The sequence below is a fragment of the Lonchura striata genome, chromosome Z (assembly GCF_050655825.1).
Source record: "Lonchura striata isolate lonStrDom1 chromosome Z, ASM5065582v1, whole genome shotgun sequence".
In the NCBI taxonomy this organism is placed as follows: Eukaryota; Metazoa; Chordata; class Aves; order Passeriformes; family Estrildidae; genus Lonchura; species Lonchura striata.
Window position 1 is genome coordinate 81,424,520 of NC_140740.1, and position 288,358 is coordinate 81,712,877.

At 36.7% G+C, this 288,358-nt stretch overlaps 3 protein-coding genes and 1 long non-coding RNA gene across 13 annotated transcripts; 1 reads left to right on the plus strand and 3 right to left on the minus strand.

Annotated features, from left to right (window-relative positions):
* Positions 1-9,767: 9,767 nt before the first annotated feature.
* Positions 9,768-19,264, minus strand: MINAR2 (membrane integral NOTCH2 associated receptor 2). Its single transcript, XM_021540159.3, has 3 exons — positions 18,895-19,264; positions 10,865-11,110; positions 9,768-10,066 (listed from the first exon to the last, which is right to left on the minus strand). Exons 1-3 carry the CDS (start codon positions 19,117-19,119, stop codon positions 9,887-9,889), a joined length of 651 nt encoding a protein of 216 aa, XP_021395834.2. The 5' UTR covers positions 19,120-19,264; the 3' UTR covers positions 9,768-9,886.
* A 4,279-nt stretch (positions 19,265-23,543) lies between these two features.
* On the minus strand, positions 23,544-150,149 carry ADAMTS19 (ADAM metallopeptidase with thrombospondin type 1 motif 19). Of its 3 annotated transcripts, XM_085567614.1 has the most exons (24): positions 149,702-149,880; positions 148,570-148,760; positions 148,150-148,446; positions 125,231-125,396; positions 118,532-118,704; positions 117,563-117,646; positions 116,577-116,734; positions 106,182-106,225; positions 84,270-84,375; positions 72,562-72,702; positions 71,835-71,985; positions 64,549-64,650; positions 61,708-61,838; positions 60,016-60,185; positions 56,872-56,999; positions 56,047-56,167; positions 53,997-54,077; positions 50,200-50,357; positions 49,325-49,478; positions 46,454-46,589; positions 43,947-44,151; positions 41,896-42,048; positions 26,594-26,771; positions 23,544-24,778 (listed from the first exon to the last, which is right to left on the minus strand). In XM_085567614.1, exons 1-24 carry the CDS (start codon positions 149,784-149,786, stop codon positions 24,627-24,629), a joined length of 3,465 nt encoding a protein of 1,154 aa, XP_085423740.1. In that variant the 5' UTR covers positions 149,787-149,880; the 3' UTR covers positions 23,544-24,626. The 3 variants fall into 3 exon arrangements, with proteins under 3 accessions (XP_085423740.1, XP_031363145.2, XP_085423741.1); XM_031507285.3 differs by having other exon boundaries at positions 148,150-148,760; positions 149,702-150,149; XM_085567615.1 differs by lacking the exons at positions 23,544-24,778; positions 26,594-26,771 and adding an exon at positions 40,869-41,076 and having other exon boundaries at positions 148,150-148,760; positions 149,702-150,135.
* A 67-nt stretch (positions 150,150-150,216) lies between these two features.
* Positions 150,217-239,839, plus strand: LOC146763906 (uncharacterized). 8 transcript variants are annotated; one of them, XR_014951560.1, is made up of 5 exons: positions 150,217-150,613; positions 219,803-219,987; positions 221,794-226,065; positions 227,233-227,297; positions 228,048-239,839. It is a non-coding gene; the product is annotated as an uncharacterized LOC146763906 (long non-coding RNA). The 8 variants fall into 8 exon arrangements; XR_014951559.1 differs by having other exon boundaries at positions 221,794-227,297; XR_014951558.1 differs by having other exon boundaries at positions 227,233-239,839.
* A 17,826-nt stretch (positions 239,840-257,665) lies between these two features.
* Positions 257,666-274,899, minus strand: ISOC1 (isochorismatase domain containing 1). The gene is made up of 5 exons (XM_021540161.3): positions 274,598-274,899; positions 263,903-264,022; positions 263,510-263,713; positions 263,011-263,127; positions 257,666-259,141 (listed from the first exon to the last, which is right to left on the minus strand). The coding sequence occupies exons 1-5, from the start codon at positions 274,871-274,873 to the stop codon at positions 258,995-258,997; spliced, it is 864 nt and encodes a 287-aa protein (XP_021395836.1). The 5' UTR covers positions 274,874-274,899; the 3' UTR covers positions 257,666-258,994.
* Between the last annotated feature and the right edge of the window lie 13,459 nt (positions 274,900-288,358).

Genomic DNA, 288,358 nt, shown 5'->3' on the forward strand with positions numbered 1-288,358 from the left:
ACTTCATTTTACACCTGTCACTTGTTACAGAAGGTAACTGCTACTCTTAACTTTTGAAATCCAGATGTGTATTCTAACCAGTAAAATCACATGAAAAAATAGTGGACAGAATTCAGGACTGAAAATACACTGAAGAGCATGCCTGGAGCAAGAGGTGTATGACTGAAGATCCAGGACAGCTGCCTGCTGCCAGGATGCAGAGGGAGGAAGGCCAGGCACTTTGGCAGCATCTGACTGAGCCATCATCACAATTGTTGTGTCCAAACCCAGGGGTGCAAGGAATAATCTACTATAATGGAAGGAGATCTCTCTTGGAATAGAAGCAGATTTTCTGATTGTAGAATTGCCTTCTGAAAACAAGGTCACTCACTCCTTGGTTGTCATGAGGGTATGAACACAACACTGGGGAAAGTATCTGACCAAGGCACATACTCTTAAATGTAGTCACTAAGGTGAAATTCAATGGATTTCACTATACAGATCCTACCTTTATTTTTGTCAAAAAATACCCAAAGAAGCTGATTTCTCACTTCAAGGTCAGACATGCATTTAGGCCCTGAGTTCTCTCCCTCAGCAGTTTGCAGTGTATTGCAACATTCATCTCCACACAACATTACTGCTATAAACCTTTCTATGCACTTGTTTTCTACTGCCTCAGGACTTGACAACTTGCCAGTTTAACACACTGCCTTCCAGGCTGCAAACAATATGACTATTCCATTTGCAAGGAGAACCCATTTTCCTCTAGCTTTGAGCTTTGCATAAACTTATACTTCCAGCTTAATTGTTTCTAATATTTAATATTTTAACCCATATGTAAAAAGTCAGAGATACTGTTGTGTCAGCTCATTCAATTCTAAATGCCTTGCCCGGGATTTATTCTATGTCCTAAGTATACTTTCTATGTCACATTTCAATCAGGGACAAAGCCTGATTTAATGTCATAGCTTTCTCTTTATCCTCGGCTTAATCTTAACAAATTAGGAGGTTTTCCATTCCATTTTTCATTATTTTATTTTTAAACAGTCTCTATAAACTGTGCTCTATGGTAGCCTAATATTGCAGGCATTTCAGAAGTGTTTATGGGGTGCAATAACTTGTCAAACCTTTAGAGCAATACAGACCATTTCAAACAAAACAGAGCTTTCAGATTCCTTACTTAAATTTTTTTCCCCACAGATTATTCAGTTAATAAAACTTGATGTAATTAATATTAAGAAAGAGATATTTAAAAAATGAAAATAAAAATAAAAATTTAGGCCCTCAACTATGCAAATTACCAATATGCCAGTTTACTAACACTTGGTTCAGCTCCCATCTCAATGAGCTGAGACAATATTTATGGCATTGCTCATTAAAAAAGCCAGAGAACTAATACAAATTTAAAGATTGAATGCCCTGTGTTTATTTTAGCCTAAGAATTACTTTTATGAGGCACACAGTCTCTCCTTTAGCAATTCACCAGCAGGGCTAGTCAGACACAGAAATTATTTACTAATGGCTTCTGTACCCAAATTATTTTATACACCAAGCAGTTTAAAAACATCATAATTCTCACAGTTCAGAATGTAAAAAATGCATATGTATAGGAAAGAGGAATCAGACTATGAACAAAAGCAAGCACCTCCCACAGCAAAACCATCCCCTGTTATTTCCACTATCTTCTATCACTTCCCTTTCTGAGGCAGGATCAAGATATCTAGAAGAGAGACCCAAACATCTCAAAAACAACAACAAAAAAACTGCTTCAGCATGCATACTGATGTGTGTATTTTCAGTATTCATTTGTGCCTAGAGAAAAGCAGCTTTAAAGGCTGAACAGGCACACGCACCCACAGGTATTAAGAACAGCAGTCTGCCAAATTTGAAGCAAATAAGCCAAACACTCAGTAGATTTGTGCTGTGTGTTGAACAATAACTATGCTGCCATAAAACTTTCTGCCTTCCACCTTAACTCCACAATACTTCATCCAAGAAGACTAACCTTACCACAAGCAACAAGAATTCCCACAGATGAACCCACTTACAGCTACAAGAGGTTCAATTTACTACAGCAGCTGCAGCAAATTGATTTCTGAGCTGAGAGTGGCTTGTTGGAGAATTTCCAAAAAGAACACAATCTACACAGGCGAAACCCCAGAGAAACAAGTCCTCTTCAGGGAGACTGATTCATATTCTGGGTTGTCTGTGAAGTTAAAGACATGGATGGAAAAAATAATGCACAACTCAGGATCTGTGTGTTTACGTGAAAATGACATAGCTAGTCATGCTGCTATAAATTAACCATTCTTCTCTCTCAGCCTAAAAATTACTGGCCAACTGGTTACAATAATCCATTGAAAATATAATTGTGTACAGGATTTTTGTTGCTGGGTTGCCTTAATAGAATGTAATATATCAGAGTGTCCAGCATTTTTTTCCACAACCAGATGACTTACAATAGCTCTGGTGAGGGAAAAAACCCTTAACAATATGTAATTTGTAACAGAATATTCTGAGTCTTGGATTCAATGTCTCATGATCAGCATTTCACCATATCAGGATCATTACAACAAGTTTCCAGTTGCAAAGATTCACACTCAGCTTCCATGATTAGAAAATCCTGCCAAGTACCTCTGTCAGGAAGAGGGTTGCCTGTCAGGATGCACTGCCATCCCTGACCAGGTAGGCTGCTCCAATGGAGAAGCTTGCTTAGAAACAGCTATAAATTGAAGAAATCAAGAGGGATAGAGCAATCTGGTCAAAAGCTCCTTACCTAAAGCACATGTTCATTTAGACTCCATCTCAGCTCAGACTTGAATTACATATGTTCTTCAACAGAAATCTGCCTGGAATGTGGTTTTCTTTGTTGAGGAGGGGAGGGGCAGTGCTCCCACAAATCCCAAATCTTGCAAGTTAAATCTTATACAGATTTTGATTCATGGATTTACAGATGACTATTACATGAATAAATTTATTCTTCTCCACCATTTTTCTGTTCTCCTCCTTTCAGACAATGAACTGTAAGTGGGCACAGGCCTATCAAACTTGACTTAAAACTCTGAGTTTGCAGTGCTACCAGGTTGCTGAGAAATTAATTGAACCATGGCACATGCCATGTTCCTATGAATATATGGTACCCTATGTACTTGAATAGGGGTATAGCAGCATCTTGAGTCCAAACAAATATAATGGGAAATAAGAGTTGGAGCAGAGAAAAGCTTTCAATACAAGCAGAATCTCACAGGCAGAAGAGCCTTTCCTGCATTCAGTAATGCATTTCTCCAGAATGAAAATAATCATGTTCGCAAATAAGCACGTTATGGCTGTCCAGGCCCCAGCAGAACTATCAATCCACAGAAATTTGTATGCTTCTTCACCCACAAAGTAAGACTAATTAGAAAAATTATAATATATTTTATTAAAAAGTAGATAATTCTAAAGGCACCTTTCATGAAGGAAGCTATATAGGGAGGAAGTGCTGTTGTTAAATCAAAAAGTGTAATCCACTTAACATACTAGGTGCTAATAACTTTTGAAATTTATCTTGTGTGACAAAGAGATGATACACTTTATCTTACACCTGTCACAGAAGGTAATTGCTACTTTAACTTCTCAAATCTAGATGCATATTCTAGCCAGTAAAACCACACGAGATAATAGTTGGCAGAAGCATTGTATTTGTTGTGCCTGTCTGATGGCTGACTAGATCACTCATAAAGTTGTATTTCAGTGAATTACTCAACTTTCAGGAGCATAACCACATAGAATAGATCCTTGGCGTGTATTCGGCAGTCTGATCTGCTTCAAAATATCTCTGAACTAATCAGTGGAACCTGGGTAGGGAAATTTGTGGCAGACCTTCCTGATCTTTCAGCGATAGATAGCAGAGATACTGTTTCTATGCAGATTCCACTGTTACTCATTTACCATTCACACAACAAAATATCATAATTAAAGGAATAACTTCTGCTCTACCCAGAGATCGTTATAGTATATTGCAATTCACAACTTACATTGCTTCTTTCTTTTTAAATCCTGATGTGACCAGCTAATTTTACTCATGGCAAACTCAAAAATGTCTCCTTCCCGCACTTTTTTTTTTTTTTTTTTTTTTGTTATAGACCTTGCCTTCTGCATTGGCAGAGGAAAAAAAAATAGGTTGGAAGATGAAAAGATGTACCCTGCTAAAGCAACAAGCCCTGTGAGATCTTTTCATGGACCAGGTCTGTGCTTTACTGAAGGGGAGTGGTAGCTGTAATTTTCCCGAATTGTGCCTGTTGAGCTGCCAGAACTGTGCAGGATTCTTTTTTCAGCAACTTTGCTTGCCAAAACAAATTTAATGTGAACATAGTTGCATATTTCTGGACACTTTTGGGGTGAGAAAAATGAAGCAAAGGAAGAGAAAGGCTGAGAATTTCCTCAGCAGTCTTACAATATATTCTAGTGACTTGGGAGAGTGGTTGTACTGAATACCAGTATAAAAACTTCAATCAATTAGGTAGTTTAAACAGCTAATCCTCATTTACTGGAGAATAGGTAATTTCTCTAAAATAATTTGTGAAATATAGTAATTGCCAATGCAATTATTAGTGGGCACAATCTGCAGAACTCTCATTTGCTTCCAGGTTGCTGCTGTGCAGTTTATAAGAGAAAATTCCTGCAGTTACTGCATGTTACTGCAAATGCCAGTTTTCCCAGCAAAAGGCAGTGTTCTACCACGGTTGTACCATTGTCCTACATCTTTTTAGAGGTGCTGGTAAGATATTGATCTATCAACTTGGTGTAGTACGTTAAGAAGTTTCACTGACTACATAGGAGTCTTTGCTGCTATTTTAGTTGATTAGTATTGGAATAGAAATTTTTTAACCAGGCCAAGATTTATCTATGTTCTGATGCAAACTTGACTTCTTTCTTATTCTTAAGCATTTGCTTAAAGTCTTATTGAAGTTGAGTTTTCTGCAGGGCTACAGGAAGGTGACCTTGGGGTCCTTGTCAAGGGCAAGTTGAACATGATCAGCAGTGCCCTGGGAGCCAGGAGGGCCAGCTCTGTCCTGGGGTGCATCAGGCACAGCATCACCAGCTGGGCAAGGGAGGAGATTGTCCTGCTCTGCTCTGAGCTGGGGCAGCCTCACCTCGAGTGCTGGGGGCTGTTCTGGATGTCACAATATAAAAAGAAATTAAGCTATTGGAGAGCATCTGAAGGAGGGTTGTGAGGATGGTGAAGGGTCTGGAGGGGAAGCTGTGTGAGGAGTGGCTGAGGTGATTTGGTCTCTTCAGCCCGGAGGAGACTGAGGGGAAACCTCACTGAGGTCTTCACCATCCACACAAGCAAAACAGAGGAACAGGCACCAACCCTTCACTTGTGATCAGTGACAGGACTTGAAGAAATAGAATGAAGCTAAGTGAGGGGAGGTTTAGGCGGGATGCCAAGAGAAGGATTTTCACTCTGGAGGGTGGTTGTGCCCTGGAATGTGCCAGGGATTTGGTCACAACACCAAGCCTGACAGAGTTCATAAAGTATTTGGACAATGCTCTCAGGCATTGTTGGGGTGAGATTCTTGGGATGTCCTGTGCAGGGCAAGGAGTGGGACTTGATGATCCTGAAGGTCCCTTCCAGTTCAGTATATTCTATGATTCTATGAAAGTGTGAAATTATATGTGTTAGTGTGTTCTCACAGTAGGAAGAGACCAATGAATGTAAATCATAGAGATTACTTACAGGAAACTTACCTAGTAGAGTTGTTTCATTCATGGAATCATATAATGATTAAAGTTGGAAAACAACTCTAAGCTAATCAGTACCAACTCTAAACCAGCATCACTGTAATGACCACTAAACTGTGTGCATACAAAGCATGTCCATATGTTTCTTGAACACTTCCATAGGTGGTGACTCCACCACTTCTCTGGGCAACCTGCTCCAGTTCATGGCAACCATTTCAGTGAAGCATTTTCTTATACTATCCATTTCCAGTCTTCCCTGGCACAAACTTGAGGCCATTTCCTCTTGCTACGTGGAGAAAGGGGCTGACACCCCCATGACTACAAACTCTTTCTGTGTAGTTGTAGACAGTGACAAGGTCCCCCTGAGTCTCCTTTTCTTACAGTGTTTTAAGCACTTTTGGAATATAGTAAACCTTTTGTTCTCTAACCATCAATACTGATGCAAGTTTATTATGAATACTGTGTGATGAGCTGTGAGAACTTTGGCCTTGATTTGGGGTATTGTGTGGTGGTAAAGTCTTTTAACTTGTGCTTCTAAAGAAAAATTCTGTAGCTTCTTGTTGTTAGGTTTTAAGGCAATTTATTGTAAGTTATTTAAAAGATTGTCTTTTTGGGTTGTGGTTGTTTGGTTAGTGGCTTAGGCAGAGACACACACATACTTTGACATCTTTTCTGTTTGCTGTATATTTTTTTTTTATTAGGGCTGTTGCTATCTTTTATATGATATATTATGTATTACATGTTTATAGTTTTTTCTTAATACTTATTATTTATATTACAAAGTGCTTTTTTACTCTAAATTAATCTGTGAGTGCTAACATCACCAAGAACATGGAGGCAAGGGAGGAGAAGGAGGAAGAACAGGATCAGCCCACTTTTCTCTATCTTAGAACTTCTGACCCCTATGTACAAAGTAAAAACCCCCCTGCATAGGTGCTATAACCCCCCTGTACAATATTAAAAAATTTTTGTTTCTACTTTGTAACTACTTTTACTACACTATCTAACTTTGTGACTGCTTGTTCTACCTCTAAAGTTGGTAACTCATTCCATGGCTCAAACTCAAAATCACAGCTGTTTCCAGCTGCCTGCCAAGATCTAAAATGCTTCTGACCAAGGCCTGGAACCTCTAAAAATGTCTGAGAGACATTTTGAGTTCCAACAATGAGCCATCACACAATATTCATAATAAACTTGCATCATGGTTTTCTTCAGTCTCTCTCACTAACAAATTAAAAGAACCCCAAACTACCCAAACCAACCAAAGCAAAAAACTCACATGACAAAAGAAACAACACAAAGCAATGTCCATCAACCATTTTTTTTTTCCCCTACAAGATATGTAAAGTAATACTGCAACAAATGGTTAAAGGAGGGGTGTCTAATTTAGAGTTACGAGATGGTACAAAGGATCTTGAGCTTCCACTGCTCTCCCCTGGTGAAAAGTGTTTGTCTCAGTCTGTTGAGCTGGCTGGTTCCTCTCAGAGTACACGGGTGGGAAGGAAGACGCTCCCGCAGGGCACGGAGGAGCCTTCCCTTCCCTGCCGGCGCTCCGCACCCTGCGCACTTTCCCGGGAAGGCGCTGGAGCTGCGGATTCCCTCCGGGAACACGCTCCGCCGCGAGGGGTCACCAAAGGAGCCCGCATCGCGACGGCTCCCGAGGATCGCAAAAAAACCAGCAGCCCTTCCCCCACATCCAAGAGAAACATGACACGATGTTAAAAAATAAAAATAAAAATAAAAATAAAAGTAAAAATAAAAGTAAAAGTAAAAATAAAAATAAAAATAAAAATAAAAATAAAAAAAAAATAAAAATAAAAATAAAAATAAAAATAAAAATAAAAATAAAAATAAAAATAAAAATAAAAATAAAATAAAAATAAAATAAAAATATATATAAATATAAATATAAAAATAAAAATAAAAATAAAAATAAAAATAAAAATAAAAATAAAAAAAATAGAAATAAAAATAAAAATAAATATAAATATAAATATAAATATAAATATAAATATAAATATAAAAATAAAAATAAAAATAAAAATAAAAATAAAAATAAAAATAAAAATAAAAATAAAAATAAATATAAATATAAATATAAATACAAATACAAATAAATATATATACACACACTATATATATATACACACTATATATAGACTATATATATACACACACACTATATATATATATAAACTATACATACATACATATATATACACTATACATACATACATACATACATACATACATACATATATATATATTTCCAAGCTGCATCTTCTCCCCTGACACGTTTTTCCTCCTTGCTGGCTCTCCGCTAGGTGACAGCAGTGAAATCGGAGTAAAACATCCCGTAGTCCAGCTTGTGGAGAAAACGGCTTTATCCTTTCAGCTAAGCCCTCACAGAGTAATGTAGTTGAGAAACTCGCATTATTGGCAGTTTTCCTGGAAATTACAGAGCTCTTTGCTTTTAGGCTTCCAGCCTGCAGGCCTCAATAATTTACAAAAGTACGGCTCTGCATTGGATGCAATGCACTTAAAGCAAATGTACTTGGGCTGGAAAAAAGTCAAGTATTGTTGGTTTAATGTTAGTAGTTACTTCATAATGTCAGCTATTAGTCTTGTAAAATACTCCCAAGTTCTTACTTTTGTAAACTGAACGAGCCTGATCTTTCAGACAAGAACCCCCATCTGCACTGAAACTGCAGCAAGGCAGGAGACTGAGTTCCCTTGTATATTTACACCAACGTCCAATTTTCTAACAGGGATACACATTTTATGCATGTGCGTTTAAATGCTGCTACTCTTTTACTGTTGTCTGCAGACCAGATTAAAGCAGTAAGCTTTTTTAGCTTGAATTTTTTCAGTCTGAATCTTCAAACTAGTTACAGTACAAGCTAGAGTAAGATCCAAGAAGTTACAGCACACAAAACAATCAGTCATGGACTAGACGAGAAGGAAGGAATGAAATACACTTGTCTGAAGATGAATTCATCTTGACATGAGTTAAAGCAGGGTAAACCTGCTGTAGGTAGGGCACATTCTAGAATTCTGAGGGGTTAGTATAAACCTTCTACCTTAGTTCTACTCGTGACTAATAAAAAAGTATTTTCTGGGGGACAAAAAGTAGACCTGGTATAACTTCAGCTTTCCAGATTATGTGCATCTGTGAGATTCCTGTTCAAAAGGGAAATCCCTATCTCAATAGTATTCATAGCTCCTTAAATACCAAATACAGAGGTATAAAGGATTTGCAGCATCCAGAGTATCTTTTCAGGAAGAAAATAATTACTTGAAGTTCTTGTCTCCCTATTCATGTAATTTTATCTCATGGTTTGATTCTCCCGAACTATTCTGAGGCATATTAATTTAATGGTCCATGTGCTCTAAACATTTAATTTTGTTCCTTTAATTTACAAAGATCCCTTTTCACAGCCTGGTTGTATAACTGCAATATTTTTAAGGTGTATTAATTCCAGTATATACTCTTGCACTCCACAGATTTTGTTGAAAAAAAAATTAATGTCACTCCATCTTTTGGGATGATAGAAATATCTTGAAAGAATATGACCTAGTGATGGAAGAACTTTATCACAGGTTATGGAATATTTTTTTATAGAAACTCAGTGATTGATTTTCTGTTTTTCTTCTCTGAAAAAGTGTAAGAAAATATTTATGTGTTTAGGCTGGCTTTTACTATGTGCTGCATCATTGCTGCAATGCACTCAGTGACTAAATAATGTGTTAATTTTTGTTTTATAATTCTTTGCAATCTCTTGAATTATGATTTATAATGCTTTTCTATATTCTAAAAATAGCTATCATAAAAAGACAAAGAGGATGGTAAGTGTTTATTAGAACAAATAGTCAGCTGGTTCTCTATACATGCTATATGCAACATACCACATACTGACTTAAATCACTAGACTAAAGAAGGCACTAAAAAATATAGAGAATAGTTTTGTTTTTAAATTATACCTGTAAGGAGACACTCAGCTATGCACAGAATATTTGTCTTTTTTCTGGGTCAATTCCTTGTGCTGTACGGGAATATTTTGAAGAAGTGGTGTCAAATTGTGCTTGTGACCAAAAGAAATGGAATTCAAATAAAACCAGAGAAGGAAATAATTTAATAAAAATATTTATTGAAAAAAAATTTCATCATCATTTGGCTAAGCTAAGTAAGTAAAATGCTAAGTATGATTACAGTAATTAGGATGCAAATGGCTAGTACCATGAGCAGAACGATTCGGCAATATTTTGAATGTTTTTTTTCTCGCTCCTTCTTTTTTAACAAGGTATCATATCCAGGAGTATAAATATCCCCCATCCAGAACTGCAGATCATTAGGATTTTCCTAGAAGAAAAGTCAGAAAAATTAAATTAGTTTCTCTCTTTTATACACAAAGTCATTAGAATATACCCAGAAGTATTTTGGCTATCATCAGACACTGATTAATGAATTTAAGACATCACAACACATATGCAAGACACTTTCACTTGAATGTAGGTTGTGCTACTTTCCAGATGCTGCAAATGTTCCACCAGGGAAAATTAAAACCACACTTTTCATCCAGGAACCAAAAGTAAGTAGGACAGCAGCCATTGAAATGTATTTTAAAACCCAGAACAAGCTATGTTGCCTTCTCAAGAAGAGATGTCATGCTGTATAAACACAGTTCTGGGTCCCCTTTAAGAAAATGGAACACCAAAAAAAAAAAAAAGTAATCTTAGATGTGATTTGTGCCAACTCACAGGGAGGCAGAATCCTGTATAGTGTGGATGAGACTGAGAAAAACGTATGTAATTTAATAACAGAATTTTGCTACAAAAATTTATAAAGTGATTCTATAGTATTTAAGTGCCACATTTGTAGCTCTTCCCTACATAATTTGAATTGTACAATGCTGTGGTTTAAGAGTTTCTCTAATCAGAGGTCATGTACTGTAAAATTGAAATTCCTGCAATCTCAGCAGATATGTGGACTTCTTTACTGATCAGACTCATGTTAGTGTCATGTCTGTAGCAGAAAATACCTCTACATTTATTTCTGTAATCCCACCAAAAGATCCAAGAGAGCTGCACAGTGGTTTCTGCACACACCACACAACTCACAGAAATTCACTTGCTCAAACTCAGCACAACAGCCAATTACCTTTATGTGGCTGGCCAGGTTAGAGTGCAAGGACTGTCTGTCATACTCTTGCACAGTCCAGGAAGGAGTCTTTTTCTTCTCCTCCCAGTCATCATCCACATGGATATCGCTGTACAATGGGTTGCTCTTGATTGTGGATTTCAGGGTGATGGGAGTAATGTGTTTCCCCAGGGATTTGTCTATTATTTCTTGACTGACCCTGTTCAAGTCTAAGCCTGGCAGCTCAGTGGCAGCTCTCTTTTCTCTCTGTAAGACACAAGTTAGATCAGAACCTGGCTTTCACTTGCATTACCTACAATACAGGCCCCCTTCCAGAATTATCACTTGTAATGCAACAGAATCATTTTAAAACTGAGCATGCAACCATTTTTCTCCTTCTGGCAAACTTCTACAGTGAGGGAGCTTGACTGCTCACTGGACAGATTTCTTTCTTCTAGTGAAAGGAAGACATCAGGTGGGTACAATCTGAACATTAAGTTCTTTTGCAAATGTGAACTGACATTATAATGCCTGCTGGAAAAAGGCCTCTGCTTTGGTGAAACAGTGCTATGGAGAGCTGCAGTAGAACATTATACTTCTGGTGGAAGTCATGGATATGTGATGCAGGAGCAAAGATGTAAGGACAAAGCAGAATGATCACAGAGGCAATGGTGTGTAAATAATATTCAACTGGAAATGCATCACTGATAGCAGGGGTGTGGCACAATTCTGTTCACACTCTTGAATTCTAGATCCATGTCAGGTCAAAGAGGGTCTTCATTCAACTGTCACAATTCACAGGTAATTAAATATCTGAGCACTTTCCCAATAACAAAAGCTGTTAAATAAGACCTTTTAGAACATGTGTGTGTCAAGGGAGGAAGAAGAAGAATAACAGCCCTGGTGGGATCATATTTTTTGAGAAGTCACCAGCTGCCTCCTAAAACAGCACTAAGGGCCTCTTTAGGGATCTGTAAAATAGTAGTCACCATACTTTTCAATCTGTAATTGCCTGGATGAATGCAATCAGACTCTCTAGTCCAAGTTATTCAAGATTTGTCCCAATCTTCTGTCACAATACTTTCAATTAACCTGTCACTGATCTTTGGTATCACAGTGTATCAGCTGGACCTGATTTTTGCTGAGCCTTTGCCTTACACTGACACCTCGCCCATCTTTTAGGATTTTAGAACCAACACAGAGCATATTCATCCCTCCGCACGAGTACTTTTATCCTCAGGAATTTTATGTTGAGTCAAGGAGAGCCTTGGCTTAACCCAGTGGCCCTGTGTCAGGTATGCTGGGAGGGGACAATACCCACCTCCCTCCTACTCTCAGGAATCACAAAGGTGTGTGCAGCACCTGCTGCATGAGGTCCATAAGGTAAAGTGCACATAGTAAATAGCCAGTGTAGAAGCTGGGTCCTGAGAAACTTATTTTCATTTAAGGATGACTTTCCCTGAATTTTTTACTTTTACTGAGATCTCCAGATGTTAAGCTACTGCAGGCTGGATGGACTTCAGCTGCAAAAGGGCTAGGGGCATGTACTGCTTTTTCTTCCACCTTTCTGGTGGGAGCTCAGGGCAGCTGATCTCCTGCACACTGACTTTGAGAACTGCTTGGACACCTCATCAAGTCCATGAAAGTCCCTAAGATGAAAGCAAACTGTTGGCTTCTTCTGCTTGAATAATTTTCTGTCCACTTGGTGAGCTAGTAAATCCATTTTCAGTGGAAGTCAGCTGCTGTGTACCATCACCTACTTCATGACTGCAGTGTCTGTGGGCATGTATAGATTTGTATACATTACTCTGAGCCAGGCAGTTGTAGAAGGAAGCATAAAAACTGATTTCCTTCAGAAAGTGAAGGTGGAAAAGAGAAAACAGCAGACTTTGTCTAAGAAACTCTAGGAGGAAGCATCATGCTGGCATTCCTATCACTAAATCCTGCAGAAGTGACTAAGCATGTTTCCCATCAATAACTGCCATTAGTAGGCGGGTGGATCCTCAGTGACCTCCCATCCTTCTGTTAGTTCATCATTTCCACATGTCATTTGTTAGCCTCCACACATCCCCTGATAATTTTACTCTCTGCATTGCAGTTACAGCTGGCACTGAAGCCCTCTGGGCTGTACTGGCCAGATTTCAGCTGAGCTGGTGTTTTTAACTGCCTTTTCTTTCTGACTGCATTTTATTTACTTTATTTCTTATTTAAGATTTGTCATGACCTTAATGCCTCTTCCCTCAGGCTTGTAAAATAGTTGAAGTTGGAGAACATTTTGTTGAAGAACGCGAACTGTCTCACCAGGGGTTGATTGGTCTCCCTAGGCTAAAATGTTGTGAAAAGAATGTGACTTGACATAAATTTTTAAAGCTGTTTTACATAAAATACTCCAAAACTTGGAATAGATGGCATGATGCAAAAATCTGTTCATAAACAGTGCTTTGTAGCAAAATTTTTTCACCTACTGTCTGAAGTACCTTTCTTTTCATAGGCATGAGGAAAGTGTGGTGGCTTGGAGCAGATATAGAGAGGGAATCAACTGGGAGGAGCAACCAGGTTTTATCATGAGAGCGAGACCAGAATTTGGGGTAGGATATAGTTTGCAGAAATGTTAGAGAACAGACATTCAAGTGACAAACTAATTGGGTGAATGTACTTGAGTACAGCAGATGCTTGCTTGTGAAATTTCTGCATTGGATATGTACTACAGACTAGTTTGTTAAAAGTAAGGACAAAAGCTGGAATGACATCAGATCGCAAAAGGTTTAAGACAAAGATATCATACAAAGAAATATGAACAACATTGCATTAAACATATGCACTTCTAGAAGCAGAGAAACATAAGGTTAGATAACAAAAATATGCTTGCTAGTATTAATTATCGAAAAAGCTACTTTTTTACATTTTCTTTTAAGATTCAAAACATATCCCAGTCTTTGTCACAGACTCTGACTCATGCAGCAAATGTTCAAAGAAAGAGAAAAGTATTGTAAATTTAGGTATCAATAACCATTACAGGATTCATACTATATACACTGAATATAAGAAGACAGTGTGAATGAGGCTGGAACAGAACAAATCAATTCATGTTATCAGTTCATGTTATTATTCACCGAATGGAAGAAGAGAACAGCCAATACTCAAAGAAGCAGTAATTAGGAAGAATACTGAAAATTGCAGATGAAATAAGTTTGTGAAATACTTATTTAACAAGCTGAAAAGTGCTCAACTCTACAAACACATAACTGTGTTTCGTCTACATAACTCATGAGCAAGAGAATTGTTATAACTGGTTAATAACTCATTTTTCACTGAGAAAAAGATGTTCCTCTTTGACAGACCCAGAAAGCTGTCACATACAAGTACTAGTATTCTGTCAAAAGCTCAGAGATCTATAGAAGGTTGATGTTAGTTCCATTACTGAACATGTGCCTACTCCATGTTTTTTTCTTGCTGATTATTTCATAATGCAAATTATGCATACCTTACAATACATACAACTAAAATTATAATTTAGTCTTTATTACTAGGAAATATTTTTATCTTGACTTCATCCTTCTCTCCCCACTTCTGTTGTTGTTGATAGCACTGAAACAACCCAAGAGCCTAACCATTATTATTGCAGCCTGTGATACGAGGTATCACTCATCAAGCCCTGGACATCAACAGTTAAGGCTAGACCTTGGTTTCAAGCCCATCTACCTGAAAGAAAACAAGAGGCAGATTAAAAAATTAAGGAAATATGCTCCCTGGAACTCAAGCTTTTCTTTCCTTTCCCCCCAGACGGAATCAGTTTCTCTGTTCCTGTGGGCAGCCCCAGTTTCCACCTGATGTTGGCAATGATGCTCAGGGAAAGTAAGAAATGCTGTTGATGGGCAGCTACAACTAGAAATTTTAACCAAGGCAGTCCTACAGAAATTTACAGACACCAAATACTACAGGATTTGTTTCATAACAGCATTCTCAATCCTAATGACTAGAAGGATGGTCATTATATTTGACAGTAGTTTGTTTAATACTATAACCCTCTGTTGTGCAAAAACCATGTAACAGATTGTGGAGGGCCCTCCCTGTACTAGTGAGGACATTCTTCTGATGTAGAGAACTATTTTGAAAGCAAACAAAAGGTCTGACAGACAAAACTTCTAGGGTGTAGCTAAGAATCTCTGTGGTAGGTGTATCAACTGTGTAGGTATTACTACATTTGCTGCATTTGGAAAATTAAAAGCTCTTTTGTTATGGAGAATATTAGCACTTGAGAGCTTCATTCAACAAATCACATCTCATAGGAGATGCAGTGGAAAAGCAGTCGGGAAGGCAAGGATTAACCAAAGGTACATAAGGAGATAAGGAATACAGTAGGGCAGACAGCTCACATCAAAGGTTCCTGAGAAGCCTGAGCAGGTCCAGACAAGGCTGCAAAGGTGATTAGAGGATTGAAGCATCTCTACTTGTTCAGTCTGGGGAAGAGAAGGCTACAGGGAGACCAAGTAGCACCTTTCTAATATATACAGATATCTGACAAGAAAGCTGAAGAGAGAATTTTTACAAAAATAAGACAAGGGAAATGGCTTTAAACTGAAAGAGGGTGAGTTTAGATTAGTTATAAGGATGACATTTGTCTCTGTGAGGATGCTGAAACACTTGAACAGGTTGCCCAGAGAAGTTGTGAATGCCCATCCCTGACAGTATTCAAAGCCAGGCTGTCTGGGGCTTTGAAGACACCTGCTCAAGTGGAAGACATCTCTGTGTATGGCACGGGAGTTGGCACCAGATGACCTGTAAGGCCCCTTCCAACTCAAATTCTATGATTCTAGAAATGAAACTTAAGGAAGGAAATGAAGGAGATCTGGATTCCTTGTCAGAGACACTAAGGCAGACTCAGGTTGCCTTAAACTTAGCCTCAAAACTGAAAAGCCACCTGACATGGGCAGGAAAGAGATGGTTACAAACATTTCAGCCAAAGTGACAGAGACATTTAGACAAAAGTGAATATTCATATGGACTATTTTAATTGCACAATATTGAGAATACTTCTTGTAATGAATTGTTTAGTTTAAAAAGTTTTTTTATCTGTCATTGGCAATGCAGCTCTGCAGGGCTGTGCATTATATAAAAACTTTTCTACAGTCACAGACCAAGGCTCCTGCAAACCTTGCTGCTGGCTCTTATTGTGGCCATTGGCAGTTGTCTAGGGAAGAATAAGGGAGAGAGTGGAAATATGTAATTCACATTTGAGCCAGGGGGCAAATAAGTGATTCTAACTCAGCACCTAACTTACAGATTTTTAAAAACCCTCTTGTCTTGGTATACTTAATATAAAAGCAAGGATGGGACACAGGCATTAGCTCATATGTAAGGCTCAAAAAACACCATGCCAAGAAGTAGCATGCTGCTAAGACTGAATGCTCTCTTCTGTCTTCCAAAAATAGGGGGGCAAAAGGGAAATATGAACAAGAAAGAGAAGTCTGAGAATTGCACAAAACTACCAGGCTGACTACAGGGGAGACATGCATGAGAAACAGATATGGAGGATTAATCATCTGGTGTGTGCTGGGCATTAAAACATATTGTGGGGCAGAGAGTCCAGCAGGACTGGAAATTGTCAGGGTGAGCAGAATGCAGTCAGCAGTGATACATTTGCAGGAGAAAGTCTGTACTTTTATGCTGCTTTTCACAAGAAAGGGCCAAAATTCCTGGACTGCTTTATGGTTTGTTTTAGTCAAAGTAGACTATGAAAGTACATGCTAAGAGGAGAAGCTGTTTAGTTTGCCTGATACCAAAGACGAAAGTGAGGAGAAAGACAGCAGTTTTTTGTCATTACATGAAGCTGCTTTTTTAATGGAAACAGATTTTAAAACTTAAAGGTTGAGAAAACACAAAAGCATTTCAGTGCTTTTGAATATAAACAATCTCATAATAAAAGTTTGGGAGAGACAAATATACCACTAAGCAAACACTTTGCATAGGGAGACTTGAGTAGCATTAGTTTCTTCAGAGAATATTAACTTCTAAAGAGGGAATTTAGGCTACTCTCAAGGTTTAATGACTTTAGGAATCTTTACATCATGCACACATGTTGTGAAATTAATTCTCTCTCTCCTCCTCCCATTCCCCCTTTTTCTATTTCTGAATTAACTAACCCTTGACCCCATTATCTCTCTCATCTTGATGTGGAATATGTTATTCCTGCACCATTAGTTGTCCACTGTGCGATCATGTTTTTGTCTAATGTCTGGAACTCATCAGTACTTTTCCCTTTATTTGATTGTCAGCAAAAGGAGAAAAAGAAGGCAAGCTCCTAAGGGAGAGAGAATGGCACAATGAATTTTATCTGGACAGCTTGAATTCACTAATGACTACACTAAAAACTATAGACTGTATCCTAGGTTTAACACTTATACAATATACCACTTTTCAAACTCCATTTTTGGAGTCATGGAGAGTACAGACATTTCCTTTGTAACAGCCATCCCGGGATGGGACACAGAGTTCCAGGAAAACCTTCTCGCTGGTGGCAAAAACGCAGAGCACAAAGTCAAAAAGCGCAGGGCTCCCTACATACACATTTTGAATCCTCCCGCAGCTCTGCAGCCCTGGCTCGGTGACAGCGCGTCCTGATTGACAACAATGGGGAGAAGGATCCCTGCTGCGGAGGAGGCTCTGTGTGTGGCTGCCTCCCTCCCGCACAAAAAGGGGGGCTTAGACGGGGGAGGGGGTGAGGCCAGCATTGCACCATAGCCCATAGCTGGGGATGCTGCAGGCTCTTGGCTGCGGCCGGCTGCATGGAGCATCACGGGCGGCCGCGCGTTCCCCGCCCCGGCGCTCCTTGGGGAGCCGCCAGCAGGGATTATACAACACGAGCGGAGCGGCTGGAGGCGGTGGACAGGCACAGGGAAGGGTGGATAGCGTAGGGAAGGAGCTAGGGAAAGTAAAGGGGGAGCATGGAAGCGGGTGTCAGACTTCTGCAGTTGGAAGAGGACTGGGATGGGCTCTGGGAGGGAGCAAAGGGGTTTAGAGAGGTGATGGGGAGAAATGTCTGAACGGGGAGAAGCGCAATAGGAAGTAGCTGTGGGAGACTTTCAGCATCATTCTCCCTTCCCCCACTTTCAAATTTTTTTGGCTCTTACTCCTCATTCCCCTGGGGAATCAGACCCCTACACTAAGGATCCTGAGAATGTAGACCCTTCTCCATCACTCCCCTCACCCCCAGCCACTTATGTATGTCTCCATCCCTTGACAAGAACCAGACCTTGGAGCTTTTGCTCGTGCTAGGGGTGGGGAAAGGCGAGGGGCTCCCCGGGCAGCAGGAAAGGAGCACTGTGGAGCAGCAAGTGGGGCCCAGAGGGGTGTGAGCTGATGCAGCTGTACTGCTGCTGATCCAGACATGAACTTCTCCTCCGCCAGCTCCAGGGCCTCTGCTAGGCAGTGCACATTCACGTTTTTACCAAGAAACTGCTGCTACCTCTATATAATAACCTGGATTGATGCAGTCATCATGTTTCACACTTTCAATAGTTGTCTTTCAGTATACCAGGAAGGACAAAGTTGAATGAGGGAAAAAAAAATAAGGAAAATAAAAAGGAAGTTATGGGGAGCTATGTAGATACATTCATTTGTAGCAAGAATCTCTAATGTCCCTCTAATGTGCCTTTTCATAAAGTTTAAGGGATATGGCTTTACTTTCAGTTTCAAATCTGGGGCTTTTCTTACTTCAGAGAGTATATTCCACACACATCTTTAGTACAATTAATTGGTATTTGACTTCAGTAGACATTCTAGAAAATGCAACGAAAATGTTACAAAGAACAGAAGAAATCCTAATGCACTGAAATAAAGTCAGTAGACCTCCCTGAAGAGACTAACTCTTCTCATGGAGCCTGATCCTCACTGATGTCCATGGGAAAATACACAGGAATATTAACAATGCCAATTAAAGAGATGCAGGAAGCTGAAACCACAGCTGACCTGTCACCACCATATAATTTTTCTCCTGATCCTTAAAACAAGGTAGAAAAATCAGGAAAATATCAGCCTCTTTTAGACCTTACCTGTAAATAGACCCTGTTGTGCCACCGCTGCACTCCAGGAAAAGCTGCTTCTGGGAATTTTGCCCAGTTGGCTGGTAGAAAGGCAGAGTTTTTCACTAAAGATTTAACCTCCAGTTGCAGAAATTTATCAGGATGGTTGTTGTTTGGCAAAACGGAGAGGTCCATGTCTTTGTGCTGTAGAGTAATAATGAAAACAGCCCCAGCTTCTGCTTCCTGGCTGTGCATGCTCTTTCTATTATTAATGATGTGAAGAAGGATACGACAGTTTCCTGAAACTGTATCTGACCCCTGTTTGGTATCAGGCTCACTTATAACATCTACCAATGATAAAAGATTGTTTAGAAGTGGCAGAGCAGACAGGAGAAGTTTCTGTAAGTGCCTGGCTTAAGTTTTCAGGTTCAAGATCTATTTTGATAGATACATATGTGCTCATTAAAACTAACTGAGTAACAGTGAAGAGATGCATAAGACACTTAAATGCATACCAGCACTTCCTCGAGTTATCTGCCAAAAATGTCAAGCCTACAATACTTCAAAGTAACATTTTTTTCCCCCGAGAAAATTAGAAGCAGCTTCCCGTCAAAGCAAGTCTTCCTTTTCTGCAGCAGCACCAAGAGGCTCCATTGTGCTGTGTGGGTTGGTACCATTTACCACAAGAGCTATGACATGCATTTTTTTTAGGGTCAGGGATTTCTTTCATAGTAAATTCTTCTTGACCCTGGGAAATATTAGATTGTTTCAAGTAATTGATAACAGAAGTTTTCAGGGAATTGATTCTGCTCCCATTCAAATGCAAAAAATTCACTGTAACTGGTTTGAATGATACGGTCTCAGCCCCATCACCTTTATTATTTTATTTTGAGATTTGACATTTTCATCATAATTTTATGAGTCGTAAGTCCTTTTGAATTTCAGCAAATGAAATTCCCCTTTTCATTATGGCCTCTATGTATGACTAGCAAATGTAGCCTCTCCATTCTTATTTGAACCTTTCCTTAAAATATGTATGTTTTCTAGGATATATTTCATTTTGATGAAATGAAAATTTCATCATATTTCATTTTGATGAAGCTCCCCACACAGCTTATCCATCACCTTCAGGATTTTTTAAACTGTCTCAGTTTCTTTTCGATCTGAATTATCAACTTTTTAATTCTCATCTTGTAAGCCACCTATCTATCTCCTTGCTAATTTATTTTCCATTTTCTATGTGTTGCACTGTAATTCCACAACATTGTTTATAAGAATACAGCAACCATAAAGGAATACAATGCTCATGTTGTGGTTACACCAATTCCAAAAATAGGAAAAATTATGTCTTCCCTTCTGAAAACATCCATCCGTTTTTGCTGCCTCTTTCCCTGCTATTCTCATAGCAGCAGTAACTCTCACAGGGCTAATAACTTCACTTCTGTGACTGCCAGTTGCAAATTCAGTGTCTCATAGGAATGGTTCAGGCTATTTTCATAGCTATAATACTTGACATTTACCTACATCAAAGTTTTTCAGTTAATGTCTTGAGTGATTGTCTAATCACTTAGTTTTGTGTTTCTTGCCAACTGAGGCAGGAGTTAACCAGGAGAGCTTTATGTCACCTGCATAGACAAAGATCTCAGTTTTTACTCTTCTTCATCCCACAGATGAAAATGCCAAAAAACCTAACTCCTTAGGGAACCATACTGCTGACTTCATCCTGAAAGATGACCATTTTGCTTCCAACCCTTTAATCACCTTTCATGTCATAAAGATTGCTCCTGTAGTCCTGAATGCAGTTTCTTGAATATCCTGTAATACTGAACTTTGTCAGAGATTTGTGTGTCCAGCAGATCCTCTTTGCTCCATTCACAATTGCAGCCATGCTGACTCTCACCCAAGAGCACATGCTTATCCAGGTGCTCAAGGATCTTACTTTTTTCACTGGCTATTATGGCAATCTGCAGCTCAAGGGGTTCCCTTTTCCACAGGCAGAAATTATACTACAGCCTGACAGACTGAATCTTTGCAATGACAGCTTGGGCACCATGGCAATTTCCCAGTTGTGTTATTCCAATATTCTCAGGTGACTACAACGCTAGATGTTGCTTGCATTGAACATATTTATTTAGTCTTACTTTCCTGTACATTTCCTTCACCTTGATCCAACTTATCTGACATCTCTGCTAAAAGGAACCTTGCAACATTTCATCTGGAAAAGCCAACACAAGTAATTAATTGAGTTTCTCTTTCACTGCTTTATCACTCCTGAGTGTCCCTTTCACACTTGTGCTATCAGATGGTCCCACCATCTCCCCTTTCAGCTTCCTGGTTTGGATATATTTCAAGTTCCCTTTCTATTAGTTTGTACATCTTTTTTACAAACTTTTAAAAATTATTTCAGAGTGATTCTAAGTTTCTTTTTGTAATCGATCTGTTAGGTTTTAGGGCCTCCATTGGTCTCACGATGCAGGCAAGCTTTCTATTTTCAGTGTATTTTTGGAACATGCAAATGGCTGTTTTCCTGTCACTGAAGAAGATAATGAAAACTGAATGGAAAAAACCTGAAACAACCCAAAATGTAACCCACTTCCTCCAGAAAAAAGCAGCAATTTCCCTTCAGAATAAATGACAATCCTATTAAAATTCAGGTATTTCTTTAAGAGTTATGAGAAGTGGTAGCTATTGTAACTTTTGATCACTGCTCTAGCTAGTCAGCACATATGTGTGAGGAAGGAGGAAGTAAACCTGCTGTGCACTAGCCTAATACAATCCCTGTGTACCACTTAAATCCCACTTAATCCAACAAAATAGGGTATATGTGGTAATTAGCAGAGAGGCCAACTCTAGCCCTTAGGAGCCAAGAGAGAATTTCACCTTTACATGGCAGCTGAACTTGATTGATTTGACACTCATTTGTTGAAATGTTGCATATTAATCAGGCTGGAAGGAAAATATGTTAATGCAGAGGGATTGTTCTTGAAGAAGAAATAACAAATTAAAAAAAAAAAAGTAAACTCTGGACTATCTATGCCTGCATAAGGCTATGGCTTGCCTGAAGACAGCTGGAAAGGGTTGTCTGCTGCCACCCAGGTTTATGGAAAACTCTGCCCTCCCCACAGCATGCTGCAGCTCAGGCCATAGGCTGGGCGTATTTTCTGACCAAAAGGGTATTTCAGTCTGCACTGCTCCTCTGAATGATGATAGAATATACTGAAGCAGTAAAATGAACTTGCTTTCAAATTCACAGGTATATTTGCTATTTAGACAAAAAATTATTCACACACATTTAACTAGTAGTTTTGTACTACAGATGCGAAAGGAATCAGAACCAGACTTATCAGCACTATAACATCCTGACCAAAGTATAACATCCTATAACTTCCTGATTTCACTAATTACATTTAAAAAAAAGGTCATTTTAGACCACAGCTGTCTAAATCCATCCCTATCTCCCAATGAAAAGTACTTCCTTTTTATGATCTTCTTATAGAGGTGATGGGAAGATGATTTCAGCAGCAGTCACTGATTTGTTTTTGACAGATACAGCCAAAGTTAAAACACACTTTTAAAATTTTGTAATTAAGATGACATTCTTGTTAGTGAAATATTCAAAATCCTCAGAGCATAAACATTTAGAACTGTAAGGGTGATATCACAGGCTGATAAAAATTTTCCTCTGACCCCGAGTCTGGAGGCATCTTTTCCTTTGCTTCATTTTCAATTGTGATTCAAGTGTGTGCAGGAGTATTGCCAAGATCTGGTGCTAAGTATGAAGAAAATTTAAAATAATAATTGCTTCTTTTGCCTGACAACTACAATAATTCTATTAGACTTTTAAACGTGCCTCTGTGACTTTAAGTAATTATGCCCCAAAGCAACTGAATTTTCTGTGCATTGAAACTTTTTAATTATACAAAATATAACATTCCATGATGTCAGCATTATTTTTCTTTCTTTTTTTTTTACTTTTCCAAACCAGAAGGTATTTTATTTAAAATCACCTAGCACCTCATTAAAGTTGCAGTTTTCAAATACAGAGCAGTAAGAGGCCAAACTAAAGATTTTGCTAGTACAGATGTTGATTTCAATGGTAGTTAAGAGTGCATCTAAGTATTTTTCCTGGACAGAATCACAGTCCTAACTGGGGGCCTCAGTTTATTGTCTGTGGGTGTCTGTGGGTATCTGTGGTTATCTGTGGAGAGTGTGTGTCACATCTATACACTAGTCTCTTTGCAGAGAAGGAAAAGCAACGCTCACTTAAATAAAGCTGCATTTCCTTTTTTGCTTCGAGTAGTAAATATGCTTTTCTGGCTTATTTCTCCAGCTGTCTTGCCTTCAGGATTGCTCTCCTACATATTTTAAGAACACACTTAAAGACTTGCATCACAAAATGCGGGCAGAAGACCCACTGCTGCGCACGTGCCAAGTTCAGCAGTTACAGGACTCACCTGAGATAAACACCTGCCTCTCCACAAAATGCTAATTTGTTATTCTCAACTTTCCATATCTATATCGAGGCTCACAGAGTGACATGTCTGTCTGCAGCTGCAGAGTGGTGCCTAAGTCAAGAGGCAGAAGGCACTTGTACTCTAGCTGTACCTGCTGCCATGCAGGGCTCGATGGATTAAACTACCAGACCCAGACACACACACAAAAAAAGAAAAAAGCAAAGAGCAAAAGGAGCTTTACTTTTTATTGAAAACGTAAAAATCATGTGAATCATGTACAGTATTTTCTCATAAGGAAAATCTTAGCTGTTTTCATAATGTTTCACAAAACTGTAAAACATTTAATTTTATAAAGACTTTTTCATTAGTCAAAGATAAAACTAAAGTAGTATTACAAAGCTATTTTCTAAATTATCAACAGAGAACTGAGAATGTTTAAGCCATACAAGTGGCAGGAGAAAGGACACTTCCATTTGTAAATCTGAAAAAGGACACACAAAGGTATAGAGGGGCATGGGTTTTTTGTTTCAAAACTTTAAAAAATTAAGTGACATATTAAAACACTACAGACGTGGATTCATAGGATGGTACAAGTTCTAGGACTGCATTTCTCTACACTACCTCAAACAGTGCAACAGTGATTCAGTGTAAATCTCTACAGTGTTTCATTGATTTAATACTTGTGTTCAAGTATGTGTCCATGAGAATGATCAAAATCTCTACTTAGCTATTTTAATTTTCTTGTTTATAATATAAGTTACAGTAGAATATCCCCTTCAGTATGTTTCTAAATCAAATGAACTAATTTCACAATACATTCTGTAATAACCTGTTTAATAATGTTAGCTTGTTCACTTTGACATCTGTTGCAAAAAACACAAGCTCATTCTGACTCCAAATGCCAAAAATATAATAAAATTAAAAAGAACTTTATTTCCATATACAACAAAACTATTCAGCTAAATTAAAATAAATTCAAGATAACATGACTTTTTTTTTTGCAACAGATGGCCTTACTGAAAATAAACATTTAAAATACTAGTTACTATTTTTTAAAAATTCTGATAAATGTATCCAAAAGTGTTCATATAAAAATTAATTATGAAAATGTCAGAAGATAAAAAACATTGGCTGTTTAACCAAAACCATTAATGATGTCTGCAGGCAAAAATAAATTAATTTGATTAAATTATATGTAATCTGATAATATTTGGTCTGGAAAAGCCTGTGTGTGTGTGTGTGTGTGTGTGTGTGTGTTTATAAATAATAAGATTGCAAAGAGCTGAGAGCCAGCCAGTCTGACTGAGGTCAGCTCTTCTGTTGCATTTTTTGCGCGTAAAAGTCCCTGCACGTCTCACAGCATCGCTGATACCACCTCATGTCTTGACAGAGGTTCTTCTCTCTTATCACTCTGCAGTACACAGGCCACTGGTCTCCTAGGCACTTGAATGTCAAAGCAGCTGTGAAACAACAACAGCAAAATCAAATATACATTACTGCTGCCTTTACTAGTGAAGAATCATGTACCAAAAGAGACAAGGACATAAAAAGTGTATCTGGGAAAGAGAAAGCTTTAGAGATGTAGATATTCAACAAAAGAAGGAATTCCCCTTGTCCTCCTGCTGTCAACATATTCAACATCAAACATTTTTAAGGCCAGCTTTATTTACAAATTGGATTAAGTTGCATCAAACTTAATTATTTTAATGTCATGCAGCTGTCGTCTCATGAGTAAGTGGAGCTCACCTTTCTGCCTTGTTTCACTTATGAAAGCCTCTTTACACAGCTTATGGAAGGACCGTGCTACTGAAGTTGGAGCTTTTCACATTTAGTTGTACACATCAAGTATAACTAGGTACTTCCATATCTAGTATGTAGTATGTACATGGAATTAAAATGGGAACCCAGTCAAAAACAGGGCACAAGAACAAGATACTGTCCAAAACCCATCAAAAACACTGACAAAAGAAGTAATTCTCAGATTTGAGTTAATCTCCTATGCTAACAGAAGAGAAATTTGTAAAAGCGCTGATGGCACAATCCCCATCAGCTTTCACCAGCCCTACTCCCAAATCAAAAAAATCTCTGCTGCATGATATGAATGGAATTGGAGGACAAAATTATCAATATATTGAAGAGAAGCATTGCATTATGTATTTCAGAGATGTAAAAGTTTCTACTGGATTGGATTCTGACTCCATGCTGGATGACACTGACTTGTAGATTAATAATATCAGTCCTACATAATCCATGCCATGAGGACAACATAGCCCCATCTTTTTTTTTTGCACTTCACATTGTCGAATTTTAATTGACACTGTATTTTTTGTGTGACTCTTTCTGATTCACTTTATTCCGTGACAAAAAGCCTCTTATGTAACCTCACCAGAGGAAAATCATCAATTTTGGGGAGATGGCATCTTGCTTCTGAGAGACCAGCTGGACAAAGAAAGATAAATTACAAAGGGAAGGAACATTCAAACAGTGAAATAGCAAGTCAAGGACCATAAGCAACAGCAAATTGCAATGATGACTACTGCGCAGGAATGTTCAAAGGTTAAAAACCTAAAAGAGAAATATACTTCACTGCCTTAAAAGAAGTATTGCACACAATCTGAAATGCCAGTCTTGTTTTCCATGTGGAAGTAATCTATTGGACAGGAGGGTTTATCTTAACAAGGGCTCTGGAAAATCAGCTGGAAAGAGTGTGCTGTCTTACAGCAAGCCTTTGAATAGTCCCATCATCCTCAAGATGCATATGAATGATTAGGGCAACTAATGGTAATCATCATCAACAATGCACTATTAAAGAAAAACTACCAGAATTAACAGTTCTGTAGTTACAAAATAACATAATTTCTTTAAGAACAGAAGAGACCTGAGTTCTGCCAGGTACAGAAAATCTCTTCATTCAAAGTAATTTTCCTTCACACATCCTAATACATCAGACATAGATGTTAATTTGAACTAAAGACAAGTGGAAAGAGCTGTTAGTATTTAAAGCACAAATCTCACAAATACCAAGAGAACACAGTTTGCAACATTTTTAAATAGAAACAGTCTCATAATAAGGTCCTTCCTTGGATAACAAAACCCTTCACCATTCTTAGTTATAGTCTCTGATGTATATACTCAAAACCTGAGGCAGGAAGACCAGTTTCTGCATAGAATTTAAATCTCCTGAATACCTCCTGACTACTGTTTCTAAACTGGGGTCATCATAACTGTATGGAGAGAAATATCTGAAAAGCGATTTGTCATCTTTGACTGCTTACCCAACCTGGGTGATGTTATTGTATTAACATTAATTTTCTCATTGCAGGGATGGAGATGACAGGGTCTGTAGGCTGCAGGCTTTTCTGAAGAAAAGCATTCATTGCCATGCCTTCCCGTGATCTTGTGCATGCACTGGATGACTCGAGATTGCATTCCTTTGCCACAGGTGACAGAGCACTGGAACACACAGAAGAAACATTGATTGGAAAGGTATTTTTGCTGGTAATCAGGAACATGAAATGCCAGTCCATGTGAAGTGGGTGGCTGCTTCTTCAGATGTCAGCATTCCAAAATTCCTGAATTCTATTCCATTAGCTAAATGAAAATCAATTTTAAAAGCACAAATTAATTAATAGTATTAATTGGAGGACTCACTCCAGCATCCTACTGCTGTCCAAGTCCATTTTACAGAGCCTGTGATGAAACTCAAATACAGAAATGTGCCTGGATAAAGCAAAGTTTACTCTCTTGTATCTATATACAAATTTACTCTTATTAGAAGTTAAAGTGATGGTAAAGACATTCACAGATACTAGCAGAGAGAATAATTTTTAATAAAGCTATTAGTTAACCACAGCAAAAGTGCTCTTTCTGCTGAGCACAGTTCATGCCTCCTGTCTTTGCATCACATCTTCATGTTTTCACGTGTCTCACAAATAAAACACACAGTGTGAAACATGATGCCTGGCCTTTAATTAGTCTTGACATCTTGTTGCCACAGAGAATAGGGTAAGAAACTAAAACAACTGAGCACTGTAACAATGGTAAATTTTTACTTCTATCACAGTACCATAATATATTAGAGTGAAAACTTGGACAGTGCTGCACAGATGCTTACAAAACCTATTCCAAACAAAAAAACAAACAAAAAAAAACAAACCAAAAAATGCTTTAGCATTTTCTGACTTTTTGTGAACAGAATTTCATAGGACGTGAATTACTTTTCTGTCCATTTCACACACATGCTATTGCTTTAACTCCAAATCTATTAAAAATTACATCTTGGAATTTTCTCCTAGACTCTAATGACTTTGACTCAAATACCAGAAATTTCACCAAGTTTTACAGAAATTTTCCGTATAGAACATCTTCAATATTGATTAGTTTCTTGTAATGAATAATGTAAGAGCTCAGGCTGCAAATTTTGCCACATAATCCCAAAAAATGTTTTTCCAAATAATTTTTATTACATAAATACTGAGAATATATTTCCTTGGGAGGCTTCAAGAAGCAGCTGGAAAAAAAACTGAAATAAGAAAGACAAGGAGAAGGTGCTATAACAAAAAATGTTTCCCCACCATCCTGTCTCAAGATGGAGATGAAGAAATATAGCTTTCTTCAAATGATGAATAAACCTTGACTATATGAAACACTAAACAAACTTTTACTCTTTGGTTTGGTTATCTATGTGCATTTAAGTGACATTTTAACCATTTAACCTGGAAGAAAGATTTACATGTGTTGAATGGGAAATAGAGGGCTTGTGCCCCCAGTATGTGCATCAAGAGAAGGGAGATTCCTTTGGTATCCATAAAACTCCATGAGAGGTGCAAGAGATTAGGATATACGCTTGGATGTTTTCACAAGGGACTGAACTTGTAACCACATGAAATCAAACACTGGTATTTTATAAAGGCAGCAAGTGGACTTGATTTTGCTTCTGTTCTCAATAAGCCGATAGAGAACTCTATCTTGCCGAATTAATCAGATGCAGCCTCCATGAGCCAAGGCATGTAGAGATATCAACCACAGTTTAGCACTGTGAACAAATACATGGTTTATAGGAGGTAAATGAGTTACTACTGAATTATTTTCAAAGTATGCTATCAAATCTAGCATGCTGCTGTATAATTAGATGAGAAGTTTCTCAACAGAACTCACTTTTTGAATTCTCTGCCTTATCTCTGTGCAGCTAAAAAGAATCTGAATTCCTACAATAGCCAACATTATGCACATGGTAAACATGTAAAAACACACATATACCTACATGCATTTTATCTCCAATAGCAGATGGAACATAGATTTTAATTTTGACAAAATTCTGACCACTCCTTAAATTCTTCTCATCATAGTTTCAGAGATACTAATTTTTCAATATTTTGATGAAGTTAAAATTGAGACAATGGAGAAGCAAAATTTAAAAAGGTGAAAAAAAGCGACAAAACTAAAACAACAAAACATAAAGAGAAAACAAATGTGAGAGTAAAAGGAAAATGCAGGTGATATGATGAAGCTAATATTAATAAATATGTATGATCTCCAAAGATCATTTCTCTGTCCTTTGGTCATTCTAGAGTGAGTGGGTGCAATCGAGCCACCTGGAATACTGGAGGGGAGAATGGGATTTGAAAAACACTAGTCTTTTCCTAACAAAATGGGCTCCAATGGTTTATCTGCTAATTGGTAATGCCAAACAATTCATGTAGGCAGGTGCCTCTGTGAAGAGTACTCCGGCAGCAGTCACATCTTCTCTACATTTAAATGAGCTCTGGCTTGAAAGTTTTGTGACTACAACTGACACAACAAGCAACAAGCAGACAAATCTCTCAGCTAATCAGTGTTTAGGTCTGAATTTCTATGTAGAATCTGTCAAGATTTTAGTATGGTTAATTAATATCCTTTAAATAACTTAGCCTCCACTGGCCTTGGTGAGATATTCCAGTGTTATGAAGCAATACAATTTAGTTTTCCATCCCAAGATGTAGAGATTTTGCAAACAAATGATTTTAGTCTTGACCTACTTACTAATATCACAATTTTAGAAACTGACATCAAAGGATGATTAAATGAAATGTCTCAGTTCATATGTGGCAAGGCAGGGAATAGAGCCATTTGTGCTCTATGTTCTTTTATTTTTACAGAAATGTACTAAATTTTAACATTGCATTTATTTTTATTTAAAAAAAAATGGGAACTTACTCAGTCTTGTAAGATGCTTGTGGAACATTGGGAAGAAACAGGGCTACCTCAGTGATTTGCAAGCCAAAACTTTTAAACCCAACATGCAAGTAAAGCAAGATTTTCCCAAACACCTAGGGTTTTAATATCAATTAGGTATCCGATAAGCATGCTGTGCTCTTCTATGTTCACATAGCAGCAGCAGCAGCAGTGGTGTCTGAGTTTTATATTAAGAAGCCTACCAACTGGAAGCCAGAAAAAAAATCTTTTTACCATAAAATCTCATATTAGCTATTAGCTATGTTAGTTTATATTTAAAATAGCATGAAATAGGGAAAGCTTCGGGCATTTAGCAGTGCACTTGCTAGCTACACAGACAAACAGTGAGGTTTCTGTATCCCTGATGTCCATGTCTTAAATGTGAGTTTGTCTTGCAGACACATCAGCCAACTGCTGCTGTAACTGAGAGGAGCCACTGAATATTGGAGAGTAAAAGTAACTCATATTTTTCTTGTTTATCCTGTTCTAACTTCATTAGGAGACACCTCAGTTCTGCAGATCAGCTAGATGCACCTTCAGAGCAACATCTCTGACCCTCATCTTGAAACTCATTTTACTGTATATGCACGTGTACATTCAAGCTGAAGCAGACTCTTCCAAAACTGCCTCCCAAACCTGCCTCACCTTTGGATTTCTCTCACTGCAAATATTCAGTCTGAGGTAAATACCTGTCACGTTTTAGGTAGTGTTTATGGAATGTAGTTGGAGCTGTATAGGTTCTGTGTATTTCCAGACTTCACATGTTTAAAATTCTAACAAAGCTTTCAATTTCAAAGAAATAAAAAATATTTTCATTTTTACACATTAATCAGTAAATTTAATCATAAATAAATTTAACTGTCAAAACTGTTGTATATATATATATATATATATATATATATATGATTTACAGAAAATGCCCACTCCCAACCAATATGTAGCAATTTCATTAATTCAACAGGTTTCATGTTAATTTAAACCCACAGCTTTTATTATTAGTGAATGAAGAATACATTTATATAGTTCTTATTCCCACACACTCTATCTCCCATGTCAGTCTTGCACATGCAGTACTTTATTTTTGTAGAGGTTGATTACATTTTACTTTTCCCTTTCAGATGACCTATACTTTAAGGCCATGTAGCTGATTAGCAAAAAATTCCTGTAGGACAACTGTATTTGTAGATTTAGACTAAATGTTCCAGTACACAGCCAGAGGGGTTTTTTTATATGGCTGTTAATCTGTGCATCTTGGACACAGTCCTAAAGGTACTGTAAAACCATTCAAGCAGCAAGACATGTAAAACATTCTTGTTAAAGATTACAAAAAAATTCCTGTGTAAAGACAGTTAACTATTTTTTTTAATCCTTTTTTCCTTAAAAAAAAAAAAAATCCTACCACCCTGTTTGACATTTGTCCAACTTTTGAACTTCTTTTAGATATAATTTCAAGGACAGAAACCTAGGTGTTAAATATAACAATTCTTGCACTTGGCATGCACACCCGCTACCCAAGATTCCTTCTTTCTGTTCCCTGCCAAAGATGTATATTCTGGAGAGAATACATATTCCCAAGGCCAACAGCTGAGGAAGTTGCTGTAATATGTTAGCTGCTTCCAGCTGGCCTTCATGAGAAGTAGGAATTCCTAAATTAAGGGAAAAATTGTCACTGGCAGACAGTAACGGTCAAAATGTGTCTTTTTGCCAAGACAACAGGCAATCACTGAAGAGGCTGATACAATCCACAATGAAAAAGCCAATCTGTGACAGTATTAACAGAATTGACTTGGACAATTTATTTTTGAGAATAAGTGGACTGCTCAATAAAAGGTTTTACAAGTCTAAGTAGCATCCAAAGCAGGCTGACGTGCCTCTAAGGAAACTCAGTGATGAGTTTTACTGGAAATTATTAGCAGAGCATTCCTAATCATTTATGTATAGGATCATCAGTTCCAGCTTTTAAGAGGTTTCAACCTTTTCATGAAGTGAGTGTGAAACAAGAATAGCAAGCAATCAGACTTTAGCAACAGGATTCATATTTGCTAACATACTTGCAAAATCTTCTTCTGTTTTGTCTTTTATGAAGCTTGCATTTGAAGGCAGGCAGTAGATAATGTGGAGCATTTTTTTTGAGTAAAGTCTTCTTCCTGAGTTTGGCAATATTCTTAAAGATTACCTAAATCAAGCAAATAATCTGCAGCTTATTTAAGTTTGTGAGGGTTTTTTTGTTATGTTTTTATTTGGTTTATTTTGTTTTGTTTTGCTTCGTTTTGTTCATAAAGGCACTTCTGAATAGTGCAGCAAAAAGAGGGACTGACAGATACAAGCATAAGATGGAGTCTGAGTTCTCACATGCATCATTTCCAGGAAGGTCTTTCTGCCTCTCTCATTTCTGACACACCCAACACCTCAGTATGCCAAATTTAAAATTCAGAACTTGTGCTAAGTTGAGCTAGAAAAGTATCTGCTGTTGGTCTCTTCTAAGCTTAGCAAGTTTGAGTTATGCCTATTTATTTTATTTTGTATTCTTTCTTCTTTTTTCTCCTTCTGCCTGCCGCCCCTCCATTTTTTTGTTTATAGCTCTTATTTCCAGGGTAAGAAGATACAAGATTAAAAAAAAAAAAAAGATTTTAAATTAGGACAGATAGAGGTCCAGTTCCCTTGATAAACTAGAGATAGGGTTCCCATAGAAGAAATCCTCATCATCTCATCTCAAGAATTTGAACTTTTGTTTTCTCTTTTTTTTTTTTCTTGTATTTTTTTTTCCCTGAATACTTTTTAAGGCCCCATGTAGAACAATTTGGTTGTTTGGCAGGGGAGACAAAACTACATTTGGTATGAAGACAAGAAGCAACTGCAAGTTTCTGAGCAGATTAGAAAAAAGGAAATTTATTTTTTCTAGGCCAGTATATATGTATCTATTCTTCAGAATATTATTGCCTATCTACTCTGAATCAATAGTGGAGTTGGATAGGCTTGAATTTGAATGGGCTCTCTGGACTTAGCTTGGAAGTGGAAAATTCTTTGTCTCCATGTGAAACTCAGGTTCCACTGCCCAATTTTTTTTCTTGGGAGAATTAATAAAACACAATCACCCACTTAATGGTTTAAAAACCGGGATTATTCCAATGACAAAATAACAGTTTTTTCTGTTATAGACAACCTGGAGTCCAAATCCATGAAAAATCTCAGGCTCTACTACAGCCTGACATTTCCCCTTGATATCATGGAAGGTATCAGCATTTTTCTCTCATCATTCATGACCTATATCAAAGCATGGACAAATCCTGTAGTACCATAACAGATCTAGAAAGCCAAGTTCCTCTATGTGCCCAAATGTATGTACACACCATTTTAAATTTTGTAGTTACACCTTCTATAGATCTAAATTTAATACCAAAACACATTCAAATTTTAAGGCAATTTAAGTATGCATTAAATAGTTATTTATTCTCATTTAGGTCTTTAGACACACTGCTAAATAGTATTTGATATACTGGTGGATTTTAAAAGTTTTAACCTTGTTTGTGCACCTCTTCCTGGGCACTGCTGTAGGGATCCCCTGTTAGCGAGGAAACAGAAATAAATTTTAGCTGTGGATTTGTGGTTGTCCCAGATGCCTGCCTGTGCTGACTCACACATGGATATATTACTGGCACTAGTGCTTAGCAATGAACAAAACATTTTTACATTTCAAACTTTGATATCTGAGATATCATTGCATGGTATTTTGGCAGGAGATGACCATCCATTCATTACGACTATCATAAATCCAAACAAGAATCTGGGAACAGTTAGATTTCATTATATAATTACTTTATCCTTCTGATTAAATTAGTTGAGGATGTTATTCTGAAATGATGAAAACAAATTCTTAAAATTAAATTGAAATATTAGCCTTTGAATATATAATTATATTACCATACATGACAATGCTAGCCTGATGCTCAGTAGAAAATCTTGCATGGAAAAGCACAGTCAACAGCACAAAGAAGTAATTAAAGGATTACAGTATTTCTAATGAAAAGACAGGTCACAGAACCCACTAAGGGCACAAAGGAAATTTCAAATGAGGGAAAATGAAACCTCCAAGAAAATACTTTCTTTTAAAAATTTCTATTTTATCTATTTATTTTTCAGAAATCAAAGAAACGTATGTCAAAAAGCTCTTCTGTACAACATAGAACTAAGCACTGGCCTTTAAATATGTAGCACTTTCAAGTTTTTCCAGTAGGTTAAATAAATTAAAGAGTTCTTTCCTGATTATGACTTTACTGCCATTCACTGTATCTACCAAGTTTAAATAATGAAGATCTGAAATAGCAGGTGACTAATCTAAATCGCTATGAAAGATATTAAAAAACCAAAACATAAGGAAACCTATGAGTTTACAATGAAACTGAACTCATAGGGCTTTTATTTAGCTGAAATACAACAATAAAACCATAGAATCAATTAAGCTGGAAAAGACCTTTAAGATCATTGAGGCAAATCATTAACTCAACACTGCCAAGTCCATAGCTAAACCACGTCCCTAAGTAAGGCAAGTACATGGCAACTCCACTATTTGCCTGGGCAGTCTGTTCTAATGCTTGATAACCCTTTTGCTGAGGAACTTTTCCCTAATATTCAATCTGAGCCTCTGCTGGCTCATCTTGAGGCCATTCCCTGACATTCCATCACTTGTTACATGGGAGAGGAGACAGAATCCACCTCACTACAAACTCAGAGGGAGTTGCAGAGAGAGAAAATGTCTACCCTGTGCCTCCTTTCCTCCAGGCTAAACAGCCCCAGCTCCCTCAGCTACCCTTCACAGGACTTGTACTCTAGACTCCATCTCTGTTGCCCTTTTCTAGACATGCTCCAACTCTTCAATATCTTTCTTACAGTGAGTGGCTCAAAACTCAACAGTCTAACCAGTGCCAAGCACAGGAGGATGATCCCTGCCCTGGTCCTGTTGGCCACTCTATTGCTGCCACAGACCAGGATGCCATCGGCCTCCTTGGCCACCTGAGCACAGCTGGCTTGTGTTCAGTCACTGTAGACCACCATCCCCAGCTCCTTTGGTCCTTTTCAGCCAGACAGCTTCCCAGACACTCTGCCCCAGCCTGGAGCACTGCCTGGGGTTGTTGTGATCCAAGTACACAATCCACCACTTGGCCTTGTGGAAGCTCTTACCACTGGCCTCAGCCCACCAATTCAGCATGTCCTGATCCCTTTGCACAGCTTTTCTATCTTCAGCAAGTCAACATCCCCATTAAAACTGATGTTGTCTGTGAACTCACTGAGAGTGCACTTGATCCCCCTGTCCAGATCACCAAGATGTCAAACAGGACTGGTCCCACACTAAGCCCTAGTGCCCACTCTTAGTGGCCAATTGCCAACTGGATGCAATTTCATTCACCACTCCTCTCTGTGTCCAGCCATACAGATAATTCTTAACTCAGCAAGAGTTAAGTTTCTAACTCAGTTTCTTAACTCAGCAAAGAGACCACATGTCCAAGCCATGGGCTGCCAGCTTTTCCAGGAGAATGCTGTGGGAGACGGTGTCAAAGGCTTAGGCTTGGGTGAACAACATCCACAGTGTTTTCTTTATCCACTAGGTGGATAACCCTGTCTTAGAAGGAGATCAGGTTAGCCAAGGACTGCTTCTAATAAACCCACATGCTAACTGGGTCTGATCATGCAGGCTCAGCACGTCCATACGAAATCACAAAGGATGATCAGCTCCTGACCTTCCCTAGCACTGAGGTCAAGCTGACAGGCCAGAAGTTCCCTGGATCCTGCTTCCAGCTTCCTCACTATCCTCCTGTGGATCCTATCTACCCTCACAGAGTTATCTAAGTGATGGAGCAGGTCGCTGATCATTTTTCCTTTCCATTATGAGGGTTTGGTTCTATTTTCCATCCCTGTCTTTCAGCTCAGGGGGTCGGGCACCTGCAGAACAACTGGTCTTAATACTAAAGACTGAAGTAAAGATATAAAAAGCACCTCAGCCTTTTATTCACCCTTTGTCACTATGTTTTCCTTTGCATCCAATAAAGGATGGAGAGTCTCCTTAGCTCTCCGCTTTTGTTGGACATATATTTATAAACATGGTTTTTGTTGTCTTTTATGGCAGTAGGATGATTAAATTCTAGCTACGCCTTGACTTCTAATTTTCTTCCTGCATAAGCTCACAACATCCTTGTAGTGCTTCTGAATTTTCTGCCCCTTCTTCCAAAGGTCATAAACTCTTTTTTTCCACCCAAGTTACAGCCAAAGCTCTCTGTTCAAACAAGACAGTCAGCACATCTTTCAGCACAAGGGGACAGACAATTCTTGCACCTTTAAGATTTCTTTCTTGAAGAATGTCTAGCTTTCCTGGACTCCACTGTCATTCCAGAATACATCTCAAGGGACTCAGTCAGTCTTCTAAACATGCCAAAGTTTGCCCTCTGGAAGTACAAGGTGGCAGTTCTGTTGCCCCCTCTCCTTACTGCTTTTAAAACTGAAAACTCCATAATTTTGTTGTCACTGTGCTCAAGCTTGCCTCTGAAACAATTATTTAAAATGAATTTTTCAAGGTTCAGTTATTTTTTATATTTTTAAAGTATTTTCATCCTTTGCCTTATCATAAACTATCAGAAAACACCAAAAAAGTGACAACCTCATAGATTAAAATAAAATAATGAAAACCAAACTTTAAATATTTTGAGATAACATAAGAATTTCACAGAATATCAAGTTTATCACAAGAATGAATAGATGAGGCAGTATTTTCTTAAGCTGCATGAAATACAGCTAAAAGAAACATGAAATAATAAAAAATCCAACAAAAATCAGCTAGATCCAGAATCAAAAATGGATTACATAAATGTAACAGAACCCAAGGGAATCAGCTGTAAGAGTTATGCATTCGTAGATAACAGAGACATTGAGAAAAAATTTGGAAAGAGAGAGATGACCTTAGATATGTAGATACACCAGGCAAAAGAATGTCTAATCCACCAAGTCTGAGCACCAGACCATTTATCTATCTGCTGAAAATATACACCAGCCTTACAGAAGATCCACTGTTCAAAGATCCCAGAGTCTTCAACAAAGACTGGCAGGCATTTCTGGGAAAGCACATAGCATATAAAGGACATTACTTCTCTTCAGCAATTCCCAAGAATGGCTTCCTTCACTTATTACCTATATTTTATGCACATGTGTGCATATGTGAATCCCCTGCAGCAGTTATGCATAGCCTAGCACTGTAAAACTCAAAAGCAGAAAAAAATTGGAATTTTGTATCTATGTAGGTATAGACTGTACTATAACGACTTGGAAGACATTAGCAGTAAAGGAAGTGATGGAAAACTGCAAATGCTAATCTCTGTAACTTCTGCATTTGTGGAATACGACATGTGGTGCATGACATAGCTTTTCTCCTTCATCTGGCCTTCTGAGGGGTCACTACACACAGTCAATCACACTTATCAATTTCAAAGAGTGCCAACATCTGGTACAAGAGATAGCAGCCTCGCTGCTTTGCTTATAGCGAAGGTTTCAGTCTGATGGTAGAACAACAGAATATTTGGTGGGAAGGAGCACACAGAAAATTTATACAGCTGCCTAAAGATTCAAAGTCAATGGCTGCATACTAATAGCAACAATATTTGATTCTGAAATATTGCTAAAAAGTAAAAGAAAACAAAACTTATTTATAATGTTATCAATTACCTATTTTAGCAGCATTTTTATCATTTTACTTCTACTACCAGGGAGTAAAAACCCTAGCTTGTTCAAGGATATTTCAGATCTCATTTCTTTTGGACTTTCCTAGACTTTCTCTAACTGTTCAGGTTTATGAAGATGACTTAGAAATATATATTTTCACTACGGATTCGTGTCTCTATAGAAGACATCTCAACCTTCTTCCCTGGATACCACTTTTTAAAATCATCAGAGTCCGAAACAATTTTGTTCAGTTGCTGAATGCATGGCATGAGTGTTACCCTTTTCTTTCTCTGTCAGGCAGTGTCAGAGACACAAGAGTGTCTCCCAGCTGTGGTTGTGTAAGTGAGGCTCCTTCTTCCCTGTGCTGCTCCTTCAAGTGGCACTGTGCAGCATCTCTACGCTGTGTGGCAAGGCTGTGGTTGCGCAGACACATTTAAACACGGAGCAGCATTTGCCTTCACTACGTGCTGCCATCTTCCAGGCAGCCTCCTCTGGCCATGGGGGTTGGGTTTCTGCACACGCACCCTTCTTTCTGCACTAAACCTTCTCTTGTACTACATGTTAAGGTCATTTTGGAAACAAACTTGTTCACTTTGTGGTGGAAACATAAAAGGTAATGCATAATGGTGGTAACTTCTGCTTAAGACCCTCTCCTAGGACACATAGGGAAAAACAGAGTATGTATTATGAGTTGGCTCAATTTTTTTTCTTTCTTTCTTTTCCCTTTCATTATTTATTTGATTATATAGTTCTCCCATCATGTTACTCATCAAGTAAGATGGCAGGAGCTGTTTGCTTCTCTTGTTTCTTGTTCATTTGTGCTTTGTTTTTCTCTGAGCCTAGGAAGGTTCAGTCCTGATGGGAACTATTAAGATATACCACAGCTTAATTATTTTCTAATGTAACCACACTTATAGACAATGCAACTTGAGAGACAACAAAACACTCATAATTACATTTTTAATCCAATTTGGACTCAAACTTCTTACCCTAAAGATGTCTGAAGCAGAAAACAAACAAAGATATCTTAGTAGTTCTAAGTGTGAAACAGATACTAGAATTTCAGATTTACATTTGATTTTCTGTGCATGCAAAATAGGTGATATCTACTTTTAAAATCCTTTCCAGTCTTATTAGTGTTTTCTTCTATTATGAAAGGTGGTCTCATTCTGTTTTTCTAGAAACTAACATGACATTATATTTATTCCAGCCAAAATTCTGCAGTATATTGGTCTAAAAAAACCTTTTATATGAAAGATAAGTTGTTACTATTGTTAATATTACAGAACTGGTTAGAAATGTATAAAATCCCTGAATGTAATTTCATTATATTGACATCTTCCATATTATTTGCTCATGCTTCATTTCTGAAACAAAGACATACCTCATTTGCTGCAAATTAATTATATTTAAGTCAATATGAAAGTTCACTTGATTACATTTTAACTTCTATTATTTCACATTGCATAATTGCTTTGTCCATAAAACTACTGATAGTGTTATATTTTGACTCATGGCCAGCACTATTTCATTCCAACAATCTAGAAGAGCTTAATAATTTTGTATGGGGATCCAAGGAAAAAAAAGGAAGGATAATTCCCTTGTCAGTAAAATCATAACATTAATATCATCCCTTTTTTTAAATTGGAGGAGAGTAGCTGAGTTTGTTTGCTGTGGAAATTTAGAGTATTTTTAAATATTTAAGCACACAAAATTAAGGTTGAACATCCTGTGCTCTTGAATAGTTAATAAAAATTTTGTGGGCATTTACCTCTCTCCATTTACACATGTTCTTTGATTGGAGCAGAAGGCAAACAATCTTTATCACTGACATCTGCATTCTGTACCCCTCAGTAGATCTCTCTGTGAATCTCTCTCCCCGTAACAGCTGGAGACTTGACTTCCTCTGACTACACACACACACACACACACACACAGACTTTCTAGGGTGAACTGCATATACTTTCTGAAATAAATAATTTGGAATAGGCCACGAATTCTGGGACTCATTGGTGTAAAAACTAAGCAGTTGCCTCAGATGCCCTTCCAGACTCAGTGGAAAAAAAAAAAAGTAGGAGATTAACCTTTACTTCATATTTTTGCCTCTTCAGGGTATAGACAAAGTGAACTGTATGACAACCATTGGGACCACTACCCCAGATGTCGTATTTGACTCCTCAGCATCCCATAGACACTATTTAGAAATTCTGATGCTGCTCCATCTTTTGTTTCTACAGAATATATCTTCTTTCCAATCTTTTTACAAGTTATGCCACATTATCTTCTCTGATCTCCTATAGACACATACTATATATTTCTTCATCTTACAAATTGCTGCTCCTAAATTTTAGTTTGTTGTCCAGATTTTTGATCCTATTTTTCTTTGGTGAATGATATAATATTATATAAAAGTTTTAAATTACCATTCTCAATACTCACTTTCTAAATTATTCCCTGTTCCAAAATTCATCCTGCTCCTCATGCTTCATTTATTCTGACAGTGGTCTCAAGAGTATGATAGTAGCAGAAAAAAATATATACATTTTCTTACATAATGTACCATAGACATGCCCTTTAAGCATGATCTTGATCTATTGGAGCTTGGAATTTTGGTCAAATTTTCTTTGATCTTGGTATTGTTAAAACATAGAGCTCAAAAATTATTTGATCTTTATGTGACCATAGCAATAAAACAAATTAACTTTATTACAGCACTCCATAATTATTAATCATGTTATCTTTTCAGTAGAAGTGCAATTTAAGGTTAATTTAAAATTATGTCTTAGCAGTTCAAAGGAAAGAGTAAAGCTAGTAAAGACATTAGGCTTCTTGTTTCAATGTGTGAGAAGTGTCATCTAAATTTTTCAAGTCTTGGCATTAGCTAGAGAGAGCTTGGCTCAGCTCAAAGGAGTAGACTTCTTTCAATGTCAAGAACAATCCTAAAAGCTGCAAACACAGAAGGCTGCATTGAACCTCTGGGTTAGAAAAAAACACAGCAAAGATTAACATTTATCTGAGCTTTTCATTTGCTCTCACCACTGCAGACATATTAACATGTATGCCATGACTTCATGTTGCTATGTACTCCTTCAGTAGAACAGAAGAGTAACAGAGAAAAAAAAAAATGACATTTGAAATATATTTTGAATTAAACTTGTGTCTCTGTAGAGAAATCAAGGTATCTATTTTTTAGTATAAATCTTGGAAAATCTCTGCTGCACAAGTCACAGTCAGACTGTATGTTAACTGTGCAAAAGATTCTGCCAATTCCATAATTCCTCGTGTCCTAATTTTGAAGTTCAAAGTGCAGTTTAGGTGAGAGTGTTACAACTTTCACTCTAGGAGGAGAGCAGGAAATACAAAATTTCCAGTAAATTTTAAACAGGAAGATATAAGTTTTTGTACACTCATCTATGACATGGTTGTTTGTGAAAAGTACTGAGAGGATAAAGTTCTTTGCTACAGAGGGCACTGGGAACACAGTGTAACTGTCTCAGCATACCCACACAGCCTCAGCAATCCCAATTTGAATGACTGCTTCAATTAAGAAAGCAGATGGTCATTTCTCCATGGTTTACTTCCTACTGGTGCTAGTGCTAAACGAGGCAGGTTTTAACCGTAGTTATGTAGTAGAGAAATGGAAATACTAAATGTTATTGCCAAACATATCTTCTTGTAAAAGTAATACTGCTACTGAAAGTTAGTTGCTTCTGTTGTTTAAAAAAATTAATAGTTATACTATGTGCTTTTGAAGTAGCTAGTTACTCACAGAGTACTTGCAGCTAATTCTTGGAAGGCTGGCTAGCCATACACTGCTGGCTTTAGTTCTTGTTTCCAGCTCCTGCATCACATGAAAGACAACTAAAAATACATTAAATACTTCTCCATACAAGCAAGTTAAAAAAATGCTGCAATAATGTTAGGTGCTGAAAGTAAAAGTGTTGTGCACAAAGTTATGAAGAGAAACAGAGGAAATAAAAAAGGATTACAATCTTTCTGCTAAAGTGTGGTCTGAGAAAACATTGACAAGATTCAATTTCAGAATTTCAGCATCTTTGGAGATTTACAAAATTGTATCAGATATTGAAGGCCAATCTCAGATCTAACCACTATTTTTTGTTACTGTTTAGCCTATGCTTGTCCACCTCTCAGAACACATATGCCAAGGAAAAATGCAATGACAGTTATGTTGAGTGTCCATACTAACAATAATAAAAAAAAAGAGAAATAGTAATTGATGCTTCCCAGATGCTAAATGGTTTATGTGGAGATTTAATAGGCTAAAGGTGCTACTGTATAAGACTGGACGGTGTACTTTATTGGAGCCACAAATAAAATGTGCAAACACAAATTAACATAATATGTGAATGGTAAGGTTGGAGCTGGCAGCAGTTTCTGAAGCTGCCTGACTGCCTACTGACACAGTAATATAATACAAATTTGCATTATATTGAAGATTTATCTCACATTTGCTTCATATTCCTGATTTTAATTTATATTGTAGGCTCACTGTGACTACTAGTTTAGGTTTTTCTTTTTTATAGCCTTTTTGTTCCCTCAGCTGGGACATCTGTACACTTTTGATAAGAGTAATTCTTATTAAGAACTCAACTTGCAAAATGTGTGGTGCTGGGAGGCACTAGTATCCAGGATGACTCACCTTAGACCAGTCTCCCATTCTCCAGACATAGCATTTGGAATAGTCCTCACAGTCCTCTGCTTCTTTAGGTCTTGTGGACAAAACACATTTTTTGCGTGGATTGGTGCACCTCACAGTCCGATGCCGTACTCCCTTACCACACTTCACAGAGCACTGTTGGAAAAAATGTATTTTCAGATTTCTACAAAATTCACTTACCCCATTTAATCCCCTTCCATATGACTTCTCCCAGGTCAGCATAAATATTTCACAGCTTCACTGATCTCTTAACTTCCAACCTTCAATAGCATCAGCACTAGATTATTAAAAAAGAAAAACTGAACAAAAAATTCCTTATGGGACAGAAGGATAATTGTTTCATTTTTACCTAACATTAGATAAAAACTCACTTGCTTAAGGACAAAATATGCTTTTGAATAAGAAAATATCTGAGAAGTTATGATAAATGAATGCAAAATGTTACACTAAAAGCATTAGGCAATCTTTCTTCTTCCAAAGAAAGGAAATACAATGAAAGAAACTCAAAATAATGTTAATAGGAATAAGAAAAGTTCTGTTAGTGTCCAACAGCCTTTTTTGGGAGGAGGAAAAAAATGTAGAATGGAAAAAGTAAATATTCCAAAACTATGCAAGAATCCAGACTGAACTTGAAAATTCAAAGTCACAATATAGTCAGTATGTGAAAGCTCTTTTCAAGTTGCTCAGAAGGTCCTAATCTAAGGGTTTTTTCCACCATTCCCATTTACACAGCCAAAAATGATGCCATTTCCTTCTCAAAACAATATCACTGCTTTTGATCATCCCACTGCTTGCAGTTCAAAACTCTCCTCTGCCAAGCTGATTATAACCACAGGAAGCAGTAATGGCTAGCTTCCTACATAATGGTGATAGTAGGAATGGTCATGGGAAATACCTCGCTCTTCAAAAACTATTTATTGCTTCCAACAAAAACATGCTCTCTCATTTCTCATCTCTGAAGTAAAATAAACTGACTAAACAATCAGTGTATTTCTTTTACTCATCTCTTTCTTCTCACAACCAGGTCTGGCATCATAAAACTGCTGTACCACACCAGAAACTGCTAGTATTTATATCTCCTATCTCTACCTTACCATGTGCTTTTCATCTTTGAAAAATTTTTTATTTTTTAGCTCTTTCTTGCTTGGGGATCAAGTAGTTCTGCTGAGTAGTTATTCAAAGAAGGGACTGCACCCACATGCAGAAGCTGCTATTTGTATTTTGAACATAGAAGGATCCACAGCACAGCTTCTAGTATGGGAGGTAATCAGAATTGCCTTTACTCTTTCAATGAAAGGAGAAGTTCCAAATAATCCTTTCATCTTGTCCAGATGGCAGTGAGAACAATACTCTTCTTCCTCCACGGCCAGTTAATTTTAATAAAAAATCAACTATGAAGAAAGCCAAATGGACAAGTACATATAAAGATGTATTTATAAAAAAAAATAAAGCTTTTTAAACAATGATTACATTTTACAGCAATACTTCACGTGCAACATATGTGAAATTGTATTATTTACAAGCCCATTTGCCTATTGCTGTTGCTTTGGAAAAAGAGCAGATAAGAAAGAGGAAGGGAAGAAGATGTACTTTTTTTGCCAAAGGCTCCCCTCAAAGCCTCTCTGAAACAGGATGGCATCACCCATCTGCTGATCAACATCCCTTGGTACAAAAGTACATCCCAAATGTTTCCACTCTCATCCCAAGGACTTGTAGGTGATAAGTGGTTCCTTAATTCTATTTCCCCCTAGTTACTCAATACTACAGGCAGGACATACTTGATTATACGTGCTTGAGAACTGGCCAGAAGAGACTGTTGCACAACATTAACTAGGCAAAATGCAGTAGCTCTACACAGCTGGTTTTCCTAGCCCTTGAACCCTTTGCCAAAACATTGCAAGAGGACTGTGAAAATCATTAGGCTGAGCTGTGCCACTTGATGCTGAAAAAAACCCCTGATTTCCAAAAAATACCAAGGCACAAATAACGACGATGAGTATTTGGAGTATATGGAGTATAAATAAATGCAGCACCTCAGACCAGACTCCTGCCTCCCACACTGTCATGCAGTCCTGGCCTTCACAGCGCTGTGCAGAAGCAGGCTTTGGCCCCAGACAATCCCTCTCCCTGGCTCTGATCAGGGTCCCATTCCTGAGCTGCTGTGTGCAGGCTACTTGTCTGTTCTGGGTTCCTTTTCCACATGTCCTCGAGCATGGTGTCCATTCTGTCATCATCCATCTGCAAAGAAACACAGGCAATGTAGTAATATGAAATCGGGATGGGAAAAAATACCATCACATCTTATTCTCTTGTATACTATTCTAAGTCTGTACACCCAAGACACACTTGCATATTTTCAGCCTCTTTTTACTGTCATTTTGCTAATGGAGTATTTATGAATCTAACATCTATTACATTTTATATTGTATTAATATACATATAAATTCCTTCCCCAGTCCACTAACCAATGTTTTCACAGTACTTTCCTCTAATTATTTCAATTAGAAAACTTCCAAAATATACATACATTTTAAAGATGACAGATCCCTGATCAGCCTGCCTGTTATTCTCTGTATGTCTGTCTGTGTCAAGTACATGCCAAGCATGTAAAGTCCAGCATTCCTTGAAAAAATACTCTGTTGCAAGAAAGAATCACTCAAGTGTGAAAGACTCAATGCCCCAGAAAAAGCACAAAAGCCCAAAATTCTTCATGTTCTTAAGAGTAAGGCCTAAGAGGATGCATGGTTTAAATCACAACAGCAAGGAAGGCTGATGCAGTTTGGCACAGACCACATACCTAGAGAGCAATTGTTCTAGAACATAATTTTCCCCAGATGTTCTGTAGATCCAGATTATGGCCATGTGCCCTTACAAAATCAAACAGTTTTGTCTCCTGAAAACACAAGAGTTTTTCGGGACACTTAGTTTGCAATGAGAGTTTTTTGGAAATTCAGATTTAATACATTTTTTTCAACCTTCTGTCATTCATTTGTAGAAAAAAAAAAAAAAAAATCCTAAACTTAACTAAGGATTTTTTGTTATCTGTCCAGATGTATAATTTACAAATCATGACCTGTCAAGATGATGAAATAGACTTTAAAATATTTCTTCACAGGCCAATAGCAAATAAGTATTTATGCAAGTGTATGCTTTGGTAACATTTTGGTTGAAAGATAATAATATTTTGTAATCATCATTTACAGTGTTTAAAAAATTGGATCATTAAATCTTTCTACATTTCTCAGCACATCATCTCTGTGTATCAATTATCAAAGTTTTAAAATTTTCACTTAATAAGCTGGAAAAAAAACAGAATACTGAAAATTTATGGTAGACAATGCCTCTGAAAAATTATCAGATTATTCCATTTCTATCCACTAAATGAAGAGAGGTGTTAATAAAACAAAATAAAATTCTGCTCAAATATACATATAATGAAGTATAAATAATGCCCTATTTTGGGGAAGACCAAAGGTCAGTGATTTTGTCTTACTTAAAATGTATCATACTTCACATTTTATCAATTTCAGTACTTCATCCTTCCCAAGAAAGCTATGTCTTCTAGTTCACTTTACATACTTTCTTCAACAGTATTTGCATTTAATTTATTTTGCATTATTTTGTGTATTTGCATTTAATTTATTTTGCATTATTTTGTTTAAAAATGCCATCTACCTGTCCTCCAGATGACTGCAGCAGGCTGATCCTAGTGCTTACTCCTGGGGATGCTAGCCAGCTCTTGCTAGTTGCTTTCCCCTCCCTTGAAAGGCGTGGACTTGCTCAAACTTGCTTTAAAAGTACACGCAATTCTTGAGGACCTCCTTAACACATAATTTTAAGCTGCCAAATAATTTTGCATAATTAATGCATAATTTTAAGCTATATGGCTCTGAAATGGGCCACTGTGCTGACCTGGTCAACCAGTGCAAGGAGCAGGCTGCCAGCTCAGCTGCTAGAACACCAGGGGTGATGGGTACTTTTCAACCACCAGAGTATAGTTCAGCCTATTTGTTGATCCACAAACAAGGACTTTCCTCTCATGGGGAGAGATGAAAGAGAGGAGCAAGAGAAGCTCACTAAACTTCAAGTTGAATTAGCGTAAAAATAGTGATTAACAGGGACTGATTTCTTTATTTATTTACTATTTAGGGTACCCAGAGTTTATCAAGAGCTTTAAAGACACAAAGCCTTGCTTCGAAAAAAAAAAATAAAATAAAAAAAAAAAAATTATTTAAGAATATGGGATTAAATCCCATATATGTCTTTATAGAAACAGCATTTAAATTTCAGTTTTGTAGCACAGATCAGTCTGTGAGAATACTTCCTGAGGAGGGGAATTAACAGCTTTACTGGATAAGAATTTATTCAGGCAGGGTGCTTATGGACTCTGAGAAACACTTTCCAGACTTCCTGTTTTCCCTTTATTTTGCATTATACATTTTGAATGAATTATTTACTGCCCGTTCATTGCGAGAAGCAGTCCACTGCTTTTACATGGCTTTTACATCTAGATATTATAATTTAACCAAATCACTATTACCTTGTCTGGCAGGGCTGTTCATTGCACTTGCGGATCTGTGGTTCAGGTTTTGTTAAATATTTGCACTTCTTGTTGTCCACAAGACTGATATTCTTGTTCATAATCTTCGTGCAAGAGACCGTTGTCTTTCTTTCACCTAGAAAATAAAAGAAGAGGTTTGTGACGAAACCAAGAATATGCAAATTGTTAAGGACACAGATACAGCTATTTCATATACAGTTTGGCTAAAAGAACTGAAAAACCAGTGTAAGAAATTCAAAGCTAGCAGGGAATCTGAGAGAAATCCTACAGTTTGTAGGGAACATTGTGAGTTTCTTAACTAGTCTTTGCACACCACCATCAAGAGTTTTTCTGCTTTATTCCTGCAACTAGTTATAGGCCAAACCCTCACTCTTACTGGATGAATTTTCTTTCTCAACCACTGCAACTCCACAACTAAGCAATGCTTGCAGAAAATCACAAATACAGTTGTTAATTACTACATAAAATGAGGAAAAAAATGACAAATTGTGGCTGGCATTCAGATAAAGGGAATCAGCACATGCATCCTTCAGCAGGGAGCCTGCATGATTTCCCATGAGCTAAAGAGGCCAGATCTGACCCTGATCTGCAGGAAAACCATATAGGAAGCTGGGTGCTGCTGCAGAGATGGAGTGCATGCTCTGTACAGAGTCCTTGTCCTGATGGTGGCCTGGAGCCTGGTGTCTTCTGAATAGGGAAGCATTAGAAATTAGAATTTAATGTAATACTGACCACAAGCAGTAACTTGCAATTAGCCGTAATTTTAGAAAACCAGCAATCTTTGCATTCAGGATTTCAGTTAGAGCCATTTGTTCTTACAGCTACTTTTACTCTGTCTGGAAGTTTTCTGGCAAAGGGGCTGTGTGCAGGAGCAGGGCAGGCTTAAGCATGAACATTCACCAGAGGTGAAAAATGAGCCTGTGGATGGAGCAGTTATGTTATAAATGCATATTATGTGCATGACCACTGCTGACATTTTTACACAGTGCTTGTGTACGTGAGAGCACATGCAACTAATCTATCATATCACAGCGTTTGAAATGTTTGACAATTCTTTCTGCACTTATATATACATCTATGTATTCATATTCTCTCCCACGCAAGGAAAGCTTTTCTGCAACACAGGAGGTCACAGACCAGTAACATATACAAACATACACAAAACCACATGGCTTCACAAATAGTTTTATCCTGACACATGCTTTGAGCATTTAAGCAAAACTATTGATAATTGTGTTATTATTTATTCAGATTAATGAAAATATTTATGTTAAATTTTAATCATAAATAGAGAGGGTAAAAGCTGCAGTATTTTGATTTCATTACTGCTTGATATTTAAACCAGAAAGTAAAAGAAAAGTGAGAATAGTTTTGTCTAACGTAAGAAAAATTTTCAGTAGTATTTCAGAATATTTACCTTCTAGGGAACTCTAAGGAATAACTCAGCTATTTAAGACAATAACATAAAATGAAGACCAGTTACAACAGAAAAAAATTATAAACATTAGAGTAAAGCATTTAAATATTTATTTAAGCATTAATGTAGAATAATTTACTGACATACTGCATTTTAAGATTTCTGCAGATGATAGAAATATGTAGAAATATCTGGTGCAATAATGACAGATTGCAGTAGCATTAAAATGATTCTAAAAATACCTTAGGAAACTGTAAAAAGTGTGAATTCACAAGTAAACTGGGATGCACAATTAAGAATCAGAGGATGCTACTAGCACCATGAACAAAACCCCTTCTAGGGAAGAAGCTTTCCTACCAAACCACAAAAAGCATGTTTATGGAAACTACAGCAATCTTTCATGACACCAGGATTGTTCACACAGTCAGAGGAGCTAGAACACTGTGTTCTTTATGCTGATGTTATGAGAAGGAAAAGCATTTCCAGGCTTTCCTATTCAATCACAAGGTGCATGGCAGTTTTCAGAACTGTTGATCAGAGCAACCACGACCGTCAAGGTTGTCAGCATGAAAGACAGGTATCAAAAATCAATACAGTGTTTACAGACTGACCAAGTGCACAAGGTATGAACACATCGCTGTACACCACATTTATTTAAAAAAAGCCTTCTCTGAAGTGTTTTTTAAGTGTAAGTTTCATTATAAATAACATCTAGAAAGCAGTTTGAAATACTTTCCTTACATCAATACTGTTCATATTCCAATATTTGTTTTCAGAGTCATATTTTGTTCTTCCAAAATCTCTTTTGTATGTCTAATAAACTTAGAAAAAATATCACATCAGCATCGGCTGTTGTAATATTTGTTCCATATGTTTCTGGATCATCCTCAACTCATGTTACTAACTGTACTTATTTGATCTGAGACTGGGATTCAGCTTTTCAGTGGTTTGAAATGTCTCTTACAGATCATTTATCTTCAGTAGTTCCAAATACAGAGTGGAATGCACTTTATATTCTTGTTCTAGCTCTTGCACTTGTATTTCTTCTTGGAAACTGTGTCCTGAATTTGCTTTTTAGTCTAGATTTTGTTCCTTCATTACCATATTTTGCTACTATTTAGTTTGAATCTTTTCCTAGAGCTATCACAGTATTTTTAATGCAATCGGAAAGCATAAAATTGACATATGTCTACATGGTATGGAAACATACAAACCACAATGAGGATATTAGCATTAAATATACAACACTGACCATCAGAATTCTAATTATATGTAAACATGCAGTGTTTATACATATAGGTGCATATGGTATACACGCATTGCTCTGCGTATATACATGCATATTGTATACATATTCATTTATATATATATGTGTATGTGTGTGTGGGGGGGTGTGGGTGTGTGTGTGTTAGTACTTTTTTCTTTTGTTTTACCTCCTCCACATACAGCATCACAGTCTTCCCAGGTAGAATGTGTCCACATGAAAAGGGGCTCTGGTACTTTAGAGCTCTGATTTTCAGGGAGAGGATCCAGTGGGATTGTGTATTCATAGTGTAAACCATAGCTCTGATCGTGGAAGAGCAGCACCTGCAAGACACAAAGAAAGAAAACTTTCCTACATAAATAGACACTATGGAAGACAAACTCCAAGCTGCAAGTAGATCTTCTTGAAAAGCCCATCAGATTTAAATTGCAAGGCAATGACTATTGCCTTTAAGCCCTCCTAATGGATTTGCTAGAAGAAATTAATTAGAGTATCCAAATCAAGCCAATGGAAAAAAAAAAATTTGCTTTATTAAGAAAATTCCTTTAATTTAAAGGATTTGAATTGTGAAGTACCTCACTATCATCTCTTCCATTTTTTTTTTTTTTATGGTGGCTATTAACTTTTCCTCTCCTACACTGCGATGCATCAAAATTCAACGTTTTCACAGAGTGCTTGGTGATTGCAATTCTGGAATGGCGATGCTGTGCTGTAGTCAGACAGAAATATCAGAAAACCACCTGAAATTAATTTGAATTTCTCTCCTTACTTGGCATATCATCTTTTTATGACATTTGTAGGAATACTGAGACCTTCAATCCTGCCCCAACAACATAAAGATTTGTCTTGGATTTAAATGCAATTTTTTTACAAGCAGGCTGACAGTTCTCTCTCCTCACCGCCTCCTTCCCACTTTTGTAGATATATATGTGAACACAAAAGCAGGTATATCTTACATAGATCTCATTCTCTTGAGGAGTCTGAAAAAAATATTAGTTACCATGCTATATCACAGGAATCAATTAAAAACCTGAATTATCATACCAGTAAATGTAAGGGTGATGTTGTGGGACCTTTGGCTGATATTTTCTCCCAGAGACCTCTCCGAACATAATGGACTGTTGTCCCAGCAATATTGAATGTTCCAGAATGCTCTATCTTCCAATCACTATTGATTGACTGTTTTCCAGCATCCCTAAGAGCTGCAAAACACATGAAAAAAGCATAATATAAAAGGTGCCTGTTCAATACTGATTTTATTCTCCTCTCACTTCCTGTTTGGAAAATTTAAAAAGTAGGTGAAATTCACCTAACTCAGATTGCAAAGATATTTATAGATCCTACTTTACATGAACTTCAGTTGGTATGTGCTTCAGAAACACCTTCTGGAAGGAATGCCTGGCAAAATTGTGTGTATTTAACATTACTTGAAGTTAACATTGGCATTTTAGTGCCTGAGAAGACTGATAGGCTCTAGCATAACTAATAATTTGAACAGTGAATTACTTTAAGGCAAAAGAAACTATTCTCTGTTCCCAGAGTTTTATGGATTATAGTTTCTATAATCCATAAAAGCATGGGAAACACAATTTTCACAAGAGACTATTCAAGATTTGTGGAAGTAAGCTAAAACTTTTTTAACAAAAGAATTCTAGTTCAATTTTTTCTCCTCTCTAATAACTGCACTTGCCTCTCCTGCACCTTAGAATTTGGTAAGACTTTATAAAGTTTCAACATATAATTGCATGCTTCTAATTAATAGGGAAAGCTTGTTCTTTTTCGCTGAATAATTTCTCATGGTGATCTAATTTATATTTAAAAATGTGATCAAGCCAGGTAAGATATTCCATACATTGAGAACAAAGAATTCTACATTAGTAAAATTTACATTTTATATAGTAAATGGAATCCATTTTTTATAGTAAATGGAATCCATTTTTTATAGTAAATGGATTTGTAATTTTATTTTTTTTTTTTATCTTGTTCCAATTTGTTTTGAATAATCATGTGAAGTACACTTGAAGACACCTTCTGTACAAGAAGTTTTACACGTTTGACTTCATTGAAATTGCATGTTTGGCATCAGACTGTTGTAAGAAAACCTCCACTTCTTCCAAATTTTCCCTTTTTAAAGTTGTAAGTTAATGTGAGTCACTCCTGTAATCATGTCCTCTTCTACTCATATTTATGCTGTTATGTTTTGTTTCTATGGGAAACAATGGCACCAGGCCTATGGACTGGCAGGAATCCAATTGAATAAGACACCACTGATGTGTACAACTGTAGCACTGTGTAATAGATGTTAAGACTATAAAATCCATTAACACTGTATAACAGTCTTGTACTAAAAACCACCAGTGATTCTACAAGATTTAAAAACTGGTATTTTAAGTTTAAGTATTCAATTGCTAATGGTAATTAAGTTCTATTTAGTGTTCAAACTGTTGGGGCTAATCCTCTTCTCAGTGGAGAAATTTAAAAAATACACTCAAGCATGCCAAGGTCCAGCCGGGTCATGCTGCTCAGATGGAGCAGCATCCTCTCCCCAGAGAGCAACAGAAATCATTCTGTCTGGTCTTTGAAATGAATGTGTGTGCCACAGCTTGCAGACATGTGCAGGAAACTGGAACCCCAGCTCAGAACACAGAAATATGCCAGATCTTGCATCTTCTGCTTTCAGATTCCTCATAAGAGTCACTGGTCTTAGACAAAGTCAGAAAGTGTGTCCTCAAGCCTTAAATGTGGACTTGGATTCAGGCAGAGCAGCTTCTGTTCTTGACTCTGTCACTCCCCATTCTGTAAGCAAGTTCACCGAGTTTTATTCCACACTGCACATATATTCCCATTCTTCTTAACTTTTGACAGAGGAGTTTGCTCTGTACAAGGTAACCCAAAATAGGAAGAACACTCAGAACACAAGATACCCTCTCAGGTAATTAGAAAAATACACCTACACTTGGAAAGGCAACCAAAGAAATCTTGGACTGAGAAAGCCTAACCACAACCACAATTTCAGTTCTAAACCAAGGGGACTAATTACATCTGTATCTCTGTACAGCATAAAACAGCCATCATAACAATGATGACATTTAATGATGGTGATGAGTGCAATGTGTTTTTTGATTACTGTGCCAGGACTATACACCCATCTAATTTTAATGAGTGTGAGAGGCTACACAGCCAGACAGATACAACAAATCACAATTCAGCTATTGCATCTCCCATTTCTCAGTTGGGAGCAGCAGTGCTGTGGTTCTGGTCTTCCACTTTGTAAATCAGTACTTAAGGTCTCACCCCAAAATTTTGATTATGCTATGCCTAGTCAAAAACTATTCCTTTGCAATTCAAATTCTGATGCTTTCAAAATAACCTATAAATGAAGAAAGTTTAAATGCCATGCACTAGTAGCAAAAAAGGTGCAGCAACAAGGGTTTTAATTCAAGATATGGCAACAGACCTGTTACTGGGTCCCCAAAAAGGCTTTAAAAAATAAAAAAATAACGTATAAGGCTCAACAAAAGATATTGCACAGAAATATTGACAGATCTTCATTCAGATATAAACCAGTGAAATTAATGAAAACAAAATTAAAGTAACAAACAACTAGGAGCTAATTTGCAACTTTCACAAATGAGCATCATGACTGACATTATTTCATGGGTATAAAAACAATTTAATGCGTTTTGCCTTTTGTGGGGTAAGGCTTAAATCAATTTGCTACTTATGAAGAAGGAATAAATTTCACTAAACACAATGCCAGCATTTATTTATTTATTTATTTATACATTATTAATAAAATAAAAAATAATAGCATTTCTATTCTCCGCATATGTCAATAGAAAAACAAACTTCAGTTATTGCTTTAACACTATTACATATCCATGTCTGCACTTCCTTGGGGAGCAATTAAATATTCCAGATCTCTAATCCTCTTGGGAAGGTGCAGGCCTCAAGGGAAACCAGCAGTCACCCATTGATAACCTAAACCATTATAATTAAGATTCACTATATTCAACATTCTCTCACTTGAAGCACTGAGAATACTCAAACACTTCTTAAAATGTAAATATTTCTCATGAATGTAACTAAGAACAGTGACCAAACCAGGGAATTTTTCAGTGTCTCAATTCTTATACTATGTTAAGAGAGAGAAATAGTATTTCTTATACTATCTCTCTCTCTTCAATTTGAGCACTGCACAAAACAATAGCAATTATGACATTTCATATATTTGCTTAATCCCTGTAACAATAATGATAACAAAGTGTATTCTCTTACACGACTTCTTTAGACTTCATTAAAAGATAAACTTTTTTTTTAAATCAATGAAAGACAATTTCACTTAAATGGAAAAACTAAAAGAAAAAAATCACTGTGATTAAGTTTGTCTATTAGAAGATTCAGACAATTCAAAATAGTGCAAAGAAATACTTTTCTGGTTTTTCAGGATAATTTTAGAACTTATTTGACTTCGTTAGTGTACTGCTACATGATGCCCAGTGTTTTCTTGTTTTCTGAGTACAAATTATTTTATGTTTGAGCACTTTTTTTTTTCAGTAGCTTTAATGTACGTTCCATATGAAAAACTGAAAATGTGCAAGTATACACAGACATTTTTTTACATAATCTAAATACAGGGTTTGTAATATTCTCTAAAAATCATGAGACAAAAGTCCGAAAGAAGACCTATATGAAAAATAGTTCTGTAATAATTTGTTCAGTTCCTTCACAGATCTATTTTTCTACTCAGAGCTTTTTTCAATTACAAAGGCATATTTAACTTGTACTTTTCAATGTTGAGCAGATCAGGACATTAACACTAAAACACATATAATATTTACCTAAATAACTGTGAGCTGGTTTTTCTTCCACAACTTTGATTCTCCTTGCTCCTGCAGGTATCACCAAAGCTTCCACATAACCTAAACATGAGACCAGATGTCCCAAGTTAAGTAGAAAACCAGAAAAGCATAGAAAACTACATCTTGTATGCTTTCTCATTTGTTCTCCCCTATTTTGCTTTTTAAGCATAGCAAGAAATAATTTATATAGCAATTTTGAAGATTCTTGCAAAACTGAAGAAAAGATATGGAATTGTGCATTATACATAATAGATATACAATGCTACATAATTAAAAGAGTATGGCACAGTAAAACATAACAATAAATAGAGGGGATTGGAGATGGGGGCTGGAGCAGGTGAAGTTATTTCTGGCTAAGTAGTTCAGTGTCATCATGACCACTAGATGACTGTAAAATAATTCCGACTTCACTCAGCATGTAAAGTCAAATGGTATGACACTAAAATCTAAGCATCCTCTCACTTTTAGCTTGTTTTATGTATCTTTTGCTCCTCTCCTTCTTGATTTAACACACTCAAACCCTGTTATGATAGGCTTTGGTTTTGAAATCTACATATTTCCTTCAAACTGAGATTTTATCTTGATAGAGTAGGACTAAGCGAGGATGCTGAACAATTTGCTTTAAGTAAAACACAGTGAAAAGGTAACAAAGGTGGAAACCACCATACAGGCAGGAACATGATTAATAATAAACCCTGTATTCTAGATTATCCAGGTAAACTTCCCAAAGGGAAAAAATAGACTAATCTATTATTATGTGTAGCAATGTGATATTCTACAACAAAATACTTAGCATTATTATAATACTTAGATTACTTTTTAATAATACTTAGATTATTTTTTAATAATCCTGAAACGTGAAAATTAAAGCAGCATTTTTCATTTCTGTAAGAGTTAATAATGCTTTTTAAATTTTGTTTGCAGCTTTTTGAGAAGCAAAACAACTTACACAAGTGTTAAGATGGCAATGCCACAATATTAAGGGCTGACACAGCCCCCCAAAAAAGCTTGAAAGTGTGTGGATATTCACTTTAGCAATTGAAGAGAGCTGACATAATATGATTTTATTAGCAGGAACCTTCTTTGCTGATTTTTATATCTTGTAGTCCTCCAGACTCATCTGGGGTTGGGGATCCTTGATTTGCCTTACATTCTGCTTGAGAGGGTCAGCCATAAACATTTGAAGACTAACTCTCTCTTGCCTAAAGTACTATACTTCAGTCTAAAATCCATAGAAGTCCTTTATTTTTCAAAAATATGCTGTCTGCTTCTAATTAAAGTATTTTTGGTGTGATTTACTTGCCATCTCTAAATTCTACACATTTTCTACTCAGGAAACTGAAAGTGTAATGGGCAAGCAAATGCTGATAATTGGTAAAATGCTGTTTCAACTACAAGACTTGTATACATGGTGGAAGATGCACATTATTAGGATTTCAATTCTCTGCTCTGTCAAAATTATTGTGCAGGAGACAGTAAGCTATTCCCATTCACAGGACAGATCACAGCATCATTTGGATACCTGATGTTTATTTTGCATTAGAAAATTGATTGGCTTGTTATGATATGTTGTTATTAGAATAAAATAATAATTAATAAAGAGGTATTAGACTTCTTCATGCATTTGGCATTATGATTTTTCATTGCCTGGCTTAGTTTGGCAGCATTACTCTAGATAAAAAATCATAATTTGGATATTTATTTTGAAGAACACTAAATGAAGCTAAACACTAAAAGAACTTACAACACTTTATTTGCTAAAAATATAAACCTAATTTCTCATCGGTCTCTCCTATGAAATAGAATCTAAGATATTTTCTTCATTTTGCGATTGAAATAATGTGAAATAACTGTGCAATGAATTTGAAAATACTTCTCCATTCTTACCCTCAATGTCTTATCATCTTTAAAAAGCTAGATCTAAAGTTCTTATGAGGATCTGCATATAGCTTTTTAAATTCCCCAATGCTCCAAGTAATCAAAAAGCCACTTTTTTCTTTAGTATTTGAGATAAATAAACAGATATTACCTGCTCCTCTGGTATGGTTAAAATCACCTTTAATAACTTTGCATGACTTTCCATTACCATTGCATATACCACAATGATCTTCACGAGCCAGAGATCCTAATATGCCATCACAGCCAAATTTCTGTGGGAGAAGAAAATAAAAGCTATTGAGACACTGGACATGTTTTTCATAAAGTTGCTTTTAGTATCAGATATTTCACCCTTCCTCAAGATGCCTAGCCAGCGTGACCCAGCCCTGCGGAGAATGAGGATTGCACTAGCTCATGGCAGAGACCTGTCCCATAGAAAACTCCTCTGTGACTTAATGTAAAATTCTGCATTCATTCTTCCTATGTGGTTGGCTAAGCCTACCAGCTGCTCTCCAAGAGAAACACAGCTGCAGTCTCATCTCCTGGTGGGACCTGTGGCACATCAAACCCACTGTGCAACACACACCCCACAGGTCTTCCCACTAAGAGAACACAATGTGCCTCTCCTGCTTTCACCTCAAAATAAGGACAGTTCTTTGCTATGCCACAATGGCAAAGTGCCATTAATGTCAGCCTAAGGACTTTTTCTGAATAGGACATAAGCAGCTCTAGAAAATGTAAATATAGATTATACCCATTTTTTGCTAAAAAGTATTCAGTTAAACACAAGTTTACTCAAGCATCTCCACATTACTGTCAGACACATTTCTATGAATTAATATCAGGGGTAGTTTGACAACAGCAATAAAGTTAATATATTTGGGCCTGATATGAAATAAAAACATTCTAAAGTCTTAACATACATGTATTCTTGGTGTGTACCTGTATATCTATGTTCAAAACAAGTAACTCATACCTGGCATCTACCATCTGCACAGACATCTAGCCCATGCTGGCCACAGGACGTCCCATCCATCACCTTTTCTGTCAGAAGAACAGGTTGATCCTTCCCAGCCGGTGAACAGAATAAAGCACACGGCTTTTCTGTAGCAGCAGTGGACAGAAAAATGTACATTACTGGGAAAAGGGAACTATAGAAATGCAGAATTATCATCAACACTCTTGTTAAAACTGATGCTTTTGTGTAGCATGCAGCCACATTAGCGTAAGAAGTTATTTTAGATACAGGGAAAACAAAAAAGATTTGGATCCATTTCTTAGCTGTTCGAAAAACTTTTTTCATCCTCGAGCATGCTGTTGCTATAAACTTGGCCTACACAGTACGCATGTCATGCTCATTGTTGCAATTAAGAATATACACATTACAGCTGTTGGAATATTTTGGTTGTAATCTATAATTTCATTCTCCTGTATTTCTGGCAGATTATAAATACTGGTTTAAACAGAAACTTAACACTTTCCAGACTTCCTAACTGTGCAGGTCATGGAGAAAAAAAATGAAACAACTGATACACCCTGGGAAGAAAAACATGTGAATTTACAAAGTTCACATTAAAAAAACAACAACAAACCCCCCCAACAAAAAACAAAAGCAAACAAAAAAAAACCCACAAAAAAACCAAACAAAAAAAACTCACATAAAAACCCTGGAAATATCATTCCTAACATTTTTACAAAGTTCAAGCAATTTTCCAATAAATTTCTAAAACATTCTGTAAATAATTTCTGATTATGAAAGAGCATAAAAATGTAGTTATATCCTATGTATCAATGTATTCCTAATGGCCACATCATAAACAATGAAGTTCATTTCACCACTGTGAAAATAACAGCAAATAAAAAAAACTAAGTCTCTTCTCAGTGGTCAACTATGTACAGAATGATAGTATTTTTTCATATCTTTGTTAGCAAATGCACTGACTCAGAACTTGTTCCTAAATCTGTTGTAGATTTTTAAATGAATAAAAAATCAATCCTGAACCAGAAACTGATTTCACTTGGACACAATCTATGCCACTCTGACTTCATACTGACTTCTAGATTCCTGGATTGCATTTTTATAAGTAAATTAAACAGTTCCAGGAAACATTCAGGGGCACTGGAATTCTACTGTCTATACAGCTGAACTGTAAAACAGTCTATGCCACATTTTTTTGCATTTGCTAACTAGCACCAGCTCAGTCTAGACTGGAAATTGCCATCTGCAAAGGACTTTTTCAAAAAAGCAGCTTTAGCATGCAAAGTAGCAGAAAAGTACAGACAGAGGAGTTTTGTGCCAGCTGACTTACACAACACAAAGTGGTTTGGGCACATTTAAATTACTAAAATTGACAGAGCCTCAGGGTATCACTAGAGGACTGGTACAAACAGATGTGATCTCTTCTGCCAGCATGTGAAGCTAGTCAGACACAAGCCATCTCCAGCTAAAAAGCAGCCTGAGTTTGTGCCCTCTGCATTCCAGTTATCCTCCTTAAACAGTAACCTCAAAGTTCCCTGGGGGCTTCAGGCAGGTATGATTATTTTTTAAAGAATACAAGATTGATGACCTAAACATTATTTTAAAAGCACTGAACTCAAAGAGACAGCAACTAAACAATACCAGAAAATTTCAACAGACTACAGGAGATCACATACAGCAACTGTTTTGGACATGGTGCACAGTTAGTGTTAAGTAAGAGAGCAAAAATTAAGGATTTGAGAATAATGTATACTGGGATACTGGCATTCTCTGGCTGATCCACTTTTGTTTTTCCTAAGGGACATCTCAAGATAAGAGGATCACTCAGAACAAAATTAGATCTGTACTCATTAACATGGCACTGGAGATGGTCAAGATTTTTTCATTTGAATGAAATATTATTCAAAGCCAAATTTAAACATTTAAATCCTTTAGGATATAAATGTTACATTCCTGTGTTAAAATGAAATTAGTAGAACAATCCAAAACTAATGTACTTGGTAAGTACATTTGTAACAGTTGGAGAGAATTCTTTTTACAATTAAATGAGTTAACACACAAGCCTCATGAAAATAGCACCAAAAGTTTTCCTTTGGCACCTTGAGAAAAGGCTTAGAAGAAAAGAATATCACCTTCTTAAGTTAGGCATATATTATAATGCGTTGATAGCAAAACCAGTCTTCAATACTTTCTAATGTTTTCTGATAAATTGTTTCAAGAGTAAAAACAATTTACAGTAACGAACTCCTTAAAATTCGGTAACACATGCTTACAGTACTCCTGTGTCATTCTCAGGTTTTCTTTATTACTATGCTTACTATGACTCTGTGAAGTTCTCAAGTCAACTGTTTTCATAATTGATGTGTTTTTGTTGTACTTTTTTTCTTTGTTTGCTTCTAATTTCAATAAATTGAACCACAAGTATTTACAGAAAATTCAGTGGGGTGGAAATTACTGTTCACTTTTCTAGCAAGGAATTTGTCTTCTAGTCACTGATGCTTTACATTATTGTTGCAGATAATGTAAGTCTGGTCTTACTATACTCCCACTTGACCATTTCCTAATGGTATAGTATGTAAGCAACTTTTTTGCATGGTAGAATGCATACAATATGCCAGGACCTTGTATGCCATAGGTATTAGGATTTATAGAAATCTTACCTAAGTTCAGAGCATACATTATCTACTGCCAAATCAAACACTGATATGTGAAATACATCCAATTTTAAGCTAGAAGTGTTATCCTTCATCAAAAACAAAGACTCACAACATCTGCATTGTCTCTTTGGCTTTGTAGGTAAAAAATATAACTGCTACAGGCATGTTTAATGGTGCATCATTACTCCAGAAAGCTGTATTTCTGAGTCACTTCATACTACAATTCTGATTAAAAAGGGAAAAGCTGACCGGATTTTCATTCAAATGTAGTTATTACCTATTAAGGACAAATTCAATAGGAATAAAAGACAAAATATGTTAGACCATATCTTATCTATGAAATTAGAATAACTTACCAGAAATATAGGGTTTGAGGTTTGTTTGTTTTAGTTCTAACTACTATCTTTCTTGATTAACAACAATATCAACAAGCTATAAGCCATATATACAGATTATGAGAACAAGGGAGATGCTTTATACTTACCATCATCAATGACAGCTTGCCACTGGTGCACATGCTTCTGATATGAAGATCTGACACTGAAAGCTTGGCACTGCCAGTCCCTAAAGGCAGGCACACCAGCAGGACAAGAAGGATTTTCACATACCCTATACTGCATTGTGGGCCCATGACACTGTCCTTCAAGGCCTGAACTAGAAAAGATGGCATAAATACAACCCTTTACTGTTGGCAATATTTTGTCAAACTTACAGTATAATTTACATATGGTAGACACAAATTTAAAATAGCAGGCTTTTCTGTTGATACTTAGCATTCAGAAATCGCCCATGAAAAATTAAGTCACAGAACAAAACTTGTTTGCCTTCTCTTTGTACTGGTTACATTAAATATAAGGAGTGATGGGTGCTAAGCCATAATTTACACTTAGTCCCAGGAAAGCACTAGGACTGGTAGGAGTTCAGCCAGGAGAGATTCAGGTGCAGTTTTGATATAATTGAGATTTTTCTCTATCTGGGCTGAGCCAAAGGGTTTCCTGAAAGGCAGCAACACTGCAGATTTTCTACCTCTCCTTTTTCTAGAAGTGGGGTATTACAGGATTTAGACAAATGCTTTGTTTCTCTTTGGTCGCTCCATTTGTGCTTGCAGGTGCTAATGAACAAATGCAAAACAAGAGAGAACTGCAGAAACTGGAGCTCATTATTTGGAACCTTGCCTGGAAAAATGAATCAATGAGCATGAAATTAAGACATGCATAAATTCTAGAAATAGCTTTAAGGTATACAGCTGAAAGTAGTGTTTAGATGGCATGAATTATGAAAGAATTCTGCATATCAAAATTTCTGTTAAATCCCCATGTTTTTTATAGCCATATACAACTTTTCCTCAAAATTCTTTATGCAAATATATATTTTCAAAAACCTCTGCCTATTTTACAGCAGCAACTGCTAAATAGTCTTCTATAATTCATCATTTCCTGCCTTGTAATATTTTTTTAAAACCATTCACTCGAGTCTTATCCACTCTGGATTAGTTTTCCCTATACTTGTCATTACTCCACTCTGTTCCCACTCCTATGCCTATATTTTCTTTTCTTTTTTACTTGGTGTATATATGACAAAAGAAACCCAAATTGGTACTGAGTAATTAAAAGGAAAACACCTTTTAACTGCTCACTGAGATATAGTGAAACAAATTTCCTTCAAGTGAAAAGTAAAAGCCTTTATCCCCAAAGGCAGAATGTTTTCATTTTCACAAGACAGGGAATCTAAATTCTATTTTCAGACAATCTATCCAAATGTCTGAGAAACTGGTAGAAAGATCTCCTTGTCAAACTTTCAGTTCCTTGGTTATCCATATGAGAAGCAGAAGTCAATCTTCTCTAGCTGAAAAGTTTAAACACTAGAATTACACACTAACAATCTGCAAGTCAGAAATTTTAAATTTAAGTTTCTGTTGCTTCTTCAGGTTAAGCTTAAGAAGAAAGTCTTATTCTTCTATTAATATTATCTAGGGTCTTTACAGAAGCAGAAAAAAATGAAAAAATAGTGTTGCCATGCAATAAAATACCTGAAATACCTATTCTTCTAAGTGTTTTTCAGTATTCATAAAGTATTAATTGCTTAGATAATGGTCAACTGTATCTTCATGGAGTCCTGTGTGGATGTAAATTTTGTTCAGAAATTCTGACGAACAGAAACCTGAACTCATTTTTACCCAGGGCATTTGCGCTGTCGGCTGCTGATTCCAGTGTTGCAAGTCCGGCTACAAGCGCTCCACGCGCTCCACTCGCCCTCCGAATGCTCCGAGAAAGAGGTCCGATTGATGCAGTCTCCAGCCTTGCACCACTACGTAAAAATCCACCTCTTAGGTAAATAAATCAAGGCATATGCAAAACAATTCACTTCTCCACGAGCACACAGGAAGCACAACATAAACATTTGGTTCAATACACTGTTTTCGGATCTGTCAGATATATATTTTTGCCTAACCCTCTCCAAAGCTTTTTTTTATCTGCCCTAGTAAATGCAGCAGCTTCTCTGTTTCAGTGGCCAAGGAGCAGGTCCACAACTGCAAAAGCAGGTTCATTTCCAATGAAGGATACCTCCTTCATTGGAGATACCCGTACTTTGCTGTCTCCATTTTAGACCAGGCATTGCCTAAGAAAGTATTTTAGGGTCCAGTCCAAACCTACTGTAGGGATCACTGTCCAGCTGAACTGTGCAGATGATTACAGCACAATGTCCAGGGCTGTTCTCAGGACTTGCTTGGTTCAGCATGACCGTTCCCACCAGCAGGAACTTCACTATCCCTCATTATCCAGCGACAATTTAAATAGAAAAATATATTGCAAGTAATAGGGAAAATGAGATTTTATTCACCACTTGTATTCAAAGATAAAATGGAAGCTTCAAAAAGCTGGTGTTGAGAAAGTCCACAGAATTTCTGGCACTTATTAAAATAGTAATAATAAATTCAATGATGCTGCATGCATATATCATTTGCCAGGAAAACTGCAATTTCTGACTCAAAAACTATCCAATCACTATTGTTATGCTTTGTAACCTATGTTCATATCTTGTACAAAAGATAAACTGCAGAAATTAGTACTTTATCAGACTATACCAACTTAATATATGTCCTATGTATTAAGAAGCAGAGATATCTTCCAGCCTTAGAAATCTCAATGATTCTATGATTCAGTAATTACAAAGCAGACAATGATCATTTAATGCCATTAACATCAGTAATTTAACTCATATATTTTTACCTTCTGAACTCTTGATGAATCACTGTTACCAAAGGATAACAGACTTCACAAACAAGTCTTGTATTAATAGAAAATAAAAAGTGACACTAATGCAGTCAATAGAGACTTCTGCTTCTTTTAGAATACACTTCTGCACCTTTTAATATCTGTGCTAAATCCTTATCTGGTAACCTTTTTGCCTACAATTTGAAACTGGTCTTTACTGATCAACTGATGTTCATTTTCTCTCTTTAATCATCACATTACAATAAAGGCATCATTATTCCACTTTTTGAAAGTCTTCATGTAGGGTGGCTCCATCTTTATATTACATTTACAACTAGAAAATATAAATTTTGTAACGCTCTTGGATATTTCAAACCAGAAATGCTCATATACATTTAAAGTTACTGCTTCAGAAAAAATACAGATTTTTCTATCAAGGTAGCATCTGCCCTCTGTGTAGCCTAAGGGATTTTTTAAAATTCTTGATTTAAACCCCATCCAAATAGGGTTGCTATGGAAATGATATTTCCATCACTCCCTGAGATTCTAAGAAGAGCACAAGACAACAGTACTTATCTCCACAATACCAATAAAAGAACCCCAAAGCCAGTGATTTGTGTAACCTAAACCCTATCCTGGACAGATCATAAAGCAAACAAGAGGAATAATTATTTCCTATCCTCTGTGATGTTTTGGTGATGTTTTGGTGATGTTTTGGTGATGTATGCTTAGTTTTCTATTGCTATACATAAATAAGTTATCTCTGCACCTGGCTCAATGAGACATTTTAATTACAATCAGTAATTGCGTGTAATCATTGGAAGATGTTATGCTTCCTTATTTCATAGCATGGGCAGGCCAGTCTCAATGTAGAAATTGTGATATCAAACAAAACTCATGTCTCTTACTTTCCAGGTATTGACTTCAGACAGTATCAACTACAAACTTTGTCAGAATTAAGATATTGAAGAAATTGTCATTATTTTAAAGATATGATCAGAAATCAGGACAGTTTTCCTTTAGCATGTTATTAGCATATTATGTGAACATTTTATTTTAATGGATTGATTTGATTTTAGGAGAATGATGAGAGTCCTGGTGAATGCAGTATGACTCAAAGAGCAAATCACTCTTGTGGGAAATGGCTGTCAGCATAGTATCTTGAAAATCCCAAGACATACGTATGTTCTTTCTCTGTTTTCTGTTTGAGTCTATTTATATTCATTTACAGATATATACAAAGAGTACAAATAACTTTGGAAAGCTCTAGAAGGACAATTTATCAAAGTCTGATTGGGTGATCAGTTTATTTGTCTGTGATGGCTTGCTTTTAATGGGATTTGTCAGTCTTTTACATGCATGGGATTGCACTCTTTTACATCATATTTCTTGATAAAACTTATCCTGAAGAGTTTTAGTAACAATCTGTATCAGTTCCTTCAAAGACACTTTCTAAATCTTAAATCATAGTTGAGAAGTATGTATCTTTGAAAGCTTAAGTTCGTACTTAGAGTTGGAAGAGCAACAATTGCATTTGATTCATAAATATGACACAAAATGTGAGGAATTTGAAAAAAAACAGTGCAAATATTAAAACATCTGTCTCTTTGGCTAACCTTGATTTAATTCAATGGTTCTTTTTTCATATGTATATTATAAAATATATATAACACATTCAATTGTACATAGCTTATTTTTATGATAATTGAGGTAAATAGGAACTTTAAAGAACAGATTCAATTTGTTTCCTTAAATGTTAGATGTTTGGTATAATTGATACTGCTTTTCCACCAGAGGCATACCTTTCCAGTGTCACAGTCTGTTCCATCCATTGGTGGATCCAGTTTAGTTTTGCATTCCTTCTCACTTTCCACCTTACACCACAACCCAGTGCAAATGACATGCTGAAAACCAAACAAAGAATAAGCACAAAATCTATCTTATGCAAAATTACTTTCTGCATGCAGTCCACTAATGTTGTCTAAATTTACTAGTTTGATGGTATTGAAACACATTTTAAAACATATTAAACATGCAAAAAAAACCCAAGTAGGCAGAGTCTGCTTAGACTTCTATAAATTCTTCTTCTGTAGGACTTCTAGATCCCTCCTTGTTTGTGCTACCCCAATGACTGCTGCTGTCATGCTCTTTAATAATTCATAATTCCTCTAGAATTCATTTATTACTGTAGGAAAAAAAAACTTCCAAAAGCCATCAGACTTGATCTTCACAAAGAAGACACAAAGTTACCTGACAAATGAAATATTTTTGCTGGAAAGAAGAGGAGGGAGATGACAGGGGTGCAAGTCAGCAATGAATTTTAGAGATGGAAAGAAAAGCCCTCTGAAGTATCAGAACAAAAGAATTTTTACTTTACTCAAAAGAAAGCCAAGCCTTGCAGGATGCTGGCTCACATTTCTCAGATTTCCCTGGCAGCTTTCCCTATTTTTTGTCTGAAAAGTCCTCCTTATCCCATGGTTTTCTGTCAGAACTGCATTCTCCCTGCTGACTGTTCCCCCTTAACAATAAACCAAGTGGTAGTGAAGAGAGGACACGTGGGGCTGAGCTGTGGCCTGAGTATTAATTACAGCATATGCAGTAATTATGTGATCAGTAATATGGGATCCTCCACAATGGACATTGCCCAAAGAGGGGCAAGAAGGAACAGGAGAGGGAGAGGTAATGCAAGCAGGATAAAAGATAAAGAACAGCTGGGTTCTTTAAACCAGGCCTGCCAGAAGACCTGCTTTTTCTGAGCGAAATGATTTGTTATATTGGTACACCCAGTAAGAGTCTCTGTGCCTTTTACAATATGCATGAAAAACTTGTCATAAATCTTATATGCTACCTCAAAAAAAGACTAAAAGCAGACAAAACACAATTCAACAAAAGACTGTGTTTGAAACAAGGAACAGGGCAGTTCCATCGGGAGTCTTACATCTAAAAATGTCTGTAACATCAGTTATCAAAAAAAGAAAAAATGTCAAAAATTGTAGAGGTCTGAAGCATTGTACAGAAACAAGAGACAGGATGGCATCAGTCAGGCTCATTTCTGATTCATCCTGTAACAGTTTTTTGCTGAAGCTGAGCTATCACACAACAACCAGCTTATGTCTATCTCTGAAAAACAACTACAGAAGTTCTATCCTGTTCCTGGGTAATTTTAGGAAGCATTTTTCAAGTAACAAAGTCTCATTTCTGTTCCTCTTTATTATTTTTTAAACAATTAAAATGATGACAATAGTAGATGAGGCAGAGCATCATGCTCATGACAAAGTAGGAAATCAAAGACATACTGTTGGTAGCACTCAACAAAAACATATATTAATTTAATTGTCCTAATTAATTTTTTCATATCTTTAAATCCTTATTTATGAGTGAATATAATGGTAGAAAAGCCACCTAGATTTATCAAGGTTTTCAAAAAATACAGGCAAATTTTCTCCTGTGTCATCACAGTTTTAAGTATATTATCCTTATTTTTTTTTCTTTAAACGCTTAGAGATCAAAGGATCATATGCTTAATTTCACTTGTCTATGATTGGAGAATGGCTTACAACAAACAGTTCTTTACAAATCTAGAAATAATTCTTCTTAATATAAAGAGGCATTAAGTCTGATTTACAGGGTTTTGGGTATTTTTGGTACCTAAACACAGAGACATACTTCAGACATGTAAACTAAATCAAGAAAATCAAATCAAAACCCTTTGCTTGCTAAGGTACACTTTCTACATCTTTCTATAAATACATATTTCTATATGTATATTTATAAATAGATGTCTCTATTTCATTTTTAAAATACATATTTCTATAAATACTTGTATACCACCCCCCTTCAAACCATGACCTAACTTCCCCAGATAGAAACTACTTGGGGCTTTAAGTGAACTATATCCTAAAAGCATCTACTTCACCAACTGCTAAAATAAGTACTTTAATATTAACAGATTTTAATATTCCTCAAACCCAAGAAAAAGGAGATACAAAATTATTAAAACTGGTGGTTTACTTGTAGGTTTTTTTTTTCCTGGGTTTTTCATTTCACATATAGATTCTTTAGTTACTCTTCAGACTCTATTTCTGTTGCAGAGGTGTGAGATATGGAGATAACTGTCAGCATCTAAGTTTTGACATTTAAGGATTTCTGTATAAGGCCAGGGAAGGACCATAACACATAATATGGGTTTTTCATTAGCAATCTGCAATGAAGCAGATCCAGACTGATTTGAAAGCAAACAGAAATTTTGAACTTTCTTCAGACAAAATACAGATAGCTAAGCTAACATTCACAGTGGTTTACCAGTTACCTATGATAAGTATAGTTCAACAGTGATCACAGATTTCACAATGAGCCATAGGAAGGAATAGACATTGAAGATTAAAAACTTATAATTGTGACATTAGCCTACTCACAAGTTGTAACATTTCTTTGTGTGTACACTGGAAAACAAAGTATTGCCAAGCACACACAAAGGACTTTTTTTTTGAAAGAAGGTGTTAGTCATGAGTTTTTAATAGCAAAAGCTTGTAAAACAGAACATGGAAGTCACAATACATTACTGGAGAGGTCACTCCAGTTTTGGAGTTTTGCAGGGGTTTTGTGTCTGTTTCTGTCTATTTAATTAAATTAGTGAGACAGGTCTAGTGAGGCAGGAATCAGAAGAATAATTTCCAATCATGTAAGCATACAGAAAGAAAGTTCAGTTAAAAGGGGTGACCAGAGACAAAAAGGGAATATTTGTGCAAAGTCAAGTTTGTTTAAAATGTGGTGGTTGAGACAAGGACAGATATTTCACCAGGACTGTAGCATTTCCATTACATTTCCTCCTTTTCGTTGTGATCTTTCCCTGAAATGCCTTAAAAATCACCATGAAATATAACCAGTCTCCTACTTCTTTACTTCTTTGCAAAGATCACAGCTGTGTTATGACAAGAACTGTTTTAGTGGAACTGACCAGATAGCATTCACATCCTGGACTTTAATCTTAAAAGCCAGTATTTAATAGTTCAACAATTGCATTAAATTGTCAAGTTTTACAATCCTGTTTAATCATCAAGAACTACTTCTGGGCCATGATCTCACTATCTGTTATGTGAAACAATTTAATGATCTAATTGATTCTTGCATGAGACATCATGGGCATAAAAGCAAACTTGGCTCCCTTACAAGGTAAGCATGGAGACACAGTATAAATCTTGAACCTGGAGATCCACTCGTTCTATTCTAGGGTCTAAAAACTTTACCTAGGATATGAAAAAAAATGTCTTTGAAATAAAGATGAAAAGGAAAAAATAAAGTCACTATTTATGACAGGGGAGTAGAAGGGCTTCACTTAGGAAAATGTAGAAGTAGGACCACAGTGGTTCCTTCAGTTCTTTGCTTCATTCATTAAATTAAATAATAAACAGGAATTCTTGATGGCAAGATTCTGCATCAGTAGAATTCTTCAGAGGTTGCCATGTAATGCAACTGTGTAGTCCTAAAGTACTCCTTAGCAATAACAATTGTAGAAAATTGTATCTCAGCAGAAATGCACTATTGATTGTACCACTGATATTTGTAGAATTAAAATTATTTTTCATCATTATTGAATTGTTTTCTCAGTTAAATAGCTGTTATATACAAAACACATTTCCTTAATGTAGAACTGTATGGAACATATTAATTTAATCTTCTAGTCTCAAAAAACGTAAGATTGTGACACAGTTCATAATTTATCTTTTACACAGTTTTGCTGAAGTGCATGAACTGCTCAGCAAGTAGACCATGTCCAAAAAATCCTGGGATATAAATTGTTGGATATACTGTCATTTAAATGAACCTTCAAGGAGCGTGTTTCTCTCATTTCCTGGCTTGTGGACGACTCTAGCCATAATAAACTTCCAGTTACTGGCAGAGTAGGACAGACTATACAGAGATAAAAGGAAGTAGTCTGGATATCAGGGAATACTCAGTGATTACCTATGCATAATTAATTAATTAATGTAATAAATTAATACAGTAACTATTATATACAGAAATATGTAATGAAATACTGCAATAAATTTAGAAAGGTATTCTAAATGTTGATTTCTCCAATGGCAGCCACAATAATTTGTACAATCAGCACAGAGAAATTTGAGTCATCTTCATATTAAGTAACATGCAATTAATTGCAAGGTTAGATGAAACATACTTGTTACTTTTATCTAACATATTTTTACTTCTGAAGAAGATGATAATATTAGCTACTGAGTAACTGTGCTTCACAGTTAGATGACGTTGGTGTTGCACAGCCCATGTACTAGAACTCATGAAAGATTTCTGGAAAGTTTAAATGGTTTTGTTCTAGCCGAATTCCATTGGTAACTTTTTTTTCTGTTTTCATAGGAAAAACACATGTAAAAGAAGGACAATTTTCTTATCATCTGGGCTGTACTCTATCCACCTGAGTTTCCCCTTCACCATAGAAACGTTATTTCTATTATTTAGAAATTCTATATCTAATTGGACTAGCAGTAAACTTCCATAACAGAAGAGATAAATTTAAGATCCACAGCAGGGAACAAATGAAGATTTGAATACAGTGCCTAAGCTTTCTGTAAGTAAGTAGCTCTTCATGTCTAGAAACAGAGGATCAAGTTTCTTGAATTTTTAATTTTTTGTTTGTTTGGTTGGTTTTTTTGGTTTTTTTGTTGGAAGGAAGTTAAGAGTGTAAATTTTGCTTCCAGATAGAAGAACACAGAAGAAAACCAACAAGGTGACTTTACCGAGGTTGGGAAGGAAGTTTTGGAAAAATTATTTTCTACTCTCACCATGTTTTCTCAATTCTGTCCTTAGTGTCATTTATTCATTTCTAATAGACCCAAGGTTCTTAAAAATTCATTACAGTAATTTCTTAATTCACTATTTAATTATACAATTTTCAGTTTAGGGTTACCAGTTTTGCAGAGGATTTTGGAAAAAGTGCAGAAGGTTCTTCCCATTGCTGTCTTCTCAGCAATTGTTATTGGGCTCTCTTTTTTTAACTATTAAGATCATAAAGTCATTAAGTAACACATTTGGTTTCATGACAATGACTAAAATTAAATTGCAGTTTGTCAGGAAAAAAGCATAGCTGAAACAAACATAGGCCTTTTATGTTGTCTTGCATCACTATTATATTCCTTCTTCACGGCAAACTTGGATTATACTTGGATTTAAATTACAATGCTAAATTTAATGCTAATATTTAATAATATTAAATGGTCTATTAATATTAATATTTAATATTACAGTAAAAATGTCAGAAATTTCTGTTGATTTTACTGTAAAAATAAATATTTGATATAAATGTAAAGCAATGATCCCACCAGTAGGAAAAAGCAGACATATTTATTTATCTGAAAAGAACTGATTTAGCTGAAAGATGTCCTCTTACACGAAGAATGTCAAAAGATGATTGAAGATGACTAGAAATGGACCATTAGCTATGAGCACATAGAACCTAGAGTAATCTCTGTGCAAACACTAGTTGAACACTACCCTGGTAATATTCACTGAATTTAATTTCCTAATACTTCTAAAGTAATAATGTAAACCAAAGAAGCCTCCAAGTAAGGATTTCAAAGGAAGAATATTTACTAAATCTATGAAAAAAACAAAACAGTCATAGGACAACTTGACTATCTGAATTTAAATACATGAATCAGAACAAAACACAAAGGTAATAAGAAGGGGATTTATCCAGACAAAAGAACACAATATAAAGGTATTATGTAAGAAAAAAATCTTGATATTTGTCTCTTTCTTCAATTACTTTTGAGAATATTTAATCATCAAAGAAGATGCACAAGAAATTCTAAACATGTTACCATCTTCTTGTTCAAAACAGGCTTCTAGAGAATGAAAACCAGAAAGTTACATCCTTCAACCGAAAGCAATGTACTGAAAAGCAAGACACAGGCTGAAATTCATAAAAAAAGCACTTGAAGTAATGAAGAATATTTGTAGAATTGTGACATTGAGATTTACTGTTCATATCCAGAGTAAAAATGTTTCCAATAAGACAGCTAAAACAAAATCCATTAAACTATGGATTTTTTTCCTTTTCTCTTCAACTATCCCACTCTCAGCATGCCATAGTAGTACATGTACTGCAATGTTTCCTTTGAGAATCTTTTAGATAAAGACTAGTTTAAGCAAAAATCTCTGAAATAATAGTACTATGTCCAAACTGAAAACAGAAGAAAACTAAAGGAGAAAGAACTAAAGGAGAAAGGATTTATGTTTTCCTGCTTAGTATTCCTAACCTTTTCAGGCTATCTGCCCATTGATTCTGATGAAATTTTATTTCACAGTTCCTCTAGTGCCTGCTCCATCAATCCATACTCCATGCTCTTTATATATTTGTATATCATCTTTCCATCTTGTCTTGGTTAGTGTATAAAAGGCGTCAAATATATTTAGTCTCTCCTGTTGATGCTAAAAAAGGTTGACTTTTCTCTGTAAAAACTAATTCTTAAACTGCTTATTCAATCTGATGTCTACTAGTATTAGCTCATAAAATTATGAAGACCTGTTCAATTTTGCTAACCTGTCTTTTTAAGTCTAATATGCAGTGGCACTGCTTCAAACTGGCATGAAGCAAGGTCAGCAAACTGACTCAAGTACTGGAACTACTCTTGTCATGGCACTGTACAGCTCTGCCTGGGCTCAGAGGTGCAAAGAGCCCAATTAACACCACTCTTACTCCTCCCAGTGTGCACAGGCATAGCATAATCTTCTGAAGGTCAGAAATGGATGTACAGTACCCAAGCCATAATAAAATGGAACCTAAATAATAAATTGCAGATATTCCACTTGCTACAACAAGGTGTCTATGATATCTCATGTTTCTAAAGTATAACAGAGGTATCAATAAAACATGCTTCAGGATATTCAGAAACCTAAAGCAAGACTTACAAGATAAACCAATGAATATGTGCTATTAAGTTTTGGAAAGCAAGTGTAAAATTCTTACTGCAAAAACACTATATTCTCTTTCTATCAAACACATGTACAAAAGCTACTCTTACACAAAAATTATATGATAGATGCATTTTCTGGAGTACAGACACAGCCTTACCTGCATTTCTTGGCAAAAGGAAGCAGTTGGTCCAAAAAGAATCTGACACTGCTCATCCGCAGTGTACGTCATTCCCGGGAGCTTAGAGGGAATAATCACAGAATTGAGGCTCTGAGGATTCGTCTGTACCAGACAGTTACTGGCCTTTGACCTGGTAAAATGCAGAGATTCATATGCTGAGAAATCCAGGGTTTGACTGCCATGCCAACTTAAACTTGCATAAAACATTCAAAGTATGTGGACAGCTACAATTTTCTTATTCATCAGCATTGGGCTGCTGCTCAGGTTTAAAATTATATGGCCTGGTTGTTAAAGTTAATATGTTCTGTTATTGTACATTTGCAGAAAGACAATATAATTGATCAGCATTTCAGAAAAGTGCTGGACAACATTTTAGCATAAAGCTTACTTAATGGATAAAGGTTTTGGTGGCCAAACATTTCAGTACACATCATATTAATATACAGTAAACAGAGTGGCATATATAAAGTTTCTATATAAGTTAATAAAAATATGATCATATACATTAAGACATGAAAATATAAAAATCCATGTAATTGCTGCTGAAAACATATTTTAATACATCTAATATTAGATCATGATTACTTAAAATATTATAATGAATTCTGAAAAAAAACTTATTGTTTGAAAACTTAGTATTTCAGTATATTAATTGCATCTATTTATAAATGACATACAGTAAGAGTTCTTTTCTTGAATTATATACCTGAGAAATCTTTCCAGATCTTCTCTGCTGCACTGAGACCATGAAACATCCCCAAGATTCTGTCCTTTAATCCATTCCCCAGACATGATATGGACACCATCTGCACAGGACGGGTGGTCATTGTCGTGGTTTATCCCCATGCTGAATTTTGAAGTTTTTAAAAACAAAACAAAGTGAAACAAAGAAGCAGGTTGTTTTCATTATTTTTGTAAGTTAAAACTATTTACAGCAAGGGCTGTAAATAGCTCATATTGCTCATAGTTCATATGTATTACATGTGGGAAACCTCTTTTGATTATTTTTTCCATGGCATCTTTCATAGAAGTGCACAGAACCATGTGTAGATGACAATTTTATAATTAAAGATGGAAGGGGGAGCTTCATTTATTTGATAAGAAATATTGCATTCTAATCAGTTCAATGCATATTTTGGACAACTTTTTGAATTTTCAGAACTGCACAATTGCAAGTTTAATGCATACTATTTTTCTTGTAAATGGGCAATGTGCTCTTATGTTTTAAGGTCAGTGAATATTTTGGCAGTGATTCTATCTTCATTCTATAAGGAACTGATTGGTTGAAATTTTGTAGAATACTAAAATGATCACTACCTTGATGTGCAATTATTGTCTCTAAAGATAAAAAGCCTAAATATGTTTTCAATCTCTTGTTAAAAATAACACTGATGAAAAAATAAAATTGACTTTGATTATTAAGACTTAGCATCCTTATGTATCCCAGTTAATTCTCACATTCAATCACTGCAATGAAAAATTCTACTGAACATCTGCTTGACGCTGCTGTTTTAACTGACTCACTGCCACTCTCATTCAGAATTAGCAAACAGAGAGGAAGAAGAAGCACCTAAATATAACTAGATTTTCAGAATTAGCTAAGTGGATCACGCTTGACTGATATTACAAGAAATAAATACACTCAACTGTTTTTGGAGATTTGCAACAAGGTGTGAGACTACTCTCCAGAGTATTGTATTTTAAATAGTGCTGGAATTTTGCAGCATTACTCTGCCCTGCAGAAAAGCAAAACTTCAGGTTTAATAAAACTCTATGCCTTGTATTGATTCTTTCACTTACAGACTGAAAACAGAGTAAGTTGGCTGTGTCTACAAAAACTGGAGTACATTGTGATTCCCCTTATTTCTCCACCCCACAGTGGCAAATGGCAAAAAAGTCTGTCTCCAAACACTTTTGTTCTACACTCTATCCCAAAATCCATTCATGATTCAAATTGTACATAAAATTGCAATTTGCTTTACCTTGTGTTTACTAAAGAAATTAATGGAAATATCATGTAGGGTTTACCTTGCTATCTCTTGCTTAGCTACCTTGTTCTGTCTCTTACACTGATGTGTACAGCTCACATTCTGGAGCACTGAAACAGTGGTTTCTGCATATATTGGATAATTCTGCTATCTGTAAATATATAAATGAGGCAAGCAAATGTGTCTGACTCTGATCATAGACTGTCTTTTCCTGACCCGCCTGCAGAGGAAGACACAGGAAAGCTGTGGATATTTAACCTAGTGGACTACATAAGAAAAAATTTTGCTCATAGCTTCCTTAGTGCAAAAGTAGTAATTTAAAAATACTCATTTTTCAGGATCATATACACTGTAGGATTTTAACTAAAACATTTGCAAGACAAAATCTTGACAAACTTTATTATACAATTCATGACTCCCAGTTATGCAGAGTGGAATTAACACATTTATATGTTATTTTAAATATTTTTAAGACAAAAATTACAAAACCCCTGTAATTTCTAAATATTATTATTTCCCTTCACTCTGAAAAACAATTCTTGAAACTAGATTCTGTCACAAAATATTCTGTAAAGTCAGCTAGGGAAATGTGTGCTAAGCTGAACCATGATCTTGACTGTTTCAAAACACTAGCCACCATTGCATATATATCAGTGTATCCCTCTTTTTCCAATTTACTAACACAGAGGCATTCTATAAAGTTTATTAACACAAGAATTCTAAGGAAAACATTGTATTTTAAAAGCATGAAGTGGTTAAAACTGTTGTTTTAACCACTTATAACTGATGTGTATATCAGCTACATTAAGCACTAATAAAAAACCCAATTCCAATAATCTTCCAGTACTTTAGCTGTCCATACTTTTGTAAAACTTCTCCCATCCTGCTTTAACATTCAACTGTAGTTCAAAATATCTGTACTAATCAAATGGAATTAATTTCTCAATTCTTTTCCACCTCCAAATTAAGTACATGTAAAAAATCCAGAAGACAGTAGACACAAGTATTGAATCCTTTGCTTACCTGAATGAATAGGCATTCAAAAATGCACATTTTAATTTAACATCAATTAACTAAATTGCAGGACAATATCTGAGAAGTAAGCTAAAGATGCAACAGAACCTGCTCTTAAACATTCTCAGGAATGTTTTCTTCAGTGAGTGTTTTTGATCTCTTCTGTAGCATGGTAATGGCTTCATATTCTTATCTGATCTAGTATCAATTACAAGACCACACAAAAATCAGTGTGCAGCAGAACTGACTTCTGATTTCATTCTTAACATCACCTCGTGTAGTGAAAAACAGAAGCTGAACAACCTACCTTCTTATTCAACACAAGAGTTAGTGTAAGCATGTATACCTACTTCTCCATCAACAATCAAGGATATAGCATTACTCAGTGCTCGCAGTGGTGGTCATGATATTTTCTAGCCCCCCTTGCTGCATATGAAGGACATAACTACATCCTTTCACTGATACAAAGGTATGTCTGTGTAAGGTGCTGTTCTGTCTCTTCCTACAGAATGAATGTATTATGAATGAATGTATTATGACAGCACTCAGCCCAGTGCTCCCTCTCCTCTCTCCCACAGCTGGGATCATCCAACCTCATACAAGAATAAACCAACACCACGTGCATGGGAGAAAGACAAAAAAGAGTTTGGGATTATAAGAAAACTTTGTAATAGCCTGAAAAAACCACAATTAACAAAGAAGACAGTGCTGTATTTTAGCAAGTAGTACTTCGTGTCTATATATAGAAATAAATTATATTTTTAAGAAAATAAATGGTACTTATTTTGTGTTGCATAAGAACCCATTCTGGTTAAAGGCTATATAGAGCAGATAAAATATTCAAGTAGGAAGTATTCTATAGAATGTTTTCCCTAAATAAAATATTAGCAACATTTAAGTTCACACTATGCAATCAACACTTTTACCTCAGTTTTAAAGTATTTTGAGAAACAGACCTGGTCCAATAAACTCCACTAACAGTATAAATCAAGTCCACTGAAAAAAAATGTTTTTATCTAAAAAAACCTCTAACACTTGTTTAAAGGATTTTTTAATGTGATGCCACATATAAAACTGGAATAATTTTTGCTAAATATTTAATATGCAAGCAGAAATAGTACAAAGAAACATCATTTAATTCTCTGTATTTGGAATTAATAACTCAGGCCACTAAAAGTAGAAGAAAAGTATTAGTTCAATATTTCATTTAAAAAGCAATTCTTTTACAATGAACTACTGCTGGAATTCTACGTGCAGAGCTGGAATCAAAAAGGCAATAGCATCTCTCCTGTCATTTTAGAGAACAGCTTATATTCTTACATTCAAAATGCAGTGTCAACATACTGAACAAGTACCAAGTACTACAATTTAACTTGACCTCATTTTATTACAAAATAAAATTACAAAATCAAAGCTCTTTTAAGCCTCAAAAGAAGATCCTCAGTCACTATACTACCTTTAAATAGGCTAAATAAGGTTATGCACACACCTTCTTGAAATAATTATGTCTGCATTGCTATTTTATATTTCTTCTCACAGTAGGACACAAAATTCTTTTATATATGCAACTTTCATGAAAATGTGCATTTGCTCAGTCACCCCCCCCCCCCCCCCCCCGCCCCATGCTTCCAGGTAAAAGCTTTTTATTATTTATTCATTATTTTGTTTGTGCTTTGCAAATGGTAGATGATAGCCATCACCATCCTATCACACTTGAAATTGCAAGTAGTGCACCTGAACAAGAATGATGTTGTTAAACCAGAAACAGGCAAAGAATGGACAAAGATTAAATAGTATCTAAAACTTATTATACAAGTAATTAATTAGGTTAGCTCAGATGGATAATAACTTTAGGCTTATCTGTAAACAAAAAGCAAGAGAATCAAAAAAATTAAAGGGAACAACTAAAGGTCAGATTTTCATAGTCACTAACAGTGAGACAGATTAGGAATAAGAGGCAGATTAAGAAAAGTGCAAGAGCAAGTGCTGGGTCAAGGAACCAGCAATGTTCAGTATGATAAATAGAACGTTCTGTATAATAAATAGATTCCCAAATACTAAAGGATCTATTTATTCCAAGTCATATATAGAACAAGAGTGTGAACTACAAATCAAGTATAATACTACTAGTTGAGCTCAGGGAAGACTGAAAATTACTAGAAAACTTTCCCCTTGTTAAAGAAAACCCCTGAATGCAGTTGCCAGTTTATACGTGTGATGTGTGATGGGATCACATTCCATTTGATTTGTTAAAAATTCATATTGGTACAAGTGATTTCTATACAGTATTTGCAAATTCTCTTCAACCATTATCCTAGATATTTTTCCATTTTGTGAAATAAGTCACTAACATAATAAATTCTTTCACCTTAAAAATAAAAATAACTTTAAAAAGTATTATTAATAACAAAGTGTTATCTTCCTTTTTATTTCCACTGCTTTCCATTTTTAAAATTTTGTGCAACAGTACAGTAGAACGATTGAAACTTTTTAAACTATGGACCCCAAAATTACAAGGTTTAAAAGCTTATATGGAGTTTTTAGAGTACAATGATTTTCACATGAGTTTGTCTGATCTGAAATTCTGCAGTATCATGAGGATGTATTTCATAAGTGAAAATAACACCCCTTATTCACTATCACAGACAGACAGAAGCTACACTACATTCTCAGTATTTTTATTGCACTTTTTCAACAAAATGTTTTATCACACTGCTATCTTTATAGAGAAAAATATATAAAAAGACCAGCCTAGTAGAAGGATTTTATAAGCTGTTATATTCTGGCTTGTTATTTTTTAAATCCCAGTTAGTGAAGTATTATGTGTTTTATGATTTTCATATGTCCTTTAAAACATATGAGGGCATCACAGATGATTGAATAAATGGGATAAGACACTGTAAATTAATTATTTAGCTGAAAGTGAAAGGCAATTGACCAGCTACAGAAAAATTTTAATGGTAAAAGGTAAAATATGATTTCTTTTGGAAAGAATTTTTCTTTAAAGGAAAATCTACCAAACAAGGAAATTTCAATCTTCTTGTTAAAAGTTATATTATCAGAAAAAGTAAAAATAAATAACTTTATGCAGCTATTATTTCCCTTTTGTGAATCATTGCACATTCTCCACAATGCTGTAAATTCAGATTACATTTTCAGACTTAAAACAACTGGGTAAAAATATACCACGCATATTACTATAAGGATATTGGCATACTCTGGGCGCTGCTGTCCAGCTGACCTGGCAGCTTTTGCAGAACAGCTTTCTTCTCTGTAACTCCAATACTTCTAATACCATGCTTCATGGTGCTGGATCTAGACAAACTACTGAGCCATGGTCCTTTGACTGAAGTATATAAATAATTTAAAGGTTTGCTGTGACAGATATATTTAGCATCATAACATGAAAATATACACTACCTCTTCCTGAAGGTTTTTTGCAGAGATTATATAATACAGAAGTACTGGCTTCTGGCAGAAACAATACCCATGCCACATCATTGAGCTATCATAAACTAAGTGAAGAGCTATAAAATTGAGGTTTTGTATTATCAAAAACATTGACATCGTTACGATCTTTTTGTCAATTTTTTCACAGATATTTTAAATGTATCAGACTATCAATTAAGCTTTTGCATCCTGTAGGATGTTTTGCAGTTACTAATTGTCTAGTTTACAAATGTTATCCTATGGAAAATTTAACATAAAATCATCCTGGAACAGTATAACCTGGTAGAAACACAACCCTTAATATCCTGCCACAGAAAGAGTTGACTAATCTAAATTTCATGTAAAAAAAAAATCCTATATTTACATTACTAAAATGCTGATGAAGTTCTTCATCCCTGTCTCAGTGCTCCATGTCTTCCTGAGCTGTTTCTTCAGCTGTCTTGCTACCAGCAAAAGGGTGGTGATGCTTTATTTCTCCCAGGCATTGCAGTGATGTGATGCACAAATGTGATTAGAACTGGATCAACAAAACTAATTTTTTTTCATGGTTTTTAATACCAGAAACATTTTAAGTATGAGTAAACATAAATGTGAAGTATGTAACAGACTTCATTATTTTATGTCATCTGTAATCTTAAATACATTTTGCTGTACAATTTTCAGGCCACTGAAGTTTGGAATTATATGTCCATATGCCCAGTAAGATCCTAAGCTGATTTAAGCCAGCATAAGTATATGACTGTGGAACAAAGATGTCTACATTGATATGGATACAGGCAAAAAAGAGACTATCAATTTTTAAAAACTTACCCACTAAAGCATGAAAATGAATGTAAGGTAATCTCAAGGACTTGTGTGCTTGAGCATCTAATATACATACTTTGAATTTCATTACAGTAGTTAGGAAAAAAAAAAAGAAAACCCTTTCAAGACCACTCAGTGCACTGTCAGTTTAACTCCAAGTGTTTAGAACAGTTAGTACCTTATGGATACTATTCCTGACCTATCAGGAAAAAAAAAAATACAGTAATGAAACTACTAGGATGATTTTGTATAAATCATGTTTGAAATAGAGAATATGTAATGCTGAAATGCAATACAAAACTAAGTCTCCTCTAATTTTTATCAAATAAAAAACACATTACCTTTCTTCTCTAGGAGTAATTTTTAAATTGTAGCTTATTAAACAAATACAATGCTTTATAGATAAATATGCCTATTTTTTTTTAACAAAGAAATTAGAAAATATCACAGATAATAAAGCAATACAAAAACAAAAAGAAAGCAATACAAAAATAAAAAGAAGAGAACCATAGAATCATAGAGTGGTTTGGGTTGGAAGGGACGTTAATCTAGCTCCAAACCTGGAGCTCCAAATTCCATGGACCAGGAATCTTCCACTATACCACGTTGTGGTCAAAATTCCTCCCTGCCTGGTCTTGATCAACTCAACATGGGGAGTGCACAACTCTGGACAACCTGTTTAATGCCTCACTACCCTCACAGTAAAAAAAATTCTTTCTAATATCTATCTAATCTAAACCTACACTTGTTCAGTTTATCTCATTCTCCCTTGTCCTGCCCTTGTAAAATGCCCCTCTCCAGGCTCTACTGCAGGTCTCCTTTTTGTCTGAAAGGTGCCATAGGCTTCCCCCAGAGCCTTCTCTGCTCCAAGCATGACCACATTGCACAAAAAGCAGGGAATTATAACCATTTCTCTGTAAATCTGTCATTACACCAATAATTATATAGGAAAGATGATTGCCTGTATCTGTTGTGCATTACTTTTAAAATCACTACAAAGCTCAGTTTTTCAAACAGTAGCTGTACTTTTCAAGCTGTTTTACGGAAAGTTAGGCTCCTGTCTCTACACTTCACTTGACTTTGATGTGAACAGAAAACTCATTGGTGACAAAAACCCACCAAAACAGTCAAACTCTGACAGTAGGTACTCTGACAGTACCTACAGAGAGATTAATATCCATATCTATGTATCTTGGACTGAGAAACTCAGCTTTAGACCATTAGCCAAACAGAACAGAAAAAATTAAGAAAGAAGCAATCAGAGAGAAATGAGAGACTCTGCAGCTGGAATAAAGGCACAATGACAAGAATTTCCCCTGCACTTTCTATCCAATACCCTAATAGCCCATGGGGTTGCATGGAAGAGAGAAGGAAGTAAGATTATTTGGGGACAGGTTACCAGCACAACTTCCACTGACACTGTGGGACCCTTGATAACCTGAGGGAGGATTACATACAGCTTTTTAATATAGTCACAAAGAATATATGCTTTTTGGTTATTAACCACTAAATAGGTGATTCAGAAATTCCACAGACTCCCTGTTCATCACTACAAAATATGTGATAGAATATCCTGAATTTTAATAACAGTTACCTCTCATATTTCCAAAATGCTTGTCAGAAAAAGAATGCAGATGTGTATAACATTAATTCTGAAGAATTCCATCAGTTTCTCTTTTAAGAGGTTAAGATAACTTCTAAACTACATTTAGAACACTTAATAAGTCTAAATTAATCTATTTTAAGATGCAGAAATTTACATCCATTCTTTATTTCTCCATCCTTCAAAAGGAATAATAGCCCATAGAGGATCATCATTTAAGTAAAATCACATGAAACTTGTTAACCTCAATACCAGCAATTCTCATTCTTGCCCCTGTTCTTAACACAGAGACAATATCTTTTAATTAACTATTGTTAGTTTTTACTTTGTAATGTGACCTCATTGTGTAATTACCTATTTGCTTAGTAAATTTATTTTAATAAATAGAATATGTTTAAAAAACCCAAATCCATTAATGAGATACAAATTTTAATAACTGATTACACAGATAGAGTTCAAAAATCAACTGTTGACTTACATTAATTCTTAATGTCATTAAAATATGATGTGCATTCAGATACACAGGGCTAGAACAAACATGCTATATTGCAAATTAAGGTTTATTCTGCTATTGTAATATTTGAGAATATTTCTCTTTTAATTGGAAAAACAAAACAAAAAAAAAAACCGCCAACAACACAACATTTTAATAAACATCCATATATCAGAATGTATTTAATATAAGAGCCTCTTCTCCCAGGCAGCTAGCAACAGGACAAGAGAACATGGTCTCAAGCTGTGCCTGGGGAGGTTAAGGTTGGATATCAAAAAAAATTTCAATGAATAAAGATTATCAGAACTTTATATTCATTAATACAATGACAACTGGTAGTGTCTTTCTTTCTATATGCTTTCAGAAAATGAAAATCAACAGCATCTATATTTCATAAGTTTTGATTCTATTTGTATGATGATTTATGGGCAAGAATAATATTTGTTGTACAGAATGGAACAGAGTTGTTTTTTCTTTATCCTTCAAGAAGCAAAGTCTTTGAGAAAGCTTTTGGTTCTATGCTGCTGAACTAGACTCTTCACAAGAGCAACTAAAACGGTTAAAGATATTACATACAAAACAACCAAGGTAGTAGTTAAATGACCTCAAGATTCAAAAAGAGTTAGTGAAAATTTTCTAGAAAAGATGATGTCTCGAAGGAATTATTAGTGACTGGTCTATGGTGAGCATTTAATCTCTGCTTCTGAGGAAGCTAAGAATGAGTAAGACAAATCTCTGTAAGAGATACTCTAGATATATTTGAATCTGCTCAAGTCTTTCCGATAGGATCTGCATTCAAATGTTTGTCTTCAAACATTTTTATATTGTCTATCCACAAAGATTCAGCTGATTCTAGCATCCTCTTTGCAATTGCCAGGGCCAGGATGGCAAACAGATACATTCATGCAGAAAAAAAAAAATATCTCTAAAATGTCACCTTATGCTCTTTGGTGCAAGATCACTTTATTTCAGTCTGCTACAGCTAAGGACTCTGACTCCATCATAAAGCAGGGATGTATGCCTCAATGCCTTTGCATCTTTTGCACTGGGGGATGCTATTTTTTTTTCCTTCTATACACTATGTGGTTTGTTACAAGCCTTCATTAGTCTGGATCTCTTGAAGAAATGCCTGGTTCAATCAACATCATGTCTTTTACACTGACATAATATTTGATTAAGTCTTTATTTCTAATTTTAAAAATACTTATTACATTACTCACAGAAAATTGTGAGGCTGTCTCTAAGGATATCCAAATGCCATTACTACTGTGAGAATATGATGGCTGGGATACCATCAAAATTGGTTTTTTCCAAATTTATTTGAATTAGTAGAAAAGGATTTGAAAGCTCTGGAATTTCTTATGTAGCCTTGTAACATTTTTTCCCCCAGGATTTATGTATCAGCGATGTAAGTTTTATGTTCCTGTAGGAAGATCATGAAAATTCTTTCTCTTTCATAGTCCAGCTGCAATGCAAAGCCATGAAGATATTCCAAGTTCACAAACAAATGTAACATAGGTTATATGGAAGAACTGCTAGCAGCAATAATGAGCTTCTCTGTCTACCTTGTTTAATGTACTGCTTGCCATCTAGAAGACATTAGGAAGTCAAAGATAGGTTTGATTGTCTTCTGCAAGACAAAAACCTTACCACTATGCAACCACATAAACTTTTTAAGATCAGTATCCCACATTCACAGATTTGCTATTGCACAACCAACACACCACCCATAACTTTGCAAGAACATTACCTATCACCATTTTTCAGGGAGCATAAGATGGTGTATTTCTTGTTGATTGAGATGCCTCATTTTTCAAATACAGTAATTTTGCAGCAAAGGCTTCTATAATCTAAAAATGCTTTTATTGTGTTGCTCATAAAGCAGTATATATCTTATTTTTCCCTTTAGGTCTTTCCTTTATTGCAACTATCATGCAAGCAGGCTGGCTTATATTAACCAGGAATATTTTTCTGCAGCTATGAAAATGCAAAAAAAAAAAAAAAAACTCAAAAAAGCTAAAAAAACCTTTAAAATACCAATTTCATTCAGCAACTTATACTTGTGTCTGTCTTTAAATAATTGCTCTGTATTTTCTTATTTTGCATCCAGAAAAAAGCAATCAATAAAAATATTTCAATTTCCATATTTTTCTTGCAATTAACTTAATTTTTCAACATTAGATGCTAGGATCTCCATTCTCAGGAAGCTTGAACCGAATTTAAACCAAGTCACTTTCAATTCAAAGTATTTGTCCTAAGATACCTAACGGCACATTTAGCAAAACATCCCTCTCTGTTGTCACTCTGAGACTGATATTATAATACAAATACACAAATACCTGGCACAGACACTGCAGAAAACAGAGTAATACATATGGCCCTTTTATTTTAGTTAAAAGTAAGACATTTTCTATTTCTTTTTCTTTACAAGTAGTGAAACCAAGAATGAAGTTCAAATCTAATTAACAGATTTAATTGCTGCAAAATATTAATTTTTTTACTTTGAGTTAAAATATTTGACACTGAATGAGTAAAAACATCCAGCCCAATTGTGAAGGACAGCTAACTTCACCTTCATTTTGCTATCCTTTGCTTCTTTTAAGATGAAAAACATTAATGTTGCAATGACCAATTACTATTCTACACTATAATGGGATCTATCCTGAGAAAGCCAAATTAAATAAGGGCTCTTCCAACTTATGATCTCATTAAAATGTTTGTTGGCAACAATTGTTAGAGTTGGATCTGTTACACAATACCACAGTCAGCATAGAACAAACATCTTGGGGTACCTGATTTTCCCCAGACAATGGCAGTCTTTCCAGTCAATTTATTTATTTTGTAGCTATAAAGATTTTTTGTATTACTTCAAGTCATAAACATTTTCTTAAGTTGCATACCATATATTGATACATATTATTATTAACAGAAACACTATTTTTTAAATTTTTCATTTAATTTAAATCCCCTCCTTATAGAAAGAAAGGAAAAACTGAAGCACACAATCAAATTAGTTTAATCAAATGCAAACAAGTGCTAGGCTTTAATATCCACATACTTACTTGTGACCCATTTCATGGGCAATTGTAAAAGCCAGATTCAGACCATTGTCCTCTGCAATTATACATTTTCGTTTTTCACTGCACATTCCACTCAGGTATGCTATACCTAGGAAACACAACCACCACATTCAATTATTTTTTGTCATTACTAACTTTATATATTATGGCATAATTAGACCCAAACAAGACTGAAACCTTGTTATGGTCAGAACCATCCAAGTATATAAAAAGATATCTGAAAAAGGTTTACTTACTCAATTTGCAACCAGTGGTAATATTACCTCACAGTAATGATTACATGGACTGCAATGTATAGAAAATGCATTCTTTAAAAGCATTGCTCAGTACCTTAATGAGATGTGATAGAACACATGTATGAATGTCAGTACTGCTGTAAAGGAAAATAAATGTCTGCAACAATGGAACACAAGTTTGAACAGGTATTTCCTCTGACAGAAGAAGAGCACAAAGCACAGAGTTGTGCCCCTACATTTATGACTATTAATTACTCATAAAGTGTTCAGCATGTTAGTGGTTTTAAAAATGTTAAAAAGAGTCAGATGTCCCAGAAGAGTTCATAGGAGACTGCAGCCTGTCAAACACATTTACTGTAGAAGCTAAAATGCCTTCACTACATAATACCTTAGCTTTCAAAAACCCCATGAAGCCTTAATGGTAGGGTTTTGAGTTCAAGCTCAGCTTCTTAAAAGTAGAGTGTCTGTAACTGTAAAAGCTTGAGGAACATGAAGCTTAATTTGAGTAATGGTAAATTTTTCAGACCACAAACACATTTAGCAGGGACGATTGTCATCGTTCATCGTTTGAAAATTTGGAGTAAGCAATCAAAACACTGTTTCAAGTGTTTGGCCTTCTTCCCAGGAACTTCCTTTCAATAGAATGGTGCCCTCCAGTTCAGCATGTTTGCTGGATTATTTGCATGTAAAGGTCAAGTTTGAAATGTTTGACAGTATTTGAAATTTAGTCATAATTATCATTCCAATTTAATAAAATAAGCCATTCTTCTTACAGTCCAAATATCTGTCAGTCTATGAGCACAACACTTCACCCACAAGTAGTAGTAAGCCCATCACTATTCTGCCAACTTTTGAGTATTGCCCTCAAAAGAACTGGCTGAAAGCTTTTGGACACAGAACTTTTGACAAAAAATGCTGTCCAGCACTGAACAAAACAATAACAAATTAAATTGGAATAATGCAGAATATTTCAACTTTTACTATTTATTTCTAAAATAGGGAATAGCCATCTGGGATACAAAAGAAAAAGAAAAATCTGGTCAAGGAAAAAAAAATGTAGTCCTTCAAATGAGACCTCATGCTAAATGTAGGTGTCACTTATACTAACTTGAATGAAAAAACAGGGAAGAAATGTTTTATTTCAAATATGTTATGTTGCAATGATTGAACTATAACCAAGAATATTTCTAAAATAATCTTGTGCCTTGTAGTTCCACAATTATATGTATCCTCTTTTAATATTTGATGACCGAACTAAGAAAGATAGAAAGACTTTTAATGCTGGAGCTTGAAGCAGTACAGCTAGTAACAATAGCAGAATAAGTGAACATCAGGGTCCTGACTTCAGCCATCATCGTGAACTTAAAAATCGGTCCAACAAAATAGAAAAATCACTCTTGTCACAGACAGAACCCAGTACTGCATTTTGAAGCGCCGGGAGCGATCCTTTATTATAATGCAAAACATTCAGAAATACCTTTCTTGCTGTGCTGGTTTTGGTTGTGATAGAGTTAATTACACAGTAGCTGGTGAGGAACTTTTGGGCTCGTGTGAGAACAGTGAGGGTAACACAGGGAGGTGCTGCTTGTTACTGAGCAGTGGTTATACAGATTCAAGGCTTCTCCTCCTCCTCCTCACACCACCTCACCACCAAGAGAGCTGGAGCTGGACAAGAGCACTGGCAGAGGCTCAGCACAGATGACACCAGCTGAGCAGATACCCCACACCCTGTAGCACTGTGCTCAGCAAAAGGAGGAGGCAGGGGGCTGCCAAGGGGCTGATGCTCTGGAACTGGGCAGCCTTTGGTTGGTTGGTGGTAAGCAATTGTTTTCAGCAGCATCACTTCTCTTGCTTGGCATTTACTTATCTCTCTTATTTTCCTTCTCATTACTGCTATCATTATTACTGTTATTTTTATTTCAATTAGGAAACTATTTTTAGCTGAACCCATTGCTTTTTCACTCTTAGCCTTGCAATTCTCTCCTCCTATTTCACTGTGTGTGGGGAGAGAGCTAGCAGCTGTGTGGTGTTTAGTTGCCATCTGGAGCTCAGTCATGACAGTGTTGATGGCTATTCTCAGCTGGATAAAACTTAATTACGGGTACCTACAGAAAGAGAATTCCCAAACCTCTCTCTTCCTGATGATGCTCAGTACTAACAGAACACTGTATAATAATCTCTAGCTTTCTCAAGAGAAAAGAAGTCCCCTAACCTTCTTCTAACCTCTAAAGTGGCAGGTTTTCCATACAACAGCATGAGTACTACCAGTTGCTGTCCACTATTCTGATTGCCCCTCCTGCTTACTCCCAAAGAATCATGAATGTTTCAATTTCATATCTATTCTGCAAAAGAAGCAGTTAGCATTATTAGAATTTTTTAATAATACTCATATATTGATAATATAATACTCATACAATACTCAAGTAATGCTCATATATAGCCTCACATATCACCAAACAGGTTTCCATACTTGGAGCTCTTTGAAGAAAATTGATTATGTTTGAACTTTATAAGTTTGGCAGACAAAACATAAGATTTATATTTCATTGAGATTAAATTAGACTGCTGATTCTAGAAATGTCTGAAAGCATCAAAAGCAATTAATGCCTTATGACTTCTCCCCTATTAACCAAATTCAACCTTCTTTGTGCAAGCCACATTCAACAGCAACTACCGAGTGTAAATCAGCCAACTACTAGCTGTGAACTAGTCTCATGTCTTGTTTTTGATTATGAATTTCACATGTAGTGAAAAAGAAACTGACTTTAGTAAGCAGCTGCTCTTGCTTAGTTGTCTGTGCATTAGGTAACAGACAGAATTTCTTTAAATATACTTTATGTTCACTGAAGCTTCCTGTGGTTTATTAACACAGCTGGAACTGCTCCAAGGTTAAATCCACATTAAAAAAAAGAAAAAAAAAAAACACCAAAAAACAACCCCTAAAACAACAACAACAAAAAAAAATCATTGGAAAATTGCTCCCTTGTTATGATTTAAGATATTCCTAGTGAACTCCATAGCCTCAACACACTGTTTCAAATTAAAATACTTAGTATCTGAAAAGTATTAGCCAGAAATCAGTAACTTTATCTCATTGACAATATAGGGAAGGATCTGATTATTTATCTCTAAAAAGATATGGTTTGAAACAAAAAAAAAAAAAAAAAACTTGATTGAATACATGTCAAATATTAATATATTCAAATTACTCCCCTCTGTGGATAACTTTTTCTCAAGTTAATTCAGAAGGAAATACATGCCACATCAATTAGATGAGTAAAGCTGTAGCTTTGTGCCTGAGAAGAAGCTCACAAGGGACTACATTTTCTTATCAAATGTGTAAATATCCAAATGAAATAAATGCTGATTCAAAAAAGTGGAATTTTTCCCAAGTCATAGCAGTTTATTACTCCTGCTACCATTAGAGATGGGCACTTCATTCTACAAACTATGACAATTTTTTTTATTTGTTAATAACATCTTCATCAAATCACCAACCTAGTTATTCTTTCAAATTAGGTGCACATCTACAACCTCTCTGCTGAAAAGTGCTGGTTGATCTGACAGGGATGTTACACTTAACACCTCACCAGCTAAAGTATCTGAACAAGTCTGTTAGATTTACCTACTCATTCGTGGCCAGCTGCCTTTAGCATAAATTCCTCTACCTATGTTAAACAGGCAATTGTCAGCATTGCTCCCAGGAATAAAAACTCCACAGTAAACAAACCCCAAACAGAATCAAAGTAAGAGACATGCTGTCGAGATTACAAACATTGGTCTTCCTTACAGTTACCATAAAACACATCAGTATGACTGTAGTACTGCATTCTAAAAGGCTAGCAAATGGTTCTTTTCCTTTTACAACAAGCACTGTAACAATAGAGTTCATATTCTGGAACTCTAACCACCCAAATTACTTAGTCATCCCACTTAACATTTCTTTTCCTCTGAACTTCCTTGGTTTCACAAGACATTAAAGATTTTTTTTTTTGTCATGGTATTAGCCATGTGTTTATTCAGAACCTCCAATAGCATGATCTTCTTTTGAAATATCAGTGGTGCACAAAACTCACAAGCCACTACAATAGAAGCATAATTTAAAGCCCCAGTACATCTGGCTTTTGGTTCACAAATAAATATCTTACAGTAAAAAGTACTTTAAAAAATATTTTAAACTAACTGGAAAATCAATGGCCTTGTCAGCATGAAGAACATTATTTAACTGTCCTTGATTACTAATCTAACAAATTATTTTTTTAGCAGACCAGATGCTTTTCTTAAAAAGCAGGAGAAAAAAGTTTTCCACCAAGAGGACACTTCAAAGTCTAATTAGCACAAGCTGTTTTGAAGAGGGTCACAGATGACTTCCAGGAAAAACAACTTTTGTCAGTTGTCTGTGAATCAGCAGCTCTTTACTACAGCATTATTCAAAACAAGACAGTTAACAATCAGAAACCTCAAATACAAAATGCAAAACCCAGGAACATTTTTTTTTTCTCTTTTTAAGTGAGAGATATAACAGTGAGGGAAAATATACCTATATGGGTGTGTGTGTTTTATCTTCATAAACACACATCGCTGCAAGACATCAGAAAAAATAATGGGATAAAATCAAACAGCTTAAGTTGCATTATTCCCAAATAGATCTTAAATTTTATTAATGCCTTTTGTTATTTTATTGTTTATGTGCATCTTAGAAAATCCATGCTTTCAGGAGAACATGAATAACTACACTAATTTTTATGTACTAATAAGCGTGTGATTTTATGTTTCAGAATAGACTGCTAAGCTTATTCTTATATGTTGAAACAAACTGCTACACTTTAATCCTTTGAGCAGGGAAAAGTACTCAAAATGGAGAGTGAGTATGCATACCATATTTGCAAAAATAAATTCTGAATGTGTGTTTATTCAGTTTTAGGCTTTTTGCTCTTGGAACATCTGAAGAGTCCACAGGCCTCCAAGATGCTATTAGAGGGATAGGATAGCAAAAGTGCTGGAAGATACTAATTGTCTTCCAAAATGCAGCCAACATGGAAAAAAATTTCTTACAAGATGAATCCACAGAGGAGACAATAAGTAAATTTTCCCCACTGCCTATTCCTGGCCTTTGCTGACAAGGGATGTAGGGATGCCCTGAGCTAAAGGCTGGCTGCATTGGTACTGTCAAATTTAACAGCCAGCAAAGTACTTATTCTCTGAATTTGGGTATTCCTTCTTACCTGCATCTACCTGGGTCCATAATGTGTCATGGCAAATAACTCTAGAGTGTAGTTGCCTACAACAGTACATATTTCTGTTTTTATGAAGACTGCAGAGGGGGTGTTCCAACTCAAATACAAAGCTCTGTTCGTCTATTCAAAGTCATTTATGCCGTCCTAGATCTCTGTCAGCAATTGCAATGATCAACTGAGAAGATCTAGTGAATTTAGCAAATCCTCTGGCAGAGTCCATTTACATGTATGTGACATCTTATGTCCCACTGCATACCTTATTTACTCTTGTACTACTACAGTCTTTCTTTATAGTCAAAAGGACTACTGTATCATCGGTTAATAGAAGACCAACATAAATGATTTTTCTGTGGTTTCCTCTTCTTTCCTACTGGGTCCCAACATTCAGTTTACTCAGCTGATCATGGGGACCAATGTTATCCTGGGTACATTGGGAAGAGCATTGCCAGCAGGCTGAGGGAGGTGATCCTGCCCCTCTACTCAGCTCTCATGAGGCCACTTCTGAGTGCCATGCGCAGTTCTGGGCCCCAAGAAAGACAAAGGGCCACTGCAGAGGGTCCAGTGGAGGACACAGAGATGATTTGTGATCTGAAGCATCTATTTCATAAGGAGAGACTACAGAGCTGAGCCTCTTTAGTCCAGAGAAGAGAAAACTTAGAGGGGATCTCATTAGTGAATATAAGTATCTCAAAGGCAGGTGCCAGAGGATGGTGCCAGATTCTTTTCTATGGTGCCCAGTGACAGGACAAGAAGCAATGGCCATAACCAAAACACAAGAAATTCCACCTCAACATGAAGAAAAACTTCTTTACATTGAGGATTTCAGAGCACGGGAACAGGCTGCACAGGGAGGTCATGGAGTCTCTGAAGATATTCAAACCCACATGGATGTGTTGCTTTCTTACCAGCTCTGAGTGAACCTGCTTTTGTGGGGGGATTGGACTGGATGATCTCCAGAAGTCCCTTCGAACCCTAACAATTCAGGGATTTTTGGAGAACTGGCCCTTATCTTTAGAACTAAAAACCTAAAAGATTGTCTGATCTCTTTCCTCAGTGGCAGCAAAGCCCACAACTTCACACATATAGGCTGAAGAGTAGTATTTTTCTTAATGTGCATTACCCTGTCTATACTTCCATCTTCTCTTTCACTTCCTTTTCAGTATCCTGCCATCTGTGAACAATTCTTTCTGTCAGTTTTTTACTGAACTATCCAGAATGCCTCAAAGTATATGAAAGCATATGCAGGCTACCGCTATTCCAAATAATTTATGAAGCAAAGCATCTCTGAACTCAAGGACACTTTCTTCTAGTATAAAAACTGCCAAATAATTCCCATGTCTTCTTTTTTAACTTAAAAGCCACATACAAAAATTTCTTTAAAATGTAAAGGAAAATATTTAATGCCATGACACACTGTAACATGGTCACTGAGTACAGTTAGCATACTTTTAAAATCTTTTAATTGCCCCCTTTTTTATTTTTAAAGACAACATCACCAAGTGGAAAACATGTCCATAAAAATATGCATGAACAGGAAAAGACACAGATGGAAATGAAAACTGCATCATATTAAATGAAAAGCAGAAAGTCATAAATTTGAGAAAGTCACAACTTCCTTTTCTCCTAATTTAACCTTCTTTCTGTAATCTAAAAAGAGAAAAAAACCCAACTTGAATAGATTGTATATAATTAATGTTAAGGAGGTCCTAAATGGATCTACTCAGAAGAAAATATGAAAAATTGGATATGAAGTTTTCTGCAATAAAAATTTTCTTTTCTACATATTTTGTCATACTACGAACATGAAAGAAAAACCAAAGGCAACCTTTCTAAGAAGTAATTCAATCTTCTAAGAAATTGAAACAGTTTAACTTCTTCATGGCATAATTTTCATGAGCCACTTTTCTGGATGTTTGTTTTACATGGCATAGAAAATTAATAAGAATCTTGATCTAAATTTATAAATTAAACATTTGGAGGGAAGTAGAAATGTCTATTTTTAGGACTTACACAATAAAGACTTTCAGTTCCTAAATTACTTGGGTAAATTATAAGAGTGCCTTATGAAACCTTCATGGAACTGCTGTATACAATCAAGGTGACCTTGAGGACACCTCACTTAATTTGGCAACAAATCTGAATGAGGCTCACCTAGTAAAGGGAAAGTTTGTTACTTAAAGAGCCAGCAACAGGTTTCAAGCTTAGCATGATAGCAGCTCTTACCAAACACATGCATAAATAAGTTAATCTTGACGATATGCTTTTCACTGATGCATTGGATAGACATGACAGATACGCAGCTTACTTTGAATCACATGCCACAGATAATGAGTTTGGGCCTGCTTCCTACCATAAAACTTTATGTACAACAACAAATGCCTTTGTTCTCTACCAAATGGTGAGATGGATGTCAGTGAACACTGCAGCATACCACAGGAAGTAATTTTAATAAGTCATTCAAACTTGTTTTCTGTTTTACAACTTGTTCTACAATTACATCTTCTTTGAAGGTGGGCAATGTGACAATGCTGCTTGTGAGTCTTTCAGGCTTTCCCACACAGACCCTGCTATGAATGAATTATCACAATGACTGGGAAATACATAAACCAAAGAATACACTTCCCTTTTACTTCTTTACCTTTGTGACTGCATGCACTACTACTGCAGACTGACACGCACACTTGTGTAGTGCTGCAAGGTGCACATGCTATGAAGACTGTATCTTATTCATTTGACTGTCTCTACGCTTCTGAGCACATACATATATTCACTTTTCTGTTTCTTCCCTTTGGTCTTTATTTAGTTCATCTTTAATTTTTCATTTTCAAACTTGTTTTCTTAAATAAATCTGTTTATTAAAAAAAAAAATACAGTTTGATTTCTGGTAAGAAACACCTAAAAGAGGTGTGATAGGCAAGGGTGATGTACTTAAAGCTCAGTGTAGGGAATGACTGACCACAGCTGCTGCTGCAAAGAAAACTGAACCCAAGAGGGACTGGAGAGCTAGTGTTAGATAAATGCCTATATCAGTTTAGTGAATTAACTGCTTGTGGAAATGTTTATGGCTGAGTTAATCAAAAGAGTGTGAATGGCTTCTTGAGTTAGCCAGCCCAGCAAGGGGTAAGTGCGTATGTAGCTCAGCTCAAAAGAGAGTATAAAAACTGAATAACTGACAAAATGAACTTTGAACAGAGCAATGGGCTTGAGCAGGCTTTAACACTCATATTCCTTCCCAACACCAGGGGATGCTCAGCATCATGACAGCGAGCCTGTGAGGGCAAATAGTGAGAATGAGATTTGTGCTGTGATCCCACAGTATATTGCAAAGGCTACATAATGGCTTGCACTGATTTCAGTATATTGCCATATCATTCTGCTAAATCAAAATCCCACATAATATCAAATGTCTTCAGGTAAGTACATTTTGTTTTAAATATTAAACCCTCCTCATGTGGAATATCTAATAGAACCTGGTCATAGAATTCTGACCCTTATTAATTCAGAACACCCACAGAGGTAAAAGATAATTTCTATTATCTTTTTTAAAGATAAAAGAAAAACTAATAGTGGTCTATACAGCATCTATACAGAAGCAGCCTTTACTAAAACATATTCTCTTTCTTGCTGTTTTCAGCTTGAGTCAGTTCTGTAATCCACTGGAAATAAATCTCGTATCAGAGCATGAAGTAGCTCTTGAAAATTTCACAAAGCAAGTGGGACCACTGTGAACATCTGGAATATGTAAGTGGCTATCTGTGTTGAATAGTGCCACACAAAAGTTTGATAGAGGAGTTCTTGAAAGTGAAAATTCTCTCTGAAGTTATTGTAAGAGAATATTATTCCTCAGATGATTTAAAAATAAATTTCCCATTGCAAAAACAGATAACAGAAAAAAAGTATTATGACACCCACATTTTTCCTTCTAGAACACTTTTTTAAAAAATAAAACACCTGATATATGGGAACAAATTCTCCATGCTTAAACAGCCTGATTAGTGTTGGATTATTTATATCTAGTATTTGTCCATTAAAAAATCTGTAAAAAATAGAAAAGGGAAAAGGGAAAAATAAGAACAAAAGCTTCTAACCTCAATTCAAAGGGACATATCTTTGCCAAAAAGGCAAATGAAATTTTAGTTTGCCAAGAATATCACAGTATAAGAAATGTTAGTATGAATACCTGCTACTACTAAAAAAAAGAAACTGACTTCATTTGATGAAGACAACTCTTTCTAATAATTTTTTACAGCTTTTCTCTCAGATGCTTTCATGCTGCTGCCAGTTTTTAAATTACCTTTTTTTTTTTAATTTAATCACAATTTAAACATATTTTTATAAAAATAACATATAGAAAGGCTTGGTCAATTTAGAAAATATCTGGAAAAATAAAATTAAATGTCTGGAATATAGGAAAACACCCCAACATTTTCTTTTAAAATATTTTTTAATGTCTTATCATTTGATGTCATAGGCCTGTGTTTAAGGAAATAGGAAGCACAGAAACAGCATGTTGATGAAAATGCCGATATAAGTCTAAATTTTAGACTTCCAGGGAACTATGCAGGGGCTTTAAAAGTTACCATAGTTTCCATGATCAATTCTGAGGCAGTCTTTATTTTCCAAATGGACATTTGATGACATCTCTGTAACCTTAAAAAAATTCTGCTGGCCTTAAAACTTGAGTGCATATGTAATTTTGAGATTTAATGTCCTTCATTATTTGTTAACAGAAAAAACAAAACAGCAGAAAATACTTATTGCACTCACATTTTAATGTAAATGCTGTATGTTTACAACTCTCTCTTGTCTCTGATTCTGCCTCTGAAAAAATTTGATTCTCCCCATAAAAAATGTGATGACTATATGTAGTCCTGGAATACCAGATGGTACAATTAGTTTTCAGAACTGCTTCCAGTGCTGTGCAGTGTGAGTTCACTTTCACACATTTTAGACTACTTATGAGCCTACATCTCTAGCATCACAGAGTAAAATACATACTGAAATTAATTTAGAATTATTTCACTCTATCCAACTAGTGAAAATATTCACCCAGGGGATTATGTCTCTTTTTGCCTTCATGATCTCTGGATTTCAGTTCTGACATTCATAAAGTGTGCAGCTGCCAAAGCTGCCACCATGATCTGTACATCTACACACATTGCAATGCCTTTGAATTCACTTCCTATCTCATTCCAGCAAATATTTTTTTTATTCCCTGAATCTGTTTCCCAGGCTTGGGTAATATCAATTCCCCCTACCAGCTTGATCTACTCATGATATATCACTGATGTTTTTCCTGATCTTAAAAGAATTACAGCATTGACACCCTATTAAGTTTATTCTCCTGTAACTTAGTTTCTGGTGCCTTTTTCCTGGCAACATCTTCCTGGCAACATGCAACAAACCAGTGTTAAATTACTCATATAATTTTCACCCAATAATACATTATTTAGACCTATTTTTGTTCCTGCAACAAATTATGAGGAAAACAAGACTGTCTTCCTTTTTTTTGCAACTTATTTTATTATACCAGTGCTATGAAAAGTACCTCTGTTACAGAAACATAAAATTGTTCCTTGACACAAAGGGTTTCAGCACAGTAAAACATTACCTCATTTTCTGCAAATAGTGATTCCTGTAAAATATTTCTCATATTTTTATTATGCACTCAACTTTAAAGTGATATGAAAGCGATTATTTTACTGTTGCTGAGATCACACTTAAAGAAAATATTCAGGATTTTTTTCCATTTTTAATGGGGTTCTCTCTTTTTTATGTAAAACAAGGCAAAGCTAGTGGGATTTCAAGAGGTATTAGTCTGTTTTTTCTTTGCTTTTTAGCATAATGTACTTTTCTATGGCCAAATCTTTTGCAGTTTGTGCTATTTAAGATTTTAGTGTGAAACTGTACTAAGAGAGGGATGTACTATAGAAAGTGACTGCTCTTGGGGCTGTTTATAGCATAAAGTACTAGTACATCTTCTAGGAAATGAGAATTGAATAGCCAATTTTTCCTTTATACAGAAAACAGGGACCAGATACAGAGGCATAGCTTAGCTAGTATCTTTTGATAAATGAGAACAAAGGAAAAGCTATCTTGAGAAGAGTCTTTCACCATACTTCTTTTCATCTAAAATAATTTGATTTAAAATTATTATTATCTGCAGCTATTAATCCAGTATTTTGTCTACATTGGTATAACTCAGGCTATATTTTTTCAAGCTGTATTATCACATGTGATGAAAGCATTTATGCTGCCCCAGTAATTGATGGCACGATCTGATGAGTTTCCTCAAGTCCATGTCTCAATGCTCTTGCAAACTGTTTTCAGTTCATAAACTCCAGGAGTTTGTTGGGATGATTCTCAGGAAGTTTGAGTTCAATGAAAGCATTGAACAGAACAGACTGAGAGTATCAGGTTTTTCTTCTTCCAGGGTACTCATTATAACCCAAAATAATAACAGAGCTTGCAAACTCTGTAAGATGCAAGGTAGTTGAGAACTAAAATGCAGCACTAGCCCCTGTTTGAGCAGAGTAAAAGGAAGACTTACTTGATGATTTATTCAGTGTAGAGTACTACCATCCTGAGAACATAAAAACTTCAGTGCAGGCTCAAAACAAACTACAAAAAAAATCCCTGGATACCACTTAAATGCCACAAAAGGGAGTTATGAAACATGCAAACTGAAAGTCTTCCCAAAGGCTATCAAATGAAGAGTGAGACTTGGCCCTACCCCTCTGTTCTATTCTGCCTACGTTTGTGAAGCCCTTTTCCTTGTGACAAGTTAGATGCAGTTGAATAGATCATCTGCAGTTCTCTCCAAAATATGGAGCTCTTTCTGTCTCCTCCTCAGTTAAAGGACTCATGTACAACTGACTTCCAATCCCACTCTTCAAATAAATGTGCTTTTTACAATCTAATTTCTTTACACTTCTTTTTCCCCCACCATTATATAGTTACAGGACACAGAATGCATTAGTCACAAGTAGCTACCTGTCTCTCTGAAAACATATTTCTGAAAACATTTCCACTAAAAAACACTGAGATTCCCTAGTGCACAGCACTATATAGAGTTGACTATTCATGCATAACTTTGCAAATGTTTATTTTAAATGGATATAGCTACTACACCCAAGTATATCTATGAAGAGTTAAACACAAGACTAATACTAGCAAAATGGATGCTAGCTAGAAAACAGGTGTTTTACAGCCATATCTTTTGAATGCCTTTAATTTGTAATATGTGACAACACATTTTATTTTTTTATTTTTTAAATGTAATTGTATGCATGATACATTAAGTGAAGAACTATTCTTTGTATAAACTAATCCAGTAACATACTCTATATGCTATAATATGAGTACATACTGATATTATAGCATATAGAATAATTTATTATTGATGCAGGATTATTTACAGCTCCAACCCACATGATTTTATATTTTCATATTAAAAAAAAAAAACATAAAAGATGAGTAGTGAAGTTGTAAAATCCAGGAGACAATGAAAGATTTTTAAGTGCTCACAGATGCTTGGACCTGATTCAGTTTTTCAATAATTTAAATGAATAGAGTGACACAAAACATAATTCACTGTTTAATGCACTAAGAGGGTCTCTAAATCACTTGGGCTTCTATCTTTTGCAATCTGATTTGCAAAAATGGCAAATTTTCTTCTGGTGAAAAGATTTTGCCTAATCTTAAATAACCCATGCCCACCTCTGTCCTCTGCTTTGTGTTTCATTGCCCTGCCCCATCCTTGGCATGAGCATCTCTTGTGTACCATGGCAGTATTGCTCTGAGGCTTCACTCATTTTTCACTCATTTTTCATTTCTGCATCTGGCACACTTAAGAGAAGGATCCCCACATGAAGTTAAAAAGTACACGCTATTCACAAGACAGACACAAATTACTGTGATAATTACTTTGCAATTTCCTTCTCTGTTCTTTAACACATAATAAATATGCACCATATAATACATGAGATTCTTTTGTTCTTACGTTGGAGTGCCTTTTTCTGTTTGACATGGGAATTTTGTCAATGGACAAAATTCTGAACTGAAGTTCCAGGTTAAAACATAAATATTTTAAATGCTATTCAGTGTAATGTTAAAATTCTTACATATAGTACGTCTCTCTATATTTCAAATTCCTTTGAAAAAGGATTTTAAATACCTCAGATAAGTTGAAACTAAACACAGAAAACAAAATGAAATTAAAGACATACCTAAACCAGCATAATTTGAAGAAAATGAAAAGGTTTTACTGCATTTTCACAGAAAGAATATGAAATTACGAGGGCCTGTGGATGGTACTGAGGCATACTACAACCACCCCTTACTCAAGGTCAAGAGCCAAATTCAGAGCTTGATCTGGTAGCTGAATCCACTCAGATTTAAATGTATGTTAAGAATAATGAACCTTGTTAAATAAATGAGAAAGAGCACAACCAAATCTGAATGGGAATGTGCAACAGGAATTAGATATAGGTCTAACCTAATAGTTATTATTTTAATTAAGAAAAAATCATGTCTAACCTCAGAGATATTTCAAGACAGACACAATCTGAAAAATTTAATTTCTTTAGTAAATGAAGAATGATTGCACCTTAACAATAGTGCATCTATTTTTTATTTAGAACTATTACACAAAGAAATAGCTATTATGCAAATAACTGAGATTAAAGACAACCATCCATACCAAGACTATCAACAAATACACAAAATTATCCTGCACATCAAATGAGCAACGTTTCTGCTTCAAAAATACCTTGACATAGAATGTCCAGAGGCTAATGGAAGCTCAATACAGAATGTCAGAGATTCTTTCAGCTCTATCTAACTAACATTTACATAGATTTCATTGTAAAGATCTGAAACTATATATAGTTAATGAAAATTAACCTTCCCATCCTCCTAAACACACTCAAAGACCCTACTGCTTCCTAAGACAGACTGTTACTGTACTTAGCAAGAAAGCAGTTAGTGACCTCTGTAGTATATTCTGAAAAACAAACCAGAAAATACCTTTTTTTCCATTACATTCAGCTCTCTAAATACATTGGTTAACTACTTCAAAGTAAAATAACAAAAAATAAAGAAAACAAAGGAGTTGTCTGCATCAAGTCCTTGGTCAATTGTTTAATGAGGAAAAGACTTGCTTTTTAAGTATGGTAAGGGTCACTAATTAAAAGATCAGTGATTATGAAATTGCAATCAAGAGTCCATTGAGACATTCTCTGTCACCCTACTACTGTTGAGATTAATTAAGCTGTAAACACTTCAAATAAAGCACTGGAAATTTAAACAATCTGATGTGATGTAACCTAGTTATTTTGTGTCTGAAGTTACAACATCACTTGAAAACAAAGCTTTGTATATCTTGATGTGAAAACTTATATCTCTGGTCTCACTGGAGTCTTGTCATTTATTCCAATGACTCAGTAAAAGAAGAAGCAAGGTAAGACAGGACTGCACCTTAAGACTTTTGCTGGAAACATGAAGCTTAATAATTTTTAGAACAGAATTTAATACAAAAAGAATAAAGTTGAGTTTTGTAACAACAACATCTGGATGTAATGACTGAGCACATGTAGTGTAGTCAGCATTCTGCACTTCTGAGAAACTGCACCAAGCATGCATAATTCATTTCATGTTTTATGACATATGAGGTAAATTCTAATTAATTATTTTGCTTTGGTTTTTCACATTTATTGGAATTCACAATTAATTAGGATCTGTACTTACAGACATGTAACTGACAAAACCAAATTTTATTCCGTAGGCTGTAGAAGCCAAACTTTTCCAATTATTTTTTAAAATATCTTGTGTATTAAAGATACTTGTATACTTGATACACTGGACTATCATGTGGATATTGCTTCCTAGGGAACTTTTGCATTTCTACAGAAGAAAATCGATGTTCAGAAGTAACATGTGAATAATGGAGCTGCTGAGGCATTTGCAGCTGCTGACCACCTCTGAGCTACAGTGCTTTCCTTTAGAAGAAACAAAAGTCCAGGAATTAAGATCGAGTGAGGTCTCTTTGGCTAGCTTTTCTATAAAAGCACTTAGAAGATGGTCCTGCTCTCACTGTAAGAGGTGCTCCTCTCTACGAATGTCTGTGAACGATTATTATCATGATTTTGCTGGAAAAGAGAATGTTGCATAACTGCAAAAAATTGCATGCATTGTAAAGGTTATGTGAATTACTTAAGATTATGTTAGATACTGGAAATCTCTACAGGAAATCTGCAGACTAAATTGCGAGCCCAGTTCTCTGAATGTCTGCTATCTTACTGAAAAAAAATATTTTTCCTTTATATAGTAAACATTTTTTGAGTATCTCTCGTTCAGTGGGACAAATCAATTCAAAGATCAAAACTCAGAGCTTAAAATGCTTTTGCTGCTTTTGCAAATTTTGTTTAGCATCATGCTTGGAGATATATCAGAGAACATTTAAGACCTAGGAAATTTAACAGACTGTAGTTATGCCTTTGCTGGGAGAAACTTGTAATTGTTTCTCATCATCCAATCTGTCATTCAGCTGCCCTTCTCCCACTCTGAATTCTCCATGGCACCAGGAACAGTAACATTCACAACAAAACCAAGGAAATTAACTACACTAGTGATGAATATCTGAAAATATTTCTGGTGTACATCTCTATATAGAAGTAACTTTAGTCAACAGAATTTTAAAATGGTATATACTCAAACAATATTCAGTTTACTTAAAATGCAACACTTCTCACCAATATCCAACTAGACTGTGAGCAATGCTGAAATATTAAAAAATTTAAATGTTGCAAAAATGTTACAAGACTAATTTTTCTAACCTTAAGTGACTTCATCCTCTAAGCACTCTTCCTGCACTTCTATCTGCAAGACTGGCTGTACTCTGCTATGTACAGAACAGTACATACACATAGGTTCTATATTCCATCCTATATGGGAGTCGTCTTGGCCCATGCCCTAATATCAGCTTTACCTGTCTTGTGGAAACACCTGTTTTCAAAAATGCACATCACCTTTAGGACATACCATAAATTACAGGCTCTGGGATTTTTGGATTCCTGTTTTCCTTGACTGATCAGAAACCTCCCTATATTCCACAAGGGACAATACCTGAATAACCCACAATATTGATTTGGAACTGCTGCAAGAGCGTTTCTTCAATAACTGACTCAACAAAAGAGAAGCAACAAGCAAAAAACAAAGACTAACAAAGACTAACCCTGCCAGCATGGCTTATGTCTCAAGGGCTACTGTTCTGCAGCCCACAGGAAAGAACAGGTAAGATATCTAGGAACAGCCCACAGGTAAGAATTAGGAACAGCTCCAGGGTAAGAACTAGGTTTGATGTAGCAGCATGGAGTGCTTGGGGAAGTCCAGCACACAGCTGAGTAGGTTCACTGCAATTCTCAACAAACTGTTACCACCTAGTTAGGCTGAGGGCAGCTGTGCCAGACTACAACAGAGTGGTAGTCTGGATAAGAGGAGGGAAGCCAGATGAATGGATTCAGATGAGGAAGTACAGGAAAACAGACTTCAGTTTTCTTTGGCTGTGCTGCTGCCTGTGTTCTGTGCAACTTCTTTGGCTGCTTGTTCATTGATAACTGGCTCTAAGCATGCAGCCTCAATATTTCCAGCACTAACCTCACTGGACATGGGATAGTCTGCCCAATTCCCCATTTCTATCACATCTCTTAATGCATAGGGCAGGTCTAAACCTTTGTCCCTAGGGTAAAAGTTTGGAGGAAAATTCCAAGCTCTTTTGTATTAAAGATCAATAGTTTTCATATTAGGGAAGAAAAGTAAATAAATCTATCTTTGGTATTTTTCTAAGTTGAATAGAAGATAGTTTCTTCCACTTCATTTTTATTTGTGATCTTTATTTGAGTAGATGTCTGATTCCTTAATGGTTATGATTTATATCTATGCCATTGAGTTCCCTTGCAACAGTACAAAAACCTGATGGCACCTTAATTTTCTGCCTTTTTTTTTTTTTTTCTGTATCTGCAACACTAGATGTTACCAAATTTAGAAATGTTTAATATACTGTATTTATGCCCAAAAACAATCTGTCAAGTTTTTAGAGGAATTCTGTTTAGATACTGCATTTTATTGGAAAATGCTTTTTAGCAAACAGCTTAGATAGAATCACATGGTTTTACAGCTGTTGTTTTAACTGAAAATGTTATCTAAAAATAAATGACCAAAACCAGAAGTCACTACCTGAGTTTCAGCAGATTAACAGGGCTCCAAACTGAGGCCAATACAAGACAAGCATCATTTTAGAATATTTCCATGCCTGTTATACTGCACTCTAAAAACTCTCTAGTTTTCACAGAAGACATTAGTTAGCAGCAAACAACAAATCTAATCCAAAAGAAATATGACTCAGAGAGTCATAATCTTGATTGCTGAAGTAGAAACGTAGACAACAGGAAGATAAATTAAAGTGTACATACACTTACTTTATGAAATAGTCTTTCTGTGTTTTCTTGTAAGTCTACTTGTTGAGAAAATATCTGCTGATTTCAGTGACAAAATATCTGATAATTTTCCTCTCTTAAAGGTTTTTGCAATATCACAATAATAATTTTTCCCTATGAATCATTCATTGCTCATCTCAGTTACTTCAATATGATAATACCAGAGGAGTCACACACAAGAACAGTATAGGATGTGCAATCTCTAGTTTGCATTTTATACTGATTCTATTGCAATGGACTTCTCTGGAAACAAACAGCTGAATTGCTACTTAATTTTTTTAGAAATTCACTGGGATGCCTACACTCATAATTTTACCTGTCATCAGCTCAGTAAAAAGAACAACATTTCAAATCACCAAAAATTCAAAAGGTAGGTTCCTATGACTAAGTTAACAAAACCTGCTTGTAAGAGAAACATGCCATGACCCCCAAACCCAGTTGTCTTATGGGGGAAAAGAACCTTGTACAAGTACATATCTAACACAATCTTTTAATCAGCTAAATTAAATTTAATTTTTATAAAAACATCTTCATATTTTTCACCCTCAGAGAAATCCTCTGTTGTAATTATAGGATGTCCCTGATGATCATACTGAAAAAGTAAGGTCTGAAACCTCTCTTTAAGTATAGACAAACTGTGAGAATCAAGGGAGTATGATATCACTTATGTGCAGGAATAAGGGAGAGAAAGCATACAAATGAGTAGAACAGAAAGGACAAAAAGAATAAAGAATGCTTCAGACAAACAATCAACCAATCAGAGGAAGCCCAAGAACACTTGGATCTGGTCAATTTTCATCCTAAAACAACTGCTTTGTGGTTCTCCACCCAGAATGAATTTGACAGTGGCTGCAACAATTTGCAATGATGAAATCAGAATATCTTTGCAGAAATCAATTGACCTGAGCTGACTGATACCATGTGAGAGTATAGCTTAATGTTACACAGAAACATGGGACTAGATAAGGAAGGCAATTGTCTGAGTTACTCTGGATTTAAATTATGAAGTAAGAAAGTAGATCCTCAATTTCCTGGCTACAGCAGAGACTTCCAAACATTTCTTGAAAAGCATAAAATAAATACATTCTACTTCCTAAATTTCAAGACACTTTGGGGAAATCAAATAAAATTCCTGAAATCATTATTTCTCTTTCCTTTGCAAAGCTATAAAATATGAAGCATTTTAATGAGTTTTGGAATCACAGAATGGTTGGACAAGACCTTAAAGATCATCTAGTTCCAACCCCCCTGCCTTGAGCAGAGACACCTTTCACTGGATCAAGTTGTTCAGGGGCCCGTCCAACCTGGCCTTGAACTCCCACAACTTCTCTGGGCAACCACTTCCAATGCTTCACCACCCTCTGAGTAAAGAATTTCTTACCTATACCTAATCTACACCTGACCTCTTTCAGTTTAAATCCATTTCCCCTTGTCCTGACGCAATCTGCATGCATAAAAAACTCTTCTTCCTTATTTTTTAAGATCCCTTCAAGTACTGGAGGGCCACAATGAGGGTCCCCAAAGCCTTCTTTTCTCCATCATGCTTGGTCTCCAAGACAGACAGATCTTTTTTTTTTTCCCCTGACTAAAAATGTAATATTTTGACAATCAATGGAAAGAATGTTTTTTTTATCACTATAGAAAAATAATCTTGTCTTTTTTCCACCTTAAATGCATTTATGAAGGACTATTTAGAGATGATCACCACATATTTTGTTCAAAATCATTAATGAAGTATATTTCAATGTATTTCTAGGGAGGTTTGTCATATGGTTTTGATTTTGAGTAAACATTTTTTCTGGTTAACAGAGTTCTTGGTTAATTATATCTTTAAACCATCAAATCTTCATATAAATCGCTGTTATTTTAAGAGACAATGAAAAAGTACTATTTGAAGAGTGTGTAAATTCTTTACTTTCTGTAAAACAAGACTGGAAGTACAGAAAAGTGTGTTATTTGCCCCCTAAATACATGAGAACTTTGTCTGTATAACAGAATACTGGCTCTTTCTCTCTCTGGCTGAGAGGATACTCATGTCCAGTCTGGAAACTGTGAGTCTTGGCATGTAATAACTAAAGAATAAATTCAGTATTTGTCTGCTTAGTATCCATCACTGTGAAGAACTATTATCCAACATGACACACCTTTCCAATAATGAGGTCTGTCCTGTACATGCTCCCTTCTCATAACTTTCATTTCTGGATTGCCTAAAGTGCTACAAAGATCACCTTGAATGCCTCACATTCCTGTACAGCTATATTAATATTTCACAGAGAATTGCTTTATTCCTCTCTTTATAGTGGAGAAGAGCCTGCGCTGTGCATTCTTCTGGACTTTTTGAGAAGGCAGAAGGTGAGGCAAGGTCTGGACATTGGGAAATTGTATAGTACATTAGCATTTCTCATTTACTGTCCTTGGCAAATTCTGTAATTTACAGCATGTGATACATCCCGGGAATGTACTGTCTCTTTTTGCCTATAAACTTGTTGCATGAACACAGGAAGATTGAACTCCCCTTCAATTCCTTTCAACAAACTTATACTCATGATCTAATCTAAAATCTTCCCTTTGGTTATGGAAGAAATTATACTCTACATTTATGGAAAGGCACTATATTCATCTGGGGAAATAATGATTGAAATTTAAAAAATAAATGATGAAACATAGGGAAAACAATAACCTTTGCTTTTGCTGCATGATAATATCTATATGGAAAGAACTATACATAAAAACTGTGGTTCAGTTCCTGAAGAAACCTCCAAGGAGTAACACAGAGAATGGAAAATTCCACAACAGCCAATTTACAATACACCAGATCATTCAGTCAAGGTCTCTACCTCATTTTGCTTATCAATATTAAGACAATATTAAATTAAAATTATTTACTTCCTGTGCTCTTAACAATGAATAGACTGCCACATTTTCAAGTTTCATCCCAGCTTGTTTACCACAGAACTGTTAATTACTGATACTTGAGTAAGTTTAATCTTATTCAATTTAAAAATCTATGGACAAATTCAGAGACAAATAGTTCTCCTACTACCTCCAAGCTTCTGCCAAAGAAAAAACATTGTTCAGAAAAAATCCATTAATACATTCACTTCAATTATGAAATTCAGGAAGCAGCCTATTCAGATTTAGATATAGTGGAAGAACTACAGATTTAAATTTCAGTTTAGATCAACATAAAAGGATGAAGACTTCTCGTCACACTGCTTCCTCTTTCAGCTGGAAGTAAATATTTTACCAGAAGTAAGTAAAAACTAAATGCCTCCAAACAAGAAACACTCATACAGAATTCACCTAAGACCAATATACCAATTAGTAAAAGAACACTATGAACTCTTAATCATTTGCTGCTGTGAAACACTTTATATTCTTTATAAGGCTTTTTTATTAGTAGCAATCCTACAGACAAACTCATATTCACTAGGGATACAGCAGTAAAGGAAAAAAGAATAGCTTGTGGTGAGGTAATACAGTTTACACAACAATCCTCCTCAAAAATTTTCAATTGAAATGAAACAGGAAAAAATTATAAACATAAAAAAATTATAAATATATTCACACCAAAGATAAATGCATTTCACAGAAAAAGAATCATAAGCACCATTTCTTAACTTCATATTCAAAATTAAAAATAGTAAAACAATTTTCTATTATTCAGTGAGACTAAAAAGAAAACAGTTTTAAAGTCTGATCTATGAAAGAGATGGAAATATTGCACTAAAATACAGTGTTTTGCTAAAAGCATGCACCAATCTAATAGTATTACTAGTATTTAAGATGTGTTTTGAATTTTAGCTACTTGAAATTTACTTATTTTCACTGCTGATTTTGCTGTCACCTTTTAGCTTCACATTTCTACTTACATAAAACTATTTTATCATGTAGTTTATACACAGTCTTTTATGTTTATTTACTTACCAACAGTATCACATGGTTCATCCTTATGTACACAGAAATCCTTCCTAGAATTGGGGGTGAAACAAAAAATGTTAAGCAAGTCAAGCTGTTAGTCGTTAACAACTGTGTAACCTATTTAGAAACATTTTTTACGGCCCAATGAATAAACACAGAACACCATTATCTCAACAAAGAACAAGGGGAAGCAATGGCCAGGATTACACAGAGCACTTAAACTCCAGCTTATTCTCAGAACACAGTTAAGAATAGTCAGGTGACAAAACATGTACTGTATATTCAAATTGCAATGCACCTAATTTCTATGTTCTTTTGGGTTTTGTGGGTTTTTTCCTTTTTCTGTAAGTATCTTGAAAAGTAGCAAGTCTAAATCTAGCCTTCCTATAATTCAAAATGAAGATATTTCCAGTGCTTTACATAAGATTCAAATGCAGCATTTAGATCAGTAATAGTCAGAAAGTCTTTATTGCAGCAAGTCAAAAATCACTAATGGGAATATTGCAAGAAGCATTTCCACCAGAACATCCTGTTATAGTAGTAGAAGACTTACAAAAATTAACTACCCCATCTCCAACATGTATTTTAGTCAAGCCACAGGTCTCTAAATAAGACTGCTCTATTGCACAAATGGAGAATAAATATTTCAACTGTGTCTTAAACACCTGCTTAGGATTAGTTTTGATTTCACACGTATTTTACTTCTCAGAGACACAAATTATTAAAAGAGCAAAGGGAAAACTGTTTTTTACTGGAGTATTTATAAGTAATGTTTATTTGTTATTTTATGTAAAAAAAAAAAAAAAAGGCTGCTGAGGTATAAATGGGGAGGTTGGGAGGGAATCAATGGGGAAAAAAACAACAAAAGAATTTCAAGTATAGCAATCCCACAAACAAAGAAGTTTTGGATTTGTGCTGTGCCACAGAGTAAGGGTCTCTGTTTATAGGGAGAGACCATATAAATCAGAGAATGTCAGTTCTTATAATCTGTCTATGAAGGTACACAGATAAGACACATAGATTGATAATGATGAATATATACATACAGAGAATTACCCATTTTCTAGGAACAAAATGCAGGAATTGTTTGGTACTTGAAATGAAAGATACTGACACTTATTTACAAAGTGTAACTACTCCAAGAGATGTTTCTTTTTTTTCCCACAGACTATTTCTACATAGGGATTTAGGCCAAAAAGCAATTTCTAGAAGTTGGTGAATTTCTGACAGTTGTTAAAGGCCACACAGATAGATGCACAGGGTTAAATAGCTTTTAATTAACCAGTCACCACTACCAGATAATTCCATGGAAGAGAAGAAGAATGGCAGTGATATAAATTGATAAAGTTGTGAGTAAAATGATCGGGACAGTCTGGGAATGCCCCCAAAAGGGCCCAGGAAACTGAGCAAAAGGTGATGAACAAGAAACTATAATCAGACACAGAAGAAAGTTATTTTATTTTTTCAAACCTGCAAGAAATTGCATTAATGCACTGGGTTGTAACACAATTCTTTGTTTTGTGCTATGTGACACAAGGGACTTATTGTCTTGTTAAGCAACATGACAGAATGATTAGAAATATGGGACTTGAGGTGAAGCAAGAGAACATGTGTAAAGACTATCTAAGGACATTGATTGCCTTCCATGCACACCCACCCAACCACCATAAAAATTGATTGATGTATTAATAAGGAAAAAAAAAAAAGAAAAAGGAAAAGAGAAAATAAATAGCTCATACCTTCAACTGTAAAAGAATGCTACATTACATTTTAAACTGCCAATATACAAGACGTTTCTGCTCATGTAATAGCTTTCTTCTCATATACTTACTGTGCTGTTTTTCTTTTGTTTTCATTTCTTGGCTGAATCTGACTATGATTATGTTGTGCACTCAGGGTTTCATTATGGGACTTGAGGGAAATGGTACTGCTATGATTTGGCAAGAGGGAAATACAGTAAGCCATTCTCAGTTCCCAACTTACACTGAAGGAATGTAATGCCTCCTTTAATTTCCAGGAATATGACTACATTACATACAATTGAGACTAGGTTCCTTAGTAAAGATTTACAGTTCTAGCTAAACCTACCAGTGATTCTCACAAAAATAAAGCACACTACTAAGTCCTCAGACAGATTATTTGCCCTTGTCCTTCTCATCGTTTCTCTCAGCAAAGCAGAGCCAAGATACAAAAATCACTGTTACAGCATGTAGAAGCTTTAGTGGCACCAGCTGGTAACTGAGTCTGTCAATGAAAGCAAGAAATGGATAAAGCCCCCAAGCAGTACCCAGCACATAATGTCCATTACTCTAAATGGTTATCTTCATACACGTGGAAGAGAAAACAGGTCCTCACTCAAGTGAAGGAAAAGAGGAGCTTTCACACTATTTACACCTGAATTCTGCACTTGAACAAATTGGCTAACCCCAGAAAAGGATTCTAAGCAAGGACAGATAACCACTACTGCATTGTTTCAGAAAATTATGTTTCGTTAGTAGATTTTAGTTCATTATGTATAGCATTAGGAAAGACCTTCACAGCACACAAAAACTACTTAATTTCTAAACACAAAGTATTTAGTAATTTCTAACTACAAAGTATCTCAGTACATTGTCTTTGTTAGAATAAATCTTGATGTGTAGGTGGGATGTACAACAGAAGACGAGACAAACAATAAAGGAAGACTAAATTAAAATCCTGGGGTTTTTTGTGAATGATTTCCAGTAATTTATCATTTTAGATAAATATAATACTTGTTTTTGTCAAGTCAAAATATTCAAAAGATCTATTTTTTTACTCAGGCTGGTGTATAATTTCTTTCCATATGCTAGATTGGAGAAAAGAAGAAAAAGGACAGGAAGCAGTTGACCAGATCTTCATTCTGGTTTCACTCTGCTCCAATTTCTCTAATGATTTCAATTTTGAAACATGTAGGTAGCTTGAATAACAGCAGAAGTTAGACTGCTTGAAACTGCAGTCTAACTTCTGCTGTTATTGATTCCAAGGCTTAGAATATTTTTAAGGCTTACTGCTCAAGTAGAAAGTTTCATCAAATCATAAGATTTTTATAAGGAATAGTTCCAATTAATGGTACTTGTGGCAAGTGACATTATCATAAAATTGCAAATGCCTTCACTTGCATTGTGCAAAGTGGCTAACTACAACATTGAAGATGTTCTTGTTTCTTCATGTAACAGGACATTCTGAAATAACTCTCACATATAAACCAATCACACATGAACTAATTAGTAAATGCACTTTTAATTACAATAATTAAATTTAAAATTATGTTGGTGTTAATGAAGCACAAGAAAAAAAACACTTTTTACTATTTATTTGTGAATTTAAATAAATGGAAAATGGTACTAGTGTAAATGGTATTTCAGAAACTATGTATTATTTTGAGGGTAAATCTCAAAGACACCAGTATATACTGGTCTGTGTATTTTAGGAAAAACAGGAAATAATATATTTAATTATTTCAAATGGTTCACACATCACTTAGGCTTTGTAAAGCTGAATTGAGACTTAAAAGGATGATATAAATAGTCCTTATAAAGCTCAGATTTCAGTCAGCCTGAAAAACAACAGTTTGGAAGAATGATAAGTAAACTAATGGCCAAATTGTGTGTATCATTAACATATTGAAACAGATATAGAGCAGTTAGGAAGATGCTTTTGAGTGGAGTCTAACAGAACCTAGACTTGTCATTAGCATTAAACAACAATGCAGAAGAAAATACAAAAGCATTCCTGGTAAAGTTCAGAAATTAAATTAATTCTGATAGATACAAATAGGAATGAAGATAGATCAAATTTTAAAGATAATTAATTTCAGTAAATTTTCTTCTAGTGTAGCCAAAAGTGGCCTCCCAACTTGATCAGATGAAACAACAACAAAAAATGAGTATTTAGATATAGGCAGTAGAAAGGAACAGCATCCTTGGATAAAGATACAGGAAAATATCAAAATTACATCACTACCTCTGTTCATGCAATAGAGTGGCCAGTTCTGGTGTTTATGCTTGAAAAAAAATAAATTGCGAAGTGGAAAAGGTCTGGAAAAAAGTGAGAGAACAATTACATAGTAATTTACCTCCGTAAATTACTTTGAGACAAAGAGTTGTGACTTGAGCACAGTCTACCAGTATTTTCATAGGGAGGAGTTTTCCAACAGATTCCATAGGGAGGAAATTTCCAACAGCAACAAAAGGTATAAAAATGGTATGGTTGAAAGCTGAATTAAGAAAAATTAGAAGTAAGTCCCACTGTCCATTCAGAAAGTAAATAACTCTGCCAATAATCAACTGCCAAACAGTTAATCTTCCTTTCTTCCAAATTTTTGTCTAAGACTTGCCGACCTGTCTTAACCAACAGAAAACCAAAATGTAAAAATAACTGTCTAAATTTTATGTTTGGGTCTAGTATTAGATACTCAGAGATTTTAAATTCAATTTAAGTCCATGCCTATAGAACAGGTGAATGGAACATATGTAGCCTAATTATTAGAATTTGAAAGAGTAAGCTCACACAAAAGGTAAATTCATGTAAATTTTTCCCATACCCACTTTTACAAGTGTCATCACTTCAAAGACTCAAATATCTAAAAAATGAAAAAACTAAAAGAGCATACAATGGCTTAAAATTAGTGGGATTTTTTTAAATACACAAGGTAAAAATACAGGACTTAAATTTTACAGGAGATTCTGGTTTAAAAAAAAAAAAAGGACAAAACTTTTTGTTTAAATATGCTCTTTCCAGGTTTCCCTGCTTTCTTCTGCATCTGCAATCCTATTACTAAATAATAAGCAGAAAGGCCATGTGAGAGTCTCATGTACTTCCTTGATGCCTGCTGGTAGTGTCAAATAAACCAAATTATCAAGAGAGTTGATAAATTGACTATAAAATGATCAAGAGAGTTGGCAATATTGAAGTTACAGTGATGAAGACAAAATTAAGAATAATTTCATCTCTCACTGTGCATTTGCAAGAATTCACTTTTCCAAACCTGGAATTCACTAGAAATTTAAGACCAGCAGTAGCAACTTAATACCCAATCTCCATCTTAATGCGTTTCAGCAATTTTGCCTGCCAAGCACTCCAGGCTTTTGAGATGACTTGTAATATCAGTTTCATTCATGCAGGGATCTTTCACATTCTTCATCCCCTCACTTTCTTGAGGATTTATTTTTGGTTCAGAAAGGTAATAAAAATCCAAAATAAAAATCACAAAAATAACTGTATTTCTTCTGTTCACTGGAAGGTAATAGCAGCACTTTAAAAAAATCTTGTCCAAGGGGAGAGTTCTGGATGGTTAAAACTATTGGAAGTTAAACAATATTTATGAAATCTAAGTGCTGTTTATGGCATTAGGTAGTTTTATAGAACAAAGCACTTTCTTACAGTGAAAGTGCCTAACAGCACTGTTTCAATTATGTGTCACCCAGGGCAAGGAGATCTCAGATACTGAAGATCAGTAGGAATAAATGGCTGATGCACACTATCAATATGGAATATCACTACCTGATGAATATTAGGAGATTCATAACCTTCTGTCATAAGCACACGTGAAAATATCAGTTCTGAGAAGGAGAATAAAGAACTTGGTCTTTTTCTGTATTACTCTTCTCACACTTTTTCTACAAACCACTGTGACACAATGGATTGACCAATGTACTAGAAAAGCAGCAAAATGCATAATTTTTGGGTGAAGGTAAATTCTGCCTCATTCTTGTAATCACACATTTATACACTTCAAAGCTTTCATTACCCAATTTATAACAGAGGTTATATAAGAACTTTAGCACCATCACAGAACAACTGGGAATTCCACAGGCCTTTTCCTGCCTTATTTTCAGTTACCTTTTTCAGGTCAAGCAACCTGTGCAGATAAGAACAGGTAATGTCATCTCAGGGGCCACCAAAATCAGGGCTTGTCTCTGCACTTTCAGACCCTGTAACTTAAAAGGCAAGGAGGATGTTGATGCAACATGCTGCATTTTTTCCAGAGAAAAGTCCTGATACGGCCAGTCTACAAAGTAACTGTGCTAATTTATAACTGAGAATAGAGTAAAACTTACCTGATAAAACAGGTAGTTTTATCAAGACAGTCCTTACAACATTTTTTACCTTAATTATCACATATATCCAACTTCCCTAGTAATCTTTTCTAAACAGATTACAAATTCTTTCTGCCTTTCTTCTACTTCATAGCACCATATTTTAAACAGGATATAATTTCATCAAAATAAGCCAATTTAAAGGGAAACTAAACAAAAACTGACATAATGAAATAGGGCCAAAGTAAATTGAAATGAATTGGTAGCAGATATGCATCATTACAGTCTGGCTGGGCAGCAGAGAAAGCTGTGGGGAGAAGTTGGTTTTACTTTCCTCCTTACAGAACAAACGCAAAAATAAGTTTTGAAAAAGTACCTTTTTCCTGAAAAGGCAATGATGGCCCTTTGGCTGCTGAATGCCAATCTCTATAACATACACATTACATTCTTCGTATTTAGGCATTAAAATTAGCTCTGCAGAACACTCAATACTTAATTTCTAACTTTTTTGTTTACTACACAAAACTGGCATGTGAAAGCTTTTCCAAAGAATTCTTGCTGTTCTATTATCATGTGAGACAAAAGAGGAAATGAGGCAACTTTTAGGAGGGCTGCCACAGAATGTGTTGGATACCCAAAACTTTTCACATTTACTCAAAAAACACCAAGAGATGATGTTCATCTGTATAAACAAAATCATTTCTCTCAATAAGCATACCTGCTGTCCAAATGGAAGTTGTGACAAAGGACTTGTTCCATGCTTGCAAAACAGAATGAGACTCTGAATTAAGAAAACACATGTGTAGAGCCACACAGGGTGTTAGCTATACTATAAATCTGATGATGTGTAGAGGTAGCCTGGATTGCAAACATTCCCAGTCAGAAAATTGCTCTGGTATGATTTATTACCAATAAAGCAGCTCTCAGGTGGGAGGTAGTACAGTCTAGAGAATAATACCACTGAAAAATAAAAATATCAGAAGAACAGATCTTTAATTTCTGGCTCCAGCTATAACCTACTATCTGACATCTAACCAATCACTTCCCTTCTCTCTACTTCAAATTCCTTAAAATTAATTACAGACTTAATCAAAGAAATTGTATTTAAATTGACAGGTAAAAAATTGTAGACAAGCCTGGAGCTAGACCAGACGAGAAGCACGAAAACCATCAGAGGGCTCTTATGAAGACAAGCTAGGAGAGTTTGGGTTGATCAGCCTGGAGAAGAGGGGAACTCTTTTTACAACATTCCAACACCTAAGGCAGACCTACAGGAAGACTGGAGAGGAACTTTTTACAGGGGCATGTAGTGACAGGACAAAAGGGAATAGCATTAAACTGAAATTGGCAAGTTTTATATTAGATATAGGGAAGAAATGCCTTACTGTAAAGGTGTGAGACATTGGCCCATGTTACCCAGAGAAGCTGTGAATGCCCCATTCCTGGAAATTCTAAAGGCCAGGTTAGATGGAGGTTTGACCAATCTGTTCTAATATAAAATATCCCTGCCCATGTGGTAGGAGGTTTGGAACCAGCTGATCTTTAAGGTCTGTTCCAGCCCAAACAATTCTATGATTTTATAAAATCAGAATATCATTATTACAAATCAGAAAAACATCTTAACATATGGTCAGACCCTTGCAAAGCTTTTTTACCATTAGAATCATGGAATCCCAGAATTGTTAGGGTTGGAAGGGACTTCCTGGAGATCATCCAGTCCAATCCTCCTGTCAAGGCAGGGTCAACTGGAGCAGGTGACACAGGAAAATGTCCCAGTGGGGTGTAAATGTCTCCAGAGAGAGAGAGAGAGAGACTCCATAACCTCCCTGGGCAGCTTGTTCCAGTGATCTGAAAATCTCAATGTAAAGAAGTTATTCCTCATGTTGAAGTGGAATTTCCTGTGTCCTGGTTATAGCCATTGCTCCTTGTCCTGTCACTGGGCACCACTGAAAAGAGTCTGGAACCATCCTCTGGCACGAGCCTTTGAGATATTTATATTCACTAATGAGATGCCCTCTAAGTCTTCTCTGGACTAAAGAGGCCCAGCTCCTGCAGTGTCTCCTCACAAGAGAGATGCTCCAGATAACAAATCATCTCTGTAGCCTCTGCTGGACCCTCTGCAGTATCTCCTTTTCTTTCTTATACTGAGGAGCCCAGATCTGAACACAATACCACAGATGTGGGCAAAGTGTGGGCAGGATCACCTTCCTCAACCTGATGGCCACTTTCTTCCCAATGCACACCAGGATCCCATTGGTCCTCCCAACCACAAGGGTACACTACTAGCTCATGGTCAACTTTTCATCCACTAACACTTCCAAAATGCTTCATTAAATCAAAAAAGCTGTGTGGCCAAAAGCGCTGACAGTTGAAGACATTTCCAGACCACTGACTCTTGTCTACTTAATTAATGCCTCACTTGCATCAGTTCAGAATGCCTCTGCCTCTTCCAATAAAGGTTCATTAAGCTGAAGATGAAACAATAACAGGAAAAAGGTGTCACACACTTTATTTATTTTATAGCATCTTACTACTCATGAGATGCACCTTATAAGCTAAAGAATGCAGCCCTGTGTTCACTCTCTTAGCCCATACAGGCTTGAAGCATTTGATACTTGCTCTAACTGCTGCTGCTATTGCAGATACTGCTGGCTGCCTCAGCTGCCTCAAATAAGAGAGGCCAATGTTTCTAGAAATAAGAGACTTAAAGATTTCTAGCAAACAAGCACAATGCTGTTGCTCATTACCCTTGAACAGTCACAAGGAACATCTGGATGTGAGGAAGTCCATTCCCCTTTAGCCATCCTGATTAACCAAATGCCATATATGGCACTCAGGCATCCTTTATGCCTTGGCCCAAGTTTACTATTTCTTACTGCTTGCTTCTTTTCTTCCCCCTTCTTTCTTTCCAGACCTTCCTCCCCAACTCTGCCCCAGCCCCACAATGCACTCACTACTATTAAAATCCATTTGGGGTCTTAATCTACAAAATTTACTTTTAGTGTATCACTCCAAGCATGTTTCCTGATGAGCTCATAAAAAGTTGCTGAAGAGAACATTATTTCTTGTGTCTTCCACCAGACTTGAAAGTAGCTTGTGAGAAGAACTACAGCTTAGCTCATGTATAAATGTGTAACAAAGAATAATCTGCCCCCTCAAAGCCCCAACAATCCATAAATCCATCAAATAGAAGAGGATGACACAGAGTAAGAAGTGTGGGTTTTTCTCAGAAAATAAAACGGATTGAACAGAAAAAGTAGCAACAAAGCTCTCACCACTGACAGCTTGGACTTCTAAATTTCCTGCTTTCTGTAAGTAACTGGCTCTCCAAAGCAGGAAAATTTAGGGAAGCGCTTTTCTGCTTCAAAGATTGAATACGCCATAGATATTGGAGTAATCAGAATGAAACTAATTTCAAGAAGAATGCATTATTTTTATTTTATATAGGTTCCCAGTAAGAATGCTCTGAATAAACAGCAAAAGACTGCATGTAGGTGTAAATATTACACATGGTTGTAGAATACCATATCACTGACCAGCATGGGACTGCACAGTGGTATTCTGCTACAGCCTATCATAGGAATTTTCTTTGAAAGGGAGTTCTGAAGGTTATCCAGTCCAAGCTCCACCTCAAAAATGTCACTAAGTCCAACCCTAGGCTGGTTGAGTCATCATTCTGGATCTGGACCGAACACCAACAAGCATCCCCCCTGTGCACCACTTACAGACAAAACCACGACAGTAACTGCTTGGAAGGAAAGAGGTGAACTGGAGGCCTGTTTCCTTCTCAATGTGTGAATTGCCTGACACTTAAGAGCTACAAGGAACTGCAGATCTGGAATCATACCCTTGTGGCTGCAGGACACATACTGAAGGTGTACATGATGTTCCTTCAGCACAAAGTGAATCATACGAGTTCTAGGTCAGTTAAGAGAGAAACATAAGTCAGTAATGTGCCTAATGCTGGTCTACCTCTGAATGGTTTAAATATGCTTTTGTGTTTTGACTGAAAGTATCTACAGGTCTGAGGTGCTGCCTCTTTTAAGTGAAGGCACATGGATGAAGGATTCCAATCTTTGCTATACAGGTAAGACGTTAGCTATATAGCCAAAAAATAAACAAAAGAGTAACCTGTTCATCACTTCAAATACTTACCATCTGGGAAATACTGCTTTTTGCACCACCTTTACCAACACTTTACCACCACCTTGGAGATCCAGGTGTCTCAAAATGTTCCCTTCCTCACTGCAAATTAAATTCTTACTTATGTTAGCCATCGACTTGATCTATGTTCACACTGGCCTTCTGCCTATTTTTTAATTCTCATCTTTCACTACTTTACCTTGTTATCAGTATGGCTGCATCAACTGAAGTCATGTCCTCTCCCCAGCTTGTCGACATTTCTAAATGTATATCATTCTTCTTGCCAAATTCTTCATGCTGCCATTTACAAAAGCTTTCCAGCATTTTTTCACCATGATGTCCAATATACATATCTGCCTGGAAATGATAAACAATACATGTTATTAAAAATAGGATTCTATACATAGAATTTGGAACCTTTTTTGACTGAGCTAGCAAAAATATTCTGCTTTTTATGGCATAATATGTCTATGGCAAAACAACTCAAACTTCAGATGCCAAGACCACCTTCCTTACATGTTAAAGATACAAATTAAGCAGTGCATTGAGAGTGTACATGTATGTGTGTACATGTGTACTAGAGTTCATCCACACTCTAATCTTATTTATTTCCTGATTTCTCATTATCCATGGTGAGGAAAAGTATAATGATACTAAGATTCAGAATGTGAACATGAAACGAGATTACTCCAACTGATGAGAGGAAATGGAGAAATAAATTACCTACTCATTGGAAAATTTAGATTAGAACAATTGGTAAGGGAATCCTACTTCCTTATGAACTAAGTGCTATATCAGCTTTTGTTTGTCTAGGGATTAGACAACAAAGAACATCAGTCCCCATTCTAAAATGCAATGGATTTAAAGATTATTTTTGTATTGAGATACATGAATGCACAAAAAGCAGAGCAGAAGAAGATTTTGCTAAGATCTACCTGATTTCCACATGGAAACTTTGATTGACTTTTAATTGCAAGCACAGAAAAGTCTTAATACATGCAGAACATAAATTAGGAGGAGATTTATCTTCATTGGGAATATTCATTGGAAATTACTACATAATATACAAAAGCTAACCAAGGAAATTTTTTAGTTATTAAAGTTCATAAATGTTGAAAGCTTTTGAAGCAACAAGCTAAGTAGCATTATCCTCTACAGGCTAAGACAAATGTCATAAATACCTACTGGAGTCTCATGAAGAAGGACAAGTTTAGTCACCCGAAGATTTACTTGTAATCCTAGACTCTTGTGTTGGAAAAGATTAAAAACCTAGAGAGAGAAAAAAAAGCAATAAATAAGAATATGAATTTGTATTGCACATACACTAAAAATAACAGAACCCCATAGAACCTCAAAAACTCTCATATTCTACTGTGACTGCTTTTATGTAATCTGAATAGAACATTAAGAAAACGTACTGTGTTGGTCTTCTGAAGAGACAACAGAGGCAATATTCATTCTGGGAACATAAAAAAAGACCTTTCCCTCTCAATGGCCACAATCACTTTATAAACTGTAGCCTTTTTTGCCAAATATTTACACACACATTTAATACTGTCCACATGAAAATTTCTATTCATTGAAATCCATGATCTTGGACCAAGTGGTCTGAGCCAACATCTAACTCTCAAATTCTTCCTATCGGTCAGAATGGTCAAAGCTTATATTAATTTTTCAGCTTATGCTACTTCTTTAGAACAATCTTTTCTTGTATATTACAGATGCTACTTTTCACTGCTTTATGCACCAAATGAGTATCCAGATAGAAGTGGAAGGGAATGTAATTGCCCAAATTCATTATTCTTTCTTTTCTTCCACCACCACTGACCACAAAATGCTTTCCCATAACAATGTCATGTCAGGTCACCAGAAACTATGCAATATCCCAACTTTTCCAACAACAGCGTGGGTTCTAACTAAAAAGTCATCTTCTTCTCTTACTTCCAGGCATCCCCGAGGTACAGACAGTACAGACAAGCCTGCAGCACTATGGTTTTCTGCTGCAAAACATATGTACTAAGTCTTTGTAGCCTGCTGATGGTCCTGTTTTGACTGTGCCACACAGGTGCTCAATCAGAATCTTTAGAGGGAGCAATGAAATCAGCCTGCAGTGTGTTGTTGGCAAAACATCAAAATTAGTTTTAAATTTCCCACCATGTTTAAGATGGTTAGAATAAATCTTCTGGCAGCATCTGTTCCATGATAGGAAACCATAGCTGGATCTGCCACCACAACAGTTTCGATGTTGTACTCCTGAGGCAGCTTGTAAGAGTATCGCTTTCCTCTTCCACTTTCAGACACTTTTTGAGTCTTGGATTTTCTTTTATCTGCAAACCAAAACAGTGGTTGAGAAACTCATCCTTCAAACTACCCCTGCAGCGCTTTTCAGGATTTGTTACCCTGGGTTATTTTATAACTCTAATTATGTCAAAACTAATAACTATGGACTTTAATATGTTATGCTTATTTGCTACTGCCAATGCTAAGGCTCATACTGAAGTCTCTACTATGTATAAATATTAGCTTATACCAAGAAAAGAGAAATTTCATCCATATTTTCAAAGAAAGTCAGAAAGATTATTTGCATCCTTTCAACTAAAATATTTATAAAAAGAATATGTGTCTCTTGCTTTAGTTTGTGGAAGAAAACTCAACCCGTGTTGGGTCTGAAGGAAAAACAATCTCACTAACATTGCATAGTTTTTATCTGTCCATCTTCATAAATCACTGAGAAAATATCTTGATGTCTTGATATCTTAGCATACAAGACAACAAATACAGAGTTGCCACAAAATCATGTATTTGGTAAAATATACACAAAAATTCCATGATTTGCAAAGAGGAAATAATATTTCAGATGAATGACACAGAGTGACATCTGTTTGTTAAAAATTAGGAAGTGAGTTTTACTGACATGACTTCAAAATATGTGCTCCAGTCACTGTGAGCAGCTGAAGAAAAGTAACAAAACCAAACCCTGGAAACAGGCTTCCAAATCCACACAAAGCTACAAATTGAAAACATGTTATGTTCATTGTAAGGTTGAGGTTATTAATGGCGTTAATTTTCAGTTTCCCCTCCAAAAACCCAACAAAATCCCCCTTACTACTATGATACATATCAAACCCTCCCACCTAATTACACAGAAGTTCAAGCCAGAAGCTGGTCAGATTAACATACAACAGTTAGCAATGCCATTTTAAATAATCTAATTTAAAACAAAATTAAAAATTAAATTCCTTGTTTTAATAGCCAAATTTTATTAGATCCTCCTGAGAGGATGAAAAACTTCTGGGACTGAGCTCATTGAAACCAAGTGAAGTTTCTTCCAGCATCCACAATGGAATATCAGGCTCTCTGTGATGAAAAAATTGTTGTTTGAGATGACAATTATGTTCTGGAAACAATCAAATATTCAAAAATTTTGACACAATGTTTTGCAATTCAACCAATCTCATCTCTAATAGGAAAGTTCCTTCAGTGTATTTTATAGTACATGACCACTCTCAAAAAAATAAGTTACTCTTCAGGACAGTGCTAAATATGAACTCACAAAGTCAATTAGCTTTCAAATTAAATTTAAAATATAAAATGACAGTGGAAAAGCAGTCTGTGATTTATATATACATGTAATATGGATTTTATGTAAATATAATGTAGATGCACATTTTTCAATGAAACATGTATAAATTATTCACACTTTAAATAGTTTTCTATCCTTTTCTGAATCATTCATAAAAGATTATACATTTGATTTTTTTAGTCCATCCCACTGCATCTGAGAATGTGCTCTACAATTGGTGGCAGTGTAAGACTTACTTACACATTTACTAAAAGAAATAAGTATGTATTCTTCAGAAATAAATGTTTGGTGTTTGCTGATCTAGATGTAGAAACAGCTTACAAATTCAGGTTATCTAAAATTAAAGTCTGTTATTTTGATCCTTCAGACACTTGCTTAACCTTATAACTTCTGCTACACGCTACCCTTACTCATGTTTGCTAACTGTGGATCTACAGCCAAGTTTATAAAATATTATGTGTTTTTTCATCACTCTTTTGAGAATAATTTCTAATGAAGCCTCAGTGTTAGTATTTGTGCCAAAAAAAAAAAAAAACAAACCTCCTATAAGCTATACAACTATGGCTTAACATAGAAACATATAATGCTGCAAGGCTAAGCTATAGGTCTAAATTTAAAAAGTTAACTCATGTGGGTTAGAAAATATATTTTATGACTATTTTGTCTTTTGCCTTCCTCCTAGGCACAGTGCAGTTTCCAGCAACAGTTTATTCACTGTTCATTTATTTATAAAAGACAGCAGTTAGTAATTGAAAATTTAAATTTAATCTTAGCATGTACAGAGAATTCTCTTAACACTTCCCTCTAAAAGTTATAGCTAGTAGTGTATTTCTATTCAGAACTGACAGTCCACAATGAAATACATCATTGTGCTAAACACTAAGAACACTGTAGTCACATAAACTGTTGAAACCTCTGTCTTTTGGGATTGTAGTGAATGAGAAGACTACACAGCTCTCTAGACAAGCTGTCTGCCCATCATTTGTCTGCCTTAGATATCTCTCCCATTAATAAACCAATGGACAATTTGTTCTTGGCCAGCCAACCTTTTCCAAATTGCTGGCAGAAATCCCCATCACGAGATCTCATTTATCTGAAAATTGTAGCTCTTTCCCAAGAACTTTAAATAAATGGAATTAGTAAGTTTGGTACTAATGGCATTCAAGTAACTGCCACAACTGCTTTCAGATTACAAGCTAAACAAGTTGTAGGCAAAAATTCCTGTTTCTTTACATATTCATAAATCGGTAAAAATTACAAAGGCCTGGTCATTACTGAAGGCAAAGCATGTAAGAGATAACTGCTGCAAAGAACCCAGCTACCTCAATAATTCATGGACTAACAAGATAAAAGACAGATTAAAGATGCATAAATTCATCTTAAAATTTTAATTACATTGCCAAAATAAAAAATAAATTCTACAGGAGAGTTCTGTGCAATAAGACTTCTGTTTGTGCAGCTATGTAGAATAAGAAGATTCCATATCCATATACTACTTAAACTCAGTTGACTGAAAGGAAAGCTAGGAATACTGCATTACTTCAGTAAGAAGGCTAAAATACTGCAGCAAATAAATTTGACATAAAATAGGCAATTAAGAGAAAACAAGAAGAAATGTTAACAAAGCAAAAAAAAAAAAAAATAACCCCACCCTAAAAAAATTTAGAGCAAGCTACTACAAAATCACTTCCTTAGTATGTGCACATGCAGCCCAGGCTACAGAGGAATCACCATCACTTCCCTGGGGGTAACCTAGTCATACGGAAATTGCAGTATTCTGCCTACACAGGGAATATTCAGGAGCTTAAGAAGCCATGAGTTATGCCTCCACTATAATTTGAATGGGGATTTAAATACTTTCCTACAGAATGACAACTTTTTTCAGACCCAAGGAATAGAAATTAATATCTCAAGTAGCACCACACTCCATGTTATACAATCTCATAGATCCATGACCAAGATTGTTTGCACATTTTATTGCATATTTTATCACATATAAACAGGCTGTAGAGCAGGAATCAACACAGCTCTCCCAGCTGACTGTGTAGTCTACATGCCATAAAGTAAGACTTCTGCTTTTGATTCAGTGAAACTTAGCAGGCTTTTCCTGCAATATTCAATCATTCTAAGAGGAAAAGCACACTGGTATCTCAGGACAGTGTATTCTTATATTGCCAGAACTAAGAAGTAAGAGTCTTCCAATCTCACAAATTCAGAAGGGATTCAAAATTCACTTTTACCATATCCTAGGTAAGAGATTTCTTTTTTCCCAAGCTTCACCATGAGTTCAAGTTTACTGTACAAACAACTTCAGTTTAGAACAAGTGCTTCAAAGCAGGTAGAAGAAAAAAACTTTGCTTCCCAACATGGCCCTTTGCTCTAATTACAACTGCTTCTATCACATCTTTTCTGTAGCACAGTTCTGTACTGATTACTTTTAAAGGTTTCATAGGCCATATGCTAAAGAAAGGCATGGAGCGTAAGGTCTGTGTATGTGAAATTGGTTCACATAGGTAAATAAATCATACAAACTTTCAACGAAAGGATATATGTGCACACTGTCAACAATCAAGAAAGCAACTGCTTCTGTCAGTATGATTCTCTCCCTTGTCTAATTAATAAGAAAACCACCCCATTCACAAAAACAAGTTCTTTGTTCTCTCCAAACAAGTTTGGCTGCATAGCAGCTTTCAGTCCAGCCCTCAATGGTAATGGACAAAAAACAATACCTTCTTTGATTGCCTCTGCTAGTTACCCATGAAATGCTATAATTCCCAATAGTGATCCTTCAACACCTCCAGCACAGACATTCATTCCTTGTGATAATTACAATTCATCACTGGCAGTACACATTTGCTTGATAGGTAGCCAGCCTTTGAGATCAATTTGGATCAAAACCAGCAACAGAAATACCTGTTCCTATCCTGACACACAAGCACTGTAGAAGCAAGAGATATGGTTCTAAGACAGGACCATATGGCTGAGAAATTGCTGTCTTACCAAGGTTGTAGCAGCTCTATGTCACAAAGTTACACCTCTACCATAAAGGCAGCTGAGACTATCGCAGAGCTCCACATCCTCGTCTTTTTGTTTAATTTATCTACTTAGCTATTATTTTACTTAGAATTCTGAAATACTTATGTAAAGGATTATTTTTTATGCTTTTATTCACCTTTAAGGCTGTACCATGTGGGCAAACGTGTGAGTAGCATGTGTCAGTAGCATAAGTAATTTGGTGATATTAACTAAATTCATGTAACACCAACAAATTTCTCTCAGCACAGATAGAGCTTTTAAGTAAATAAGTTACTGCAGTCACTCTTAGTAAAATAACTTGCAGCAGTGAAGTGAGGGACTGATCTTGCTCAAACAACAGCATTGGTCAGAAAGTGCAGCTACTTATACTCCCTGGCAATAACATTGTGTCAGAAGATGCTACTGAGTTATGCACAGCTTGCACTATTTTGAAATTTTAAACCTCATTGTAGATATAATAAAACTTCCTTCAAGTAGATATTTGATTCTTTGTTGACAGATTATTTATAAAAATCAGAGTTTGGAGTGTAAGATTATTACAAAAGAATAATCCTTTTTAGAGCATAAGAGAAAGTGAAAGGATATTTGATAATGAACATCACAGAAGAATCATGTCCTTATGGTCAAGTTTGCATCTTTATGCATTTTCATAGCCATCACAGTTTGTTACTTTGTCAGATATTCCTGCCCCCTTTTTGCAGTGCATACACCATGCATACTTTTTGGGTTTTTTTCTCATTCCCATATACATGTAGGCATGCATACTCTAACTCACTTTTCTCTAATAGGGAGGAATAAACAGCTTTACTTAATGTGAAAAACTTGTGATAATACAGAAAGTTTAACTTTCAAATAAGCAGTGTCAATGTAACACATAGCCTAGAATACTAATATAGAGCCAACTGGAGGAAGTTACATGTCATTTATTTCATCCCACTGCAAAAAAGAACCTTGCTTTGCTAATTTATCTTTGATTTCAAACTCTGGATGGAGATGCCTAACTATAAAAAATATACTTCCAAAATGGAAAAAAAAAAACCCACCACAAAACCTGTCACATTTATTCTGTAACTATATACAGTGGACAGAGCAGTATAAATGTTCAGGAAGGATCAGACAGCCATGGAAAAGCTTAGGCTGAAAATGATCTCCAGAGAGCAGCTAGTCCAACCTCCTGCTCAAGTCAGGCCAAGTGTCAGAGTATGATCAGCTGTCTTAGAGCCATTTCTAGACATGTTTTATAAATACCTGAGGATGTAGACTTGACAGCCTATCTAGGCAACCTGTTCCAGGGGTAAGATTTTATTTTCCTTATGAAAATTGAAATTTCCTTGAACACAAGTTACAACTGCATACCTCTAAGGAATGTCTGGCTTCATCTTCTCTCTGCAGACCCTCAGGCACCAGACAACTGCAGCTGCATCCTTCCTTTATCTTTCCTACCTACTTGAAATAACTTAGTTCCTTCTGCCTCATCCCAAATGTCATATAATCCAGCCTCATTTCAGAGCACTTCTGCCATTTTCTTTGCATTTTGCCAGGATTTCACTAACAAATGAAAAATAAGCCTAAAATTTGCACTCATTCTGGTTTATTTTCTGGCAGAAAAATAATTTCTCACAACAACATTGGAAACACCCTCAGCTAATGCTGAGGTCAGAGGACTTAGATGTCCTCCATCCTTTGAAGAATGATAGCTGATGATGAAGCAGAAAAAACAAAATGCTATCTTTCACAAAAGCCATTTTTCCCCTAAAACTATGGAGTCATCACTGTGTGCCAAACTTCTTTTGAAAACCTTCTACTTCAACAACTTGTTCTACCTGCCAGGGAGGAAGATGCATTAGGATTGTTTCATACCCATCTAAATGTCATTCATGGAAGAAGAACAGAAAACAGAAAATTGTACAAGCATTGAACATGGTGAGTGATTAAGCAGCTCTGATGACTAGAAAGGAATAGATTTTAGTTATGAAGCTGAAATTAAAAAATGCCCTAAAGATTTCTACTTTCAAATACAAATGCACATTAAGAAGCAGAGTCTATTCCTAATGGACAATTCCCTCTCCCAGCAAGTGAGACTGGCCTTGGCATGACACCTCAGAGTCCACTGCAGAGTACTGCTACAAGAATAATCAGTTATGCTTCTCTCAAGGTTCTGCTGCAACTACCATCTACTTTTCCTACAAACATATCTGCTACATTACAACTTCTCATTGTTATTATTGTATTACCTGTAACAACACCACAATACTGGTTCTGAGAAGGTGGCTTTTCAGACATTTTCTCCTCTACGGACCTTTTTCGTCTGTACACCCTGTGTGCATGTCCTGTCACAGCCAAAGTGCGATTGAGTGGCTCAATAAATATGAAGTCCTCATTAATCTGTATAAACCCCATCTGCAAAGGCAAACAAAAGGAACATATAAAGTAAGAGTTTATTAAGTTGTGCACAGTCCTGCAGGAGAAAAAAGCCCCACAACACTCCATCTAAGGAAAAACTTTGTTTTAGTAACCTTGTGAGCAAAGTGAGTACCTTTGTATTTTACAAGTTTTCTACTTACATAAACTAGAATAAATTTCATTCATTTCAGCTAAATCTGGGTGGGTGGGTGGCTACATGCCAGTAGCATATGCACAGTAAAAGATACGGAATGTTAAAAGTTTACTCTGGGAGACCCAGGAGGTCATTTATATGTGTACAGTATGTACAGAAAAGTCTATAGGCTGGTTTTATTATTTATTATTGTTACATTTTTAGATAATTATATTTAATGAAATATCAGGAGCAATGTAAGGCATATGAATACATCCTGAACAAATGTGAGGATGGAAAGAAATATTGTGGCACACTTTTTACTCTTTTTCAAATTAAAAGAACCCAAAACTATTCTTAAATGGCAGAAATACCTCCTTGGTTTCCAGCAGTTACACCAGAAAAATATTTAAATACAGCCATTTAGTTGGTTAACTCTTCCCCTGTCCCAAAATATTTATACACACAAACACACATGAAAAGTTAACACACCAGATGCACATCTAATATTACAAGGGAATAGCCAGAGCTAAAAAAAATACTATAAAACATACTTATATAAATACCACACAAATAAAACTCAGATCAAATTGTTAAGCTGCCAATACACATAAGTTCCTACCAAGAGTAAAGCTGGAGACAACAAGGTTTGTGGGGTTTCTCCCCCCACATCAGCAAGACTGACAGTTAATTTCCTCATTCTTTAAACTTAAAAAATGTATTCTCCTGTTTTGCTACAGAAACAAAACAATGTGATATATCTGGCTAAGAGAAGCAGAGAGCTCTTCTGTATATTTTTATGTAGCATATAATAGAGAGAAATAGAAAATAATTTTGTTTCTCCTGGAATCATGTAGGTGTCATTATCACATTGGATATCCTGTCTGACAGATGAATGAGCCACCCAAAGACATTCTGACCCAAGGAAGAAAACAAAATCAAAATTTTTCAGTGGCACAAAACACAATTTCACTGAAACAGAACACCTCAAAAAGAAAAAGTCCAACGATCTTTCTGCACAATCACATTAAATAAATGTGAATACACACATTTATTTTTTCAGTCAGTTACAATAACTAAGGAATGCTGAACAGATGTCAAAAGGTCATCACTAACATTGCACACAAACACAAATGTATCTGGGGATTTGATTATTCCTTTACCTTTTTTCACTTACTTTTTAGGTTCAGTTCAGCAGGAGCTTTAAATGTCACATACTAGAAGATTAGCCAGTTACATATTGCTAAATAGTTTCTGTACATCTGCAAGATAACACTTCCTGAAAAGTGTATCTTTAAAAGTGATACTTTTACATAACAAGTAACTTGTCTTATATAAACTTCAAGTTATCTGAAGTGAATTAATTTAAAAGCATAGTTCTCAAATACTAGTAAAATGCATAAATTACTTTTCATTTGATTTTTATGTCTAATGCTGAATTTCACTCATACATAGATTATTTGACTGTTTTTAAAGAATTATTTAGTGTATGAAAGATGTTGATAAACTGAATATAGAACAGGAATAGCAGCCCATTAGTGGTGCTGCAAGTATCCCCTGTTCACCCACAAAAAGCAAGGCCTTAGTCCATCCTAATAGAGTTAAACATAGAACATTTGTCATATTTCTTCCATCTCCATTCTCTTTGTTGCACAATGAAACCAGGGCTTTAAGGTGATGCTCTTCATATTGACACCATTCATTAAACATTCTGAGAAGTTATGGTAGGATCAACATTTTTGTTTTTTCTTCCAGCTCCGTGCAGAAACTGAAGTTTAATTCATTGGCAGAGAAATCCAAAATTTAGTGTCTGTTTCCTGAGTCAGAAGTTAAAAAACTGAACAGTGATGTAAAGTTATAGATATGCAAATTGGTAATTCTCAGACAAATCTGGATAACCAAATAATCTTCAATACCATTCTGACAGCTTTTGGGAAAAAAAAAAAAAAAAAAAAAAAAACACCACAATATATTTCTCCAACTTTTGGATCATTTCAAGGTAGAAAGTGGTAGGTGAAACTGTAGCTTTATGAACCATGCTCTTATATTTTTACAATCATTACAAATGGAGTTAAGAATATCTTTTAATGAAGAAAACACAGAAAGCAGAGAAGTCAAAGCATGCATTAAAGCATTTCAGTTTCAACACATGTTCAGATATTGAATTCCAGGGCCAATTGCAGCCTTTAGACAGTTCAAATGGCAAAGCTTTCATGTTATGAAAATGCACAGCAAAACAAAGATTAAAAAGACGGAAAAGCAAAACCCTAATATCCATCTGGGATAGAACTGGGAGTTATGACTGACATATCTCCACCAATTTCATGTGAAAAAATACTACTGCTCACAGCTGCAATTGAAAAGTCTATCAGGATGCTGGACATCTCATGTACAGATAAGACAGCACACCATTCTTTCCCCCACTTTATCAAGTTTCTTATAGAAAAAACAAACAAATAAAACAAACAAACAAAAGAAAGCACTTAAATGTAGCACACATATCTCAGTAGATTTCAAGCCCAGCCCAATCTCATTTGGCAAAAAAAAAAATCCTTAAATTTCATAACTATTGACGAACTCAGTATTTGCTCTTTATTTATGTATTTTATTTATTTATGAAGTAAAGAGAGACCTTAATTATAGGGCAAACTTCAGCTGATGGGCAAATAAAACTTTACTTGCAGAAAATTAACTTTTTGCCAAATTTGGATAGAGGGAAACCAAGACAAATGAAAACAACACCTTTCCCCAGCCCCCTGAGTGGCACAGGTCAGGTAACACCAGGTGTGGTCAGCAGGTTATAGTTTCTCCCTTCTGCAGCCAAATTTCCACTGTCTTGTGAAGCAAATGCACACAGCAAGCAAGGACAGGCTGTACAAGACTCTACTTCTGCCTGTTCCAAATATACTGCCCAAGGCAAGTATCAATGGGAAAAATGCATTCCTATAAGATGCAGAAAATGTATATGTTACTTAGTACACATGTTGCATCCATCAGCACCGAAACATTAATCTCACATTTGCAATATAAAAATGAAAGGTTCTCTTCACTGTACCATGCAAAAACCAAATCATCTTTACAAATTCAATATTTACTTGTTCTGAAACACCATCTGGTAATAGGTTTTGTGCTATTTGTCAAATGTTCCAAAATTGAGCATTAATTTCTGAGTAAACAGGCAAAATCTTTTATTTGTATATCAGTAACCCCCTCTGAAGGTTTTTCTCCATTATTTTAAAAATTCAGATTTGATTTAGTGTCTTGATTCTAACAATGCTATGAGAACCTGACCTGAGCTGAAATACAACAAAAAGTCTCCAGCTCTTACTAATGCAAATAATAAAGCAAGCTCACATAACTTTTCAAACTGCGTAAACAACAGTGTAAGAACTCTGTAAAAGCTGTTGTTATTCAAGTGCACTACCACTTTCCATCTATAAGAACCTTCATTGCTGAAGGCTGAAGAAACATTAAGTGCCTGCAACTTCTGTCTTCAATTAACTGTGTTTCACAGCCATGCACTTCATGTACACTGCCCTTTTCCTGGGGGTTTTCTCTACCTGTCTGCTCACTCCACAGTGCTGCATGGAGACATCATAGAGGAAGAGTCAGTATTATCACTGTTGACTGGCTTTCAGCTGCTGACATAATGATCAATCCAATCCTTTCTGGGATCTTTTTTAATTAATTGTGGAAACAATTTTTGCATGGCTTTTAAATCCTTCCAAATCCTCCATACTCAGTATGCATGTTTAAGATACATACTGCTCTGAATTCTTAAGAAAATTATTCTCTATAGGATGCTGATCTCATATTTAAGACAATGGCTACTTTTTACAAAACAACCTGATGTTGCACAAAGATGCAGGAAAATATTTATGTTGTTACTCTGCAGCACTCACTGTGCTACTCACAATTAAAAAGGTATTCACAGCACTAAGCCATAGGCTGGGACTTAATGATCTCAAAAGTCTTTTCCAGCTTAACTGATTTTATGATACACACAAAATGTAACTGCAAACAAAATACGTAAAAATCATCAATTCTAAATGCTCTAATTTTTTTAAGTAAAAGCACTAATATGTTTCCTAAATTCATGGTGATGTTTTAAAGTCAGGTATTTGGGTCACTGCTATCAGCAGTGAAACTCATGAACCAGACAGGAGTCCCTCCAAGTGCCAGAGCTGTCTGTGCAATGAGCAATCTGGCCATCAGGTTCAAGTGACCACCACTTCTACATGCCAGCTTCTCTCTGTTCTTCTTGTTGCAACTCCCAGCTTCCTGGAGAATGTAAAGTCCTGGAACTTACACTGTCACGAAGTTCCCTGTTTCAGCTTGTACCACTATTTTCAGAAATGTCAGTGCTGTCTAAACTACTGCATACTTCCCTTTTGACCATCAGAAGAATTTAGCAGAATCAGCAAACCAATCGTAAAATGCTGAAATTATGTGTTCCATCCCCTTTTCTCTTCCCTTGCCCAGGAAGATCTTGCCCCCTTTTCTGGTTGACTAATCTGTGGCTTAAAAGATCAAAAACACCTGAACTTAAGAAATACCTGTGACGAAGGAAGGCACACCCCAACACATGAAAAGACTGAAAGACTGTACATTCTACGAAAAGAATAAAAACCCAGAAGAAAAGATCACTTGCTACCAGTCATCTGGAGTTCTCAGTACTGATTGTGGCACCCAGTATTAACACAGCCCATGCACAGTATTCAGAATAAAGGACACTGTCTTGAGGGAAGCACCAGCTCAGAGAAAAATTGGCTGATTCCTCTAGCAACTTACCTAGCATAATGGAATTTCAGTTTTCCCTCAAAGTCATAAACAGCCATTTAATCTTCTTATTCTAGCCAGAAAATCAAATATATTAAAATATATTTATACATCATTCATGAGTTGTAGCTTTCCCTATAGATTTCACTTGACTATTGAAACAAACTCAGCTAAACTCAGCACACTAAGTCAAACCAAATTATCTTTTTTTGTCATATGCATCATGATTTTTTTCATTATTTTCATTATACAACTTTACTTGCTACTACTTAGGTCCTGTAGTATTGGAAAAATAATGGATAAGACACAATGCAAATTACTTCTGTATTTTAATGTCTTAGATCCATGCATAAAGTCCAGTCTTGTATGCATTTGAGACTTTGTAAAATTGAGATTTTCTTACACTTATTCTTATAACACAGATCCTTTGTTAGACTACACTTCTTATCATATTTCCTTGTTGCTACTGTTAAATAAAATAGTTTCAACAGAACTGCTGCTCTATTATTTCACTATATTTATTTGAAATGTTTCATATTTTTATCTTTTAACATTTGGAAATCTTTCCAGTATTACAACTTTGTTGATTCATGGCTGTTATTTTAGATCCATCTGATCCAGTGTCTACCTTGCTTTCCTTCTGGGCCACCTCTCTGGGCTGGCTTTCCAAGGTCCCTTGATACTCACGCCAAAGCTTTTGTAAAAGGTAATCATAGTGACCTGCAGTTTCTATGGTGTGATGACAAATACACCAGCCTTTGACTGTTGCTTGATGAAAGAGGCTTACTATAACTCTGAGATTAGCTCAGCTGGTTAGAGCCAGGTGCTAATAGCATCGAGGTTTGTGAGTTTAACCACTGTATGGGCCACTCACTTAAGAGCTGGACCCACTTCCTTGTGGGTCCTTTCCAACTTGGAATAATCTGATTATGTAATTAACCTTGTAACCACAAATTAATTCCTCTCTCTGAACATTAGCAAACAGAACGGCAACTCAACTGCAACCACACTTCAACTATCATTTCACAGCAAATTTGTGAAATGAGAATAAAGTTTCTATATCTTCACTTAACATCCTCCGCCAATTTCATACGCTTGATGGCTCATAACAATCCTGTAATCAGCAAATACAAACTTTTTTTTTTCCTCCTGTTGCTGTCAGCTAATTCACTAGGCTACAAAGTAAATCTATAAATGTATAAAACTAGTAAGTCACAAATAGAAGCAACTTAACTTTGGTTTGGCTACAGCCTTTGGTCTGTTTAATTCTTCTGTGCCTCCCAGCTCTGAATGTGCCACTAAAGGAGAGTCAAGGCCCCAGGGATTCTTACTGCCCTTACCTCTGGCTCATATAAAGCATCTAAACTAGATTTTTCATTACTACATCCCAAAGGGACCCACCCTTACAGCCAGAGAGGGGTTTATTTTCTTTGAAAATACTTCACCATCTAAAACAGCACCTTCTCTCCAGATTAATATGAACAATAGTCACACTGAAAACCCAGCAAAATTTACTGGAACTCTTTCTCTCACACTGCCAGTTAACTTTTTGAGAGTTAGACTTCAGAGCAATCATAGGAAGTTACACTAAAGATACATCTTCCACTGAAAACCAGACAGCTCCACATGAATAATGAAGTCTTTAAGTGGGAAAGCACAGAACAACAGACAAAAATATAATAGGATGGCTACAGGTAACACAATTCCTATACTTTCCTATTTCCAATTTATTATTTATGATTATGGTTATACCTGACATTCAGTTTTTGTAAAAATACCTTTTTGCATCTCAATTTTCTAGCTCTACCAAGTTGTATCTATTAGTCTTTGGAGATACTTAATTTCCTAAGGCATAAGGCGAGTAACATGATATGATTGTGAAAATTGTTTCATCTAAGTAACGTGCCCACAAGTTCATTACAACATCATGTACACTTTCACAGGTTTTCCTTAACAGAAAAAGAAGGATAAATTTTAAGAAGTTTACTGAAACTAAACATATGTTGCTGTTTTCACAGATTTATTGCTTCAATAGCACATTGTAAATTAACTCCACTGTACACTATTATTTTGGCAGCAGTTATCCTGAAGTGTAGTTTAGCTGTAGTTTGTTTCAGTCAAATTCATTGTGTAAAAACACTGGAATGGCCTCACTATTTTAAAACACAGAATTCATCTCAAACCCTTTAGAATCTTGCAAGGAGAAGGCACAGAATAGTTTAAGCATACATAAAAATTTTCAGAATCACTAAGGCACCATAACTCAATTTTCACAAAACTAAATTAAGATTAATAGACACTAATGCTGAGTGAAACCCTAGAGTTCTTAACGATGACTTGTTTCAGAACAACTATAGAAACCTTATAAAAAATTACTACTCTACAAAGAGTGTCCCATAAACTGTATTTGAGTGTGCTGTTTTTTCTCTCCTTAGATACAAGACTAATCATTTCCAGTTTGAGGTAACTGAAGTATCTTTGATGACACTTCATTGAAAACTACTTCCACAAGGCAGTTCTAAGTTCTATTTGCAAACACTTAAAACAGAAAAGTAAGAAATACGAAACACAAGCTCCTAAAGCTAAATGTACCATTTCTGTTGTATGGCCTATTTTTGTAAAAAAAAACAGACAGCAACCAAAACAAGTGCATCTAGCTGCAAATAACTTCATCACAAAGTCTCACAGGAAGACAATACTGTTATGCATGATATCCACATACATGATATATAATAGTAATCTCCTTTTAAAATTAAAAGGTTTAAAACTTCTGGGCTTGAACAGGTGTGACCAAAGAATGTCATCTATGAGCCAGGTAAAAGCACAGACAGCAGCAAAAGCCAGCAAGAATCCCAGTATCTTCATTAAAGCCATAGAATGACAGAAATGTGGGTCTCATGGAGATACCAATAACTCTTGTAACCTCATTTTAGTGTCACCAAAAAAAGGAAAATATATGTATAAGTATGTATTTATGGAGAGTTATCAGAAGGAACATCAGGAAATTCATCCAGGATTATTGCCAAGCCTAGCTCCAGCCCCTGGGACAGATCCACACCTGGCACTAGCACATACTTCAAATTACATGGATGGATGGATGGTGTGAAGATAATTCTAAAATGGTCCTGTTGGTCCTGGAGGGCACTAGGTATACAATATAGAACCACAGAATTATACTTGTAGGTGATGTTTTACTAAGTTGTTTGTCAGTTGCCCTGATCTCTAAATTCTAGTCCAATTCTATTATTTAATTTAATTCTATCTTTGCTTTAAGTTTTGAAATCTCAACTTGTTTTGCCATTGACTTGCAATCTAAATTTTGTCAAGATACTTATGTATTATTAACTAGCATTCCATTTGGGCATTATATACGTATATGCCGAATATTGAAAATCTGAGACATTCAGAACTAGTGGCTATACTTTGAAAATTTGACATGAATCACAATTTAAAGCCTACTTTTCAATTGCAACATCTACAAAACAAAGAACTGGAGTTGCATAGTAACATGCAAAAATATTTGAAAAATATTTGACAGAAGCATAAATACTCTAAGTGTTTTTTTCCCTATTACTATTTTGCCTAGCTAAAATTACTGTGTAAATAAATATATCTTATTACTAAGTTGGAGATATCAAGATTCTCTATACACAGATACAGAATAGCTTTACATCTACCAATTGATCAAGTGATTAGGTTCTACAGTCTTTCAAAGTGGAGGAAAAAGGATAGGGGAGAGAGACTACAGAATATAGAGGTGGTCTGGAAATTTCAGTTTGCAGTATATGAACTTCTATTTTCCTTCCTCTAAACAGCTTCATGCACTCACGAAAAGTATTGTATAATTATCTTTAAAATCACAAATCCAAAATTATTAACAACTGAAGATTTATACTTAGCAACTACAAGCTAGGAAGTGCAGACTTAACACAGGCATGTTCTCTTTTTTTTTTTATGAAGCATTCTGGAAGTTTATGAGATACAGAAAGCCTGCTACTCCCAGCACCAGTAACTTAATTAGAAAGAACAGTGCACACAAAAAGTTTAAAGCCAAATTAGTATTTTTGATCCAAGTGCTACAAGATATTGTTGAAATGAAATTCAATATATGTTACAGTCGTTTTAAAACCTGTTTTCAAGACGCATAGGATTAATGTGAAAATACCCTTGATTCTTAAACTAACTTAAATTGAAAAACTATTTCATTCATTTGCTACAGGCAACTAAACAAGGATTGACTGATACTATTAAGAAAACAGACAGCTATTGGCAAGTCAGACTTCATCAGAAGTGCAGTTATTTAATGTTCAGAATATCCATACTTGCACACAAGGAACACTGTAATCCTTAAGAAAATAAATACAATATTTTCATCCTTAGATGCCTAAAACAATGCACATTTTATGGCAAAGATGGCTTTGTCAGAAAATACAACAATATGTAATGTGCCACCCCAGCCATTATAAGTTAATGGTCTCTTTCTGATCATTTCTCCCTTCACTCGGTAGCTTCTACCCTTTATCTTAGGAGGCTAAACTGATCAGTAAAACTGACTAGATCTTGGAATTATTCCTCTCTCTCATGTAGTCTTGGTTTCTATTACAGAAGAAACAAGCTACAAGGAAGGGCTAGAAAGCCTTAAAGGCTGTTAGCTCAGTAACAAAAGAAGAATTACTAAAATCACAGAGTGATTTGGGCTGGGAAGGACCTTAAGGACCATCTCATTCCAACCCCCTGTCATAGGCAGTGACACGTGGCACTAGACCAATGCTCAAAGCTTTGAACATTGCCAGGTATGGGGCACCCACAGCTTCTCTGGGCAATCTGTTTCACCAACTTCTGAGCAAAGAATTTAGTCCTAATTTCTGATCTAAACATTTATTCCATTTTTAAGGCATTTCCCTTATTCTATCACCCCAAGACCTTGCAAAAAGTCCCCCTCCAGCTCTGTTCTGGGCCTACAATCAGATCAGAAGAGACTTTCTCACTTGCAGAATTTTAAAAGGCAAGACAAATGAGGCTGTTATTCTGGCCACGATAATAACTCAATCAGCTCTGGGCAATATATGCTTAATAAAGCAAGATACAGTATTCCATCCTAGCTGTCTAAACACTAATATTTAATTCTGATATCATACTGATTTAGATCAATGGTAGTGTTTTGATAATAATATAAAGTTATTTTACATACTCAAGATTCTGAATTTATGCTATGTAGCAAAATCCATTGCCTATAGCTTTATGTTACAAAATTAATTTACTTTAAAATGACATTTAATGCATGGAGCTAGAGCTACTAAAGAGAAGACAACTAGAAGGCAATGTCTGTGCAAAAAATAAAAAATTGGCCACTTTATTCCACTTCACTTGCATTAAAAAATCACTATTACTGACTCAGAAATAATTTAAATTCTATTAAATTAACACAGAAAATTTCTAGACTCACATCTCTAAATGATGATCTATGGACAGAAACCTTTTTTTTAAAGAAAGTTATTTCAGTGGTCTCCCAGCATCTTGGTTTTCAGGTTTCATATTTTGATCTGTCCTTATGAGGGCTACAGAATTAGTTTTTCATTTTTCTCAGTTCTCATTTTCATGTAGGCATATGTTCCAAGAAGCTGGAAGTAATAAAAGGGCCATGTCTTTAGTTTGGTTCATTAAAAATACAATGATCAGAGCTGACTGTGGTTCAAGCACAGTCTCCACATGAATAAAAACTAAACACCATCACAAAAGGAAGCATTAACCAACTACCAAGGCTGCTAAACCTAAAGCAAAAAAAAAAAAAAAAAACAACCAACCAAATGCTTGCATGCTATGGACAACTATATTCATTTTGCCTCCTATAAAATCCTGTATTAAATATATATTTTATGTGGTTGCATGACCTCAGCTCCATTGTTGGTGCATGCACCAACTGACAAATGAATAAAAATGTTTCCAATCTGTTGCCTGAAATGTTCTGAAAAGCCTTACTTTTTTTTGCTTCAGGAAGTATGATGAGGCATTATATTCATCCAACCACAGATGACTAATATAGACCAATAAAATAAACTACAATCAAAATGAAAAGCAAAGTACTATTAAGCGCTGTGTCCAACCCTTTACTTGCAGAATTTAAAGAAGAAGCAACATAAAAATCTATTTTTAAAACAGCCATCTAACCTGAAAATTGTGTCAATCATATTGTCCTAACTAAGGCACAATGTTAACAATCATTTGGTTTTGTTCACCAAGTACATGCTATATAAAATGGAACACAACCACTCACTTACTGTTAAAAAAATAAAACTCAGAAACTTGGCCGTAAGTCCTTTCCAGAATAAATACAAGAGCTTCTATAAAGTGAGTCAGGATTTAAAAAAAAAATTATTCCATAAAACTTAAGCTGAAAGCTCTTTACAATGAACTGGTTTTGTGATATTTCAGATCACTTTTTTCACAGCAACTTTTGAGTGGTTATTAATACTGTCCAAGAAAGACTGCACAGCTAAACATGACTAGTTATGAAAAAGAAACACCTATGGAAACATATCACCTAAGGAAAGAATCCTTGCAATTAAAGACTCAGGGCTCATAAAGATGTTCCTTTAGAACATTCTGGTGTAATATGAGTAACTTCAGCAATTCTTGTGGTAAAACTAAAAACCACTCTCTGGAGTAAGAATCAAAGTGCTGTACCTTTAGTTAATGAAACAGCATTAAGTCCATTTCTTTACAGCAAGTCTGGATTTTTTCCCATCAGAATCTGAAATGGTATTTTATGGAGGAAAAATACAAGGATACACAAAGGATAAGCACTATGCATTCTACGCTTAGTCCCATGCAGAAAGTTAAACAGGAAATACCAACTGTAATCTGCATTAGATAAAACACCTAGACTAGTACCAAGATGATCAATACAAGAGATCCAAGTTTAAATGGATTCATCCATGTAAAACACTTAAATAGGTCATACCAATGAGTTACCATTGTTCAAACTTGTGTGCTTTCATGGTAGCCACAGAAAGATGTGGCACAGTTCCAAAACACACCATGCTTGTCCATAGAGAAATTTAATCTCTGCTAATCCTTTCTGAAATACCCATCTACAACTCCATTAAATTGTTTTTTTTTCTGACAGAGAGGCTGAACTACTCCTATTATTCTTATTATTAAACATTATTTAATTCAAGGAAACACTCCATGAAACTCAGTTTCATTGTAATCTGCAATTTGCCAAATTCACTAACTGTCGAAAACAGTAACTCAAGACAGGGAAATAAAATATATTTATAGGTATAGAACTACAATTCAACAAATAAAGTTAGTCCTTCTATAAAACAAAGTTTAGCTTACAGTTTTTACATCTCTATCTAGAATTACATTAATCCAAACCAGACAGCTTTAAGAGAAATAAACAAGGCTCCCACAACATTGTTTTAAAAAGTTGAAAATATATAGAAGTGATATTTTTCTATGACTCCTAACTTTTTTTTTCCTAAACTTTGCAGCTCCTTGCTATTAACTTCTATACCTATGCCATACTTTCCTTTTTTGAGAGAAAAAAAACATTTACCTTTTCTTGTACTAAGAAACTAAAGCTCTGCTACCCTTAGGAAAGAAGGTTATAATTATTCTTCAATAACTATTATTTAAATGAAAAGAAGAAATATAAAATTGGATTAAGGGTTTTTTTAATTTATTTTTAAGTTAAAGAGATTGATTTTATGTGCATAAGATGACAAATGGCGATCAGAATGGAGTTTTGACATTAGCACCTTGAACAAAGTACCATCATTCTGACTGGTCACTTCCAAACAAAGTTGCTTATATGAAATAAGCAAAGGATTTATTTCCCAACATGAAATACAAAGGAAAGGAATTCTTTCTTTCCATTATTTCCAATGCAAATGACTTAGTAGGGGAAGCAAAAAGAAAAATAAAAACAAATCTAAAGAGACATCCAAGAAATGTGTTGTTATTATTATGCTTCCTTAGATAGGTTACTACAGAAGAAACAGGTAATCAGAGAGAAAAAGGGAAACATGCTAGGACCATCAGCCAGAAACTGGAAAACTAAGCTTTTTATATGCCCAATTGCATCCATTTTACTCTATATATCCTCTTCCACGTTAACCTCACTCACTACCCTCATGTATTTTTAAATAAATATTTGAGGTGAGGTCCACTGAGGTCAGAAACAGACAAAAGAGACTGGCAATCTCTTACTTAGACACAAAATCACCTAAGGAAATTCCAGTCTCCTAATTTACAAGATTGTCAATTCTCAGATGTTTGCAAAAGTTGTACAAATTAGAAGAGTTTCACACACAGCTTACAACAGAAACACATAGAGACAGCTTCATGTTTAAGAGTATTTTTCAAAAGAAAATTAAGTAATCCCACAATTAAATATTATTAGATTCCATTATGATGTCCTTTTTATCTCCGGTCTCCCAGGTCCAGAAGAAAATCAAAGTACTTCATACATGCCTTGAATCATAGTTACATCTGGGTTTTCAGGATTATAATCCAAATGCCAGGCTAATGAGACAAAAAAACCAAAACAAAAACAAACAAACAAACAAACAAACAAACCAACCACATCAAGCAAACAACAAAAAAGAGCACTCCAAATTGTAAGGACATCTAGTTTAATATTTTATATAAAAGATGGCATAACGATAATGGCTGTAGCCATTACTTGGGCACTTCTTCCACCCAACATCCCCTGAAGCCCAGAGGGACAGAGCAGGACATTTACTTTGTACTGAAGCATAAAAAGTTGTACCCAGATGAATTGACATCATGTGCAGAAATATCTGTATTTTCCTTAACTTGCTGCTATCTAAATAAGCTTGCCCTGACTTGACCCAGTTAAACTTCTGACATCTAATGAGAACTTAAGGTAGCACAGCTGAGATCATAAAACAAGCATATGGAATTGTTGGAAGATAATCACACAGAAACTAAATCACTTCACAAGTCAGTTTTGGGCACATTTCTACATTTTTGGATGCAAAACTCATTCAGAAAATAATTCTGACTGAAGTACTGGTAGACCCAAGAAAAACATTCACCAGAACAGGCTTCCAAAAAATTTTTACTTCTATTCATTTACATGAAGATGTATGTAGTATTAGCAGCTAATGTTAGGAGATTGATTTCTCATCCTAAATCAACTGTTCTAAAATTAACACTAGAAATATTCTTCATTCTTTCAAATCAAAATAATACTTATTGCTTATTTATAATGGGATATGAGAAGCAAGAAAAAAAACCAAGATTTTCCAGGCAATGACATGTTAACAACAAAAGGTTAACTGAACTGCTAATGCACTGCAGATGCACATCTGATCTTAAAACTAATATAGATGTTTTGGGCTATTGGTTTATAAAATTTTGACCAACTACTGTCTGGATCTGCGATATAAGACAGATGCTCATGCTTGGTGTATTTCACGCTATTTCCACAACTTCTTGGCAAGGAGAAACCAACTGGCCCTCCTGCTATATCCCTGAAGTCACCTGAGAGAGCTGAGTAAACCAAGGAAAGACACACACTCCACAGAAAAACTTCTGCACAAACATCTCATTCTGCCAAAAATCCAAATCCCTTTGTCTCACTCTTTTCTATTGAGGTAGCTCTCCTCCTCACATAGCAAAGAGATATGTTCACCATTTGAATACTAACTTCTACATGACCATTGGTTTCCATAGACTCCTCCTGAATATTCTCACCTTCCAACAATCTCACAGCTCCCACACCTTATGCTTTCTCTTGGTTTTTTTTTTGCCCTATTTCCCAGCTCCCCCTATTTTTATCTTATTTAGCATGGAGATCATGGATGCTGCTCTTTTTTCCCCTGTCACAATCCATCATTAACAATCTAAATAATCTCCACTGCTGCAAGAAAACATTTTGAAAAGAAAGACAAAGAACAGTCCTTTTAACATAATATTACAAGGGTTGCAACATGGAGAACATTTGGTTCTTTTAAAAATCCTGGTTCATTTGCTAGTGAAGAAACAATTGGCAGATGCATGAGATATATAAGCCAGGGATACATGTTCTGAAAAAAATGTTGGTTTCACTAACATTAGCATTTGTAGCTGAAAGACACTCAGTGCTCTGCCTTTTATTTTTAAAGCAGTTAACAGCAAATTAAGAGGCCAAAATGTCACTAATTTATTAATTTAATTAATGGAATTATGCAATTTTTCTTATCTACCATCTCACTTTTCTATCTTGAAAAACAACTTTGATAATTTTATACATTAATTGCAATAGGTAGAGATCTCTGGTGGTGCACAGCAATCCCCCCCCCCCTTTTTTTTTTTCTTTAAACGAAGCCACTCTGGAGATAGTGTATTTCTAATTATCATTCAAAAATATATTGCAAAGGAAGTATTTGTATTGAAACTTTAGGAAGAAAGCAGGCTGTTATAAGCAGGATGGGAATCACAAATCAAACTTGTCTCAGGCTAAAGCACCTGTATGATTGTAGGATAGCTCTTAGAAGAAAGGAATCATTACCACTTGGTCTGAGGCATGGTGACCCAAAATCTCACATACCATGCAACAGTGTTTAATATTAAGGGAAACAGAGTTTGTTAGAGTTCAAAGATAGTCTCAGCCTAAGTCAAACCTAATTTGCTAAATCTTTCAGCTTTTCATGTAAAAGCTGATAAAAAACAGGTAAAAAAAAAACTGTTTCAGGGGGTTTTTTTCCTTCTTATGAATTAGGATGAGGTCTCAGATACACAAAACAAAAATCTAACCAAAAGATGTTTCATCAAGAAAGTTAAAGAAGAATAGCAGCAAACTGCAGCATCAGAACCCAGAACGAAAAATAGAAATAAAGAGGGTTTATTCCTTTATCTTTAAGCAGATCTTTGTTGGTTTCTGGCACTTGATGACAGTAATAAAATCTAAAAGGGATACCATCTCCAGTATTCCTTTCCTTTATAAGAAAGAAAGAAAGAGAAAGAAAACAAAACACTCCCCCTCAACCTAGATTTAATAGTTCTGTTTGTAATTAACTTCCTGTTCAGCAAGTTTGTTAATAGTGCTAATAGTGTTTTTCTTGTACATATATGCTAGTTATTTCAGCTGGCCACAATCACTCCATTTTAATTTTCTTAGGCTTCTCTACTGTGTGCTGAGCTGTGCTTCATTAGATTTTCAAGGTGGTGTTTTAATAAAGATATTTAAATACAACAGAGAGATTACAAACACAGCAGCTAAACTTTAGCTGGAGGCAAAAATGGGGCAGATGTGACTCTGCCTAACCATGCTGAAGCAACCTCATGTAAACAACTTGTTTTGTCCTGTTGGAAACAAGACTTTCTACAGGGCTGGCTGCCCTCCTCTGTCACACCTTCCACTGTCATGTAAATCCAGGAGGAACAAACAGATGAGTTTCAACACAGACACTGAAAAGACTTCATTCATCCAGGAGCACCACCACATCTCATCGGTTCTCCAACCTCATGTGGAAGTAGAAAGCACTAATTTTTTGTCCAATGCTTTATTTTCCCAGGGATGTTTGTTTTGTTGTTTTCTGGGGTTTTTTTCTGTTCTGAGAGGAAAAATAATACTCAAAACACTTTCATAATAGAGCAAAACTCCTTTCAGTTTTAACATTTCCAATTATGTCCTACCTTATTTATACTGATCACAAATTTTAATTGCTTATTTAAGCATGTTTAAAACACAAACAAGGCACATTTTAAAGTCAACAAAGCAAATCTTGTTGAAGATGTGAATTCTCAGTATGGAATACTCATACCCTCACTCACCTATTTATTTCTGTCCTTCTCAGTAAAGTTTCCTTTCTCTAACAAACTCATAATGAAACAGTAGGCAGACTGCTTCTATTTGTTCTCCTTTCATTTAAGGATCTCAGGAAGCTGGGTGAATAGGAGAGAGTTTGTACTTGATTTTATCCTGGTAGCCGGTAAGGATAATCCTATTGAATTTTAAAATCTTCTGTCTGCAATGTCAAACTTTAGCATGTGGAAACTTTAGCATCATATGAATGAAAAATATTCTCTTTTCTTTACCCTTTTATGAAAAATTGTTGGTGATCTCTGTTTTCTAATGCTTACCACCAGCATAAAAGAAGCTTTAATTGTCTCAAATTTCTTTTGAGAAGCATCTGGTGTGGAAGTTACTCAATACGGATGTGTAACTGCAAGGGTCACTGAGGTGGGGAGGAAGGGGCACTACATTTGGTTGACAAAAGGCTGGGTATTTAACCCATTTCAGTTTGCATGTGGGTACTGTATGATTCAGGATGTGTAATGGGGTAGCTGCATTCGAGCCTGATCGAAGCAAGAAGTCTGTTTAAGTCTGAGAGCCTTACAGAGGGAGCTCACATCCTGTAACAGCACAGCTTCCCAGGGCAATGCACGAAGCCCTAATGTATGAGTTGTTCAACCACCTGCTCCCAGAGGCAGACAAAAGCAGGGATGCTCACAAAAGCAAATTTAGCTTGCATGTCCACCACACAGCAAACAGACTCATTACTCATACTACATGCAAACAGCTTATTCATCCTCAACCCATCAGATCCTATGCCAGGAAAGGAGTTCCAGCAGGTTAAATATTGCACTGCCACTGGAAGCTGTGCAGCCAAAAGGTAGAAGCTCAGTACAGCTTTCCAACACTTTTTGAACTGTCCAAAAATTCAAGTATACTTGCCATATCAGGCACTATTCTCATTGCAGGAACTACAAGGAAGTATAACTAAAAACTATATTCACTGGAGTTTTTCCCATATAAAAATGTTGGAACACTGTGGTTATAATCCCTGTCTAGGTAGAAAGATGTCAAAACACAGATTCAGCCTTTTCTCAGGTTGAACCCTATCCCCAAAAGTGACTGTGTTCAGAATTGTAGGAAAACAAAAACTTCTTAATGGATTTTATTACTATTGTTCATTCCAATTTCATTCTGATTGTTCTGAGATGAGCTACAAAGTTAAACTGTCATCAGTGGAGAGGTACAAAATAATAATTGCAGTTTTCTAGAAGCTCTAGTGTCCTTAATGTAAGGGACGTGTGAAATTGGAATATCCTAAGAAGTCTAAACAATGTCTAATTCATCACGTGTCATTCAATTACTAGTAGCTAATAACACTAATCTTCAAAACTAATCTTCACAAACTTTGTGTCAGAAGTAAAAAAAGCCATGCATATCCTGTAGAGTTGCTTCAGGTTTTATTCAAATCTTAAAGCACAATACAACCCTTCCATTGGCCATTAAAGGCACATACATTTTTCACAACCTTGTTTACTTGTTTTATTGTAAAAGTAGGACGCTGCAATTAGAAATAGTCACTGAAAAGCTGTCCTCCAATGATACCTGATACATTTCTGCATAGCAGAGAACAATTGTCATCCATTCTTTTGATGATCCCGGCAGCATTGCTTTGGATAGGGCTATTTAAGTGAAGTACTTGTCTATAAACTATTGATCAGACATTTAAAAACCTGCTTGTCACTAGCAATGAGGACTAATAAAAGCACCACACACTTATGTAAAGAGCTCTTCCCTGGACTGGAGATATGCTAAAACTTGTTCCAACTCAAGTCACTTTGAAAATGCACATTACTTTTAATTGCAAATTATATTTTACGCAGATTCATCAGAACTATAAAAATGCTATTGCCTGATTCACTTTCTTAAGATCTAATGAAAATCAGATGAACTTCAAAACTTCTCTCTAGCAAATTAACCAAAATATCAATGTTGTCTTCTTAGGTAGAGCTACAGAGATGTTCTCTTAGACAACCTGCAAGAAGCTGAGATGAACAGCACAGAAGCAACAAACTGCATTGCTCTGTCTCTTTGCTCCTGTTTGCACTTCCTGAAAGTCTAAACATGCTCCATTGCTTTAGAAATAAAGTCATTCAGATCCTTTAACAGAAATAGTTGTTCTCTATTTATTGGAGACTGCTTCAGTCAAAAGAAGAAGAAACTTTGGGGAAATCCCTGCCAGTCAGTACACAGCCATAGAGTACTACCTAAGGAATTAATTACTGAGAAAAAATTGTAGTCATACCTCTCCTTTTGAAATTAAATGAGTAGGGGATAAAGCACATATTTGCCATGTTTACAGCACTCTGTGTTAAAAGCAGTGAGACTACTTCAACTTTCATTCTAGCAGTAGATAAAGAACCATCAGTCTGATTTCTTAATTCCATGTTATACGTGGAATGCTATACAAAATGCTATAACATGCTATACAAAATCACCATATATATAAATATATATATATATATATGTATATATATATATATATATATATATATATTAACAGCCACAAATAAAACTGTTCAATAACCTTTTACACAATTTTTTCTTATTTCAAATATTATGTCAGAACACATGCAAACAGAAGAAACAACCATTTAAATAATGAATGGTCCAGCTCTGCAACTCATCACTTTCAGAAGAACAGTCTCAGTGGCATCAGCAGGACTATTAACATCCTGGTATTTGGCTAACCATGAACAAGAAATAGGCAGTCAGCATGCAGATGGGAGAATCCTTGGAAACCTCTCTTTATTCATCTTCCCAGAGCACGAGTGCAGAATCCCAAAATGTACTCAGAGTACCTCCCACTGAGCTTCAAAAGATGTAAGCATCCACAAGTGTTTTAGCAAGGAGTTGGAGAGGACTGCCACCTTTGATAATGTGAGCTCTGAGATCACACCAAGATGAAGTTTCTAGATGGTCCACGCATATCTCCAATTTTTAGATTAATTAGAAAATAACTGCTGACTTATATTTTGTTTTTCAAGATTAAGTGGCTGAATGAAGACACTTCTGAATGCTTGCAGTGAGAATTTGGTTAGTAATTATCTAGGAGTACAGCTTTCACTTCTCACTGGTATTTTGACATGACTTTCATGATACATTAGTAGTCCTGTTATTATTACCCCTCCATATTGGTTCTTAATGAGCAGCTTAAGAAAAAAAACACTACTGAAGCTCTCAAGAACTAATATAGGGAAGAAATAATGTAGGGAATAATATAGGGAAGCTTTAATGTTGTCTTGTATGTTAGATACTTTACACAAATACAACCAGTGAAATATTCAAAAAGCATATAAATTTCAGCTTCAGAGAGGCAGGAATATTCTTCTTGCCGTGTACATAAGTGAATTACTACACAGACCTTTTTTTTTCCCTACTTCCTGAATATCACTGGCATGTGAGGTCTCTGTGCCTTAAGAAACTGGAACCTATGCCAGCATCTATATGGATGGTACAACAATTTCACCTAAGACCTCTCTTTAATTTACTGAAGATGCAGTACCTTTTGACAAAACTAATCCTACAGCAACAATAACCATACATCTGTACTGCCAGGTATGACCTTTCCCTGCATATGACTATACTCTTCACCCTTTCTCCTGCACAGCATAATCACTGTTGTCTGTCAGACTACACCTAATTTCTTTGGTCAGTAAAAAGACTCACTAAAAAGCTATTTCTGAAAAGCACAATGGTGTAATCTAAGCTGCATATTGGCCCATATTTGACTTTCCAAAGTGTATGAAGCTTACTAAACCTAACCCAAGGTGAGCAAGGGTTTGAAAAGAGAGCGTATCTCAGACATTAGTATTTTCTCTGAAATGTCTTCGTATTTAAAGTGAAAAAAGAGATTATAATTCCAGTAACAACAATAAAATATTTTTGGGGACAAGTTTCAATGTTATTTTACATATTAAAAAAAAAAAAGAAAATGTATTTTGAAATCAAGCCTAGATGAAACAGGGTGGAATATCCAACACATGTTAGGATGTTTTTTCAATACTCTTAAAAACTCAGCAACTTACATATGTAATAGAGTCCAAGCAATGACTGGATAAAGAATGACAAATAGCTTAGGATTTGTTATGACAACTTTGACATAATAGCACTGTGCAATTTTTTTAACTATGCCTGACACAGCAACACTCTCAGGAAGAACAGCTGCTTAACTATTTCACCACAAACGAGACAGTGCAGTTGAGGATCAAGACAACAGCAGTCAACAGCAACAACAGTTGACAATTTTATTTGAGATACACAGAATATTTTATGTTTCATCTGCAGTTTTCTAGATGGAGAACATGCTACGGGCACATGCACGCTTAGATGACCAAAGGCTTTGGAGTAAACTGGTACTCCTGGTACAGTCTAACAGAATCAAAAATTACTAATGGGGCTCTCTAGAAACTGGGATCTATACAAAAAGTGAATCAATTTATATAATAAATATGCAGTTTTACAGACATGCAATGTAGAAGGAAACTTTCAAAATAAGAAGGAGCACAGAAGTCAAATGCTTTTCATGAACACAAAACTCTTTTACCTGATTGCTTTCAAACCGCCATCAATTGACTTTCAATATTTTCCTCCACAATGAATTCTACTACCTTGCTTCGGAAAATATGACAAAATATCAATAATTAGATGCCAACCACTTAAGAGTTGTGTGAAACTTGGCAGTTTCACTTTGGAGGAGTGCAGGCAAATATTTTATTTGGTGTCAATCCACCATTTTCAGTTTGTGTTGATTTTTGAATAAGTTCAAACAGGCAAATGAATAAGCAGTCAAAATTTCCACATTTTACCTGGTTTCACTTCATGGCCATACAAATAAAAAGGCATATCTTCATGAATCAGCAGTGGAGCAAGTTCGATATTCAAATTCAAAAAGAAATACAAGAAAAAAAATCTATCATGTGGCTAGGGTGATTTACACCCAAACCTCAGGATTATGGAGGATATTAACCCTCTCCAGCACCATTACCCTTTCTATTCTAATTTCTGTTATGTGCTGCAAGAATGCTCATTTGTGATGCTACAAAAAGGCTCCAAATGACGAGAATAGTAGCAAAGGATCTTTTTTAAGATCCTGCCAACATTCTACACCATCACAGGTAAACTTTTTTTCTTTCTAACTTTCCACCCACCTGCAAGTACCTTAGGATCGCAGCTCTTTGAATCATCACTGCTGTTGTCAATGTAACCAATTCCGCTCTTTATCTAGCAAAAATCATGATTGACGCAACAGAAGTAATAGCAGGGAGAGCTTGTTTTAAATAAGAAAAGTACTCCACAGAAGTAATAACAATCAAAAAGGTCTGACTGTATTAAGATTTCTGCTGAGAACATACTCATTGCATTCTTTCATGGAGGAGTTAAAAGGAAAGAAGTCCCAAATTCAAGCAACTACAGGTACCACATGTGGGAAGCTGTGAGGCAGAGAAAAAAGGCTAAAGAAGTGAAAGCAAAGGAATAATGAAAAGGAGAAAGGAGACACTGGTAAAACAGCAAAGACAGAAGAGCTTGGAAACTGAGCTGCAGAAGGAAGATAATTCAAATGAGGGAAATAACTTTAGAATACATGATGAGAATGAAGAACAAATGGATTACAGATGGACTGCAGGAGAGATGAGACTGAGAAAATAAAGGAGCAAGAGCATGGAGGTATCTAATTACAGAACTCATTGAAGGTAAGATAAAATTACAGATGGAGATGAGAAAAGTTTAAGAAAGGATGGTGTAAGAAGATGGAAATCCACAACCAGAAAGGTGTGGATGTGGAAACAGGATAAATAATATCATTATTGTACAGGCTAAAGACAGAATTAGGATTTGAGAAATGTTATGAGAAGAGTATGAATAGGACAATTGTTAAAAAATGAGGTTAGGTACAGAGGTAGGACCCAAGATGCTACCAAGAAAGAAAGAAGACCTTAGGAAAGGAATGTGAGTGAAAAGCAATTGATGAAGCAGGGACTTGGATGGAGACCTGGGTGCGAGGCCAGGTGCATGCAAGATCATCTTACCAGTCCACCACAGGTACTGAAGGAGGCGAAGGAGCCCGGGTAGCGGAGGACAGCACCACTGTAGTAACAAGCTCTCTCAGGCTGCGACTGTGTGGCACTGGGTGGACTTTTGCCCTCACCGCCAAGCCGCTCTTCAACAGCAAAGCCAGGAGCCAAGAAGCGGCTGTCCCTCTTGAGCAGCAGGTAGAGCTCCCGAGCAAAAGCTGGGATCCTCAGCAGCACTTCATCTCCATCCTCTGCTGGAGGTGGTGGCGGGGGGGATGGCGGTGTTGGCAACTGAGAGGCAGCACCAGACCCCTGGGGCAGGGGAGACCAGTGGTAAAACTCCTGAGACTCATACTCATCCTCAGTGTCCTCTTCCTCTGCTGCCTCCCCTACAGCCTGCGCCTGCCCATCCACCGAGGAGGAGACTGAACGCACCTCTCGGGAGCTGCCAGCCACTGGGCCAGGTGTGACTGGGGCACTGAAAGTGCTGCTTCGGTTCCCACTACTGGGGTCAACATTGCAACCCCCACCACCACCACTGCCACCCGCTGGCTCCTGCTGGCCTGGGCTCCACAGTGCAGGGAAGACGATCTCCCACTCCTCAGTCTCTTCTGAAGCATGGAGACCTGTGGGAAATGCGGTAGATGCTTTAAATGAGTGGAGCACCAAACAGCATCCAGTACCTGCTAAAAACTCTCCCCTTTTCCCACCACAAAATACAAAATACAGTGGGCTTCATTTGTCCTTTTCATCTTGTCTTTATGCACAGCAGGGGTCCAGCTGTTAGATGGGTCTGTTCTGTTGATGCATCTGGAACACACCAAGGTGCTACAGAACACAGAGAAGGCTGGACCCCAAGCTGGGCAGAAGTTGTGTCTGTACCAGTAGCTGGGGATGTCCTTCCTTTTGATCACCACCTACATGCAAGGAAAGTTGCATAAACCCTTCATCATTTAGACAAAGCAACAATTTTTTCATATAGCTAAAAAAAAAAAATAATTGCTGGGGAAAACCTGAACAAATTTGAAAATTTCAACCTTCCTCTCAGCATGCTGTACAAGACCCATTATGGCTCCCAAAGTTCGGCCAAATATACACACACATGCACCATGGCTGCACATACAAGTAGCAGTTGCATGCACATGCTGCATCGTGACCATTCTTATAATGAAACTGCATTAGAACCACTAACTACTGATGTCCGCATACCCTACACACTCTACATCACAATACAACCAAAGTCCAGCATGCCAGCATTACGTTTACAAAGATCTGAGTACACACAACCTCCACCAGCCTGAGACAGGAAACATTTTTATTTATACATTCATCGTACACTCTAGGAACAGCACAGCCAGGAGGGATGACAGGGCTGCTTGTGGAAATCAGGTCTCCTAGAGAGCAGCGCTTTGCAGTGCACCCTCACAGCCAAGGCACGCATTATCTGCTCACCCATCGCTTACGGGGGACGGGCGCGGTTAACAATGGCCAGGTATCGCCCCGGGCAGCCGGCGGGGCGCGGAGGCCGCCCCGGGCTCGGCCCGCTCCGTGAGAGGCGCGCACTTACCTGCGCCGAGCCCGCTTGACAGCACGCACAGCTGGTAGAACACGCAGCAGACGCGGCTCAGGCGCATCCTTCCTCCCAGCGCCATCGGCTCCGCGCCCGCGGGACGCCGGCTGGCAAGACACGCAGGGCCGTGCCGAGTCGTGCCGAGCCGAGCGGGGAGTGCCGCGGGGGCGCAGCCACCTGGGCGCCCGCGGAGAAACGCGGGAGAGCGCGGGCAGCGCGTCCCGGAGGGGCGGGCGGGCAGCACGGCGGGCGCGGGATGCGCGGGGCACACGGCGGGCGGGCGTGCGCGTGTGTGCGTGCGTGTCTCTGTCCGTCCGTCTGCCTGTCTGTGTGTCCGAGTGCGTGCGTGGGCAGGCGGCAGCGCGGCCCGTGCGCGCACACAGCGCCCGGCGGCGGGCGGGCAGCTGCGCCCCGGCGGCAGCGACCGCGCTGCCCCCGCCCGCCGCTCGCCCCCACGGGGCGGGACGCGCCGGGCCCCGTCCCGTCCGGCCCCGCCCCGCCCCGCCCGGGCGGGCACCGCCGCGGCCCCCCTTCCTTCGCCCCAGCGCGGCCTCCGCCAGCCCCGAGCCGCGGCCGCGCTCCCGGGGACGGCGCTCCGCACCCCGCGGTCCCTCCCGGCCCTGAGGGGCGCGCCCCGCCTGCGCCCCGCCGGCAGGAAGGGCTCCCCTCATCCCCGCCGCTCAGCGCAGCCTTCGCCTAAATTCAGGGAGCAGCAGACACTGGCTGCTTTTGCCTAGTTTTGTGTAATTTGATTCTAAGCTCCTTTTGCCCCCACCACGCGGCTCTCTCTCCATGGAAACCCATCACTTTCCACCCCGGCCCTTGTCAGCGGAGGAACGAGTAAATGAGGAGCTGAGCAAAAAGGTTTAGCTGCACATCTAGCATCAGCATGAGCTGCAAAAGCAACAGGTAAACACGTCCCTCTAAAAGTCGGATTTTGTCATAACTTCTGCTGGTTTACCTGCTGCTGTTGGTGTCAGAGGTGATTGCTGTGCCTTAGGGGAAGGCAGAGCAATCCAGTGCGGTGAGGAAAGCCATCTGTGCCGTTAAGGAGAAGCTAAGAAGTTGCAATAATTCTTTCTAGAAGTTAGTTGTATAAAATGAAAAACAAAACATACAAACAAACAAAAATCACGTGTTACAGCTCCAAATAAAAAACACGTTGAGACTCCACAGAAGCCAAATGCAGCTGGCTTTTGGTCTCTGTTCTGCTCAATAGCTGCTTGAAACGTATGCTGCATGGATAGGTATTCTCAGCTAACTCCAAATAGTATTTTTTTTATTAGTTGTTTCATTTTATAGGGGGAAAAGGTTATCATACCCTGGTCTTTTTGTCTTTTTTTTTTTTTCTTTTATCTTTTTTTTTTTCTCAATTTGAGCCAACTAACACTAAGTAAAATTGGCAAGCCAGTGAAAACAAGGTAAATTGATTAGTAAGAGGGGAGTTTTTCAGAGCTGCAAACTGGTATTTGCCTGATAATTAGGTGACCTTAAAATGCATTTCAAGGGAAGCTTTGTTTTCCAACTAAATAAAACATATGTACTAATTTACAGCGGAATTAGTTAATAGGCCAAATCCTGCAGCCTTTTCATAGCCGCAACTCTCCTTACAACTGATCAGGAAATTCTGTAAAATGCGGTTTATAAGCTCCTGTGAAAATACTAGATACAAATTCTGGTTTTATTTTTGTTATAACAAATCAGAATGTACAGGCAATATGCAAAAATGCACAGAGAGGACCTTTGCATACAGTTACATCACAAAATACATAAATGGATAACAAAGAGGAATAAGGTAAAAAATATATGGCATGTGAATGTGCTTACTTTAAAATTGTGACTGCTGTGACTGTTTCCAATCTGCTGAAATTGTTGGTCCCTTTGGACAAAATTCTGCTTCTCTTGTTCACATGTATAATCTTACTAAAAAGACACAAAACACTGGTTTTGACAGTAAGGTAAGGAGAATTTGGCCTTTTCGACACAAACTGTAAGAGATAAAGACATTTTTTTAAATTACAATTGAGAAAGACTTTAATATGTTTGACTTCATCACCAGCCAAAGAAAAAAGAACTTTTCCAATAATTCTCCACATATGAAAACAGGGCAAGCTAAAATCAACATGGAGCTGCAACAAATTTATTTCGTTTATTTTATGTTTTGTTTTTATCGTTTCAATAGTTAAAGTAAAAATACAGGGGGAAGTTCTCTATGTTTAAGTTTGGGGAAAGTGCACTATAAAATAGAGCCCCTACTGGTGTTCATTAGTTTTAACAGAGAGTCAGGTCATAGGTTAATGCTGGTAGATGATATTGTAGCCCACCACATGCTAACTGTATTCACTGTGAGACTAATCCAGGGAAGCCTATGTTTAAGAGAAGAAGAATTAAAGGAACAAAACAATTATTTCATACTACAGTTAGTTTGCAGAGAGAATAATATTGTGTCCATGTGTACTCTACATGACATTATTTTCTTAGTCACAAAGCCATTCCAACTCTGCAAAATAGTTTTTACTTTACGAAAGATGTGGTACAGGAGGCATTATTAACTATGCATTTGTAAAAATGGAAAAATTGTATCTTTAAACTTGATACAAAGCAAAATGGAAAGAAAAATTGTTTGCTCCAGTAAATTCTTAAAACTGCATCACCCATATGAAAGGTCGAAGCCTTTTGGCATTTTGTGGGATTTGTGCAGAATCACAAATGTAAAGCATGTGTTAATTTGTAAAATACAACAATGATTCAGACCATCTCACTGACATGAGGAAAAAAAAGAACAGAAAAGGAAGTAAAGAATATGTCCTTGTCCGTCCTTCTTGACTGAGATAAATCAACCCAATTTTGTTGAAATCAATGGAAATTTGGCAATTTCCTTTTGTTTAGTCCTCCCTGATGTTAAATTTATAAAACTGTGCCATCACTCCCTTAAAGACTGTCAGGGCAGGGATTCTCCCAGTCTCCACTACAGGCTGACTTTCTGTTTCTTCAGAATACCAAGTTCATTAATGATCACTGATAACAAAATATTGACATCTCAAGCCATCTTTTGTAGATGGCTTGAGATTTTTCAATTTTCACACCCCTCACCCCATGGTTTTATCTAAATCTGTGCTGCTGTTGCTGTCTTACCTTACAAAAGCAAGGGCTTTCCCCCAGACCCTCATTTCATTTACCGCCTGTTAGAAGTGATTTATTTCTGAGGATTAAGGTTAGTATGGACAGATCATTCTTTTGAATTCAAAATATCAGCTTCTAGCAATATAAACACCACAGTCAGTCAGAGACTTTCCTTGGTTTGTTTTTTCGCCTCATTTAATAATTTAACTGCAAAATCTTATACAAGTTTATGCATAAAAAGGCGTTTTAAGATTACTTCAGCTTTGCATTATATACAAGATTTCCTCCAGTAATTGTTGCCAAAAACCCACAAACCTTTAATCCTCTTCACAAGGATGTAGTTATTAATTATTTTCTGCATGTGCTTTATATGTAACTATTGAACTATGATACCACTGACTTTTTGAAAATCCTCAAGTGTATTTGTTTCAGATTTTTACAATTTAAGAAACTATCCTGGATGGATGAAAGAAATCAATTCTGTTTTGAATGGTGCTTACTACATTAGGGCCACATATCATATGTCCACTGACATTAGAAACAGAAACTCACATCTTCCTGTTTCTGGGGTGCTTTGCAAATGTTATCTCAGTCTAAATAAACTTGTTTCAAAGAAGATCGAACAAAGCATCTTCTGATGTAAAAGATACATGTGCACTAATGCTGCAAATTTTCTCCACCTAAGCATGAATGAAAAGAAGTTTTTTCCCTTTTAGAAAATGTTGTGTTCCCTGCCTCTTCGACTGAACAGTCAATTTCCACTGTCCGCTAGCTCACAAACTCTCAACATTTTGTCTGTAATTCTATACTGTTATTTACAAGCTCAACAGGAAGGTTTATTTAAAAGGTATGTATTTAAGATCACTTCAAACAACTTCTATTTGCAGCTCTTACTGCAGAGCAAATCTTACGGTTACATCTGAACTCAGTAGTACAATCAGATGACCCGCTGAGTAAGATATGTGTCAAACTCTTGTGAGCTTAATACCTCTACTTGTTTAAAGTGCATCGACTTTGAAAGGGCAAAGTTAAGCCCATAGCAGCTCAATGTCATTATGCCACACCACTACTTCTTATGATTCAGTTGAATTTAGTAAATCCGATTGAATCAATATTTACTCCCAAGTTGTTGCCTTGTGAGTTACTTCTCAAAGTCATATTGATCAATTTGTGGATAATATTAGCTAAAATTATGCTGTCAACACACTATTTGCCCTATTTATTTAGAATGCTTCACAAAGTCACCACTTAAGTAGAATAGGCTTTCACAGCTCCTTCATTATATACTTTTAATTTAGTGATTTCTTTAAAAAAAAAATATATGCATGGCAATTGTTTGCATTTTGACAGAAAGCTCAGCCTGTACGATAAAAGGCAGTAAAGTAGTCTACTCAAGATGAAACCACTTTAAAGACAGCAAGACACTCTGTGTGAACCTGAGTTCACAACTTTCTAAGCTAAAATTTTCCCTGAGCTTCTTCAGATGTGTTAACTGAATCATCTAACAAACAAATACGTCACCTGATCAATTATGGCAAACAGGCTACTTCAGAATGATCAACAAATAATTCCTATTTTTGGAACATCTTAAAGGGGCAAGGCTTCAAGTTTGAAACCTGCAAGTCAGCTCTTGGAGAAAAAAAAAAAAAGTTAATTTCTAAGAATCACTGAATCATTTAGGTTGAAAAAGACCTCTGAGATCATCAAACGTTTGCCTTTGGAGAGTATAGAAAAGATGTTATAACAGAGGCTACTTGTGGAGAATAATTCACATTGTTGATTAACATTGTGGTTATTCTTGACAATTACATTTTAAAATAATACAATAACCCTCTTTTAGAATGCATATTCAAAATAAAAATAGTTTAGAACTGAGGTATAATTTATAAATGTATATGAGCACATGGAAATATTAACTGCTGGAAAAAAGTAATTATGGAAAATATCCTTAAAAAGGGCCTAATAGACACAAATTTTCAGAATAGAGGGAAGTCTTTCCCCAAAAATAAAGATAATGAAACTTAACTCCTATTCCAAACTATAGGGATAAGTTAGAAAAGCAAATAAGATTTTCAACACCAAAAATGGTGGAAATGCTTCCTGTAGGAAAATTATCTCATTTGTAGCATTGGTATTAAAAATAAATAAATAAATAAATATATAAAACCTTCTCTAATTTATCAGAAACAAAAAAAAATTCAGGAAATTTGACAAGGTGGCTTCATGATCTTTCTGCCCACACATCCCCCTACATTTAAAGGAGATGAGGACAGCAGGCAGAAATACAAACTTATAAGTAAAGAAAATTCTTGGTAGGAGCTGCAAATATCTAGGACTGAGTAAAAAACTAAGCCTGTATAATAAAACCAGAATTATTAGCAACTACATTAGTTTATTAGTGAAATTTTAGGTCTGCTATATTTAAATTAGTAAGTTTAAAATATTCAATACTGGTTATCCTGGCCCTACTAATCAGCCAGTCTGTTTCAGAATTTATTCAGATTTTATGCAGAAAAATGGACCAATCATTTCGAGCAAGTTAAAAATACTTTCCATTGCTTCCATAAACAATTTTGATGCTAAGTGGTATTACAATCATAATCTATTTAAAGCATTTTCTCTTCTGAAAAGAAAGATCAAACCCCCTACTTTTTCAGTCAAGAAATCAGTATAACACAGAAGCCTAAAAACTTGATAAATGAATGAAGAATATAGGACTGGGAATGGTAATATGAAAGGCAACACAGGCAAATATGGTATGACATGAAATATGGCTCCAAGAGAGGTTTAAAAAACTGAGTCACTTCCAGAGTTTCAGACAGTTAAACTGCAGTTTTTCAGTACAGATGCATTATCGTTTTTATTATGTAACAATATATTTATTATGCTACTAACTCATACTGAGAAAAAGAAGACAACAGGGAGGAGAATGGATCCAGGATCAGGAGAAGCAAGTGTAGAAGTAATTGAAAACTGATTAAGGAAATGAAATCAAGTAAAACGAGAGGATACAGAGAAGATCTTGGGATCACACTTCAAAAGATGTAAGTAAATTAAAGGAAGCAGTCTATGCAGCAAGGTAATTTCCTTGCTGTTTTGTAAGGGGAGGCATACAAATATCCTTGCTTTCTGAAACACATCTTTCTTTCTATGTAGGTTTAATGAAAGCAGTCAGTAACAGCTTAACAAAGACAATCACTTATTTCTATATATCAGCCTTTGGCTTCTTACCTATCCGCAGGAACTGAAGATGTCATAAAACCATAGAAATGAAGTTAACTAGTCTCTCAGTCATTATTCATTTAGATGACAGTGTCAATATCCTATTTGCACTTTCCCTTGCCACAGAAGAGAAAGACTTCATTATACCTACCAGATAAAAAGCAAACATTGTAGAAATGATTTATTTTCTCCTATCTAAAGGATTTATTCATAAGAACTGCTGTGTGGTAGCCTGCAGAACAGGCTGCCTTGCTCTTTTAGCCTCTGTAACTGGGAAACCCATTAAGACCACATGAGTTGTCAAAGTATACACTATGTTACATACCGTATGAGTACTGTCCACAGGCACTCACTTTGAAGGCAGGCCAATGACAAACAGTGGCACCAGGAGACCAGCTAAAATATAGAGAAATGAAGGTGACAGCACATAAAACACAAGTTGCGCAAGGCCTCTGTTAAACAGGCAAAAAGCCAAGAACACATGGCTAAAGCGTTTCCAAGCTACTCTCTAGAAGTCTTTTGCTTGAACAGAGGTGGAAAAAAAAAAAAACTGGCATCATATGAGATGTTCTAAGTTTTGCTTAATAATTCTTAATCTCTGTTTCACTCTCTCTCCCATTGGTTGAGACAGATAATAATCAAAATGCAAAAATTGTTGTATTTAAGTAAGGTCAGGCAGTAGAAATAAACAAATTGACAAGCCACACAATGGTGATCATGTCCCTAGCCAAAACCAGAAAGTGTCAGTCAACAGAGAGCTCAGAAATCTCCATTGTGGAAGAGACATCAGTTTCTGTTTCCAAAGCTCCCTGAAGATTAAATGTCCTATATATCATTACTACCTAAAAATTTAAGTTATCCAGTAAAATGCTATCTATTGTCAGAAAATTTTGTGATTACTTATAAATACTTTTTCTCAGCCAGCTGAGGTAAATCTGGCCCATGATTGCTCCTGAATTTTCTTCCAGTGTAAAAGCTTGTAGACCAAGGATTTTGCGTCCTTGCCTGAATAGCCATGTAAACGTAACTCATGTCCAATATAAAGGCAACAGGTTTCCATGTATTCAAAGTAAATAATACTGCATGACACCTGAGATTGACACTATTTCACTGAAAAAACAGAAAGAATTATTATCCTGCCAAAAAAGACTAACAGTTTTTCCTGATAATAAGAAATACATGAAATAATTTCCCTATGAGTAGAAATATTTCCGATAGAACATCACATTAATAATTGATTACCAATCCACTTACATTGTACATAATCCTACTTTTAGAGGTCCTACCTACATCAGTCTTTTTATGGCTTTAATTTACTTACACAACTGAAAGATACAAAAACATAGTTTCATGTTAATTTTTGGTGAAAAAAGCACATAGACACAAACTAGTGATCTGTTGAAAGCTATAGAAGTTGAGTTTAAAGTTTCATTCATGAAACTATTATCTCTCACTTCCAAGCTGGTGTCCTAGATAGCAGAACCACTTATTTTAATATTTATGCTAGGTAAGATAATATCAACCCAAGATGTTATAAATCCAGTAATTTTATAAACAAGTAAGATTATCTGCACTTTTCCTCTCCCATTATTTACCTTAATTTTGATGTGAAAGGTAGAAGCACATTATTAGGGATGGCTGATTTAACAAGATCAGTATCAGTGTGACAGTTTTTCAGAAAAAATGAAACTGGATTAATTTTTTGCACAAACCTTTTGTACAAATTTTTCCTAAACACACTCTGAAGATGGTCTTAAAGGGAAAACAGTATATTTGAAACAAAGCCTATCTGGCCTGTGCTTCCAAAATTAAAAAAAATAAAAATAATATACTTTAACACATAGTAGATACCCAGAAAAGATAAATGCATACAGAATACAGATCAGAGAATGTTGGTGGGTTGTTTTTTTCTTCAGGAAATCTGTGTTTGGTATTTGCACATTGGTGCCAGAGCAGCACCTCCTGTTTCATTCTAAATGTAGCAGGATTTCTTTGTACTTTACTTATTCATTCATCTGTCTGCACATAGAAGAAAGTCTTCCTTTGATCTTTGGAAATAAAGACATCTCTTCTGGAAAACTATTTCAAATGCAAAAAGGAGCTAAAGAAATAATTTTTGCAAAGCCATGAGGAAACCTGGATGTAGCCAGAGAGATGGAGGCTTTAAAATACAATCTGCAAGGTGCCAAACTGAAAGAGTGGTGTCCCTTGCCTGGTTAAATAGACACCTGCTTCTTAACCAGGTGTTCTAGCACAGAATGCCTCTTACTAATTCAGGCTGCGGGCTGTAAAGGCAAAAAAAGGTTGCTCAGAGGAAAACTGAGCATTCAGATTTAGCTTAGTTCTGACAAGGAAGATAAATATAGTTGTTTATACTGCATTTACCCCCTGACAGCTATTGCTTGTATTTCACAGTCTATATAAAAGCATCATTGCTATTGGCTATTTTCCACTTGATATTTATAAGAAGGTAGATCAGTTTTGATTCCTTTGTTACTTGAGGTCATGAAGGCTAGAGTGCCTTAAGGAACATATGTAGTTTCACAAGCTAGGAGGACCATATAGTTTATATTCTCTTTAAATATGACTTCTAGAGAACACGAGATGAAGGCACAGCAAAAGCAAATAAGCATAAAATTTGATTGGAAGAAATTATGTGGAAACTGTAAAAATAACAAGCTTTGCCTGTAACTGTCCCTCCTGACCTATGAAATGGCTATCCACTATCAGTAGTGGAAATGCCCCAAATGAACAAGTTGCTCCTCCTCTTCTCTATTTTGGCCAATGAAAAACCTAGTGAGAATGACCACGGCTCCATTCAGAAAAGGGAATTGCTTAGAGGGCAAAATTTTCCCCTACTTTTAGGCACTGCAGAACATAATTGCACTAAACTGTTAAGTACACAGAGGGTCAGTTACACTTGTTGAACAAGCAAAGCACAAGTTTTCAGTTCAGATGTGGCTGGCAGTGGAGTGTCATCTTGTCCATCTTAACACATCATAATTTTTTCCATCTTACTTTTCTTCCTTTTTAAAATACTTTACGCTATACAAAATCAAGTGGCTCTTCTGATAAGAAGTGTGATTCACAAATACAAGCAAAAGTGATAAATGAATGAGGAGACAACTAAAAGTATAAGGAAAGGGGAAAAATGAATGAAAAATAAGGGGAAAAGTAGGACACATCCTTTTCCCTTTAATAGTTACAAGTACTGCAAGGTTTCTGTGGTGACTCTCTACCATACCAGCTTTCAGCTTGAGGGCTGCTGAAGTTTTACTCCTGTTTTCATAAACTACAGAGCTTTGCAAAAGGCATCCTATTTTAAGGCATTTTGGACATTATGTCAAACTTCTGCATGTTATTTTCTAAAATAAAGTTTCTCTTTAGAGAAATTATTCTCACTTCCATCTTTCAAATTATTAATTTAAAATTGCTAGCATCAATCAGTAAGTTGCATTGTTTATATTCCTAATATCCATCATTAATTTGTCTAATTTAAGAGTAATAATTGTTGTAATTGTTTCTAGACAAATACATATGCTCATAATAGAAGATCAGCAGTAGATAATAAAGTTCTAGATGTCTTGGGGCTTGACCTTGAAAAAAATTATCTCCTTTTGTTTTACTGATTCAGATATAAATTGTGTGTTTTAATAGCTCAGTGAAGACAGTCATATATTAAAGAGATTGCTCATTTTCTGTTCCTCAAAGCTTCAGGGTGACATTGTTTGAAAGTCATCTTGATAGCTTTTATTATCCTGTTAATATTTTCTTGATTTTTTCCTATGTCTTCAATAAAACATTTCATTAGACATTTATGTCATTTATTTGATTAAGAAAAACAAGTAAAGCAGCAAGAAGAAAATATGCTGCATCATATAAAATATATTTTAATCAATACAAATCATGAAGGTAATATGTATAAGGAAAATAAATAAAAGCCCCCTTTAAGAAAGCAAATGTCATCAGTTAAGGAGTGTTACAGTTAAGTTTCCCAGTGAAATAAATACATTTTCAATTTAGTAAAAAGAGAAAGTTCAATTAAATCTATTTTGTATAAAAATAACTTTCATAGAAATACTGAATTCAGTTATCTTTAGTTCAGACACCTTCCCAGTTTATCAATTACAAAATTCTTAGGAAGCACTTCCAATTTTATATACAGTGAAAAAGAATGACCTGTCTCTTTTGGTGGTAACATAGTCATCTTTTAAGCACAGTTGACATGTTCACAGAAGGGTACAAGTGACTGCATATTTCAAAGTACTTTTCAGGCATCTTTTCAGGATAAGAGTGATTTTTCTTAACCTTTTTGTCTGGAATGAAAATAATGTTCCTCCATTGTATAAATCTCTTTCAAAATATTTTTAGAATATCTAGCCTTAGCCTCTGGAAAAACCTGTATGTGAAGCAATGTGTTTTAAGAAAACAGGGAGAAAAGCAGTCATAGAACAACTTCAGAGGACAAGCTGGATAAAATGACCAAGAATAACTGAACTCTGCTAGAGGGAGCTCTGCAGCTACATATTTACTCAAGTGAACTTTAAAAGAATTTTCAGCCTACCTGCTGTTGTAGACAAAGTTAGTCGAAACTTGGAGCTAGCATCTTAAATAGTAGTAGTAGCTGGAGCAGACAGAGCCTGTAGATTGTGGCATATAATCCAGATTTCAACACACCAAACAGCTAACCACAGGATCAACTGAAGCTGATTTAACAGGATAAGGTAGCATATAAGATGACCACTTAACAGCCTCTTACTAAAAAAAATACCAAAAACCAACACAACAACAATAAGAACAACAACAACAAATCAAACCAAGGGGATCCTGGATCATAATATTACTATGGGTCCAGCCTATCCCTTGAGGATGGGACATGGAGTTTAGATGCTAAGAGCTTAATTGCCCAGCAATTTCTTTGTTTGAAGGATGTCATCAGAAGCACCCAGGTCGAGCTTAAATGCTTCAGTTTGCTAACAACTTTCAGCTTATTGATTCAGTAGAAACCTGGTGTTAAACCCTGTTATGATAGCTGGCATGTGTAATTCCTATAACACTACACAGAATTATGATAAGTTAACTTGAACTTGAAATACCATCACAGGTTGCATATTATCCTGACCACAACATCTAGATTGCTAATGATCGCTAAACCATTGGTTTTGCTTTGGAAATTATTTTTTCAGTCATATTAGAGTCTGCTGTTAACAGTTGTATCTTAGAATGGTAGTTCTGTTACAGATTCAATAATGGAGATAATGTTTTATAAAAATATACAAAATTTCTTTTGTATTTTCCAGCCTAAATATAAATAGAGAACATGCTTGTGCATAAGAAATGTAGTGAAAAGCCTGATACTGTGTTAGGCTAAAAATTCATTGCTTTTAGGGTAGAACCAGACAAAGTATATGAGCTCTGATGAAGTTACAATTTTTACTCATGTGCTTTAAGCTTGTCAAGAATTCAACTCCTTTTTTCATTTAGGGCCATAAATTAGAGTCAAACTGTCTTGGTGCATTTCTTCTGTTCATTCCTTGGAAAGTCTACTTCTTATCCACTGTTCAATGTGCTGCCTCCATACAGCTGTACTGCTGCAACCTCTCAGCGTCTGCTTTGCATTAGCAGGCCCTGGCTTTGCTAGCAGTCAAGGCAGCGCTAAATTCTCTTGTGTGAAGCAGCCTCACTGTAAAACCTGTGTGAGGCAAGAAAATGTTCTGACATTTTACCATGCTAAATGTTCTAGCTGATAAACTGTGCTGCTAGCAGAGCTAGTTAAGGTTTGTTTCAGAGTATGCTGCACTGCTATGCACATAGGTGGCCCCTAAACAAAAGAATATAAAAACAAAATAAGTGTCTTCTCACAAACAGAAGAAAAAGTTTCCTTGTTAATGCTTTTAGTTTATCTCATTACTGACTACTGTCTGAATCTCTCTCCCAGAAGACAGAACTGTGTTAAAAATCAGAGGGAAAACTCTGACTATTACAATGTATTAGTGACAGGCTTCAGCTTCCGATGCTGTACTTACAAGTAAACTGCAAAATTTCATTGAATACAACATATCAAATGTTCCAGGAAAAGCTATTCCAATGAATAAGAGAGCATATAAGCAGTTAAAGGTAATGAAAGGACAGCACGATTGAATTTCCCTCACCCCACCCTTAAAAATGGGAAAATACAGACATTCTAATTTAGAAATTATTTAAATAGAGTATTTTTGCAAAGAATTTGTTGTTAAAAATATCACAGAAAAAGATCAAAATAACCAGCTGAAACAATGGCCTCTTGAGTCTAAGCATCTTAACAGATGGTTTCTATTAAACTTCTATTGCTTCTTCAAGAAGAACGGCTTTAATGTCTGCTACAGTTTTATTATTATTATTATTTTGAGAACATACCTACAGTATTTTAGACATATAATATAAAGGCAAAACTATGCCAAAAATCTGACAGAAATATTTCTTACAGCCTTAACATTTATGCTTTTTTCTGCTGCTGATTTAGGTCACGTTTTCTTTTACTTTCTACTACTGTTGGACTTGATGAATGATTTTGTTCAACAGGAGTTGAAAAACCACAGTTCAGTTCCTTTTTGGTGTTTTCTCATGCATTTCTTCAACAGCACATTTGAAGGAAAATGGTTCTAAAATATTTTGTTTCCTTGGATTTTAAAAAGCACAAGTATTTAGGATGTACAAGAAGGCATCCAGCAACACTTATGGAAACTTGTTGACGTAGAGTTTGGTCCTGATCCCAGACAAGAAAACTCTCATGACTTTAAATCCTTTGTAAGCACAAGAAATAGCTATGTAATGTACTTATCTTGTATTATTTCATAGGAAATGTGTTCCAAAATGACTAAGTGATGTAAGTCAGTATTAGTACATTGTATTCTAGGACAATATAACATTTCTTCTTCTAGAATAAACACTATACAAAAGCAAAGAAGCACAGAAATATGCTAGATCTTAATATATTCAGAAGACCAGTGGAAACAAGGCAGTGAGCAGAGGAAATGTAGCACACAGAGAGTTCTTTGATTTCCCCTATTTTGCTACTGCAGTCAAATTAAGAACCATAACTAGGGTTTTGTAGTGTCTCTGAGTGATTCTAGGTATTAGCTGGAATTAATTGTATATAAACTTCCATCATTTTTATTTCAGAGCGTTCTCTGCCTCTGTATGATTACCTGTTTTCAGATTTGGCATTAGGAAACATTATGGTGAATCTCCTCAGCAGATTGTGTAGTCATAAGCTGGAGTGATGGCTATCCACATAGGCCTTCTACTGACTTGTGACATCTTGAAGTCCTGATTGTTCCAAAGGGCTTTCCATTTCAATTGCTCACAGAAATGGGTAGGTACTATATCTTTAGTAAATCTCTCTCTGTTTAATAGGCAACAAATAAATAGAATGAATTTTGAAAAAGATGAGACCATAAATTAAAACTTTTAAATAAAAAGAGTGCAATAGTTCCACAGAGAGAGCACAAAACTTAGTACCAAAAAAAATAATCACCTGTTTCTCTAATAATCTTACATTATCTAGTCTAACTAACAGCAAATATAATGATCTCGCCAAATAACCACCTGCAAATATCATAGTTACTACTAGCATTACCTTTTTAAACAACAGTTAATGACACTCATGTGAAAGGAACTCAAAATTTATTTCATTGGCATCTATTATTCTGGTTTTCCCATCCTCAGGATTATGCAATCAAAATAGAAAATAAATGTGCCAACAGAGTGCAGGCATATTTTCATGAGCCACAGTCTGGAGGGAAGTGAAATGTTTGCTGAAGGGATCAGGTTCTCAGGATCTCTAGGGGTGGTTATAAAACTTATCATCATCACCATCCCTTTGTTTTCTTACACATTTATATTTTCCTCTATGTCCTTCTAACTTTCTGTCTTTTCCCCTCACGGTGAAAGGGACAGGTATCAGTTTTGGCTTAGTTAGGCTACTGAGCAGTTTAATTTCTCCTTTGCACTTCTCCAGAGAAACTTCAGAACAACCTTCCTGCTCTGCATTGCAACATCCGTCACCAAAAGGATTAAAGTAAGCATTTAGGACAGAATTAGGTATTGCTGTCCTTTAATCTCTTTGGTTCGTGGGCAGAACTACAGCCTCCACAACACATGGATACATAGTGGGCGTGTATACAATAGCAAAAATAAATTGTGTAGTTTCAAACTTATAGCTGTAAATGTTGGAGCAGGTGACAGAAACAATTCATTGTTTTTATGGTAGATATATATCTGAATTAATTGAATAGGAATGTGGCATTGGATGATAACAGAGTAAGATCACAGTAACTCTCTCTTATTCTGCAAAATATGGACAAGTACAACAGTCTGGAGGAAATAAAAAATACAAAAGAAAGAATAAATACAATAATAAAAGAAGAAAAAACACAAAAGATGCCACAATATGACATCAAAACTACTAATTAGAATCACTCAGCTCCACATGGGAGTTTCTAAAACATACAGAGGGAGAATGCATAACTTTAGGCATAGAAACAAAATAGCCAAACTGTATCTTATAAAATCAATGTATCAGAAAAAACAATAGAGTATTTGTTCTTTTGGGGACAATGAAACTTATGGTACTTATGGAAGCTGTCAAATATAATGGAAATTGTAAAGATTAAACTATAGCAAAAACATGAAGGCAAACCCAAAATCAAAACTAATTTAAGAATCTGGAAGCCATAGAACTAAAATAGAAAATTAGATTCTTAGTAATAGCTAGAAATAAAATAGCAGGTAGAATGAAATCTGCTGCTAGCCCTCTGGCATTAAAGAGTACTTCTACTAGGCATGCAGATGGTAGACTTTTTCATTAGCTTCAGTAGCTGTGGGACTGGGAGATCAAGCCCTGATTTTCACAATCCAAAAGCCCAGGCAATTCATGGGACAAAAATTAGGAAAGTGGTTATGAATGAAAGGGGCGGGGGGGGAGGGGGTGGGGGGGGGGGGGGAAGTTTGATTAAATAAACAAAAAACCAAAGAGATCTGAGACTGAGTTTCTGAACAAGACTGGTTTTGTGCCCACATTGCAGTTCCAAACTTTTATGTACTTGGACATCTAGGAAGACTACTAGTGTCTTCTGAGCTATTTATTTATTTTATTTATTTATTTGGTTTTTTATATACAGTGGGTGAACCACAGTCAAACCTGGTCTAGTCCCTTTCTGTCGTGGCGGGTGGTGTTCAGAGTGCCACGATCTTCCTGAGGAAGCATCTTGAGAAGGATACCTCGGGGGCACAGGCACGGGTCATTTCAGCTCTTCTATGATTTGGGCAACTCAGAAGGAGAGACGGGGTCTTCGTGTGGGGGTTCCAAGGAGAGCTTTATTGAGCTTCCTCCTCAAAGCGGTCCAGGGACAAAGAGCCGCTCAGGCAGGGGATGCAGGGGTTTATACATGGATTTTGAGCGGTAGGGCAGAATACCAGGGCCAATGGGATGAGGGCACAGGGGTGGAGTCATGGTGAAGGGCCAATGGGATGCATTGAATCTGCATGTCACAGCAAGGCATGCTGGGAAAAGCCTTTTTCCTCACCCTAAGGAAGTGCTTGTCCCTTGAGAGGTTTTCCCTCCAGGGGAGTAATGTGAATTCTTTCCCTAATGGCCCACTGGCCTCCACACCTTTTCATAGTAGGGAGTTGAAAATGGATGATTGTAAGGTCCCTTCCAACCCCTACCACTCTGTGGTTTTATGGCTATGATGCTATGACACTATGATTTTATGAAATAGACTTCATATGTTATCTCAGTTACAAAATAATTTCATTTCTGTCCTGGAAAACCTTCTGTATCCCTTCACGTACAGGTATTCTTTTCATTCCCTGCTATCACCTGAAAGCTAATACCGCATCGTATTTCTCCACAGTTTTCTGAAATTAAAAGCTTAGCTTTACAACAACAAGTGACAAGAATGGATTGCACCTAGACCAGCCATTTTGATATACCAATATAATAGAAATTTAATTCTGGCACTTGCTGGTATCTTTACAAAACTGATTCATGTAGGAGAAGATTAGATTTGAAATTATTTTACCTTGGAGATTTAATAATCTTGATTTTCCATACCAAAGTTGTTTTGCTTCATGAAGTAGTTTTGCTTTCTGTTTGGTGACAATGAAAACTTATGTTTTTCAACTTCGGGTGACAAGAAGGTGTGTTTAGAAAGATTCTGTTTTCATTCAATCAACAATACCGAATCTGTAGTAAGCATAATGTGTTTGTTCATAGTCTGAGAAGAGGCATACAAAAAATTTTGGTTTTTTCTCAGTACAAATAGAGGTTTCCAGCTCTGAGGTTCTAGGAACAATCTAGAGACATGGCTTAATTGCACAGAAATATAATTGTCTGAATTGCCTTTTTTTCCCTTCAATCATAATAAACTGAATTTGTGCCATGAAAGTTAGAGTGAACTCAGTGTCCAGTTTTATTCTCAATATATAATTGAAGCTTGTGTTAGATCATGTTGAACAAACAAGGATACTAGGAACAACTTAAAATCTCACTGAGAACATGAGTATTTCCCTCCAGGCAGACCCCCAAATAAAATACTTCCCAAAGGTCTTAGTGAGTGATTGTGAAAGGCATCTGGACCAGACAGAGACACAAAGGAAAACAGGATCCAACTGCTTACTCCAGAGGGAGGAGTAGGATCTTTACCTCTGAGTGTGTAGGGAAATTTGCCTACCTGGACATTATGGGAATTGAATACGGGAACAGAAAGAAAAGCCATGAAACATCATTAAAGTGAAAAAAAAAAAAAAAAAAGAAAGAGAGAAATTGTAGTAATGGCTGAGGCAAAAAGACCTAATACTACAAGTGTCAAATAAATGAAAGTTGAGTAAAACACACTGGAACAACAGAATTTGCTCCAAAACTGGGTGTGTACAATTGGGAAATATTCAGAAACCTGCTCATGCAGCAGTAGGTTTGCTTGCCGGTAGTCCTGTAAATTCCTTAGGGAAAGGACTGGAAAATCCTTCAGTATTAAATTTGAAAATTTTGTCAAAAGACTAGGTGCTCTGGTTTCATTATAGCAAAACAAAAACAGGATATTGATCATTTGTAATCTGAATACAAGGTATGTTGGGGATCAGAGGGAAGGAAATGCATCAGTCTTCATTAGTTCTGCCAGGATTATCCTAGTAATGATTACATTTTAGCACAATCATATTGGAGACCCTTTTGTGAGAAAGATACATTTCTTAAGGATTCCACATACACTGATAAGCACAGTGACAAAAGACTACAATCTGGGATCTTAAACTTTGGAGAACCTTTCATTAAAAAGGGCTTTGGTTCCCATTTGTTTCATGAATAAACAGTCAATTCTAACTGGAATGCTGAAGATATTCTTACCATGCTGTCTTCAGAGGGTGTCTGTCGTTGAGTCATGCAGGACCAATGAAATTAAGGAGATAAAAGTTAAAACCAAAATAACAAAATTAAAATGTAAACAGAATCTTTGTATTACATAGGGAAATTAAGTGAAAGCTGAACATTACAGATGTTTCTTTCTGAGAAACTTTTCCTAAAAATCCATGTAATCTTCTCAGTTGAAAACTCTGGGTCAGAATCCCCAGTAACAATTCTCTAATAGAACAGAAGGTTGGACAAAGCTATTAGCTCTTCTGATGAGCCTTTTTTGCAGGGCTAACTCTGCTTATTTTACTCCCACAAACTTGCTTGCAGATATGCCCTTACCAAAAGAGACAAGCTGGCTATTTTTGTCGTACCTAGTAAATTACAATACAAAGATGACTAATAGATACAGACACAACTATTTTATTGCCATCACAAACTGTCCTGAAAACAGGACCTGGGAGATTGTTCTTAGTATATAAATAATTTAAATAAATTAATGCAAGTTAGATCTTTCTTTGCATATTAGACTATGATTATAATCCCTTTTGTTCAATTAGAATCAATGGTTAGGGTTTGCATTCTATTCCCATTTAGTGCAAGGTAGCAAGCAATCATTGGCATAGGCACAGTATTTTGCCACAAAACGTAAAACATGAGAAAGATGTTTCTATAATTTTTTGTTCTGAGTTTTGTTCTATGTGTTGTCATAGAAGGAATGTTTGATAGCGAGGTAAACAAGAAATTTATCAGTGCACAAAAGAATTGAGAACAAATGAAGTGATATCTTGCTTTCTCCCTGTAATCGCATTGATCAAAAGCAATTTGTGTGTTTGGCTTATTTATCAGTTTGAAACTCCCCTAGTGCTTCTAGAGTCTCACCAAGGGATACTGTTGACCAAAACTCAAGCCAAAAAAACATTTGTCCTTTTTGAAGCCAGCTTTTAGTTTGCAAGCCAAAAGTAAATTCTGTGTGTTTATCCAAGTATAACAAAAACCCCTCATCATGAAACACTCAGCCAGCCCCAAGAGTAGCCAATTACTTGGAACTAGTCAGAGACTGAGATGTTACAGATGTCATGGAAAAGAAAACTAATACAATTTTTCTTAAGCAGTCATGGCATTGGACAGTCTACCAGCATCTGTGTCACACTCTAGTTATCTCTTGTGATACTTCAGGACATTGCTATGCTAAGTCTTGGAAAGGATTATTAGGTGATATTGCACCTACAACTGCGATAACTGTGGCTTATAAGTCTCTTAAAAGGCAGCAAAAAAAAATTTTTTTCAGAGCTTTTTCTATGCAGTCTGGATCAGGAAATGTTCCAGACAATAATGAGGAAATCCTTAATCATTATATATTTTGGTGAAGTTCAGGTTTACCACCAGAAATGCTAGAAAAGCCCAGTAGAAAAAGAAGCCATAGGAGCAGCAGCTGCTGAAGAGGTGGCAGAGATTGTAATGTTTAATGAATCCTGATGCAGCCTGATAAGCAGGAGAAGGTGACCCAGCTGGACATTAATGAGTTCAAATTTTAATTTTGTTTTTGTAAGCGTAGAACTGAGGTAATTATTTCTGCCATGTGTATACAAAAAATATGTCTGTGCTCATTTGGGCTATGGTAGAGTTAATTTTCTTCATGGTGTCTGGTATGGAGCTTGTTTTGGATTTGTGCTTGATGGGTTGATAATGGAGAGATGTTTTTGTTACTGATGAGCAGGACTTGCACAGAGCCAAGGCCTTTTCTGCTTTTTGCACTGCCATGATGGCAAGGACATTGGGGGTGCATGGGAGGTTATGAGGAGCCAGGACAGGTCACCCCAGCTGACCAAAGGGATATTCCACACCACATGGTATCATGCTCTTGTATAAAATGGGGGAAGAAGGAGAAGGAGAGGGGACATTTGGAGTGATAGTGTTTGTATTTCCAAGTAACTTGCATGGGATGGGGCCCTGCTCTCCTGGGAAAGGCTGAACACCTGTCTGCCCATGGAAGGGGATGAGTAATGCCTTGTTTTGCCTTGCTTCTGTGCATGGCTTTTGCTTTTCTGATTAAACTGTCTTTATCTCAGTCTACGGGCTTTCTTCCTTTTACCTTTCTGAATCTCTCCCTGATCCTGCTTGTGGGGCTGTGAGGGTCTTGCTTGATGGATGAGGATGTCATGATGATGTCACAGTGCAATAATCACAGGACCTACAGAATACCTACAGAATGTATGACTTTCTCTTAGATTTTGTTGTCAAGCTTACATGAACTAAAGGAAATTACACAAGAAATGAATTCTTCATTCCATGAAGAAGGTGAGAATTACTTACCACACAGTAAACATTGATTAGGCTTCCATATAAATAATTCACTCATGGATTATAGAAGTATTTTAGACTTCAAGAGAAATTGCCTGCGAGTTCTGCCTGCAGGGTTGGAGCCTCAGAATTTCACAGACAAATGCTGATGCATCTGCTGTTTTTATTTAGTTTGGGTTTTTTTTTTAAGCTGAAAACCATCCCAAAATGGGTTTCCATACACAAACGTAATCACCTATGTTAATTTACACTCTTATCACTAAGTCTTAAAAAGAAATTATTTTTAATTAAAACTGCAAGTTTGAGAGAAATTATGGAGAGATTCAACTGGCTGGGGCTGGGGTATAGTTAATTTTCTTTATATAGTTTGTTTGATGCTGTTTTGGATTTGTGATAAAAACACCATTGATAACACTCAGGTTCTTTAATTATTGCTGAACAGTGTTCATTCAGTGTAAAGGTCATTTTTGCTCCTCATACTGCCCTGCCAGCAAGTAGGCTGGGGTGCAAAAGAGTTGTGAGGGGTACTCATTTGGGAAAACTGACTCCAATGGATCAAATGGATGTCCTACATTGCCAACAGGCTAAACCACAGCACAAGACCAGGAAAGATGCAAGTACCTGAAGATAACCCTATATGGTTTTTAGGGGTATGCTAGTGCAAGTGCCCTGTTCAAGATTGCTGTATCTCCAGGAAAAAATATTAGCATCAGAAAAAAATGTAGTTCAAATGTGGTAGGTAATTCCTCCTTCATGTTTTTTCTCTACAGTTGATGAAAGCGTTCCTCTTGTGTCCACTACTCACATCCCTTAAATAACAGCCAATTACATTAGGCGTCACATTGAACAAACCAAAACAAAACAAAAAACCCAAAAAACCAAAACAAAAACACAAAAACAACCACCATCTGATAACATAATGCCAGTTACAAGTCATTTTCACAGTGAGAGTGTGAGAGTTGGACTTTTTGTAAGAAACATCCAATGTTAGGAAAATGGCTGGACATGAAATTCACACAAACTCATGAATAGTTGTTGAAGTGAAAGAAGGATCATGTTATCTTCAGTAATTGAATTTTAATAATAGTTATTTTGAAGCAGGCACTCAATTGTAAGACGGCCACAAAACAAAAGACATAGAGATGATAGTGATGGAAAGCTGAATGCTGAATTTGTTCTAGGGGCAGTAATAGTCATGCTACCTAAGGAAATTTCATATATCAAGAAAACCTGATTTTATAGCCACTGGTCAGTTCTAACAATATAACAATATACAAAAAATCCTCCAAAAAATGGAAGTGCTTACATGACTTGTTATTAATATTAGTACTGTTCTTTTACATCAAATAAATGCTTTGTATGAACTGTGAACAACTAGAGTATTGTAATTACTGCTTAGCCTACATTTTAACAGGTGAAGTTACATTGAAATACATTTTCAATCACTTCTGATATATTTTAAAATCTATTTCAAAATATATATGGATATAGCAGAACAATCACATTTATTTATTCAATTTCACAAATTTATTCATTAATTCCTCCCTGAGGAATCAGAGGTCTGAAAATTGTAAGTAATTTGTCAGCTTTTCCAGGCTCTCATGCATACATTTTGGATGAAAATTATTTAATTTAATTTTAACAACTTGATTGTTTCTACCTAGTATTCTCCATTATAAAGCAATTACTTTAAGATCATATGGAACAAGTAAAATTTATCCCTAATAAAAATACTTCTAGCACCCTTTTTCACGTACTCTTTAGCCACAGATTTCTTTTCCACATTTTTTTTTTTTGTTTTTTTGGTTTTTTTTTTATTGTAAAGTACCTATGATTGAAACTGCTTCTTTAGAATTCCCTCTAGAGACTCAACATGGAGACAAGACCACCAGCAGGATGACAATGCCTTATGGGAAAAAAAAACTAGTAGACAATCTAGTACTTTCTTGAATAATCATCCTTTCAATGTTGATAGCAATTTAAATCAAGTATGAATCATAGTATTTGGCCCTGTACATCTTCCTAATTTCCTATATTTATGTTTTTAATAGAAACAGAGAGGGAGACTGATATCTGGGGATTCACAAGTCCTGCATACACTGCATTTCCATACAGGCACAGGATTTTGAAGGAATATAATGGGTTCTTTGCACTATCCAGGGAAGATAATACTCCCTTGGCCAACCTTGAGGAAAAGGCAAGTATTCCAACAGTGGCAATAGTGATGATCTAATAGAAGAGTTCATTGTGGTAGCTCAGGCAGTTGTTTTCTCAACCAAAACCTTTTTCAGCTTGGAAACAAGCAGTAATGGATATCTCTATGTTAACTGTGAGCATCTAAAGCTGTGTGGGCTAAAGTATAGCTTACAAGGTTTGTCAAAGCCAAGGTCAGCAGACGCTCCCAAAAAAAACTAAATGAAGTTTTGAGTTTGATTCCCAATAGGTTTACAAGGCTAGAAAGGGAGTTTTGTATTGTCCTTTTTTTTTTTTTTCCCTTAGAAGCTAATGAACTCTTCAAAGACAAAAATCTGTTTATTCCCATTGGCAACCAATAACCAAATTAAATAGATATGTGTGCTCCACTGGGATTTATACCATTTGCACTATCATTTATATTACTGGCTTGTACAAAGGAAAGAAATAGTAGTTTGAGCTCATAATATGTTGGGCAAAATATCAAGAAGATTAGGCCACATGGTAGAGGAAGGTCTGATGAAAAACATACATTTACTGCAGAGAAATTTTTATGCCAAAATCTAAGAAATCCTACTGCAAAACAGTGTCTGCCTTGTATCATAGTCTTTTACCCTCTCTCCCTCAATAAGATTTTCTTAGGAGGAAATTAGACCTTAGCAAAAAGGATCTGAATAGCAGATTATTTCAAAAAGATTAGGAGAATTAATTTAGGCAGGGGGAAAGAAAAGATAGAAATGGAGAAAATCTAGACCATTTTTTTACTAGCAAAAATATTAATCTTTTCCTGTTCCATAATGTGATGGCTGCCGCAAATACTACAGATGTTGAAACTACAGTTGAAGGAGACCATCAAATGCACTTTAAGATGTTTATGATATTTATTATATGACCTCATTTGAGATTCACTCTAATACTAGTTATGCACTGCAGCTGGTAGTCCACCATTCCCCTAGGGAGCAAGGAAAATGCTTCCAATACATCACATCCATGAAAAACAAGCTACATGTTAGAAAACTGTTCCTTCACACATTTCAAGGCTGTAACCTTTCCCTCCACTGCTCAGTAAGGAGTTATAACCTAAAACACAGCTGCTCTCTACAAGGTTGAACAGCCCCACATCTGACTCCTGATTAGCCAGAGTGATGCTGATGGCAGCCCTTTTTTAACAGTTGTCATCCCAGGGAACATGCTGCCAAGAAAGCTGAATAGATGTCAGGGCATCTTTACTTTCAACCTTTGCTAAACTGAGCTCAGAACTTCTGTGCTGCAGAACTCACCCTCACAAGCACTTTAAGCACTTTTTCATCCAATGCACTCTTTTCTTCTCAAATACATTTTGGCACATTGGGTAATATTCTGTTTCCTACTGACACAGAAGAAGTATACTGGGGACAGTTAAGTCTGTCAAATCTATATAAATTGAACATTTACTTTGATTCTTACTAGTTGAAATCCTTCAGCTCTAATAGTAGAATTTGGTTATGATTCTTTCACTAACTTGCTTTCCATTTTTGTTGTTTCAAAATATAGACAAAAGTGCCAGAACTATATTGATGGCACTCCTTTTTTCACAGTTGGTTACATCTCATAATAGAGCCACACACAGGGAAAAAATCTGAGAAGACAACTGTTAAGAGGGAAGTAAAATAAGATTTCTTAATAAAGAAGTTCCCATTCTGGGAATAGCCATGTCTCATGAACAAAAAACATAAGGACATTTCCCCAGCTGTCAGGGAAGATGAACACAGAACCAGAACAAACAATTTTAGTCTAGCTATCACAAGAAAGAGCATATCAAACCCCTGTAGCAGCATAATGGGATTTTCAAAGTCATATTTTTATGAGACACAGCACTGCTGTTGCAGGAAAGCTACAAGGTGAGAAACTGCATTTACCAGCAGTTTATGAGGATTATTATGGACACTCTGTTGGTGATACTGTGCTGATTTAGCAGAGTGTCAGACTCTGCTAAGCACAAATAATATGACATATTACATGTAGTTAAGGCAAGTACTCTGTGTGAAAGCTGAGTGCTCCATAAAATGTACCAGATACTTTTGACATATATGTGATGTCTCAGTGACTTGGGTCTATGTATTCCCCCTCAGGCACAGACACTACTATTACTAAGGATATTTTATAACATCTCTTTGCTTTGATAGGGGTGCTAGTTCTGGTGTTATCACTTTAGGTATTCTTGTACAAAGTGGCAGGTTCATACCACCCTTTCTCTTCATTTTTGCAGGATACCAGGATGAAACTTGGAAGAAGGAATTGGGTCTTTCTGTCCAATTCCAAACTTCCCTCTGTTTGTGTCCATCAAATTTTCAGGCCTGCAGTATAACCTGTTACCGTGGTTTTCCTCTGCTAGATATATAGTACATTTTTTCTGAATAGGAAAACCCTTCAGATACTGCACCATATTAATTATTGTTTGTCATTGTTTGCTTTTTTGAACCTCTGCACTGCCTTTTTTTTCCTCTGGGATCAGTTTTAAATATTACAGGCTCATTGCATCCAGGTTTCTATTAAATATGACAGCTTGGTTCTTGGCTGATGCCAAAATATTATTTGATTGAGCAAAGTATCAATGACACCACATTATTTCTCTAATGACATTTTGCTACTGAGGAAGTTTTCCTTTTGGACTGGGATGAGTGATTTTATCTCTCACCCCAGACTTCAGTACCTGAAGACACTGTTGTTGGTCTGTGCATTACATATAGCTGCTATGTTAAATATATGACCTCTTGAAAAGGAGAGTTGCAAATCATCTGGTTTCAAGCAAACTTACATTTGGAAAATCAGATTTCAGGGTTGTGGGGTCTGTAGCTTTATTGTGGGTGTTGATTGTCAAATTGTTCAGGGTATGGTTATACTTATCCTCAGTCAATATACCAGTTTTTTGCCTGCTTAGCTTTGGAGATTAAAAACTTTTTTTCAGACTACAAAATATTATTATTTTTGGGGGAAAAGGGGGGTGTCCCTTTATTTATGGCATATGCAGAAAAATATTACATGGATTTCTAAATATTTTGCCAAATATTATTTGTGGTTCTAGAACTCTCTCTCTGCTCCTCTTTTTGGCAGCCTTACAAAGGTCCAGGACAAGCCAAAATTACAGTCTGAATTGCAGGTGAAGAATCAGATTCTTCCAAAATTTTACTTGCCTTGTATTTTCAGACACCTTTTTCCTTTCCTTTAGAAAGCAGTCCTAGTTCATAATGTGCATACCAACCTATTACTTTCTGTTTCACTTACTAAACACAATAAATTCTTTAGTCCAAGACACTTTTTAAAATAAAGTCACTGTGTGAAAATCTTAATTTGTACTGGTACCCATTTATTTCTTAAGTACAAGAAAGAGGGACACCCCATGGAACCTGATTTTGCAGTTCTGCGTCCTCCAACCTCTCAGTTCCTGTTACTTTGCATCTACATACTAAATGGCTCCATGGCTGTGATATTATCCTCCAAAGTAGGTGTCTTGGTTTGAAAAGACAGGTGTCTGCTAAGCAAGACAGGAGTCTCTCTTGAAATGGAAAATGTAAACACCCTCCCTCTGAATTATTATAATTTTGAAATTAAGGGGGACTCTCAGGCAAGATATGGGAGCAGGAATAACAGTTCTTTATTAGGAAAAATAAAAATGCAGTAATGCAATACAACACTGACAGTGTCAGAATTTGACTGACACCCTGTGGGTCAGGGTGTTGGCAGCAGTCCCATTGGAATGGTGGCTGCAGTGCTCCTGTAGTGACAAATGTGGTTCTGTTGGAGCAGTGATCCTCTAGAAGTGTGTAGTCTTCCTCTGAAGGTCCAGTGGTGAGGTAGATGGGTCTGGTCTTCCTCTGGGAACCCAGTGGAGAAGAAAGCTGCTCCTCTGGGAATCCAGTGGGAAAAGGCTGCCTGTGGTGTTCCAAATCTCAGATTACATCCAGGTAGGAATGCTTGGCTCCTCCCCCTGGGTGGGGCATTTTACAGTGGAATGATGTAATTTTATCAGTCATGCAGTGACACTCAATGGTCCATTAACAGAAAATATTTCCTGGAAGGAAGATGGGCCATGGAAGAGATAAAGAAAACTGCCCCACCTCTAAACAGATGCCTATAGAATACACACACACCCCTGGCCACATCTTGCATTTGCAACCTAAGAAGTCTTTAATAGTCATAATAATATCTCTGACAGTAGGATGTATTTTCTAAGAATATACAGATATGGAGTGCTGTGTCAGTGTAAGAGGGACATGGAGCTCCTGAAGCAGGCCCAGCAGAGGATAATATAGATTAAATGACTGGAGTATTTCTGTTATGGGGGAAGACTAGAAAGCTGGGCCTTTTCAGGCTTCAGAAGAGATGAGTGAGGGGGGGACCTCAGCAATGTGTATAAATAGCTAGAGGGAGAGTGTCAGATGATGGAGCCAGGCTCTTCTTGGTATAAGCAATAAGACAAGAGGCAATGGGCAGAAACTGATGCACAGGAAGTTCCATCTGAATATTGTCCAAAGATGTGGTGCAGTCACCCTCACTGGAGATATTCAAGAACCATCTGGATGCAATCCTGTGCTGTGTATGCTAGGATGCTCTTGCTTGATTGAGCAGGGAGGTTGGACTAGATGACACATTGTGGTCCCTTCAACCCTGACTTGTTCCATGATTCTGTATTATCCATTAATGGCAAGTCCACCTTAAAACATATAATTCTAGCAAAGTAGTTTTTTTTTTGTAATTTTGTGGGGATCTCAATTATTTCCAGAGAGAGAAATAGCAATTAAACCTCTTTGCAATCTCACTTCTCCCCAGTTCCCAACATTATGTTTAATGTTAACTAAAAATAAATGAAACTGGGATTTCATGTTAGTAATTCTTAATTATTACATAGCAGATATTATAACTATTGTAAAAAAACACAGTAACTCATCTTGTTCTTAGCTGGGCTCTGGCTTTTCTTGTATAAAATATTCAATTTAGAAATGCACAGCTGAACTACCTAAGCAACCTAAACTCTGTACTAAAATTGTGATAATGTCTATGTAGGTTTTAGCTAGCAAAAGCTAGTTCTTTTGCATTGCCAACCAATACAATCCATGCCACTTTAGCATGCCATCATTCCTAAAATATGCCATGCTTCAGGCCAAAGTTTATTAGCTTGGGCTCTGTGATATTCTAGTTGCTGTTAAATTGCTCTTCTTGGCCTAGGCTCTCAGAAGAGCATGATCATGCCTATTGCAGCATACAATTTAGTAATACCTCAGGAAGTAAATTATTAATTAATAATCCCACTATGACTAGTGTGCATTTTTGTAATTGCAATTGTTGTCTCTGGAGCTCCTGTTGCTGCCTCTGAGGTTGGCTTCCCTGGGGACCCAAGCTGAAATGGTCCAATCTATTTAATTCTGCACTGAAGGAGTTTGTATAACATCAATTACGTTATGATAGGTGGAAAACCTACAGACAAAGCTCAGCAACTGCTTAAACACTAATCAATACATCTTCATTAAACTAGCAGTTCTTAAGCCTTCGTAGCTGTATTGTTATCAAATTTTTTTTAGGACTATCAGAAAATCTTGTGCTTCTTTTTATCAGTTTCCAATTTTATCTCTTCTTTCAGTCTTCAATATTATAAAAAAATATATTTTTTTTTTGAATGTTTTGCTTTGCCTTTTCACAACACATGATATTATCCAGAGATTGTGGTAGTCTATACCAAAAAGGAGTGGAAAAAAAAGAGCAATTTTCCATGTTATGTTTTTATATAGAAAAAAGACTGGCTGTTTCCCCATTAATAATTCTAAAATTATGAAATGGTAATTATAGACTAAATTCACCTGCATCCAAAGAACTTTATCCTTTTTTGCTCTAACAGTTGACCTTAAATGATGCAAAGTATTTGACAGCATTTGATGGAAATGCATACAGCAATTATGTAACAACCTCCAGAGAAAATACAAATACCTAATACCTTTTATTAAGATACATTGTGCCCAGTTTTCTGACTTCTAGTTGGAATAACAAAAGAAGCCCTGAATAGCCAAGTACTGACAGTATGCCAAATGTTGATTTGCATACAAGAAGTTGTGGTGACCTAGCCATTATATTGAAAGAAAACACAAAGTTATTTAATCTGTCAACCTAACTAGAGTTGAAGATTGTCCACCAGATAGATACTGAGGACCCATATCCTTATTATAAAGTATGTTTCCAGGAATCTATGTATTCCTCCATGCCTCTATCACACTCATCTGTCATTTGTTCAGTCTCTGAAATATTCCAGACTTGACCTTGTCCCTGTTTTTTGTTTCTGTTTCCCTCTACTACTCTTCTACTGCCAACTTTCATACACCATGTGATGTTTTGTACCTTACAGAAAAGTCAGGGTGTTTCGTAAGTACAGTTTTCTGGATTGTAGCATCCTTATTACTTTATATTAGATCTTACAGATCTGTTCTTCAAGTTTAAACAACAACAACAAAAAAATACCCTTCAATTAGCCTGGTGAAAAGAAGGATTCTTCTTCTTCCTACTTCAGTTTGCAAATAAACATTTTAAAAAAAGAAAGAGAACAGGTCTCACATGCTATAGATTGGACTGATTGTGTTAGGGGTGATAATTTATTTTTTAAAAAATCTATACTTAATTTTTTGTATTTTTTTATATTGTATCAAAGGAAGCACCCCAATATACATTTGCCTATAATGTATAGGGTGCTGGGATAAATTTAAGGCTTTCTGTCTGAGGAGCAGTATGAGGTGGTTTTGACTGTCATATATCTGTTTTTTCAGACAGCAAATGCAAAATCCTCATAGCCTTACAAATGGCAGATGCTCTTATGAACAGTGAAATCGTCATTACTCAGCTTGGAAGGGACTTCCAAGGGAAGTCACAAACTCCCCTCTACTAGAAAAATATAATGTAGATTTTATTTGATTTCTTTCTTTAATTTTTTTCACATTCTGTAAAGCATTTCTCACAACTTTTGTAATGCCTCATGCCAGAGCCTTTTCATCCATTTCATTTCATATCTTGATTTAAAGATTTTTAAAAATAATTTTAAAAATCAAATATTATTTTGCTTAAATCTTTGGTTAAGCAGAATGGTTTATAAAATTAAAAACTTTCAAATTCTTTATGTAGCTATAGATTTTATCTTTTTACAAATATGTATTTAATGTACATACCCTTTTGCATTTAGGGGATTAAAAAGAAAAAATATTGTGGAGTGAGTCATGTAAAGAAAAGCTGCACTGAAGTCACATGTCATTTTAAGTCATCCAGTGTAAAATTAAAAAGACTTTAAATGGAAAAAAAACTAAAGAATTACATGGCATTATCTTCTTGTTTTATTCTGCAGGACTTTTTTGACAAATTCTGAAACACAGTTCTGTATAAAACAATATCATACATGGATTTTTACAAAATCAATCAATTTACCTTAAAATAAAGAGAGAGATTTAAATGTGATATTTAAATTTGCTTTTTCACAGAGATACCACAAAGACAGGGAATTTCATTTGGCTCAAATGAGACATTAGTAATCTGCTCAAAAAATGGTTCAGACACAGAGGAGGTATCAAGAGAAAACACAGCTGGACAACAAGTTAATCTAGTGAATTAGAATAATTTATCAACATTTTGAAAAACACCATTTTGAAGTTGATTAGAAGATCAGTTTCAGCAGAAAGATAGGGTAGAATCTGATGTACCCTTTACTGGGTAGGAAGAACTCTATGGCTATGAAACTTCAGTCTTGCTGAAGCTGAGATAATAAGGATTTATCAGGACTGTGAAGCAAGAATAGCAATAGTTCAGACAAGAAGAGATTAATGACTGATTGACTTTCTTCTAGCAAAAGAAAGGTCATCATAAGGAAACGCAGACAATGTTCTGCATACTATTTCCTCCTAAGAAGACAAAAATTTAGAGATAAAAAAGAGGATTAAAGAAAAAGGAAAAAAAGTTTTTTGACAGACCAAAATTATTCACAAGGCTTTCTAAACAGGAAAACTAAGAAGAATAAAAAGAGTCAGGTATCTTTGGACTAAGTCATTTAAGATATATAGTTTGAAAGAAGGTCTTCATGGAATATTCAAGTATATCCTGAGACAGAGCAACTTTTCCCTGCTTTTACAGTCCTACCTCATAGCAAACATTTATTAAATTTCCCTTAATGAGCAGCCACATCATGTCAGATTGTTCATGCATAAAAGTTCCAACACAAGAAAACAGTTTATTTTACATTGCTATTCTCTTGAGGTGTTTGAAGGACATAATGTGCAGCACTCTCAAATTGTGATAGACAAGATTATATGATATGCAGAATTAACCTAAATTAATTAACCTGACCATTAACCTGAAATCAGTATTCAAAAGTTAAAGGTTTGACTGCTTTACAAATTTCAGACTTTCTTTAGAAAATGCAAGCAAATATTCTGTCAGCCTCACAGTACCTATGTAACAGCCTACTAAAGAATAGCCTTACTTAGATCAAATTCCATTTACAGAATTACTTTGACTTCTTTGAAATTGTATAAAAATGAGAGGAGTGATTTGAAAATGCTGAAAAGCTATATTTCTTCTGATTAATAAATACATTTTATGGAGACCTAATTAATCCATAGAGCAAAACAAAAACAAATAAATAAAAGCCCCACCCCCAAGTAACTAACAGTCAAAACTCTGTAGTCTTCAGAGTTTTTAATAATAAGGTAAAGATGAATAGCTAACAACTGACCAGCTACACAGCTGATCCCTTGTTTTAATAGGGCTTTAGAGGGAAAGTCATCCAGTGCAGAGCGATGATATTAGAAAAAAAGTGGAAAACATGTAAGAAGATCTAAATACATAATGTTAACAAGTCAGCAAAACCATGTAATTCAGGGAAAAAAAAAAAAAAAAAACAAAAACAAAACAAAACAAAAAAATCATTATCTGAATAGTTGAAATAAGTAGTTGTAGGACTACTTTAAAATTTTTATTTTATCAAACAGATGTCCAAACCTACAATTTGACATAGGTCAATGTTCCTGCCAGTCAGTTTGTAAGGATGTTTCAAATAAATACTAGGACTACTAGTTAATACTCACAGATTGCATGCCTTAATTAATTTTTTCAGAATTGTATTTGATTTGGATGGCAGCTTTTCTTGAATAAAGTGCAATTTTCCAGAAGAATCCTAGTCAATGGGCAAACAGAAAATACATTCAGCGATGGTACATATATACCTGTGTACAGTCACGTACAGCAGTAAGCACTGTAAGTCCCTAGGGCATATAGCTTCTTTTCCTGTGCTTGTTGGCAGCATATAACCAGTAACATCATTAACAATAAAAGGAATGGAGAGGGTAGATTATAGCTTCCTCATGTAATTCCATTATTTTTCTCTTTAATCTACCATGTGGCATTTCATTACAATTATCATGACTATGTTTCGAGAGTAATAAGATTTCTGGACTAGTTTATCATTCTAGAAATGAAGATACAGGATCTAAAGTTCTGCTGGTGGGACCCCATGCAAGCCACAGTGGGTGAACTTTGGGTAAGCTGCTGCTGAAGGGAGGCTAGACAGAGTTTTCTGAATGTGGTCCTTAACAGAAGACCCTTGAGCACTCAGAGTTGTATAGAACTGTTTCAAATCCTAACTAACCAATTTTAATTTGTTGTCTCTCTCTCTCTCCTCTCTCTTTTATTGAATGAAATAATTATGTGGCAAAAAAGAAACAAAATTCAAAATGCAAGCTGGTGGCAAGTTGTAACTACTGCTGCTGTAATTCCATCCAGCCAATATTAACCCTGCATATGAATTCTTGTATAAACCGCCACATGGACTCTGAAAATGTGTGGTTTATCTCTACTTGGTATTTCAATTGGCAGTATAATTCATCTATCATGTTCAAAGAGGTAAAATTTGTCTTTGACACTAAATCCTAAACACATAGAGTACTATATATTTCATATTTGAAAACAAGAGAAAAAATCCTGAAGTTATCATATCACATGAAGCCCTTTGTTTGCTGTCACAAACAAAAGTCTTTCAATCAGATTAATTTACTGACACTGTTCAAGGAGAGATATATCCCAGAAACCTCCGTTCAAGGCATGATATCCTATGGTGAAAGATAGAATGACTGCAGTATTTAGAAGCCTTTTGTAAGGATTATATCAATGGCAGAAACAAATCAGATTAAGACATCCTTATCATTGTACATAAACCAGGCAGACCTTAAAACAAATGTTCATTCATCATCTGAATTCAGGGCTGCAAGTGAAGACTACAGCAAGAGGTGCTTTCAGCATCCTTGGCAGTGCCACACCAATCATGGAGCCAGTTCCTCTGACCCTGGCTGCATGTTGAAGAACGGATTTCATGCCCCCTGATTGATACCAATATGATCATCACCTGGGGTCCTTGCAGAATATGATCCCATGTCTGTTAAAAACAACACCGTTTCAATCAAAACACTTGATGACAACTGTCCAGGGAGTTTTTACTTCAACAGGCTGACTGGCTACTTAAAGCAGAGGTTTCCAGTAAAAAACATACTGCATTTTAGTTAATTAATAAAAACTAGGGGAACAGTCAATTTAAAAAAAGTACAGGTGAAGCTGCCTCTCCCATTTCCTCTCCTTTCTGTCATCCTTTCAGTGTCACTGTCATTAGTCTAGCATATGCCCAGCTGTTTTTAATGCCACGTGATAAACATGAAAACAAGTTTGGACTCTGCCCAGTCCTTCTTGGCTCATGATCACACAAAACCTCCATGAAGGGGGAAAAAATTACTTCCAAAGATTAGTGTTACCATTTTAGACACTGAGCAAAACCATGCACCAGGACCACAGGCCACTGAAAGGCATTGCAAAGTTAAAATTGGGTGATCATCTTCTGAATGATTTTAAGTAAAACACTCATTTCCTCTGACATGTCACTGAGCTAAATTTTGTTTACATAAGATTCTTTGAAATGCTCCCTGCTACCCTCTTTATTTTTTTAATCTTAGTCTTGTTTCAGCTTTGTTCATTAAAAACCCATCAGTGAACTATTACATTTGAATTCTGACTTAAACAGGCCACTTGGGGGTACTGTGCTGTAAAGCCAAGAGAGCAAGCAGCATAAAAAGACAGACATAATCTCATTCACAGCCTAAATTTGCAAAGAACACCTGGAATATAATTGTGTCTGGATAGGACCAGGGTTTTGTGATTAATTGCCAGCTGTTGTCCACAGAAGATAGAACTGTGCTGTGAAACCAAGCAAGAAATATTTCTTGGTGCTTTTACTGCTTTGCTTCAGATGTATGGGATGGGAAGGAGTGCAGTGAAACTCACAAGAAGAAATAGATCTTTCCAGAGCTAAAAAGAGACAAATATTGATTCACTATTTGTTGCCTTGTTAAGGCTATACCAAATTAAGGCTTTATGCAAGGTTGCAAACTGCTTAATTACCTGTGTTTTCCCATAGTCTCCTTGTAGAAAGTATACCTTGCCTAACTGTTAATTCAATTAAAAATCAAGATCTGCTATTTAAGCATATATATATATGGCAAATGTCTGCTGAACTGCAACTTGTGGAATATTGCCAAAAAAAAAAAAAAGTTAAAATTTCACTTCAAAAGTAGCCTAAAAATAACATAGTAACCAGCAATGTTAAAGAAGTAACAGATTTTGACATGCTGATTTGATTATTTGAAGAAACATAAAAATGGCAAAATTGACCAGTATTTTAGAAATTTGTAGTGCTCTTCATTTAAATGTAGCTAATTTATACTGTGGCAAAATATATTACTGATATTTCAGAATTTTCCAATTTAATTAGACTGAAATATTGTATCAAGTCATATGCTGAATCATAAACCCCAGAATGTCTTTATAATTTCCTGTTGTCCCTTAATGTTTTTTTAATTTGTTCTTCTGATCATGCACTTAGAGAAGCTAATGAGTACAGATTTCTAAAGCAGCCAGATGATTTAAGAAAATAAGTTCCATTTCTACTGGGATCTTACTTATCTAAGAATGGAATGCAAGCTACCAAATAGCAATTTCTTGAAAATTAGCATTTAATTTTGATACTTCTGCGTATTTTACACACTAACTCCAACTACATAATGTGCTGAGTACTATTCCTCTCAAAAAAAAAACTCAGACTCCCTTGGGTTAAGGATTTAATGCTTGTTCTTGTGTGGAGCTTCAGCAACTGCCTAATAAAAATCATGCACTCCAATAGCTTGCAGTTTTCTCTAATGTGACATAAGAACATAAAACTAGAAAGACCCTCTAGGAGTATTAAGTCTAGACCCTTTTTATTGCAAATGATCTTCTTCTGTCTTGTCCTCCATAAGTATATAAACTTACGCTTTAAAATAACTTGCTCCTTTTTATCCCTGTAGGAAAAGCCCTCCAAAATTCTATTTCTCGAATTCTTAGAAGTATAATTTTGCATCTGTATTTACTCATAAAAAGTTTGCACTCATTTGTTTTTTCCTGCTTGTATAAATTCTCCTCATTACTCTTTCTGGTATGTTTAAAAAGGTAAAAATCTGGAGTTTTTAAAGTCACATTAGATGTATATAAAAATATTTTAGCAACATCTTCAGAATTATGTTAACATTCAGAAATATTTCTAAAGGTCAGCTATTGCAGATACTGAAGCTCTGAAAAGTAGTTTCATTTCAGCTGTATGAGCCTTACCTATTTAGAATCAACATTGTGTGCAAGTGCAGGTAAAAAAAAGATGAGACTTTTCTACTCAGTCACTGAATAGATCATTCATTAATCCCTTTAATGTAATAAATTAAAAAGAGCAAGGTTTTTTCAATGTTTTTCAGTGAGCAGTCTTCTTTTAGTTTAACAGTTATTGGTAGATTTTGTGATTTGGAGCAAATCTGTCTTCAATGAATTACTTCTTCTTTAACATGTTGCCTACAAGTATATATGTACTCTGGATTTTACTCTGTTTTCTCTACACACAGCCAGAATTTCTCACACAGTTCCTTTACTGTTTTCATTTAATGATGGACTTTTACTCTCAGATCATGAATACATTAAATTCTTACTTTTCTCTTTTTGCATAATATGTTTTATCCTATATAATCTCAAAAATTTATTTTTTTTTATTTCAGTCAGTGATTGCTGAAACTAATGGCTTCCAACAGTCTCAAGGGAAAAATCCCAGGTCTACAGAGAATCTCAGAATGGATTATCCTTCTTATTTTCTAAATCCTGGGAACACACAGAGAGACAAAATTTTTAATTGGTTTGTTTGTTTGTTTTTGTGGGAGATTTTTTTGTCCTTTTCACATAAAAGCCTTTTTTTAACTTCCAAAAATTGAGCCCATCCATTCTGCTGATAATATGGGTTATGGCTATGCCATGTCAATTCAAGAACCCTCTCTGTCTGAATTAGATCATCACATTAACTTGCACATCTCACAGTCTCACATAGCCTGGGGGAAAAGAAACAGATTGAGTTTTTCAGAGCAAATTTATCATTGAACTTTTAAAAGCTATTTGCAAAAAGAAGGCTTATAACTTGATTTCATTGATTGTCATTAATATTTACAGGCAGTAAATGTGAAAAAAAACCTCTTTAAAAACTACTGCTTATTCAGGTCATGAATCTGAGTGAAAACATGACTTTGTTATGCCTCCTGGTAATCAATTAATGCACTTTGAAAGGAAATAAAAACAACCAACTGTTCTCTTCTGCATCTGCAAAATTTTGCATATGGTACAGTACTGTTAAATATTTAATTTTCTAGGCATTTCATAGGGACAGCTGAGGAAAGTGGAGTTTTCAACAGAAATTGGTAAATCCGGCTAAAGATATATAAAATTGATGGGCTGGAAGACTGGGCAGGGTTGATATATTGGCAGTTTTGCAAATTATTGTACTGAGCATTTTATGATTATGAAAACACACAAATATTTTAGGGCTTTTTTCCAAGCAGAAATAAACCTTGCATCTATGCTCTGAGTCACTATGGTTCTGAAGTCACAGATAGCAGAGTGGCCTTATGTTTTACAGGAGTAGCAACCATAAAATATTAGACATAAGTACAGTGTTTCAAAGGAAGCTTGTTAATGGCCTCTCTTGTCTCTGCAGTCAGCAAAGCTGTCTTTAACAGGAGAGCAAGAAATTATTTTGAAAGCAGACTGATTTATTATTTAGAAATTGTGTCCCATTAAAAGAGGGTGGTGTAGAAAGGGGAAGAGTAGAAGAAGGACTTAAAAGTAAAGACTGAATTGTGTGAGACTTCCAGGGAATTTTGGTAGGAAAGGGAGATATTTAAGAGATAAAAATTAGATTTGGGTAAAATATATGCGAGAAATGGACAAATACACTTATTTTCTTTCCTATTTTTTAAACTATTGTTATCCTGTGGACATTTTATACATATAATTTATTCATTATTTTTCCCCAGAAAACAAGTTGCTATGCACATACATTATAAGCATATGGCTGAGAAAAGAAGATATTTTGATGACTTGACATATGCTTTCTAAATAAGCAAATCTAATGTGTAGGGCCAGAAGCAATGAAGTCTCCATTTTTAGCTAACATAAATCCTTGCTCTTACTTCCTACCTTGCATTTCCCCCTACTCAACAAAGCAGAATGTTTGCAGGGCTGTGCTTAACTAGTATAAGAGATGGCAAATTAGGAGCCTAAGTCTGTGCTCTGTTCTGCACTTTACCAGGTGTTTCTCACTCCTGAGCCAAGCACAATGTGACACAGCACAGAGTTTATCCCTCAAACTCATTTTTTGGGTGCAGAGAGGGAAGGTATTTGAGTAAATTGTGCCACATAGGTTTATTATTTTACAGACTATGTTTTGTATTTGTCTATATAGGAAACAGTGCATTTCCATAATTTTCTGGTAATCTATACAGAATATAATGTTGATTTGTTTGCACTCAGTGTTTTTCAGAGTCAGTATTATGTTCTGAGTAGTAACTTTACAGAAAACTTGTAAAACCTCATTCCATCTTGTCCAAAGGCAGTTCCCTAGGAACAACTTCTCGAAATATTCCATATTTTCTACTGTATGGCACCAGGAATAGATAGCAGTGACCAGGGATATGAAAAATTCTGACCATCAGCAGCCACATTTGTATCTTTGTTACATATAGACACTTCTCTAATCAACATCACATGTCCTGGATTGAACTCCAACACAATTTAAGTATTCTCAGCTCTAATGGAGAGAACGAATTAATTAATCTTTTTATTTTTTCCTCAGTTTATAGTTCTCTTTTCTCCTTTAGGATTTTGGTCAGGCAATTTGAAGTCTTACATCTATTTACTTCTATTCTTTTACTCTTCCTTTCTCCATATATAATATTTGATTCAAAACAAGGAAACATGTCCAACTTCCATACTACAGAACACCAAAAATAGATTCTTCAGAGTGTTTGCAGTCATGCAGAAACCTCTACAATGCTAAAGTCACCATAGTTTAGCAGGCCATTTAAGGTAATTTTCTTCACTTATATTCTTCAGAAATTTTCAAAATTTTGCTGAAATTTATTTAAACATTGAAACTAAGATATGGAAAATGCATTACAGCCTTCTTCCTCCCACCCCTAAAAAGATCTAGTGATCTGTGATGTGAGTTTGATCACTGGGTAATGAGCACTTTTGATCATCAGATAATGTATACTGAATCTGGAGTAGATGTATGTTGACTTAATAAGGTGGAGGATGCAGTTAGGTGTTTACATAGCCTTTGCCACAAAATTTTGACCTATGGCCCTGGTTGCTTGTGTTCATTCTCTTCTAGCATGGTGGTGGTGGGGACTTTCACTGTACTGTCTGTGATGCTGAGTATGTCACCATCAGTATGGTCACCCTTCTGACTTGTCAATTTGTCATGGTTTTCACTGGCTTATCTGGGAACAGGCTTTATTTTTAACATCAGTCATTTTGCTGTCAGTAAAAGCTGAAATAAAATTACAAATCCCTATACCAAGATGGGTAGCAGAGGACTGTGCCACAAATACTGGAGTTTGAGGAAAATGTCAGGTTAAAGAAGCTTTTTTTAATGTGGACATCAGTGTTTAAGTTCCTTGATAGATAAACTAGGCAACAGGGTATTTCAGCTAGGAAAAGAAATGCCAGGATTATTTGAAAACATTCATTCACAGATTTGTTGTTCTTTTTCTAGCATCTCACTATGATTCAGAGCGTAATTTCTGTCATTCAGAAGACCTTGTTGTCCTGCTAATTGTAGATGGTGTACCCACAGAAGAGTGCAACAAGGTGTTATGGACATGACTTTTCTTATCCATATCAGAACAACCAGTTTGATGTATTATGATGTATACTTATGTCCTCTTTTCAGGCCAGTCCTCTTTCCTGTGCAGAGACAGGAAAATGGAATTCCCCATTGCATTTTGACTGAATCATTGTGTTACAGTGAATGCTTTACCATGTCTGTACATTGCAATGTCAATAGATACAAGCCCCAGGTAGAGAGCTTCCCCTAGTGCAAACAGGAGAAGAAGAAGCCAGAATGTCTCTGATGCTGAATCTCTCACCATCACCACCATAGTTATGCTTGCTAATTGACAACTTTTCCAAGTTTAACTGTTGCACTTCAAACAGAACTTCATTTAATTTATTTGACATTCTATCCCACAGAGAATTAGAGAGGTACAAAGACTTGGCATACTGGGGCAGAGAATCAGAAGCACCATTTGGAGGTTAGGGAAGGAGAAGGTTACACTTTGTGCAACTTTGTTCTCCAAAGAAATTAGCAATGGATTTGTGTGCCAAGTGCTTCCATAAAATTGCAAAAAAAATAAATTCTGACCAAAACATTTTAACTTTCCATCTAAATAGTGAAGTTTGAGTATAAGAAACATAATGATCACATTTGCAGAGCAAAGCAGCGTGTAATTTAAATTACTGATGTCAATGACAGAAGTTTAGTCTGAATATCAGATTAATGCTACTACTGTACAGTCAAGCCTGTAGAGTACTGGGAATTATTCCTTTAATTCATATTAATAATTAAATATTAGTGGAAGTTATTTTTACTTACAAGATGTAGAAGCTGTCGTAAGGAACATGAAGGACAGGGACATAAACAGCCAGCATGGCTTCACCAAGGGCAAGTCCTGCCTGACCAGCCCAGTGGCCTTGAATGATGGAGTGACTCCATCAGTGGACAAGGGAAAGGCTACAGACTGAGTCTCTCTGCTCTGGTGAGATCTCACCTGCAGTGCTGCATCCTGCTCTGGGCTCCTCGGCACAGGAAGGACACAGACCTCATTGAGTGAGTTCAGAGGAGGGACGCAGAGCTGATCACAGGGTTAGAGAACCACTCCTGTGAGGAAAGGCTGAGAGAATTTGGTTTGTTCAGCCTGGAAAATATAAGTCTTCAGGTTGTCCCAGCTGTTTTTAAAATTCCATTTTGAAAAGATGAGAAATATAAGAAGAAAACTGGAATCTGATAGTAATAAGACTAACAGCAACCTCTAGTTTTTCCCTTCTTCTCATCTTTTTTGTTTATGATTAAGGTAGTTTAAGTTTCATGTATGACATCTGTTTTCTTTTCTTTACACTTGAAATAACAAGATTAAATCTCCATGGACTTGATGTTTAGATAGCCTTTTACAATTTTAAAATCTATGTAACGTATATGTTATTTGTTTTAGGCATACTATTTTAGTAAAGATTATACAACAGCTAAGCTGAATGGGGACAAAAATCCTAGGAAGGTGGCAAAGCTGTTAGAGATAATCTAAATGTCAAACAGTAGGATTTAACTAGATGACAAATAAGACATGAAACAGAGCACAGTCTTTGCAGAGATCTTGACATTACTTTGTAATGGAACAGGATTGCAGACATGAATTGAGTTCAAAGTCTTCTAATGGATGGAGGGTGGGGAAGACTCCATAGTCAATGTCTGTGTGGTTTCTGATTTAACCCTTGAATGGCAAAAACCTGCATAAATAAAATAAAATATTTTTTAAACCCCAAAACACCAATAACTAAAACTTTAAAAAACCAAACAAAACCAAACAAAAACCCAAAAACAAACAAACAAAAAAAAAACCTCTCAAAACCAAACAGAAACACAAATGGAAATGGACATTTTGCTTCTTCTTTATAATGATTTATCCAGCTCCATTGCCTAAAATATTTATACCAGTATCTTTACACAATGTGATGCTCTTCATAAGATGAAAACAAACATGCAAACCTCCAAACCCACAGCTTGAAACAATAATTTTTAGAAGAGGAAATTGCATGACATTTGGATCAGAGCCACCAAGAAAAAAAATCAAATATTAGGAACAATACACTCACTACCTAGTGCAATTGAGTGTGAAGTTCAATTTTATTTATTGTATGGTCTCTGTATTGAATTTGTAACCCCCCAGTACTTTAATTTCTATGAAACCAGCTGCACTGAGCTCAAAATGAGATAATTATTAAAGAGCCAGAATGACTTTCACTATGCTTTTCACCCAGAGAAAACACAGCTATAAAATTTCATGTCTCAGGAGCTTTTCGTGTTGATATTTTACTGACTCTTCAAGGATGAAAAAGAGTTATCATTTTTCATCTCCTATTTCTAGATTGATAAAGATTTAAGTACAACTCCCAGTGGCTCAAGGGCAAGTGTTGCTTATTATGAAAAACAATCTAATTCTGCTACTGAACTCTGAATGTAGAAGCATGGCACTATAGAGAAGCTATTTGAATTATAAATAATGACATTATCATTCTACTGACAGGAAATGGTAAAAAGAAAATGGTAAAAAGAAAAAAGATAAAGCATTTCAACTTCTTTGGGAGAAAAGTAATTTCTAATTTGTTTTCTTCTTGACTCAGAATTTTAAAAAGTGGAAAAAAGCTGAAGTTGAACCAATTTTGATTTGCTTACTCTTGCAAGCATTCTAAATAAGATTAATTATCAGTTGGAATATGGCTGAGAACGGAAATGCACCCAGCTTAACTGGATTTTGCACATGATGACATTATGGAGGATCAGAGAGGGGCTGAGGCTGGAAGGGACCTGTGGAGATCCAACACCCCTGCTCCAAATAGGGGTAGCTGGAACAAATTTTACAAGGCTGTGTCCAGAAAGGCTTTGGATATCTCTAAAGTGGAAATACTAAATCCTTTAATAAGTGCACACTTATGTAACAGATGCCCCCTTGCAGCATACAAGCATAAGGTATTTATGTTTACATGTAACTCAGCTGATTCAAGAGTCTGTTAGGCTGACATTATGAATTGTCTTTCACCTATATCCTTTTATGCACAGTAAGCCACATCACAGGGACTGCTGTTATTAAATACCTGGTTTCCAGCTAAGCAGACATGTGCTGCTTTTTGGAATCTATAATAGCTTTGTAATCTTCACTTTAAAAAAAGTAATATTTTTATGAATATAGTATAAATCTTTTATAATTTTTAATAAAGAGACACATGCACATTCCAGACAAATTTCTGAATCTAATACAAGAAGATGGTAAGATTGATGGCAAGAAACACACATACCTTTGTAGTGTTTTATATTAATGACAGTAATCTTCCAAAATTAATATTTACTCCAAAGAAATCCTACTACATTGCAAGCATTCTGACAGCTCATGAAGTCCTGCCTCACCACCGAGTGCTGTATGCAAAGTATTATTGCTAATCTCTCTGTAGGTATTAGATAAAGTTCCATTTGGCAGCTTCAAGATTGAAATTATCAAATGAGAAAATTAAGTGTTGAAGGGAGGTCCCAGTGAGAGGGTCCTCTTGTGAGACTTTAGCTGAAGTCTTGCAGAGCAACCTCCCCCTGCAGATGCACTCAGATATCCATGTCAGAGATAATGAATCCACTTCAGAGAAAATTTTCCACTTTTGAAAAACCAAAGACAATAGAGGGTGTTAAATACTTTGTTATAGTCTCCACAGTGAGTATGTGGGTAAACCACAGGAATCCAAAACCCAGGAATCTTTAACTGTTCCCCCTTATCTCAAACACCTCTTTCTTGCTTGGAGTCAGAAGAATTGTAACTTATGCATAGCTCTGGACTGTGAGGCTGCAAGGGCAAAATGGAAATGTCACATCCATTCAAATGAAGTACATATCACCCACACAGGGTGCTGCTCTTCTGAGTCATATGGAGAAGAAAACAAGATTATGATCTTTATTCCCATCTGTTTCTTACTCCTATTTTGTGTAGGCTGGTGCACTGTTGTCAGCAACCTTCACTCCAAGAAGTGAAAGGGTGATGACTTTGTCCATCTTCTTCCCTGAGTACTTTTAGATTAAAACCTGGACTCATACTTTAAAATTTAGGCCAGAATAGGGAAAGGAAAACATAAAGCCAGAAAAACAAGATTTCTTCCATAAAAAGTGGCTGTAGAAGTTCACCATGTTTACTTTATGCAGGAAAAAGTTTTTTAAAGGAACTCTTAATCTTCTTTCTAAATTTTAGACCTGAATACCTTGTGGTAGTAATAAATACTTTTTTTCTTGACATTAAATACAATAATTTGAATTGAGATAATAAAGTTTGAAAAAATCTGCAACTTCAAATTAGAGTGTCTTTACCCCATTAAAAAGAAAGCTGGGCTTCAGATCTTTAAAACTCTTTATTACCCATGGTATTATCTAAACCTCTTTGCAAAGGAAGAAATTCTTTTGAGACAAGTGACAGACAATTACTGCATGGGTAGCAGGTGGTGTCAAAAGTCCAGTCATCACAGTTATGTAGTCCTTCTGAGTTGCCCTTTTAATTTAACAAAACTTAAAAAGAGGGAGGGAATGGGGGAGACGTTAAAACTCTTAATATTTAGACAGTGAGTGTTGTAGTATTGACCTCAGTGGAAGAAATTTCTAAGAAGGATTTTAATAGTCATCATCGTCATGATCACCATTATCATCTTGTATCCTTAGCATTTATTAAATAGCATTGCGTTTCTGAGTTGAGATTTTATTGAATACTTACTAGCATTTACATTTGCTATCCTAAACACTCTTTAATGATAATGTAAGTGGTGTTATTAATTTTATTGGACATTGTCATAATTGTCAGTTGGTAATTTTATTTACCTTAACAATAGATATAATCATTAATGAAAAGAAAATTCCTTGCATCTGAGAAAGTAAGAAGTGTCTAAACTCTTTAGTATCTTCTGAGCTGAAAGTTCCCCTTAGCAAAAACTTTTAAATTTGACCTAGCTGGTTTGGATTTTGCCAAAGAAAACCAAACAACCCCACACTGAGTTAGACCAGAGCATTTCAGATATTTCCAAGATAGATTGTTATAGATAAATGAGCTTCACAGAATGTATAATGATGCCCTACTACTATTAATCTTTGTGACCACTTACTAAATTCCTCTCTCTTCACCAAACTGTGTCAGGCAGCCTTATTTATTTTAACATAGGTGTCTGGTAGTGAAATACATGCTTAAAAAGCATTAAAATCTGGAGAAAAAGAATTAAGAAAAAAATTAATTTTTATGGTGGGAAATCTTTAAACTATGCAGATATATTACTGATATTTAATACACAGGTAAGAGATTTACATAGAAATGTCCAGTATATCCATCTTGCAAACTGGAAAAAAAAAATCTCCTTCACCTCCATTTCTATAATTTTGCTGAAGAGGTTAGAGTTTGTCACATCTAAAGTTTTAAACATCCCTGTTAAATGCTAGACAGAAACCAATGATGCTTGGGAAATCTAGTTATTCTTGTACTGTCATTATGTGGAAATATTTTGCTCTGATCATGAGGTTTCAGCTAAAACCTTTTATACTTTTATACTAAAAAATTTTTACTTGTAGCCCAAAGTTCCATCTTACCTGTTATGAAATACTTGGGAAATAAACCATAAATAAAAATCCTATTACAAGGAACACACTAGGAGTGAAAAGTCTGCTATTGTTTGACTACAGAATCAGGCTCTCAGAGGTCAACTGGGTTTACACCTGCAACTAAAAACGTCAATCACAAATGCCTGTGGTACAAAATAGTAAGTATTTGAGGAATAAGTAGTGGAAAGAATGAAAAATAATATAAAAAATTAAAAATTAGTGACAGTAAAATTCACAGATCTATTCCTCTCCTCTCTAGTTCACAAAATTAAGTATGGTTCAAATATTAATTTCAAAATCAATTTTGTCTGGAAAAATATTTACAAATTACCCAAATGGCTTTTGTATGGGGAAACACTTATAACTTCCAGTAATTAACATTGGTGCTGTGGCTCTGGTGTTTTGTGTACCAGTTTTAATTAAAAATCCATTTTCCATGCATAGAAGCCCTGAAAACAGTGATTTGCCATGGAAATATTGATGCAATGCAAAACACAAACAGGACCAGTTCTGCCTCTAGACATAAGTGATTCATACTGCATTGAATCACTGTTCCACACAGGCAACTGATTTCTTGGCTCTATCACTCCTCTCTTTATATCCTAAAACATTCTGCTAGAATATTGTCCATAATATTAATTTACACAACTACTTTATTAATAAAGATAGAGCTTTGTGTAGCTCTGTCTAGAGAGCTACAGAAATTGTTCTTCTGTGTCATGGAATTAGATAGCAAAGCCATGCTTCATCTAATGCCTCCATTCTGCACCTTTGAAGATTAGGTCAGTATGCCATATGGTTAACCTCAAGTTCCCTCAAGGAAAACACTACTTTATAGTCAACATATCTAAGAAGCTGTAATTACTTGGCCTTAATTCTTTGGGATTATTTCAGCTATACTCTCTTGTGCTTATTTGTTATTTCTTATGATTTATTGAGAGCTAGTTGTTTGCTTGATGCTGTGCAGGCATAAAGAAAGATATTGAATAATACACTATTTTTATTTCTAATGTCATTTTCTTTGATTTTTTTTTCCTTTTTTTTTTGTGCAATAGAGTATTGCCATTTTGAGGTTTCACATAACACTTCTGACTCAAATCTGAACTGGGAATTTGTATACAATTTTCCAGGATGAATGCCTCATATACAAGCATATATACAAAAGACATTTATTTCAAGTAGAGAAATACTCTCATGGGCTAAAAATCATATAATCAAAATACAAAGCATTTAACTTCCATAATCCCATGTTGTCCTATTGCTGCAAAGAAAGATCGCTTGTAAAAAAACAACACTTCCAATTTAGAGGCTTTCGAAAATTTTGATTCATGTTTGAAGACTATGATCCTCTCCTAGCCTGTTATCCAAATCCTTCCTGATTTTAAGCCAAAAATTCAACAGAATTAAATGAAGGTGAGATCTGGACAGATAATTTTTGGTGTTAAATGAATCTTGTAAAAATATTTTGGACTAGCACAATGCTAAACAGTGCTTTATGTAATCAGACTGAATATCTATTTGCTTGCTGATATATTGCCGTCTTTGGTCCAGGGCTTTCTAGGTGCAAAAGCAAGAAGTTAGTATTTCTTCAAGCTCATGACTGGGCATCTTTCTGAAAAAGGAAAACCACAAACATGTGATGGAAAGACAGCCATGCCTCACTAAGTAATATGAAGCATGGCAGTCGTAGCTGTTCAGTTCTTCCTGCTCAGCATTACAACAGTAGGAAAAACCTGATGAGGAAAGAAGTTGCCACGTGGTGAATTATCTGTTCTGTGAAATCCTGAAATAAATGAATTACACTTTTCCTAGCAGTTAGACTATTCCTTAAGAAAAGAAAAAAAAAGTATCAGACACAGCCAAATGCGTCAGGCAGATGTGGCTGGAGAAGCTACCTGAGGTGCCAGCTGGATTTATTCTAGCATTCTTGGAGAGACTGAAGACACGAATGGCTTCTTTGAATTTAATCTATGTTATTTCCTGCCTGCTGGCATTACTTACAGGACATTTGCTGTCTGCTCTGTTATGCCCTTCAAATGTTGTTTTTGAGGTTTTTTTCTTCAATTTTCCTTTGATTTTATTAATTTTTAAAGCATATTTTTCATTAAATTATACAATAATATTACATTTTTGCCTTAATCATTTGGCCCAAATCACTATTTCTTAACTGAAGACAGACAGCAATTCATGATAAAGAGCAAAAGCAAATGGTTAACACATTTTGAAATAGATTTTTGGCAATCAAATAAATTTGTCAAATAGTTTCTGACTTTTTTTCTGAAACAAAGCTGCTTTCTAGAACTACTAGAAAGTTTCTCTAATACCATTACCCATATTTGCAGCTCACATTGTAATTATGTAATGTGAGCCCTGCTAGTGAAAAATGACATCGTTTACCCAGAATTTTAATTTGGAAAAGCTGAACCAGCAAACTTGATTAAAATTTGTAGATTTGTCCCTAACCTTACAGGCCAAATACTGTGCTCCACCATGTAATAGTGTAGCAACTAGGTGTCATGAGGCCAAAATATGCTGGAAATATTAAGGGCACAGAATTTAAAGGTTTTGACATGGACTATGCCCATCAGTTTATGAAGATGCAAAGATTAATGCATTCATATACAAGTATGCATATATATATATATATATATATATATATATATATATATATATACACAGGAACATGGATGTTCAAATGCATCCTGGGTGTGTGTCTGTTTCTGTAGCTGTCAGACACTGAGTGCTTCTTAACAGAAGTGTTAGGCATATATTTGGATGGTGGCAAGTCTTGAACCCTGTGTGTTGTTTCATCACTTCACTAGCTTGTGACAAATAAAATTCTAGAGGTGTTTTTTATTGTGTTTCTTTGGGGTTTTGGGGTTTTTTTCTTAGTATTTATTTTATAGAATGGTTAAAACCCTGGTGCTTTACAGTTCTGTGCAGCTATGTCCATATTCCTGCATGAATCTGCCCACAACCTGTTAGGTCTCTATCAATTTTTTCTCGACCAAAAATCAGCAAGAAGTATCAGGCACTGTGGCTTTGTGAAAATGCAGCTGTGCCAGCTGAGCAGCAGCTCTCTATGAGCTTACTGCCTGGCTAGTTGCGATTTCTTGGCTGCTGGGTGAGCCTAAACAGAACAACTCAAATCTGATGGATCAGCTCTGGAGCCTGAATGAGGCCCCAGGGCAATATTTTGTACAGGCTGATTGAAAGAGCTTAATATCTTTGAAAACTCCATGTCTGTCAAGTTTTTTGAAGCTGTCCAAGGCACTCCAGGGCACCAGTGAGGGAAACACAGACACATAGACAGCATGACTGCCTAAGCCTTGTTTCCTCAGGAAACCAGGCTAAAAATGTGCCTAGATATATTTTTAATGTCACAAACTGTTAACCAGTCCTCAAGAGGAGGGAAAGAAATACCTACACTACATGTTAATTGGATGAAAATTTCAAATGAGTGTGCAAAATGAGAAGAGTAAAAATCCATTCAGTGTTGTATAAACCAATGATTTTGGAGTGAAAAGGAGTGCCTTTGCTTCCCACAATTTATACTGAAATGAAATCAGCAGCAATAACTACAACAATAGTAAATGTTTTTTCTTTATATATCCTCACAAACCAGTTCATGGCAATAGCATGTCTCTTGCTGAAGCCAGGTTAATTTTATTAGACCTGCTCAGAGTGTTGTCCCATGTAACTTCTCTGTTGCATGTTGTGTTTTTGTTCTCTTCTAGAAATATTTACAGATGCCTTCCAGCTCTACAAAAATACCTTTACAGGACTCACAGCTTATCTGGTCTGATATTTTGTGAGTTTTGCTTGACTTTCAGATCACATCCTATGTTCCTAAACATAGAGAAGGCTCATGTATCTTGAATATGGAATGCAAATTAATGAGCCTGGATGAAAGAATATGCTTTTTCTTTTTATGAGATTGACTATCCAGACAGACACTGTCAAGAACCTGTAATGCAAATATGGACCTGTGTACAGGACAGGGGGGTGAAGCTTTTAGTGCTGTCTATTCAGTACCACACATCACTGCTGGGGAAGCAAACTTCCCATGGGGGAAAAAAAAAAATCAAAACAGGCCTGGAAATTGAAAGTTGGCCATTTTTTGCCTGGCTCTCTGCAGAAAAAGGCAGTGGGTCACCCTGGTAGGGCTAGACCCTCTCTGCCACTGGCAGCTCCTTTTACTTTTCCTCTGAACCACAGACTTTGTGGATTTGTGCTGAAAGACAGTGACTGTGAGCCCAGATGGCCAAGAAGGCCAAGGGCATCCTGGCCTGTATCAGGAACATCCTGACATGTATCAGGAACATCCTGACCTGTATCAGGAACATCCTGGCCTGTATCAGGAACATCCTGACCTGTATCAGGAACATCCTCACCTGCATCAGGAGCATCCTGCCTGTATCAGGAACATCCTGGCCTGTATCAGGAACATCCTGGCCTGTATCAGGAACATCCTGGCCCGTATCAGTGTGGCCAGCAGGAGCAGGGAGGTCATTCTTCCCCTGGCACTGGTGAGGCACACCTCCAGTGCTGTGTCCAGTTCTGGCCCCTCAGTTTGGGAAGGATGTTGAGATGCTTGAACAGGTCCAGAGGAGGGTAAAGAGGCTGGTGAGGGGCTGGGAACACAAATGCTATGAGGCATGGCTGAGAGAGCTGGGGGTGTTTAGCCTGGAGGAAAGGAGACTCAGGGATGACCTTATCACTCTCTACAACTCCCTGAAAGGTGGCTGTGCTCAGGTGGGGTTGGGCTCTTTCTCCAGGAAGCACTGACAGAACAAGGGGACACAGTCTCAAGCTGCATCAAGGGAGATAAATGTTGGATATTAGGAAGAAGTTTTTTACAAAAAGGTGATAAAGTTCTGGAATGGTGTTCCTGGGGAGATGATGGAGTCTCCATCCCTGGATGTGTTTAAGAAAAGACTGGATGTGGCACTCACTGCCGTGGTTTACTTAAGGAGTTAGGGCGTGGGTTGGACTAGATGATCTTTAAATTCTCTTTCAACCTTGTGATTCTGAGATTCTCTGAGATGCCACTTGAGAAAAAGAGAAGAGAGAGAGTGGTGGTGGCGTAGCACCAAGCGGTGTGGAGCCCAAGCCCCAGCAGAGCCGGGTGGAGTGGTGCCAGTGCTGGAAGCAGCTGTGCAGAGTCAAACCAATGGAGTGGATTCATCTGGGGACAGCACCTGGGGCAACTGGGATGATCTAGCTTCTGTGGGGTTTGTTTGATGCAGCTTCTCATTGCTTTCTTGGACTGAAGGGGGATGGATGTAGGTGTTAATCCAAGAAAACTCTCATTTATTCAGTCATGAATACCTTTCGGTGGATAAAACACCCTTTCTCTTTTGTGCACTCTTTGTTTTTATAATTGCTGTGATTATTGTGATTTTCAGTAAACTGTGATTCCAATTTGTAATCTTATCTTAGTGCTCCTCATTTATTGAAAGGGGGAGGGAGGAAAAGGGAGCATCCTGAGTGGGTTTAATGTTCCACCTCTGTTTTAAATAGCACAGCACCTGCTACCAAAGTATGAATGATAATGTCAAAAGCTGGTGAGAGCAGAGAGAGGTATATACTGAAGATACTGAGCAATATCTTCATAACTTTGAAAATGTGAATAGTCCCATTAATGTTAATGAAATTTTCTACAAATTTGAAGTTACAGACCTGCTAAAGAAATAGACTTGATGCCTATTTTATCAGATTTACCCAGGAAAATATTCCTACCACAAACTGGTGACTACATAACTCCTTCTAGAATTGACATATAAGGTTTAGAAATTTATTCAAATCTGCTTTACCACTGGAAGATATTTTACTCTTTTTCATTATATAACTGCATTTCAGTAGGCACAAATTACTTTTCTTTCGAACAAGATAATAATTCAGATTAAGGTCCAAATAACTCTTAATCAAATAATTGTAAATGTACAGATCTTGCCCGTTCCACAAGGGCGAGCCTTGAGTGAATCCTGCAGCAAGACCTCACAATCTTTTGAGGATCCCAAAGGCAAAAAGAAGGATGTGAATGCTAACACAGAGAGCGTGTGAGTTTTCCCAATTGCTTACATGCCTGAACTGCTTTGCCATTAGGATATTCCCTGGCACTGTTGTGTCTGAGACCAGCTTGTGCTTTCCCAAACATAATTTGGGGCATAGCAAATTCCAGAAACCACTCCAATTGGGAAGACTCTAGTGTGACTGTCCTTGACTGTCCTGTTTCAGGGGATCTACCTGCAGATAGGAAAAGCTGAGATGTGTGTACTCAACACAGACTTTGCTACTTGGCTTTGGAGCCAGGATGTGGGCCCTGGTCTCTCTCATTTAGCAATCCTGACTGGCCTCGGTGTCTACACCTGGGTACTTAATAGTGATGTAGCAGTATTTCTTCAGAGAGAGACAATTTCAAATATTGCAGGATTTACAGGAGTAGATAAGGCTGTGCAGAACAATCCAGTAATTCAAACGGGTCCCAAAATTGTTTCACCCTTGTCCAGAGACCCCATGGACAGATCACAACAGTATGCTGCAGGCACTGAATCTGTAAATACAGGCTACAGGGTAAAATCTGGATACTTTATTTTGAAGCTGGTAGCTATGCCTTTGTCAGTTTCACAACTCCGCTTGGTAAAAGAGACAGGAGTTCACTCAAACTTGCAGAGAAAACTGTATTACCTTACATGACTAGGAGAGGTGGTAGAAATGGAAATTTTGATGCATCCCAAGTTGCTTGTAAGGAAATTAATTTTTTTTTCTTTACTTTAATATGTTACAGTTTTGACATGTGATAAGAAGACTCGCTTTCATAAATTATTTCATTTTACTTCAAAATGCTTTTACTTAGATATAAGTTCTATGATATGATTTCTCATGCACATTCGTAAGGATATATAAGCAAAGAAGTGAAAGTATTAAATTATTTAGTTAGTTGGTCTGTTAGGATATAGAATCACACATTTCTCTGAGACTCCACTGTGCCTTTTTTGGGTACACTTGAGCTACATTCAAGCTTTCTCCTCTGTATTTTTTATCTACTGCTTTATGTTAGATAGCCACAGTCCTATTCCCATGGGACTTTAACATACACATTTCCTCTGGATTACTAGGACACTACATACATAATGTACCATTTCAATAATTCTTTTAGATAGATTCTATACACAAAAAAAGCATTTTTCTCTTTTTTACCACAAGTGTTCCTGTTTTCATACAGCTGAAATCTCAGTTATTTGAAAATACACAGATGCATAAATAAGCAAGTCTAAACAATTCAGAAAACATTGGCCAGCAATGCTTCCCTACCATGTCCAAATTAACTTAATTTGTACCTGCAGGTTTTGAAAAGTGTGAATAAAAGCAGAGAATAAAAAATAATAGCTATTTTTCAGACAGAAGTTATCTATAAACTTTTTACTGGGATTTTTAGCTTGTATAAAGACTGCTGTATTTTATTATTTTGTATGTGGCAACATAAATAGACCACAATTATTGTTTAAATTTGTACGTTTAAAAATGTTTGACCTATATGATCCACAGGATCACAAAAACAACTGGGTTGTAAAAGACCTTTGAGATCATCCATCCATCCTATGATCTAACACCACTGTGTCAACCAAAGTGGCACTAAGTGCTGCATCCAGTCTTTTCTTAAACACCTCCAGGGACAGTGATTCCACCACCTCCCTGAGCAGCCCATTCCAATGTCCAGTCACTCTTCCTGTGAAGAACTTCTTATTAAAATCCATCCTAAACTTGCCCTGGCACGGAAGGCTTGTGGGAAGGCCATGACCTCTTGTCCTGTCACTGGTTACCTGGAAGAAGAGGTGACTTCACCCAGGTACACCCTCTTCTCAGGCAGCTGAGGAGATGATAAAGGTCACCCCTGAGCCTCCTCTTCTCCAGGTTAAATACCCCAAGTTCCCTCAGCCACTCCTTGGCCACTTGGGTTATAAACCCTTCACCAGCCTTGTTGTCCTTCTCTGGACGTGCTCCAGCATCTCAACATCCTTCCTGAATTGGGGAGCCCAAAACTGGGCACAGAACCTGAGATGCATCTCACCAGTGCACAGCGCAGGGGGACAATCCCTGCCCTGGTCCTGCTGGCCACTCTGTTGCTGTCACAGGCCAGGATACCACTGGCCTTCTTGGCCACCTGGGCACAGCTGGCTTGTGTTCAGCTGCTGTCAGCCAGCACCCCCAAGTCCCTTTCTGCCTGGCTGTTGTCCAGCACTAATGCCCAAATCCCAATGTTTGTATGCCCTGTTTATTTATTGTTTCAGTTTGAGTAATTGAAACTAAAAATAAATATATACATAACTTGGGTACTCAGTAATTACACCTTCAGAGAATATGCTTATAAGACCATTCCTTTTAAGTAGCACAATGTCTATTTAGCAAATCAGTAATTCCCACCCTGAATACTTCCTAGGTACTTCTCATTCTGACCTCTCTTGTATGTAAAATACATACAAAAGTACAAAAAGCCCTGTATTCCAATGGTTTTGTAACTTGAGAAAATAAACAGTGTTTTATAGCTGGTCATAGGTATCTGCAACTTCTTGTTTGTTTTCTTCTCTTCTTGCTGTGGCTGGCATCTCTTTCTCATCCCCATCTGCCTATCTAGTGATATGGTGCAGTTGCAGCAGAAAGTGCATTAATAAATTGAACTGGGCCCATGTACCTCTGGTCCAAGTGCCTGGGGTTGTTTCTGTACTGAGCTCCTGCTGTAGGGAATGTACAACAGGAACACTGAAGTTACTTGAAGGCAGGGCATACTTGCTTGAACTCCCCAGCCTACTTTAGTATTGCCAGGGTTAACTGCTGCCTTACCTACCTGGGAAGGTGCATAAAGTTTTATATTTATGTGCTTTCGAAGTCTATTTTTTTGGTTTTATCTTCAGGCATTACACTTTCTATTAAATATAATTTCAAAGCAAATTAAGTACTTTTGTTCTAATATGTACATATCTACAATATATATATAGGTTTACAAGATGTATGTACAATATCTATTTTAGTCAAATACAGAAACACTAATGAATATTTTTACATATATTTTTAAGCCAAACTATTTAACATTAGTTCCTTCTTCATTTAAATATCAAAATATAAAAGGCTGTTTGGTGTTTTTTGTTCTGCTGGTTATTGTTTGATTTTTTTGTGGTTTGGTTTTGATGGCATCTCTAACATGCAAAGCAAATACAAAGAGCAAATTTGTACTGCTGCTTTGGTTGTTTGTGGTGTCTTCTGTAATAAAAGAAGATAATTGCTCTGAACTAATTTTGGCAGATAAAAAAGTTATTTACAATGTTTTTTCCTCTTGCTTTAATTGTGCTGAGAAGACATGGCTATTAGAAACATATTTTTATTTCCATTTGTTTGTTATGACTACCAGTGCAGGGTTTGCCTAGTTATTTACAAAGCAACTTTTCCTTGATAAAGAACTATTTCTGAAGATAGTAAATTACACCTGATTTTTGTATGTGTTAATGATACTGCACTTACAGTTCCTTTCACAACAAAAAGGGAATTTTTCTCAAGTTGTGAGACACTATCAGTAGGAGCCATGTAACAAGCAGCTGCATTTATATTTAAGATTTTTAATTCAAAGAAATTGTTTGATAGTAATAGTTCATAGTAGCAATAGTAGTAATATTAGTAGCAGAAAAATATAATTAACAGTAATTTCCTGAGGATGTTTTCTAAGAGCAATACTGAGCACTTACTGATACTCTTTGCCATATTTCAATGATTCTGGAAATTACCCTAGTCACAATGAATTTAGTTAAAAGATCTAAGAACTGTTAGTTATAAGTTAGCAGTATTATATAATGTACTTCACTGAGTCAGAAATGGAAGACACAGATTTCCTTTGAAATCCCCAGTTGTTAAGGCTACAGTGCCTTTGATAGTGAGATCTCTTTTTTTTAAAATCAACCTATTAAATTCAAGGAGGGCAGTATAGAACTGATGAAGTATTTTCAGACCTATTAAAAGACTGAATTAAAAATTACAATTTGCATGGGTAAATAACCTGCGATTGATTAGATGCATCATGAAAGAAACAGTGAGACTAGCTTATTGGTTTTCTTTTTTTGTCTGTGCAGTTCATGTGAGAATATCCACAAGAAAATAGAATATAATAAGATAGGATTTTTTTTTTCAGCACTACATTTCAGTATTACAAAAATTTTAAATGTGCACATACACTATTATGTCACTAAGAACATTGTTATGGACACAGTCAAGCACATACAGAACTTGGACTTCCAAGAGCACATAGACATCTGACAATATAATGAAAGACTTCTTGACTGTAAAGCCAATATATAATACAGAAACACATAGACAGTGTAAGATTCCTCATTTCAAAATAGTGTTTAGTAAACAGAAGGGTAAGTTGCTGAATTCCTTCTCCTTCATAAAGAAAAGTAATCTCAGAACCTTTGCAGTTTGTCAGTCTCAAGAACTAAAACTGAATAGCTGCAAAGAAAAAAAAAACAGAAAAAGGAGGACAGAACTTGAGTGCATTTTAGTCTGGTTCATTGCTAATCTTTCACTCATGAGTACAAAACCACATGAGTGAGAAGTTTACCAGAATAAAGACTTAAGACAGGGACATAAAAGAGCTGGAATACTAAGGAATGCTGTTAGCACAAAATTGATAAACATGACTGATCTACACTAAAACTCTTATGTAAACTTGATTAATCATTGCCATGAATGTTATTATGTACATAATTTTAGAACAGGAAATTAATTTTTTTAGAAAATATAACATTTGTGCATTCTTTGAAGAACAATTTTACTCCAAATACATGTTCTTCAATTGGTTTTAGAGCCATCTGTTACAAAACAATTTAACACAATGTTAAAAAAATGTATGCTCAGAATTCCAGATGAAATGGTATTTAACAAAGAAACTGTTTCGTCCATTACTTTATTGAAGGAATAATGAATGATGCATATAAATGTCTGAAAAATGTGGATAATGGAAATGTAAGATATGATTATTTTACATAATCATATCATAATAAGGATCCATAATAAGGATCCATAATAAGGATCCATTTACATATCATATCATAATAAGGATCCATAAATTTTAATCCAAGTTATTAGGTATTGCTATGTGTTTTTTATCATTATAGTCACATACTTGGAATAAATGTGGACCTGGAACAAAAATTATGCTTGTCCTCATGCAAACTTTGTGTCTCAAGTAGAAAAAATAGATAATTTATTTATAAGTAAGAATAACAATCAGGAAAATATAAGCTATTTTTCTCACAATGTTAAAACTGAAAGACAAACTTGAATGGTTTAATGATTTTTTAAAAATATGAAATAAATTTAACAAATCTGGTTTTTACTCTCTACACTTTAAAGTTACAGAACATTAATATTCTATGTCCATTTTCATTCTACTACACAGGATAGCATATCTATTATTTTATTGTCTAGATTTCCAGTTACAGGGATAATTAGAAAGAGGCATGTCTTGGAAAACCAGCTGCTTTTGATATATAAACTTTATCTCAAGAAACCTTTTTATTGGCTATAAGCCTTTCTTGATGGTTTATGTCATTGTATCCAATTGTTTATTAAAAAACTAAGTCATTAGGTCACCAAGTTAATTCACTCTCCAGAAGTTAAACTGGGGGCAAAGACAGAGATTTTAGGAGATGATGAGGAGTGTCTCAGTCAAGTGTTACACTGAAATGTATGTGCTTAATTCCTTGAGGACATATTCCTCATAACACTTTAAATGTAATGGTCATCTTTAAAACTCTTGCCAGGCCTTACAACTGAACTCAACAGAATCAAACAACTCAAAATAGGAGAGATGGAAAATACTGAAAATTGTAATAGCATGTAAGAGGTTGGCCCCTAAGCGGAATGAATGAAGTTCAAGAAGGGAGAGAAGATGGTTGATGTTTACACAGGACAGGAGAAAAGCCTCTTTTCCCCTCTGTGTTGCCATAGTTCTGTGAAAACTCTATCAAGCAGTCTATACCAGAATTCATCTCAAAACGGTTCATACAGATTTGAAGATACTCCATGTGAGGTTTTCAAATAAGTGTAAATTTTTATTTCATGCAAGCAACTAATCCTATCAGCTTCTAAATCCCTCTGGAGTAAACCAACCCTTTTTAAATAACTGAATGAGAAATTCACTCTTTTCTCCACTGAGAAAATTATTAGAGAAATTAGAGATATTATGGATTTCATTCAAATGAGCTCCTTCAGCCTACATGTTGTCTTCTATCCAGACAAAACAAAATTATGATACACTCCCATTCTACTTGTACTTAAGGCAAAATAAAAAGGAAAAATGTCAAATCCTGATCTTCCTGAATGTGAAAATAAAAAAAAAAAAGAAAGTTCTTTCTGCTTCCTATACAAAACCCAAAGTCTCTCATTTACATGTAACCTCTAAAAATAACTGCATTTACTTTGCATATACACAAGAGCATTCATGGACTCTTATCAAAGAAATTTGGATAATAAATTGATTCATTTTCACCTCCTATTTTAGCTAGATAAATCCTTCAACACTTTATTATGTCTCCAGTTTCGAAAGGAGCTGACATCACACATAATCATTCCTTCAGACTGGATATTCTCTGAAAGAAGTAGGAACATTTTAATTTTTTGAGACTTTCAGTCAGTTACAGTTAAAATTTATAAGAAAAAAAACAAGTATAAAAATTACAAATGAAGTTGCTTTTTCATGTAATTAATTGATCCTACTGCTTCACTTTACCACTCCAATAAGTCAATAAAATAAACCCTGAACTCTAAATTGTGTTTGAGAAGAAGGACAGATTTTTAAGGGTCCAAACAAAATCAAAACAGAAAATGGATAAATGGATTAGAATCTCCATCTTTAGCACTATGTATAAAGATTCATATATACATACACACACACCCACATATATATATATATACACACACATAAAATACTGCATCAGAAAGCATATCTGAAATAAGTCTATGTAGAATAGTCTGGTATTAGCAAAGCAGAGAGTGTTCTGAAAGATGTCAAGCTTTTCAAATTACAAGAAAGACTTCTTTTGACCTCTGCTAAGCCCATGCAGAGAAAACCTCCAGCTGCCACATAATGTACAAAACAAGACCACAATGATAAACTGACATTAACAGCTGCATAGCGTGTATGAATAAACAACTATTTAATAAAACAAATCCCTTTATTGTTATAGATGACAGAACATGTATTCCATGCTGATATGACCTGGTGAAAAGAGTGTATTATTACCATTTGTTTCAGCCATATGTTCTCATTCACAGTATTGCTTACAGAACTAAAAAATATTTATCTTACGGATTAGAATGCGGGTTTCTAGAAGATTCCACAGCTTTACATGATGCTAATGAGAGGAATTCATAACACCAAATATCAGAGCCTCTTTACTCAACCCTAGAACTAAAATATTTTTCAAGTACTATTTACATGAAGTTTTCTGATTGCAGTAATACATTTCTCACTTTCAAAAAGGGGTCAGAGAGAGAGAGTAAAAGGATAACACACAGAGAAAGAAAAAAAAAGAAAAGTAATTGGATGTATTCTTTCTCTGTCACATAGCTTTTTACTGTTTTCATTTTCCCTAGCCTCACAATTAACCAGTTTTGGGGAATAGCAGAGCCCTGTTCTGAAGCCCATAGGGTCATGTAAGAAGTGGAAGCTGATTTCTATCCTTTTCTACGAACTGACCACTCACTTCACAGGGATTTTAAGGTTAATACTAAATTACAGTCAGCTGAAGAGCTGAAGGGAAATAGCAAACTTGTTAGCAACTTTGCAAGACTTTGGATAGGTGAAGAAGTTCATTGTTCTCTTCCAAAATAGTTTTATTATTAGATATAAGGAGAGAAAAAAAATATCAAGAGGAATTCTGCTGGGAAAAAAAAAAAAAAGGAAAAAAATAGCCAACAAATGCAACAAACTTTGAATTAACAACCCATAAGACTGAACATTTTCATTCTAATGAACATTCAAGAATCATTCTAGGATGTGACAAGTAAGACAAGTCCTACAGTAATTTAGAATTCAACATTTAAATTCAACCAATCGTTCCAAAGTTGACAAAATGCCTTCATCCCTATCTTCCCTCTCCCCAGAAAAAGATACAGAAACAAAATAAAGCCTTACGTTTTCCAGTTTATTACCCCTTCCAGAATTCGACTGGCAAACAGGTGCATAGTCTGTAAATCCTAGAGATCAAAAAGCTTCTCTTATCTGAAAGAAATTCATAAAGAGACTGTCCACAAATTAAAAGAGAAAATAAGAAGAAAGAAAATAAAAACAGCTACGTCTATTAGAAATAATTCCTTTGAAATTTGAAGTCCAGACTCCTACCAAGGCATTTCTAAATTATCAAAGGTGTCCTTGATCTTCTAGAGTGTAGTCTATATTTTTCTACAGATTTACTGTCAATGTACCCTTTGAAGTTCTGAAGTTCTGTACCTGCAATACAAAAGGAATTAGGAGATTGACAGGAAAAACTTCCTCTAAAGCCTGTGATTTTAGTGAAAGTAGCTATGGAGTGAAGCATTGTTTGGAGTACAGTTATTATGCAAACTCTGAGTCTGAAGGAACTCCAACCATTTTCCCAGTCTATATAAAATCAATGCTTATGACAATATTAAAAATATTAATTAAACATTATAAATTAAATAGAATAAAATTGCTGTTGTTAAAATTATCAGCTTTCTTATGATGACTTGTTCACCTAGTCTTCTACCAGTTTTAAAATGCTGAACTGATAACACTGATGCAATCATTTACACCCCTTTCTGATTTGAGTCCTTCATCCTTTTATGGAATAACCATCAACTAGAAAAAATACCCATGAGCAATGTGCATATATATTTTTTCAGTGCTATATTTAAAATCTAAGATTAAAGAAATATTCATGAAAAAGGTCTAAATATACAAACTAAAATAAATACTATTTTGCTATCAGCTAAAGCAGAGATTTGAAAAATTGCTCCTAAATTACTATTTTCTTATTATACCCTACAGAGTTTCAAACTTTGGAGTGAATTCTAGGAGGATGGGGAGAAAACATAGATGGGTAGTAGTAAAATGGAGGTTAGGAATTTATATTCTGAGTTGAAGTTTTCATTCAATCACAGGTATCCAGTAATTAGGAATTTAGGAAACATAAACAAATGCTGTAATGTAAGTATCATATGAGGTGGTAGCTCTGTTGGGTCACCAAGATTTGTTTTTTATTCTGTTACAGATACAGAGTGTTCACTACATGTCTTAAATCCTATCCTGAAGGCTGTTGCCACCACGTGAAGTGTCAGGAGCAGCTGTCACCTCTATCTGCTATGTCAAACCCCCTCCTTAGGGCCCTACTCAGAAATAAGCCAGCTGAGAAAGTGCTCAGCAGTATGAAATAAAAATAAAAATTGTATCAGAAATAAGACCAGTGGAAAACAAATAAAAATTATGTACCAACTCCACTCCCATAAAGTTCAGCTGTGAGACTAGCCCTGTTTAACACTGGATTAAATTTTAATTCCTTGTTAACAATAATTTTTGGAGTGAATTTCTTCTTCAAAATATACCTACTACACAATTTTAGTGATTTAATACTTATGACTGTTTGCACACTTGCAGTGCCAGTATATAGAAGAATGGATAGGATGAAGAGTGTCTTTTCTCTTATTACTTAAAGAATCAGTTGCCAGCTAAAGTCAAAAAGCCCTCAGCATGGTGCCATATGACATATACTCTATATGCACCACGTGTCCATCAATTACACAGAAATTACCAAATCATGCGAAAGTTGCAAAATAAATGCATTAAATTAAAAATTAGATCCTTATATACATTACACATACTTTCTTGCAATGACTGTACCAAACAGTAAAAGTTTGGTAAAAGCAAGTTTTCAGCTGTTATGTCACAACTAATTTTTTCTTAAAATGTGGATATTATAAACATAAAGATGGACTAGTGGGAAGGAAAGAAGGGAGGGACACAGAGAGCAGTTTGACCAAAATCCCTAAATGCAAAGTATCACCCATTAGGAGGCTGTGACATGCTAAGAGCTTTGTCCTGCAAAAACAGTACAAACTCTGCATCAATAAAACTGTCTGCATGAATACTCACAGCTGGGTGATTAAAAGGGAAGATGAGAAGAGCTGGAGAGCAGCTCAGCCTTTCTTCAGTTGTTTATGAACCTCATGCAACAGCTGGAGGCCGTTGATCTGGGGCTGGGGTGGGATGTCAGGCTGCTCTCCGTGCAAGGAGCGCTGCACCCCAAAGAGCTGCCTTTGCTATGAAACTCCTGTGCTTCACTGACCCCTCTCACAGAGCTCAATATTTGGGGGATGGAAGATATGATCACAATCCTTGTACAAGGTAGTTAATAAATGAATGTGTAGTTGTTAAACCACAGCGGGTGTTTCACGTATTCTGAGAGTCTTTCACAATATGACAGGCAATGCAACATCACTGCTTTTCTCCAGGTTCCTCCAAAAAAGCAAAACAACTAAGTGAATAATTTTTGAAGAATCTTAGCAAGGACAGCACTAACTAGAATGAATGTAAAAGCTTCAACTAAGAATCCTTGCAAGCAATAAATGTGTTTAAGCAATATTAATTCAAGATTGTTTTCTTTACTAAATAGAAAATATGGTCACTTGATTCAGTACTAGAGAACTTTCTCATAGCCTTACACATACTTTGTGCTCTACCAGAGTGCACAGATACGTGCATGTGAAAGCACTCAGTATATTTCTTCACTCAATACTCAATGCATGTGCATATGTACACATGACATGTGTTCGCCTTTACAGATATTTAGGTGCACCCTGCCTAACCAGGAGACAGAAAACTGTTTCATTACATCAATCAAAAGATGAGGGCTTTGCCTTTTGGGTTCAGCCATACTACAAAAAGGAGCCAGGAAGAGTTAAACAGAGTGAAAATAGTGTACCAATTTCAGAAGCAGAGGAATATGATCAGTTAGAAAGACTACCTGTGCATGCATGTACAACTCTGCATATTGGACAAGATGGTAAAATCTAGACACAGCAAGTCAAGATCTTACAAGAGTTTCTTTCCTGTCAAGGGAATCTGAGGTTTTCTGGAGTCCCAGTCTATATCTGTACTGGCCTGGAGGCCCACTTTCAGGCATCAGGCATTTTTTGAAATCTAGCAATGTCAGCACAGGAAATTAGAATCTTCCACTCTCCTCTCTGAGTCTTCACCTCAGGCAGCACACTCTTTTTCAACCAGTGGTAAGGATGCTCATCTGGTATGCCTTACCCTTTTTATCACTTAAAATAAGTGGATTCAGGGCACAGGCACTACTTAGTAAGTTTAATGTTGCAGAGTAGATTTCATCTGAAGTGGATTAAATAGTTATGCAAGGAACTTGGATGGCAGCTTTAAGAAAATGGTACCCTCTTTTATGAATGCAGTGATGAACATACTTTCCTTTTCACCATAAGAAAACAAGAGAAGGGGGATGTGAACATATTGTTTTGTAATTCCTCCAGGAATAAGAGTGATTTAAAAATCTTAACAGTAAAATTGTTTAAATGACAGCAAGAGTAATTAAAAATAAATATTAAAAATCCAAATAGAAGCAAATAGTGCATATAAAAAAAAAAAGTAGAAGAAAACAAGAAACCATAATCTCCTTGAGATGTTTCCAGAATTTACATGGGCACAAGTTGCAAAAGCAGGCTTCATGATTCTACAGTGACATAAGAAGTAAAGGTTGGAAAGAGAACAGTCTTAATCTAATCATAAGCAGCTACAGAAACGCTGTGTCCCAGCTGTGATCTCTGGAGAACCATATTAACATAGGGGTGTTGCTAAATGTATGTGTCCCAAATACTTGCAACCCATAGAGACCAGCTTTAGATAATGAGCAAAAAAGGTTAGCAATTGCCGAATACAAGCAGAAAGTAGCAGAGGTCTACATGTATCTATCCCCATACCACCTATAAAACTTGAAGTGCATTGAGCATAACATTTAACTTTGGCTGAACTTGATAAACAACTTGAACAGGGTAAGAAATGCATTAGTAACCCCTCCTGCTTTCTGTGCTAACCCACTAATAATTCAAACATATTTAGGCAGCTTCAACTGCAAGACATTCCTGGTATATCCTTAACCATTCAGGTGCTAAATACTACATCTCAGCTCCACAACAGAGTTTATGCACACAAATCCTGCTGGAGTCAGTGCTGTACTTCTCTGAGTGTCTAGTTGTCTAGATGCTTTAGTCAACTTCTGGGAAATATTTTCTTTTTCAAATAGGTGTTTGCACAAAAGAGGAATTGAGTGTAATACAGTGGTAAAATCACAAAAATGTCATTGTAGTTTGCTTTTTGGTAAATGGCACATGAATATATATATATATATATATGTATGTATGTATGTATGTATGTATATATTTTAAAAGGCTCTTTCATTTAGGCTTTAGCTCTTCACTCATCCATCTACCATTTCATCTGATCCTTCACATCTGTATATTTTACCATGGGGAAGTTAATTGTCGTCTTCTTAAAGAAGAAAGAATGTAAGGCCAATAGTTGTGATCTTTACAGTGAATGAGGGGAACATGGAAGGCAACAGAGCCCTAAGCAGAACTATGTCTCAGATCTAAGGAGATTTATGCACTGCTGAAGTGCTTTCTCAGGAGATAGAGCAACAGAGGTATGCCTCCAGATTTTCAGTTCAGATTTGTTAATAAATTTCTTGTTCATATTATTCTGACTTGCTATTATTCTGACTTGCTATTATTCTGACTAATATATGCCTAAGCCCATTCACTAAAGTACAGTTAGTGTCTGAAATGAAATAAAGGACAGTAAAAGAAAAGCATAGGATAGTTGCTCCTAACCCATTTTTGCAAGTATTTCTAACTTTTAATACTTCTGGTTCTTTCTGGTCAGGCAGATGAGATTAAGCAGCTTTAAGATACTTTGCTTGGCTTTGTTCTAGAAAGTGGAAAAGGAGATAAGAACAGATAGAAAGTCATTTCTTTTGGTGCCAGGTGGCCTCTGCACTAGGTGCCAGCAGGCAACATGCAGCTAAAATTCATGCCCAAACTCTATTTGTAACAGCTGATTAAAGTGAGTGACCTTGATTTTTCCCCCAAAGAAAAACTGCAAATGCAGGCCTATCTGTCTTCCCATTCAGTAAAGTGGCAATTTTTTTCCCCCTACACCTGGGCTCTCAATGAAGATGTGGAAAACTACTGCAGCTTGTAGACACTTAAAAAATATCCAACAGATATAGCTTGTTGAGAAGTCCAAGGTGCAATTTTTAAAAACTTGTTACTTTAGTTGCATCATTCTTTAAAATATTAATGAAATTTGGTCTCACAAAGTAAGAGCAGCTTCTTTCACAGTTGCAGCAGTTCCTGGAATGCTGGTGTATATAAATTCAGGTATAGAGTGGCATGATGTTTTAGGTTGGTAGTAGATTTTGTTTTGTGGTATCACTGAGAAGAAGGGAAAAAAGTTAAAAAAAAAAATGGAGCCCATTTTAACCCCATGACTTGAACATTTATGCCAGATCTCTCATGCCAGATCAAACTCTCTTGAAGCATCAGAAATGTTTGTCTAATTGTTTTCTTGCCATTATTTCTCATTGTTGCATACTTCTGCACTTGTGTAAGGAGACTTTAGTGACAGTTGAAACACAAAAAGCTGTGAGCTCCAATAAATATGTATGTCAAAGTTTTCCAGTGGGAAGAAAAGTGCCAAGAAGTGAGGTAAACTTCAGAGATAAGCAAAAAAACCCTTAAAATACAGCAATTCTAAGAAACAAGAAATATTATTTTAAGAAAATTATTCTTGTAAGAGAATCATGTTAGATATTTCAAATACATTACAAAATACAAAAATGCTTCTGTTCACAAGAAAAGCTCTGAAGTCATGACTGATAGAAGAGATTTCTTCAGCATAAACTGAATTTATTGGTTTAATTTGTTTTGATCTAGCAAAAATACAAGTCTTATGAAATTATTTATTAAATATTGTCATTCTGTTTTTTTCTCAGAATTCCTTACAGAGCACCATAATATTTTTATATTTCTTAATATCTGAAATAGTTTATCAGTTTTCATCCATGAAAAATGGGTGAAATGATCCACTCACATTTTAAAAGTTTAAAGTGAAAGGATGCCCTTCCCCAGTTCAAGCCATTTTTTTCCCCCACGGATTTTATGTGTTATTCTAGATGGGTAAATTTTCTTTTTTTTCTGAACCCAACTTTCCATAACAGACCACACACAGTAGTATGTTATCAAAAAGTTATGTATTACATATACTCAACACTTGTCTTTCTTTCTCAGAAAAATCCTTTTAAGAAGGTTTGGTTGCATAATTAGCAATAATTAATGAATACAAGTGGTGTTTACCGTTGACCAAAGCCACTTTTTTGTATGTTTATTTCAGTACTTCAAGTTTTTCTTCTACAAAGAAAACTTAGCCAGCTCTAATTACTAAAACATTCAAGTTTGACTGCAGATTGGACAACTTGTGAGTCATGGTGATGACAGTAACAGTGAAACAGAAGACTGAACTGTTGGTTCAAGGACTGGGCAATGTTGTAGGAAATGCACATTCTGTTCTTTTTCTGCACCAAACTTTTTTTGTGGTCTTTGGCACATCATTCCAGGACTTTATACAAGTGACTTGTGGAATGTAATTTAGCCTTTGGAGTGCCCACATGCTTTGTGATAGATATGTGACTTTCACAAGTAACCAAAATTAAAAAGGAGTACCTAGACCAAAAAGAGTTGTTTTTCAGACCATCTGTAAGGACAAAAGCCACATAATTTTTGGATCCAAGTCCCATGATTAGACCCATGTGAATAAAACTCTGAGCTTTTATAGAGTTCTGTTGTCATCTTATTTTGTTATTTATCTTCAAAGTAGCTACCTACAAGATTGGGACTCCATTTTTTTCTTTTCCAGACTGAGAATCAGGATCATCGATGTACTTTTTTTCTTACAATACAATGTGAATAAACAGCTAACACACGGACTAAACTACATTAACTGAGAAAAGAACTTTTAGCAGTGAAAGAAGACTATTGCAGAAGGCCCACTGAAATGTGGACGAAAAATCAAAACCCCACAGTTCCTAGAAAGATTTGTAGGGACAAATGTATGTTTATTACAGTGCTGGATGCCTGTGGGGATCGTTCCCCTTCAAAGGACATGTGCACCCCTGAGAACTCCCGATACTTTTTTATTACCCTTTACTAATTTCCATATGCATAGAATTTCACAATTGGTTAATGCATATTCATACTGCTGATTTTGCGTTTCACTTACAGCTAGTTACACTTGTACTCAGTTTTGTCAGAAAGTACAGAAAGAACTCCTGGGTCACTCTGCCCTGTCTGCTTCAAGGTTTGAGAAGCTTCTCTTATCCCTTCAGCTTGGAAATTCTTTCTCCTCAGCTGGGGCAGTTTTACTAGTGTTGCAACTAAACAGCATATTTTACTTATGCTAGCAAGCTCAAAGCTGCACATATCACCTAAATCCAAATGGATTTCTACCCTGTTAAATTTTCACTCTGTTTCACCACCAAGAAAACTATTAACAGCAAGACAGAACAAACAAATACAATGCTGGTGATAAACAGAAGATAGTAATGGTGAATAACTTCACCTCAGATAGGAGGATGAGTTCAAGTGTAGTGCTGCAAGAGGAATGCAGAAATACCAATGAATTGGACAGAATAACACAGAGAAACCATCTTCAGTTTCTGTTCTTTTTCTGCACCTGTATAATTCTTCCTATATATAACCACGGATTTATGTTATGTTGTAAAGAGTTTACAAGCAATTACGAGAAATAGCTTAAGAAGTAGAAATATTTTGCTATTAAAAATGTCATCCCTCAAAAATATTGAAGAAAAAAAATCCAAAAATCCAAAGGACAGAAACTGGAAAAATACAGACATCTTTCTGATGAGACCTGAGACAATTTTCTCAAAAGCTGGTTTTGCCAATATTTTCTCATACATCTGCCTAGATTTAATAACAATCAGAATAGAGGATTCTGAAATAATATTAACTGTACCACTGACTAGAAATCGTGTTTACTTCTGGAAAGCTAAAAATTTTTAAATTGTATGTTTGCATGTTTGCATCTAGGAAAAAATAGTGAATTTTCTTGAACTAATTTCTAGGTTCACTCTCAAAATTCACTGGTTATTCTAATTCTTTTACCTGAGAGAGGTTACATAGTCTCTCAAAATTAATAGTGAAATAAACCTTTTCTTTCATCTTCAAAAAGAGTAACTCATGGACTCCAAAATGTTTTGCTTTATTATTAAAGATTTATTTATGTCACAGAGCATAACTGTGAAGACAAACAGCTAGAAGCCAGACAAGTGTATATGTTACACTCCCTAAACTATTACTACCACCTCTGTTAACAATATGCACTCTTTAACTAAATCCTTCTTGTCAAAGTGATATTTCTTTAGTCTTTGACACAATGTGATTAATGTTCTGCCACAAAAAAAAAAAAATCAAAAACAAATGCTGAGGGTTTGGGAGATAGTGGCTAGAGAGTAATTTTTTAAAAAGTTTTGATCCAATTTATCTACTTTATAGTTGATCTTTTTCATCATTTTATCTTAGAAAAGCCTCATGGTAATTTGCACTAATAATAACGCAATATATTCTTAAAATAGCCCTGCAGTGCACCCCAGGAAATAAATTGCATACAAAGTTCACTTTAATTTTCTAATTACATCATTGTAGGCAGGTTGAGGATGAGCATACACATTGTTTCAACTAGTTATATTGTAAGCAGCTACTACTACTTTTCAGTGGAACAAACAGTAACGAATTCCTATAAAAAACTCAGAGGTTTACATTGAATTTGGATACCTACCTGGAAAGCAAAAACTTGTAGAAATTCAGCCAATATAATGCACCTCTAGAGTCTGTAAGGACTTCTCACTTCCAGATGGGGCAAAATTTGGGGAATGTTTTTTGGGGAAATTTAGATGAGCCAAAGGTGCAGGGCAATGAAAAGAGATGGCCAACCCTCTTCTAATTTTGAATGCCTTGTTCACTTACTGTCAACATTAAGAGAATAACATTTCAAAGAGAAATTCCTCTTACTGGGTTACATAGTCACAAAATTCACAGAATCGCTAGGTTGGAAGACACCTTAAAGATCATCGAGTCCAACCCATGCCCCAACACCTCAACTAAACCATGACCCTGAGTGCTACATCCAGTCTTTTCTTAAACACCTCCAGGGATGGGAACTCCACCCCTCCCCAGGCAGATCATTCCAGAACTTTATCACCCTGTCTGTAAAAAACATCTTCCTAATATCCATCCGACATTTCCCTTGGTGCAGCTAAAACTGTGTCCTCTCATTCTGTCAGTTGCTGCCTGAGAAAGAGCCCAACCCCACCTGTTTACAAAAACCTTTCAGAGAGTTGTAGAGAGTGATAAGGTAACCCCTGAGTCTCCTTTCCTCCAGGCTAAACACCCCCAGCTCCCTCAGCCGTTCCTCACAAGGTTTGTGTTCCCAGCCCCTCTCCAGCCTCGTTGCCTCCTCTGGATGTGCTCAAGCATCTCAATGTCCTTCCCAAACTGAGGCCCCAGAACTGGACACAGCACTGGAGGTGTGCCCTCACCAGTTCCGAGTACAGGCGGAGAATGACCTCCTGCTGGCCACACCATTCCTGATCCAGGCCAGGAGCCATTGGCCTTCTTGGCCCCCAGGGCACACTGCTGGCTCATGCTCAGCCGGCTGGCAGCCACTGCCCCAGGTCCCTTTCTGCCTGGGCACTGTCCAGCCACAGCGTACCCAGCCTACAGCAATGCAGGGTTATTGTGGCCAAAATGCAGGACTTGGCACTTGGACTTGTTAAACTTCATCTTGTTAGACTCTGCCCATCCACCCAACTGTTCCAGGTCTCTCTGCAGAGCCCTCCTACCCTTCACAACAGATCGACACAGCTTAGTGTCATCTGCAAATTTACAATGAAAGACTCAACACCCTCATCCATGTTGTCAGTAAAAATACTGAACAGAGCTGGCCCAGCACAGAGCCCTGAGGGACACCACTGGTGCCTGGCCCCAGCTGGATGCAGCACTGCTCACCAGCACTCTCTGGCCCGGCCATGCAGCCAGTTCTGAACCCAGCACTGAGTGCTCCTGTCCCAGCCGTGGGCTGCAGCTTTTCCAGCAGTATGCTGTAGTATTTTGAGGTTTGAGGGACTTTTTAATATAATAATATATATATATATATTATATATAATAATATATAAATATTATATATTTATATATATATATATATTATATTATATATATATATATATATATATATATATATATATATATATATATATATATATATATATATGCTTTATATGTGACTCTAATATAAGTAAAAAATTTTAATATTATGATTGCTTATTCCTTTAATCCTACTGACTCAAAGCAATTTAAAATGTAGCAATAAAAAACAAGAGGACTGGAGAGGTTTCCTTGATCCTTTTATTTCATTTCACCTTGTGTTATTTGCATGTTTTGTATATGAGTATTTCAATGCATGCGACTTAATTTTACAGCCTTGTCAGTCAGTATCAGCCTTTTTTTTTTCCTAAAAGAGTAATTCCTGACCTACTGACCTAAATCTCCAGCCACAGCATGTTTGCTTGAAAACTGCTAGTCTTCTATGATCACAACTCATTAGAAGAATACCATATTCATATTTTCTTCCTCACTTCATCAACAACAGAATAACACAGCACTGTTCATTAAATAAATGTGAAGAAATAGAGGATCTGTTTGTACTGTGATCTAAGGCTTACACTACTTCACATGGTTCACATGCAGGTAAATTGCAAGCTAAATTTTGAACACAGTAATACAAAAAATTGCAGCTGTTTTCATGTTGTCTGGCCACACCTATCTGGCAGAGGAATCCAATTAATGGCCATGGAGAGACATTTGAGCTAGAAAGTGCACATAACTTCAAATTCCAGATACCAAGAGCAAAGTAGAAGTGCAATTTAGGCAACTGTCCTTACAGGAGTAGTTAAGATTATAATCTGCTATGGGTTTAATTTTTTAAAAAATAGGAAAAAAAAGGTTTACTATTTTCAGTGCCTAAGGATGCTGCTAATATTATTTACAGAATCAGTGGCAACAGGTTTTATTCTCTTTTGAATTTTAGTCTTGCTGTGTTTGCAATTCCTTATCTTTGAAGAGGGGATTAAGGATTAAGGATTTCTGCATAAAAATAGGAGCTGAACAGTGTTCATATATTGAGTCATAATTTATTTAACAAGTTTGAATTAATTGGTAAGTTCCCACATTCTCAGTGCAATTCAGTTACAGCATTTTCCTATGTATTTTCACCTCACTATATGATCAAGCATGTTGTAGGGAAGAGCTGTGTATGGGATTGATATGGTTATATTAAAAAAATGCTTAATTCAACATTGACAACTTCACCACATGAGGTCAAGAAGTGCTGACATAATATCCCCACAGGGTTTTTGGAAATAATTAAGGCGAAGACAAGAGAATGGAAACAGTATGTAAGACAGATAGACTGAACAAAAAGAACAAGAGACTATTTTGTAGAAATTATTTCCAGGGTTCAAACAATTACTGCACATCTAACTAAAATTCAGTTGTTCTCATCCATGGTCTTGAGAGCATTTCTGCTTCTCACCAAAAGTTACACAGAATATTTTTGTTTTCTGTTTTATAATATTTTAAATCAAAAACATATGAATGAGGTTTATGCAATAACATATGGAAGTCATTAATGTTGCTTTCGTTCTCAACTAAGTACTCAGTTCTGTACTCCTTAAGTAAGAAAAACTCTCACTGAAGTCACAGTGAGTTTTTCTTGCATAAAAGGAAAAAAAAAATGAGCAATAAATGTAATGATCTGTAGGCTACTAAAATGGCTCAGTGACCCCTATGTCAGTCCCTTTTAATAATGTATACTTTTTTGCAGGATATAAATTCTCACTATACAGTGAGTGATTGTTTTCTATTCAACTGGGGACCAATTTGGTTTACACAAAATCAAATGCAAAACACCAATCGACCTCTACAGGAAGAAGGATTAAGACTTTTACATAGTTTCTTTAAAAGAAATCTTCTGTTTCAACAGGCTGCCACCTTCTCAGTTAACTACAGGTATGTGTGGGCTGCTGTATCAGTGTCAGTCACATATTTCTTGACAAAGAGAGTGCAAAAAATCTTACCTGAATATTTCAAGTTGAAAATTGCAAAAATCAGACACACTCAAACCTCTATATATTGTCTAAAAAAAGACCCCTATTAACCATTTAAAGAGATGAGTAAACAACAAAAAAAAAAAAAACCAGATATGTTGTTTTTCAATTAACAAATGGTTTGAAGTACTTTTCATCCTGATCTCAGCTCAAGCTCATGGTAGCCAATAGCAAAAGAAACCTCTCACAACAGTAAATGGAGTAGATCCAGAAATACTTTTGCCTTTATGAAGTAAAATGTATAGATAAAACAGTCCATTAGTATTCCAAAATAAAGATAGAAATATTGTTATGTGAAGATGTGAAGTCTCAGAATTCAATCCTGCTCACATTCCTTGTTATTGTGACTTTTCTTACTTTTGTATTATTCTTCCATAAATTAAATTCACATTGGTAATTTCTTCAAGCCATAACATCTTTGTCACTGGAAAATAAAAATGAAAACAGAAGATGGGAAATAATTTTCAGTGAAAATATATTAAACAGAAATATAAAATGGATTGACCTTTATGTAATCCCTGATCTGTTGAATAAGTGTGTTTATCTCTGATAGAACACTATATTTCTGAAAATATATGTTGAAAGGACAAATTCATATAGACTTACATAGTCTCCATAGTACATTAGAGTAAAATCCGTTCTTAGAAATTCGAAAGGGGAATTCAGATAACACTGCAGTACAATGATTACTTGTTCCAATGTTTTTCTTGGAACTGGCTGATTATTCAAATCTCTGTACACTCATTATCAGCTCTCTTGTTCCTCAGAAATTCATTGCAAGATGAATATATAGCAAGAGGGAGAAAAGAAATAGAGGAGAGGAGAGGAGAGGAGAGGAGAGGAGAGGAGAGGAGAGGAGAGGAGAGGAGAGGAGAGGAGAGGAGAGGAGAGGAGAGGAGAGGAGAGGAGAGGAGAGGAGAGGAGAGGAGAGGAGAGGAGAGGAGAGGAGAGGAGAGGAGAGGAGAGGAGAGGAGAGGAGAGGAGAGGAGAGGAGAGGAGAGGAGAGGAGAGGAGAGGAGAGGAGAGGAGAGGAGAGGAGAGGAGAGGAGAGGAGAGGAGAGGAGAGGAGAGGAGAGGAGAGGAGAGGAGAGGAGAGGAGAGGAGAGGAGAGGAGAGGAGAGGAGAGGAGAGGAGAGGAGAGGAGAGGAGAGGAGAGGAGAGGAGAGGAGAGGAGAGGAGAGGAGAGGAGAGGAGAGGAGAGGAGAGGAGAGGAGAGGAGAGGAGAGGATACTGCCTTCTAGGTGTCTTTTATAATGTGTAACAAGAATTCAATCTGGTGTCATATTGCATATCACTCACACTATAAGTGTTGCCAAAAGCAAGCTTATAAAAATTATTTCTCTAGATCTTAATATATAATCTGGCTGGCAGTGAAAGAAAACCGTTGAGGTTGGTGCAAAGTTTTATTCTATGTGGAAGGTAATGAATCATCACCAAAGCTGAAATATGTTTTGACTTAATGAATGTGATTTTGTAGGTTGGTTCACAATATGCTGATATGATTCTTAGTAAAACAAGTGTGAAGTGTCAGAATTTCATGGACAATAAAATTTTATCTATTCACTGGTACAAATGTACTCCACAAATTATAGGAGTTCCAATGTGCATTTCCTTTGAAATTTTATTTTACTGTATTCCTCGTAGTTGTTTCTCTCACATGTCATTGAGTGTAGTGTTCTTCATTTTGTACTTGTTTTATGAGAATCAGATTTCATCCAGATAATATTTTGAAGAGTTCTGAGAACTGGAATGGATTGTCTTCTTTTCTTTGCCCCCATCAAATAACTCTCAACTGTAAAAAGGTAAGCCTATCAAAGTCTCAAAATATTTTAGTATTTTAAGGTCAGATTTTAACAAAATTCTATGCTGTTGTGATTACATATTTACTTAGATGTGGATTACACAGAAATCACTGGACGGGAAAAGGCCAACTCAAACAATTTTCCAGCAACCTTTCCAAGTTAAATCAAAAGAACTGTTCAGGCAACAAAGAGTTCTTTACTTTAGCAACCAATGCTTAACTACCTTAGGGACTACTGACTTAGATTTCTGTTTCCTGGTAGGTTTCTCATAGATGTTGGAAAGATGTTTCTGGAAGGTCAGAAGGATAACCATTAGTTTGTATGTGGCTTTTTCACATTAAATATCTGTTACTCTTATCCTCTTTCTACTTCAGTGAAAGGTTTAGTTGTGTTTGTTTTAGGAACATGATTATTAGAAACTTAGTTACCATTAACTTATTGTCACCAGCATCTAAGCATCTTATCTGCAACTAAAAGTGACTGGAAAAATATGTCTTTTCTGACACTGAAATTGCAAAACTCGTGGAGATAACATTTCCTTTAGTTTTACTTTACTAAATGGTGAAAAACAGAAGCGGGTATCCTGTCTCAGTGGCTAGAACAGGCAACCTCAGCTGAATGAAGTGGTGCCAGAATTTTACCCATGCAGTTCAATCAGAAGGATGACAATTGCTCCATGTATTCATTCCTTGCAACATTTCTTAAGAAAATGATATTTCCCAAATATTTACTTTTGCTTTACTGAAGATTTTCGAATATATTGGAACATTAAGCTGTGCTGAAAGTAATAGAAGGTACAAAAATTGTGATTTCTATGCCACTATTTTTTTACCTCACATTTAAAACTGCTTCATGAAAAGCAGGCAAGAATAAACATTGAAAGAGTAGGTCCAGAGGTATTAGATTGGATGTCCTGTTGTAGTTTAGGAAAAGAAGCAGAATTGCTTCTCATAGGATGAGGTTTATCACATAATTCATTCTCTTGTACCTTTAAAACTGATGCAGATGAACCTTATTAGCCCATCGTGGAAACAAAATTAAGTCCCATGGTTGTTATACAGATGTAGATGGAGAATCCCTATGTGATGCAACTAAAACTCAAAACACCTCAGAGGGAGGTGTCCCTCTGCTTCAGTCCATAACTATCTTTGTATTTATTTACATATATATGTATAAAAATATGTGTCATGGACTCATACCTGTACATATATGTATATATGCACACGCACATACCCGCTGCAGTCCTAAGAACCTAAATTGCTCCTTTTAATAATTTGGGACTTTTTCCCATACTTCCAGGACAAAGAACATAATTGTGGTTTGTTCTCCTAGGAGCTAGAGTGCTGAGATCAGGTTTCCCATTGCCCACTCAAGAAGGATTTACAACCCAGAAAGTGTATAACCATCATTGTATCCCATGTTTCATGTCTCTTCCTTCAACTTTTTGAATTAACTTGTCCAATGTCATTCTTCAGACTTCTTTTTCCTAGAAAAATAAAGAATCACAGTCATAGTGGTACTAGCTTGTACTACAAATATGGGAAAAATCCCACTTCTCACAGTTAAAGAAGACTTTTTAATGAGCTTTACAGAATAAAATTATAGCAGCTAAATACAGCATGTCATATGTACTAGTAAGGACACAAGATGAATATTTGAGGATGCAATCAGAAAAAGTCATTATATTTTATGACACATTCTGCTGAATTACCATGGATGTGTGTCATAGGAATACACACATATATATATTATATACACAGAATTACAGATAATTTGTCATGGCTATTAGGATGCATGACACACTCATGAAAGGATTAATCAATAGACAAATGTTGTTTCCAGTTCTCATAGGGGGAGTTGAGTTTATTTCTCCAGCTCAGCTAGAGATGTGTCATTGTGGTAGCTTATCCCAAGACAAGTCAGTTCTATATTATACATAGAAGTAAAGAACTAACAGAAACTTCCTTTGACTTTCATTAAATACAAAAATATGCTTAAAACCATTCTTTAGCATTCTGAACATAAGCATCTGTATGCTTACTCTAGCAAAGAACCTACATAGATTATGGCAGACAGTTTATGAGACATATGTTTTAAATTGCTTTCAATTCTTACTGTAAATTACTGGAATTATTCTGTATGAATTAAATATAATGTAATACAGATGTTGGATGTGTTAAAATTACTGGTTTAGAGACAGCAGTTTCTGAACACACTCTATCAATGAACCTAATTCATACTCAAGAGTTCTACTGCTTATCAAAAGTAATGGCATCAAACATAACATAGCTATTCAGGAAGAGATAATTTAATGTGTAACTAGTCAACATTTTACACCTAATCAGTCCTTTTGGAAAAGTTTAGGCTTAAAATTAAATATAGTATTCTTCTTTGTCAATAACACTGATATAAAATATGTTGTCCATCAGATTTTTTTTTTGTTGAATTAATTAGTTCAACATTTTATCTACATCTTTCCCTATAAGTAATACAAGCTACTATTCTTCTTTCTGAGCCTAGATCCACTGAAGATTTCCTCTTCTGCATTGTAGTGCACCCTCCCTTTCTATAGAGGCTTAACATGGGCCTTATCTGGGCGGAATTATCTGCCAGGTACTTGCAGAATTGAGCAATAATCCTCCTTTAAATCTCTATAAAGGAAGAAAAGTAGTTAAACAATATGAACAAAGAGATTTACACTCATATTTAAATAGGCAGTCAATTAGGAAATGTATGCTCCTTTAATGAACTGAAAGCTCCTGACATTATTTCTGGGATTAGCATTCTGAAAATGTAATTTTTTAACTTTGCTTAGCTTAAAACCGTGGTACTATGAAAAAAAAGTAATGTTTTACACCAGTTCTAGGTTTGGGTAAGCCACCAAGATGCACATTTTACTAAGTCTTGAATCGTAACCACACTTATTAAAATTCTCTAAACCTGAAGAAATCAACTTCTTTATTTTATGTCTCATATTTAAAGAATCGAAGACAAAGTTTATTAAATTCCCTCCATTAAACTAAGCTCCAGAAGGGCAAATAGCCCAATTATGAACTTAATTTCCACTTGCCTTAGCCCTGTGTCATATCAACCTATTGTTAATTTGGAGTTTGTTTGCTTTGTCACAGGAGTATTCATTCACAGCTTTCTGCCCTACTGAGTGATCCTATTAAAGATAATCCCATTTATTTAATCTCCTTTCTGAACAACTATTTTATCCATAGCTCTCTCTGCCATGGTCCTGGAAGTCTTAGCCTAGTGGGGCTTGCAGTGTAGGTCAGAGATTTCCAGGTGTGCTACTGCTAGGAAAAATGAGATTAGTTGCTCTTTCCTCTTTTCCTCTGTTCTTTCCTGAGGGAGCCCATTAGAAGGAAACAACAGTTTTACTGGCATAGAAAAAAGAATTGTACTTTCATAGACCTGGCTACCTTTGCCCTTACGTTGTCATTGTCATGAGAAGCAACTAAACTGTGAAGCATTTTAAATGAGATTAATAATTGAAAAGTACAGGATCAATGCTGCACTTGTCAACTCAAAAATTACATCATCAAAGGAGAAAATCACCTGCTTGCAAGGCCATATTTTGTTAAAATCTCAGATCCACTTATATTTGTGGGTATATGTTCAGTCTAAAGGTAAATCTCAACATTGAGATATACTGGCAAAAGAAACCATTGGAATTCCTACAAATTATCCTGTGAAATCCTACACACTTGTACCGCAGCAAAGAAAACTTCTGAAATAATTGATGTCTGCTGGCAAGTGCAGCCGGATGCCTCCCCACCACGAAACAGGAAGTCTGTGTTCCTCATGGTGGGATCCCTTGGTAGGTTATTACAGCATCCCAGCCTGCTGGCTCTCTCTTTTCCAGGGAGCTGTGATCTACGAGCTGTGAAACTATCTTGCTATTCATTGTGTTTCCCCCAAAGCTGTGAAAAATTAATGGGCCATACAACAAAATTCGCACGTTCTCCATCTAAGACTCTGATCCTTGCAAATAAATCTTTGCTGCATGGTTAGCTTTGTGCCTCCCTGAGCTCTCATGGTATCAGTGGGATTCTGCATGGGTCCAACACAGCAAGTTCAGGAACAGGACCAAGCCTGGAGCAGCCTCTCTCCAATAAGTCTCACTGTGACACCATAAGAAGTCCACATACTCAGAAAGATGCCTTGCAAGGGTAAGTCTTGGGCCAAAACCTTTTTTTAAACTAATACTTATGTTACTTAGGCTGAAACAAATATTTATGAAAGACTTTGATTATCTTCCAAAATAAAGACTTTTAGGTAGTATTTTAGTTTGCTTTGAGATTTTTATGGCACGAAGCAATGAATGTAGATCATTCCTATATATTTTTTACATTCAAGGAACTTTAGAAACTAGAGATTCTAGAAGTAACTTGAGTCTAGAATTCTTCTAGCCTAGAAGACTATCTAGTGTCTTAATTATTTTAAATACCTACAGATAAAGAATATAACATCAAATACATAAAATAAAATGGAAATACAAGAGAGACTTCAGTTTCAGAGATACTACTACCCATTTATCTGAATTTTCCTTTAATTAATAGGCAGTTATTTTTGTATCTATTGTAAAGGCATTGCAAGACTCAGTTTCAAATATTCTGATAGGAGGTAGGAACAGCACAGTGACTGTGTACTAATGAAAAATGCAGCACAATAATGCTTTTCATATCTATCCAATGGATTGAGCTTTCAAATCTGTCAAAGCAATTCAATAAAGCATGTTAAATACCTAAATACATCTAGTGTCATAATACAATATACCAAACCAAAGAGCTCTCAGCAAAAACAAAGAAAGAAGCAGCAAAGGTGCTATGGGGATTTAACATGTTTCATAATGAGCAAGGGGCTCCATAAACTGGCCAAAAACATGCAGGGATAATTCCTTTGAAATCATTAAATTGTGTCCCTTTTGCACTGAGATTTACTTTAATCCTAAATTCACAGCTACTTTGACACTTTAACAAGTAGAGCATTAGTATGGTCTGAAATGACACAATAGCTTGAATGATTTTTGCTTTGGTATGGGATGCCATTATTAGAACAGAAGAGCTCTTTCGTATCCTTAATTAATTACAGCAAAACATTAAATAATCCATTTATAATTAGTTAGAATATTAAATACTGTGTTGTATTTATCATTAAAGTACCTTTAGCTGTCACATGAAATAGGGTAATGCAATACAAATCAAGCATTTCTGACATCTTAATTAACAAATAATTTGTTAATACAAAACCTATTACAATATTTTCACCTCTCAAATACCACTAACTCATTATTTTAAAGGAAATTAATTTGTTCTGTATTTCAATTAATATTCTAGGCTAATCACCTGATAATGATTTTATTACTGAAAACTGAATCTTTTAAATCTGCTGAAATTTACAGGTAAGGCAGAAAAAAAACCCATTTAACATAGATTGAAGTCTAATTTTTTTTTCTCAGCAGGGCTTCTTCATAGAAATCTTTATGACTGCTTTAGAGTAATGTTTACTATATTTATAAAGAAAATATCAGAAATTATTCCTTTAATAATCCTTTCTTCTAGTTTTCCTAATATTTATTTAGGTTTCCCTACATAAACAGCTTCATCTTTTACCAGATTAAGAAATTCTGATGTCATCTCCTGCATAGGCAAATTTTGAAGATTTAAAATTAATCACATAAGAAGTTGATCATTCCTTGTAACCTAATTGTGTTTTGCCAAGATTTTCTGGTGGAACAACTCTGATTAATCATCTGCTTCTGTTCTCCAGTTCTGCCAGACCTTCTTCCTGGCTAAAAACAAAATTCATAGCAATAATAAAAAAAATAATAATAATTTTGAATGCTACTTTCTGGGTTTTTTCAGCATGTCAAATTTGACCAGCTGTGCTTTCTTCACACATCTGGGGGGAAGACACAGAGTCACAGGAACTTCCAAGCTGTTACTTCAGTGCAGTGCTCACTTTGAGGGGGCCCAAGGGTCATGCTGCAATTGCCTTTCTCTCATTTAGTCTGTTATATTTCAGTAAAATGAACTCCTCAGGCAGTGCAGAGCAAGCAGCATATGACCTCCAGGGCTGCATTGGATAAATTGGAAACTAAATGTTTTTATGTTAGAACTTTTGAGACTGATACCACTGATTTCTCTTCTAGGTAATTCAAAGACAAGGACTGGTAATCCTATTACCTTTGGAAAACCTTATTTCTGCAAGCAAGAAAGGAACTTTATAAGGCCAATTATTCTCAGAGTTTTAGCATATTTGACTACATTTATCTATGAATAGATTTTTTTAATGGATGTTGACATTATGTCTTTTACACTACCAAATTACTTAATGATATGATTTCCATTTTATTTATTATGTCTTTTTCTTAATATTTATAGATGTTGTCTGTTATACAAGCTGAATATAATGTGTCTGACTGTAACACTAAATATGTGAAGTCTAATACTATGGAAAAAGCAAGACATTATGCTGTATTCCTGAATTTCAAATCATCTAACTAAAGAAGTTACATCCAGCTAATACTTCCTGACATAACTGATACATAAACAATCTCAGTGCTTTGTAATTTTTGCAACTGGCATGATATTGAACTCCTATAAGTTCAATAAAAGGCAATGAGTCCAGAACCAGTGAAAATCAGGGAGGGGTACCCAGCACTCAAAATAATATGAATATTTTCTGTGTAATATTTTTTTGAAAGACAACTTTCATTCATTAATCTTGGAACTACATGTGGGATTTCCACTGACACAAACAAAATTCCATGCTGAAGACATAGAGAAGGCATCATCAGGGCTATCTACTCCAAGTAAAGTAATTAATGGCTTCTTTAATTATTGTGCCAGATTTAAGAAAATGTAAGTATACAATATTAGTGATAAAGGACAGGTGGTTTCAATATGATTATGTTTTGATTTGCATCTGAACCTTCTCATATCTAGAAAGCTACTTTTGATACTGATTAAATTATATCAAATAGCTTTACAGGTATCAGTATTGTATTCTGAAAAGTAGTTAAAGGTTGTGGCATGCATTTTGAAAGATGAGAAAGTAATTTACCTGGAATAATACAACAAATAATTTCAAGAACTAAGGACAAAGGTTAACAATCTCAGTTGTTAATCATCTTCTCTACCGTGGCAAAGATACTTTCAACAGAAAAAAAAAAAGGCCATTACTACTTATAACAAGTCCAACAGTTATGCGTTTTTGATTAAATAATTCAGCTTACTGAATTAGCCAATAGTCTTCAAGTTTATAGCTGAAAGGATCTTGTTTGTTATCTACATAGAGTAGGTGAAGAGCCAATGGGTCACTTTCCAGACTAGAAAAGCAAATACCATTACCATTTTTGAAATCTATCCAAGATCCAAGTGGTTATAGACTAGTTGGTAGACTGTAATAGTTGGCCTGCTGCTGAACTGAACAGGATACCTGGTCTAGACATTTAGGCGCAGATGACAGAATCCTAAATTATGTTCTGCTTGTATGTACATTGCATATTTCATACACTTAAACTGCCTAAGTAGACTTCAGTAAGAAAAATGCTAGGACAATTCATAAATTTTTTCAAGGAAATCAGTTTTTATAGCTCTTTCTTTTAAATTTTAATTATAAAATTACTTTATTTCATGTCAATTTTTAAGGAGTAAGGTTTAATGCCACAGCAATAAACTTCAGAAGTCAAGTTGTTTTTATCTTCTACTAGCATACTGTAATCTCTGCTAAATCCAGTTCTCCCTTCTCTCAGCACAGAACATCTGATCTTCAGCTGAAGATTTTCACTGGAGTCAGGAAGACCTAATTACTAATCTGACCTCTCCAGCAGAGACAGAGGAGAAAGAGTAACTTGGGATCTCTTTCCTCACAGAGAATTTAATTTGTGCATTACATGGGATTGTAACACTCCTGCAGTTAGTTTGATAACACCAAATATTTTATCAAATATTCAATATAAACAATAGCTGAGTAACAACTTCATAGTAGTTGTTGTCCAGGACATTTATTCATGACTGGATACCCACAATGATCTAATGAAAACAGAATTTTCATATGAGGACATATGATAAACCTTATTTATAAACCTTATTTTCTATAAGAAAAGGAGGAAAATGTGTTGGCCTCCATGTACTCTACTGCACACTGAAACCATAGATGCAGTGCTTGGCAGCAGATAGATAAAACAGTGGAGTAGCTAGCAGCACCACAAATTTGGTTGCTATCAATAGCACATGTCTGGGGATTCTAAATACGATCCTAACATGTTTTCTTCCAGCTAGAATTATGACCTAAAGTTAACTCAGCTTCATTATTTTATATTCATTATTTTAACTCAGATTTTCACATTTGTCAAAACTCCAATTGCAAACTAAATCTGGAAGGAAAAAAGAGGACCAAAAAGGAGACAGGTAGAGGTGGTATCTCATAAAATCTTTGTTTGTCAGGTGAAGAATTAGATAATTCTCATTCACTTTATTTTTGCCATGTCAGTATTTCCCACAAGAGGCTTAATAATTGCAAAGGGGATGTTGTGGTTTCTTCCTTAGAGATATTAAAAAACTGTCAGGATTCCACAGTGACTGACTGTGGCCTCACTGAGTTAGGGAGAGGCCTTGATAAGCTTTTGAGGGAGCCCTGCTGTATTCTGTGAATTGGGAGGCTTGGATTAGATGCCCTCCAAAGATGTGTACACAGCCCTGAGTTTAATGTCCATGAGGCCAAAGGGAAGAGTAAACATGAAGCAAGTAAATGAATGTTAACCCTTCAAATAAAACAAAATGACAACAAGCCAACTTGCAAACTCAAAAACCAAACCATGCCAAGGCAATCTCTTTTCTTCCTCACACACATAATAGCCTCCTGAGAAAAGGAAAGTACTAACCACATGTATCAGGTTTGTCCAGGAAAGCTTTTGATAAAGTTGCACATAACATTACACACACCTGCAGAAGCATGAGCCAGAAGAAAACAGCACTGGGTAATGCCAAAATGGCTATCATTATTAATAGCACATTATCAACACAGCTGCCTTGAGCACAGTTTCACATATGTTTTTTAAAACTTTACTCCACCATTACTCAGATTTTGAGGGGGGATTGTGGGGAAAACCCCATGTATGTTTATTAGATATAAACCAAAATGAAAGAAAGAATAAGCATGCTAGAGTACAGTATCTGAAAATAAATTTATAAATTCCAAGTCCAGGTCTGAAAGGTACTACTTAGTTATATGAGTCTATCATCCTTGTAAACTCACAATTTCTTATAGGTAGAAGAGTTTAATATCTGTTTAGATAGAGATATATTTATTTGTATATATTTATGTGTATATAGATACCTATATGGGTATATGTGCACACAGATAGATGTGTGTAAAAACATATTTCTATGCTGTGTTTATTTGTGTGTATGTACTTAAACATCAGCTAAGACAGGTGAAAAATAACATCATGGACAAGATCCCCCCAGGGAGGAACAGAAATTATTTCATTCCATGGGATCTTCTGAACAGGAGTCAAATCAATACTTTAGGAAGTTTTGACAACCTGCAAGGTCCCTTAATAGAGTTATTGGCAATGTCTCATTGGAAGAGGAAAAGCTATGATAGATCTGGTAGGCATTTGACCTTTCTGCTGAACAGATCATTACTATCAAGTAAGATTAAGAGTGGTTTCCTGTTCTAGTCTGACTTGAAGCTTAACCACACCAGGGAAGATCATATACTGCAGGAATTGATTTACTGTTGGAAACAAAAACATAGTGGAAACAGTAATGTAGAACAAAATTGAATTCCCCAGCCCTCCACCCAAATGAAAAGAATAGAAACACTTGTGAACATGCTTGCAGCATTTTCATAGCAATAAACTAACTAAATAAAAAGCATTTTAAAAATAATATACTGAAATAATTTGGCATCTACATACACAGATATTTAAAAATAATTTTTCCTAATTTTCATTCTAATGAAAATCTTATAAACCCAGTAATCCTCCCATACTATTGTTCTGCAACAAGTACAAAGACATTCCCTAGAATTACGCTCTGACAAGAAAAAAACCCAAACAACATCAAAGCCAAATTTAAAAACTCAGGGAGTCAATCAAAGTATTGCTATGGCAAAATATAATATATATTCCTCAATTCTTGTTTCTAGTTTGTAGAATTTTGTTTATCAATATTATCCATTGCTTTAGAATTATCAGTTATGTTCTTCAATAGAGAAAAGGGTGTGCATTTCCAAATGTCAACAGTAAGCAGCAGCAGATGGATGGAAAAATAGGAGAAGCTTACTTAGAGATTTCTGTGATTTGTACTTCATGTTACAGACTCTGCGAGTAATACAACCATGAAAGTGGAGAGGTTATCCAGAATGACAGAGTTAAATTACTGAAAAAGGTTTTGCCAATTTACACGTGTAACTCTTATTTAGATGCTGATACCAGCAAAAGGAAGTGAAGCAACAGGTCATGATAGCACAGAGCTTGAGGGACAGTGTGGGTGTTAAAGGAGAGGAGATTGATCCTTTTCCAGAGTTCTCAGTTTTATACTCTGAAAAGTAAACAAGCAACTTGTGAGATTCATTTTGAAAGTGTTTCAGTTTTACTCTGTGCTGTACTGCCTTCAGCTATGAAATCTATGATTTTTTTTATGGCTGATTCATCTACAAATCAATCCTGTAAAAACCAAATGACATGCACAGACTGACTGCACCACCTGCAGCATCTGAAAAGCTTCCTTAGCCTGTCTGTAAACATGACATCCATTCCTTAAACAAGTCCAGGAGCTCCATCACAGAAACAAGGCACTTGATTATTCACAGCTTGTTTTTCTTAGGATAATCAGAGCCTGGTGAGAAGTCAGGTCAGTTGGACAAACACTGCAATTTTTTCATGTTACTGTATGTCCTTGGATTCCTTTCCTATGGACCAATACAATAAACGGTCATAAATACAAAAAAAGGTCATGTTATCTTCCTTGAATCTTATCATCTTGACACTACCCAGGAGGGTAATCATCTGTTATATACATGAAAATCAGTTAAAAAAACAGAAAGGAAGATTATTTTTCAATATTCAAAATGACAAGTGAGTCCTAGCTTTTACTTTAGTAAGACAGCTATCATATGGACTAAATGGTTTGGCAATACTTGGTATTTTTACTGCACAGAAATTCACTCAGCCTTTCAGATAGAAAAAGCTATGGCATGAATGTAAAAGAAAACCTCAAACAAGATAGTCGTATTCTGCTCGAGAGGGATGGTCAGTATGGCCTGGCTAACTTTGCTTAGTCACTGTAGAAAATGCTGCTGGGAGGAATGCTAGCAGTGGGGGCTGCCGATAGGTAAAAAAATGTTGGGAGGGATTAAGTATTTTCACAGAAGTATAGAAATTCAGTGAAATAGCCAAACACTTAAGACAGCTGTTGCAAATGTCTGTCCTCGGGGAAGAAGTTTTCTCAGCACTACCTAAAGTACAAGACTGTTACGAGATGAAAACAAGAGTGCTCGGAATTGCTTACCAGCTGGCAGTGCACCATATTTATGAGTCCACAAGAGGCACAACTGAAACAGATAAAAAACTATCATGTTTAAGTACTGAAGACTGCCAGTCACCTGTATGATTCTTTCTGCAAAAAGAAAGTGTAAATTATTTATTAATTGTGTGATACATTACTTGTTCTATAGTTAATAGCAGGTAATACTGGCACGTTAAAGAGTTTCATGAGGCAAGTATTGATATGAAAGACATCTATAAATTATTAAAGAATTATATCTGAAATAAATGGAAATGAAAGACCACATGTCAAAGCCTACTTCTGATTATAGAAGTTCACAACCTGAAAACCAGAAAGCATCAAATAACATTAAAAGGTCCACTTGAGGACTATATTCAGAAACTTAACAATACAGTCTATAAAAATTTTGTGCTTCTTTTAGCACTTGTGTGAAAAAGCCAATGAAATAAAAAAGACATGATGTGCTGATGCAACCCTGTAAATTTTAGGCAACTGAATTGCACCCACCTACTGAGGAAAAATCAGCAAAAGTTTTCTTGTCCACTTGACACTGAATTTTTAACAAGTTAGCATAGGTAACACATGGTAATTTATGAAATACTTAGTTCAGCTACTGCCTACATGTGCAAGTTTAAGATCAACCTGTGAACTTGTATGTGAAACAAATACTAAACTAAATTCTACCCTAATTACAAGTTTTTGTTTTTCTCTTTTCAAACAACTTCATTTTTTTATTCTTTCTGCTATTAAGGGATACAAGACAGTAAAAGAATTTTTAGTATTAGCACTCATAAATAAATTCACATAAGAAAAAGAAAACATTATTGGCAACATAGATCTAGGCAGTTTCTTGAATCAAAATTAAATTGATTACAAAGCATTTACCAAAGAGAAATAGAAAATAACACAACCTAAAGAAATAAAACATTCTACATTAATTACCAGCAGTAAATTGCAAAGAGGAAGTTGGATTCCCAAAAATGTGGGTAACCTTGCCAAGAGGAGCAGCTCTTAGCAGGTGTATCAGGTTTATACATTGCAAGTACCTCTGAAGTACTAAGGACACAAGATCTCTGTTTCTTTTCTTAAGAGGGGTAGCATGTCAAGGCACTGAGAGAAACTACACATCCCTGTATGGGAACTGTAATATGCTGCTGTACCAGCAAAGCTTTCTGAAAGGTACAATACTAAATGTACATTATATGTACATTCTATTCTGGAATATTTTAATTATCTCTCAAAAATCAAATTATTCATTTATTTTAATGCCAGAATAACTGCAGACAGTTCATCATTAAGTATTCTGTATGCAAGGTCTTTTCTGGGCAGCTGTATCAATGTTGTTGAAGCAGAGCCTATTTGTGTAAGTAAGTGAATATGCCATACGGATAGAACTTAGTCACTGGTAAAAGAGGTCACTAGGTACATCACTACAGATCACTGCAGATCATAAATTACTTCAGCCAAATCCTGAAGGGCTGTCCTGGTGTGCATCAGCCAGCCAGCCAAGGGATGGGATTGTCCCGCTCTGCTCTGCACTGGGGCTGCCTCATGGGGAGTGCTGGGGGCAGTTTTGGTGCCACAATATTAAAAAAAACATTAAGTTATAGGACAGTATTCAAAGGAGGGCCATGAAAAAGGTGAAGGGCCTTGAAGGGATGCTATATGAGGAGTGGATGAGGTCACTTGGTCTGCTCAGGCTGGGCAAGAGGAGGGTGAGGAGACCCATTGCACTTACAACTTCCTTGTGAGAGGAAGAGGAGGAGCAGGTGCTGATCTCTTCTTTGTGGTGACCAGTGACAGGATCTGAGGGAATGGCCTGGACTTGTGTGGGAGGAGGTGTAGGCTGGATATGAGAAAATGGTTTTGTAACCAGAAAAAAACACTGGGGACTGGAACAGGCTGTGATAGGGAAGTGATCACAGCACAGTCCAGCAGAGTTCAAGGCACATGCTGTGATTCTTGGGGATGGCCCCATCCAAGGCTGAGAGATGACCTCTATGATCCTTGAGGGTCCTTCCAAGGCATCACATTCTGTGATTCTCTGATTCTGTAATTGTTTCAAGGCCCTTTTTTCTGCTGACCTATTGCAGTAGTCTACCATGGCTGTATTTAGATGGTATCTTATGATTAAATCATTCTCTGTTTCAAACTTGTGACTCAGATACCTGTTTTCTTCTTTCTAACTGCTTAAGAGGTACCTTGCTACATTGTTGATACCACAAAGTGTTCATTAACAGCCACCTGCCTCAGACATTTTTAAGAACATTTTCTTAAAATGGCATTGCTAGAGACTGCCTGTATCATGACCCAAAATTATCCTATTACTGAAAAGTCCTTCTGTTATAAAAATTGTTTGTGTGTGTTACAACAATCAGAGTTCTTATACTGTTTGAAATTGTTTATATTAAATAACAAAAGGAGTTGCAAAGACATGATTGCATGGGGTGCTTTTCTTCCACTCACTTAACTGGCTGTAATGATAGAGGCCAAAAAATATAAAAGGATAAAGCTGAAATATACTGGAATTGGAGTGAATATGGAATAAAAAACGCAACCTTTTATGTGAACACTGTCAAAACCTTTCTATGTTTTACAGATGCAGAGGAAATGTCAGTGAAAGGAGTGAAACTGAAGTATTAGGCTAATACTCCATCTCCTGCCAAAAAACCCCAAACCAAACCAGAAAAAAACCAAAACAACAAAACTCCACAAAACCAAAAACCACAGAACCCTCCCCATAACCTGTTAGTCTCATTGGACTATTACTCTGCACATGAAATAATCTTTTAAATGTCTTAAAGATGTCAACTAAATACCTCATCAATAAAGATGGAAGAACCTTGCCATGAACTTGCAGAGGCATTGACTGTGTGGTCTGTACTCTGAAATATTTTCTCTATGTATTAGTAACTTGCATGATTTATATACCAGTTCTAGAAATCTTAAACACTGCTACCACCTGCTGGTTAGTTTACATTTGTATCTACTAGCTCATCAGCAAATAAGAAAGGAGAAAAGGAGGAAAAGCATATTCTGAAATGCCTTTCAAAAATAATTTTGCTTTGCTATTCCATCAACATTATCTAATTAATCTCTTTATGTTGTCATAGATGAAAAATTTTAGCGTCTAAGTTGAAAAATCTTGTTATTTGAAGAGTCACTTATAGTAAGAGTGGCCTATTATCTTGCTTTTCTCCATTTTCACTTTTATTTCCTATAATACACTTTGTAACTAGGTCAGTGTTGTCTGCTGTGTAGAAAAAATAAATATATCAGTACTCCATACTACTCTTTTACCAGATGAGACAGTGTTAAATTCATTGTTATGGTGTCTGTAGATCAAAAAAGAAAAATAAAAAATGTCTCTTGAAAAAGTTGAAATAATTGTCAGCAGCATTTCCTTTGCATTAAAGAGACAGACACACAGTAGTTATCATGACAACTGAACTTTGCAGGGTTATGCCAGAAAAAGTTCTTATCCCTTAATGTTAATTAAAGTAAATGGTGACAATATAATCCCATGTTTATAATTTACAGCATCTGCCTTAGCAATTAGCAATTCATACTGAAAAGAAGACACTACAATCACTGAAAAGTATACTTGTTTCATTAGAGAAATGCTGAAAATCTCTCCTAAAATGATTTCTAATAAAATGTGTATCAAAAAGTTCAGGTAAATATCCAAATAAGAGGAATAGAATTCCGTGTTTAATTATCTGCTTGGAAAAAACCCAGCCAGTGTCATCCAGCAGTGAAATCCACAGGCAAAAAGAACAATGAGGAGGCTAAGACAAGATACCTGGATCAGGATCTGTTCTTTTTCACATTTCCTTTATTTTCAAAGCTATGATTATGGTCCAACCCAGATTACTGCTTCAGATCAGAATACCCCTAGATTTCAGGCACTCTTTGCTGACTCCAGCAATTTTTAAATGAGGTATTTGGTCAAAAACTGGGAAAATTACAACCAGGGATAGTGATGTGTATTTGTCTAGTTTGTCACTGAAGAGCTGTATTGCTGCATATAAAATAATTTCTTGGTAACATTAAATTCTTCTGTAACTTTTTCCAGAATTCTGTGAAAATTTCAAGATTTTGGTATTTTCCTCAGGTTGGAGTGAGATGTTAGGTTAGTTCCAAAATAGAGCTAATTTTTTTTTTTTTTTTAGTTTTATTCCCCATGTTTTATAATGTTAGTGTTCAGCACAAAATACAAGAAAGTCTCTGTGCAATATTCTAAATTGTCTAATGCTTGTGTATTCTACAGTGAAAATTCATTAATTAATACTAGCCAAGTCTTGCTGAGTTATAACCAAGAACAGAATCCAAGGCTTTAGTTTTAGATCAAAGTGGGAACTTTTGCCATTATATTCTTTCTTAATTTATCATTCCATCAAAAAAGCCTAGACCTGAGTTACAGAAAAAGGTGCATTTAAATGTTACATTTCCAAAATATTTAAGTGCCTCTTTTATTTTACCCCTTTCAATATTAGTTTTGGTGAGAAGAGAAGCAATCAGACAACCAAAAAGAAAAGACAAAAAAAAAATACAATTTTTGCTGTCATCCTGCCAGCTGGGTTGAAAGCAAGATATGCTAGCAACATCATAAAAATATCTCACTACATTTTTAATATTTCTAGACCATTTTGTGTGCTAGATAGCTTTGACCAATCATCCCTTTTTTTTTAGTGCTTATGTATTTTGGTTGCATTAGTCAGTATTATGCCATGCTGTTCAGATAGGTTCTGAAATTGAATACATTTACCCTACATTTCCTAAAATCACCAAATCTTTATAGTGATAAAGGAACAAAAGTGCCTTTAGCCACTGAATATTCCTGTCTAGCCAGAGTAGTTGAATTAAAATTACTACTAAATAGAGAGAAGAAAAGAGGAATAACAAGGTGTAATGTATAACATTACTACAAAACCTGTTAGAATTACCTGCATTGGCTTATTTCTGCTCCTGTTGATGTCTGAGGGGCAAAAAAGGCCACAGGTAGGAACTTTCAAAGATTCTGTCCTAAGGGTTCATAAACACTTATAACATCCTGACCAGGCCTTTTCTTTCCTCCTTTATCGATGCTAGTTCCAGGGTAAGAGTTAGTGTATGCAGTTACCATGTTAAAAATATTTTTGTTATGTTTTGATAATATGTGGCAGTGCTGAACCTAAAACTGGAAGTTTCCTTTCTTATATCCACACAGATGTCCTACTGTGGGATCTAGCAACACGTGGTTTACATGGGAACACCAGTCACTGTCATTTTGTGTGCTGAACAGAACAAGCTCCAAGAAGCAAAACCTTAAAAATCTGGAAAAGTTGTTCCACTGCATCAGTTGTTCCACATCTGGCTCTTTCCAAATATTTCCTGAGGTTGCTACTATGCATACTAACTAACGAACTTCTTAGCTGAGCATGTTCAGGGTGGTTTTCATATTCTATAGCTGGAAAAGAATTCAAGCCCCAGAACTTTAACAAGAGTTGGATTGTTTAGACTTGTGTATCAAAGTGACTTTAGAAATAAACTTGGCATATAAATGGTTCTATTTTATTTCTAACGACATCTCAACATCTGATTTATTTCTTCAAATAAATTTATTTTGGCACAATTTGCACATATCTGAAAACCACCATGTAATTTGGCACAAGGCTACACATTTGGCAGCCTCTACTTAAGAAAGGTCCAGAACAAGAACCATGTCACAAGTCAGCACTGAGGCACATCAGGCGAGTTGCATGGGGAGGATTTCAGAGTGGTTGCTTGCACCATGTCAGATAAAAGCCATTGCTATTGTTTTTTTTCTTTCAGGAGCATTGAAGTCATGTAGAAAATATATGTGTGTCTATCCAAGCCTTTCTCACTCCATTCAGAGTGCCCCTCCCTATCTCAAGCTCGCTTAAGACCTAGAATTTTTCATGTCCCAGAAGACATTTTCAGAGTTGTAACCTTCAGCATATAGGCCTGTAAAAGTATTTTTATTTACAAGTAGTCAATACAATAATTTCGGACATTCAGGCTTTTGACATTTTCTTTGGGCATCCATCACAGATTATGCATACACTGAATAAAGTCCTACCTCACAGTCATTTTGGAAGTTATGTCCAGCAAAAGTTTGCATGACGTAAAATAAATTCCATTTCAAATGGAAAAAAAATAATCTCTTCTGTGTATTTATTACCTTAGTGTGCAGAAGGGAAAAGTGAAAAAAAAAAACTCCAAAGAACCCCCCCCAAAATACAAACAAACAAACAAAAAAACCCCTAAAATCTAAAAACAACAATCTCACAAGCATTTAAATTCTATAGATGATTAAAAGTTCTAGAATTACAACTAATTAACTTCATATTCCTATTTGAGGAAGGAGCAAAATGGTGATCCAACTGGTTGGCTCTAACCCACTTATTCCGAAGGAAAGCACTTTTTAATGAGACCCCTGAATCTTCGTACTGATACTGTGGTCAGTGGCAACATTACCGAAATTCTGCACACCTTTTAAAAGAGATGGGATTTTGAAAAGGATAGGTGAAGGACATGGAAATGAAACCTTCTATCTGTGTTTCAGTGGAGATTCTGGATGCTGCTGAGTATGTGAGATAAGGAGGGGAGGTGTCCCCCAAAGCACCTGAACATATGACTTGAACATTCCTCTCAAGAGGTTTAGTAAGTGACATTTTCATTTCCACATCTTTGATACATCTTTGAAAGAGGAGAACTCCCTTGAGGGCCAATTGGATGAGCTTGAAAGTGCAGTGTTCACCTGGAAAACTTGCATGAAAATTACCACATTATCTACATTATATATTCTCCACTAATATTGTCTGCTATTATTTCAGTGGAGAGACCACAAGTAGACCACACTAAGCCATCTGGAATTAGGGACCTGTATCTCTCCTGTCCCTTTGTAAATTCTATTTATCTTAGAAAATGTTATGCACAGAAGTATACCTCTGTCAAGATATTTCTGCATTTCCTCCAGAAAAAAAAAATCTTGCCAATTATTAACCTCTAAGGAGGGAGTGATACTCAGTGAGAAAGATGAAAGGCAACATGAAGGCCTATTCCTGCACCTTCTGCTTATTCTGGAGAAGGTGCTTGATATTTCATGGACTTTCTCACAAGGTGGGATTTCTATTCCATTGTCTGCATAGACTTTATAGGAAAGAATGTCTTACCTTTCTCAATCAATCAGTGTAAATTGAAAGTATGGGCTTCTTAAATGCTCCTAGAGAAGCTGGTTGCCTTTGATAATTAGTGAGTGGTTCCTTATCAGTGCAGGGAATGGGAAAGCAGCTTATCTTAATCCAGCTCAGTAACTTCAGGGGAACTTTTTTTTAAGATAAATCAGTCTTTAAAGGAAAAGCACGATAAATAAAAATTATAATTCCTACACATGCCACTTTTACGAAACTGTTTTGAAAGATTTCTCATGTTTATCTGGTCAAAACAAGATTGTTTAATAAAGTATGTTAATTTTTTAATCACACTCTTAAATAAAAACTCTAATCCTACCAGCTGCTTCCAGAAGAGGGTTTTATTCCTTAGACCATTTAATTCCTGAATCTTTTAAACAGATCTAAAAGCTTTCTGTCCCGACTTCTGGACTTCTCTCCAAAGAGCTATGTTTAAAAATTTGTTCATTTTACTCTTGTCAGTACTCCACCACTGCCTTCAATGATGTGGGTTTGTTTTTTAATTCTTTGATATTGGGCATATCCTCCATCTTCAAGAAGACCACAGAGATGTTTTTTCAATCAAATACTTACATCTGAATCTTTTGCTGAAGCAGGACATGTTGTGTAAGATGCTTCATAAGGTACTTTATTTCAAAAAGCCATCTTCCTGATAATACTTTCATCTTGGGAACTAACATATTTGGGGATGTGGTCTAGTTGGTATTTTCTAAACACATATGAAATACAAATTGGTATTTCATTAACTATGTCTTTCTCCAAGTTTTAAAAACCATTTAGCTGTGTGGGTTTTTTTTGTAAGAAGAGAAAATCAATAAGGATGTACATAAAAATGTGCTTTTTCATGTGATCTTTCTATAGTAAAGAAGGTTGCTTTTAAGGAAAAAGTACATAATACTATAGTAAATTCATGTGAAAAAGCAAGTAACATGAAATATTCTATAATTCTACAATTTTAAACTGAAAAGTAGAACTCAAGATAATCTTCTGAAATACCCCTAAGACCTTCCACTCCTTTAACTGTAGTCATTAGAGGATGCTTGCAACTCCTCTGAAACGTCCCATTCTTATTTCAGTGTAAATATAGCCTGTTACTGAATACTAAAGAATAACCACCTGCTTGATATATTTCTCCTGAGACAAAAGAAGTATCTGACCTTTATTGGAATAGTATGCATCAAGCTTACTAGAAATTGTTAAAATAGAGAAGTCATGGGAATTTTGTGAAGTTTGTGCCAAGTAGTCTTTAATAGTTACCACTAGAAAACTATAAACAATAGAAAGCAGCAACAACTGATGCCTATATATTCCTGTGTTCAGTTACCTCACATTAGCAAAAACTCACTTCAAATTTAGAGATTCCATTCTTTATCCGTGGAAGACCATGTCGTTTGTACCTGTCCCTCACAATACCACTTACCTGTGGCATGTGCCTTTGGTTTAAGCAGATCACCAGAATTCTCTTGATGAAAACATTCAGATGTTTGACTGATACTGCGTCAAGAAGTTATCCCAGATAAAGGGCAAGACAAAGCTCTTAATGTAGTGGGATATTTCTGTGTGAAAGAAACTTCTCAGCAAAAAGAGGTGTGCAAATGCAAGATTCACGAGTACTCATTGTCCCCACATAAAAATAACTTAAGCTTCTTTAATGTTTTTCTCAGCGAGATTTGCAGCCAAAATTATACCTTAAATCACCTTTTAACCACAGCTGTTAGATGAAGGCTTAAAACATTAACTTCTGAGTAACTTTCAGAGACAACATACCCCAGGCTCCTTCTCGCATAATTTCCCTTTCTCTGTAGAAAATCTTTCTTGAGTTCCTATCTCATCCATGTCACCATGAAAGTAAGGATAAAGTTTTAGCTCATTTTTTCTAGACTAAATTAAAGGAGGGATTATTATTGCAATGTGGATGGCCTGATCCTTGTCAGTGATTACAAAAGAAATAGATGCTCTGGGATCTGACGTCCAAAAGTCAGATCTGTGGCAGACAGGTGGCTGCTAGTACAAGGTACTCAGTCAGGTCTCTCATTCAGCAGAGACCAGATACATAAATGTACACTGTACAACAATTAATGTGTTATGCCTTAAAGGATCTGTCCTGATTTTTTTCCCACACACTTTTATTGTTCTCTCAAGAAACCAAGCATAATTGCCATCAGTGTATCAATTCAGTCACTATTCAAATGGAAAAGCTTTCCTTTAGACAACTTTGACACAGACTCTTAAAACAGGGAGGAAATAAACACCAGGACAGTTTAATAAGGCTCGCTTGTTTATATTTGTAGCTTTTTCTTTAGAAAATGTCTCCATTTATCAGTTATCAGTCATGGTACACAGGTAGATATTTAAATTGTTTTGTGGCCTCTGAAATGCATAAAGCAATTAAGGTGCTCCACATTTCTCCATTTCTGTTTACTGACAGCATCTTGGCAATGAATATGTTGTTTTCCATTGATATTTCTTTGCTAAGTCATAAGTTAAAAGCTTCTTGGCTATATTTCCCTGTAACAAATTTTCCAGAGAGAATCTCATCTATTTTCTAGTGAAGGCCAAGCAGGGTAGTAACAAAAACTAGGTTTTTCCTAGATTTTTAATTTCCAGTTTATCTTCCATTTGGAAAATCAGTATCTTATTATTAAAAAACAAAACAAAACAAAACAATACAAAACAAAACAAAAAAAAACACTAACAAATTAAAAAAAAAAAAAAACACAGAAAATCAAATCAACACAAGATAACAGACAGAGCTCATAAAGAACTTAAAAGTAAGATTTTCTCCAAAAGTTAATAACAGCCTATTTCTTTGAACTACTATGTGCTATCAGATTCTACATCTTTTTCCAGGAAAATAAAAAGTGTAAAAGTAAACTAACATTAGGGGAGAATTTAAGTACTGATCTTCTCCATGGGAAGTTCAGTGTTTTCAGAAATCATGCTATTACATCAAACACACTCACATGTTTACCACTGTACCTCACATCAGAGCTATGAATCTGGCCTTTTTGGCATGTTCAGCTATAAAGATGCCCACATTAAGGTCCCAAATGAAAACGCCTACAAATCACACTAGTTCATTTTTAAATATGGATGTTTTGTAACCCTGGGCTGATTATACCTCCAGGGGTTAAATATATCCTGTAAAAGCACTGTCTTCTGAATAGAAGTTTGCTTGTGAAGCATTGCCCAATTGTACTTTGATCATCTCTTCACCTTTTCAGCATTTAATGCCTTCCAAAGTACTGCATGTGCCTGTTTCCAGAGTATCCTGCTCACAGGGTTACTGATTAACTTACGAGTCCATTTAAAAGATTATCCTGAGACCACATACCTTCAAGGCCCTTGTGGCTTTTGTTAGCAGAATGTGCTTTGCCTTCAAATATAACAATCCAGCTGTGGTTGATTATGCAGCTCTGAGCACATTGTTTTTTATTTCTGGAAGTGTGTGAAAAATAGTTAATTGTCCATTATATATATAGATTTAATATATTGCAGCAACAATTGGTTGATGCAACTCCTGTTATCTTATCTTTAAACAAAAAATAACTGCTTTTTAGATGTGTGGGCAGCCTAGATCTCCATTACTAAAAGAACATAATATATTAATTAAATTTTGGATCATAATCTGTACATTACACACAGAGCATATACAATCCTTTACTTCTAAAAATATTCTTTAAATTATTGTTTATGTCCACTCAGCCTGATTTTAAAAGCATAGTATTGCTTTGCATTTTGCTGGGTATCTATTAATTAGTGGTTTTTAAATCCCCAAAAGCACCATCAAATATATTGACAAAAAGAAATATCACTCTTAAATTCAAGAAATTGTAATGACTTACCATAAGTAAGTTAAGAATAAAACAGCTGTTTGATAAGTAGTTCAAGAGACTGCTTAGAAAGCAACAAGCGGAGTAACAACATTGTGATCATGTGATCCCTTCTCCATTATCATATTTATTTGTATTTTTTGAAGTGGTAATCCCATGGCTACTGGTCTGATAAACTGCAATTTGAACACAACATCTGTGTCTCCCATATTAACTCCTCACACGGTGCCTGTGGCTGGCTGCTGAGTTTCCATTACAGTATGTGGGGGGAATTGGCAATGGTGGCAACTGTGCATTCTTTGTTTGAATCTGCTATTTAATACCCTTCCCAATCATGTTTTCTTCAGGGTCAACCTCAAAGCAGACCTCATGTAGCCTGATATGTTTCTGTCTGTGTCTTCCAACTTCTAGGCACCCAACTCTTAAGTGTCTCTCCTGTACAGCTGCTTCATGAACAGTCAGAACGAACTGTTGTCCACAATCAGACTGTGTGGACTCACATTTCCTGTGCTGCTACCTTTTACAACCAGCTGTGCAACTGATTGTAGAGGCAGCAGAAAATACTGTTATCATCTTCAAGATGACAGGTATTAACATGGGGGCTGCACACTGAATTGTCCTACTGATACATGTGCAATGCCATGTTACAGTGGAACCAATATGTCACAAAATTGAATAGCATGTGGAAAGCAGAATTTGCATATAAACATAAAGATTTATAATAGACATTAAGTTTTTTAGGAGTACTTAAGGCCTTATCATTAAGTCAAGCTGCTAAGAAATAATTGTTATCACTGTCAAGGTACTGTCTTTGAGATGCTATCCAATGCTAATGGGATCATCAATCATGCAAGTTAGGAGTGAACTGCACTGGAGATTTGCAGCACCATCGAGGTTTTTGTGCAAAAAACTATGAAGATAAATGAATAATCAGAGGATGGTTTAGACTGCAAAGTACTTTCAAAGATCATCTAGTCCAACCCCTTGCCATGGATCTATGATCCATAATCTGCAGGAAGGGACACTGTCTTCTGGAGCTGAGACATTGTAGAACTACAAAAATGCTGTGAAGTGTCACCAAAGCCCCCCAGTTAAGACATGTGAGTGAGTGTATGTGTGCTTGAGTGCATGCTGCGGTGGGATTTGAAAATAGAAAACCTAGTAACTTTATACTGAGCCTTGAAAGTTCAGAGTTTTCAATTCAGGATTCCTACAACAAATACGCTTTACCTACAGCAAGTATCCAAGCAAGTTAGGAATGAACATAAAGAATAAATTAAATTTACACTTCCCTATGGGATCAACTTCACTTGTAATGAGATGTTCCAAAGAAACACTAGCACTTGAAATGTTTAGGAGCACATGTAATTTTGAAATATGAAAAAAAAGGCAGGCTGTAAAGCAGTATACCTGGAGTTTAATTTACTTACTTTAATACAACTGAAGTCCATTCTGCTTAAAATTAATTTTTTTATTCAAGATCTCAAAATGTGGCACCTTCTTTTAATGATGACATATAAGATGTTTCAATTTACATATGAAAAATTTAAATATTAATAATCCTGCAAAAAATACCCTTGAAGCAGAATTATTGCAATGTCATGGAAAAGAACATATACAACACAAGGAACTATTACGCTTGTGGAAATACATGATTACTTTCAAAACTAATACTGTTTAATATAGTTTAAAAATAATAATGTTTAATTATTTTTAATAATTAATTAAAAATCTCCATTACAAAGCCAGCATGAAATAAGTAAGCAATCTCTACTTTCCTTTTATCTCAGGTACTTCAAAAACAGAAATAAAATTGGAGGGAACAGAACTGATTTCTGTTCTTCATAGGACTAGAGGTACCAGTGAGACTGATTTTGTCAAATGTCATCTTGTTTTAATGGGTTTTAAGTCTTTTATCAACCATACCTGCTCAATCCAGATTTTCCAGTTTGTAAGTCATGCAGACAATTTTTCCCCAGGTTGAATATTTATTAACTACCATTTTCTTATTCTCAGATAATAGTAAATGATGCCAAGAGAGTAAATTCTTAAAAGCCAGCAATGAGACATTATGGGGGAGCTAATGGCAGACTTACCGGAGCTGGTAACTGTGGAAAAAAAGAAAGCATTGCCTCCTTCTTTTGTCACCCTTACTTGCTTTCTTGGAAGCAAAGATGAAAGACTTCAATGCAACAAGTCACTTCCCTGTAGTGCTATGTGGGTGTTCACAGGCATGTGAGTTTAAAGATAAATCAATTTGTCATCAAATTTTTGCGGGTACTTTATTTCTTTATGTATGGAATGTTGCAAAGATCTGATTACTGAACTGATTTTGTTAGGTTCCACAACAAAGCTGGTATTCACACCCACCAAAGAGCACAGGGTGACAACTGCAGGAGGGGGACTCTCCAGATAATAGCCTGTCCTGGCTGCAGCCACCCAGCTTGGCCCATAGCACAAGTCCAGGGGCAGGATGGCAGGCAGGAGCTCAAAGCAAGGCTTCCTGAGGAACAAACTACCTTGCCACGGCCCTCCCAGGGCTCTCACAGGACCTCTCACACTCCTGTCTGCATCCAGCAGGGAGCCCATCACTAGCCATCAAGAGTACCTCCATGCCATGCTTCTCACTCTCTCTTACAGATTGGTCTCACTGAGGGAATTTTGGCAGTTTTGACCATGGGATAATGGATAATTTCCATGGCACCATGACTGCTGTAGACAGGTGGGATTCACCTATGTAAAAGTGGGGAAAAGATTCTAGCCCATGAGCTGACAGAGATGACTGAAGGGTCAAAGGGACTTTGAGGGCTTAAAGGGGGAAAGGGACTAGATCAAGATAGCTAGAGATGAGCCTGGGGGAGCACCAGTGCTGGGCATGGCATGCACAGCCCAGCTGCAGTGCAGCTGCAGCAATGCACCCGCACAGGTGACAAACCATGGGAGCCATTGGCAGCAGGAAGCCGTGGAGCAGTTCTCACCATGGGATTGCTGGGATGGCTGCAGTGCTGCAGGGCTGGCTGCAAGCTCCCAGAAGGGACAGGTGAGGAAGGAGGGGCTGCGGGTGGCCCTGTGCCCTGGGGAGGGTTTGGCTGTACAGAGCTCAGGGACAGTGGGCACAAGGCTGAGAGCCCATGGGTGACAGGCAGAGGGATGGCCAACAAGGCAGAGATCCTGCTGGGAGCCTGTCCCAGAGCCCCCAGCCAGGATGGAGTGAAATGTTCTGTCAGTGGTGTCTCATGATCACCAGCCCTTGCTCTTGTGGGAGACTTTGACTTGCCCAATGTCTGCTGGAAACTCAGCAGTGGAGAGGAGACAGGCTAGGAGGCTCCTGCAGTGTGTGGAGGGTAAATTCCAGACACAGCTGGGAGGGAACCTGCCAGGACCTGCCCTGCCAGAGCTGCTGCTCACAGACAGAGAAGGGCTGTGGGACATGTGGTGCTCAGAGGCCATCCTTGGGCACACTGGCCATGGAATCAATCACAGAGTTTTGGATTCTTGGAGAAGTAAGGAAGGATCAGCAAAATGCTTGTACCTTGGACTTTCCAGTGGGTGGACCTTGGCCTGTCCAGGGCACTGGTTCAGAGTCCCCTGGGAAAGAGTATTTAATAACAAAGGGGCCCAGGGAGGCTGGATATACTTTAGGAAGGAAATCTTAAAGGTGCAGGAACAGGGCATCCCCATGTGCCAATAGATGAGCTGGCAGGGAAGAGGATCAGGCTGGCTGAACAGAGAGCTTTAGCAGTAACTCAGAGGAAAAATAAGTTTATGAGCATTGGATGATGAGGCAGGCAGCTCAGGGAGAGTGCAAGGATGTTTGTAGGTAATGTAGAGGCAAACTAGAAAAGGAAAAACTGAGCTAGAACTTAATATGGCCAATGCTGTGAAAAACAATAAAAACTGTGCTTATAAACATATTAATAACAAAAGGAGTGCCAAGGAAAACACCATCCTTTATCGGAGCCAGGGTGTAACATTGTAAGGAAAAGGCCAAATGCCTGCCAAGACTTTAGCATTTAAACTAGTTATACCCAGGACAACCTGCCCTCTGAGCTGGTCAACAGGGGCAGGGAACAGGAGGAAATCGTTAGAGATCTCCTGTGGCTCTCAGCCCTCACAGCTCTGTGGGACTGGATGGATTCCTCCAAGGGAAGCTGGCAGAAGAGCTCACCGAGACATCTCACCAAGAGAGGCTGAGGGAGCTGGGGTGCTCAGCTTGGAGAAAAGGAGGCTCAAGGAAGATTTTTGCACTCTTTGAAACTACTTGAAAGGAGATTATAGCCAGGTGGGAGTCAGTCTCTTCTTTAATCAACTAGCTATTGCACAAGAGGTCATAGGCTCAAGCTGCACCAGTGAAGTTCAGGTTGGCCATCAGGTAGAATTTCTTCACTGAAAGTTTAGTTGAGTGTCAGAATGGACTTAAGCCTAGGGAAGTGGTGGTAACACCATCCTTGAAAGTGCTCAAGGAACTATTATATGTGGCACTTAGTGCATTGGTCTACTTAACACGATGGTGTTTGGTCAAAGCTTGGACTCAATGGCTTTGAAGGTCTTTTCTAGCTTGTGTGTGTGTGTGTGTGTGTGTTACTGAAACCTCAGGCTGTGTTGGCAGCTGATGTTCATTAACAGTTTGGGAGACTGGGATCAGGGAACGCGGCTGCTCACACTCAGGATCTAAGAGAGCTGCCAGAGGGACACACCTCATCCACAGACGTGTGTATTTTGTCACTCACAGAGCCCCATCCCCTGGAGAGGGGAGTGGAATGACACCCTCAGTGTAGTCTGTGTCTGTGTGAGGACTCTGGGCTCTGGATGCATGTATTAGCAGGTTTGTGGTGTGTACATACACTCTATGTGCTTCTGCCTTCTGGAAACCCATCTCCAGCCACATGCTGGTTGGACACAGGGACAGCAGCCTTGTCTCTCCCAGGCTTTTGGATCTAGCAGGTTATACTGTTATACTGTCCTGCAAAATAAATGCAATTTTTTAAAAAGTGATAAAATAATTAAATCTTTTTAAACAGGTAATGACTTACCTATCCATACAAAAACAAAAATAAATTAATATATTTAACATTTACAGAACCTATTAGGGGATTTGGATTCAGCCACTGGACTGATTTTTTTTCTCATAAAAGTCTTCTAATTTGTTAGGAGTTTTGTCTGAAACAATGATGGTTGAGCACTATGGTCTTGACCCACTGATAATCTCAATGCACATGTGAGGAGGCTCATCAGCCTCAGGCTGCTTGTGCAGATTCAAAGCACTTGTCTCTGTGAAGTGGCAAATATTCAGAGTTTGGGTCACCATTTAAATTTTAACCAGCCACTGACTTTTGGAAGCAAATACATCTTATATTCCTTCTAGTCCTCTTCCTATCTTATATTCCAAATCCTATTAGCAGGATTTTATATGCAGGAAACACATGCATATTTTACTAGAAAATAGTCAGAATTTGTGCTGCTATTTCCACTGGAGGAATATTTTAAAAACACATTCTTCCTATGATTTGCAATTGTCTTTAATTTCCTGTTTGAACCCACTCCTGGCTGATGTCTTTGTCTTTTGTGATTATGGCTCTTAAAGTTCTGATCGCTTTCTCTTTTTGCTGGGATTTATTATATACTTGCTCTTTCGGAGAGAAAGTATTGCCTTTCACCCCACTAGTTTAAAAATGTCAACCATTTAAAAATTATGTTCACACTGAATAATTGGCTGGTGCCTGGGACTACTAAATTTTTACAACATCCAAAATAAGACACAGCCAGACACCAGCCTTTCATTTTGAAAATAATGGCTAACAAATGGAAAACAGTGAGGAACAGCTTTCCAAGCTGTCTGTCAGCTGTGGCCAACTGAGGTCTCCATTTTAGTACAGTTAGATCTAGCCAGACTGGACCTTTTACTATATTGCTGAATATAGGAAGCAAATAATGTATGCCTACAACTTTCTGGACTGCCTTTCTGGATTCTTGAACACTATTGATTTTTTTTTTTCAAGGATGCAGTGTGGTAATGCAGATGTGACCTTTCCATCCTACAGAGCAGCAATATGTAACACTCTTTACAGAAGAGTCTACTCCACCAGGTTTTAAAAAGACTAGAGGAATAATTGAGTCTTTGCAAGGTTGTACATAACAATAAAAAGAATGCAACTAGCATTATCAGGAAAAAATTCTTTGGCTAATTGCTAAAGAATAATAATTATTCTGAGACAATGTAATTACTTCTGTTTATTCCACACATTATTCAGGAAAGTAAAGATTAATTACCTTCCCTGGGAAAAATGAATTTAACTCAATAGAGACTATGGAAACAGTGAAAGATCTTGAGGATTTGGGATAACCAGTAATGAAGAGTATTTTATCTTGTTTAAAGGAACACACAGTGAATCTATTGCATTTCATGAAATGGCTAATCTCTTTGCAATCAAGGGGATTAGCCATGAGTTAATCAAATCATTAACCCAAATAAACTAGCATCATAATCTGGATTCCTAAATGAAATCCTTAACCCAACTAAACTGGTGTCATGATCTGGATTCCAGAATGAAATCCTCAGAGAAACTAGGTATCAGGAGAGTGATGTCCAGCAATTTCAATGGAAGATGAGTGACCAGTAGGGAGACATCTCATGTGCCTCTTGGCTACAGAACAAAAGATAACATGAAAATAAATCCACTTGAATAATAGAAACATATGCTTGTGAAAATGAAAAGATTTTCATAAACATTTACTTGTGTGCATACACAGGAAATAAGCTTAAAATACTGATGACCTAGAAGGATCAGCATCACATTGCAGCTGATCTGAAGCTGCCCCTCAAACTCAACCAGCCTAGAAGTAAAAACAAGTCCCTGGGTGAACAAGGATTCCTAGCCAATGTCATTCAGCCCTAAATGCAGATGTATCACTGGCCAGAGAGATGGACTGTGCTAAGACCTCAACCAATCACATGGAAAAGTGAGGGAAATTTGAAGCTCCTATAAAAGGAGCTGCAAGAATAAACTTGAGGCTGTTTGTCACCAGGATCTTTGAGAGTTGTGTCATTTGCATGTCTCCAACTAATGACCCCACCATAACAGATCAGTGCAAAACTCAGTAGTTTGAAATATCCCACATTTTTAAAACAACTGAAATTTCTAAAGAATATAAATAAAGTGAATTCCCTTATCTGCAAAGAGAAGGTTTTCAATACATTATAGTATGTATTCAAACCCAAGTTACATTTGAAAATACTATTCTAATTGTTTTCTTCTGCATTTTTTCTATTGGTATTCAGAAACAGGTGTTGTGTGAGACAAGCAATAGAATACTGCCATACTTTACCTGAATGCCTGCAAAAACCCTGCTAGGAAGAATTAGTCTCTGCACATACATGTTTTGTTTCCAGACATTATGCACTCAGAAAATTTTCTTTGTTGGCTTTTATTCCAGTAAGGACTTATCTCTTATTGTTCCCTACACATGTGAAGAAAAGAGAAAACATATTCATTGAAAGTATTTATGGGAGCAGAGGGTTGTATCAGGCATCAACGATAGTGAGGTTTCTCTAAGAAGGTTACTTTGTGTGAATACCACTATAAAGTCACATTTACTTCCTATTTTTTCCTCACTTCACATCAATTTATTGACAAATTAGGTGTGTAAGTACTGCATTCCAGCACTAAAGATTGTAAGACACCACTGGCACTTGGATTTGAATTCTATTATTCTTCTTTGTTTGATGCATACTTGCATATCCTGGATTTCCGACATTCAGTGACAAAATTCCCTATAAGATTTAAAATGAAACAAGTATATGATAGCACAAGTTCTTACCATTCCTATGCCAACATTAAGTTTTGGCTACAGTGATTTCCTCTTCTATATATCACAGAAGATTTGAAGGATCATCTTAAAGAAACGCATTACAAAAAGAGTCTGGTGCTGTGCCCAAATTTGTGCCCAGATTCTTTTTGGGAATTAATGCGTTTTCTTCAAATCTATAATGTCAGGAGGTAAGCAATGTGTTGAGCAGTCATCCTCTATGTATTAGCTTGGCAGAACAGAGAACAAGAACTTTCAGAACTACATGAGGCAAGAATTCAGCTTTTAACAATCTTTTCCTGAAGGCATGTAATTCAGAAGGCTGATTGCTGTCTCTGCTCAGTCATCAGAATAACAGGTGTGTCAAAAGCTATTTCAAAAACTGTTCAGATGTCACATCTTGGTCCACTTTATGTGGCATCTGCCACAGATACACTTTTGCACCAGCAGCTGGACTAGATCTGCCTCAGTTTCCTGGTGCTGTGCAGCACTGGTGCAGGATCACCAAGGGAATGGTGATCTATCTGAATCTATCTCAAATCAGGCCGGCCTCTGTGACTCTTGTTGGTGTAAAGCCATAATGAAGGAAATGTTGAGGAAATCTGAAGATACTATTCAATACTAGTGATGTTAAAAAACACACTCTAAACTCTATTTGGAGCACAAGTTAAAAATGATGCAGAAATTATTTCCCATGTAATGAAAACTACTGATACTGAGCAGTGGAAATATAGATTATCTACATTAACTAACCTATCTAGCAGAAAAAGCTATCTAGCAGAAAAAGCTATTAACTACCTATCTAGCATATTCAAATAATTTTAACTACCTTTACATTACTGACCTTCATTGCTATACTGCATATCCCTGCAAGTTTGTTAAACATCTTAATCTTCTTCTACCACAGTGCATTACAATAAATATTTTCAGTTACTACTCTTCGCAAGCTCAGAACAGGCTTTTCATAGAGGAAATTACTTCAGCACAGTATTTCAATATTTGTTAGTCAATTTTCCACTGAGAATGCATAGATTTTAGGTAATTAATAACAGGGAATTCAGATACTGCTGCTGTTCTTTCCATATGTGAATATGAAATACAGATGTGTTTTAATATGAAAACGTTTCTGTAAGGAGATCAGATTAGCTATTCCCATCAGAAAATACACTCTGTAAACCTGCTATATGCTGCCCAGTTGTTTTAAACTAATGATAATATGAACATAATTTTTAATATTAGTAAAATATACTAAAATATGCCATCTGGAATGAATTTACGACAGCTTTTATAGGAGAAACCATGTTTCATAGATATATGATTAGAGGGAAGCATTTAACATAATACAGTGACATCCAGAAACCCTGACTATCCAGGAAAATTCTCTAATCCCATCTCACTTTACAGACTGGAGATTGGTAGAGTTTATGTATTTGGGGGACTTTGGACTGTCATTTGCTACTGGGCTCAACTCCTGTAGATTGAGTATCCTCCCGAGTACTCATTAAAATAAAATAACTGTCTAAAACAATGAAATTGATGTTCTTCAGCTTTTCAGCTTCAGTCTTCTGCTTGACCTTCAGATAATTATGAGATGTTTATCACCAAGGACGGAAGAGTGGTTCCATAGCAGGCTTTAGCCTCTCCTCCCTTTAATGTGACCCCAGGAGAAAGATGAAAGCATTCAACTACTTTTGCTTCCTAGGAAGAAACTTGCAATTCTGCTCTCACAGGCTTCTTGCAATGTTTCCCTGGAGTGACTGATACTATGCATTGCCATCTCCTGCAGATGGCAAAGGCTGCTCTGAGCCTGGCATTGATGCTTCTTGTCACCTCCAGTCACAATCACCCATGGATCAAGTAGCTCACTGCTATCAGCACCAACAGAGCTGACTCTTGCTAGCAAACAACACAGCAATCAATACATTCCTTGGGTAAAAGGACTTTTACAAGGAACATCCAGCAGGGTTATCCAACATGGCAAACCGCTAACAAAATTTTCAGTGCCTGAGTAGAAATATAAAACTGAAAAATGCCACCATGCGAATACACACACAAACAGAAGATAGATAATGGCTGAAATTATTCTAAGTTTGTGGGTTTTAAGCTTTTCAGACCTAAAGTGGAAATCCTGATGCCACAAGTCAACTAAACATTTTGCTGAACAGTTAGCTTATTCCCATTAGAAAAGATTGCTACTTTATGAAGCCTTGCCTGTCTACAATACCTCAATTCATGTCCCATTGAAATTATTAACATACTAAATGAAATCCTTAAATTCTGAATCAAAATCTGAAGGTCGGAATGACATAGCACAGATAATACCTGTCTTGGGAACATCAGTGCCAAGCATGTGGTGATCTTCAGTCTTTCTTCAACAGCTTCTCTTTCTTTTTTATTTGATAGCAGAACATTTTCCCTTCCAGTTGGCAATTTTTGTGTTACTTAAAGCCAAAATAAGCTTAGCAGAATCTGCTTTTTGGACAGTTATAATGAAAATGAGGTAAAATCAGTTCAGAAAGAAAATAAAGGGCACAGTAGGATGGAGGCAATGACTGCTGTGACCTACTCAGTTTTTGAAAATTAAGGTACGTAACTCTGTATTAACAATGTTCCAGTTTCCTAACACCCCCATGCAAAAAGAAGCAAGCCAGTAATAATTAGAAAACTTTTTCTTTCCCATTTTGCCTTTGCACTTTACCATTTATTCTCTATTAACTGCTCTCTTCATTTGTTTGCTCAATCTTCTCTCTTGAGCAGATAAAAAGGTTTCATTAAAGTAAAGCCTAATGCTGTCAGTGGCAGGAGAGCTGCCAACCCTGGCGGTTTTTGTAAGTCTATTAAGCTGACCTAAGCATGCTAATACTTAATAAATTCCCTCCATTCACAGCAGTCCTTTGCAAATATCCTATTATCTCATATGGGAAACTAGGTTATGCAATTCAAATGAGTAAGTACCCCATATTTTGGGGTATATTTATGAAAACACAGGTGCATTGAAGAGGAACAGTACATACCATCAACTGCAATCTCTGCTGTACCAGAAGTACTGCTTGAGATTACAGAAAGGGCTAACAACAACTTGATGAAAGTTTTCCAATTACTAAGATGAAACTGGCAGTGGACAAACAAAACAGATCTTTTTTTCATTAATTTCCTTCAATAGTTCATTTGCTGGGAAGATTTTCTAAACCTATCTGAAGGACATCTGCTACCATCTGCTAATTATAAATGTACCTATTCACTACATTTTATAGTTAGTTTATCCAGCAAGCAAAGAAACCCCAAACTCTAGATTCTAGAAATCACTGTCATCTTCTGCCATTGCCAGTTAAAGTGGTAAAAAAAACTCTGAAGAACAAGTGGACTGCAAAGCACTACAGCATCACCCCTTACCAAAGGAAAAGCCTTTAACATCCTTTGCCACTCTTCAGGGCTCCAGAGGTCCAGGAATTACTTTTTAATTCAAACAAAGTTTTTAAAGTAATGAAGTATCTAGCCTTCATCTATTTCCTAAGAGGAAAACAGTCTGTAGCAATAGAAAATGAGTGATTGGAATTCTCTCCAGAAAGGCTAATGTAATTATTCAGATAAAGAAATAGAGCATGGAGTTGAGAGAGGGTTTCCTATGTCTAATAGGAAATGTACTCAGTAAGTGGCATGATTTACACGAACATGTAGCTGATAGCTGTTATAAATGAGCTACTAACAAGCAAGTGCAAAAATGATGGTGGGACAGTCCCACAGCTTAATTTCTTCAGCCATAATAGAAAACATTGCCTCATAATAGCTGATATTTTATCCATTCTCTGTTTTCAGCTTTTGCAAAGGTTACTGGAAACCCTGCTCAGTTTACACAAAATGATCATGCATGTGGAAATATAATAAAAGGACCATGGTTCTGTGAATAAACAGGATCATATTTTAAACTCAAAACCTAAACTGTCCAAATAAGAAAAAAATATTCATCTTTGTAAGGATTTAGCAGATTAAAACTAATCACACACATATCTTACTGTACTTAATGCAGCATCTTATGTATCAGCTACTGCAGAACCAGAACTCCTACAAGGCAAAATAAACCACCCTTCTCCATCAAACACTGTGTTTCTGCTTCCCGCAAAAAAGAGAAATTATGCTGAAGCCACCTACAGCAGTTAACAATTGTATTGCTTAGCCACAGCTGTGGTGAAGTTCACAAATAAAGAAAAGCTTGACAGAGAGCTTCTTCACAATCAGCTGAGTATACCCTTAAGCAATCCTCCTCCATGTTATTTAATTAATTTTTTTCTTATCCTTGCAGAACAAAACAGTACTCACTCTACACAGCGCAGCAGCCCACAGACCTCAAACAACTAAGTTCTGCTCTTCTGCTGTCAGAGAAGAGAAAATGCAGACAAGTGAGAGCAATGAAGAAGCAAAGGAAATTATGTCCTGTGAATAAACTTACTTTACATAAGAGTAAGGTGGCAACTTTTTTTTGCTTCTTTTTAAATAAACACTCTTACAATCTCATAACCCATGGGATGCTGAATAATGCATCCATCTAACAAAAGAGGGGTGTGTTTTGCCCTACATTGATGTCTAAGAGCTCAGTTTTGTAAGATAACACTGGGTATTCTGCATTCTAATAATCTAAGCTTATGGAAAAAAAACCCACAAAGTAAGGATCTTGACAAAATCTAGTGCACTAGAGAAGGCAATACAAATTAAAGGAAAAAAAAAAAAGTAGAATCATCATAGAGACTATCAATGTATTTTATAGCTTCTTCTTCAGTGCCATCTTGCTACCCAATGATTCCCCTTGTGGCAAAAGAGGAATGTAAAGCAAGATATGACATCTGTCCTTCAACTTATTTTTCTATGAAAGTGGCAAAATTTTAGTAACAATACCATTAACTCTTAAAAACCCATGCATTTGTTTTTGAGGCAATTGATGTTGTTCCAAAAATAAATGTGGGAAAAAATGCTACAGTTTTTCCTTCAATTATTGTCTCTTGGTACCATCAACACATAAAGGTAAGAAGGCAATAAACCCATTACTTCATAAGAAATTTATAGTATTTTTGTGCACAGCTGTTGATTTATATAAGTGAACTTTGTACTGCTAATAAACACAATTAATATACCAGGAGAGAAGGTTAAAAGTAGGTCAGTGATATAGCAAGTGTTCTTAACACAACTTGCATCCCAGTCTCCAGCTTGAAGCATAATGTTCATTCCTTATATTCTAGAGTGTTAAATAACACTGTAACTAGATGCTGAAGACAAGAATCATTCGACATTATCCACCCTTGATCTTTACACAAAATTCCCATGGCATCCATAGAACTTCCACAGCTGTACAAACTAGAATAAGGTCCATGGCAAACACAGCTTCAGGATTTGCTCTACAATAAATATCACAAGCGAAAGAGAGACAGCAAATGTTAACTCTTTATTTCTTTTGAACATATAAAGGTTATATGAAACAATTGAAATTATTTTTATTTATTAAACAATTATTTTAGAGCCATCGTGTGGGGAAAATAAGCAATTTAAAATAACACATGTACTTTAATAGCTTTTCTACCAAATAGATCAGGTGTTATTATGACATCTTCTAGCACTCTTTTAAAAAAATAAATGTCTCAGGCACACTGTAAACTTTATACAACATTGTTTAATCCCCTAGAACATGAAGGAAGTGCTTTTATGAATAATCACATGTTAAAAGATTAGTTCTATATAGAAAAAATATATATCATTATGTTAAAGATGCTATTTTCCTGAAGAATGTTTTTAGCCCAGATTCTATTCAAACTCCAACCAACTATAGACCACAAAAAAAGTACAAAAACCCCAGAGAAGCTAAACCTTCTTTCAGAGCTCTCTTGAATAAATTGGATAGAATTATTCAATCTAACTAAACTGGAGGTTAAAAAAAGCAAAATAAATCTAAACATATTAGTAGATTTAGCACTTGAACCTAAAATGTTTTGTTATTAAACATCCTTAGCATTTCCACTTTAAAGCTTTGGTAATATTTGCAAGTTGTGAAGTTTACACCACTTGTTTATAAAGAGCTCATTATACAACAGTCTTCTGTTTGCACACACTTAAGGAAAGTACAGCCTTGGGCAGTCAATTTCAGTATAATCAAAAGTCATGAAATAGACTTCAGCTACCTAGAGCAATCAAATATCAGCTCTGCTTGATTTATGTGTCTTGTCTATGAAGCAAAGTGCTTAAATTTTATCCAAGAGAACAAAAGCGCACATACAGGTCATATATCTTACTCAGTTTTAATTTATGACCTAATAAAATACTTCATTTATATAGAACATTAAAGTATACCACATCACATTTATCCAATAAGTAATTATCTTCCATTAATACAAAAGTAGAACAGGACATCACAGAACAATTGCAAAGCACACAATCAAGGGGTGTCACAGAAATAAGCATTTTTTGAGCTGTTACAATCAGTGTACAGTATGGACTAGCAGGCACCTCATTTTTTTTAAATAAAGAAATTTGACAACAAAAGGGTGCTATGATAACTGAAATTTCTGACAGCTGTGACTAAACAGAACACACTGGTACCCAGACATATAACCAGACAATTTTGCTAAGACAAGCAAAAGCACATCAATTTTTATTTTTACATTCCTACGAAACTTTGAGCGGAAGAACATGTACATGTGCGCTTATCGCTTTCCTTCTTCTGTAAAGAGGAGAGTGAGATCTGCTTCTTCTATGCCTGCTTTAAACTTTAGAAAGGAGCCCTGACTCAGGAGCACTTGCCTTAATGAGATTTTGAATTTCTTTGAATTTCGGATGTTCTTTATCAGCTACCAGCTGCAGCAATATTGCTTCACTAGTAGTAACTATAATTCCAGTACGTGCAAGACGCTGAAAAATAAAAGAGCAGGGAGGAAATCATGTCAGATATTTGCAAATGTGAATGAGTGAATTTTGCAAGAAAAGACAGATAGCATTTTAAAAAACATTTCCTATTAAAAAAAGTACTGCCAATTCCATTCCAGCATTTCTTGGTGGCATAATTTATAAAGCTAGGACAAAAAACTGACAGGGTTTAGACTTTCCTATGGCAAAAGGCTGCCCTGGATTACAAATAAGGCTTTCTACTTGAACTAGATTCTTTCCCCAAGTCAGATTTAATAGGCAGCAGCCCCACACATCTTCATAACAACCCTTTTCCCTTGCATAACCAAGAGGTCAGCTTTCTTCATTCTCATGCAGATGAAAGACCTGGGACAAAAAATAAAACAGCAAGGTCCAACCTAACAGCATTAACCCTAACCCTAACTCTTGCACCAAGCAAGAATAACAATTGCATAACAAGAATAAGCAATTATAATAATTTCTCTTTCAATCCTTGTTATGTATGACTACTTCAGCTTTTGGACTACAGAGTATTCCAGTACCAGTAATCTCTGGAGAAAGACGGAAAATCTCTTTTACAGACAATATAAATAATATTGGCACAACAGCAGTTCTTTTTAAATTATGTTTCATTACAGACAAGTAACTCCAGCATCAGCTCTTACGGGCTACAGGATAAAATGTAGAGCTGCAGAGAAAGCAAAACCAAAAGAGGTCTGCTAGATCTTGTAAGTGTATAACTCAACAGGGCTTGGGCTTCACATAGCCCAAGGCACGGGATTTATTGTAAAGTTATTGGACTTTTAAAGCTATGGTTGTTGCTTACATAAAAAAGTTACCTTTGGCAAAGGCTGACCAACCCATGTCCCCCATCATCTTCCCAGCCATCATGCAGATGCTTTGGCAGTAAAACTCTTCATAGTCAGCTTTCCCTCCCTCATCCTCTATTCAGCTACACGCTCCCCCAAATCTAATGGGATCCTGAACGAGCTAAGGGAGGGCAAGTGGCAGAGAATAGAGATATGTACATACAGGTTTCAACTGTAATCATTAAAGCAAAGAGAAGCTCCAAACTTTCTAGCTCTTCAATTACAAAGAAACTGGTGGGTGAAAATTACTAAGTTTAAGGGACCAAGCAGTAAAGTATACACAACTACAGTCTACAGAAAACAAACTAACAACATTGGATTTACCGAATACTTCCTGCTTGCCATTACAGCAACAAGCCTCGCAAAATTCTTACACTGAAACAAAACAACTATCTTCCTCAGCTCTCCTACTCTGTACAACCATATTTGTTAAATTTCACACACATACAAAAAAGAAGAAAAACAGAAAAAATAATATTAAATATTATGGCAATGTTTTCAACATGAGCCTTTCCAAGAATACAAAGGTTTTGGTTTTAACTAGTACAGCTGAGAAAAAAATATCTAGACCCTTAAAAAATAATTTCTGTCTGTGAAATGTTGATTGAAAAGAGAGACATCTTCTCTTTGAAAGCAAAACATACCATAACATGTCAAAAGAGGCTGGCATTGCCTTATACCTTTTCTAGGACTAGATATAATTTTTTATAGATTTCAGATTAGCAGAAAATAAGAGATACATTTGCTAAGTATATTGGATGACTTCTAAGGAAATCACAAGTTCTCTTAGAATGCTGTCTTTGAGAAGGAAAGTATTGACAGTATGTTGCATCCACACTGCAGAAACAAGTAGAAATTACAAAGAAGAGAAAAGAAATCCAGCAGGAGCAGACTAAACTGTCTCAATCTGAGACCAAGCATTGGCATAAGACATGTTCATCACACAGGGCAGATTCAGAATACTCACAATCTTGAACTTTCATGCTGACTTATTTCATCAATGAAAATTTTGAGATTTTTTTGATTTCTGAGAGTTTTTTTAACTAGAAGTTGCTGCCTGCTGTCATTTTTAAGCACACAACAGAAGTGGAAACAACCTGTTATCTGAGCAGACATTAAAGCTTTCATTATCAATTAAGACAAATTGCTGTTCCTGGTACACTCGCTCAAATTGTATATTCACCACCAGCACAATCAAAACATGTGTTACATGATGGGAAATGTGACCTGAAGGGGTAGGTGGAACCAGAGGGAAATTATTTGGGGCTGCTGAGGAAGCTAGTTGTTATCACTGTAAGGTCACTCTTTATTATTCTTGAAAGGTCACTGTGCATAGAGAAGGGCTGGGTTATTGTGAAAAGGAAAATGTTACACTCGTCTTCCCAGGAAGGTAAGGAAAAGGGTCCAGTAACCCTGGTCAATAAAACTCACCTCAGCTCACCAGCTTGCATAAATTTGCACAAGAGACAATTTTCGACTTAACTCATTAAAAGAACATGACTAGGAGCTGTAAGCTGTATGGTCAAACTAAAGCAGGATTACCCAAGACTTTGGCAGGTTGCCCACCTCCCCTATAATGCCACAGTCAATCAGAATTAATACATGTCCATTTCTCCTGGTCTCCTCCTCCCAAGCATGCCCATGTCTTGCTGGCTCTAGCCCACACCCCTCAGTAGCACTTTTAAGTGAGGCTCTGTAAGACAAGAAGTGGACAATATTGGTATGTGCAGCAGAGAAGGTATTACTGCTGGCATGGCAAGTGTGGGATGCTTTCTTTTCCTACCTGAGAAAGAATTGCAAAGGTGTACCAAAAAGTTACCTAAAACTGAAACATTTGCAGCTTTTGCAAGCAATCACGCTTCTAAGATCAATACCTTTTTGCCTAGAAAGTAAAGCAAAGCTAGCTAGTCACTAGTTTTAACCTTTATCACATTGGCCCAACTTCTATGCTTACAGACACATTGTAAGTAATAAATGTTGCAAAAACATACACAATAAGACAGACGGATTTCAGGTTTTCTATATTTGTTTTGTCTCCTACTGCTGCTGCACCACATTGATTTGGGAAGTCCATTACTTCAGTTACTCCTGTACTCTCTGTGTGTCCCTGTGCTCTATGTGACAGCTGACATTAGGTTTCCACTTAATCAAAGTCACGGGTTTCATCAATCACTGTATGTTGGGGATTTCTCTTTAGCCTTTAAGAAATTAAGTCTTCTCAAAATCTATGAAAAAGTATAACATGCTGTGGTTATCATCAGTTTCTACTTCAAATAATTGTTAGAACCTGAGGCAAAAAATTGTAATACTTAATATATGTATTGGGTTTTGACTTTCAACAGTTATGCCTGTAGGCAAGTTAGGAGTATGCCATCAAAAAATCATTTGCATGAATTTGCTACCACATAGTTGTACGCACTTTTAAATCTTCTTGTTACATTTATCTCCACTTTCTCAACATTTAGTTTGCCTAAGCTCCTAAAAGCAGGGGGGAGAGGAATCTTTACTATAATCAGGGTCTTGCGATTTAAGCTTTAATTTGCACTGATGAGGAAAAGCAGAAGGAGGGACAGAGGTACAAGGAGATTTGAACAGGATCACATAATGTATTTCATTGCAGTTCAAGAATTTCAACACCTGAATAAATACTCTTTGGAACAACAAAGCCAAAAGGTTTATAGCACTTCTACCCTGCTGTAGAGACAGCACTGCATAAAGGGATATGCTAAAATATTTATGTTTATACAGAGTAATCTATATTGTATGGAGCAATCAGTTTTAAATTTAAAACATCCCAAACTGGGTTATGCACATTAAATCATAATTTAAGGATATAAAAAAAAGCCAGTACTTCTTCTCCATTTTCAATGCTATTTTAAGAATCAGAGCTCTCAAATCTACTTTTTATCCACTGCTTTGTCCATAGAAAATCTTTGTTAGCTTACAAAAAGCAGAGAACTTAACATACCAGCCCAAGGTGAAAAAAGCCTTGACTGTGAAACTTACTTCAAGAGCAAACATTCTGTCCATCATACTTCTTGATGAGGTAGCATCAGCTACAATATGAACTTCCAGACCTCTGCCAATTAATTCCAATGCTGTTTGCTGGATACAGACATGAGTCTACAGGGGAGAAATCAAAGGCAGAAAAGCCACCAAAAAAACATTATTATGAAATGAAAGTAACACAACCAAAAAATTAGAGCTCATAATTAATTAGAGTTTAAATACGTATTTTTCTACCCCTGGCAGTATAAGGGAAACTCAATATGCATTTTAAATACCAGTTAAGATTGAGACACGTGCCTGTAGTTTACAAGAATCTCATCTCAAATTCTTTTATGAGATAATATTAAAGACAACACAAAATAATTTATTCTGTAGAGGATATCTAAGCTCTAAGTAATATAAATTGAGTTGGTTTTTTTAATTACATTAAGTGATGCCCCCTTTGAGAGCCAATAGACATAGCTATAAACCAGTATTAGAATGGCAAGACACCTACTTCTACTCCAAAGAGGACAATACTTCGGACACTAGGGATCTCTGCTAATGCTGCTTCAACTTCTGGCAACACCATTGAAAATTTTGTCTTGGGAAGTACAAGTTTAGCTCCTGTTAAATCAATTTCTTGCACAGTGCTGCCAAGACCTTTGGGATACTGTTCAGTGACAATAACTGGAATTCCCAAGAGCCGTGCACCTTGGAGCTGTAAGCGGAGAGATAGGAAAACATTTTAAAATAAAAGGAAAACAAAAAAACAAACCAAAAAGGAAAGAACAATAATAACAAAGGCATTGTTATTACCTAAAATGAAGTAATTGTTAAGACTGTGTGTAAAATAATAGTTTACAGTGAGCAATCAAATCTCACTACAGGGAAAAAAAACCAAACATACCAGTCGCTGGCCTACACTGATGATATCACCAAAGTATTTGATGGCAGGCCGGAATCGTTCTTGCATGTCACAACAGAAAAAGACAGTGCTTGAGGGTGTCAGGTTGCCCAAAGTAGTAATCTGAAATAAAGAAATAAAGGCAATATTTTCCATGGCAATGGGCATCCTTTCAGAAATGCAGCAGAATGAGGAAGAGTTTGCAATACCTCTGCTAGATTATGGATTTACATTACTTAAAACAGGATAAAAGTTTTTCAAGCCTGATTTTGGTATTTTGGTATTTCTGAATTCAAACAAATAGATGATACTGAACAGTACAGTATAGTCACCACTACATAATCAAGATTTTATTAGGTGGGAAGCACAAGTCAACATAAAAAGTACATGGATATTTCTGAACTCTGAAGGGGGCAGAAGAACATCCTGCCTAAACCATAGCAAAAAAAAAAAAAAAAAAAAAAAAAAGTACCAAAAGCAAAATTACATTCTCCAAATTAATTTTTAAATCCACAATTCTTAGAACTGATATAGACTCGAGATAAAGTTAAAAAAAATTCAGACTTCCACTTGCTTTCAAATATGGTATGTATATATATATTTTCAATACTTCCATTATATAGTCAATTTCATTTGTCTATAACATCTTTTAGCACAAGTCCAAAGGCTAGAATGAAAGTAGAGAAGACCGTAAATATTAGAAACCAAACTTAATACATTTTAAAGACAAAAGTAATTTCCTAGAGTTTCCCTCATACAAGGTACCAAGTGGGGTAGAAGGAAGGGGATAAGAAAAATAAACCAAATACATAATTTTCTTACATTTAGAAAGTGTGCTTTGTATTTGTATAAATAAATTACTTGCACTACCTGTCAAACCAGGGAAAGAAAATCATTTAGTTGTAAGGCAACTCAAGAGAAATTAGATCCATTCATCAGGAGCTTTTCACCAGACAGATAAATCTAATTGAATAAAGAGCTTCTGGGAAGTACCCATTAACTGTATACACTTCATTTTTTGTAATCTGAGGTTGCAATGTTTTAAACTGAAGCAAAATTACAAAATCTGTAAAAGAATGCATTTTGGAAGAGTGCAGATGTATTGGGTTAATGTAACAAGGTTTTGGTAGTGAGGAGAGGCTGCAGGGGTGGCTTTTGTGAGATGCCAGAAACAGCCTCATGTCAAGAGAGCGCTAATGCCTGCTGAATCTGAGACTGACCTGCTACACCAGTGATGCTGGCGACAACTCTATGCTAACATATTTAAGAAAGGGTAAAAAACCCCCATTGTCCAACAGCAGCTGTGAAAGGAGGGTGAGGATATGTGGGAGGAATAGCACTGCAGACACCCAGGTCAGCGCAGAAGGAGGGGCAGGAGGTGCCCCAAGTGCTGGAGCAGAGACTCCCCTGCAGCCACCGGTGCAGACCAGGGTGAGGCAGCTGTGCCCCTGCAGCCCATGGGCTTCCAGAGCGAAACAGAAATCCACCTGCAGTCCCTGGAGGACCCCACAGCACAGCCTTGAAGAAGGCCTGCAACATGCTTTAAAGAAGGCTGTGACACTGAAGGGCCACGCTGAAGCAGGCTCCTTGTAGAACCTGTGACTCTGTAGAGAGGAGCTTGTGCTGGAGAATGTTTGGGAAGCAGTGCAGCCTGTGGGAAGGATGCACATTTGGGAAGTTCATGACATACTATCTTCCACAGGAGGGACCCCACTCTGGAGCAGGGAAAGAGTGTGAAAAGAATGAGTGGGAGAGGCAAAGGTTTATGAACTGACCACAAACCCCACTCCCCATCCCTCCGTGCTGCTTGAAGGGAGGAGGTAAAGAAGTTGGAAGTAGAGCTAAACCTGGGAAGAAGGGAGGAATAGGGATGAAATATTTCCACATTTGCTCTTATTTCTGATTATTCTACTTGGTTATTGATTAGCACTGTATCAAACTGATTTCCCCAAGTCTGTTTTGTCCACGATGGTAATTGGCAAGTGATTTATCTCTGTCCTTATCTTGATGCACAAGCTTCTTTGTTGTATTTTCTCTCCTCTGTCCTACTGAGGACAAGTGATGGAGCAGTTTGGTGAGCACCTGGTGGCCAGCCAAGGTCAACTCACCACAAAGGAATTGGGAATTGATAAATATTAGTTCTAAAACTTTCAGTGATCCACCACACATCTCCAGAGTAAAATGCTGTTGATCTCAACTCCCAAGGCCATGTTTAATAATGGCCATGTTTAAACATATGCAATGGCCTGTTCAAACTGTTAGGAAAATTACTTGTATGTTAACAATTGTAAATGCTAAATTCCCTCAATTCTCAGATTTATTACACCCTACTGCCAAAACAGCAACCATTCATAAACTTGGTTCCTCCAGTCCTTGTGAGCCAAACAGCAACACTATTAGCACAAGAAGTTACAGAGGCAAATGCAGTAACAACCACAGTGCAGATGATGTAATACTGAGCTCACCGATATCACAGGAAGACAGAAGAGCCTTTAGGGTAATCTTTTTCATCAGAATATTTTTCAGCTGCACTGATAAAATTTACCACAGATGTGAGATCTTCAATCCTAGGAGATTTTCAGTATTCAGCAATGCAGCAGCTGATTTGATCAAGGGGTTAGGGAAGGCAGCCTCTAGGCATTTTTTCCAAGTAACACTTCTGCAACTCTACACCAGGTAATGAATGAGGCCTGGGACCAAGAATGATTGGACATAAAATTAAATAATTGCCTTGTTCTTGAATACTATCCATCATACCATACCATTTGCTTGAACAATGAAAAAAGCACTTGGCAGGCAGTATTAATGTACAATTCAACACCACAGGGAGCACCTACTGTGACCCATTCCAACTCTAGCACTTACTACCATCACAGAAGTCAAATATGACATTTAACTCTCCTACCGCTCAGCAATAAAAATAGTTGGAATAAACAATATTTATAAATGTGGTTCCTACTCATAAATGCGTCAATTTGTGTCTTAGCATTTTATATGACAAGCAATCTCCTTTAAATCTTTCCATCACTTTAACAGCTGCACCAGAGGAGGTTTAGGTTGGCCATTAGGAAGGATTTCTTCACAGAGATGGTGATTAGATATTAGAATGGACTGCCCAGGGTGGTGGTAGATTCACTGTCACTGAAGGCATTGAAGGAAAGACTGGAGGTAGCACTTGGTGCCATGATCTTTTACAGTCTGACTCTGTAATTCTGTAATTTTTTAAGATCTGTCTGAAGCACAAACCATCATGGACTATAGAATGACTGATACGAAGTTAATCTACCGCATTGACATGACCTTCCTCTGCCAGTGCAGCAGATGGCCCGACCACCCCTAGCAGAGGAACAAATGTGGTTAGAGCTGGAAAGCCTTCAAGAAGCTGCATAGTCTGAAGGATCCTACAGAAGGATGAAACAAATGCAAATATTCTTCCCAGAAAACCATGTGGCCTGACCCATTAGAGACAGAACTCCTACAAAACCCATCCCACAACTCTGTTATCTTTACCTTTCAGTGTTTTCTCATCCATAACTCATTTGCTCACATTTATGAGTGTTACTTCCAATTAGGTCCACAGTGAATTTGAAAGACAAGAGCATTACCTCTTCCTTCACATGGATAACCATGTGCAAAACTTAATACCAGACCTCAAGAATTGGACCTTTAGGTCTCCCTTCAGGCCTTCATCTCCCCCTGCTTATTCTAAAATGTATCTAATGCTTTTAGTATTTCTTCCTACAACTCAAACTCTTTTCATGGTCTTCCCTGGGGTGGTTTTCAAATTGCAGTCTGGAATGAGGCACTCAATACTACTATCACAACAGTGTTTCTCTGCCCATACCACTTCACTGCTTTAGTAGGGCCTCAAATATCAGCCAATTCACAGCCCTTCCAGGCCCTGTTTGTTTTGCATTTTCCAGTACATTATTTATTCTTTTCATAATGGATGATACTTATCCTGAAGTGCATTTTAGACTTATAAATCATCCCCTGAACTCTCCCTCATCTTCTCTTTGTGTAGCTGATTATTTCTACATTGCTACTTCCATTTTGAAGTGCATCTTATTGCATCCTGTTTCTCCAGCTTGTCCTGAAATACTTGAAGTGTGAATTTTCAGATGCTTGCAGCTCCTTCGAGCCTGGGATCTTCTGCCAATACAGTATTTGCCCTAAGTTTCGTCAAGGAGAAGGACAATGGAATAATTAAAAACTGTGGATTTGGAAGCCATTTTATAAAGCACAATTCAATTTTATTCTGATTTGGCAGTGAAGTGCAGAAGAAAACTATCTTTCCAGCCAGAGAGTAGCCTTATTAAAGCCTTCCACTGAGACTCATATGTTTATGTCAGAAAGCACAGGGAGCTGGAGCAAAAAAGCACTATATCTGCTTTTCTTTATTGTCAAGTTGGTTTCATATGATTTAATTTATGCCTTCAGATGCATGACAGCAGCTCTCTAAAATAAAGTGTCAACTGTATATTTGCTAAATAAAAGCTTTTACAAAGTCTAACACAAATAATTAACATATTGATTTTCTTATTTATTTCTGATTAACTTGCAATTTGAATTGTGGCAGAACAAGAGGAAACTGGAAGAAAGAGATGCTAAGATCAAAGGTCAACAATTGCTAGTGTTACGTGGTGTTGGAATCCAGGGCATCCCTCTGGCTGCCCTGGCAGGTCTGGGACCCTGGCAGGGGTCAGGAACCCCCCTGGACAGAGCCCCCAGAGACACTGTCTGTGATCTCTGTCCATGGAAAAGAGTTTTCAATCTTACAGGATCAATCACAAGCTCTGAGTGTTTGATATAAGCAATAATTAGTACGGCATGGGTGCAAAAGTAAAATTTTAGGATTTTAGATTAGGAGTCCAAAGGGGACAAGATGGAGGAAATTGGGTGTGTCTCGTCCTTTTTCTTCTTCTTCATGCCCTCCATGTTTCACTGTGGTGTTGGCATTTTTCTATTAGTTTAAGCTGGGAACACACTGTTCAACGTAGGTGACAGATATTGGCACATTATTGTAAATAAAGCACATGTAGTTTCTGGTATTTAATGTTTGTAACATCCCACTGAGGGCAGAGCCCCACACGCTGCCCTGCAGGACAGACCTGCAGCAGGGCAGCAGAACATGTTAGAGATAAACAGAATAAACAACTTTGAAACCAGCAGAGACAAATTATGGCTTCTTCTTTGGCAACGGGGTAGAAAAGACAGAGACTTTCTACAATCTCAGAATCATCAATACCTCAGATTCCGACAATGTGGAAGACCAGACGTGGGAAGGGCAGAGTGCAGCAGAAAGCAGTTTTAAATTAAGTTTCATAAATAGCAGCTAACACAGTCCATAAATAAATTCATGTATTTGATACGTATAAAGGAAAGGTTTAGTTTACTAGCTCTTTACTGTGCCATGTAAATCCTACTAGTCAGTTGTGTCTGGCTGTCCCGCTGGTGGCCGCAGGGCAGACACGCGAGCGGCCGCCCCGAGTCTGTGCCGAGACTGCCGCGGGTGGCGGTGATTGCTGCGGCGTGGGGAGCACAGCAGAGGCACAGAGCACGAGGAAACCGAGGCACAGCAATGAGGGAAGGACACTTGTCCGAGTCTCCAAAGACTTCATCCTGAAGGAGGGCAGAGCAAGTGACACATCTGACCCTGAAGGGGCTACTTTTAAAGGGGAGGGGGAACACAGGGAGGACACAACCTTTGAGCAATAGGAGGGCATTAGGGGAGGGCTGCAGGGTAAGGGCTCCCCAACAGAAGCCAACACGGGGTGAGAGCAGAACTCACAATCCAATTCTGCTTTGAGGAAAGGATGAAAGGGGACACTCCAGAACCAAAAGAGTGTGCTATCTTTGACAGACAAGTGTAAAACAAGGGAACAAGGGAGGTATACAGGTGGACTGACAAGTGGATTGACATACATTTTGACATACATACATAGCCAAATGGGGTACATAGAAGGAACCACTACAAACTTATAACAAGGAATATTAAAACATACTACAGAAGAACAAACTGTAAAATAACAGATTACCACAGCTCACTTGCTTTCAGTGCCATTCTCCCCTTCTACAAAAATGCTGTGACACCTCCACTTCACATCTCCTGGCAGTGAAAATCACTCAGACCTCCCCAGTGCAACATCCAAGGAGCAAGGGAAGGGCAAAACTACATCTAAACATCAAACCTGGGCTGGCACACAAAAACCTGTTCGATTTCACTGCAGAAAGAGGCAGGTTGGGCTAGTACTGTGAGCCACTGCAGCCACACAGTATCTGAATCCACCCAGCATATAACATCTATTCAGCCACAATAACATTAAACCACTTGAACTCAAAATAAAAGAAAAAGAAACCCTATCCAAACCCAAATGACCTGAAGTTCCCCTCAGCAGTACATAAGCATTTCCATTTGTTGCACTTCATTTCACTTAGGATTTTCTGTCCTCCAGCTGAAGGTTACCCACAGCACAACCAGAATAGGTGCATCAAATGGTCAAGTAACCTGATGCAGCTCTTTTACCCAGCTAAAGAAGTCATCTCTAGGACCTTGTCCAGACCAGGATTTAAAGGTATGCTGCCACAAGTTACATACAGCTTTAAATCCTACTCTAGAACTAAAGACCTAGGTGGGAAAGTAGAGGTGATTTTTCACATCTATATCATCTCTTCTGATTATTGTTATTAATCAGACAAAATGTGACTACGATGAAGTACTATAATTACACGTTCAGCTTTACAGAAATATTCACATATACTGGCTTTTTATCTGTCCTTTACCTGTTCAAAGTCCAGGAAATCATGATACATACAAATGAAATTTCCTCACAGTATTTGTAATGAACAAGAACCTGGAAGCACAGAAATAACCCCCATTTGACATCACTAGTGACTTCATAAATCTCATATCAAGGTTACATACTAAAAGGGCAGACTGGGGGATGTTGCAACCTTGGTATTTTGAGAATGGCATAAAAGAGACAATAACAAAACAAAGCTACCACCTTTTTCTCTGTATTTCTTAAAGGAAATTAGTAAGTCAGTTGTACTTTGCTGCCTATCTTTCAAATGTAAAAAAATTGAATAAATTCAGTTTGATGTATTTCAAGAGAAAAATAGGTTACAAGTGTTTCAATTTAGAAACATAAATATTTATCTTATGCTAAGCCAATGTGCAGCCTTTTACATGTAATTTAGCATTTAAAAAGGACAGATTTAGTCAAAAAAACACATGATGTACATATAACTAATGTAGTACAGAAGTCTTTAGCAAAATTTAAAATTACTAAAATGCTTGTTGCAGAGTAAAGATAAACAAGGAGACTGGATTTGAGAAAAAAAAATCCTCTTTCAGTATTTTCAGCCCTTTTTCCTCCCTTCTTTAAGGTCCCACATGCTGCTTTCCAAAAAACATATTAATTTAAGAATGTACTAATTTATCAGAATTTATAGTTTTACTCTAAAATCCCCAAATAACATCCCTACAATTTATGCTTTGGCTTTTCTTGGTTTTCAGAAAATGGATCTGTGTTCCTGAGTTAATTAGTTAGTTCTAGTTCCATACTATCGGAGTAACAACAGGTATGTCCAATAAGAATGAAAACCTGTGTATTAACTCTTATATTTTATTTACCTTATCATTCAGAAGTTGAATATCATTTTGCAAGCAGTTTTATTCAAGACAGATACTCCCGAGACATCAACCTGTCTCAAAAAACCATCCTGAAATAAGACGTGCTTTATGCAATGGTTTCAGCAATAATTTTACTCTTTTAGCTTCAGTATCTTAAGGTTTACCTGTTTGTAAATACAGAGCACAAGTCCTCCTGAGGAGAAGTCACCTTGAAGTTATGACAGTAACTGTGAAACAGTCTCTCTTGGTTATATATTTGAAAGCTGCCTGAATTCCTCTATTACACAGCTGTAATGTGCATATAGCTCTTTTCTCTGGATATCACCAAAGTCTTTTTCCTTGCTTCTCTCCTCCAAAGACAGCTACAACACTACAGAAAAATACAGTAACTTTTGTAGCACTATTTAACTGCATGTAGAGGCTATTGAAGTGGTGCTGCATTTCCTCATCCAAACTACAAATATTATAGTCTACTGTTAAAATACTTTTATAAGACTTCACATTTATGAAAAGCAGATGCAGTCTCTCCATTTGAGACAGGCCTGAGGAAACATCCCTCTTCACTGCATGTCTGGGGTAAAAGAGATTTGAGTTAAGGAGTGGTGCACCCCACCAGCCTGCCTAACACTGCACAGCCATCAAAAGCTTAAGTGACTGTTTTGTGTCAGGATATCCAGACCAAACAAATCTACATATATGAGGATGGTACAAAGGCATAAAACAACAAAAGAGCCAATGTCCCTGTACAGATCAAGCTTTGAAGTGAGTTCAAGGAGTGGCTTTCCAAGGGCAGCATATGGTAATTTCTCCATGAGATTGCTGCCCCCCTCAGCTGCAAGGACAAGAAATTGAAGCCCAGTCAAACATCATTTGATGCTGACATTTTGTGAGCTATTATACCAAAAAGCATCCTTCTACGACAGGCTTGCACATGAATCAAAATGGAAGGATAACATACCAGAGATTATGGCACTAGCTACCTTAAAGGTCAAAATCCTACCTTCCAACTAAATGCATACATATACCTCATAAAACATGCATATAAAAACACTGAAATTATTGTCTAGTGATACAGCTACTAGCATCTCTGAATTTTAATTTTAAACCAGAAATTTCTTTCTAAATATGAAAGTCTAATCACATCAGCAAGTAAAAGTTGTCCCTCTTGAAACATACATCCAAAACAGCGATTCAACTGACTATGCCACACACAGAGTTGACAAATCAATGTTCTGTGTAACTGCAGATAAAATATCAGGGAGGGAGGGATGGAGGGAGGGAGGAAAAGCAGGAGGGAAGGACAAAAAAAAGCATATAATAGTGGCAATGCCTGAATGAATACACAGAAAGTATAATATTCCCATCACTAAGTCCTAAAGGTCTTAAAAAGCTCAGCTGTGTCTGTATCATACCAAATGTTTCTCAAACAAGTGATCTCTGAGCACCTGTCTCTGGCTTAAGGCAAGCTGACTGACATCATTGTGATGTCTCATTTGAGACATCTTCAGCTCATTCACAGCTGCTGAAACATATCAAGGAATAACCCACAAATACCATCCTTTTCAAATCAACAGCTGCAACAAAACTGCAACAGTACCGGTGCAAGCAGACAATCAAACAGGCAATAATGCATAAAACATTGTTTCATCATGAATCCCTTCAGCCAAAGCTGTCTAGCGCATTTGCACCCTGAGAGCAATGTATCCTTGTCTCGATACTGACCTTTATTCCAGAAGTATGTCCTGGTACAAATGCTTGAGCTGCATTTACAGCTTCAGTGCAGAAGGCATCTGCAAGGGAATCCTTGCAGAGTAGTGATCTGCATGCACAAATGAGAACCAAATTTTGACCTGAAACACTGTTATATGGCCAAAATACCCAAATTCTGTTTTTAATGTCCTTTCTTTAATTAACACCTATACCAACTCTTTTTGCAAGCTGGAAAGACTGTTCCTTTCCAGGTTTTCTGATTAGGACCCCATAAATTCTGTTTACAACACAGAAACAGAGAAGTTTTAAATGGAATATGATGAGTGTATATGATGAGTGTTAACAATTTATTAAACTAGCTTGCTCTTCTTAACCATTCTTTCCATACATAAAGTTAAAAATAAAACAAAAGATGCCATAGGCATCCTTAATATCCTTAATATGCAGTGTAAGCAAACAGACCACCTTTAGAATTTATGCATACAAGACACTATGATTAAGTAGAGTTTACAAACAGGATTAAGTAGCCATATCTAAAGACATTAAGTGAAGACAAGCAATGTTTCAACTTCTAAGAAATGTCAGCTAGGCAAACTAAAATTTACTGATTATAGATTTTTTAAAAAATGTGAAAACAGCAATGATGTGGGGTTTAATACTTGAAAAGTGCTTTGAGTGAAAACAACAATGATGTGGGGTCTGTTTTGGTTTGTGTGGTTTTTTTTAAGTTGAATTCTTAGATACTGGAGAAAGGAAGGAGCAATCAGTTTTGAGTGGAAGTATTACAGCGTAACTTGCACCAATCTCTAGTGGGCATAGAAGTATCTTCATAGGAAAGCACCTGTAACTGCATCTGTCTGGCAGTCTTACTAGTTTGTGGCTACAGAACTACCAAGCTGTAAACCTGCATATCAGAAAGAGCTTTTTGAGGCGGAGAGGGATACAGAGGTCCTGATGAACTAGAAGCCAAGACACCGAGCTCCGGCAGAGCCCAGTTCACCGGCACTCCCCGAGTTTCCACCCCGCAGCGTTACCTCCGGCTAAGGCCGGGCAGCACAGCCGCCTGATTTAACGGAGAGCACTGATTACTTCAGCGACCTGACTTGTCTTCCCACCCACGACGCTCAGTAAGTTCTGCCCAGGCGAAGGCACAGCCCGGTTTCCACACGCGTGTGGCGCAAAGCGCAGCTGCCTCCCCGGCTCGGGAAACTCAAAGTTTCCAGGGAGAGCCAAGTGAGCCTTGCTGCGGGGCTGCCCGCGGGGCAGCCGGCTCCAGGATCCGCGCTCCGCCGGACCGGGACGGGCTGCCCGCCTCGCACGCACCTGTGGCGGCCGGAGCCGCCGGCTCTCACCTGGATCTGCAGCGGGACCAGGCGCACCTTGCAGCGCTCGTTGACCACGAAGCCCTTCGGCAGGTCGATGTACTGGCTCCACTCCTCGGCGAAGAGCTGCACCACGAACTTGCGGTGCATGTCTATCTGGTCCCCGTACAGGCTGAGGAACTTCTGGATCAGCAGCTCATAGCCGGCGCCGTGGGGCACGCTGGAGGGCCGCGCGAAAACCGAGAAGCAGAAAAGGACGGGCACGGAGCCGCCGCCCGGAGCAGCGCCCGGCTCCGCCGCCGCCATCTTCAGGGACCGCCGCGCCGAGCCCCGCCAGCTCGCTGCGGGCCGCGCCGCGCTCCTCCTCCCGCCGCCGCCCCCCGGCCGCCCGGGCGGTGCCGGCGGGCCCCAATCCCAGCTGCGGCTGTCCTGCCCCTCCTCCCCGCCGTGGGGCTCAGCCCTGCCCCGCAGCCCCGCGGGGCTGAGAGCGGCGCTGGGGAGCCTCGGTGGGGCGGGCGCGGGTGTCCGGGCGGGGGCACGGTGACTTCCCCGCTTAGGCGGAGAGCGGAGCAGCGCTCGTCCGGGCGGAGAGGAGGGCGCAGGGGGTGGAGCTCGCCGCGGGGTGCGCGGGGCAGGGCTCGGGAGCGGGCGGACACCGGGCCCAGCGCGGCCGCGTCCCGTGGAGGCTGAGGAGGAAACCTGTTGGCAGAGCTGAAACATGGCCGGCTGCTCCGGAGGGTGATCCAGCCCGGATCTGTATGGGGCACTGATAGCTGAGTCCACGAGGCTTCACTGGAAATGAGGAGCGGGCGGTGCCCGAACCGCGGCTCCGAGCTTCCAGCTCCATCCACGGATGAGGGGGAGTAGGATAGAACGCGTATTTTTCCTTCGCAGCTTCACGCTCTCTACAGTATTCTGTTTTTTTCTCCAGGGATGACTGACAGCTGAAATGCCCATATTTTTGCCATAATTATCACAGTTTCTGTTATATTAAAGTGTGCTTGGGGGAAAGATCTGAGTAGTGTGATACTTGCATAGAAAGAAAATATTCTCTGTGTTAAAGCAAGTGGATGTTTTCATGCACTGTGCCAATGCAGTGGCAGCGGCATTAAGGTTAATGCGTGTTTGCATGGCACAGAGCTGATGAGGAGGATGGAGCACCTTTCCTGTGAGGAAAGGTGAAGAGATTTGGGGTTGTTCAGCCTGAAGAAGAGAAGACTTCAGGGTGACCTAACTGCAGCCCTCCAATACCTGAAGAAAGCCTACAAGAAAGGTGGAGTGGGATTTTTTCACAAGGGCGTGTTGTAACAGGGCGAAGGGGAGTGATTTCAGACTGAAAGAGAGTAGGTTTACATTAGGTATGAGGAAGCAATTCTTTGCTGTGAGGGTGGTGAGGCACTGAACAGGCTGCCCAGAGATACTGTGGGTGCCCAGTCCCTGGAAGCGTTCAAGGCCAGGCTGGATGGAGCTCTGAACAATCTGGACTGGTGAAAGGTGTCCCCCTGTTCCAAGCAGGGGGATTGGAGATAGGTGATCTTTAAGGTCCCTTCCAACACAGGACATTCTACGTTTCTATGCAAATTGTTCTCGGGCTTTACTGGTATCAGAAATTTGTCATGTTAAGTGACAGTATTATGTTTTCACTAGTCTGTTGGTTTGTTGAGTTTTCTTTCACTGGAAAATACACTGTTGATACATTTTGATTTTAAAATTGCAAGGATAAGTAATCTTTTGCAGTTACTTGTTTATTCACTCGTGTACTCACAAGGCACTGAAGCAGCATGAAGTGATTATTTCCACTACCCAAGAAACAAATGTGCAATGGCACATGTGCATTACAGGAAAAACATTGAAGTTATACAGTGTTTAGGCAGAAATTACACATATTAAGGTTTTAAAAGGATTCAGTCACAAGGCTAAAATACTCTTTTTTTTTTGCCGTCTCTAACTGCCTGTGAATTCAATGGTTTCATACAGAATTTCCACCTCCTTTCCACAATAGATAGTGTCAAACTTTTGTATTCAGTCTAACTGATCATATCTCTGTGGTTAAGATATACTTTCAAAAGAGTGGAGAGCTTGTCCAGCAGGGTTCATTTTAAACACTCAGTTGTGTCCTGCATAGAACAATATGTAGCTGGAGAAAAAAAGAAATTTTCACGTCTAAAAATGAGGTGAATACTTGGGAGTGCTTGATGAATTACATGCAACTCTATTCCACCTGCCAGCTATAAAAAAATGTCCAGTAGCCTGGGTTCAGGGCTTATTTTAATTATTTGTCCATGCTTACTGTTCTGCTGATTTAATTTATTGATACAGACAGCCATTAATGCTGTTACAGTAGAGGAATACAAGGTGAACAATTTTATGGTCTAGTCATTAGCTGACTTGAATTGGTTCCAATTTTCCAAAAGAAAAGGTGACAAATTGAATACCCAGGGAATTGTGTTTATTTTATGTGACTTAAACTGGTTCCTGTTTCTTAATTTGTACTTTGTTTTAATTGAGTGCAGTTCTTAAATTAAATATACTTCTAAAACATAGCATGGGTAATGATTTTGTGCATTAATGTACCTTTTAAATAGATTTCCTTTTTCCATTATAGCAAGACAGATACATCTTTAGTAATAAAATAAGCCATAGCAGGTTCTTACCTTTCTAAACTGCTGTCTGTAATGAATACATTTGAATAAAAATCAGTCATTATGCAGAACACATAATGTATTTTAGCATGTTCACCAGATTCAAGCTCACTTAAATAACAGAGTTTTGCTAACAGGATCTAATGTGTGCGATGACAAGGAATTGTCAAGGCAGTACCCACACTCATCCAAAACCGGGATGATGAGGGACTTTTCTACTGCAGATGAGCATTGCTCTCCCTCTTGCCCCTCAGGTCAAGGACCCAGAGCAGGGGCTGGTCCTCCCTGCAAGAGAGATCTCACAAGCAGAGGAGCACAGCTGCCAGGCCCCCTGCACACACATAAAGGCAACACCATAGCTGCTTTATTTACCACACAGCCAATCTGTCTTTACCAAGTGACAGCTAATCTTGGCCTTGGTCTGTGTCTTATTTCTGCTGGTATCATATTGTACAGCCTTGGATCTTTCACGTTTCAAATTGTGTCTCTTACACCGCAACTTCACAGTCAGTTGTTTCACAGGTAGTTTAATCTTCCCTCTTTCTTCCCTTCTTTCTTTCTTTCATTCTTCTTTCTTTGTAGCCGTCTGTGCTTGGAGAGTATTGTCCCATAGAAGAAATCACTTCTGGTGCAAGCACATCTCAGACTATGTGTTTTTCCATGCCAGCTTTGCTCATCTTCATTTGTCAAGGGATCACCCTGAGATCCAAACTTGAGAAGGGACACTTTACAAGCATCACCAACTGAATGTAACTTGGATTAAATTACCTTTAGTGTGTCTCTAAATCATACAGCTCCTTTGGCAGTTGCAGAGGTATCAGACTCTGGCAACAGCTCTCTGGCCACAGAGAGAAACAGACAGCTTTCTCAGGCATTGTTCTGGGAAAAGTCTGTGAGAAGATCAGAGAATAGAATGAGAAGCAATTATTTTAACTTACTGTGCCTGGCATTGTGAACATGTGGAATGTGTTACAGAGATTTGTTTACCAAAGGGTTTCTTAATTAGCCAATGGTGATGGTGTTTGGATTGGAGGACCAATTAGGTCTACCTGTAGTGAACTAGGGTATAAAAAAGTAATGGGTTTCTTAATAAAGAAAATGATCAAACTTCTGTAAATGCATGGAGTCTATGTAGATTATTACCTGGCTGGGGACCTTTGTGCTGACATCTGGTGAACCCCGAACATGAGTGCAGCCAAGACTGATGAACTGGAGATTTGATGGCACCAGACCCTGGCCGTGTCCACAGCCAAGAGTGAAGACGAGGAGGTCTGGTGACCCCTTGTGAAAGTCACATCCAGCAACCTTTGTGTAGTTGTGGGACAGACAGAGACACCTCAGGATACCTCCAGGACTCTTCTGGGACCCCATCAGACCCCCACTAGGACCCTGCAGCACCCGCACAGCCCACTCATAAGTGGAAACCTGTTCCCCCGGAGAGGTAACAGTGACCTTTCCCTGCGTCTGCCTGGAGAAGGTCTGTCCCTTCTAGACCGCATTTTTGCCCTCATCACCTAGGAGCTGGAGCAATTGACAGATATCCTGCCTTCATGCTGCCCGCATCCCAGGGTGGGGTTGTAGTAGTTGGGAAAAGTCACCTTCAAAATGGGCAACCAGATTTCTATGCCAGAACACATAACCCTTACAGTTATATATGATTTGTCATAAGGGACTTCCTGTGTCAGAAGACACTCTACAAGCTTTTAAATTGGGCCAAAATTCATGGTTTCCCCGCAGATGTGCAAACCTCACTGGAACTGCAGGCCTGGGACTCACTAGGTTACCGTTTGTGGGAGGAACTCACGAAGGGAGATGCGAGCGTGCCTCAGCTAATACCAATTTGGGGAGTCCTTTTGAGAGCAATATGGGGCTGGACCCCAAGGGAAAGCAAATCCACCTCGGTAGGCACGCCCCAATCGGACTTGGAGGAGCACCTCACCCTGTGCAGGTGGCCCCCAGCCTCTGCAGCACCAGAGACAGCAGCAGGAGTGCCCGTGCTACAACCAGCGGATCGGGCTTTCTCTGCTCTATACAGAGCAGCTGATGAGTCTTTGCCACAGTCAGCACTGCTCTGGCCGCCAGCGATACCAGTCTCTGCTCCACAAGCAGTGCCAGGTGAGCCTTTGTCTTGGCCAGCACTGCTCCAATGGCCGGGGCTGGTGTTCCCTGTTCCACAAGCTGGCTGGCCTGGCATGCCGACCCCATGCCCCCCTCCACCATGGCCAGCTGGGGAATGATCTGTTTATGGACAACCACCACTGGTTCCTTCCCTCCTGACGCCATGGGTGGGGGAGGCATCGCCCCCAGTGCAGCTCTCTCCTGAGTTCCCGGCACATTCACAGGAACAGCCGATGCCTTCAGCGGCTCCACTTCACTCTCAGGAGATACCCCGAACAGAGCCACAGTCATTCCTGCCCCTTTGCCTTCACCAGCACAGACAGGACAATCACCTCCTCCTCTTCCATGCGGCGTGTGGATCGGCTGACCTGATGTCTTTTACAGTTCCACCACCACAAGCTGTGCCGCTTATGATGGATGGAGCTGTGCTGCAGGCAGCAGCGCTCACAGCACCAGCTGGGGAAGCACCCCTGCCTGCTCTGGCTCCTCCAGCTGGCCCAGCTCCCATCCAGGATGGGAGCTGTGACCCTGAATGACACGAGTGCCGGGTCAACTTCCAGCTAGCCCCTTCCCGGACCATGCGGGAGTGGCCACCCTTTGCCTGGATTGGCCTAGGTGCTATAAAGCTGCAGCAGTGAGGCTGCTCCCCAAAGCACTAGCTGTATCTGCACCAAGGATCAGGATGAAGAACAGGGAGGGGTCTTCCAATGGTTTCCGAAAGAAGTTTATTCCAGTAGAAGGGTCTGGGATGAAAGACAAGAACAAAGTTGTGCACCAACTTATATACGGGGGAGGGAAAAAGGGGAGGTTACAAACTTTGTCCAATTGCAAGGAACCTGGGGAGGAACATAAGGCAGGGAATACAATGTTCAAACCAATAAGGAGTAACAGGGGAGGAGAACAATTTGAATGAACCAATTGGGCCTTGGGGGATGCAGAATTGACAGGGAAGGATCTGGAAGTAAAGGTGGGGTCACACTAACAGACGAGGGAGGAGAGGGCAGGGCCACAGTGATGGACATGGAAGAGCCTGGAACAAAGGGCAGATCTCTGGGGAGACGGACAAGGGGGGGTGTGAGGATATAACTTGGGGATACAACATTTGCAGAGGGGTAACAGAACTAACTGTTGTAAGCTTATACAAGAAAACACACCTGAGGAAGATTCCCCAGCCTGCCTCGCCACTCCCAGCTGACCTGCCCCCCACTGCTTCCCTCAGGTGGCCATAGGACATGGACAGGGGCAGCACTGTCCCTCAGTGAGGTCGTGCCCTCACAGCTGGGCACCAGCCCACCCATGCTGCGAAATCTGAGGATCAACATTCCCCTGGGACCAGCACTTTCCCTGGGACTGGGCTCCCCCAAAAAAACCCACCAAAAAATTAGGGTGATAGTGGTACAGAGACCCACGGTCTTCACTTATGGCTCAGCCCAATTGGTTGAGTTAAAGGCTGTGGCCATGGCATTCTAGCAATTTACTCAGATACCTCTGAATTTGATCATAGTTTTACACAGAAACACAAGCAGAAAAGGTAATCCTGCAAATCCAACCAGCAGGAAGCCCAAAGGACACATATACAGAAATAAGATAAAGGATATTCAAACCATTCATTCACTCATAACGGTTACTCTGAAGAGCCTTGCCTTTAAATGTGTTAAATGACACCCACCAATTAGAGCTTGGGCTGTTTCCAGGCCTGATTCTATCTGGATGGGATGATTGACAATCAACCCAGATGTTTTCTGCATCCAAGTATTCAAGTCATTTTGGCTTGGCAATTTGAATATATATATATATATATATATATATATATATATATATATATATATATATATATACACATATATATGACAGCTAAGCCTACTTTCAAAGGGAGTTTGGAAAAACATCGTTTCAACTCTGTGCTGACTTGAGGTTTATCAGCTGTTGCAGACCCTGGGATGACAGTCAGTGCTATAGTGCCTGATAATTATATAATGTCACATGTGTTACTGATCATGTGCATTAGCTGATTAATTTCTAATTGCATGGTTTTTCTCTGATGCTTCCTCATGCTCATAAACAAGACACAGTTGTTTCTGGAAACATATAGAGGGAGTTTGTCAAAGAAGCTTGTGTCATCATCATAGTATGATGTCCCTATTAACTTTCTTCAACTGTTCTCTGAAGGACATTCAGGATCAAGAAGGACATTCAGTAATGTCAAAGATCAACATCTCCAGCTAATGGACTTTCTCCTGAAATTCAGCTGTTTGGACTTTAAAACAATGATCATTCATGGCATTTCCTAAAAGACATTAGACATCGTTATTTGGTTTTCTCATACTGTAAACCCTGTCTCAATGATATGGTAGAGATTGATATTCTACAGGTAGAAAATCGCCCTGACCATTTTAAGTCAGCATGTGATTGAGGTACTGATGGACAATCAGCAAATTGCTAAGGGAACCTCTTAAGCTGTGTTTGTTATTTTCTCTGCAAAAGGCCCTGCAGAGGACTGCAAGTGCTGCCTTCCTCTTTAAACACAAAAGAGTGACCTGTGGCAGCAGCTCTCTGGCCACAGAGAGAAACAGACAGCTTTCTCAGGCATTGTTCTGGGAAAAGTCTGTGAGAAGATCAGAGAATAGAATGAGAAACAATTATTATTGTAACTTACTGCACCTGGCATTGTGAACATTTGGAATGTGTTACAGAGATTTGTTTACCAAAGGGTTTCTTAATTAGCCAATGGTGATGGTGTTTGGATTGGAGGACTAATTAGGCCCACCTGTAGTGACCTAGGGTATAAAAAAGCAGTGGGTTTCTAAATAAATGATCAGCCTTCTGTAAATGCATGGAGTCTATGTAACTTATTGCCCAGTCCTGGCCCATGGCCCTGACATCACACCATTACAAATATGAGGCTTAGCTCACCTAAAAATTCAGCATGCATTTTTCCTTCACAGAATGAGAAGAATATGATGCACTATGCAGGAAAAGTACCAAATGATCCCCATTACATTTGCTTTAAACAGACATGGTACTTGTAACTCAGTTCGAATAACACAAGGGTGTAACAGCATTAGTAACACATCTCTCTGGCATTTCGCATTGCAAGTAATGTGTCATCGGTTCTGGTACACAATTAAGAAAAAATTCTAGCTTTTGCTAGAAATTTAGTGTTAGCCACATCATGTCATGTAGGCTGTATTTTGATATCTTAAATTCCTTTCCCATATAACAGCACATGGAACAGGATAGCAGAATGTGAAAACGGTAACCACAGAATTAAAGTCATAGAATTGTTTAGGTCTGAATAGACCTGTACGATCATCAGGTCCAGCTGTAATATAGACAAGACCCTACTTCTGTGTTACTAGTACTAAAAATGGGAAAATTCAAGTTCTCATGAAAAAAAAAGAAATAACGCTGTCAAAGCACTCTGCTGAATTTTTCTCTGCTGTTTTTTTCTTTCTTTTCCTAAAGCAAATTTTATTAAAATGATGATGCTATGATAGAAGCTTAATTACAAAACTCAACTGTTTTTTTTTCTGTAGAAATTTAAAGGATTGAAGTTGAAAACAATTACACTATTATGAGGCAGTCATATATAAAGAGCTTACTCTTTGGATAGTCATATGACTGTTTTCACAGGGATATGTTACAATAAAATTTCATAGACCTATTTTCAGATAAGGCAGCCAGTATTTCTATGAATATAAATAATTACATGTCTTCATTACTTGGATTAAATACAAGATAGTAATTTTATTAAAGCACAGTCTTAATAAGTATGTTTTGCCTTTAAATCACAAAGCATTGCAGAAAAAGTTGTCAAAATTCGGCAATTATTTCTTCACAATTAAGCATTCCAACTATATATTTTCAGGGCAGAGAATAACTTGGAATTACATCAGATGTAGGTCAAAAAATTCAGTTAAGTTTACTTTTGAGATTTATTACCAAAAGATCTTCAACATTGTTGATGTAAACGTAAAAACATGCTTTGCCAGGAAGACATAGACCAAATAGAAGGCTGGCTTATGACAGTGGCAGAGATCTTAGGTTGATAATCCTGAAAATTTACAGCACTTCTTTTATGGTATAATTGATCTGCATCTCTTGCAGTCACTCATCCACTTTTTATATACATTAGGTTTTGGGGGTTAGTTAGTTAGTTCTGGTTAATTTTAACTTTGAATCAATGATGTTTGGTCACATGGGACACCAGTGTCCATAGTGAAGAGTGTTATGAGTGTTGTCTGTACTGTGCCTGTTGCTTGATCCAGAGTTTATTTTTATGTCTTTGATGACTTGTACATGTTTAGATTAAATAAACTTTAGTCACAAGCCACTCTTGAAAGACTTTTCTATGCAAGTCCTTAGTTGGGTTTTGTTGTTTGTCTCCCGTTCAACATAACTCTTCCAGACCTGTAATCCTGTTAAATACCATGGTGCTACTTTGTTTTATTGTTGTTATGATTTCTTTTTATTACTATTATTTTGTTTATAACCTGGAAATGTTCCATTTAGGGCATTTGTAGAGTTTCCACAGTCTCAACAAATCTTTTGCATTGCTACTTGGAAGAACTTGTGTACTACCCATGAGGCAGTATCTTTTCATCTAGTCACATCTTAGCAGTTATGGACCTTTCCAGTTTTTCTAGTTGATTGGAAAAAGATCTAGGAAGCTATGACACAAGTTCCCCAAGGAACCAGTTTGTCAAACTTTGAAGATGTTCTTCTGCAAATTAGGTGTTCCTTCATGAATGAGTGGCTGCCAGGTCAGCTTCCTTTCCAGTTTTGTTGCCACCTCTGCTGTTGTCTTATGGTTTGGCATCTGGTTCCTGTACCCAGCTGTCATGGCTTTTTTGAACAATAGCTGTAATAAGTGTATACATATGTGTTCATGTAATTAGTATCTCATAGTACAAACCTGATGTAGCTTTATGTATGTGTAGCCTTTCCCACACTGGAAGGTATACACTGTGCTCAAGGACACTTGTATAGTGGGACACTTCTTCTAAAAATGGGAATAGTTCAATTTATTGAATTGTACTGTCTATGTAAGTGTTGTAACATGGAATCACAAATGCTATTCATTTTCTCAAACTATCACTATTTTATTAATTTAACACCTACTTTGCTTCTAATTGTAAACTGTATGACCTTTTTGTAATAATTAAAGCAGTACTTTACTGATTAGGGAAAGGAAGTAATTTAATACATTTTAATATTCAGAACATTTGAGGTCTTCTTCAGCTATCAGAGATGAGCTGAAATAATTCCTGTTGCCATGCTCTGAGGGCAGAACGAAGTTTGAAATAACTGGCCTTTTCCATTCTGGTTTTACTTAGCTTTTATTCAGGTCCTTGAAGATATTAAATTCAGCCAATGGCAGTATTTAAATTAAAAGAAGCCACTAGGAATATATATAATATAGTATACATATATACATATATACTATAATATATATTATAATAGAAATAATAATATATAAAATTAATATATAATAATATGATTATTTATATTCTATATAATAATATGAACAATATAATATTTTTCTATATATATTATATATATATAATGGCATATACCATTATAGATACCTCTTTTTATGGGCTGCAAAACCTTCTGAGCTGTCTGGTTTTGGATTCTAGAAATAGCTAACTCTGTGTGAAGGGTTTTCACTGTACATGTAGGCTGTTCCACCACGAAAATATTGCTCAGGCACTGGGGATGGGAGCAATCCAGTTTGAGGCAATGCTTGGACCATCAAGGACACAGTCTGGCAGCAGACAGAATGGAAAAGCAAAACAATTTAAGAAGAGCCCAGTCTCTAGCAATTAGCTAGATCTCAGATCAAGCCAAGAAAGTCAGAACAGCAGGTCAGGGTTAGAATAACAGAATCACAGAATCATAGAATGGTTTGTGTTGGAATGGACCTTAAAGGTTTTCTAGCCCCTTTACTGTTGTAGCCTGAACTGCTGCTAGTGAAGCCCAGGGTAGGGAAGCAGAAAGGGCCTTTGCATGGTATCCACAGGTGTTTAATTCAGCTGCATGGTGAGTCCCAGGTGTAATCACTTGGATGATCCAGGTTTCTCTCTCGCAAAGGGCCCAGGGTGACCCTGGTCTCAGGACAGTACAAAGATGAGGGCAAATCAGGGAATAGGGAGCAAGTGGTTCAGGGACATAGGAAGAGACATAGAACAGGGGAAGGAGCCAATGGAGTGTTAACAGCTTTTTGAGGGAAGCTTCTTGTGTCTCTCCAAACCAAGGAATGCCCCCCAGAGTCTCCACGCCATACCCTCTGCTTTGGACAGGGACGCCTTTCACTAGACCATCCAGCCATTGCCTCATCCAACCCCTGGCCTTGAACCCCTTGGGGGTGGGACACCCACAGCTTCTTGGGCAACCTGTTCCAGTGCCTCACGACCCTCTGAAACAGTAAAATTTGACAGGGTAGAAAATCCATCTGGATTTAAGTGAAGTGTACTGCATAGTGGCTTGCTAACACGAGTGAATATGCTGTTTAGTTTATTAACTCTGCTGTGCTTGTAAAACTGTCCCAGCCAAGAAGAAAGGAATATAATCTCCAAGGTGAAGAGATAAGAGGGGTCCCTTGAACTCTAAAACTCAGAAAAGAAGAAGTCGGCAAAAATGGACAAAGGGATTAGAGAGTTCTCTGTACAAAGGGCGAACTGTAAATTGTAAATGCAAATTAACAGAATGAATATGCATGAACCTAATGTAAGATTCTATGTATATGTACATTAATACGGGATAATAAAAAGGATCGGGAATCCCCAAGGGGTGTGCATGCCCTTTGAAGGGAAATCCCTGCTGCAGGGGAAATCCTGGTGTGCGTCCAGCACTGAAAAATAAAAATTACCATTCCCTACAAATCTTTATTAGAATTATGGAGTTTTAATTTTTCATCCACATGTCACCTCACAGCAAGGAATTTCTTCTTAATATTGCTGCAATCTGGTCTGGGCCTGGATAACTTTGGCCTGATGGCAACTACATCAGGAATCTGACTAGGAGACTTTGGGGAGAGAGACACATGTCCAGACTAGTGGCTCGGGAACTAAACACTTCAATAACTAGTAAATAACAAACTGGAAGGTGAACAAGTTACACTGGAGCACACAAAAACAGATTAGCTGAAGCTTGAGGTCCAGGGTAAAGCAGGGGTAGATATAAATTAAGGTTTAGGGTGGAGTCAAGGCAGGATCTGAGGGTGAGGTCCAATAGGAAAGGATATGAAAAACAATGCAGGGGTATATTGACCCATCAAGGTCAAATAAAAACCAGGAACAAATCAAATGGGGGAGAAGAGAGAACATTCTAGCACAAATCTGCATATAACTGGGAGAATTCTGGGACTGGCCTTTTTGACTCGCTGTGGGTCTGAAGGGTTTTCCCATGGCCTTGTTCCCAGCTCATCTTCTTCATCTTGGACCCAGTCAATCCCAACATAGTATCAATCTAAACATACTCTCAGTTTTAAGCCATTCTCCCTTGTTCTGTCACAACATGTCCTTGAAAAAATTTCCTCTCTAGACTTCTTGTAGGCCCCCTTTATGTCCTGGAATGTTACAATTAGGCTGCCCTGAAGCCTTCTCTTTTCCAGACTGAAAAATCACCAATCTCTCAGCCTTTCCTCATAAGAGAAGTGCTCCATTCCTCCAATCACCTTCGTGTCCCTCCTCTGGACTTACTGCAGCAGTTCTTTGTCCTTCAACATGCTGAGACCCCAGAGCTGATGCAGAGTTCAGGTGGGCTCTCACCAGAGCAGAGCAGAGGGGCAGAATCCCCTCCCTCCCCTGCTGCCCACAGTGCTTTGGATACAGCCCAGGATACATTTGGCTTTCTGGGCTGGGAGTGCCCATGGCTGGGTCATGTCCATGCTCTCACAAGTCATTCTCCCCAGGGCTGCTTTTTATCTGTTCATCCCCCAGCCTGCGTTGATACCAGGGGTTGCCGTACACCAGGTGCAGCACTTTACAGTTGGTCTTGTTAAAAATCATGAGATTCCATGGGCAGTGGGAATTCTGTCTTGCCCAGGTCTCACTGGATGACATTCCATCCTTCCAGTGTCTCATCTACATCGCTCAGCTTGGTGTCATCTGCCAGTTTGCTTGGGGTGCACTCGTTCCTTTTGTCTGTGTCACTAATGACACAGTGCATTAAACAGCACTGGTCCCTGTACAGACACCTGAGGGGCATGTCACCAGTGTCTGTCAGGACACTTTGCTGTTGACCACCACCCTGTGGATGTGATTGTCAAAGCAATTATTTACCCACTGAATAGTCCACCAGTCAAGTCCATCTCTCTGCAATTTAGAGATAGGGAAGTGGTGAGAGACCATGTCAAAGGCTTTACAGAAGTTCAGATAAATGACATCTCAACTCTTCCCTTGTCTGCTAACATGGTCACTCCATCATTCAAGGCCATTGGGTTGATCAGGCAGGACTTGCCCTTGGTGAAGCTGTGCTGGCTGTCTTGAATCACCTCCCTGTTCTCCATGTGCACTGCTCCATTATTCCCAGGCACAGAGGTGAGGCTGAGAGGTCCCTGGTTGCCTTTCTACCCCTTTAAAAGATGGGCACAATGTTTCCCCTTTTCCAGTCACAAGGGACTTCCCCTGACTGCCAGGACCTTAAAAATAGCATGGAGAGTAGCTTGACAACTACATCAGTCAATTCCCTCAGCATCTCTTTGGATTCCACAGACTTATGTACATTCGGATTCCTCAGGGGGTCATGAACCAGATCTTTACTTGCTGTGGGAGGAACTTTGCTTTGCTCTGGGGACTATTTTAGCAGTCCCCATCCTGCTGTTCATCCACTCAAGATATGTGAAAATAGAGGTTGCCATTGAAAATAGAGGCAAAAAATTGTTCTCATTCTTCCATTGTTATCAGTTTGTTCATCAGGGGATATGAAGGTTCTTTGACCTTCCTTTTCTGATTAATGTACTTGTAGAGGCCCTCCTATGATTCTTTGTATTCCTTACTAGGTTCAGTTCCAGCTTTGCCTTGGTCTT

Excerpts from the sequence above, each read along its gene's own strand:
- MINAR2 (XM_021540159.3), bottom strand. The coding sequence starts at position 19,119 with ATGCACAGCCAGGAAGCAGAAGCTGGGGCTGTTTTCATTATTACTCTA. Across the intron at positions 11,111-18,894 it reads ACAACAGGGTCTATTTACAG|AGAGAAAAGAGAGCTGCCAC; the intron begins GTAAGGTCTAAA and ends TGTGTCTTACAG. Across the intron at positions 10,067-10,864 it reads ACCTGGCCAGCCACATAAAG|GAAAATCCTAATGATCTGCA; the intron begins GTAATTGGCTGT and ends CTTTTCTTCTAG.
- ADAMTS19 (XM_031507285.3), bottom strand. The coding sequence starts at position 149,786 with ATGGCGCTGGGAGGAAGGATGCGCCTGAGCCGCGTCTGCTGCGTGTTC. Across the intron at positions 54,078-56,046 it reads TAACCATACCAGAGGAGCAG|GTTATGTGGAAGCTTTGGTG; the intron begins GTAATATCTGTT and ends TCTCATGTTTAG. Across the intron at positions 50,358-53,996 it reads ACCAGCTCACAGTTATTTAG|CTCTTAGGGATGCTGGAAAA; the intron begins GTAAATATTATA and ends TGTGTTTTGCAG.
- ISOC1 (XM_021540161.3), bottom strand. The coding sequence starts at position 274,873 with ATGGCGGCGGCGGAGCCGGGCGCTGCTCCGGGCGGCGGCTCCGTGCCC. Across the intron at positions 263,714-263,902 it reads TCAGTGTAGGCCAGCGACTG|CTCCAAGGTGCACGGCTCTT; the intron begins GTATGTTTGGTT and ends CTCCGCTTACAG. Across the intron at positions 259,142-263,010 it reads ACAGAATGTTTGCTCTTGAA|CGTCTTGCACGTACTGGAAT; the intron begins GTAAGTTTCACA and ends TTTATTTTTCAG.